We start from the raw sequence: 240832 nt of genomic DNA, 5'->3' as shown, positions 1-240832 counted from the left end.
TGTGTGCATGTGTGTGTGCGTTGTTAGTGATGTCACCCGCATGAGGTCATCAGCATCCAGGAAGCAAGCGTTGAGGTGAGGAGCCTTCATCGTCTTCTTCATCATCTTCATTTTGATTTGAGGCAATGGAGGGAGGGAAGAGGATTGGGTGAGGGGGAGTGTGTGTGTGTGTGTGGAGGGGGGGGATTTCTGAGTTGCAGTGACCTAATAGCTGCAAAAAGCAATGAAGTCATCCACACTGACTCATATTCCCACATGACAGCAACATCAGCGCCAGTGTTATACCAAACAATATTTATTTGTTTATTGTTGTGACAGCTTTTCAAGTATCATTATTTTTAATTTCTTATTTTTATTTATTGTAGGATTTTATAATACTTTTGAATGCTATTTTTATGCATTATCATATTTAAATGTATTCTTTATTGTAGTTTTTCAGGATGTGCATTTTTTTATTATATTTTGAGTTTAATAAATTTATATTTAAAATATAAATATTATTCATTGTAGGTTTCTTGGCTATTTTTCGTATTTTATTAAAGTATATATTTTTTTGTAGAAAGTGTTTAGGGTATTTTTTTAATTCACAAATTGTATTTTGTATTATAGGTTATATCCCCCACCAAAAACAAGCAAGACATTTTTATCATTGTATTATTTTCTCGTGTCTTATAGACTGAGAGTGAATATATCACACCCCGTCACTTTGAAGCAGTTTGTATTGAATAGTACAGTATTCATATTTGCACTGCAGATGATGTGAAAGCACTTTTTTCGTGTGTGGAACAAAACATTGCAGGCAGATTCAATGGAATAATCCCAAAAGTGCTGACAGTAATGCTGCAAATGTAACGAGTTGCTTGTGGAAAGACTAAATGTAACATTTAAAATACTAATGATATAATCCAAATATGATAGTCCTTTTTTCATTTCATTGTTTTGTTACTTGACATGGGTCAATGTGACAGGCCACATAATTGTGGGGTTTAAGCAGCCTCTGGGGCTCTTCAAATGGAACCAAAGCAATAAAAAATGACATCTTTAGTCTTTTTATAGCACATGATTCTCACTCTTTAAACTGCTGCTGTTGTAACTAGAAAGGAGAAAAGCTATTGATGTTGAACTTTTTTTTTTTTTTTAACATTTAAGTTATATTATATTATTGAGAATCATAGGCAGTGCATTATTTTAAAGGTGTTGTTTTATTTGTGTTGTTCCTATAAATTTTCCTTTCAATTTAATGTAATTTTGACTTTGATTTTCATATTAATTCAAATGTGAATGTTAAGGTTACCCAAGGTCATCTGACAGAAAAAATAAGCATAAATAATGATAATTTAATTTAATAGAATTTTAAATTTAAAAAATGAATGTGAAATAAAACGAAAAATTTGGGGAGAATTATTTAAAATGATTATTTCTGGACAGTAATAAATATTATAAAGATCATCATCAATTTCTAGAATTATCCATCAGGTAAGTGTTGCATACAAGCAAATTCCCCCAAAATAATTTTAAAAAATGGAGCGTGATTTGACATTTTCACCACATCTCAAACGTGTGGGTGTACCTAATCAAACGTCCCGTGGGTGTATTTCCCACAACACATCCAGTAGGTCCGGCCTACTCAACTGTAGCTCGTTACCACGCAGAAAACAAACATCTGCAAAAATGCTCCAAAAAAGCTCAACTGGAATCTTGCCAATGAGCAAGCCGAGTTCTTTGTTGCAAGGATCCTGACATCATCGCCTGTTGAGCACGTGCTGCTGGCCGGGCGAGTCCCTTTGTGCACAACACGCGCCTTTTTACAAGAGGGAAAAAAAAATAGGGACATCTGCTGGTGGACATTGAAAAGGGACACTCGTCTGGGACTCGGGGACACGTCTTTTAGATGCGGCTAGCGTCCGCGTGGATGGACGGATAGCCTACAAAAGCGGACAAAGAAAGGCCTCGTGTGTGTAAATGTGGGGAGGCACAGTAACCCAAAGATGCCTTTCATCATCAGAGAGGGGGGGGAGGAAAGGACAGTGGGGACCACTCTGACGGCCAGATGGTCCCAATCAGTAACATGACCTCACTTGTACTTTCACAAGTATCCTGTAACACACACACACAACCCTTTGAGCATTTATTCCATATCCTTGATATAGATCGAGGATTGAGCACGCTAGTACAACAACTAGAGCACGCTACTAAAATCTAGGACTGTAACGTATTTTCCACCTCTAATGTCACTTTTGGCCTACTAGTACTCACTCAAAACTTACTAGACCCAACCAGGAGGCACGTGTCACACACTAGGTCCAACTAGTTACTAGTATCCTCCTGTAGCTTACTAGTAGCATCAAAATGCCTACAAGTAGTTTTGCCTCACTAGTAATGCAGGTCTGAGCTGGACTTTTGCTGATCATAAAAATAGAACCTGTAGTCTTACTAGTATGGCAAAGTTGTACTAGTTCAGTAGTGTGCAGAAGTGACATATGGTAGTGGTAAAAACGACTAGTCTACTAGTGCAGCAATACTAGCGTGATGAATTGTCTTACCGGTGAGCACAAAGCGTACTAGTACAAAGTGTGCTAGTGCGAGGTTAATGGAAAAAAATTATCCAATGCCTTTCTGTAGTTATGCTAGCAGGCCAAAAGTGGTACTAGTAACAAGAAAAATGCTCCTATAGTAAGACACAGTTGTAGTCAAGGCAGAAACCTGATCATGGGTCTTCATATCGATCGGGTCCCAGTAGATAGCACCCCCCCCCCCTTTCTAATAAGGTCACGCGACCTCTCGGACAAACGGCACTAGTACAGCGTCCATTCGTAGAGTTTGAGGATTGGGGGCAGAACGGTGGTTATTCCCGGCCCCTCCCCTCCTCTGCGATTGCATGCATCACGCCATACTGCTCTCCTCCTGCTGCTGTTTTTTTTTTTTTTTTTTTTTTTCAAGGAGGGGGTCATGGGGTAAAGAGGGGTGCTTTAATCCCGGCCTCACACCAACACACGCCTTCCTGGAGAAGCCTTTTCCCGATTAGCTCCGCCCACTTGGCCCCCGTCTAGACTGTGATTATACACCTGCTCCATATTGACACGTTTTCGTTTCTTGCCACAATGCAATTGCGGGGATAATTCGCTTATAAAATAAAATTTTATTATAAATTTAATTTCTGAGTTGGCTGCCATTTAGAGTCCAAGTTTGACATGATCTTTTTTTTTTCATTAACTATCACACATTATTTACACATGCTAACAGTGAAAACACCACATTTTTAAACTAATAACTTGTTCATTTAAATTTTTTGATTATTTATTTATTGTATAATTAAAAAAAACGAAGCTAACATCTCATGTGTGAAAACAGTTCAAAGATTTGGGGATTTTTAAAAAATATATTTTCATGACAATTTTGGGGACTTTCCAGTGTAACACGTTTCTTTAAATGCAAAAAAATTAACAAATACAAATGTTATACAAACACACAGAACTTTAGAATTCCAGCTACCATTGCACAAGAGAGGTTAACAATTTGATTAATTTATTTTATTTTTATGGGGGGGGGGGGGGCGCTAGCAGCTCACAGTGTTTACACCTAAAAAGAAATGATTACAAAAGGGCTTTAGACAAACTTTTCTCAGCTCAACTTTATTTCTAGTGCACTTTAACAACAACCGCAGCTGTAACAAAGTGCTCTAAATAAAATATGATTTTGTAATTCAAATATACAAGCCGCTCCCTTTACATTTTCATTTTGCATAAAGGAAGTGCAGTTTTCTATCCTCTTGTTGCACTTGCGTGAAGCTGTCGCTGTCTATGGCCGGGATATTAACATTTTAATCTTGCAATCAGAGCATGCATGACATCACTCACATTTACAACATGAGTACGAATGTAAACAAACTGCCGTTTTCTGACGGATGATAGTTTGAGCGTTGGCGAGTTACACACATAAAGAATTTCAGCTTTGTAGACAAGCGGCGCAAGTCCAATGGCGCTGAAATTCTCCACCCAATGAAATATTGTGACCAAAAGGCTACAAATGTCCCAATGTGGCAAGGGAGAAAGTAATAGGCACAAGTTCTCTGCCAAAGAATATCACGGCCAGAAATGCTGAAACAGTCCAAAAGTTGTTACAAGTATTAAATTAGCAGGTGCATCTTTCTCCATTAAATCTTTCAACTTTTTATTGTTCTGACTTTTTTTTTTTAAGTACGGAGCCCAAAGAGGTAAAAAAAACACACACACTAATGTGTGGCTATTTCTATTTATTTTAAATATATTGTATAATTTTCTCTAGGATTACAAGTAACATTTTGCGTGCATAGTACGGTGGCCCAAAAGGGTCAAATAAGTGATTCAAACTTTTTTCTTCTTTTTTTTTAAACCATGAACATTTTTTACACACCGGTATTTTAAACATGATTTTTTTATATATATATATATATATATATATATACTAAATATGCTAAAATCTCATTTGGGATGGCGGTTCTGAAATGTACAGATTTTTTTCAAGATATTTTTCATTAACAATTAGAAGACTTTCCAAATTTCACAACAGTTCAAGGGCTTGTCTTTCTCTCGAGGGTCAACTGAAATTTTGTGTTTCAGCTGCAAAATTTCTCTCTCCATTCTCAAAATTTCAAAAGTCCATCACAGTGTGGCAAAACAAAAGTAAAATTTAATGACCGTGCAAAGAATAAAATCCTCCTGATGAAATTCTCTCCCAACGTGGGAACATGCCATCACACATTCTCACCATGGAGAATTGTTCATCCTTTTTTTTTTTTCAACATCATGCTGTGCTGAGAGGAAAACCTTTTTTATTTAACGCCCGTGGAGATGGAAAACATTTTAGGGAAGAGGAGGAGGAGGATGAAGAGGGAGGGAGCAAGGCTTGCTAGAGTGTCATATTCCTCATGCAGAGTTTGCCTTGTCATTCACATCCTTGTGCACACACATGGCCAACCTTGACTTTGACTCTGAGGAATAAAACAAAAAAAGGTGGGGGAGCAAGAAAAGCACATGTGCAGTTACTTTTGCTAGAAAAACTATACGTGCAAAGTCTTATTTGCGTCTGTTAAAGGGGGGGTTGGAGGGTGGGGGTCTTTTGTGTGCTCCCACTAACATGCCGTCAGGCGTGGCTTGTGTGCGAGGACATCTTGTTGGGGAGTCTGAAGCAACGGGTGCGCTTCTTTTGTTCACCGGCACGGCTGCTTCTGCTGCTGCTGCAAAGCGCTTTTTTTTTTTTTTGTTGAGGGAACTGGATGTACGGATGGCCGTATACGACCCCCTACTCGCCCCCGCCTCCTACATAGGGTCTGCAGTCTGCCAACTCCCTTCCCCCTCGTATATATTATATAAATATATATATATATACAGACGCCGCCCACCCCCTCTCTCCTCAATCCCTCCCCCTCCTCCTGTGCCAGACACCCTGTAGTCTATACATAACATCCTCATGCGGAGACGACAACGTGGTGCCGCAAAGCGTGGCTACACGAGGTGGGCGTACACCCCCCCCATCTCCTCAACAAACCCTTCATCTATCCTCACTAATTATTCCTATTAATAAAAAAATAATAATAGTACAAACGTGGGTACTAAAGTTGACGTCATCCTTTCACATGAACATGGAAGCTGTTCATGATTCTTCTTAAAAAAAAAATGGATTAGCCAAATTAATAGTGTACATGGTTCTGTCACAAATTTTATATTTTTATTGTTTACAAAAAAAATCATAATATAAGGGGGGCCTAAGTAGACGTAAAAAACATATTACCGTTAAAAAAAAATAATAATAATAATTAAGTGGGGGGAAATGGGTGATTATCCAAATAATAACACATGGTTGTTTTTGGGCGTAGGCCTATACCCCCCACCCCCTTTACCCCATTCACCCTCACAATTTTTTATTATTAATGAAAAATAATAATAATCCAAACATGACGTCAGCCTGTCCCAGCACCATTGATTCTCTTGTTTTTGAGTACAAAACGCTGATTATCCATAAAATAATACAGTACATGGTTCTTTTGAAGCATGAGGATAAGGAGGGGAGCGGCTTGAAAGAGCCAGACTGGGTGGAGCGTCGCCCCCCCCTCCCCCCTTTCAGCACATCCACCCATCCACCCCCCAGCCACCGGCAAGTCCATCCCGGGAAGAGCACGCAGACGCCGGGCTAGTTCGCTTCGCGTGTCCCGGTCGCCCCTGGAGCTCCTCGGCGAGGGTACTGGAAGTAGTAGCGTGGGGTGCAAGAGGGGAGGGGAGGGGGCGAGGGGGAGGGTAGGTAGGGGCGGCTTGGTGGCTGGTGGGTCGGTCCATGGGAGGGACTAGCGCAAAAAAAGAGGAGGGGGGGCCGGTGGAAGGAGGCGGCTGCGAGGAGGCTGTTTCTCTCTCCAGTCTCTTTCCCGTCGTCTTTGTCTCGCGCCACTCTTTTGTTTAGCCATGCCGAGCCTGCTGGTGCTCGCAGGGATCATGGAGAAAAACGGGGGCTACGGCGCCGATCTGGCCGGCTCCGGCTTCGGGGGCGAGGCGGGTCTGCTGGGGCCCCCCGACGACGACGAGGACGACTCCCGCGCCCTGAGGGTCGCGCTCGGCCAGCTGTCGCTCCTGGGGCTCGGCGAGGGCGAGGACGGTGGAGGAGGAGGTGGAGGTGGAGGAGGTGGTGGAGGTAGTGTTGTTATCGGCGGCGGCGGAGCTCCGACGAGCGGAGTGCAAGACCGGAGCAACAACAACAACAATCACCACAATAGTGGAGGAGGAGGAATTGGGGGACTCGGTGGAATCGGAGGCGGAGGGGACGCGTCGATCCTCCAAGGCAAGAGCAAGTTGTGCGCCCTGTACGAGAGCTCGTCCGGGGAGCCCAAAGGACGAGGCTGCAACATCACCGAATGCGTCCCGGTGCCCAGCTCCGAGCATGTGGCCGAGATAGTGGGCAGGCAAGGTAAATCACCACCCCGAAAAAAAAATCATCAAAAACAAGCATGCTTTACTTGCAAACTTTTCCTGTTCCAATGTTACCTTTAACAAAGAAAAGGGAGTGGTGGTGGTGTTTTTTTGGTACCCCCTCCCCTTATTCCTCCTTTTCCATGAGGCATCAGCCTCCCACTTTTCCTGCCTCACAAGTTCCATCATCACCCTGCAGGAGCTTTTTTCTTTTCTTTTTACATGATATGATAATTTGATCGGATTCCCTTTCCTAAGCACTCCTTGAGTGAAGCCCCGAGTGTGGTGCACGATTCTCCAATCCAACGCCATCAATGTCACCGGAGCGTTTGGCTTCCTTTGTCGTCTGGGACGCGCCAGACTGTTCAAAAGGCAACGTGCTGTTGTGAGCAAGGCGGTGGGGAGGGTGGCTGGCTGAGTGGGTGAAGGTTGGGGGGTGGTCTGGGGTGAGGGGGTGCAAGTGTAATGTAGAGAAAGGAGGTCTGGCTTCCACCAGGTTCTGGCGGGGCTGATGTTTTGGGGGGGGCTTGTTTATCTGGCCCACTGACACATTTGGACAATGGAAGTGAGCCATGCAGTCAATTAGCCAGCGTAGACCCCCAACCTCACCCTTTTCTCGTATTGTTTTTGGAAAAGTTGCATTCTCATCACATGACGCATATTTGTGCTATTTTCCAAGAGGATTTTTGACCGTTTCTGATGTGATACAACATTAATGGGATTTGTTTTTTTAGGGATGACACAATAACCAGGACTCATTTCATGAGGTAGGCTACGGGTCGCTCAAAACATAGCAAAATGTGCTTAATAGAAACCTTAAAATGGCAGTTGGAATTCGGTACGATAATCAGGCCAATGCATGCAACAAACAGACCCAACATGTCTTGTTGAGTCAACCTCACGAGGACAACTTTTGACAAATTTCTTCAAGTGTGGTAGCACAAAATGGTTAAAAAAAATCCTTAAAAAATGTCTACAACTTGCTTTCTCACACCCTTTTTACAATTTTGTATAGTAGCCCAATAGGTGGGATAAAAAACAAAAGTGAGAATTTTGGTCTGTTTACGCGATTTAAAACTGTCATTCGTTTTATGAAGTACGGTGACTCTAAGAGTTTTAAAAAATAACTACAACATTTTGGCAACTGACTAATTTCTTGAAGACTACAGTGGCTCGTAAGGGTCAACAGGTGTGATAAATATATTATTAAAAACAATACAAATCTGGTGTGTGTGTGCTTGTAATTGAAATTCCAATGTTTTCTACGAGGAACATTTTTCCTTAATATTTTGTTGGCCTTTTACAAAATTTAGGCAAACTGAATTCCTTTAACTAAGCCCACATTAGCTAACCGAACTTCCCATAGCTGACGTGTTCTTTTTCAGATCGCAAACTAGTTTTGACTCAACAGTGCCTCTACTGGTCACGACCTTGAAGTGCACAATGCTCCGCGATTATTTAACGGCTGTCATTGTCCATGTGACAGTGACAAAAAAAAATGTTGCTTTGTATTCTATAATGCGTATTTAATCTCTGGTTGTGTGATAAACAAACAGGTGATGAGCTTTAAAAAAAAAATGTTTTTTGCTGGTTTGAAGTTAAACACAAACCCACGAAACATACTTGTTTTGTAAAAACAAAAACAAAAAAGATACATACATTTGCAAATAACTTAAAGTTGCACTACACATTTTAATACACCTTTTTAACCCTTATGAGGCACCATACTTCACCAAATTAAGCAAAAGAAGTGGGTGTAGGTATCACATTCCTTTGTCCATTCAAAAAGCAACAAAGAAATCGTATGTAAAAATTCTCACAAAATTACACAAATCTTCAGCATTCCAAATTCCATCACACACATTTATAATGCTCTAGAAACACACACCCTCATAAACACCCTTTTGGGCCTACATACTGTAAGCAAAAAGTAAAAAAAAAAAAAAGAGAGAGTGATTGTATCATCCCTCAAAATTTAAACAACAAAAACGGTGGATGTTTTGGCAACCAACCAAAATTACCAGGATGACTTCTCTCACCCTTTTGGGCCAATTCCTGAAATGAGTAAAAAAATAAATCAAAAAAAGTGACATTAAAGTCACATTGGTGCATCCCCCTGTCCATTTGCAACCAACAACATTCTTTTGGGAAAAAAACATTCCTAAAAAGGATTTGCCACTTCACACTGGCATATGGTGCTCTTTAACATCGTATAATTTGGAAATTAAACAGAATTGTACAACACAATGGGGCACCATATGCCAACATCTTGTGTGCTATAGCACAACTGTACAGTCGACAAAAAAAAAAAAAAAAATCCTGATATAGAGGAAAGACAATTTGAGCGAGTGAATGATTAGCAACATACTGTAGCCAAAGATTGTTACAATCAAAACAATGACAGAAATAGTGCTAGTGTTTCTTTACATTGCCAACTAGTGGCCGTGCATGCACATTACAACATTTTTAAACGTTTTACGCAATAGATTGTCACAACCCAAATAATAATGATGGAACATACATTTTTATGTTGAAAATTTACAACTAATTTATAAAATTGTAAATTAAGTGAAACACGTAAGTTTATTCATCGTGTTTATTCACATAGCCATCTATTGGCCTGGCATGCATATTGCAGGGTTTTTAATCATTTTTGTCATTGTCACATGAACATTTTTAGTCTTTACTAGAGTTACAAAAGGAGTGGGAACATTTCTGGGGTATTTCCAGAAAAGTATCGAGTCATTTAAGGAAATTTTGGAACTATTCCAAATTGGATTTTTTATTTATTTTTTGTCAATTATGCTCAAATGGGTTTCGTCCAACGACTGTATGTCAATTCCCTATTAAGCGACAATGTGAATGTTGTAAATAAATACCTGGTTTCAACCCATTCATTTATATACATTCTTGTAATTCCCACATAAAATTCCCAGAATTTTGCAACCTTACTAGTATGTTGTACGTATGCATCAGTTTGGCGTACTTTCCGTCAGAGAAAAGAGCCTTGCGTTTTCCCAGTTGCATTGTTTGGAACGATCCCACCGTTGCAAATGGGAGCATCTCGGGCGACTGTAAATTCTTGTTGTGTGTTTGATTAATCTCTGCCCCTGTAATTGTCTAATTGGGACACTCGTGTACTTGATTAAAAGGCGGCGCGTAGGAATGTGTTGCTCCGTGATCCTCTGCGACACCGCCGCATCTATTAGCCTCGTTAAGCCACCAATGCGGCCGGCTGGGCTGCCTCCACGGGTGTTTGCAGATGTCGGGTTCAAATGAGAAAAACAAACAAACCCCCAAAGCGTTCCCTTCCCTTCTGGCGTATGAAAAGAGCTGCCGACTCGTGCTCGTGGTCCCTTTAAGAGGGACCTGACCGACTGGTCAATAACCAGGGCGCTGGCTCCATTTGTTTCTCAATGGCCGGCTGAGTGGATGCATGAAAACATCCGGCTGGCCTCGCCACAGTTTCACAAAATAGGTGTGAAAACCCCAAAAAATTAATAAATAGAAGAAGCGCAGCTCAAGCAACTATTGTGCCAAAAGAGCAAGCCGCGAGTAGCCGGGTCGCAAGTTCAAGGAGAGGTCAGAACTCCGAAGGATTGCTGTGATGCTGCAAATAGATCTGCGGTGATTCCTCCGGCCCACCACATCAGTACTTAAGGAAGTGTTTTCTTTGGAAGCGCTCAAATAAACACTGCAGTTCTCAATAATCATACACCGAAAGGGATTTTGACCTGGAAATCATAAAGTTGGCTTGTTTATTGACAGTTAAAGTGCAAACCTGTTCAGGGCAACCTGCAGTCTATCCTGGATGACTTTCGGTGTGACGAGCAAAGAAGGGTACTGTTTGGGATACGTTCACAAGAGGTGAAAATCCACAACATCGACACCATATAATATATATATATTTTTTAAATTACCCTCTCACATATAGCCTAACATTTTAGGCGACACTAACTTATTAAAAGACACGTTTAAAAGTATTCCTGAGTGCCTGTTAGGAGACTTTGGTATAATGAGGAAAATAAGACTCTAAATAAGACTCAATGTTTTTGTTTGTTTGTCACTCCCAGTTGAAGTTTACTGTAAAACTGACACAGAAAAGAAATGACAATGTAACGTATAATATCAAACTCCAAAATGTTTGTCTGCCGAAAATCTGAAAGCTTAATGCTAACATAGCATGTGAAATGCCATACATGGGCTAACAAAAATTAGCATAGATGAGACATTCATTCTATAGCTGCTTCTTAACACACTTGGTGCAGCAACACATACAGAGAATACAATAAAACTACCCAGTCAAAAAAAACAAAAAACAAAACAGGGTTCCAGCCACAAAAACACACCCACTCCTCATAAATTGAAAGTCACATCCAAAGTCAGGATTTTTTTGGGGTGTTTTTTTTTTTGTTTCTTTTACAAAATAACTATTTTATTTTTAATCCTTAAAAATGTTTATTTTATTATCTTATCAGATTTGTTTGCACAATGGACAGGTTAGGAAAGCTAAAAAAAAATGTTCTGAATGTATTCTCATGACCAAATTGTTTTCCTTATTCACTGGATCCGCGCTATCTGTAAAAATCTGCAAATATTTGACATTTACCTAAACATGATGATATTTAACTGTATAAATAGTTGACACCAGAAATATACCACAAACTATGATCCCAAAATACTTGGGATGAGGCTCACAACATTTGAAATGCTAACAAACATACTTTAGACCAGTCTATCTCAAAGTGTGGCACAAGTACCACTACTAGTGGTATGTGTGCGCCCTCTAGTGGTATGCAAAAGAATCACTGAATGAAATTTAAATTCAAAACATGAGTTATGGTACAATTCAAGGTATTAAAATAAAGCTTTTAACAACTTATTTTTTAATTGTATGATTTAATCCAGTAAATAAGAAATAAAAACAGTTTCCATGGGTTTGAATTGTCCATAAAGTACAATTTGATGTGAACCATCTGAAAATAGCAAAATCAGCTAAAAATGTCCACCCTTGTTAAGTTTCATTGAAAAGGAAGTGAGGTGGTCACAAATGGCCAGCATAGGGTCTAGGAGGTTAACGTTGTGGTGGTCTAAGTCAAAAACCAAAGAGGAAATTGTTCATCCTTGGAGGAGGTTTTGGGTCTAGTTTTTAAACTCTCTCAGGGCAGAAGATTAATCGCAACTGGATTGCTCTGGTTGCCTGAGAGGTTTAATTGGATGAAAGAGAATATCCCCCAGATTTTTTTAACCCGTTTCTCGGTTTGTCTGCAGGTTGCAAGATAAAAGCCTTGCGAGCCAAGACCAACACCTACATCAAGACCCCCGTGCGAGGCGAGGAGCCCGTGTTCCTGATCACGGGCCGCAAGGAGGACGTGGCCCTGGCCCGCCGCGAGATCATCTCCGCCGCCGAGCACTTCTCCATGCTGCGGGCGTCGCGCAACAAGCTGGGCGTGTCCTTCAGCGGCTCCCCGCCCACCCCGCTCCCGGGCCAGACCACCATCCAGGTGAGGGTGCCGTACAGAGTGGTGGGTCTGGTGGTGGGCCCTAAAGGCTCCACCATCAAGCGCATCCAGCAGCAGACCTGCACGTACATCGTCACCCCCAGCCGGGACCGGGACCCCGTTTTCGAAATCACGGGCTCGCCGAGCAACGCCGAGCGGGCCCGCGAGGAGATCGAGGCGCACATCGCCTTCCGGACGGGAGGCCTGCACGACCACAACAACGAGAACGACTGCCTGGGCCCCAACGGGGGCGGCAGTCCGGCGGGGAGCAGCGGAAGCGGGGGCGGCGGCCTGGAGAGTCGACTCCAGCAAGTGTGGGGCCTCCAGGGGGGCCAGCGGAAACCTCTCACCAGCAGCTACCGCCAGAACTTCTCCGACGCTCTCGGGGGAGGAGGGGGCGGCGAGGGTGTCGGGATCTACAATAAGGGCAACTTCTCCAGCTCCGGAGAAAAGCCTTGCTCCTTTTTCGGCTCGGAGGGCACCCAGAGCTGGGGCGACCCCGACTACCCCAAGCAGATGGCTTTCTACGCCCAGCAGCGGTCCAAGAGCTTCGGCGGGCTGCCGCTGCCGCTCACTAGACTCTCGCCCGGGCTTCCGGACCCGTCGGCCAACTCGTCCGTCGGCGGCATGGTGTCGCCCCACGCGCAGGCTCGCCGCGCCCACAGCGAGCCCACCTCGGCGGGGGAGGGCGGCTTCCCCGGGCGGCTCCCCGTGCCGGACTCGCCGCCGGCCGTGCGGGACTGCATGACCTGCTTTGAGAGCAAAGTGACGGCCGCCCTGGTGCCCTGCGGCCACAACCTCTTCTGCATGGAGTGCGCCATCCGAATCTGTGAGCTCAACCACCCCGAGTGTCCCGTGTGCCACACGCAGGTCTCGCAGGCCATCCGAATATTCTCCTAAGGGTCCGCGTCCCTTTTTAGCCCGTTTTTTTTTTGTCTCGTTTGTCGGTCGGCTAATTAGTTGCTCTTATTACGGTTGTTATTATTCTTATTATTGCGATACATTTTTCATTTTTCAGAAAAATTTTAAAACAATCAAGCAGCTATTTTAGAAGGCACTGCTTGCTTTACTAAAAAGTATAAGAAATATTTTTCAGTTTTTCTTTTATATACATATATATGCATATATATTTTATAAAAGTTTTGTTTATAAGAGAAGTATAGTACCTTTTCAGGGTTTTTTTTCCTTCCGTTTTTTGTTTTTTTTAATGATGGGACTGCTGCTGTTATTCCTAAACGCAGAATCACAGTATAGGCCGACATAATGTGAACATTTTATTATTATTCCAATTTTTTATTTTATTTTGTATGATCATGTTACCATGAAGTGGGTTTCTATGGAAGGAGGATGGTTTAATTGACACGGCACCATACAATCATCTCGGGTCCAAAGTAGGGTTGTCAATCACACTTTTTGATGTTAAATGAATCCTTTTATTATGCTTTGACAATAGAAAATGTGAATGGATTTTTAGTCAAAGCACTTCTACTTTTGATTGTTCTTTTTTTTTTTTATTAATTACATTAATTATTCGCCATTTTATCGGTGCTATTCTTCAGAGTTCCCAAAATGAGAGAATCTCATTGGGGGTGGCCATTGATCACGCATGGCTTGCTGCAATCTGCTGAAAAGATTCGGTGATGCTTGCCTTCCCCTCGTATCTTGAAGGCTTGATTCTATTTGCCAAGCCCCCCTCCCCTCCCCCCATAAAACGCCCCCTCCAAGCTCCCTCCCTTTTTTTTTCTTACCATAATATTCATCACTAGACAATGTGAGCAAACCTCATGCAAATAAGACCAGATTTTTTTTTTTTTGTATCGAGTGTCTGGCTGGAGCAGGTGTGTGGATATCTTGTCTGCCCCCCCCCCCCCTTCCCTCAAAACCCCCTTTTCAGGGCTGCTTACAGTGTGACCCTCCCTCGGACTGAGGAGCGTTATTGTCTGTGGGCGCTCGGACAGCGGGGCCTGGCGAGCGCTCTTTTCATAATTAGGCAAATGGGCCGGTCCAGGTGCGGATCGGAGGGGAGAACTCAACCCCCCCTAACCCATATTTTGCCCCCCTTCCAACAGACAAGATTTGAAAGCCCGCACCATTGACAAAAAAACATGTGGCCATGTTACCAAAAAAAAAAAAAAAAAGAATCACATGAGATGTAGTGTGACTCCACCCCCCCTGCTTAACCCCTTAGCATAGACCCCCTTCTCGCTCTCTTTTACACACACACACACACCCACACACACCAACTGTGAAATTCAAAACAGGGTTTACGTGACGGATCCAAATAGGCCGACCCCTCCCCGGCTACTGTAAAGGACATCCAGCAGCTGCCCCTTCACTATGGACACTGGGGCCCCAGCCAATGGGAGACCCCCCCCCCTCTCCTCTCCACCAGCCTCCCTACTCCCCACCCTAGCTTGAATGAAATCAGAGAATTGTAATTGACAGGAAAGCGGAGGAAACGCCCCATTTAACCAGCACTCACTGAATCAAATCATGCTCAGGCCCGAGCTCGGGGGTGAGGGAGGACAAACGGGTTGGGGTAAGGAGGTGGGGGCTTAAGCTGTTGAATAAAAAAGGGGAAGGTGGGGGGCATCTAGGGCTGGGAATGGTGGATTAACTCCATATTATGCCAAACGATACAATGCATTGATAGCTACGATACATCCTGATATTTACAGCACAATAATGAAGCTAATTTAAAAAAAAAAAAAAAACAATACTTCCAACTGTCATAACATTGCCAGAACTTATTATCAGTGTCCAATCAGATTGCTCGCTGTAGTACTACAATGGCGTATGCTGTGATAATGGCGCAATGTATCATGATATCAATACGTTATCCGATCCCAAGAGAACATGTATGGGCTTCAAACTGTTTTAAAAGGTATCAATGTTGATGTATCGATACTGAGATGAATGTGTTGCGCAATATCACTTCAGCTTGAGCCTTAAAACTGTTTAGAAAGTATCAGGTATCAATACTAAATGTTAGTCTACTGATACAGTGATAATGATGTGAAGTATCACGATATCGATATTTCATCTTACCCCAGAGAAGACCGTTTTCAATTGTGTCCCAGCCACATCCTTCCCTCAAGAACCCAGCCCCCCCCCCCCCCCCCCCCCCAGCGCGCCACCCAACCCCCCGTCAACCCAAGCCCCCGTGGCCTCCTCTTAAGAGCCAAACAAAGCAAAGCACGTGGAACACTTACAAAATAAAAGTAACTTACATTCTATGAAGACAGAGTAGAAATAAAGAGTATCATTCTATGGAGAAATTGCACAGCACAGTCATAAAAAAAAAAATTCTTAGTATTTTTTGTTTTATGCCTTAATATTACATTTTTTTATTCCAATAATGCCATTTAGGCTGACATGTTGGCCTTCCATTGCACCACCCCCTTAACACAACTTCTCAAAAGTGAAAGAATGTGAATCACACTTGGTTATGGAAGGGGATTCAGGAAATCACACCCTTGACCCGCCTGTTACGTCGCGGGTCAAATTGACCCTTTTTCACGTGAAAGACAGACTTTTTGGGTTATGAATGGTCACATATTGGCTATGAAATGTTCATAATGGAGCTAATAATGAGACTTTTTTTCCCCCCCGTTTCTGACCGTTTTTAGCTGAATTACATCACCAGTCAAACTGACCCAAGAACATTGTTGCTGTTTCTGAAAAAAAAAAAAAAAAAAAAAAACTAACAGCAGGGTTAAAAACACTTACCTACACAAAACATAACTATCAACAGTAAAGCACCTTATTTACCAGGAATAAAAGCGCATTTGACGAATACCAAACCGACCACTGATGGTGAAATATTTGCGAGAATTTAAGACATGCACATAAGGATTCCCTATCATTTTTGTTTCAGTTTTATTTCTTGTTGCTACCACGACGAGAGAGGGCTGCCTCTTTATATACAGAGTATTCAAAGACTCTTTGTAAATAAACACACATTTATTTGCGCATCGGACGTCCTGCTTCCACAAAGCTTTTGAATTACTACGCCAATTTAGCACAGAAAAAGAGAAAATCTTTTATTATTATTATTATTATTATTATTATTATGCGTGTTACCCATCAATTTTTTTTACTTGAATAGTAGCTTTTATGAGATAGAGCATACGTTTAACAAATATTATTTCAAGGGATTAACTTAGTATTTCATCTAAATATATAAATAATCAGACAGTACTATGATATCCTTTATGAAGCCTCTACTGTATAAATCCGAAATACGTAAAAGTTCCGATGAATTGTATGTGTAATAACAATAATAATAATAATAACCCCTGAACGAAGACAAGTTTCTATGTACATTAAGATGAAGCAATAAACGGTAATATTCTATTCAGACTACTTTGACTATTAGCATATTAGCATTTGGTAGCTCGTCGCAGCTCTTTGATTAATAAAAATAAAAATACAAAAAATCTTTCAGGATAATTGCTGTGCTCTTCAGGGTCTTTTTTTTTTGCGTGATATGTTGAATATTAAGCACTCGTTTCAGGATTTCTGAACGGCACTGAGAAGACGAAAGTGGATGCTAACTGCTAATGCGCTAACGGGCGTCTTATCTTTTAGCGTAGCTTCCCGACTTCGCCTCTGCTTTGTATTACGGTCACATGTAGCCAAAGACCAACGTACGACCAGAGCCAACTTAGTAGTGTTATAAACGCGGTATCGTACATTGTGAACGCGAATCTGTGAAACATATCAGGTTTGGGACGCCCCACAATCGGGTCATGGATGGGTCACAATCCCCACAATAGGGGTGATGTAAAACGAGGACAATTTTTAGAGTTGACTTTGGAGTTTTCCACTGCATGCTAGCAAAATATCATACCGTATAGCTAAGAGTTATCCACATACAAAAAGCTTTACGACCTCAAGGCAAACGTAGGTTTTTCCAAATAGTATACAGTATTGCAGCATAGTTGAATCAATACACAAAATTAGGATTGTTAAGAAATGTGCGTAAGTTTCATTTGTGCAGCTCGGGCTGGTATGAAATACTTTGGACACGAGCGACTTGAAAGGGGCGGCGGAGACGACTCGCGGCGACGTTGGAGTCGTTAATTTTTTCCTTAGTATTATTTTTTACGATATTGTATTACGATTTTTCTGTTTTAGTCAAAATAGAAACTGTTGATGTTTTTTCTTGCTATGAAAATTGACTTATGCATTTATGTAGAATCTCTTTGAAGGAGTGATAGGAAATCCTTATTCTCAATGGATGCACTTAAGCAATTGTAACCAACTTTTTACGAAAATCGAGTAATGCATTTGAATGTACGGAGAAAACACTCAACCTAATGCACTCCTTTTTTTTTATTACAAGCTTTAAGTTTTTGTTGCTTTTTGGGGGGAGTTTAGGGGAAAGAATTTGTGACAAGTTTTCAATATATTTTAGTTCTTCCGCATACATTTATACAAAGTAACTTAAAATGACAAAGAAAAAAAACATTACAGTTTTGTCAGATCTATTTTGCTAACATTGGTTTTTATTTCTTAGAACACAGAGAGTGGGGAGAAGGAAAAGAAGTCAGTATCTGGATGTTATTTAAGAAAACAAACCTATTTAAAGACCTTTTGTTTTTTAATTCAAATGACAAGAAGTTAATATATTTCTAAACAAGATCGGGGGAAGTCAGTTTCTACGTAAAAAAAAAAAAAAAGTTTTATTTATGACAGTTATGGACGCCGGACGACACACGTGCCACGTCCACGACAGAATAGACTATTTTTTAAGAATTTGGAGATATTTTAGTCACAGAGCATCAATCTTGTGCCTCGATTATATTATTAATACTGTTATTGTTATTATTCATGTCCTGCATTAGTAAATCCCCCCCTTGCCGCTCCCCCCATACACACATATGCCTTCAACTGTAAGCCCATGGTACTGACTTACTGCATTACACATTTCCTCTGTGATTCCAAATCCAAAATCAAGGTCTAGGTCTTGAATGCGTACAACTTTTCAGTATGGACATCTACAACTACTACTTTTGTTTTTTGATTGACAGCGACAGAGCACCTTAACGAAGACCGATTTTTAGCGTGTTAGGCGGGCCCTCAAAAGGCAAAACAGGCCTGATGGTGTTCACGAGGGCGCACTGCGTTAGGAGATCAATGTACTGTAACTAGATAGCACACACAACAGGCTCATTACTGTACTAGTTTGCATGTATGTCATGTGGTCACTTAGGCTAGATTTTCATAGTTGGGAGCGTTTTCGGAGGTCAAAAGGTGACGAGTTTTGTTGCCGGTCAGTCCCCACATTGGATTATATGAACAGTGAGGAAACTTCCTTGTGGTTTGCTGAAAACTCTTATAAAAACGTTTATATTTGTTAAATCATTTGCTCCCAAAAAACTTATAAATACGTTCTACTTTAAATGTTGCCATGCTCCCAAAGACGTATTTATATGTTTGTTTGTTTTAATGCTAGAGCATACTAGAGGCTTTGATGTAGCCTCTGAACGGAAGAGAATGCTTGAAGCAATGGTAGTTATTACAAAAAGGGCCAGCAGAGTATAAGAGATCAACCAGGGCTATGTTGCAAAAAGCTCTGTCTCCCACAGTTTTAAACAGATTTGTGAATAATGATGAAAGTTAGCTATATTCTATTGCTAACTGCTGCAAAACAGAAACAGATAGAAATATACTTTTTTTCCTGATGAAAGAAGAGACTAATGTTTCTTTTGGTAGGTTCCATGATTTTATAGCAATAGAACACAATATTCTGTGGGCCTTGCTAAAAATATGTCAAAATCCAGTAAAACAACCGGGAGCGAAGGGGGGTGCTTCAAGTGAAAATGGCTGGGAGTCAATGAGTTAATATCTTGAAACAATAGCTAATACATCAGTCGATCAGACTGCCAGACCAAAAATTTACAGAAAACTCAAAGGCTGTGATTAGCAGTCATTGCAGTGAATTACAATACTGAATTTCAGAGATAAGCTGGGCAAGACTCTCTTCCACCCCTTCAATGAGTTAAGAAATTTGGTGATTGAAATAAAATAAAAAAATACTAGAGGTAACGGAGGTCCCCAGTCTTGAATTTGACATGCACCAAGGAATTATCCTCACTGTTCCAATACTTTTGAGTGGCAAATATCCAGTATTTGCATTCACCTCACAGCAAACTTGAACATCCTGTAGTTAGTTTATTTATTGGTCAAAACTTGACAAATTTCCTGCTGCACGTGACGGGACCAAAGGTGAAAACTCGCAATCTTCCTCCGAAGACGGCCGATGCGGTCGACAGTTTGTCTCTTGGTAGCGTTTTCCAATATTTGCAGCACAAGTAGTTTGTGTGTGTGTGTGTGTGTGTGTGTGTGTTTCATGCCGGTCTAATAGTGGTGGTAGTGCGTTAGTTTACGGGCCAGCGTCATCAGGCTGGCATTAGTTTCTGGTTTCTCTGTAAACGGTGAAAAGAGGGTCGCCCCACCCCCCTACCCCCTCACGCGTGTGTGTGTGTGTGTGGCGCTCTGTGGCTGACCGTCAACTTTTTTTGATGGATGGGAACAAAAATGACAAAAGAAAAAAATGAAGAAAAAAAAATCTTTGAACTCTGTTACAGTGTGCCATGCCCTCGACGAGGCATGTGATATTGCAGGTTTATTTCTTATAGCACACGTTTTTTTGGTGAATTACATTTTTTGGAAGACATTTTTATGATTAATTATTATTATTATTAATGTATCTGCTCCATGTTAGTTCTGGTTCTTTGTTATTTTTCCAAGATACAAGATGTATTGTAAATGTTTCTAATAAAAAGAAAATGATTCCGGGAATGGAAATGAGTTGTGCTTTTGTTATTTTGAGAGTTTCAAAAAGAAAAGTGGTACAATTTTAATGAAAAAAAAATATATATATATATATATTTTTTTTTTTAAATAGCACAGGTTAATATGTATAACTTAACACATGTTAAATCATAATTTTTTTTTGACTGGGACGAATATTAGAAAATTAAATAAATAAATGCATATTAAATTGTGATGACTGTATGACAGATGAAATATAATAGGAACGTGTTTTTAAGTACCGGTATTTTGGGGGGTTAGTATAAATAAGGAATTCCCTTGTTTCACTGTCTTGGTTGTCAATGTATAAATATAACAATGAAAATTATTAAATATTCAAAAAATATATATACTGTAATACATATTAAATTACAAGGCCAACAGAAAAAAATATAATCCTTTTCTTTCTTGCATGCTGCAGAATAACAATCACAACAGACTTTCTGCTACCTACTGCAACATGTGCTCATAACATACATAAACATACTGTTACATTGTGCGATGCCTTAAAACTTCCTGTACATTGGCTTTTCTCTCTCATAATCAACGTGATGACTCAACACTTAATCTTTTATGCAAAACCTGTGCTGATCTCAAATGCAAACCCTGCCATCTACTGGCATCTGTTTGTCATTACAGTTATAAAGCGGCTTGAATTTCACAGACAGCTGCAGGTCGAGACCATCTTCCATGCCTATCCATTTATGAATGCACATCAAGACTATATTCCTTAGCGACAGTAAACGGTTGGATTCCAGTTTACAAATAAGACCACAGCAGTAAATGAGTCCATTAAAAAAAACCAACAACAATGTTTAAATCTGGTCAATTTGACCAACAAGATAAGAGCAGGTTTAAAATTGAGTGTGCTCCTCTCAGCAATCAAAAGCATAATTAAATTAGGAGAAGACATGACGTGAAATTGTCTGGTTAAGTTAATATTCTCTTATTAGCGCATAAAAGAAACTGCATTCAATTATAGCAAATGAAAAACTGTGCTTTGTTTCGAAGCTCGTCAAAAAGACATTAGAGACGCTCTATTACAAATCAGATTTATTTGTACATATGCAGTCCAATATACATATTAAAATAATTGTTTGTTTTTCTTTTTTGTAAAAAAGAAACAAAAAGCCTTATCCTACACCACCCAGTTTAAAGACCTATGAAGGCCACACAGCACACATACACGCACCTGCTGATTGTGTGCAATTTAAATCAAGCCCTTACTAACACACACTAAAAACCTGCCTGCCTTAAAAAAACAAAAACAAACAAACAAAAATCCATCCCACAAAAAAGACAAGCAAGCAAGAGGATTGACCTCCCAAAGGCAAAAAAAAATTAAAAATGAAGTCCTGGTCCAGTAAAGATAAAAAGCAAGGGATTCAACCCATTTATCTCACTAGAAGGCAGAGGTGTCTTTGAGCCCCCAGAAGAATCTGAAAAAGTCAGACCAGGATCCAGCGTGTGCATTTATGAAAAGCGACACCTTCACGCCACTCATGGAGAGGCGGATGTCCTCACAAATAATAAGCGTGGATTTAAATCAATGCAGTTAAAAAGATAAAGCCTAGTGTTCAATAAATATTTCTGGATGAAACATTTAGCAATTGAAGGAAGCGTGGACAGTCTTTGGGAAGGTTTGAGCGACGGTGGCGGGAAATTCCAATGTCTTTTGTGGGGGGGCGGGATAATTAATCTAGTAATCTTAATTTTGACAGAGCTGGGATTGCTAAACTTCACGTGCGCCAAACTTTCCTCAACTTCTCCATTTAACCCTCCTCTTATGTCAAATCAACATTCTAAAGTGAATGAACAAGTAGTAAGTGTAGTGGTTTATTCAACTATAATTATTGATAAGCAATCTTGAGATACAAATTGGGTTGCAAAATTCTAAGAATTTTCAAAGTTTGAAACTTAACATGGGAAGGAACAAAGATAAACAAGAAACGGACAAAATTGAATGTTGGCTCACAATGGGGCACTTAAAACATATTCACGTAGGCAAGGAGAGATATTTATTTTTGCATGGATGTCCGTTTGTGACAATATGAACAACAAACATATGACTTTGCCAACGTCTTGTGGAATTTTGGTGCCAAGAGGCGGAGCATCATTTAGCCTGGTCCAAAAATTTAAAAAAGCACTTTGGTGACATTTTTTTGCCTCTTGGTAGCGAGGAACTATGCTGATGTGAGGTGAGGAGCTTCACTTGGACAAAAATTGCGCTTTGCCACCATTTTGTGGCATCGACAGACAATCATCAACTTTTTTTTTTTAGAGGCTTGGCCCCTATCCTCTGTGAATATTGGGGGTTCATGGTATTGTGGTACGTTTACACAAGCCATACATAATACACCACTTCTCAAGCCAAGTGGGGGAAAAAAGAGCAATTACAGTTTTGTGATGGGCACATTTGTATGAATATGTGATTTATAATACCTTGACCTTCCCATTAAATGACCCTCAATTTGTTAATAATAATAATTCCCATGTAAAGTTTCCCCTTTGAAAAAAGTCCCCATCTAAAATCCCCACAAAAACCTTCTGGAAATTTATCTGGAAATTTGCAACCCTATTTTTTTTTGTTTGGGTAACGGGTCAAAATGGCCCTGCAGGATCATTAATGCAGTTCCTGAGAAACCAGCACAACAGGAGGGTTAAACATGAATATTGTACGCACTCCGCCTCCCTACAATAGTCCTTGTGAAGAAGTGAAGTGGTTATCTACCCACCTCTTGGTCTTCCCACCTGTCTGTCTTTCTGTCTGTCTGTCTGTCTGCATCTAACTGTCTTTGTGCGCCTCAGTTGTTCTGGCAGCACATGCCCTTGTTGGACGCGTTCTGGGTGGGCTCCACCGTGATGGGCACCACGTTGGAGGCGGGAGAGAAGTCCGAGTCGCTACATCCCGACATCTGCCTCTGGGACACGATGCGGTAGATGGCTGAGCGAGGACAGAGAGAGAGAAACATGGCAGAGCGTTATACACTGTATGTAAAACATTTTCCCCCACCAAATACACAGTACATCTCCTGGTGAGCCCATTAGCAACATTTGCTGCTACACGGACTCATTGACGACATCCCCTAGACCGGATGCTGTAATTGAAGCTGAGACATCACAAAGTCCTCAAACGGCAGGCGGTGCCAAACCTTCAGACTGAAGTGAAGCAAAGTGGTCAATTTTCGGCATTTTGGGAGGTCATTAACTCAATTCCAGGCCAGCTATACATCACATTTATCCATTGATGTGAACTAAAGCAAAGCAGGTGCGAGAGGCTGACAGAGAGATTGTGAGGTGCTTAGAGGTTGCCTCAGTGCACCCGTTGACGCAAGATTACGTGGATGTTGCTGCCATCTAGAGGCGGATGATAGATGGTGTCCGACATCAGGGGCTTTTGATGGAATCTTTCAATTGATAGAATCGATCTTTGAGACTTTTTCATGCATCTTATTTCAACAGACATGCCCACCCTTTTTTTTCTTACACTTTCTGAGAATCCCACATTAGATGACATGGGGTTTAAAAAAAAAAATGCAATTTAGCGTTACCCATATGTCTTGGAGACTTGCTTCCAATCGGGACTCATTTGTGAAAAGTAAAAAAAAAAAAATAATCAAAATAAAAGCCATGTGATTCACCCATATTGCCTGCATTAAGCCAAAATGGCCGACTTCCTGCTCAATTTTGGGCATAGATCCTTGACAACTTTTTGTGAGTCCTGTTATGATAGCGCCCAAAGTTACCTGTGAGGATAGTTTGGAAGGCAAGCTCCACATTAGATGAGTCTAAGGCAGACGTCTCCAGGAAACACAGGCCATGTTTCTCTATAAAAGAAAAAGAAAAGCACATATCACCATCAGAAGCCTGCAATTAAAAAAAAGAAGGAGAGAATGCAATATCTGTAGAAACTATACGAATGCTGAAGAGCAGACGCTGAATGGAAATGCTGTGGCATTCATTCAACTGATGAAATCTAGAAATGTGGAAGGAGGAGGTACGTTGGTAAAATATCTCATAATTTGGCTATTGCATTTTCTAATAATGTGGAAATTTGGGGAAGTTGAAATGGTTTAGCATGTCAGTGATCTGGTGTGGTCACCTGCAAGCGCCTTGGCCTCATCGGTGGGCACAGCTCTCAGGTGGCGCAGGTCGCTTTTGTTGCCCACCAGCATGATGACGATGTTGCTGTCGGCGTGATCCTGCAACTCCTTCAGCCAGCGCTCGGCGTTCTCATACGTCAGGTGCTTGGCGATGTCGTAGACGAGCAGCGCTCCCACTGCGCCGCGGTAGTACCTGAAAAAAAGCAACAGGGGGACATTCAGGATACTTTTACAGCTGTTATGTGATAAATGTTATGAACTCATTCACTGCCAGCCCATTAAAAAGCCGTCAATGGCAGTGAGTGGGTTGAAAATCACACGTGTGCTTTGCACTGACGCAGAAGTGATGGCCCGGTATCGCTCCTGTCCCGCAGTGTCCCAGATCTGCGCCTTGATGGTTTTACCCTCCACTTGGATGCTGCGCGTGGCAAACTCGACGCCGATGGTGCTCTTGCTCTCCAGGTTGAACTCATTGCGGGTGAAGCGGGACAGAAGGTTGCTCTTTCCTACGCCAGAGTCGCCGATCAGCACCACTAATGGGGTTAGGGAGGAATAATAGTGTTAGCATCTGCATCCAAATACACCACCACTGTAAACTGCTATGAATTTAACAATACATTTTGATATATAGGACAAGACTACATTTCTTAAAATATTCAAGAATGAATCATGATTTTATTTGGTGTATCCAAGTTCCTCATAGTCTGATTTTTGCCAAGTGAGTCAGCCTGACGCCATCTCACCTTTGCGAAATAGGAAGTTTAACGCTCCGGCTTTTAGCAACTACATTGACAAACAAACCAAGTCATATTTCAACACTGCTGCAATGTGTTAGTCAGAACAAATATGGCGTAAAAAGACACGGGCAGTCTGTTTCATCTTAAAAAGTTACTACCATTTGTCGCAAATGTTGGGTGGAGAAGAATCATTAGGCAACCAACCATTAAAACAAGGGATACAAAGTCACTGTTACACGCCCATTCACAAGCACATTGTTGGCGTTTCTGCCGACAAAAGACATCAGGCTTTCCTGACAGCGCTAATATCAAAACATCACCCCCCCACACCCATTTCTTATTACGCGACAGGCTTCACCAAAGTCTGTGGATGCTCACATGAGCTATGAAGCCAAATCTGGGAGGATGAACCTGTTTGGTCAGATTAGATCAGAGCCTGCCCTATGGAATATGTCCCAAATGACTTTTTAAATTAAAATGATTCAGTTCTCATTATGACAAATTAAAGCAAGAAATATTGCAACACAAATGACTTACTAAACTGCTTCAATTTAAAATTACTCGAGTAAAGTCAGCAAAATCTGTAAATGAACAGAAGCAGACGCTATTGTATTGTACTTGTGAAGCATTTAGATGGACTTCTCAGGGTTCTAGTATTGATCCCAGTGGGACACCGTCGCTTTTGATTTTAAAATGACTTTTTATTGTCATTTTAACGCATACTTATATTATGCAAATAAACAAATGGGGTGTTTCCACTTTGGATTATTATTATTATTATTATTATTTAGTTAGGTCAATTTCTGGCATGTAAAGTTAAAGTTAAAGACGCAGCAAAGGAAGCCTCGGACTCGACAGCTGTGGACGACTTCCTGTGCTGACGATGCCCAAATGGAGTGGAAGTATGACTCAGTGTGCAGCTCGTCCGGCTTGACTCGCAGCAAATAGCATATGCGCAGAAAAAGAACAAGAGGAGAGGCGGAAAAAGTTCAAAAGCCATAAAAACCCAAAGCACCTGACTGTCATCCGCACTTTGTCACTATAATTTTTGCTGATGCCACTCGACCCAGAATCAAATCTCATCTTCTCTTTGCTCTGTGACAAAGCTTTTGTATGGCTTTATGTGAAGACACACGCACACGCACACGCACACACACGCACACACTTCATGCAGGTATTTCCAGTTTGACAACGCTGGCTTGTTTAAAGCTCTATAGTTCCTCTTGTTCACATAAAGGTACAACTATAAACGACTGTTTGCACCAGGCCATGCCAGCCTGTTCCTTTTGACAATTTTTTGTGTGGGTGTCGTAAGCCACGTATCAGCAGTGGTTGTGCTAGCATTTGAACAAAAGGCATTAAGACACCTATCATTCCCTTATCTGGGGGTAAAAAACAACAACATTCAGCTCATTCTCAATGTTCTGAGTGAGTGAAATGGGATAGGGGCCAAAAGTTAAGATAGTGCTCTGTGTCATGGTGATAGCATGACATATGACCTCCCTGTCTCATGAGATATTGCACAAAAGTTCGGTGGACTTAGAAACGTCTTCTTTCTTTTTTTCAAGAAAAACTGTTGGGGGGGTTTTGTACGACATTGACGTATCCCGTAAGAGATCATTTGGGATGAAACTCAGTAATTTATCCCAAAAATGTGTATTAATTACAAATGTGTCTATGCCAGTGACATAGCAAAAGGCAGATCTATTAAATTTACATCAACTAGATGGCAATTAAACCTATGTATCGAAATTTTGTGACATGAGATTTTTTTCCCTAGTGTAAAACATACACTTTGGCTCAGAAAAGGTTGTGAAACACTGGTCAATAATGTATTTCTGATTACTCGAATGCTGGAGGAACAGCATGCAGCCAACAGGCAGTTTTGTTTGAAGTAAATAAGTAAATATAAGTTTTAATTCAAAAATAATATATTCGTTATTATTTTACACTCACTATTATTTGATTATTTATTGTGTTTTATATCTGACCTTCATTTTGTACAGCACTTTGTTACATCTGGGATTGTCTTTTTTAGTTGCTCTGTAAATGAAGTTGAGGTATAGTAAAAAATAAAATAAAATAATAATAATAATAATAGTAATAGTAGTAGTAGTAAAAGGGGGGGGGTTCCTTAAAATGAATTTGGACATTTCTTTGTAACTCAAAAAAAGCCAATATTGACGTGTTTTTCTTGGGGTGAAAAAAAATCGAGACTACCCTAACTTTACAACGGTGTATACTTTCCTTTAAAATAATAAATAGCCTAATCACATGTCTACATGACCCTAAACTTTAGAACGGTACTGTTTATTATCCTGGGTCTTAAAACTGAGCACAGACGCCCTTTATCGTTGTTTTTCTGGTATTCGAGTTGTTTAACTTGTCACATGATATTTGTCTTACCCGAATAGACCGGGCCAATTTTGGTTATTTTCTTTTTCGTTGCGTTTTGGGAGCCTCAATGTGACCGTCAACTCGTCCAAAGATGATAACGTCGTCACCAGCTTGTGCAAGATGACTACTGGCCACATCATATGCCGCTTGGTTTAGCTTCACAAAAGTGAGATTATGCTGGGAGTAATGGCCCAGAGACGCCTTTAAAAGTGCTTACATGGGAAGCAACAGGTGCCGTCAGCGATAGATGTAAAGTCGTCGGGGTAGAGGAGTTCGTCATCACGCGAACGCAGGTAAGCTAAACGTAGCCAAATAAAAGAATGGGGGCGGGGGGACAAAATGGAGCGACTCACCTTTGAAGAGATAATCATATTCATCTTCCCGGCCCGTCATAATTTCGCCTCACTCGACACGCTCGCGTTTGTCCAAGTCGAGCGAACTTGTATCGCCACAGAAACGATGACACGGCAGCGGGAGACGAACGTAAAGCCAGTCAAACAACACGTCGTCAGAGGTGATGTCGTCTCCTCTTCCCCGTGGAAAAAGGCAAAAGTGAGCCAAAGTTTGTCGCCGTCGTCGTCTTCCTCGTTCTGTCTCTGCTTTCTTGTCACTAGTTGCTGCAAACCGGAGCGGCGGCAGCGGCATGACGTCACCTATTTGTTACGCCTCCGCTCGGCTCCCATTGGACTGGTGCTGGCAGCTACTGTCACGCGCCTAGATGCGATTGGTCCGTCGGCGTGTCACTTATGATTTGGGTTTCTGTGGATGACGTAGGCGGCTCAGAGCCTCAACAGGTGATACTAACCGAAGCAGCAACCCCAAGTGAGCACATAAACAAGTACTCGAGCAGTTTTCAGCTCGTATATTTGCACAGTACGTGACTATTTTTTTTCTGGCGGCTTTTTACTTATACGTACTCCCTGTACTATATTGACTTACGAGTTTAATTAGTGCCGTGACTAACCTTATTACTTTATGCACTCGTACATACACCAAAAAATACCCTGGCTCCAACGTCGTTCTGTTAGTAAAAAAAAAGAAGCGATATTAAAATGATATTAATAGCAATCGTACTAAATAACACTAATAAATTATAATACAAATAACATCTATCATTTAATTACAGTATACATAATGAATGAAAAAACAAATATAAAAAAATATACACATAAGTGACACCCCCAAAAAGGTTTATAATTACCTACATATGCCACAAGGTGATAAATGAAGCTCCTCAACTCATTTCAACATAGTTCATTGGCACCAGGATGCCACAAGATGGCGCCAAAGCAATGCTTTTGTTCATTCACTCCCACCACCGCTGCTGGCTACATGAATGATTCGTGGCAAAAAAAAATATATTATCTTGTCTAATCTGATAAAACACACACAGATGTGTTTTTTAAGTCTATGATTAGCTTCTTTAGCATTTTTTGTTTATCAATTGACAATCATAGCATAAAAGTTAAGCCGTTAGCTAGCGTTAAAACAACATGCTACATGTAATGTGATTATTTTTCTTTTTTGTATGAGGACTATGTAAGCTAATAAAAGAGGGAAACTATTTTGTGTTTGTTCCCCCCCCCCCCCAATATGCTTAAATGGGTATTGTATATAATTCGATGGATAATAAAGCACAGTTAACATTTTGATCACAAATCATTTATTTCAGCAGGAACACACGCACACATTCGCCACCGTTCAAAGCTTCCCCTCTTAAAACGTGTACCTTATAACACAGAACGCCTTCCAGTTGTGTTATTTAAATTACAGCTAACCCAGGATGTACAATACAACAGGCGGGATATGTTATTCATTCACATTGCACCCGCCTGCGCAGGTTCGAATCAGTCAGTTTTGAAGAGGAGGCCACGCGTTTCATGACCTGGATCTCCACCGTCCCCTCGGACTCCCACGCTCTCCTTCAGATGTTCTTGCAACAAGGTTTCTTCTCCTCGGTGGGCTCCACTCTGGGGGGGGTCAAGGTGACGGCGTTGATGGAGCCTCGAGACACTTCCTTGTTGCTCACCTTCTTGTGGATCTCTGCGTCGGGGAAGGAAAATATCAGTATAGAACCAATTTAGGCTTTTTGCACCATCAACGTCCTCTTGATGAGATGAGAAGTGAAAAAAAGATTGCTGTGGGTGGCAATTGGCAAACACTTTTTTAAAGTGAATTACCACCACCTACAGGTCTGGAGTGGAACAGCGCCGCCCAGCAAGTTAGCATGGTTGGGATTTTTCCGCCTTGGTGGCGGTATCTATTGACACGGATTAGATGTTTTACATATCCAAGATAAAATGAAAAATACTGGAATTACCTGTTAGGACAGTGTTGAATGCAGCCTCCACATTAGTTGATGACAAAGCGGAAGTCTCCAGAAACAATAGACCTTGTTTCTCTACACAAATAAAAAATATTTACTCTATTATTAATATGTATTAGTGTTTTTAAACATATACAGCATCGAGCTAACTCTTTAGATTTCAGTTATGTTTTACCATTTTGAACAAGATCTTTTATTTAAAAGGGATACTAAATGTAGCCATTTTCAGTAGTAAGAAGTTAATATTTTGTCTATAATTAATTTGATAACTCCATTATTTTTTTCATGTACAATTATTACCTTTTAAAACACATTTTGCCGCTTGCTGTCAACTGAGAATGACATCGCAGGTGCTCAGAGCTCAGTTAACAACCAATCACGGCTCACCTCTTTTCTTTGATGTCATTTTCAGTCCACAGCAAGCGGCAAAATGTGTTTTTGAAGGTATTAATTGTACATGAGACATAATAAAGTTATCAAATTAATTATAGACAAAATATTCTTACTGCTGAAAATGGCTAAATGAGTCAAGTATAATTTGAAATACCCAAATTGGATTATTTTAACTAAAACTAAAAAACATGTAATTAAAATACATCACACTTAACTCATTCGCTGCCATAAATTCATTTGAACTATTTCTATTAGTTAAACGTTTTTTTTCTACTTTTGTTACCAAGAGTAATTAAACCTAGAACAATTTTTTTTATTGTACATTTAGAACAGATATAAAATTTGTGATTAATCATGAGTTAACTAGTAAAGTCATGTGATTAATTACAATAAAAAAAAATCAATCACCTGACGCCCCTAATTTTTAATAATCTTTTATTCTTTTAAAAAAAAAAAGATTAAAGAAAAGAAAAGATTATTAAGAATTAGGGGCGTAATTAATCGCATGACTTCACTAGTTAACTCACGATTAATCACAAATTTTATATCTAAAATGTACAATATTTTTTTCTAGGTTTTCATACTCTTGTTAACAAAAGCAAAAAAAATGTTAAACTAATAGAAATTGTTAAAATGTTTTTTTTTTTACGTCTATAGCCGTCAATGGCAGAGAATGAGTTAAATGTACTAATGTATGCCTGATCGCTACAGATGTATTTTGCTAGGCAAACAATTTTGCTCTGACCAACCAATCAGAGGAAAGAAAAATTCTGCCGTCATCGAGGGCCAGCCTGTGAAAATTAATTCAAGAAATACTGCTAATATGCTAATATAGTTTCAATGACATCAGCTAGCATTGCTGATTATGACCGAAGGGGCAGATTAGACTGACATGGCAACACAAAGGCTGAACTGTGATTGGACAACAAAACAAGACAACATAATGGAGAAAGAACCTGCAAAGTCCTTGGCCTCCTCCGTGGGCACGGACCTCTCCGACTCCAGGTCGGACTTGTTGCCCACCAGCATGACCACGATGTGGGGGTCGGCGTGGTCGAACAGCTCCTTCAGCCAGCGCTCCACGCTCTCGTAGGTCAGGTGCTTGGTGATGTCATACACCAGGAGGGCTCCCACCGCACCTCGGTAGTAACTGACGAAAAGACATGCTAACTCTGAAGTTCACATTATTTTGTGTCACTTTTTGAATTTGTAATCACTTATAGATGCCACAAGATGGTAGCAAAGCACTACTTTTTTTTTTTATGAAGCTCCTCAACTCATTTCAACATGGTTGCTCCGCAACAAGATGCTACAAGATGGGAAAACGCTTGTCTAAATGAACTTTCTCAAATTACTAAAAAAAAAAATTATTGGCGCCAAGATGCTACAAGATGGTGGCAAAGCACTACTTTTTTTCCTAAATAAATTTGAGCTTACTTTAAAATAGCCTCAAGATGGTAGCAAAACACTACTTTTGTCTGAATGAAGCTTCTCAGTTCACTTAAACGTAGTTCTTTGGCACCAAAATGCCAGAAAATGGTGGCATATCACTACTTTTGTCTCAATGAAGCTCCTTTACTCCCTTCAACACAGTTCCTTGGCGTCAAATCACTATTTTTGTCTCAATGAAGCGCCTCAATTCACGTCAACATAGTTCCATGGTACAAAAATGGCAGAAAATCACTATTTTGTAATTTATTTAAATTAAGTTCCTCATCTCACTTTGACATAGTTCAATGGTACTATGATGCCACAAGATGGTGGCAAAACACTACTTTTGTCTAAATGAATCCCCTCAGCTCTCTTCAATGTAATTTTTAGCACCAAAATGCCATACAATTCTGGCAAAGCATTACTTTTATCTAAATGAAGCTCATCATCTCACTTCAAAAGAGATCCCTGGTACAAAGATGCCATAAGATGGTGGCAAAGTGCTACTTTTTTCTAAATACAGCTTCTTGGACATCAAAGTGCCACACGAAAACGGCAAAGCACTACTTATGTCTAAATGAATCTCCTCAGCTCTCTTCAACATAGTTCGTTAGCACCAAGATTGTAGCCAAAGCACTATTTTTATCCAAGTGAAGCTTATCGCCTCACTTCAACAAATTCCTTGGTACGAAGAGGCCCCATGATAGCAGCAAAGCACTACTTTTGTCTAGATGAAGCTCCTCGGCTCACAATAGAAAACACCGTCCAATCCCATGGACAGCCGCGGACAATGCGGGTTGTTTTGCAGGTAAGGCGGCGTCTGTGTTTGTCCTGCAAACAGCGCGGAGCACGCGCACATGTTTACAATGCCAGCAGCGACTCACGCCGACGTGATGGCCCGGTAGCGTTCCAGTCCGGCCGTGTCCCAGATCTGCGCCTTGATGGTGAAGCCGTTGAGCTGCACCGTGCGCGTGCTGAACTCCACGCCGATGGTGGTGCGGCTGTCGTGGTTGAACTCGTTCTTGGTGAAGCGGGACAGCAGGTTGCTCTTGCCCACGCCCGACTCGCCGATCAGGACGACTGAGGAATCACACACCAAGAAAATGTTCAATATTTATACTTTTTTTTATTTTTTATAAATCATTTTTAAATAAAGGTAGTATACTGCTGCACCTGAATGCACTGCCATTGACGGCTATAGACGTCAAAAATAAATTTTAATTAATTCATTAATTTTAACTATTTATATTAGTTTTCCCCACTTTGGTTAACAGGAGTATGAAAGCTTATATATTTTTTAAATTGTATTAGAACAGATAAAAAAAATTGTGATTAATTGTGAGTTAACTAGTGAAGTCATGCGATTAATTACGATTAAAAAAATGTAATCGCCTGACGCCCCTAATTTTTAATAATCTTTTTTTTTTTAAGATTATTAAAAATTAAAATAATAATAATTTATAAAAGAAAAGATTATTAAAAATTAGGGGCATCAGGTGATTAAAATTTGTAATCATAATTAATCGCATGACTTCACTAGTTCACTCACAATTAATCACAATTTTTTTTTATCTGTTCTAATACAATTTAAAAATATATAGGTTTTCATACTCTTGTTAACCAAAGTGGGAAAAACTAATATTACTAGTTAACTCACGATTAATCACAAATGTTATATCTGTTCTAAATGTAAAAATAAAAAGAAAAAAGTTAAACTTATAGAAACAGTTCAAATAAATTATTGACGTCTATAGCCGTCAATGGCAGTGAATGAGTTAATTTATCTATTGATTGATTTGTTAAATTTTAACTGTTGTGTGATGAAAATGTAATGAAATATATAACTATATAATTATACACATTAAATTGTAACATTTTTGCTCCATCTTGCGCGTTTTCTACCAGATAACATCATTTGTCCGTTTTTTGACAAGGGGGGAAATTTCATGTAGTATTCTTACTTTTAAGGGTTATCAAATGAAAATATTTTATGCTAATGACAAGTACTAACCGTAGTTAAAAAGTTTATGTAGTAAAAAAAAAAACAAGCATTAAATAAATAATAAACTTAAAAATATATAAAAAATACACATTATGTATTTTCCAAACTGACAATGGCCCAAAAACAAGCAGAAAGGGTACAATCCAACAATGCCTGAGAGTTAAGTCATTCTTTAAATATTTAACCACACAAACTCAATGAATCACTCATTCAAAGTGATATTTCATCTATGAAATAATACCCCTGAGATCATGTCCAATTGTGCAATTGTTGCATTTCCTGCAAAAACAACAAAACGAAGGAACAATGTGAGGTAATATTGTCAAGTGTAAAAATAAAATAAAAATAAATTCCTGGTAATCAACAGTCCATTGTGGCTGAAAGCTTCACGCTTGCCCACACACTGAGGATTGTTGCTTTTGTTTGTACAAGTGGTTACTGAGTAGTGGAGGACGCCAGTGGAAAAAGTGGCATTATTATCATTTCGACGGGGGGGGGGGGGGATAACATGGATATGCAGAGTGAACACTACAGTGACCTCCAAACCTGACAAAGTAGATTATTCATCAGGGTAAACTTTCAAGAGACAAAAGTCTCACACAAAAAAAAAAAAAACTCAGTGGTGTTCTTTATTTCAAATCAGACTCAAGCCAAGTCATGTAACTTTAGTTATTTTTATCAAGGACACAAATGGACAGCATAGAACTATTTTGAGAAGATGCCGAATAAAAGCTGCTGATATGTTTTCATTTTTTTCCTGATGATCCTATTTGTTATATTTTGTGCTATCCTAAAGCCAACGCCCTGCAGCTTTCCTGTTCCGATGAATGCAACCACTTCCTGCAGTCAGTGGGAACAATATATTTGACATGGTTTACACCAAATGATTGCTGCCCTTTGTATGTACTTTGAACAGCCTGACATGTGAATCAATAACTGTAATAACCAGTTAATAAAATTGTAATAAATAAGTAATAATTACACAATGTCACTAATGAATATTTTGACAAATCATGCGGTGATCATGAAATAGGAATATGAAGTAAACAGTAAATAACACTACAGCAATAAATGTACTAACTACGTAACAACTGTGTAATTCCGCTAATGAAAGCTAAATGCTAAAAGTCTATGGCTAACACATTTACGATGTTCTTCCAATGAGTTCAACGTTTTCCAGTCTTTCTAGTCCCACCACGCCACTTAAAACGACATAGCACACAGTATTGTTCTGTCTGGGATAAGCCCTAATTACCATGTTTGTCTGGTTTTCACTGCGGTTTACCTTTTGTTCTTTTGTTTTTTTTTTTGGGCGAGATGCGAGACCAGAATTAGATGAGGAAGTTGCTCCGTCTAATCAGATTTTTTTTTTTTTTATTATAGTATATTTTCATTTTAGGGTTTATTAGTTAGACTTTTATTAAGGGTTGGTTTTGATTGGGGACTTTTACAATGTTCCCGCTGGTTTATAACTGCCTACACATGCCACTAGATGGTGGTAAAGGACTTTTGTCCTATTAGACCAGGCTATGGCCTGACTTGACGAAACTCCTCCCCTCACTTCAACATAGTTGCTTAGCATCAAGATGACATGCCATAAGTTGGCGCCGAAGCAACACTTTTATATTAGACATGGGACCTGTGCACCAAAAGCTAAATCAGTTAATTAGTGAATTTGCAAATGTCGAATTGTGAATATGTAGGCGGGTTTGATGTACTTTTATTTGAGTTAGGGTTCATTCTTTTTATTTTATTTAAGCCAGAGTCAGTGTAAGGGAATCAGAGTTCAGATGAGTTGAATTTTAGCTAAGGTTAGGTTTAGTTAATTTTACTCCTATTTTGACAATGTTAGCTACTTTTATTTTAGCTAAGAGTTAGGAGCTTAGGGTTAGTGACATTTAATTTTACTTTTATGCTTTTATTATAACACTTTTTAATTGTTTTGTTTGGGTTAGCTATTTTTATTTTAGGCAGAGTTAGGATTAAGAGTCTAGGGTTACTTTTAGGGTAGTTACTTTTATATTTAATTTAGATTTAAATTGGCCGTTTTATTTTTGCCAAGATTGGGACAATAGCTTTTATTTAAGTCAAAGTTAGGGTTAGTTATTTTGACTTTAATTTGAGCTAAGTTGTTTTTTTTGTTGTTTTTTTACACTTTGTAGTCCATTTTGGCCCTTTGCACACTCCAGAGCTAATAATTGGACAGAAAGGTCATTTTGAGGCTACTATATTCCCCGGAGGCACAGCAATGTCCTCTTTTTCAACATGGAAGGCGCATTGCAAATGTGGCATGCAGATAGAAGCGTCTGCCAAGTTTATCAAGAACAAGGAAGTGTGCATGGGCAGACAAGGTTGTCCTGAACAGTTGTACGATACAGTAATCCTTTTGGAATGCTCACTCGGGTACGAGAACAAATGGACTCACCCTTGAAGACAAAATTGTACACTTCGTCCGAGCCCATGTTGTGTCCATCCACCGCTTCCCAAAGTCTCCGCTTCTTCTTCTGAGGGAAGAGAGTCAGTCGGCAACCGGCAGCCGCCTCACGACTGACAGCTCCTCGTCAGGCCCGAGGACGGAAACCATCCGGTTTTGGCACACCAACCAACGGCTGTCCAGCCTTCTTGTTTTCCTGCCCTGCTGGCTTAGTTTACAGGATCGTTGGAGTGAGACATGTTGAGCGCATATCCAGGTCAGGGAGTGGCCAGGCTGCGGTAATGGGGGGTGTGGCACTACCAGGTGGGGGGGGGGGGTTGTCAGGCAGGTGGAATGCCCAGTTTCAGTCAGATGCCTCCTGCTGGGGGAGACGAGAAGCAACAATCACCGTACACAACCTTCCATACTGAATTTGCTTTTTCAATGTCATTCATCCATTTTTTTTATTTTACTTTGTTAGAGCTTTTCCTCATTATATTCAGATTTTTTATGTTATGGGAAAAGTGTGGCAATATTAAAAGAGTCCATTTTTATTTGTTTTTTTTTTATGAGAAAAAAAACGTTGCAATCTTACGAGAAGAGGAAAAAGGAATATGTATTACAAAAATAAAGTTGTACTTTTTGGGAGAGAAAAAAAGTTGGAATCTAAGATAAAATAGTGTTGTTACATAGAGTTGTATTTTTCAAGAAAGTTGATGAGAGTAACGTCATATTTTTATGGGGGGGGGGGAGGCAATCTTACATGGGAAAAAATGTTTTTTTAGGTAAAAAAGTTGTGCATTTGTTAGATAAAAATAAAGTTGTTTTTTTGGGGTTGTAATATCACGAGAATAATGTACTTTTTCCTGAGTAGTTCACCAGCCACAATGTAAGCAAAACAACATTTGTTAACAATTACAACAATAATAAATTATTTGTAATGCACTTTACATGCCAATTTGTCATTCATCAAATTGCTATAATACTTTTTTTCCTCCAGAGTAATTGGAGCGTATGGACTTATGTTATCATAAAAGATATATATATATATATATATATATATATATATATATATATATATATATATATATATATATATATATATATATATATATATTATTATTATTTTTTATTATTATTATAAAGGAAAAAGGTAAACTGCAGAAAATAAAGTCTTTTTTTTCACTAAAGGTAGCTGTATTTTGGGAAAATAAATTTAGAAGCAATAATGTGAGAATATAATTACATTTAAAAAAAAGTTGGAATCTTAAGAGAACATTCCCTTTTATTTTAATGTAAAAAGTTGTATTTTTCGATAAAAAAATTTTTTTTTTGCCTCCATTGTCAGAACTAATCTGAGTTTAAGATGCAATTTAGAATTATTTTCCAAATAATATCTGTACAGTAGCCTTTTATTTCACCATTTATGACTGAAATGTCTTCTTATTAGTAGATTAACCCCTTAGCTCAGTGGTGTCCAAACTTGGTCCTCGGGGGCCGGTAGTCCCGCAGGTTTTGGAGGTTTCCCTGCTCCAACGCACCTGTTTCAATCAACAGGATTGTTATCAGGCTTAGTAGAGCTTGCTGATGAGCTTCAGCTGTGTTGGAGGAGAGAAATATCCAAAACCTGCGGGACTACCGGCCCCCGAGGACCGAGTTTGGACACCACTGCCTTAGCTGTTCACAATGGGTACTCCTGCAAGCCTTTGACCAATAGTTTTCAGACTGGATTCGGGTTAAAATTTCCTGCGCCCTGTCTGCGGATGTGAAGTAATGTGCCCAGTACGTATGTGAAAGGTATGTGCATTTTCATTTTTCGTCAGCAGGTGGCAGTAGCGATTCAAAAATTGAATATGTTCAGTACTGTAGCTTTAAAATAAACACTGCAATGTTCAGATTCAAAAAAATGAAAGTCATACGGGACCTTGATCTCCAAGTTTTTCCTCGCTGCTTTTCGTCTTGACAAGTCCAAAAAGTCAAAAAAAAACATGACAAGATCTGTAATCAGATATTGTTTATTGTACACATTTGAACAAAACCATACAAATTTCAACTTAATTGCATTTCAACAGGATTTAACAAATCAATATAAATGCTTTCTTGAACCTCATAATGAAACAAAATCCAACATGGATTCTAACTAAACAAACAAAATAGTTGTTATTAACATCAATACGTTTACATGATTAAAAAAAAAAAAAAAAAATGCATGGTCAGTTAAAAGCCACACAAAGAATTGGTCTGGGCCAAACTCCCACTAGGATGCGGCGACTTGGGTCAGGGGTTCTTCCAGGTATTGCACCAGCGCCTCGGCCTGTGCAGAAAAGCGCACGTGAGCAAGAAACTGACGAGGTTGAGGAAGTTGTTGCTGTTGCCTCACCTTGGCTTTCAGCATTCCAAAGCCCACCGTCTCTTTGGCGTACATGCATAGGAGCAGGTTGGCCACTCGCGTGATGGCCACTCTTCCCTCCTGTCACATAAACGATGTGTGTGTGTGTGTGTTTGTCAACAGCTGCAACATTTGCAAAGAGAAACTCATGTCTTACCATGCAGTCCATGAGTATGAATTTAAGTTTGTCTTCATTGAATGCCTGGTGGCCGTTCTTGTCGTAGGCCGCCCAGATGTTGCTGGCAATGGCGGCGGTGACCCGAGCGTCCGTATCCCCGTAGCCAGAGTAGGCCAGGAGAGAGCCTTCATTGTTTAGCAATCTGACAGCCAAAAGGAAAAATACATAAGGAAGCCACACTTGAATGGTTTTGAATCTTCCGGAATCCAGGGAAAGTGTAGGTTTCAGGGGGGGAAATGCTATCAAAAGGATTATTTGGGTGTATTTTGCTTTTACTTTGACTTTGTTTGGACACCATTGACAGTAAAAGATGCAGCTTCAACAGTGTGTTAAGCTAATAATACACACAGGGAATAATTTCACGCAAGTAGAAATCTGAATCTAATTAAAATAAAATAAACATTTAAGTATCAATTGCACTTCAACAATGTTAGCGTAAGAGTCATTATTAGAGTATGATTTTTGCACTAACGTATATTTTCATGAAACGAGTATCATATAATTTAATTCATTTGACTCAACCATCATATCAAATATTTTGCTGTGTTTGGTGCAACTCTGTTACTAAATACATTACTTCCATTTTATTTGAGTACTTATTTAAAATTTAGCTTTACTCAAACTAAAGTAATTTATGTTACGAAACAAAAGTCGGCATTTGGCAACTATAACAACATCATTTGTTTATCATCGTAGAAGGTTTAATAGTGGTCGCACTCAAAAACAATCGTTCAATAAGTCGGAATAAGTTTTCAAAACAATTGACAGGTTAGCATCCGGTTAGGCTAGGCTAGGCTAGGCTAGAAGTACTCACAAAGTGCTCTGGACCCCGTTCGTGTTGGCTTGGCTCAGAACCTGTGTCAAAGCCTTCGGTCGTAACATGGCTGCTCTCGCCCTCGGACGATTAACTGTTGTCTTAAATAAAATACGGAAGGAAAAAGTGAAAAACGCTTATCACGAGGTAGCTAACGCATTTTAGGCAGAGACTTGTCGTCACAGAACTTCCTGTGACAGATGGAGATACCGGAAGTGGCACCTCGGCAGCTGACACAACAGGAAGGTGCGACGTGCTCTTTGAGAGCCACGGCGAGGCTAAGCTAGTGGAGGCTAACTGTCAGCGTATTCTGTGCTTGTAAATGTCATGAGAACAAAAATGACAAGGATGCGTACACATTTGAAAAAGTGAGACTGGGAATAACTTTTTTTATTTTATTTATCATAATATATATATATATTGCCTGATTTCAAACTTTCTTCCTTTTCCTTTATAACTAAATTTAGATTTGTGGATCAGATTTTTTAATGTATTAAATTATTGAATTTATAACAATGATACATCTTTCCAGAATTTATTAATATTGACAGTTGGGGCAGCAGGTGTACAGTATTAGTGTTTCAGGGGACATTTCACAAAATGAAAAAAACAACATAAATGTATATATTTTTTTCATTTAAGAAGACAATGATGGGCAGGGTGGCACGTAGAGCGACTTGATGGCACGTCATCTGCCTCAGTTCAGTGGTTGTAGGTTCAAATCTGCGGTCTGGACTTGGAGTTTACATGTTCTCCTCGTGCCTGTGTGGGTTTTCTCCGGGTCCTCCAGTTTCCTCCCACATGCATGGTAGGTTGACTGAAGACTCTAAAATTGGATGTGTGAATGGTGGTTTGTATACATGTGCTTTGTGATTGTCTCATAACCAGCTTAGGGTGCACCCTGCCTCTGCATATAATTTTAAGAGAATTCCCTTACTTTATTTCTAAGGCAGCCTCTATTTTTATGGAAGAGCCTAGAATAGATGCTTTCCCAGTTTAAGTGTTCAACAAAAAAAGACCAGTAAGCAAAAACATCTGGGATTGTGGGAATACATGATGACATCATGACCACGCACAACATTTTTGCAGACCTGTCAATGTGACTCATAAATGGAGGATTCAACTCATGTTTACATTACCCTCCCCCCCTCTCCCTCATATGTACACCACACACACACACACTACGGTTGTTTTGCAAATACCATAAAACTTAGTTACTACATAGCCTATAATTGATCAATAAATCTGGTCATTTTATATGTATATCCAATGAACACTTGCCTTGGTGAGCATATTGTTACCATTAACACGTGAAAAAAAATTCCTTAATATGTTATTTTATACATCTTTTTTAATCATTTATTTCATGAATATTTAATTTTTTACATACTGTTTCAGGTTAAGTGATATAATTCACTATTCAATAATGTCTGTATTTGCACATAAATATTTGTGTTTCGTTATTGTTATTTTACGATCATGCTCTGATATAAAAAGGAAATCACAAGTTACTCACCAGTTACTCGAGTACTCTTTTTTTTTTTTAAACTCTAACTCAAGTAATTATTTGGAGGACAATTTTTCACTATTACTTAAGTCGTATCATTCTACTTGAGTACAATTTTTGGCTACTCTACCAACCTCTAATTCTATAAAATATGTTTGAGATGAGATCCATTTGAGTTCTTTGCATTTCTTGATGCGTAGCACATAACGTCTAAACAAACCGGCCGACTAAAACAATGAATAACTAAAACAAATGAATCAATTATCTGCTCTTTAGAAAAAATATATATTTCTTAGCTGCACTGATCAGAAAGACACGTTGATCTACGCTTGTCAACAAAGGAGCATTTCCGCAATCGGGTTATACCTTGCTGTGATTGGCCGGTCTGCGACGAGGTGCATGCCGGGAAGGAGGCGGTCCCTCGTAGTGACTTTTTTGGAGGATCGACGTCACTGTTTGTGTGCTCGCTTGGGGAAAAGATGGCGGAGGCTGCGGCTGTTCCCCCGCATCGGTTTTTCTGTCACTGTTGTAAGGGAGAAGTAAACCCCAAACTCCCGGTAAGACGTTTGTTTTACACTCTCGGCTTTATGTAATCGTATCTGCTCGGGTGACAAGTAGGCGTCGAGGCTAATTACCGTGTGTTCTGCTTGCCTTCCTTAGCTAAAAAGCTAGCTAACCTGCTAGCAGTCAGCGGTGTTTGTTGTTGCAGTTGTGAACGCGTTATAAACACCGGTTAACAACTGCAAATGTATTTGACAAATAATGCACATTTAAAGCAAAGGGGGCGGTATATTTTAGTTGCAATGCTCGTGGACGATACTCAAGTCGAAAGAGTTTCGCCTCAAGCCTTGGTTTGATCTGCTGTGGTTGTTGTGTGTTGCACTAAAATACACAATGCTAAGCGGAATGAGGATATTTAAAATAGTATTTCAATTGCCTTCACGTCTCGTTTCGCCACCCTATCATAGTCTGATCCAAAGTTGCCCTCATTTCAAGCAGGGGAATTTTGCATTCATAGATACTTTTAGTTTCTATTTGAAATGGAAATATGGGAGTAGAATGTTGAGCACTGAATGCTGACTTAAATTTTACACCACGATCACTTAAACAACAAACAAAAACCTCAGAGGAAAGCGCCACAATTTTCGTTTCTTTTAAGTGTTAATGTTCAAACTGTATAATGTTACAGTGTCTTAAAATATGTTGTTCATTTCTGGAATATAAAAACTCGTTTTATGGTATGCTATTACATTTGAATATTGGTAATATTGATTGTGGTACTTAGTATGTGTTAAGGTTCCCGTCTGGTGCTGTAACATTAAGCAGTTATCCCAAAAAGGTCATTATTTTATTAATTCATTTTATTGAATGTCCTGTCCCTAATGCCCATCTTAAAATCAGGCCTCAGTAACATGGCATTAAAATACAATCACATGTTTTCACAAATATCTCATTTTAACCACTGGGATCCTTTCTTGACATACGTAAAACAAAAACTATTTTGCTCATGTTGACTGATTCTTAGCGGGTGTTAAAGTCGCTTTTGAGAACATGTTGCGGAATATAGCGAAAATGTGTTCACACGGACTGCTCTTGTAGACACATTTGACTCTATTCAAATCTGGAACTACGGAAGCCGCAAAAGAAAATTGTGATGATAAATAAATGGCACTTGGCCATTAATCGCCCAGCAATAATTCAATTTAGGTAATTGTGCAAATGAATGGGGCAAGAGTGTTTACGAGTAAGCAAAACACAGGTGAACAAAGGCGCTATGAAATAAAAATGCCATAAAAGTTATCGTAACATATATTGCTTTGTAGAGCTGTTCATGACATTGATATGTGGAGCAAAACACTTTTCTGATGCCGTGAGATTCACTAATGGTGTAACACTTTGCCCAAAGGGGGGAAAGAAAAGGACACCCATGTGCTTGTGTTGTTGCTCAACCAGAAGCAGCCGCCAACCGCTACATTTGCATAATTTCATTTGACTGCCGCCAAGGTATTTGGGGACTCCGCTTACACCTGGTGTGAAGAAAGAGGCTTAAAAATGCAGTGCAAAAATAATTGAATTCAATATATTTTCACAAGTAATTCATTTACGTACTCTTACTACTATGAACACATGGTTTGGCATAAAAATGCACCTGAAATAAAATGATTTAACAGAAAACATAATTCTCACATAAAATATTTCTGCATTTATTTTTAGTGAAACAGAAGAACCTCAATGATTGAACACAATCATCTCAGGAAGTTGGTTAATTTAAGATTCTTCCCCAAGATAAACTGTCAATGTTTTTCCATAGAAGAAATAATATGTTCCATGATCCAACACTTGCATCATAAAAATTTAGATAACATTTTCATATTCTTCGCTGTCATATACAAGTGTATAGTATTAGATAACTACTGTTAATAAATAAATTTTAAAAAAACAACAACAACATGGGGATGAATGCAAAGTTTAAGATTTGATACCGAATTTGTCTGCATCAAATTATCTGACTGTGGGATTCTGTGAAGGTATTCGAGCGGATGCCCACTCGACCCAAGCTCGTTCGGGTATTGCTGACATTCCTGATTAATTCATGGACTGTCTAATTTTGCATCCGACGATTGAGATTTCACTGTGTGATCTCCAATCTAATCATTTGTCACTGACGCAGTTGTAGTGTATTTTGGACTGGTAGTGGCCTAGAGGGGTAATTCCAGCCCGCTTGTCTCACGAGGACACTCCTGGATCCTGTGGCATTTCTTCCGTTCCAAGCCAAGTCACATCCACGTCATTGTTCAATAATAGCGTCGATGGCTTACTACGAGGACAACCCAACCATCACTGATCCTCTAGCTGACTTTTACATGTCCCAACAAAAATTAATAACGTGAGCTCTGTCAGTGTTGAACTTGCGTTAGGTGTGGTTGGCGGACCAGCTCAACCTCTTAGGTTGCTTTCATTTACTGTAATAGGCCACCTTTTTACGTCATGACATATTTTGATGGAAGTTAAGAACAGGGGGAAAAATGCATTGTAGGAAAAATAGCCGTTGAAAATGTAATCATATTTTAAAACAGGGGTGTGAAAATTTTGCATTGGATTAAGAAAAAAAAAAGACAGGCCAATAAATTTATGGATGGGGGGCTAATTATAAAAATGTTAAATATCTAAAAGGTTCAAAGTTGATTTATTTATTTATTTTCTATAGTAATATGGAGCTAATAGTTGATTTATACAAAATTTAAAACTGAACATTTTAGTGACAGAAATAATTTACAGTTGAATGCAGGGATGTGCAATTTCAATGATGGAAGGGGCCACGATTTTTCATTAGCGCTATTGGTGGCAAGGGCGTCACATAGGACCACGCGCTTCCGAAACAAATGCCATTTTGATTAGGGACAAAATACAGTGAATAGTGAAAACCTAAAAAAAGTCCAATAAAAATGAACAATTCCCCGAAAGAAATTTGAATAAACCGACAATATGCATCTCCCATGAAGACTGGGGTTTGCCCCCCCCAAAAAAAAACTATTATGGAAAAGAAGAAAATCTGTGAATAGGTGAATACGTGGGTGCAAAACCATGATTGTGTGGGATAGTAGAGGAAACATTTTTTTTCAAAAATTGGGGGTAATTTTTTTCCCCCCCATCGCACATCTATCCCTGGTCTAACTGAAGCGCTCGTGACACGCAGAGGTCACCTGACTCCCACTGGCGTCAACATCATGGCTAACAGCAACAGCGTGGAATGTTTGTCAGACCACTCGCCGGCTAACACACAAACTCCAGCTCTGTATGCAATACAAACACGGACTGGTCACAACAATAGGTACACCTGCACAATTCAATGAGATCCAATGTAGCAGGAAAAAAATTGAACGCTAGCAATGATGGCTGGTCTTAATATTCCAACGTTGAATGTTCACCTGTCCTGTGTTTTTCGGATTACTGTTGACGATCATAACAAACATCTTCCGTAGTTTCTCAATAACGACACGCGCAGAAATGATCATCGGGCAGAACACGTATTAGCATGTTTATCGAGACAAACATTGACTGCTCGTGTATATTTTTAGTATTCTTAATTGTTATAATATTGAAACTTATTTTTTTATACAGCGTTGCCATTGAGTTTCTTTACTTATTCTGGTCATTGAATGTGTTGGAGGCCTTTCTGGACAGTTGCGATTGAATGTCTAATAATAGTTAGCTTATTTCAATCTGGATTGTTTAGTCAGCGTCTAAGTGTGCGCTCTGACTTTTTCAAGGAGTACATTTGCCCTCGCTGTGACTCAGGCTTCATTGAGGAAGTGACGGAAGATTCCAGGTAAGCGCCGTGAATCATTTGATGAGTTTAAATCTCATGACGAGCTGTAAATTCATTTGTCTGCAATTCCAGTAGCCTCTTAGAGGGCGGCGCCAACGGACTAGATGACACAACCACTCAGTTCGCAGAGGTACGTTTCTTATCTGAGTGACGTTTCTTATCAAGTCAATCAAATAATTCAGTTACAAATAAAGTGGAAGCAAAATCTGTTGCGATTATTATTCGACACAGACTGCAGATTTGCACACAAATCCGTGTAGAAATAAGTTGCTCACCAGGCGTGGCTCCACCCTTTAGAGCCACACACACTCAAAGTCACAAATATTACAATGTAGAATGGCGACCCCAAGTGGACAACAATAATATCTGCATTTGACTTCTTTTATTTACCTATGCGAAATCAATTTAATCAATTCAAAAAAACAAAAAGAAATTCAATAGCTGCAGTTAATTCAACTAACCTCCCGCGTTGTCGTCCTCGCAGCTATGGCACCTGCTGTTAATGGAGCGGCCATTTTCCATCGACGGCGACAGCCCCGACTCAGAGCCTCGGCTGTCCAGGGGCCGCTTGGGCGGCCTCAGTGACTTTGGGGGGTTCGGAAGCGCGCCCATGGGGGGCTCGGTCCCCGCCGGCCTCGGGGGGGCCATGGCGGGTTCGCTAGGCGCCGGCGACCACTGGGGCCCGGCGCGCCCCCCACGCCTACACACCCAGAGGAGGTACAGGTCCAGAGTGAGCAGCAGGCCCGACCGCTCGCCCGCCGTCGAAGGGTGGGTTGGCGTCACCTGAATATAAACAAATGACACCCAGTTTTACTTCATTGCCCATTTTTTTTGTGTGTATTTACTACAAATAATGGCTGTACAAACGTTGAGAGAACGCGTTAAACTTTTGATGTCCGTCACTCAGGATTGTACAACAGTTCCTCGCCGGCCTCTTCGCCAACTCTGGCGTCTCTGGCTCGCCGCCGCTGTCATGGTGAGACGCCCTCACCACTTAATTGGATTTCTGTCAGAATTGTCATTTGCTCTTATGATATGACCACAATCAACCGTTGCTTTGTGCTTCCTCAGGACAGGGATGTTGCATTCGAACCCAGGAGACTACGCCTGGGGACAGGGAGGCCTGGATGCTGTCATAACACAAGTAAAGCAAATTGCGACGTGCCCGTGAAGTATTTTTTTTTTAAAATTCACTCATTTACTGCCATTGACAGCTATAGACATTAGAAATTCATTTTAATTATTTTTATTAGCTTAAATTATTATTTTTTATTTTTTTATTTTTTGTTAACAAGAGTATGAAAACCTAGATTTTTTTTGTACATTTAGAACAGATATAAAATTTGTGATTAATCGTAAGTTAACTTGTTAAGTCATGCAATCAATTACGATTACAATTTTTAATCACCTGATGAACCCTTATTTTTGATAACCTTTTCTTTAAAGAAAGTAATATTTTTAATGTAAAAAAAAAATATATATATATATATATATAAATAAAAATAGGGGTGTCGGGCATTTCTTTTTTTTAAACCTAATTAATCGCATGACTTCACTAGTTAACTCACGATAAATCACCAATTTTATATCCGTTCTAATACAACAAAAAAATCTAGGTTTGTATACTTTTGTTAACAAAAGTGAGAAAAAAAACGTTAAACTATAAATAGTCATGAATGAAAATAAAAAATCATTTTGGACATCTATAGCCATCAATGGCAGTGAATGGGTTGATTTGAAATCTCCTTATTGTTGCTCATCTGGTGTGATTGCGTGTGCAGTTGCTAGGTCAGCTGGAGAACACGGGGCCTCCTCCAGCTGAGAAAGAGAGGATTTCGTCTCTCCCCTTTGTGAATATTTCTCAGGAACAAGCAGGTGAGAGTTGCACCGTGTTCTCATGATGAGAATTTGCAAAAGCAAGCGAATGCACAAATGTGTGGAACGTATTACAAAATGAGTAGATAATGGATGTTTAATTGCGCCTCATTAGTTCCTTGTAAATTATAAAGAGACTCTGAAGGCACCTTTGACACACGTCTAGTAGTCTATTACCATGATTTAATATGACTAGGACACTATTTAAATTTCTGTCACTACTGATTTGCAGTTAAACTGAACTTAACATCCACCTAATGATAGTGGAAAAACCCCAACAAATTTAGGAATTTAAAACTTTGGCCAGCGTTAAAGAGGAAGTCAACAATAGTATGTTCTATGCAGCCCCGCTGGTCTAAATATGGTATTCTGGTTAATATTGTGTTAGTGGAATATGAGTTAAGCAGCAAAATCCAGCCGTTTTCATCCATCTCAGGGGGCGGCCATTTTGCCACTTGCTTTTAACTGAAGATGACATCACAGTTGCTCAGGGCTCAGGCAACGACCAATCATAGCTCAACTTCAGAAAACAGGTGAGCTGTGATTGGCCGTTGCCTGAGCAACATTGATGTCATCTTCAGTCGACTGCAAGTGGCAAAATGGCCGCCCCCTGAGATGGATAAAAAACGGCTGGATTATGCTTCATAACTCTTATTCCACAAATGTAATATTAATTTGAATGTCATGTTTAGACTAGTGAGGCCACATAAAGCATATTGTCAAGAAATGTTTACGGTTGACTTCCACTTAAGGGTTTCTATCAGAAAATTGTACCTACTTAAATGAAATTAACTTTACAATAATGTTCTGTGCAGGCCAATTAATCTAAGCATGGTATTCTGGTAAATATTGCAATTTGAGGAATATGAATTAAGCGGCAAAATCCAGCCGTTTTTATCCATTTCAGGGGGGGGGGCGGCCATTTTGCCACTAATTTTGTCACTAAAAATGACGTCACAGTTGCTCAGGGCTCCATTAACTACCAATCACAGCTCTGTTTGCAAACGTCACATGACCGCACTCAGAACACAGGTGAGCTGTGATTGGCCGTAAGGACTCGTAACCTGAGCTACTGTGATGTCATTTTCAGTCGACAGCAAAATGGACGCCCCCGTTATGTACAAAACCAAGTGGCACCGCATGTACCATTATTGTTGTCAATAATTTTTTTTTTTTGTTATTGTTGATTTCCATTTATCATTTGCAGCTAACAATAAGAATAATTTAATGTTAATCTGTTAACATAAGCACTATCTTTTAAGTGTCTCACCTTTCAGTGCATATCCTCCCTAACAGCAGTGGGTGCTAATGAGCTCACCTTGAACAGCTGCAATTTAAAAGCGAAGCTTGAAAACCCCACTCGCTGTTGATCCACTTCATTTTGATGGGTTATTCCAATCGGGTTCTGGAGGGGAGGGGAGGGGGTACTCAAACAGGGCCACAAGAGAAAGACATTTTTCATTCGCATTGTCAAGAGTTTAATCTACAATCAATTCCACTCCATTGATTGACTAATTGATCACGTCCTCCATTGCAAAGTAACGAGAGTTCAACTTTGTGCGCCGCAGACTGTTGTATGGAATGTCCGGTGTGCAAAGAAGACTTTGAGGTGGGCGAGGCCGTCAGACAGCTCCCCTGTAACCACTTCTTCCATTCGGCCTGTATAGTACCATGGCTGGAGATGGTGAGTCACGACAAGCGAAACACAAGCAGCCATTGTCGTCACACGTTACGGCCCGAGCTGACGTCGCGCCGCGCGTTTGTCTCCGCAGCACGACACGTGTCCAGTTTGTCGGAAGAGTTTGAACGGCGAAGACAGCAGCAACCAGCCCCCGTCAGAGCCCCCCTCCCTCTCCATGGACCCCCGCACACAGGAGAGATGGTCCTTCTGAAGACAGATAGGGGTGGGGGGGGGGGAATAACACACCGAGAAGACGCTTGTCGCTACTCCTCGCCTCCGTTGCCGTCATAATCACTTTTTTTGTTGTTGTAATTTTCCGTTTGTCTTTTTTTCTGAACCATGTACACACACACATACGCATCTTAAAGGAGACATATTATACATGTTTTCACAAATTCTTTGACATGCTTAAGTCTAAACTCCCGAACACGGTTTTGGGAGGTCTGTTCTACGCATTTATATACAAGCAATTAGTTACTCAATTTCCATAATATGTCCCCTTTAAGGTCTCCTTTCCGCTCCAGATGAGGCACGTCCATGTTTACCCTTCAAGCCACTTCCCCTTTTCAACACTATTTTGGCCAGATGCCCGTTTTTGTTTAGTTTTTTTTTTTTTTTTTTATCTCAGTCGCCCAATTGCTGTAAACATATTCTTGAACTCTATTTATTGTTTGACAGCCCATGAGCTGATTTCTTTGGTTTAACGTTTAAGCATTCCTTATAAAAGGGAAATTCCAGCTTAAAACCCTCACACCGAAGGAATCAAATCATGAGCGCTTGCCCCGCTGGTGTACATATTGTAATCTGATGACATCCCTGTCATTTTAGTCCTCTGTGTATGACCACATTTTTACCACTTGCTTTTTTTTTTTTTTTTAATGTAAATAATTGTAGTCCACAAACTTAAAAAGGTTTGCAAAGAAAAACATTGAGAATGGAGACGCAAATGTGAATGACATACATGGTTAACAAACTGTATATTATATAAATGAAAAATGTCTACGATGTATTAATAAAGTGACAAAAAAAATGGGTTTCCTTCTCCATTTGTCTCAGTACTTGTTTTTATTTGAAATTAAATAGTAACACATTTCATTATGTACAAAGTGTGTCAGAAGTTGTCGGGAATGACATATCAGTCATCCATGCAAGTGTATTTGCATGGCATAAAATTCACAAATTAGGCAAAATACTTCAATGTTAATCTTGTAGCAGCTCTTTTTGCTTTTTTTAGTGCACCTCTAATATGCAGTTGCGTTCAAAATAATAGCAATGTGTTTAAAAAGCTCAAAATCCTAGAGTAGTCGTCCCAATAGTTTTATTTTCATGCATTGGGAACAGTGCACATCATATTCTAAATCAAAACACGAAGGAATATTGGTCACAATTTTTAATTGCTTTTACAAAAATGAAAAAAAAAATAGTCTGTATTTTTCTTTACAAATTTGAATATTTACTTTACAAAAACGATGTCTTTGGTCTCTTGGGGATAAGGAAACACCAGGTGGGGCATAGCTTAGGTGGTCGTGTGGCAGTCCCCCAAGCTGAAGGATAGTGAGTTCGTTCCTCAACCCTTCAGTGGCTTTTATTTGTTTTTGTTTTTCAATGAAAATCTAAAACAGTCTACTTAGTCCCTATCCAAATAGAGTCTATCTATCTAAATTTACTCTACATAATTTACTGTGTACCAAAAAAAAGTGAGTGATCTGGTTAATTGTTAGACTGCTATTATTTTTGAACACAACTGTACATCATTTCTGCAGATTTAAGGCTTACCTGCATGTGAGCAACAAAAACAAATCACAACATTTATCTCATTGTGTGCCAAGCCAGCGTGAGTAAGGAATGAGGCGGCGCTGTGGAAGGGATGTAGCCCACCACTGGGTCCCACACCTCAAACTCGATGTCTGATGACCTAAACAACACACACACACACAGTTCATTAGAGCCGTTCAAGTCACACTCACGCACACGTGTTCAGTGGAACCTCCAAAGTTGAACACACAAACCGTTCAGAGACATTTGCTGACTTCCAAGTTGTTCTACCAACCAAAAGGCCACATTCCGAACATGTTACAACAGCGTGGCTTTGTAATAAAAGAAGTAACTAGATGGGTCTGCCAGCAGTCCAGACCTGTCTCATTGAAAACGTGAGGCGCATATGAAGCGCAAAATACGACAACAGGGACCCTGGCGTTATCTTAACTCATTCACTGCCATAAATTCATAAAAGAAAACAAAGATTATTAAAAATTAGGGGCGACAGGCAATTACAATTATTAATTGTAATTAATCGCATAACTTCACTAGTTAACTCACGATGAATCACACATTTTATATCTGTTCGAATGTACAATAAAAAAAGGTTTTCATACTCTTGTTAACAAAAGTGGGAAAAAATGTTAAACTAATAGAAATAGTTCAAATGAATTTTTGACGTTTATAGCCGTCAATGGCAGCGAATGAATTAAAAAAAAAAAGACAAAGATTATTAAAAAATTGGGGCGACAGGTAATTCAATTTTTTAAATTGTAATTAACCGAATGACTTCCATAGTTAACTCACAATTAATCACAAATTTTATATCTGTTCTAGATGTACAATAAAAACAATCTAGGTTTTCATACTCTTGTTAACAAAAGTGGAAAAAAATGTTAAAACTAATGGAAATAGTTCAAATGAATTGTTGACGTTTTTAGCCGTCAATGGCAGTGAATGAGTTAATTACGTACAAGATTCCATTTATAGTGACATCAAACTAAAATAACGTTTAAAAATACCTAACAGACTCCCAATGAGAAAATGAAACTTTAATTCCACCAATGCTATCAGTTAGCCCATCTATAGCATTTTACATTGTTTGTTAGCATTAAGCTAAACATAAGCAAAGCTATGTGTTTGTGTTTGGAATGCATAATGTGCATTTTTGTTTGTTTATGTGTAAACATGAATTGGGTGCGAATAGACGTGCGTCATACAACCTGTTGAGGACGATGAGCACCACTAAACCGTCCGGTCGGATGAAGGCAGAGAATTCCAGGTTGGTTTCCCCACTGGCGGACACGCCGACTCTCTGAGAGCCCTCGCACAGGAACTTACTATGTCCGGAAGAAAAAAGAAAGATTTTGATTGATGTCTAAAAATATACAATGATTCAATTCCACCTTGCTACCTGAAGTGCGCCAATGCGTAGAAGGTTGGCTGCTTGAAGAAGACGTCGCGCCCGGCGTCAACAATGACGGGGCTGTCCACGAAGTTCTTCACCCAGTTGGGCCCGCCGGTCCGATCTAGCGCCAGGTTCCAGTCGGTCCAGCCCGTCACATAATGATTTAAATCCTGAACAAGAAGAAGCATAAAACGCGTCCCAGCTTGTGTTGGGCCCGCTGACTCGCACTCCCGGGACGTCCGCCATCTTTACCTCTAAGATATCGCGCGCGTATTGTTCGGCCCTCTGCCAGCTGCCCAGTTTCACCCCCCGCTCCGGCGAGGACGCGCCTGCGCCTGCGCAGGCCTCGGTGCCAAACAGGTAATACTCCGGGAAGAGCTGGTGGATGGTTCCCAGGGTGGGCCCGGGGGGGATCAGGTTGTCCAGGTACCAGTGCACCGCCACCCCGTGGATGTATCGGCCTGCGTGGATGTCACTGAGCACCTGGTGGGAGTCGTGACGTGTCACAAGTCTTGGCTTTGAAAATACATTTTGGTGTGCTGGATCAACATGTGACAATGTAAGACCATTATACTAAAAAAAAAAAAAAAAAAAAAAAAAAAAACTTTTTTTTCTCTCTCAATTTTAACCTGATTTTCATGTTCAATGTTCCTTTTTGAATGTGTAGGGAACGGCTTTGAATATGAATGTGCTGCTCTGTAAGTCCTAAAAAAATATTATTATCTTAGTTCCTCATACAGCGGCGGCCTGAGATCAAGTTTAATTTGCTTCGTGACCAAAATTGTAACTCAAAAATACTTGTATCTCGAATTACCTTTTTATGTTGAAATGAATAGAAATGCCATTAGTGTTCTAGCCTACCCCCCCCCCCCAAAAAACAACAACTTAATTTGTGTAACCAGATTTTTTATATGAAAAATAGCACTCTAATATTTTACGTTACAAAAACATGCAGTAATAAATAATGTAATTAAAGAGAATGTAATGAATGAAACAATTTGTGCATATGAGGTACACGTTGTGGCCACAAGGTGGCAGTATAATACATACATACTGTACATACAAACGTGGACAAAATTGTTGAAAAAAAACCCCCACAATGTTAACAAAAATCATTTGAATCTAACAAAAGTAATAATAAATTTAAATATAATGTAAATTAACCAGTAAAACTGAGATATTGCTTTTGAATTGAATCAACATAATTATTTTAAAAACAGAATTATTTATTTAAAAAAAAAAAAATCATGAAACAGGCCTGGACAAAAATGAAAGCTCTTCTAGAAAATATTAAAAATAATTTGACAGTAGGGACAGCAACTCCAGAACATGAATGAGCCTCCACTATATTTCACAATTGGGAAAGTGTTATTTTCATGGTACGCTTGATTCTTGAATCTGTGAACATAGAGCAGATGTGCCTTGCCCAAAAGTTCTAGTTTTGTCCCGTCAGTTTGAGGACATTATCACAGAAGCTTAACTTAGCTGTTTGTCAAATTGAAGTCTCTTTTTTTATGATTATCACTTTATGATTCACCATGATATTATCCATTTCCTGTTTAGTCTTCAGTAAACTTCAACTTTGAGTTGCAAGCTTGGCCTCTTTTTTTTTTCTTTTTTCTTTTTTTTAAAAGGTTTGTTCTGCCAAACAGTTGCCAGCTACGATGGTTAGCGCTTGTAACTCCGATTTGATGGCATATTACGCATCATACGGCAGTAGACGAGTTGTCCACCGTGTCGCACTCACCACTTTGGCCCACTGTGGCAGCAGCACGCGGTTGTCGTCCAGGATGAGGACATGAGTGTGCGGGAAAGACGAGTCTCGGAGTGCGGGGCCCAGGTCCAACGCCACCCAGTCCCTCTGCTCCTCGGCAGTAAAGCCCAGCGCCTGGAAACTGCAGGAAGACAATTAATTATTAATTAATTATTAATTAATTAAGACAATTAATCAAAATTCAATTACATTTTTTTATTATTTCACTCCACAGTTACATAATCAGAAACAAAAAGAAAAGATTATTAATACTAATTTTGAGTTGTTTAAATGTTTATATTTACACGTTTTTGTAACCGTATTAAATAAATCATTTTACATGGCTTAATATTTTTAAATGTTTAATCATTTTCTTGTTTTGTGCTCCCAAAAAATAATAATAATCGTGATTTCAATTATTACCAAAATAAATTGTAATTATTATTTTTTATTACCTGCCACCATTTTAAGTGCCTCTGACGAACCCTTAAGTAAAGCTCAGATGTTCTAGGAGGCTTTTCCTGACATTTGTGTTGCCAAAACCTAAAGACATACTTGACTCATTGAGCCATTTTCAACATCAACTTCAGAAGACAAATGCGCAAAATCTCGAAATGAAATCTCGCTGATATTATAACTTTAATATCTCGTGTGCAAGTGGACACCTGTAGTTTGTTATTTGTCCTGCTGTCGGTTCGTTCCCCGTGGTGACGGCCCAAAATGTCAAATTATACTTGGCGTATTCCTCAAGGAATCTGACGGGGACAAATTTCAACGACAATCACAATACAATCAAGCGTGCTTTCGTAACAACATACCGCATGCGCACGAATCACCTTATGTAATACTGAGCCCAACTTTGATGCTCCTTTCCGCCAGGTTGCCCCTTCAAGGAGCCTTTTCCGATGAGTGCGTCGTTTGTCTTCATCCAGGCGGGGGCGCTCCAGGCACTGGCCAGCAGAGACAAGGGTTGAGGAGCCATGGCTTGGGCTCTCTGCAGCAGAGGGATCTGACAACAAACGAAGCAAGTCAAAGGCCATTCGGACATACAGTACTCTGTGTATGTGTGTCTCTGTATGGTTATTAAAAGTCTACACACCCCTGTTCAAATGCCAGGTTTTTATGATATACGTATATATACTTTAAAAAAAAAGGTTTTACATCATTATTGCTCTGACTTATAACTTGTAAATAAATAAAAAATATTTAAACATTGGTAAATAAATGAACAACTAAGGTTTGGTTGCATAAGTGTGCACACCCTCTTATAACTAAGATGTGGCTATGTTCACATTTCTCACGTAAAATAGAAGTCAGCACATACCTGCCACTAGGGCTGTGCAATTAATCGAAATTCAATTACAATTTCAATTATTTCACTCCACAGTTACATAATCAGAAACAAAAATAAATGATTATTAATACTAATTTTGAGTCGTTTAAATGTTTTTGTAACCGTATTTAATAAATCTTGTTTGGTCTAAATTCCAAAAGGAACTTACATAAATTACAGTGTTTCAAATAATTTTATTTGTCTTAATATTTTTAAATGTTTAATCCATTTTAAGTGCCTCTGACGAACCCTTAAGTAAAGCTCAGATGTTCTAAGAGGCTTTTCCTGACATTTATGTTGCCAAAACCTAAAGGCATACTTGACTCATTTGAGCCATTTTCAACATCAACTTCATTATTTTTCATGTACAATTAATATCTTTAAAAAAAAAAATTCCATGATTGGTCGCTCGGCACAGGTGATGTCATCTTCAGTCGACAGCAAGTGGAAAAATGTGTTTGTAGAGGTATTAATTGTACATGGGAAATTTAAATTAATTATTAGCTACGACATTACAAGGATTTCAAATGTTCAAAGGCATCAGTTAGGAGAAGGGAACAAAATTTCCAAGGCATTACAGAGTGAAGAAAGTTGTTATGACGTGTAGAAAATATGACACAACAGTGATATTACCAAGACCTGAAAGTCCCTCCAAAATTGATAACAAGACGAAAATTGGTCAGGCAGGCTACCAATAGCAACAGACAAGTGCTTTCTGTGCACATCTCTGTCTCGGTGTGTCCCAACCTTCATGTGTATATCTTCAGGGGCCAGTGTGAAATTGAGCAGGCTGTAGTCATCGCGCGAGTCAGCGTATGTGTACAGACGTGTGGAGAAGTCACAACTGGCCATGGGCACGCGCACCACAGTGTAACCGATACCTGAAAAACACACCACAAAAAAAAAAAATCCACATAGCGTTCTTCTTTTTTTACAATACTGAAATTGTTGCCCGCATTTTAATAAAGAGTTCTGGAGCATGTACCTTCCTTGGAGAAGTATTGTCTCAACAGTTGGTCTTGTGCTCCAGCAGAAAGCGACAGAATGTTCATTGCTGCTGCGTCTGTCATTGCGCCACCAAATCCTCTCATCGTCTGGTACTTCTTGTGTGGAAGGAGAGTCAGTCTGAGGCCTGAGGGAGACACGTGGCGGACTTTATGATCCACGCACCACCTGCCTGTAGTAAGATGGAAGCTGAATACTTTTACTATTATAATAGAGCACAGGTGTACCTAATGTTGTGGCCAATATGTGTATGTTTTTTCCAGTAATATGTGACAAAAGTAAAAGCATGTTTTTTTGTTTCTTCTTTAAGGTACTTCGTCAACTATGTACTACTTTGAAGATGCAAATAAAAAGGAAGCCAAAATGGATTTGTGCTACTTTGAAGAACATAGATGGCAAGAAATGATTCCTTTATTTATGTATTTTTATCAAACCAACAATCCTTGCTGCTGGTGCTGGGGCTTGAACAGATTAATTATATTTTCATTCATTTTAATGGGAACAATTGCTTTGGTTTGCGGTTTCAGAATGAATTAAGTTCATGAACTTATAAAGTTCCACAGTAGAAGCAAGTAGAGGGCCACCGACCAAAACATTTTTTTTTTAATTAATTCAAAATTGCATGTTGGTTGTTTAGTGTGATGCATTACAATATTATATAAATAGTTACTTTCAATTATACCATACTGGACTGTGGACACACGGTTTATGACATTTAAGAACTTACTAATGTGTCCACAATGTATGGAACTCACCAGCACCGGTTCCGTTGGGTCGGATTGGACCTTGGCTGTGTTCTAGCCGGCTTCCAGCCATGCTGCTCAGGTAGGAGATGTACTGACCCAGCGGGGGGAGAGACACGGTGCCCAAGGTGTCGCAGTACGTGGAGTTACACTCACACACCACCGAGTCATGGCCGAAGCTTCTAGCTGCACACTTGCTGCGTTCTTGTCGTGAAAAGACACACAATTCATTTTCATTTGTGACATTTAACACAGCTTAAAGGAGGCTGTTTGTTACCTGCTGAGGAGGTCGTTGTTATGTGGAAAATTGCTGCTAGCAAAACAGCGCAATGCAGTGACAAAAACATTTTGTCGAGAGAAACTTTCTACTTCTCTTCGACCATCACGAGTCAGAAAATGACATTTGACCGAGAGTATTTAAGTCAATACGACGGCATATTCATTACTGTGTCATTTAGTGAACTTTAGACACGCGTCGCTTGGTTTAAACGTTGCCCCGCCTACCATTCGGGTGGTTTCAACGAGAGCTTTCCGTTTGTTTTTGGGAGCTAGTCATGTGACTGTTCACGTGGTGTGCAAGTTCCAGGATATGCCACTCGGGGGTGCTGTTACACACAACGTGAAGTAACAAATATGTGCCAGTTGGGGGTGCTGTTTGACCAAGATAGCTAATGGAAAATTGGTTTCGAACTGAAGTAAACTATTACCTGGTCCTGGTGGAAAATATATGTAAATGATTTTTGTCTGCATATGTCCTACAACCCAGTCCGCTAACTCATGAATTTGATCAATTATCCAGTTTCCAAAGCACTTTGTCCTCCACAGCATCTTGGGTGAGCTGAAGCGAGGTACACCCACCGATCACTAGCCAATCGCAACGCAGCAATCGACCATTCATACTCACATTCACGTTTAGAAAAGCAAACGCGACACACCTTCAATTAACAAAAAAAATAAGGCTTTTATTATTAGTAGTAAACATAGTAAATTAATAATTTACAGATACAGTTTATAGACATGCCGAATATTGAGTTTCTGCATTTCTTGCGCACAGATATTTGAGTGACTTCAAAGAAATGCGCAAATTCTGTCCATTAAACCTGGACACCTATTAGTCATGAAGATGAGCTCTTTCTTGCCTTCTTCTGTTCGGCCTGAGGAGGAAACGTCAGATAGGCATTACATACAAATGGTTGTATTACAGAAGCCACATCCAGCACAGGACTGACTCTTACTCATTGGATGCTGCAGCCAGTTGCGGTCCATGTAGTAGAGATGGCAGCTCTCAAACTCCTTCTCGCTGTAGAAGGGCACCGACACTGGGATGAACGGGTCCATGTTGTCAAAGCCCCTCTAAATGACAAATGGGGAGAATTTAGAGTCTTTATCGTCTATAACCCACTTCAACTAAATGTTGAAATTCCCACATAAGTGTAAATGCAAAAAGGTTTGAGACATACCTTAAGAGGTATAATCATTAAATGTTGGTTAAAAACACTTCAGGAAACATATTTGGACATTTACATTATAATACAAGTGTAATGGTGTGAGAAAACGTGACACTTGAAACATCCTCAACAATTCCCTTAATGCAGGTACACATTTGTGATTATAACTTACCCGAGTTAATTTTCTTAATATTACAGCTTGCTTTTCCATATTATGACATTGTTCTCGTAATATTATTTTTTTCAATTTCAGCATGTTATAACTTTATTCTTGTAAAATTGAATACATTTTCTTGTAACATTACAAACTTAAGTCTCATTATCTGACTATTATTCTTAGAAAATTACAACTTTTCTGAATTTATACCGTTGCTACCATAAAATTGTCTTTTTTTTTCTTTTAATATGTTGTAGAATTATAACATTTTAAATATTTTCCCCATCATACAACTTTAATGTTGTAGAACTTTAACTTTTGTCTTGCAATTTTCTGACTTTTTTTAATAGTAAAAAAAAAATACAAATTTACAACTCTTATGACATTTGTTTCTGTAAATTACTACTTCTTCTATCAAAATTTAATTACTGCCTATTTTCCCATATTAGGAATTTTATTCTCATACATTTATACAATTTTTCTCATATCATGACTCTATTGAATAGAATAATCAGAATAGTATGGTTCTAAATATTGTGCCTATTTTCTGTGAATATTTCAACATAAGTCTCATAAAAATATCAACTTCATCAGATCTATTATATAGTCTTAGAAATATACAACTATTTTCACAGTATTGTTTCTCTCTCCTTTTAATTGTGGCCCTAGTACTCCTCGATACCGAAAAAGATGTGTAGTTCAAGCCCACATGTGCGTGTTACAGTAAGGCCTTTTCACACTGCACTTAGCACAGCGTGCTAATCAACTCATTCATTGTGTGTGTGCTGCCGCGGCGCAATGGCACAGCCGGCACCGTGCTACAGAGGCTGGCAGAACATGAGGCGGGTGCCTGCTGCTTCTGCCGCCGGGCTATTAGACTTCGATAAAACCTTGTGTTCATCTGCTGTGTTTCAAGTTAGCAAAGAATCAGACTAGCCAGCTCTGACCTCTCCCAGCAGCTCCTGAGGCAGGTACGATTTGGGCGGGTACACAGCTCCAGTTTGTGACAGAGTGGTGATGACGGCGCCTCCCGTCTGAAACCAAAAAGTTAGTCACAGGTGAAAAAGAGGGGGAAATATAATGAAGCCACACGTCTTCTCACCCAGTCGTTCCTCATCAGCTTCCTCAGGTTATATACCAGCGTGAGCTCATCTGGATCCACCTGGTGGCAAACGCAAACATGTCAGAACGTACGCGACTGCAAAGATGGCGTGAAAATTGGCTGGGTTTTACTCAACTGGGCTTTTGTCCTCCTTTTTCATACTGGACTTGCCCCACAGGGCGTTGACGGCGTCCACGGCTACGAGCAGGCGGAAGTCGCAGCCCGGCTGGCCGCTCTGCTGCTTCAGCTCCTTCATCAGCGCTCCCACCACGTCGCTGCTGCTCTTCACACGAGTGATACCCTGACATGGAAACACGCAGCATTTGAGTACAACAATCCACAGCTACAGTGGGGGGGAAAAAAAATAATATATATATATTTTTAAATCTATGCACCCCTAGGTGGTATTGTGACCCGTTTTTGGCTTTTTGATGGTTCTGACCAGGCCATTTTTAAATAAAATACTGCCATCACTGAGAATGTGGTTCTCCTTACTGATACTTTTTTTTTTTTTTTTAGAACCAATGCTGTGGAAGCTCTCTGCAAACCATGGCTTGTGCTGTAAAATAGGACTAGAAAAAAAGTCATAAAAAGCCTACTAGAACATATGAACTTTATTCAGGGTTAATCAGACGCACCTTAAATGGTAGTACGTACGTGCTGAATTTTTAAGGTTAAACTATACAAAAAGGAATTTATATGATCTTATCATGAATTTTCACGTGGCTGAAGCGTATCTCCAAAAATAAATGGGGGTTCATTGTACTTCTTTTATAAAGGGTTTCATGCATGGGATGAGTTCAAGCAGTGACGTGATGAAAAAAAGTCCGAGGCTGAAAAATAACAACCTGATCCACCAGCTCGCCAAGAGTGCTTCCCTCCTCTGTGAGCTCTCGCTTGGTCCACACATAGCGCTGCTTTGTCTTTATCTGCAGACGAAAGAGTAAAAAGTTGATTATGTTTTAATGTGACTAGACTTGCGCAATAAGACTTTTGTGTAGTTACAGTAGCTTTTTTGAAACAAAACAACTATTGCTATCCCTTGAAAAGCATTCAGCAACTTTTCTAAGAATTTCAGTTTCCGTTGAAAAACAACAAACATGCCTTCTTTGCTTTTTAGCTTAAAAAATACATTTAAAATATACATTTAGAGAGTTAAAGGAAAATGGAATCTTTTAGCAGCAAAAGCAGAATGCAATAAGCTATTTTCATTGTTTGTTTTTTTTACATTTGCAGTAAAAGTCCAATGTGAAAAATGAGTCATATCCTCAAACCTAATTTAAAAAGAAAAACAAATATGACAGTCTCTAACACAAATATCATGACTATGTAATTTCCAGATATAATTTTTTTTAATTATTCATGCATTACGAAATAAAAATAATACACAATTTTAAGTCTAAACGTCAAGAATAACACGCACTGTGCACCTTAATCAAGACCGAACATTTTAAAGGTAGAATTTTTGACACTGCTCCTGTATTGAATTCAATTAGATATCACAATTGACCTAACGGAAGTGCGTGCCGAGTATTCCTGTGCTGTCCAACTGTACATTTTATATTTCTGACAGAAAGATCTCATTGTCTGCACGCCGATGATTATATTTTAATTCAGCCAAGCAGATTATAACGTGCCAAAGCATAATGACTTGCATTAATGTCTCATTAAATAATTAAGCCCATCGTGCCTTGCAGCTGCCGGCAAGCGCCTGCTGCTTTATGAGCTCCGGCATGTAACCCGACCCGCTGTGACGACGCGATGAAGCCTCAATTTACTGTCTGGATGTGCCTTGTTAGTTACTGCTTGATGCGAATGCAGACTTATTCGATCACGCAGCTACGTAACGTAACATTTCGCTTTTACCTTGGACAGGAAAGGTTCGTTGGTGATTTTGAAGTTGCGCAACCACTCGGTGGCTTGTAAAGGCTGGTCGATGCGAGAGTTGTTGAAGGACGAAGGGATCAGCTCCTTGCAATTCTTCACCCAGCTGTGAGCTACGTGGAGAAAATATTTAAAAAACGCTTACTTGATTGGTAATCAATCGATGACTTGCTATATATTTTTCTCTGAATGTTATGAAATCATGTTTTCATGCAAGGGTCATATGAAGAAGAATATATACCAGAGCAGTTGTGACATAGATAACTTTAAGTAAAAAGCATTGGTAAGGCCACCCCGAAAAGAAAAATAATAATAATTATAGGCAGACAGGGATGTGATTTGACCAAAGTGAAATTATCTGAAAATTTAGCCGGGGGTCTGGGGGCCGCTGGCACCCAGCTAGGTCCAGCTCATGGGTTTTCCGTGTTTTTAAGTACTTTCAATGCACTCACATGACAAAGAAATAGACAAAACAACAGCATAAATTTTCAATGTATATTGAACTATCCCATATAAAATGGCAGTTTTAGTCAACTCAAAATCAGTCACATTCAAAAACATTGGACTGCCTTTGCTTTTAAAAACTATCACTGAGAATATCATCATATCTAACTAATGTGATTACTAAGTTAACACATAAATAATGTTGAGGGGTTCAAATTTCATGAACAAATAATTGTATCATGACCAAATGAAAAGTAACTCATATTAGAGCATACCACAAATGTCTTTGTTATAGCAGAAGATGTTATCTGTCGGAGTGATGTGCATACACAATGAACTACTAAAAAAAAAAAAAATTCGGATTTTTTTTTTTTGGGTGGAGATAAAAAAAGCGGAATTCCGCGAATTAGCGGAAAAATCACATCCCTGAGGCAGAGGATTAAAAAAAAGAAGTTTATTTTGGAGAAAATTGCATATCTTCACAACTAAAGTTTTAATTTACTAGGGATTTTTTAAAAAAAATATTTTAGATAAAACTGTAGTATATTTTTTGGATAGAAAAAATTGTATATTTGAGATTTTTTAAAAGTCTGCAGGAAAATAATAGTACATTTTCAAGAGACAGCCATCCAATTTGAGATTTTTTTTCCCTTGTAAAAATTGTCAACAGAGTGATCCAAACTATATTAAAGAACGATCACCACAATACTGTCAATTTCTATTGCTGGTATTTGAAATATCCTCTATAACTCTGAATCCCCTAAATCTGCATTACCATGATTGGTATTCAATTGAATCTGGAAGAATGTTAGCATTGTTCCAACACTGCAAACTTCGATATTTTTCATTGGCACTTTATGGCATTATTTTATAAGCACTTATTCAAGGCAATAATCAACTTTAAAATCATAATACAAACATCAAGTAATGATTAGAATGTCCATGCCTACGCAAATGCATTTTTCTTTAAAAATCTCACCATCAGGTATATGCAGCACCAACCATCCCTGCGTGTAGCAAAAGTGGACGGCGTGACAGAGAGACAATGTCTTGCCGCTGCCCCGTAATCCATCTGAACAAATCAATAAGGTTCATATACGGATGTAGACAGTCTTTTGTTGCGTATTGTCTTTCAGACTGTGTGATGAATTTGTCAAGGATACAGAACATATATCGCTGTATGGGTTTGCTTGTATCCGTTTCCTTCAGGTAGGAGATGACCTCCAGGGCGGGTTGCCTCACCATCACGGCCGCTTCGTTAAACGTCTTCAGCTGCACGCAATAAGCTCTCAGTTAAAATATACTGGTAAAAAAAAAGAAGAAGAAAGAAATCATCAAGCAGATAATTGTGTGGATGTGGAACCAACCTGCTTTTGATATCGTCGAGGGAGGCCATGAGGGAAGAGGGTGCGGATGTGTGCAGACGGCATAGTGTAAAACTGTCCAATGTGCTTCTCTGACTGACAAGCCTAAAATGGGGCAGAAATTCGTGAACGAATCAAAAACATGCAAATTCACACAACAAATGATGTTACACTTACTGTAGACCACACATTCATGCTGATATGTGGATGAGGAGCAGCTTTACTTACTGGATCATTCTCCTGTGTTCGAAAGACTGAGAAAGGCTCTGCTTCTGGCTCAACTACCAAGGCCTCCTGCTGCTGGCCTGATCCACTTGTGTGAAGCCACCGAACATGTGTCACCTACAAGAAAATATAAATACAGAAACATTACATAGCTAGACAACTGATTCTCCTGTTAAACGTTGTTTTAATGAGTTTGACATTCATGTAGAATTTTTTTTCTTTGCAAGTATATTTAACTTTTGCATTTAATCTTTTAAAGTTTGTGTTAAACATTCATTTACATAAAATCTATGTAACATATTTTTTGTACAATTTTTGGGTGCAGTTTTTACATGTCTAATATTTAAGGACAGTGTTATGCTTAAACAGACAGTACATAACTTTACCGTGGCTTACAATGATAAATTGCCCTAAGGAATAAAACCGCTGCATCTTTTTTTCCCCTAACACGGGGTCCTACTATGTTACTGTATATTAATGCATTGTGAGTGAAAATAGAGATATAGAAGGATGGATGGACAGATCGGTGAAATTGATGGATGGATCTCTGACTGCGTAAATTGAAGATTTATGCATTATAAAATCTTGCTTCTAAGCTTACCGTTTGCCGAAGCCTGAAGAACATTCTGTGAAGAGCCATCTTCTTCGATACAAAGTAAATCCAAGCGTTTTACCCAATTGTGCTTAATAAGTCTTTTTTTTCGGCACTGTCCTGTCACCTTATGTAAACACGTCTCAGCTAGCTGGCTAACAGGCTAGTAAATTACAGACGCTATTACTTCAGCAATTACAAACATACAGATACATTTACCAACACGCCCGGTCTTGAATTATTGTTTATAAAACGCTATCCTAAGGTTTACATTCCAGGACAACGTGGAGGATAAACCGCACGCACGACTGCGGTAGAAGTCAATGTGCCATACACGTCATGGGCGCCGCCATCACGCAGCCTGCCTGACAGGAAGTGACGTTTCACAACCGCCAATCAGGTTGCACGACTCCCAGGCAAAACAACAGTAAAATGGAGTTTAATGACTCTTCTTAATGTGCAATTCAATACATTTCTCAAAAGTACTGGAGTGAGAAAATGTTTTGTTTGGCTAGTGTCTAGATAAGATAGATCTAAGAAGAATATTTTCAGTATCAGCCAACTTTATTTAAAGGAGACGTGATGTTTTTGTTTGTTGTTGTTTACAATTCCCAGCTGTCTTACGTAATAACATGTCTGTGGCTTGCTTTCTTGAAAACACCCCAAAGATAAAAAATGACGGACATAGTTCTACAGCATATTTCTTGCCGTGGTGTAATTGCCTCGTTTTAGGTGTGGCACTGTTTCATGCACCCAGCTGCTTGTTTTTACATTACTAGCAAAAGCATAACTCAGAGCATGCAAGTGAAACAAGCGAGTGCCCAACAATGAAAATGTTTTTGAGGTGCAAGGCAAACACAAACACCAGCCCCCACCCTCCCAGCAACTTCTTTGAGTAATCAAGTAACTACCACATTTATCCATCCATTTTCTTAACCGCTTATTCTTTACATGCCTTTAAAAAATAATAATAATAATTTCATAGTCATGTGCTCTTTGTGTGCTACTACTATATAGCTTCTGCTTGACCTGGATTTCCACATTCCACAATTTTACTTTATTCTATATTTAAATTAGCAGGGCACTACCCTTATATGCCTGACTTAAAAATCATCTTCATTATCATCCTTTGCCTGCAGGAGTGTACTTGAAACCACTTGCCCATGGCTGCTCCATATGGCCCGTATGATACTGTACATAATCTACCCATCTTGCTGCAAGACACTACTTGCTTACTTTTTTGGCTTTCTTCCCAAATCCTTATGCTTTTATGAGTCGTAATTTGTCTTCCCTTGTTAATTGCTCCCCTTCCTCTTTACTCTGCCTTTTTTTAATGTCACATGACTTCCTGGCTGCGGTCAAATGATGCAGCATGCTCCATCATTGCGTTTATGCTTGCAGGCAGCTTGCTACATCCCCAAAAATTGGGGCGCTTAACAACCCAAAAAGTTGGGTCAAATTGACCAAATAGGGGGTTCTTTTTGACCTAAATTGGATTATTTTGGATCCAAGTGCATCATGAGCCTTGGGTCAAAGTTATTACAAAATCTTCAAGCTTCTGCTCGAAAGCAAAAATAATGTCAGGAAAAGCATACTAGAACAGCTGAAAATTAATATGGGTTAATCAGGGTTATCATTTTTTTTCATATCATTAAAACCTAGCATTTGAACATTATGCATTATAAAATCTTGCTTCTAAGCTTACCGTTTGCCGAAGCCTGAAGAACATTCTGTGAAGAGCCATCTTCTTCGATACAAAGTAAATCCAAGGTGTGTAGACTTTTTATAGCCACTATACTGTTATACATGGTTAAAGCTGAACAAATGTGCACTGATCTTCTTTTAAAAGGTTAACATTCCATAAGTAATTTACACATTGTTGTGTGCTGGATGTTTTGGGGTCAGTGTACACGAACCGAAAGCGTAGCAAGCACAAGCACAAAAGGTGGGAGGCGACGGATGAAGATAAAGCATTAAAAAAAATGTTGCTCCAGGGCCTCCTGAAGCGTTAGTTAATCCTCTATGCAAAAGCTTGATTACCAACCAGGCCAAGCAGGGAAAACTGTCCCAGATACCAGAGCCCCGAGTCGGCATCTTTTGCAGTCATCAAATTAATACATATCCCCCCCACAAGAGCACAATATCACCATCAGTGATAACAATTGAGCGATTAATGTCCTGTTGTCTGCCCGGGGATCGGGAAGGCTTTCGGCTCTGATTACTTACTTTTATGATTATCAACAATAATTGCATCGTATTACTCAAAAGAAGATAGGCTTTATTGATCCCCGAAGAAAAATTGTTGCACAGCACTAGTTAAACTGATGATTTGGGTTTTGCTTTACCGTTGGGCCTGTTCAAGTCGGAATTTGACCATAGTAAGTATGAATGAAAATGAAGGATTGACTCTTTATTGCGACACAGGTCAGGAAAACCTTCACATTACGCCTTTATCATTAAAGTTTAGACTGAAAGGCTCATTGTGTAGATCATAAAAATGTGTCTTAACAGTAAATAACGGCTTTGATTTCGACAGACATTGGGACAGATTATCTATTTAGGACATCTTGACTGTGAGCCAGACGTGTTAACCACTTGACTGTGTTTACTTTGAGTTATTACTAAAAATTCATGAGTCAAAGTCCATGCCGAGTATAGATTCGAACCTAAAACCTCAGAACTGTGAGGTAGTTTACTAATATTGGTATGTATTACTAAAATGAATGAGTCATGAGTCACCAACTGCCCTCATGAAATCCCTTGCTACAGCTATCAACCTTCTCTTCTCTCTCTCCCTCTCTTGTCTTGTAGCTCCATCCTCATCATCTTTCTTCATTTTTTTTTCTTTCTTCAAATGTACAGTACGCACTCTCCCTCCCTCCGATGAGCTCATTTCTAATCCTATCTAACCGAGTCACTCCTAAAGAGAATCTGAACATCTTCATTTCCACCACCTCCAACGCTGCCGCTAAGCCGTACATCATGGCTGACCTCACCTTTGTCGTAAAAACCTTTACCTTCATCCTTCCTAGCAGAGGCTCTTTTATCACATTTATCACATTTACTCCACTTGTTCCAAACGGTTTGTCTTCCTTTCTTTTTACCTCCTTTTGGCACTCACTCATCATTATTCTGGACTGCTGGCCTAACATATTTAAAGTTAAATACTTAAATATATTTTTTAAATTTTTTCCAATTTGTCCGTTTTAAAAATCCAATGTGGCCCTTGAGCTCAAAAGTTTTCGTCTCGTACTCTCTTATGAAGGCCAATGCAGTTGTATTCACTGCTCACCTTCTTCCTCATCCTCGCCCCGCACACATACACAAGGTAGTGATGAGTTCAAGGCCCGTGGGACACAACTAGACGCATTCTGACTGGCGGGAAACGACGCAACTTTTTCAGCCCGGGAAGTAACCAAAAAAATAAAAAAATCGACACTACAGCTGAGAGCAACCAGCGCGCCCCCTAACGACGGACTGAGAACTGCCTACTGTATGATTATGAAAACACTCCCGCCAATGTACCGAAGCTCGCTCCGTAGAAGCTGTGTTTTTATAACCTTTTTACTCGTCTGATCCACGCCACGTCATTCACGCGCGGGGAGAAGTCAGTCGTCACACGGGTGGGCGGAGGTGGCGGTACTGCACGGTACGACGGAGGCGGGAAAAGGATCCGGACAGCAACACCTTAACCTCCCGCGTCTTAAACGCAGTTTGCTCCGGGACGCTCTCGCTGCTTTTTCGGGGTTGTTAGGTAAGTAGCCTGCGTCGCTTTTATACCGGATTGTCACGGCTACGCCGCGTGGGCCTGTTAGCGCCACGCAGCATTGCTAGTGTGCACTTTGCGCTAATTTTATCCCTTGTTGCCAAGTGTGTCCTGCGTGTGCACGCTGCTGTCTTTTCCCGCCAGTCAGAGGAGGGGGGCGAAAACAACAAGGTGGCGCATTTTAGCTCTCACTTCCGAGTGTGTGTGTGTTGGCATTAAAACTACACATGCGCGTGCGTGTATGTTGTTGTGTGCCAGCCAGGCGTGATGTTGTGATTTTAGTGCGTGGACGCTCTCCTGTGACTCTGACAGGAGTGCGGCAACACCCCCGCTGCCCATACTGGAAGTAGCTCCAGTGGAAATGTCAGCGAGCCTACGCAGCTGCCATCTGGGTACAAAATGTACGCATGACACATTCACGAGGACACACCGTTGTGTGTGTGTAACACACTCAGACAACAAGTAGAGGATGCTACTTAAATTGAGAGAGGGCCGAGGCTGTGTTAGGGGTTTAGAAACTGAGGCCAAAACAGGTCCCAGGGCAGTTTTTGGTATGGATGTATCAACATCGATACAACACTTTATCCGCTTTATTGCTTCGATACAACGACACTGATACCACTTTACCACCTTGAGATATGAGCGGTGTTCGGATGATTTCTTTGCATTGATTTACGATGCTTAAAGCGCTGCATGGTGGCAGATAACACAACTCAACTCACTTGACAGTAAACAGCAGTTTAGCAGATTGTGAACAATTCTAAAAAAGAGGCTTCAAGCTGTTTAATGTCACTTACACTTACTGTCAAACTAAATGTAAAACTAAGAGAATTGCTCATCGTGTATCTCACCAAACCACATACTTTCAGGAATCTGTTATCTTAAAGTTAACACGCAATGTAAAATGTCAAAGAAGGGCTAAAAAACATGGATATTTGAATACTAGTGGTGCATTAGTACATATAGACAGGAATATATTCTTTATCCTCTGTGAAAAACGGCTAGCTCGAGTCACTTACAGTAGTGGTGAAACTCTTCATTTGTGTTTGCGTGACAGTATTAGACTGCCCTCTTGTGGAACGTATCCATCATGGCTGTTTTTACACTGACAGAGCAAATTAAAAAGCATTTATGCATCCAAAATAAACATAAATAACTCGGTAAATGTCAACACAGAAGTAAACGACAATACATAAAAAAAATTCAAAAGCTACAAGTGTTTAGCTCTTAACTGTTGGCAATCATTCTGCTTATGTCATAATGAACATACGTCATATTAAACATATTTAGATCATGTTGAATATCTATTCATTTTTTTATGTAGCATATTTAGTTACATTATGAATATAACTAGTAGTTAAAACCGTATTCAATTGTCTATGCTTTACCTGTAGTTTAGATTTACAGCAGTTTTTTGTTTTTGTTTTTTTGTTTACATTATGTGTTGTATGAGCATTCGTGGACATACGTCATCTCTCAATGTATTTCAAGGACGCCAAGCTTGCGTTGCCGGTTTATATCCCAGCAGTGAGATTATATGCTGCAACTGCATTGGCAGATATCAGATATGTGACGGATTTTTATCCTCGTTTAGAAGAGTGATTCTTAAGATCTCCGATTCCATGTCTTGTTATTTTTTTCTAGTCATGCTGGCATGACGCATAACCCAATTGTGCCACATGAGAGCAAAAAAAAAAAAAAAAAACGGAATTGTGTGCATGCAGTGGAAATCCCGCTTTAGCTACATTGGTGGTCAATAAAAGAGCTCTATGGGGGGTTACTTGAATGTATATTTATGGTACCATAGAGAGAAATTTGAGTCGAATAATTAACCACATGGTACATTAATGAAGTTACAGTGGCTTATCACTGGGTTGGTTGGTACTGTAAAATTTCCATAGTTGTACAACTATGGAGACATTACCTGCAGCTTTAGGATTCTGGTGAAAGTGCAAATTGTTGAAGTACAGAGAGGGCCTGATTTTTTTTTTTTTTACAGTGGATTTCCATTCTTATGGCTGCAACGTAACCCTAATTGGCACGGAAGTTAGAAAAGTATGAAAAACAGCTGTTCCAAAAATGAAGCGACCAAAACAAAAACAGTAAGTAGGTTGCCAACTGAGTGTGCTTCCTTGTGCTTCGTGAGGACGTATTCTTACGCTGCATTGCAAACTAGTTAATGAACTGTAGAATGTTGTATGTCAGTAGAGCCGTTAAAGTGACGACCCCTTGTTGATTAATGTTTTACCTTTTAGGGGTAAAACAGCTTTTACTGTGGTAGTAGTGGCACTCTCGAAGGTTCTGCTTTTTTAACCCCTGAAACTTGACCCTGGATTTGGCTACCTTGGGCTATAATAAACCATATGGGGGTTAATGGGCTGGAACCCATAAAGTTTAAAATGGGCTATTGTTTACATTTTTTTTATTGACTATGCGAAAAATGAACTGATGACTGTAGAGGTCTCACGATTAATCGATTAATCAACAACTAATTGATCATTTGTTCATCATGTAGTGTACTATAGTCGTTGTTTAACTTTGTCCATATTCTGATTTCAGCCTCTCAACAGTAATTCTTCTCTGATGTCTGAAAGCAGACTGATTATCATTTGTTTAATCAATATAAAAAAAACAAATATATTAAAGTTTCAAGTTAAATACAACGGAACTGTACTTGGGTTGTGATTCTTTCCTGGACCACTAGAGGGACAGTAATCCCCAACCCATCGCATGGGTTATTTTCCAGACCATACCCATGTAATATATTGAGAGAGAGCAAGAGCAATGGATAACACAAAAATGTTGGACAAACAGGATTAAAATAAAATATTTATTATCAAATTGAATTAATTTAATAAATTTATTATTATTAAAATAATAATTAAAAAAATAAAAATAAACATGTGACAATTTTCTGCAAATTATTTGATGGACTCGAAATCTACGGCTCACGGAACCTTGAGGCCTGGGGACCCCAGTTTGAGAACCACTGTTTAAAAGCGCCACTTCTATTCTATAAACAGTTTGACAAATTCAAGAAGAATCGAAAAATTCTTGTTGTCTCCCCTTTTCTGATTGTCGTGTCAACTTGCATGCGTCGGTGAGGAGGAGGCGCCCGAGGCTTTTTAACACCACATCCTGACATCCAGCTGAGCTCCCGCGCCGGTGCTGTTGTCAGGCAGATGCTCACAGTTATTGATGATGATAATGCCGCCGCCGCCATTGGACGCCGGAAAGACGGCGGGGGCCATTATCATGATTTAATCGTCGCCTCAGCGCTGCTGAGGAGCCCGAGCTCACTCTGTGTGTCAGGTCCACCCATCATCCTGTCACGGGAAATAGCTGCCGGTCCAATGTTGGGATAATTTAGAGTTATGTTTGGGCGGAATAGTCTAAGAGTGTATAAAAGACTGTTAATACGCATGCAGAATGGACTTCTCCTAAGTTGGAGGACCTGTCACATTTATGTATAAGAGTTTAAATTGTACAGTAACCCGTGCGGAGGTATGCTATTTATGAATTCGCCTACAACGAAGCTTTTTCATGAGCTAAAGACACCATCTTTTTATACAGTATAGTTTTACTACTCCCACGAGCTTTATACTGATTAAAACACATTTTCTAACAGAAACAAAAATGTATAGGAAATACAGTACATATTGTAGTGTCTTGTTTACATGCATGCACCTTTAAAAGGCGGGGCCATAGGTCGCATGTGAGGGTCTGGGCATGAGCTGTGGCTAACAGCAGTTCCTGTATGAGTGTGCAACTTTACTTTTCTCCTGGAGTAAAATAAAAGGCTGAAAAGTGCATCAGCGACTTTTTCACTTGTAAAAAAAATAATTGTGATATATATAGTAGGGGAGCATAACGATAAACAACAATATTGCCAGGGAGAGCTGTATTCACGTTTTTTCTTTCAAACCTCTCAGCTATTTGTTGAGAAACTCACCTGTTCACGGCTCAGTGCATTTGCTGTACGATACCACAAGATGACACCAAAGCCCGGGCTAAAAGGAAAGTAACAATTGGTGTCAAGGAAGTATCTTGAAGTGATGCAATTCGACTGTTCTAAGATCTTTGAATGTTGGGGAGGAGTTAAGTTTAGCCTGGTTGTTATGCTGACTGGCTATTAAAAAAATCGAACTAACAAATGAGTTACAGTATAGTATAGTTATTATTTTTATGGCTTGTGACACACTTCAGGGTTTCCCCCAGTGCTGTATAGGCCAGGCGGGCTGCAAGGCTTTGTATCTAAATCGAATCATCTGTAAGATATTTATTTTTGAGGGTAACGTATTAATTTAAAATGATATTGAAGTGTTTAGGGATCAGAGCTTTGTGGTATAGAGTTTTTTAAAAAAAAGTAATTATAAACATAGGGACCGGTGTCACATAAGTTTTCTTATGCTATTTGGGGCAACGCTCGGTCTCTATCCCCCTGTGAATAATGTACTTCCTTATGATTTACGAGATGGCCATTAATGAAGATGTTCAACAGCGTGCTTCATTCTAATTTCACAGCAGGGTTTGGCGGTGGAAATATTTTCCAAAGGTCTTACGTAACGTCCCTTACTGGAACTGATGTTGATTTGAGCTCCTCTGTCTGATTCGAGCAAATGGTTTTTGGGGATGTGTGTGTGTGTGTGTGTGTGTGTGTGAGGGGGTGGGTTCTAAATGAAAACATTATCCAGAATGCTCCTGAGGCACTTGAGTGGATGTCATAAGAGGCGCAAGAATGCTTCGCAAGGTGTGTTTTTTTTTATTGTGAAATGAATGCCTCCCTTGATGCGAGCGCGAACGTTATGAAGGACGGTCGAAGGCTGCGTCCATTTGCTGCGCCGGGGTCCAAATTTGGGCTGAACCAAGAGCGAGTTTGTTTTGGTGGGGAGAATGTTATTTTAGGGCGTGTTACTAGCTGTAATGTCACATTAGACGTCCATTTACAATGGGGTCAATGAAAAGCTTACTTGACTCAGAGGAAGCAATGGGAGGAGAAGGAATTTGCGCTCCTTTCCAAAAATAAGTTTCCCCCTTTTCCCGACGCGGTGTTACCATGACTGAGAGGGGGAGGGGAGAGGGGGGGGTTGTTCTCGAGTATCGTGAATGGAGGGATTTAGGTGGAAAAGGAGGAAAAGAATGAAGTGTAAGAGGAAATATGGTTGTCATTAACAGGAATATAATGTTTGAGCTGACCATTCAGCTGTGTGGTCTACTCAGAGTGAGAGAGCGAGAAAGAGAGAAGGGAGGGGAGGGGGCTAATAGAGAATGCATGCGAAAGCTTACTGCCAAAAATGAGACGGGGAGTTTTTCGGAGAGAAAAGAAAGTACAGCCCAGCGCCAGGAAGGGAAGAAGGAGTAGCTGAGAACAGAAGGCGCAAAGATGGCGGCGAGAGGGGGGAATGGAGTGTGGAGCGATCCGTATCGAGGGGGCTTAAAAGTGAAAGTTTTTCTCAGCCGTAAGTTCACCGTTTTTCAATTATGTGACTAAGTCTTGCTTCCAGTCAGTTGAGTGCAGGCATTCTGGGAATCGACTCGTGTTGATTAGCCCCCCGGGTCTTCCGTGTGATGAGATCATCTGTGGACACACACTGTAGCGCCGCTCTGCAGCTGCCCGCTTGAAAGGGGACTTTCCTCCCCGTTCCCGTGCTGCTGTTGCTGCTCAGCATCTGTGCTCACTGAAGTGACTAATCACTGGATTCTATTTTCCTCTCTCACTGTCTTAACAGGCGTTTTGTCAGCTCAAGCCCAAAGGACATGATCTGCCTTTGCCGGATGAACAAGCTCAACTGAGTGTTTTCGTCTTCTTCTTCAAAACCTCACCTCCATCTGCAGGAAAACTCCTTCAGTGGTGTACTGGGAACTATTCAGCCCTCTTTTCCTCCCCCCCCCTGACTTCTCTGATGGATCAGAGAATGAAGGGGGGCACCCCTTTACTGACAGACACACTGGATGCTACCTCTGTACCCGAGGACTTTGAGCAGGACCAAGAGAAAAGAAAGCGTGTAGAGACGGAGGCTTCGGACGTGGGGAAGGAGGAGGACAGGCGAGGGAAGAAGAGGGAAGGGGACAAGGGGGCGGTGCTGGAGTTGCTTATCGAGGGGCGCTGTGGGGGCGCGGGGCAGCAGCAGCTTCAGATATGTGGCAGAGAGACCAGCTGCCCTGACGGGAACGTGCGACTCCGCATCGGAGTGCAAGCCAAGCGCACCAAGAAGCCGCCCAAGATCTTGGAGAGCTACGTCTGCAAGCCCACCATCAGAACCTATCAGAGGCAGCAGGGTCGAGGGGGTGCGTTGCCCTCCAGGACCGCCACCAATCCGGACGACGGGAGCAGGGACAAGCGCTCAAGCTCTGATGGCACCCAGACCACATGCAAACAAACGGCTTCTGCAACTTCGCCGTCATTATCAACACCATCAGCAGCAGCAGCAGCAGCACAGTCTTTAACACCAGCAAATGCTACTGTTTCCACCATAGCCTCAGCCACCGCCAACCCAGGGACCAAACAGGTGAGTTAAACCTGCTTTAATGGCATAAACAAACTCAAACAATATCTTTACTGTTTACGATATGCTGGCCTTACGTGCAAACTGTTGCTTATTTACACATCCAGCTTTCATGGGAAACATTCATTCATGCGTCTCCGCCGCGCTGAGACAGGGCTGTTAAAACCGCGCCATAAGAGCAGGAACAATAAAACTGTTGTCGCTAGAGCAAAACAATGAGCTGTAACTCACTATTAAAGCTCCGTAAAGCTGATGGGAGCCACAGAGACGGGTGATAATTCTCTGTAGGTTCGGCTCTACGAGTGACTCTTGCTTCTGCAAGGGCACATGCATACAAGCTTGTAAACTGCTGGTATTCAAACTATTATTGTGTATGAACGCTGAGAAACAAGCATCAAAACAACTCCCTTATATTTTAATAGATAGTATAAAGCTGGAGTGTCATTTCTCAACTGATAGGAAAGAAAAGAAGAGTTTTTGTTTTTGACTGGGATTAAGGATGCAATAAAAACAGCAGAGGCCCCAGAATTGAACCCTGTGGAACACCATACGTTCCGTCATATGAATTCACATTGCACATATTTGTCTGACCACTTTGTTTTTTTGCCCGACATAGTTAGTATGAAGGAATTACAATAATAAAGAAATAACACAATGTACCATCACAAATGTTTACAACTGGTCGCACTAAATTTGCTGCACCACAGATAGGCCAAGCAATGTAGCGGGATCACCTGCAGCCAATGATGGCCAAGCGGGTCGGCTATCTGTCTTGACCTCCACTGAACCTCAAAGACTGATCACCGAACCCCTTGGGTTCAATCGAACCCAGGTTAAGAACTACTGCGCTAATGATGACTACGGTGCATTCCATTGTGCGTACAAATTTGGATTACGTCATTGCCGTAACAATGGAACCCTGGTCAGGGTAAACAGACACCTCCTTCTATATATATTATATTTCAGCTAAGTGAGGAGATCCGTCTTTTTCTGAGAAAATAGCAGTTTGTCCTTGTAAGGATAAGTGGTACACAAAATGGATGGAGGGATGGATTGTTAGCTGAAGCTAGTTCCAAAAGTGTACTCATACATTATTAATGGCACATATGCACAATAGCTTTGCATTGGTCTTTTCTGTTGCGAACCACCAGGCGTGCTTAAATCACCTAGCTGTGTGGTGCGCCATCATAAGGTCAAATGAGCAATTGTCTCAATACTTAAAAGCAAGCAGCACATTTAACTAAACGGGACCTATAAATAGGACAGTGGCACAGCAACCACTTGGCCATTACAGGCATTGGTCCATCAGTCCTTCTGACGATGGCCTGAGGGGAAGCTTATTGCTTTAGCTGCACAAACGCCACTCAAGCTGCCGCCTACCAAAATTAAAGGACAAGTACAAAATGTCAGACCTCCTCATCTGTATTAGTGGCAATTTATAGCGACCAATAGCGCAGCTTTCTCTCGCTGCCCGACACTCTATATCGGTCCTTCTCTTCTATTTTTACATCCCCTGGTTTCTCTACCTGCTCTCATTTATCTTTCACTCCCTTTCTGTCCCGCTTACCACCCTTTTCTGCTGTCTCTAGTATTGTGTCTCTCCTTTCTGTGTCACCCCCCCCCCCCCCATTCCCATTTCCATCACCTCGCTCCCTGTGCCCTCCTTTCTCTGCCTGATTGAGTCACTTTGTCCTCAGTCTGGACTTTAATGGGCGGACAAAAACAAAAGCATTTCTGTTATTGTCAATGTCTCCCTCCGCCACTGTCGTCAGTTAAACTGTTGTCAACAGCAGACGTATTGGATCTGCCTGTCATACTGTAGCAGTGCATGACAAAAATTGCATATTTTTACTTCCCAGGTTCCTCTCAAACTGGCGGCTAACACAGAAGTGACTCCTGGCGGTTTGTCGGAGAGAGGGAAGAAAGAAAAGACTCCAGGCATCCATGAGCAGCCGCCCCCTGCAGTGATCAAACCGTGTTCGTCCACCTCAAACCAGGACGCTTCCGCTACCCTCTCCAGGTCGTGCTCCAAATCGCTGCCTGGAAGGGAAACCATCAAGAAACACAATGGTGCGGTTCAGTCCAAGAAAGGACTTTCGAACGGGGGATGCTCTGAAGACAAACTTGGAGATGCCCTATCAATCAAAACTGCAAAACACAGCAGCTCCATTTCTTCTGTGGACGCCGCACCTCCGGGTTCTTCAAAGACAGAAATTTGCTTGCTGCAAAAGAGTAACTCCCCCTCGGTTACCGCTAAATCAAAATCCTCCCCCACTCTGGATATGTCTTCTGCCCAGTCACAAGTTCAGGAAGCTTCACTGAAGCGCTCTAATGACAAAAAGAGAGATAAAGAGCGGAAGGTAAAGAAAGACAAACGAAAAGAAAAGAAGCCAAAGGGAGATGGACTGGAAAATCAGGGAGTAAAGAGTGATAATAGAAAGGAAGAAATCAAAAAGAAGAAGAAAGACAAAGGAAAAGATGGCAAATTGCGACAGGGTAAAGAACATAAAAATAGTGCTGAACCGAAGACTGGAGAAAAGGCTGAGAAAAGCAAGACCAGCCTAGAGAAACACAGAAAAGAGGACACACGCTCATGCGGAATGGGTACATTTGATAACCCATATAAAGTAGCAGACCAAGGGAGATCTGATGAAGGAAGCATGAGAGATCATATCAAACAAGCCGAGCTACAGCCAACGACTGCTGACAGCAGTCAAAAGTCAAAAGAGAATGACATTGTCAAGTATTCAACAGTGCCACCAAAGCATCCAGTGTCATCTTCTGCCCCACCCCCTCTTTCTCCACCATCCTCCTGCCAAGAGCAGGACAGCAGACCACTGAAGAAACGTAAAGCCCGAAGGCCCAGCTGGACGAAGCTGGTACACCGAGCTCAGAGAGTGGAAAATCATGAAGCAGATCCTCAACAGAGCTTCTCTCAGAAGTTGCCTACTCACTCGAGTCCCTCTTGCTCCCCAACCTCCTCCACAGCAAAACCATTATCCCCAAAACAGAATCCCACCGTATCTGATCCTAAAGAGACTGCAGCCAAAAGCCCTACCACCTCGACCCGAAAACGGGTCCGACCCAAATCCCGCACCATGATCTTTAATGAATCTCCTCTAAGACTTTCCCCTGAGGAGGTCGCCTTTCTGGAGTGCGATGACATTCAGAAAAGCCCCGTGCTGGACCCAAGCCCAAAGAAGCGCGGCCGTCCTCGCAAACAACCCCTAAATACAACAGACGTCACAGATAAGAACAGAAATCCGCCTCCTCTTCCTCCTGATAAGGGAAACAGGCAGCTAAAAATCAGGAGGCTGATTAATGAGATGAAGAAAAGGAAGAAGAAGAAACTTCACAAGGTAATGACGTCTGACAATGCAGTAAAGGAGAGTAAGAACGTTAAAGATGTCGCAAATCCTCAGAGAACATACAAAAAGATTGCGCCTCTGACAGTGCCCACGCTGTCCGACTTGTCCTCCTCCTTTGGGACCAAGCTGGGCCCTCAAATCAATGTGAGCAAGAAAGGAACCATCTATATGGGCAAGAGGAGAGGGCGCAAGCCCAAATCCCAAATGATTCGCCAGAATTCCCACAGCTACACTCAGTCGTCTTTGTTTAGCCAGCCCACTGAAACATCTCTCTTCATGTCCAACCAGTCCCAGCCTCCTGCCGCCCACCCATTTCCATCCCCATCCCTCACACACTCCAGCGGGGCCCAGAGCCCTTACAGTGAAGGAAGTGTCGCAGAACCAACATCCACTCTGCTTTTTCCTCCCCCGTTTTCCCTCCCGTCGCCGTCGTCCTCCTGCACCTCGCCCCGTCCCACGTCCAACTCCTCTCTCTCGCCCTTTGTGAAGAAAAGTTGTCCGTGCCAGGGCAGGCAGCACTTCCCTTTTCACCAGTCGTCATGTAAGCTCTCCTCTCCCAGCGCGCCGCTCCATCCCACGTCCAACTCCCCTGGCCACCTCAAAGACGCCACTCCGTCACCCAGGAGTGAAGCGCACAGCGAAGAGACGTTGCCCAGTGATAGCGGGATTGGAACGGATAACAGTGTCTGCGAGCGAAGGGAAATGAGGGGCGTTAGAGGCATGCTAAGGTTGGGTCAAGGGTCTGGTGGGATTCTCGGAGGTCCGAAACGTTCCTCTCTTGCGGACCCTCTCATGACCAGACACAAGAATCCTATTGGCAACTCAACTTCCATGGAGCGGCACCGACATAGGCACAGGCGGCGGGATTACAGCTGCCCCGCTTCCTGTAATTGCCTGTGTCCCTGCTCTGGACATAACAAGTGCACTCATCCAGATTACTTCCCTTGCATTGGTCACAGCGCACTGAAGAGACAGAAAAACAAACACAAAAAGAAACACCAGCAGCTACTCATGCAGGATCCAGAGTTTCTGTCTGAACTGGAAGAGCTCATCGGTCAATTCAGTGAAGTCCACATTGGCCGGCGAGGCTGGGCCAGATCAGAGGTTGGCCAGGCTTTTGACGGGAGCAGGCGCCATCACTCCTCGCATTCTCACCGCTCCAATATCTTCAGGATCAATCTGAATGGCTTTTATTCTCCTCACCCTACGCCTTACGCCGCGAACCCCTCCTTCTCCCCTCAGTCTTTTTACCCCTGCCAGACGTTGCATTGTAACAGAAAGCCGGAACGCAGACAGTGTGGCTGCCCATCAAAGTTCCAGGAGACAATTGACAACATGGGGTTCTACAGCAGCTACCCGCCAGCCACAACACTTTACCATCATCTCCCTGGCTCGTACCCACTTCCATCTCCTCACCAGTATGCCTCGCAACAACCCCACCATGCCCACATCCTCCTGAACCCCGCCAGGTTCCATAGGCGGAGGAGCAGGCTGCTGAGGGAGGGGGCCCTCGGTGGGGAGATTGAAGGCAACGGAGGAGGCCTCAATTTAGGGTACCCGTCAAGCCTCTCGTGCGACTGCGGTCACAAACATAAACACAGGCAGAGGCTCTGTGAACGTAACGTGGAAGAGGATGCAGCGTTAGAGCATGAGGAACAGGAGGACATGGTGGCGAGAGAGACCTTCTCCACTACAAAGTCAAGGTTCATTTTGGGCCAAGGAGGAGGGCGCAAGGGCACAAGAGGAATAGGGGGCCTGCTCTCCAAAGAGTCACCTTGGTTACGTGAGAATGCAAATCATTCTTTCTCTGCTGCCACATCATCATCATTGTTGGCAGAGAGATCAAAACATGCATCTCTCTTCTCCGTGGGCCTGGGCTCTTCTCACTTGTCTTCGTTCGGAGGGGGTTGGGGCGGCCTGGGTCAAAGTTGGACCAAACTTCGGGGTGCGGGGTTTCCAAACAACAGCTGGGGGTCCTCCGCTGGACGCGCACGCCCGATGATCCCCTCCGACCTGGAGGACGATGACAGAGATGACGTTCATCACCTGAGCAGGACATCGCCGTCCCCGACGCACACCAACCTGTTCACGTCGGTGGACGTGGCAACAGGGGGGCGTGGCTTGAGGAGCGGCTCGGCCAGCAGGAATCTGGGAAGCGGAGACAGGTCATGGAGGACGAATGAGCCAGCTTGGACAGAAAGGAGAGAAGCAGGTGAGATGTTGCTAAATTCACCAGTAAACAACAGTGACCTCGATCAGGAGGTTTCTACTCGGGATGGGCATTTAACTTTTAGCAGAAATTAACCTTCAATAAGTCGACTCATTATTATTTCTTAATTTTTCATTTCCATGCCAAATTCGCCCATTGAGCAGAATAATGCTGCATGGAGGAGTTGGTGTTGAATGTGCGTAGCTCCAACTTTCCTATGGTGATGTCTGTCTCGTTATGACTGAAACAACAGAGCATCTACTATAGTTGTAGTTATGCGCTCCAGTAATCATATCAGTAAACACAATCAACCAAATTCTTAAAGATCAATTAATCAATTCCAATTCACACACATTTCATTCAGATCCCTCTTTAAGAATAAGACATTGCGACCTGATTGAACAAACATGCAGTATTCAAGTGTATTTTACATTTTACCTTTAAGTTGTAGCCAGCTTTTGGCCATACATTTTTGCTAAACTTTGCTGAAAAAGCATAAACATTCGAATTTATTTGAATGATGTCATCAATGTATGTATTCACACCCTGATTTTAATGTGGACATCCTTGGAAAAATTTGCGGTGCATGTGAAATTATAACCACTGTGGACAGGAAGTCACACGAAAGCAAACAAACCATTGCCAATTAAAACATAACCTACATTGCTGTGTTAAGGGTGGGGATTGGGGAATCTTTTTCCAGCCGGATGTCATTTAATTCTCCAAGGGCCATACAAAATTGATGAGCAAGTATGTTACAACAATCTAATTTTTTATTATATTATGACCATTTTTTTTCAACATACAGTTACAAGCATATGTTCAGCCCATGTAATCTTGAATGTTGTATATGTTGGCGCTTACTCTGGCTCGGCCCACTTTATTTAAAAAAAAAAGGAAAACAAGGCTATTAATGGAAAATCTAGGAAATAATCCAAAAATATCACATGGGCAACCATGAATGATAGACAAACCTTTGAATTAGTTTATTTTTATTTGCTCTGTGATATAGACATAAATGTAATTTTGTTCCTGCATAGTTAAACTGCAAAAAAAAAAAAAAAAGGAAAAAGGAGACATTTCTTTTTTTCCAAGATTTTTTTTAGGCACACATTAAAGCTTGGAGACCGATTGAGACAAGATCAGACTTGTCTTTTTATAGGCTCCTTCTGTTGAGCAGCGGATGTGTTTTACACACACACACACACACGCACACACAAACACGCACACAACCGCTTTCTGTTGGAATTTGTTCCCTCCAAAAGTGTTATGGCATAAGAACAGCATATTGTTGAGAACCATCCAGAAAATCTTCCTCTGAGCTGTCGCGAACCGCACGATGTTTGAGCCCAAGGCTACCCAGAGAGCACAGTCATTAGTTAACCGCAAGATTGGCTATTTAAGGACGGGCCGCCGGCCGACAGGGCCTATTTGACTTGGAGAGATTCAATAAGCAAAGAGTGGTCGGCCTTGTCGGAGGCTGTGGAAAAATGGCAAGAAAAAGGAAAGATGAGCTCAGCAGTGATTGATGAAGGATTAGTGGGTCAGCGTGAGGTTGCTTAGACGGAACGTGTGAGTGGAACATGTTTAGGAAAGAACATGGATAGCAAAACTAAATGCATGTGTGTTTGGAGAGATAGCACGCGGTCCGTTAAGACCTTTGGGAATATGTTCCACATTAGACAACTGCGCAAAAGACATGCGCAGCGGTGCCTTGAGATACATGTTTAATTGGTTCCGTGACCAACAGAGATGGGAAAAGTACTGACATTCTCTACTTGAGTAAAAGTACAATTACTTATGTAAAAAACAACTTTTGGTAAAAGTAAAAGTACTCACTCAAATAATTACTCAAGTAAAAGTACAGGGTCTGAAATGTACTTGGCGAGTAAAAGTAAAAAATATTTTTACCATATGTTCCTCCTACAGTGACCAACAGAGATGGGAAAAGTACTGACATTCTCCACTTGAGTAAAAGTACAATTACTTATGTAAAAAACAACTTTGGTAAAAGTAAAAGTACTCACTCAAGTAAAAGTACAGGGTCTGAAATGTACTTAGCGAGTAAAAGTAAAAAATATTTTTACCATATGTTCCTCCTACAGTGACCAACAGAGATGGGAAAAGTACTGACATTCTCCACTTGAGTAAAAGTACAATTACTTATGTAAAAAACAACTTTGGTAAAAGTAAAAGTACTCACTCAAATAATTACTCAAGTAAAAGTACAGGGTCTGAAATGTACTTAGCGAGTAAAAGTAAAAAATATTTTTACCATATGTTCCTCCTACAGTGACCAACAGAGATGGGAAAAGTACTGACATTCTCTACTTGAGTAAAAGTACAATTACTTATGTAAAAAACAACTTTTGGTAAAAGTACTCACTCAAATAATTACTCAAGTAAAAGTACAGGGTCTGAAATGTACTTGGCGAATAAAAGTAAAAAATATTTTTACCATATGTTGCTCCTACAGTGACCAACAGAGATGGGAAAAGTACTGACATTCTCCACTTGAGTAAAAGTACAATTACTTATGTAAAAAAACAACTTTGGTAAAAGTACTCACTCAAATAATTACTCAAGTAAAAGTACAGGGTCTGAAATGTACTTGACGAGTAAAAGTAAAAAAATATTTTTACCATATGTTCCTCCTACATCAATTTGAAAGATGTTAGTTAAAATGGAGCAAAAATGGGGATACATCAGCCAATTGACTCTCGGACTAGCTGTCAAGTTTAAATTATCCTTTGTAGTGGCGGCACGCATTGCCCTCATATTTACGGGTTCTAATCCAGCCAATTGCACGTCATGTGATCGCGTGTCGCAGAGCCAATCACAAGCTGAGATGTAGTTGGCCATGTGTAACGCTTCATATGATTGGCGGAGCCAGGAGCCATTGACGCTGATTTTTCTTCCAGGTGAAGTATTTGAATTGTTTCTATGCATTTAAAAACAAAATAACGACCTTGTTTTGAAAATGTAAAAAATACAGATTCTCATGTTAAAATGTAACAGATAAAAGTTAAAAGTAGTCTAAAAAATAAATACTCAGGGAAGTACAAAGTACTGAAAAAACTACTCAAGTAAAGTAATGAAGTATTTGTACTTTGTTACTTCCAATCTCTGGTAACCAAGTACATAACTTAAAACACTCATATCTCAAATCAACTGTTCCCATTCAAATGAAAGAAAATACCATTAATCTGTTCCAGCAAAACAAAAACATTGTCACTGCTATGTGAAAAACACGTCCATTTTTGTCTCTTTTTTTATTTTTATTAAATGTTCATGTTTTTTGGTATGAATGCAGACTTCTCAAAACATCCACACACAAAAAGACAAAAAATAGTGTTTTTTTTACATAGCAGTGATGATATTAATGTTTTGAAGAAAAATATTGTACTTTATCAAAGTATACAATAATGACATCATTAAATAGAATGTTAATACAGTCAGGCTGTAGAACTAATTGCCTTTAACGATGACGTGAATGCTGACAAATGCAGCAGCATGAATTCTAAAACATTTCAGGCAATATTATTTGCTTATATTCATCCAAAAGCTTCAGAACGCATTGGACGGCGCTTCACAGTGCAGATGGACAATAACCCGAAGCATACTGCGTAAGCAACTAAAACTTGTTTTTTTTTGGGGGGGGGGGGTGTATCAATGTCCTAATATACTGACCCTGTAAGTAAACAGTTTTGGACACATTTCTGCTTAAAAAAAATTGCTGATGTGCTTCTCCAGATCTTGCCCCTACTTTGTGTGCGTGCGTATATAAATCACTTTCCCAGAAGTAACGTGGGCCGAGAAAATGCTGTGACTCATCTAATCTGTGGCCCATCTGCATGAGTCAGCCTAGAGTGGTCTCACCTCACACCTCCTGCAGGCCTCATCACTGATCCACATCTGTCTCATTTCCTCCCTGCCACTTATTATACCCCCTCCTCCCCCTCCCCCTCTCCCTTCTCCATTACACCGACTGCAGCTTTACAAGGTGACCCAAGAAGCCGCGGGCAGCTCAAAGGTGTGCCAAAGACACACAGCGACGATGTGAAAAACAAAAGGAGACCCGGTCGACCCAGGAAACGCCCCCTGCCCTCCACTTTGCCTCCCCCTCTGCCGTCGCCCGACCTCCTGCGAGGGTGCAGCCGTAATAACGGCGATGCTGGCGCGAGGAGAGCGCTGTCGGACTGCGACGGAGCGGATGTTAGCTCGGTGCAGCAGGTGACAGATTTGGAGCCGCAGGCCAAGAGGAAGCGAGGACGAAAGAGAAAACATGACGCTTCTCCCTGTCATCAGAGGTAAATGCTCTCCAATCACAAACACTTTTTTCTCTCACAATTCAGCCTCTCATTGCTGTGTAACCAACTCTCATATTAACCGGCCACATTTCAGCACTGTGTGCTAAACCAGTGCCTCTTCTTTCTCTTTTTTCCTCCCTGTCGCTCTATCTCTCGCTTCATGCTTTCCCTTTAGTGTCGCCGAGGACGAGACGGGGCGCTGCGACACGCCCGCCGAATGTTTTGGCCAATCGGCCGCCGAGCAGCCCGCATCCCAACCGGCTGCTGTCCAAAGAGACAAGAGTGAAGACGGTCCTCCCAGGAAGACGTTTTTGAAAGCTGGTCTTTACTCGGATGATTACAAAATGACAGAGTAAGCACTTAGCTCATCTCGGTGACGACATTTATACAGCGGAACCTCGAAGATTAAACGGGACGTCAACCTTAAATATTTCTTTACAATGTTATGTTATGTGTGACCTCACTCGTCTAAACATGACATTTTGATTATTACATTTGTAGAATATCAGTTATGAAGCAAAATCCAGCCGTTTTTATCAATCTCAGGAGGCAGCCATTTTGCCACTTGCTGTTGACTGAAAATGACATCACAGTTGCTCAGGGATCAGGCAACGACCAATCACTGCTCACCTGTTTTCTGAAGCTGAGCTGTGATTGGTTGTTACCTGAGACCTGAGCAACTGTGATGTCATTTTCACTCGACAGTAACTCATATTGCACTAACACAGTATTAACCAGAATACCGTATTTAGAATCGCGGGACTGCATACAACATATTATTGTCAAGATTTTTTTTTTTTTGGGGGGGGGGGGGTGGTTGATTTCCCCTTTAAACACAATTTGTCTAGGGACACTGGTTCACATTAGAAATAATCTGTTCCAGGTTCAAGCACTCACCATTAAAAAAAGCTTTTAAAAGCTTATTTATATAGCACTTTTCAATGCTCTGCGATTGGCTGGCAACCAGTTCAGGGTGTACCCCGCCTACTGCCCAAAGCCAGCTGGGATAGGCTCCAGCGCCCCCCGCGACCCTTGTGAGGACAAGCGGATGGATGGATGGGTGGATTTTCATAACCTGGAGAACTATCTTATAAAAGACATGGCGGAGCACAGAAAAACCATGTGAGGAAAAACACCCAAGGCACTCACGGCCACAGGGAGTGCCGCCATCCCAGAGCCCCCCCCCCCAGAGATTCACCGGGCTAGGCCCTACACAGAGGTTCAGAGGCCACCCCCTGTCCCCCAAAATGTAGGAGCCCCCAGAATGACCCCCCCTCCCCCGATAAGAAGGCCAGCCATCCGTCCCAGCACAGAGGCCCCCCATGAGGAAACACTGGAGCGAAAAGGCAACAGAATTAAATATCCTAAAAGCTAGAAGACAACAAAATAAAAAGCTAAAAGACTGATAAAATGATCTAAAAGCTAAAGGACAGTGAGATAATTAAACGACGACCTAAATGGGCTCTTTGCACAAATCCACTACTTCCTGAACTCCTTCATTTCCTGTCTTTCATGATTGGACAAATTGATTAATCCAGGTGTGCCTGACCTCAGTAACCACGACGACAATGGCCAGACACACCTGGATTAATCAGTTTGTCCAATCATGAAAGACAGGAAATGAAGTAATGTTATTGAGTTTAGGAAGTAGTGAATTTGTGCAAAGAGCCCATTGTGTCTTGAACCTCCTCTTAAAAATATAAACAATCTCTGCAGACCTGATGTCCTTTTTAGCTATACAAGCAAAATTTAAGTAACATTTTTAAGTCATTCACTGCCATTGATGGCTATAGACGTAAAAAAAAAAGAAAAGTATTTGAACTATTAGTTTCACTTTTGTTTACAAGAGTATGAAATCCTAGAAAATATGTATTGTACATTTAGAACAGATATAAAATTTGTGATTAATCTTGAGTTAACTAGTGAAGTCATGTGATTAATTACAATTAAAAATTGTAATTGCCTGATGCCCCTAATTTAAAAAAAAAAGATAAGATTATAAAGAATTAGGGGCGTCAGATGATTAAATTTTTTAAAATTGTAATTAATCGATTAATCACAAATTTTATATTTGTTATAAATGCACAATAAAAAAAAATTCTAGGTTACTCTTGTTAACAAAAGTGGGAAAAAAATGTGAAATTAATTTTTGACGTCTATAGCCGTCAATGGCAGTGAATGAGTTAACAGTCATGCATATGTAACAAGTTTGATTACCTGATTAATTACAATTAAAAATTGTAATTGCCTGATGCCCCTAATTTTAAAAAAAAAAGATAAGATTATAAAGAATTAGGGGCGTCAGATGATTCAATTTTTTAAAATTGTAATTAATCGATTAATCACAAATTTTATATTTGTTATAAATGCACAATAAAAAAAATTTCTAGGTTACTCTTGTTAACAAAAGTGGAAAAAAAATGTGAAATAAATTTTTGACGTCTATAGCCGTCAATGGCAGTGAATGAGTTAACAGTCATGCATATGTAACAAGTTTGATTACCTGAGTAATCGATGGAGTAATCGATAGGATAATCAATTCGTTTGTAATAATCCTACTTGTTTTTGGTTAAATTCCAAATTGTACAACATTCCACAATACATTCATTGGATTAATTTGTTCAACCTTGATTTTCAGTTCTCCTTCCCAGTCGCAGCTCATCTCCAGAGGGGCCTCGGAGTTGAAAGCAGGCGAGCGGGATTACAGCCTTTTACCAGCGCCCCTCCATGTTGGTGAGTCTGGGAGGAGAAGCAGATGAGGTGACGGCGCTTCAATCATCCAAATTCTCGTGCTTGTGTCTGACAGGGAAGTACTTGAGGATGAAGCGGATTCATTTCCAGTTACCCTATGATGTCATGTGGCTTTGGCAGCACAAACAGGTAACAAGCAGCTCCAGCACACGCACACTTAAGCAAAGTTAAATCCTGGACTTGGCGTCGTCTTTCATTGTGTGCCTGGTACCAAAATATTGCAAGGTCGAAGGCACGATCACAGAAATTCATTTTCTGTCTTTGGACGTAATTTGCATGACATTTCAGGGCAGAAAAGCAACTCAGCCTTTACGGAGAGGATTGCAGTTTGCGGTTATTTCTGCTCTGACACTGGAATGGCTCACAATAGTCTTGTCATTTCTCATTTGATCCAAAGAACTAAATGTGCAGCTCGTTTGCGACTGGTGAGCTTTAATATTTCTTAGTGCTAACATTTATTGGCATGACTTTCTTCTGAAAGACTATCAAGTGGAGTTGAGTGACACAATTCAAGTGGTATCTGGTGACTGATTAGGCTGCGTTATAGTGCCCAATCTATTTTGGGGGAATTTCCACTCTGTGGCAGATTTTTTTTTCTCCAACATTCGCGCTTGAGAAGACGGCAGTTGCTGGCAATTTCTGTCTGTCATTTTAATGGTGCAGAATGGCGTTGTCATTACTCACTGGATTTTAACTTTGATCAAAGAGTAAAGGCCAGGGTCATTTGGGGGCGGTGAGTTATTACTTCTCTCCGTCCTAACGCCACTTGGGAACATATTTTACGGTATCTGGGGATGACCAGGTTCAGATACTGTATGTGGGTTCGATTTTCCGAATGCACACTCAGTTACCGCCACTTAGGGCTTTTCATTTGCTTGTTTTCATATCTGGTGGATGAGTGGCTAGCACCTAGCACATCCGCCTCTTTTTATTTATTTATTTTTTTTAGGTAGGGCGTTCCAATTCTGGCATTTTGATTTTCTGCCTCTCTCATTCCACTAACATTTAGGTTCATTGAAGAGTCTAAATTGTCCATAAGTGTGATTGGCTGGTGATCAATATTTTTTTATATATATATATTTTTTATTTTTATTTTATTTTTTAAAGGCAACATAACAGGATGGCTGGATGGAGTGTTTTTCATACATAAATACACATTTTCTGTACTTATGACTTAACTACTGCTTTAGCATTAGGGCTGGGCATCAATTCCAATTTCCTCAATCGATTCGATTTTGATTCACAACAGTTCAGTTTGATTCGATTTAGATTTTTGGGGATTCGATTCACTTCACTTCAATAAGATATTGATTAATTATGGAACATCAATTATTTTTTACTTATTTGCTCCCAAAAACGTATAATTACGTTCTTTTTAAAATATTACCATGCTCCCAAAGACGTATTTATACATTTTTTGAATGTTTTTTTTATGCTAGAGCATACAGAAGGCTTTGATGCAACCTCTGAACTGAAGAGAATGCTTGAAGCAATTGTAGTTAGTACAAAAACGGCCAGCAGGTGGCAGCAGAGTATAAGAGATAAACCAGGGCCATGTTGCAAAAAGCTCTTTCCCCCACTGTTTTAAACAGATTTGTGAATAATGAGGAAACTTAGCTATATTGTAATGCTAATTGCTGCAAAACGGAAACAGATACAATGTACTTTTCTTCCTGATGAAGAAAGAGAATCTTTCTTTTGGTAGGTTCCATGTTTATATAGCAATATTCTATGGGGCTTGCAAAATCTGTCAAAATCCAGTAAAACAGCCAGGAGCGAAGGGGGTTGTTTCAGTGAAAATGGCTGGGAGTGAATGAGTTAAATTCATGTGAACAGTACATTTCAAGAAAACAGTAAGTAAAAAAAAAAAAGGCATTTAAAATTATATTTTCTATTTATGAGAAAAAGAGATACTGTATTCAAATAATCGATTCATGGTTTTATGAATCGATATCAGGTTTGAAAAGCAAAATTGATTTAATATTATTCTATTTTTAAAACCCAGCCCTAATGTACAATTTTGGCAGGGATGTGATTTTTCCGCTAATTCGCGGAATTCCGCTTTTTTTTATCTCCCCCCCAAAAAAAAAATTCCGTTTTTTTCTTCTTTTTTTTTTTTTTTTTTAGTAGTTCATTGTGTATGCACACGACAGATAACATCTTCTGCTATAACAAAGACATTTGTGGTATGCTCTAATATGAGTTACTTTTCATTTGATCATGATACAATTATTTGTTCATGAAATTTGAACTCTTCAACATTATTTATGTGTTAACTTAGTAATCACATTAGTTAGATATGATGATATTCTCAGTGATAGTTTTTAAAAGCAAAGGCAGTCCAATGTTTTTGAATGTGACTGATTTTGAGTTGACTAAAACTGCCATTTTATATGGGATAGTTCAATATACATTGAAAATTTATGCTGTTGTTTTGTCTATTTCTTTGTCATGTGAGTGCATTGAAAGTACTTAAAAACACGGAAAACCCATGAGCTCCGGGGGGCCCCAGACCCCCGGCTAAATTTTCAGATAATTTCACTTTGGTCAAATCACATCCCTGATTTGGGTTACGCCCCCATAGGACCCAAACTCTGTCATAAACCGTGCCCCTCCCCCGTAACGTGATGTCAACAATTCATGTCATTCCATTGTGACTGCACCTCAGTATTCACCATTTGTGAGACAACTTGAATTTTTAATCATGTTATTTCCCCAATAGCTTCAGAGGCAACCTGCCTTCCCTCTGAAGAGGAAGCGTCGCTACTGTGAGTATTACAGAACTTGATGTTTTCAAATGAATGCACTCGTATACGATACCACTATGAATATCTCGCACACAGGCCGACTGAAAGAGAGGACTTTTCCCTCTCAGCACACAGCGGTGAGAGTCAATGACAAGTTTATTTACTGCTGCATATGAAGCAACCTCAGTACTTATCGGTCTTTCCTCACTCAGGAAGAGAGCTCGGGTGACTTGGCCAGCCTATTCCCTCACCTCGACATGGAGCCTTTGAGCAGCGATGAGCGGTACGGGAATCAAACAGCGGCCCACATTTGAGTGAGAGCTATCTGACGTGTGGCCATGTTACTCACTCGCGGCTGATGTGTTCCAATGTGGGTCAGGAGCTTCGTGGTGACACATCGCGTGTTCCTGGTGAGGAACTGGGAGCTGGTGAGGGAGCGACAAATCCGACTGAGGATGGAGGGGAGGCGAGAGGGGGACAGCGAGGCGGAGGAGAGGGACTGGCGTGCCGTGTGCGGGGACGGAGCCAGTGGGGACGATAGCTACATCAAGTCAGGTCCATGAAGCAAATGTGTGTGTTAGTTTTTGTTTCTGTAGGTGGCACACGCTCAGTACATGCTTCCTTGCGACATTTAGATCAGGGATGGGCAACATAATTGATGGAGGGGTGCCACAATTTTTCATCAGTGCTACTCGGGGGGGCCACACAGGACCACACACTTCCTAACCAAAAATGCTATTTTAGATGTTAGATTAACTCACTCAAAATGTTATTGCAGTTCTGTTTGTCCTGCATTGCATTCTACTCATGTCGCTTACTAAGCCATGCATGCCATCTAGTGGTGAATGGTGATATTACAACTTAAAAAGAATCAATCAATGCATGTTTGCAGTTTGGCACCCACAAATTTGCGTACTCGTTGATTTTTTTCTCATTAAAATATTTTCTAATATTTGGGGGGGGTGGGGGGTTCCCGGTTTTTCCCCAATTTAGTTTTTGTGAGGGGGGGGGACAGGGGGACAAGGAAGAAAATTAGCAGACCGCCAGTTGCCCATCCCTGATTTATACATTAATGGAACCCTAATGGTAAAACGCTGGTTGTTCAGGGATGCTGGTCAAGCTGCGACTTGTTCATATTTCAAGACAAATTTTCCCATAGGAATGGATACCTAATACTTAATAAATAAACCAGGGCTGGGCAATGTCGACTTCAAAAAATAAAATATATTATATAATAAAATAACCCCTAACTAACACAGAACTAGAACACAATCCTTACTATATTTAGAACTTAGCATATGAATGAATATTAATGACCCATCACGATTCAGCTGGTACATATGCAAGAGAAAGAGTAATGTTGCAACCCCCCTCCAGCCCTCTGGAGCAACGCGACAACATACCTTTGGGCCAAAGGTTTCCAACATGTCACTAAATCACTGTTTTTACAGTATAAATTTGTGCAATGTTTTTAGCAATATTCAGCACAATTGACTCAAGAATCCATTCACGTTGTCCATTTTACAATAAGAATTAAAGTTGTTTTTTTTTGGAAAACATAGTCACTAAAGGGGTTGGACATTTTGGTAAATGTAGTTAGCAACCAAATCGCTAAATTGGCAACACTAATCGCCCAGTCCTAAAATACACAAAAAAAAGAAGTAAAATCATATAAAACTACTCACCCTTTGATAATGAACTGGGAAGGGAGTCTTCTTCAAGGCAGTCGACTTGCATCATGCTTTTTAAACTGTCCTACAAGTGTGAAAAGAAGTTAATCACTATAGTAAAACTCCCAAAAAAAAAAGAAAAAGATAACACTAAGTTTCATACTCACCATTAAGTGACGACGTGACTCGGTTAAGTGCAGATGGAGATTACAGTGTTTTCCTGGGAGGGGATTCTCATCACAAAAACACTAAACATGAGCTGACATTATCATGATTTGTTGCCACTGAGCAGTCACAACTGAGACGCTTGTACCATTTTCATCACGACATCACAGTTACTGTACAGTGTTGTTTATATAGCTATCATCGCGTTTCCTCTTGCTATAAAAGCACCAGTCTAGAATTTGGATGCTTTTTAATGAGAGTGCATCCAAATTTTGACTGGCATATACGATTGGGTTCGAGCGATGTGAGTGTCGTGTGTCTTTCCTTTTAAAAGTATATGCTTGTCTCGTTCTCACATTGTTGGCTCTCTGCAGCACAAACTTAAGTGCTTTTCCAACCACAGAATGCTTAAGTGTGCAGAAAACTCCCCCCTCTGTCATCCATTTTGGTGTCCAAAAAAAGTGAGCAGGCAGCTTTTCCCCTCTTTTTGCACCAAAGTCTCCCTGACTGATTGCAATCAAGAGCAAATGAGGACCACAAGTGGCGGTACGCCGCTACAATAGAATGAGATCTACTGCATTGTTTCCAAGCAGTGCCTTCGACTGCCTTTTTTCCCCACCTTGCTGACATTGACGCGGAATGGGGTTTGAGGTGGGATGGCGCCTGTGTGTAAGGGAATGTCCAAACAGGGGTGTGACATTTGACACGCGCTTCTTCAGTCGGGTTTTATTGAAAGAAAGCAATTGTCAGCTACCTCGGAGACGCTTCCATCAGTTCCTAAATAAGATCGTTTGGCCCCCTGACACCTCTTTGTTGAGGTGTTCTGGACAAGTCCAACCAGCAGTTTCTAACATTAGAGGCACCATTTATCAGCCCAAAAATTGAAACAGAATTGGGACTTTGGTCTCTCTATTGCGTATTTCCACACTTGTAGCTGTCTTGTTTTGTTGTTGTTATTTTTTTAAAGTGGGACTTTTCTAGGATAGAAGAAGTGAGTCTCTGGTGTTTAATTTCACACTCTAGTTCTGGCCTTGTGCTAGGTTTTATTTTATTATTTGTGCTAGTGAGTGCACCAGGTGGAACTAGAAGAGGCGGCAAGGGGCAAAGAACATGAGCATCCCTGGACCAGATGAATATGGATAGATGGGGAACATAGCGGGGTAGTGGACTGTCTGCATCACAATTCTGAAGTTTGGGTTTCAAGAAAAACAAAAATGGATGGATGGAGGGACAGGATTGTAACATTTGTTGTTCTTTTGTGAGACAAAGTGCATTATTTTTAGGGTAGGTGTGATTGGTTGAGGGATGGTGGACCCAAATGCAGGGAAATAAGGCAGTGAGACAGGAATCAAGGGCAAGACGTGGAACTTTTACATGACCGGACTGGTCGCCGTGACCTGACTGGTCCCCATGACTGGACAGGATGTGACCAGACTGGTCGCCGTGGCCGGACTGGATGTGACCTGACTGGTCGCCAAGACTGGACAGGACCTGACCTGACTGATCGCCAAGACTGGACAGGACCTGACCTAACTGATCGCCAAGACTGGACAGGACGTGACCTGACTGGTCGCCAAGACTGGACAGGACGTGACCTGACTGGTCGCCAAGACTGAACAGGACGTGACCTGACTGGTCGCCAAGACTGGAACGAGTGTGACTTGACTTGCTGTGGCGTGGTTATGACTATGGCTTGTCTATGGCTGTGACGAGGACGAAGACTTGGCTGTGCCGAGGACGAAGACTTGGCTGTGCCGAGGACGAAGACTTGGCACACGAACTTCCACACAAAATAGACAATGTTCCCACACTGACTGGGCAGACACAACAGACTAAATACACCAACACTAATTACTTGACAAGACACACCTGTGGAAGACACACAGGCGGCCGTGGTTACACCTAACGAGACGAGGGGAAAGACAAGGAACACAAAACAAAAACACTAAGAACAGACAAAAAGGAACATGAACACCCAAAATCAAACAAAAACCTAACCACACAGAACTGAAACATGACAATAATGAGAAAATGCTGAATTTACTCACCTAGTGTCCCCTGGCCGAATAGCCCCCATCTCCCAATAAGTCGCCCTGTGTTTTTTTAATGATCACATTGATCACAATGATACGTTCCTAATAGCTCTCTATCCCATCTAAATTCCTTCTTTCCTGGATCCCCCTGACTAAAATACTGTACAACTTCTCTCTATTCTCTTTCCAGATGTACCAGTGGGGGTGGTGGAGGTGACGATTTCCAGCAGTGACCCCCACCTAGGCAGTGATGACACCCCCCGCTCGCTCACCGCCAGCCCCCGCGTAAGTGCATACATGCATGCAAAAATACTCTAGAATGATGATTAATCTGATCAGTCTTCCAATTTGTATCCACGACTAGTATTTTATTTTATTTATTTTTTTAAATCTTGCTGATCTTGTTCATTGCAGCCCCCAGAGGAAGGAGATGATGAAGATGAGGAGGAGGGCGAGGAAGACAAAGTGGGAGAATGCAGAAGAGAGCAGAGGAGAAAGCGGCTGAACGATTTACTTTTGACCCTGCAGCATTCATAAGCTAACGCACACATTGAGGCAAGTGGAGCATCAGACACAAGAAAACTTGGCACTGCTTATACAAAGTCAACACGGACGTGTAAAAAAAAAGAAAAAAAGAAGAAGAAATCTTAAAAGTACAAATAGATGGTTGAATAAATGACAACATTCAGTCATTTTGGTCATTTGGATTTAGTTCAGTGCACTGGTTTAGCCATTCCTAAACTTGAATTTTCTTCTTGAAAACTATTTTTGCTGTTGATTTTGGATACATGCGCAATATACTGAATGAAATTTGAATTCCTCTTTTGAGCCAAACCCGACTACGGTAATATGTGGAACTTTTCAACTGCATCATGCCAGCCTTTTCTGGCAGTTTTTGCAAATCATGTGGCAAGTTTCCAGTCAAGATCTTGGTTTGAATTTCATCTCTCTGTCATTTTGTATGTTTACTCCACTTACTCCAGCTTCCTCCTACACTCCGGAAAAAAATCATGCTAGGTTCGTTGACAATTCTAAATTGTCCATAGGTAGGAATTACATGAGTCTAGAGTGTAACCAAAGTCAGCTTAGGCTCACCTGTGATCCTGAATTCAATCGTTACAAAATGGATGGATGGCTCTATCTATCCATCTATCTATCTATCTATCTATCCAGCTAGCTAAGCTATCCAGCGACCTAAGCTAGCTAAGCTATCCACCGACCTAAGCTAGCTAAGCTATCCAGCTAGCTAAGCTAGCTAAGATATCCAGCGACCTAAGTTAGCTAAGCTATCCACCGACCTAAACTAGCTAAGCTATCCAGCTAGCTAAGCTATCCAGCTAGCTAAGCTAGCTATCTCTACTTCTGAATATCAGTTCTTTTTCTGCCAAAACCACATCTATTCTGAAAATGTTTCTCTTTTAGCTGGCAAGCACATGTTCAAAACAAATAAAAGAAAAAACAAAACTTTTGGAATGGTCATCCAGAGACCATTATCGATGAAACTATCTATGAAATGTGCTACTCCTTCTGGTTTGTTTGCCTAGGCTATCATTCGGATATATTGTCTCTAATCCTAAAATTAATTCACAGTCTTAAAAAAAATACTTCACCAAATAAGTCGTTTGGGCACATTGCGCAATCATTTTAGTTGCAATCATGAATGTGTACTGTAGCAACTTTGGACAAGATGGGAAATTGAGAACATTGTGAAGTTGTTCTTAAATTTTACTTCACAAGGAATTAAAAAGCTTGTAAAAGTCTTAAATTAAAACTTATTTTAAAAGGAACAGTGTGAAGACATTTTCTATTTTTCAATGTTCATTCATTAAAAAACACTTAATTAAGCAATATGCAAAAAAAAAAGTTCTATCAAATCAACATACATTCTTTTTAATATATAATTGTAGTAATCGCTATTTATATGGCATAGGTCGTGCCGCGCCTTACAAGAGGCTGACATGTTTCGCCGCCATCTTTCTTCTACGGATACCTGTAGGAGACAAACTTAGTGAACATAGTTATTGGTAGTAAGCTTGCAAAGTGTGGTCTCTGAGGCACTGTAGTGTGTGTGCGCTTCAAACCAAGGTATTTGCATTCTATTATTGCATTACCACCAGATGGCAAAAATGACTTACATACTGTCCCTTAAGCAGTAGGCACCTTGATTCAAGACTCGCCAACCAGCATTTTTTTTAGCCTCTTAGACATGTGCAGATATATGAAGGCTGTGCCGCCTTCTTGTCAGCTGACGGGCTAGATGAAAGTCCTCTTTGTAAATTGGCCCGTTGGAAGACGGGGTGGCAAAAACAGGGATGTGATTTTTCCGCTAATTCGCGGAATTCCGTTTTTTTTATCTCCCCCCCAAAAAAAAAATTCCGATTTTTTTTTTTTTTTTTTTTTTAGTAGTTCATTGTGTATGCACATGACTCCGACAGATAACATCTTCTGCTATAACAAAGACATTTGTGGTATGCTCTAATGTGAGTTACTTTTCATTTGGTTATGATACAATTATTTGTTCATGAAATTTGAACTCTTCAACATTATTTATGTGTTAACTTAGTAATCACATTAGTTAGATATGATGATATTCTCAGTGATAGTTTTTAAAAGCAAAGACAGTCCAATGTTTTTGAATGTGACTGATTTTGAGTTGACTAAAACTGCCATTTTATATGGGATAGTTCAATATACATTGAAAATTTATGCTGTTGTTTTGTCTATTTCTTTGTCATGTGAGTGCATTGAAAGTACTTAAAAACACGGAAAACCCATGAGCTCCGGGGGGCTTTGCCCCCCGTGTCCCCCCACCCTGGACCTAGCTGGGTGCCAGCGGCCCCCAGACCCCCGGCTAAATTTTCAGATAATTTCACTTTGGTCAAATCACATCCCTGCAAAAAACCCGTGATATCCGAAGTCGTAAAGTCAACTAATCGGTTCAACCCTTACTACTCACTGTACAAGCATTGATTGATTGACAGCATCTCCCGTCTGTGTAGGCAGGTGCACTCAAGAGGAAAAGGGACCAGGCACGCCGCAGGACACACCAACAGGTTCTGCATTTGATTGGGAAACCGACAACATCAACAGCAACACGCCAGAGCGGAGCGAGGAGAATTTCAAAACGTGAGAAAGACATCACGGCGCGCTCTGAAGGGCATCACACCAAGGATGAAACCATGGCAACACATCTTTTGTCCGGGATGAATAAAAAGAGAGAGAGAGAGAGGGAGGGAGGATCAACAGAAAAAGACCAGCTGAAATTAATTTGCACTAGTGCTCGAGCACGCTAAAGACACTAAACAAGAGTGTGTACGCCCACCCACCCCCCAAAAAACACATTTGGATTGCACTTCTTGGGCACCTTAAAGCAGACTGGGAAGAACACGGACCCTTGGACTACGGGCTGGAAGCGCTAACTAGGTCACAAATGAAGCTTCCAAAGTCACATTGCACCTTTAGGAAAAGGGAGGAAGCGCGCCAGCTTAAAAGCACTTGTTTGGCTTTTCTTCACTTTACAAGCCAGTGAACAAGACGGGGGGGGGGATTAAGGAGGGGTTCTGGTTCTTGTTGATTAGAGGAATTTTGGCAACGCTGCAAAAGAATTTCTAATAAGGTTTTAAGAAAGATGTTATTTTTGTGTGTGCTAAAGAAATCTATGAACACTAGGAATGTTTATTGTGAACTATTTTTCTTCAAGTATTGCTTCCTGGGATGAAGGGAAGGTCAAATGTGTCTTTATGTACTTCAGACTGCCTTTGAGAATGTTTTATTGACAATCAGAATGTCCCAGGGTGTTTAAAACAAAACAAAAAAGAGAAAAAGATGGCAAACGTGAAATGCTAAGTAGAAGTGCCATGCTGTCTTGTGTCTAAGCAATATCTCTCCTAATAAGACTATATGATACATTATAATGTTGTTTTATTAGTTATTTTTGTGTACAGATTGTTCTCACTTTAGAGGCATTTGCTCAATTCGTACAATACATAACATTTCATTTCATGTACATAACAAAACTATATGACAAGAGTTAATCATCCAATAGTGTTTGTTCTTTTATGGCTGACCAATACGTTAGACAGTTGTCATTAGACTATGATTGTATATCTTTTTTTGTAATGTTTTTTTTTAGACAAGCATGTTTTTTTTATTGGTCAGTGATTTTTCAGTTCTTGTGGCTTAAAAAAAAAAAAAAAAGCCAAGAAAGTGCAATTTCTTTGTTTACATATCCTACATATATTCTCCCTTTCCTTTTTTAAAACAGTGCATCGCTGCAAGTTATTAACTTTATAGCAAAGGTACACTTAAGCGTTATCTAGTTTGCATGACTTGTAACCTTAGCCTGCTGCCTCTAACAATGTGCATCTGAAAAACAAAACGTCATAGAAAGTAAGATCTGATTTTTTTTTCTCTTTTTGTTTTTTGTTTTGCTTACAAGTATCCAATAATAAAAACAAAAAATATTTTAAGTCTACCAGCTCCAAACCCTGGAAACTCTTTTGGTGCATCTATTAACTTGGCTTAACAGTGGCACCTAGTGGTGTTTACGTTGCTTCCGTGTTTGTCCTCCATAATGACCCATAATAGCGGACGTGTGACGATAGCTCCAAGGTGTGGGGGAGGGCTGTGGATCACTCCGGGGAATCATTCTCTTTCTGCTGCCCTTCGAAAACAACCAAGGCCACTATTTATAGCACAGAAGCATCCCGAGGACATTTCAAAGGGCAATGATAGCTTTTACAAGCGGCCTTTCGTCCTCTGAAAGGCTGGTCTGATTAAAAAAAAAAAAAAACATTACATGAGTAGTTCTGTAAGAAGGCAAACATTTAAAAATGGGCGGTAATGTTGGACATTTTGAAAGAAAAAACGCAAACACTACCAATGACAGGCGGTCATGCGCATGCGCGGACTTGTCAATCACAACTGCACTGGCGGGGAGCAGTTTGAGTAGAATTTGCGCTTATATGTATATCTAATAAGCAGTTAATATATAAAATGGTGTCGCCTTACTTACCATTTTTACTTCACATGACAAAATTATGCCGACTGAAGTAATTTAAATGAAGGTAACTGGTACACACAGGTGACGTGTTACTTCAATAATTTCCTGTCCAAATGGCCTAATCAATCACGTCACTTCATACCTCATACACACTTATATCTCCAAATCTACTTTTACATATTTACATTTCGTCGTTTGAACAGCAGAAGAAAAATACTTGAGCGCAGGACAGGTGTAGTAAAGACGATAAGCTGTTGAACGTTTCCGGCGCTTCCCTTTCACAATAAAATATTTTCAAAATAAAAGCTCAACATGGCGGTCTTTACTCGGTGAAAGGACGTTTTCCGTTCATTGAAAAGGATTGGTCTTTGGATCGTTGTAATTTGAATTGATTATTTTGATTTCAAAATATGATGAAATGCCGTGACTACTATAACAATCTGCCGGGTTTTTATGTTTGTCACAGGCAAAAGCAATACGGTGTTTGTTTTCACAGTGTAAAAGTAAACATTGCAATGCGGAAATATCAGAAATGCCCGGATGTTCAGAATTGTCCATATTTTGCATTTAACATTCAGGTGAAAAATGACAGACACACAGTTTTGGTTCATACTGATATGTTTTATTTGGTGTATTTACAAACAAGCACATGCAGGAAGTGGACAGTGACAGGGACACTATTATGCCGTAATCAATAATAGGGCATAGGGCAAGGCTACGGGCTACATGACACCAGAGAGGAAGGGAGGAGGAAAATGGAGCTACTACTACCCATTGTTAACACTCCCACACACACACACTTTACACACAAGTGAAAGTCTAGGATGTGCTTTCCCTGACATGAAAACGTACTCTCACACATTTCAGAAACCAGCGATTTGACTCAAAAAGAGCAATAAATAGTACATCCAATAAATAAAAAGCGTGCAAACAAATGCATGGCAGTCACTACCTCACATTGGGGTAATGCGAAAATAATAAAACGTGTCAAGTGATGTTCTAGCAAGACTGATTCTTGTCAACTCGTCCATTTGATTTGATGGCGACAACTTGACTCGTCAGTTATGAGCACCAGTCTAACTTAATGCTACTGTTGCCACGGTGACAGCAATGCTACGCGGCCATTGACACGATAACACAAGTTTTCCCTGATAGCTGATTTGATCAGTAAGAGAAATAAAAAAAATAATAAAACATTCCCTCATTGGTAAACACTCTTTCTTTCTTTTCTTTTTTTTTTTTTTAAACTCCTTCCTTTCTCATCCCTGCTCAGGATACAGAAGGTGAAAGCAAACAAATGGCTGGATGACTTTCAAGTAAATGAAACAACTCCACCGTACGTTTGTAGATCAACCCACGTGCAATGCCTTGTCAATTCTAAAAAAAATGAGAAGAATCACTAAAATAGATGATGGCAAAGCAAAGTACTGTGTATTAAAATACCACTGCCACAAACATGACCACTTTCTACTACCACTGTCGCTAATATCGATGACGAGAGAAGCTTAAACATGGCAGGGTCACGGGTTAAAGGTGGATGCAAAAGCCAACAAACCAGCAGACAATATTATCATCATCATCTTCATCACCGCCAAATACATGAGAGGGTTTGCTTGCTGCATTTCAGTTCAGATAGTGTTCAAACGTGAGCAAAGATTAATGAGCCCATGCTGGGTTGAACCTGTAGGAAATTAGTTAGCCTTCATAACTGGGTGATAATCATAGAATGCTATTGTATTTCCTCAAATAGTAGCCATAGGCTGAATTGTAGTGAGTACTCAGCATTTATTGGACACAATAATATTGATATTGTTTTACATGTTTTTGATCAGTTTTAAAGTTCAAGGGATTATTTATTTTAGCACCTGGGGGAAAAAAGGAGGCGTTTATTTTATGTGGATGACTGGCAGACCAGACCAGCATGTACCCAAGTTCCCTAATGAGGACTAGCGCTACAGAAAATGGATGTATGATCCTTAATTCAAGCGGAGGCCACTATTTGAGGAAAATGCTGCAAATGCATTTTCATGTGATTTCAAGACAATACGTGAAGCGCGCGGGGAAGGAAGATATTGGGATTTCAAACACATACAATTTGTTTGCGCACGTGTGATGTGACAACCACTCGAGAACGAATCCACTTGCATTATCGTCAGTTTATCTTTGTGTTTAACGCAATATCAATCTCACTTTATATATATATATAGACCTATACGTATATTTATATGCTTTATATATATTTATGTATATTTATACAGCAGTAAAATGTTCAACACGTAGGAACCGGAGAGGGTCAAAGGTGAATCGGCGGGGGTGAAAGGGCAATAATACACACATGTACACACGGCTACAGTCCACTACATGATCACGTATGCAACAGGAGGTTCTGGGACAGTAATCCCAACGTGGCTGCCGCCATGCGTGTTGGCCAGATGGCGCCTGCGGATCTGATAGACCTGCCAGTGAATTAAGTGTCTTTAAATTGGCAGCTGCCGAGGATGGCGGACAACGCAGGAAGGGCATTTAACAGGATATTTCACCTAAAGATCATGAATTGATGCCATTTGCCTCCCTCTTTATGGTGAAATATCCCTTTAAGACTACTGGACCCTTGTGAGAACCTCTCAGTATTTTCCCAAGAATATATATATATATATATATATATATTTTTTTTAATGTTTTGTTTTCACATCATTAATTCATGGAGTCCAGCTATTGCTGCGTCACATGATGAGCGAGGTGTAGCCAATCGGTACCAGCCCCTCTCTGTCTCCCTGACGACAGCGGATCCAGTCTTGGTCCACGCCCCCCAAGACTACGAGCTCCTCGCCCTTGTGGAAGCTGAGCTCGGGACCCGCTCCGGCGTGGTCGCACAGCGTTCGCACAGACCTGAGGAGCGGCCCACAGACGGGAATGAGGCGCGCGCGGTGTAAGCCAAACAAACTCGGGCAATGACATCACCCTCACAAGTGCCACTTGCATTTCATGGGAGGCTATAAAATTGAAAATAGAACATTGGGTCGGGGGGAGGCAAGCATTACGTTTGTGGAGTCAATCAAAAAATATTGCGAAATATCCCAAAGTATACAAAGCGCCAGATGGGTCACTGCTTTATGTAAACAAATGTACTGTATTGCAACAGTAAAACGCTTCCATAGTTTTAGTGCTGGTGTAATTTTACTGGAAGAAGTTTGATATTGAGCATAAAAGAGTGGTGGGCAATATTATGCTATATTCTATTCGTTGTAACTTAAGCAGTGGCATATAATTTGCTTTGCCACATAATATAATGGAAATATAAATAATGATTTATTGATTGATTAATTGACTATCAATTATACAGCTGACATTTTCTGGTTAATAATGCATTAGTGGAATACGAGTTAAACTGAAAATGGCCATTTTGCCACTTGCTGTCAGTTGAAAATGACATCACAGTTCCTCAGGTAACAACCAATCATAGCTCAGCTTTAGAAAATAACTGAGCTGTGATTGGTCGTTGCCTGAGCCCTGCGCAACGGCGATGTCATCTTCAGTCGACAGCAAGCGGCAAAATGGCCGCCTCCTGAGATGGATTAAAAACGGCTGGATTTTGCTTCATAACTCATATTTCATGAATGGAATATCAATCAGAATGTCATGTTTAGACTAGTGAGGTCACGTATATTATTGTCAAGAAAAGTTTAAGGTTGACTTCCACTTTAAGGAATATTTTAACATTCAACAGATGTGTAACGTAAAAAGAAAGACTCATTTTGTTCACTTCATGTAACAAATGTTCTCTTCTCATGGTCATTGAGCCTGCTCCTTTTTTTGTTAGTGTCACAAACGAAACCAAAAAGTAAAAAACAGAAATAATAAAGCCTTTGTGCGACTTAAGACGGCTATTCTTCTTCTTCTTCCAATTACTCCCTGCTAGTCTAATTTGAAATGTACATGCAATCATAATTTTGTCACAACTGTTTAAAGTTGTAACTACAATTGCTACATTGTTTCTGCAAAGTAACAAAGATTCTTCACTTGTTAATATTTTTCATGTATACTAAATGTTTTCAAATTGGCCATTAAAAGTTTGTTTTTTTTAATGTGTGATGAAAAAGCGGAAATATTAAGACTATATTTGGCTTGATGGGTAAACCCTGGCATACCAAAGTACCTGTGTGGCTTGTCTGTTGTCTCTGGTGTGTCCGACGCTCTTTCTGACATCGCGTGACTCTCCTCCATTGGTTCTGGGCTCTTCCTTAAAACCGGGGCAGAAGTGCTGCTCACCAATCGGGTCAGCGCTGTGACACCAGGGGCCAACCACTGCGAGGGACGTCTGGATGGTTGAATGCACACATGCTGTTACATCAACCCAGGTACCCCGACCTAAAACACTTTACTGCAGAGGTCCCCAACCCTGGTCCTCAGGGACCGGTATCCAGCCTGTTTTCCATGCCTCCCACAGCCAACACAGGTGATTCATATCATCAGGTAATCAGCAATCTCTGGAGAAGCCTGATAACGATCTCCACCTGTGTTGGCTGTGGGAGGCATGGAAAACAGGCTGGATACCGGTCCCTGAGGACCAGGGTTGGGGACCTCTGCTTTAATGGACTCACCTGCTTGGTGGTGCGTGACCCACTGGACTATTGGGGCTTTTGGAGGAGGTCGAGCCAAAGAGGCGTCCCAGACTCCAGGGCACCTGCGCGACAGGGCTAACTGGGGCGAAGTCGCTTCTTGTCTGGACTTGTTGATCTGGCTCACTGGTCGCCGCCTCTTCTTTCTTCAGGTTGAGCTCGGCCAGGTTCTGGCTCAGTCTGCCTCCCCACCGCATCACAGCACCCCACCCCTGTTGGATCACCTGTGATTTGGAAGATGAAGAGGTTACATTTATTCCTCTTTTGCGTGTTCCAAAAATATGAAGGCAGATTTTTAATGTAAGAAAAAACACCTTTGCAAAAATGATTTATTAAAAACAGAGATCTCCGGACATTGGGGCCGACCCTGAAACATCACGTAGGAGGTGGAATTTTCAGAGTGCACACTGTGCCCCCTCCCTTGCGGAAGAGGCTTCTTATAGTATTGAGCTTGGAAAGTGAAACGCCTTTTTAAACCGATAAACAGATTTGCAGCTGTGCCGGTCTCCAGACAAAATATCAGGGATGTGATTTGACCAAAGTGAAATTATCTGAAAATTTAGCCGGGGTCTGGGGGCACTCACATGACAAAGAAATAGACAAAACAACAGCATAAATTTTCAATGTATGTTGAACTATCCCATATAAAATGGCAGTTTTAGTCAACTCAAAATCAGTCACATTCAAAAACATTGGACTGCCTTTGCTTTTAAAAACTATCACTGAGAATATCATCATATCTAACTAATGTGATTACTAAGTTAACACATAAATAATGTTGAAGAGTTCAAATTTCATGACCAAATAATTGTATCATGACCAAATGAAAAGTAACTCATATTAGAGCATACCACAAATGTCTTTGTTATAGCAGAAGATGTTATCTGTCGGAGTCATGTGCATACACAATGAACTACAAAAAAAAACAAAAAAAAAAAAATCTGATTTTTTTTTTTATGGGGGAGATAAAAAAAAGCGGAATTCCGCGAATTAGCGGAAAAATCACATCCCTGAAATATACTTCTCCGGGTACTTTTTCTCAAAACAACATCTCATAAACAAATTGAATCAGATTTAAAGTGGCCGTGAGCAATGATGCCAACAGAGTCAGTGTGTGTGTGTGTGTGTTCGAGACAGACTCTGTTCTCACGAACAGAATGTGTTTTTGCACACTGAGAAGGAATTTTAAACCAAACAATTTACCAGCTTAGGTTAAGGTCAAATTATACTGTTCAACACTATTTCACCTACTTTACACATCTATAAGACATTTCAACATGGTTAATATATGAAATAAAGAATTCAAATGTTAATAATGTCTAACAAAGACAAATGTAAGCTCTGAATAGTCATACAAGACTTTAACGTCAACGGGAAGTGAGTACCTCTCCGGCCTGCTGAGCGAGGCTTTCCTCCTCTAAGTTTGGAGGAGGTAGTTCGCCGATCCGCTTATCCTGCACCCACCGCAGCTGTGGACTTGTGTGGTCCAGAGTGAGTGACCACCCTGCGTTACTGGGGGTAGTTTTACCCTCATCAGCCGCCTGATGTCCGGGACCTGAAAAGTCCACCTCCGAGAGGCTTTCCATGTATCTGCCACCTCTCATTTCAGACCGGATGGCCTTTGTTGACGGTCCCGCGTCCTGACTGGGGGGACTGCGCACCTGGGGCGCGGGGCCGTGGGGCTCCAAGTGATGGTGCTGGAAGAGCAGGTCCAGGTTGAAGGTGAGCAGGCTGAGAGGCTGCAGCACCAGGAGCAGCTCGTCAAACAGGGACTGGCAGGCGCTCAGTGACAAGCGCATGAAGGAGGACGGGCGGTAGTACGCGTCCAACACGTCTGTCAATCAACAAAACAGACCATTATTACTCTTTTGTAGACTTAAGAACACAAAACTCATTAGATTTGTTGCCAATATCATTGCTTGGATAAATCAACAACATTTTAATTCTATGATAAATTCCATACTGCGCAAATAATGTATAAAGTACATAATAATTTACTGTCACGGGATTCAGAAGCTGTTTGAAAAAGAGAGATTTGTAATGATTTGAGGAATTCTGATCTAAAAAAAAAAAGAGGGTTTCTTTGTTGATACTTTTTGGTTGGCTTGTTTTCTTGTTAAAAACTCTTTGACTGCCAGACGTTTTCAGAAAAGGGATGCCGTGGGTGCCAGTCGATTTAAGCATTTTGACTGATCTTTCAAGGTCCACAGAAAATTATGTGTTTGGACTATGGAAACACACATACTACCAAATGAAAGATTGGACTCTCATCTTTCATCAGAAAAAAAAGTTTGTTTCTACCTTATTCCGTCTTTCAGTAATCAACAATAGAAAATGGTTAGTTTCACCTCTGTTTTGAAACAAACGTCTTTTAACGTCTTTGGCACTCCTCCATAGGATTTTACTAAACGTTATTTAACGTTTTTGGCAGTCAAAGAGTTAACTGTATTGACATTTTTTTAATTATTTTTTTTACAGAAGTTGAATCAATCAATCAATTAATCAACAAAATAAAACGGCAGTCCCTTCATTTAAGTTCAACCATGAAAACAGTGTTTAAAACACTGCAGTTTTAATCAAGTGGGCGGGGCTTACTTTAATGAACTCTCTGCAGAGTTGGTTTAATCCTAAATAATCAATTCTGTCAAATATCTCTAACACTGACCTCTATTTAAATCGGACAGTGTTAAAAATACACTTTGGGGGTTGGAAAAAATTCAACACCAAAATTTTAACACTCCAATTTTTTGCTGTGTATGTCAAAATAGTCGGGTTTCCATCCAATTGTTTTTTTTTTTTTTTACTGAAAATGTGCAAAACGGACATGTGACTTATGTATCTTCTTTTGCAAATGTTGAGAAGGGACTCCACCCCTGTAGGTGAAGGAATACACCATAGAGATGTGATCCACCCGTAATTTATAAGACAAAGAAGAAGACCAGGAAGTGACTGCACCGTGCTATGATTAAGTTTTCTTTTATAATTCTTGATAAACCGTTTCTTTGCTGTTTTCCATCTATAATAGTATTAATATTCGTTTCTTTAATTAATTCCAAAAAGGTTGCCGTTTCGCACCCCCAAAAAAACATACATTACTTTATCGTCCGACATTGCTTTGGAACTACAAACTTGCGTGTGACGTAATATCCGGTCTTTATTTGCACAACCTGTTTACATTACCAAAATTCGCATTTTCTTTTTTTCGATACGCTTCAAAATCCACCCCCTCTAAGCGTAAAAACTTTTTAGGCCCTTTTTCGAATTTCTAGCTTTTCCATTCAGTTTTAATTGAGCATTTCTTAAAAATTCAAATAAAAATGGGTGGATGGAAACCCAACTAATGACTGCAACGAAAAACAACTAACAGTACTGTACGAACAAAGATCCAAGGGTACTTACCACTGCTAGAGTGAAGGTGAGACACCCAGAAATCAAGCTGCTTTGAACTAGAAACAAAAGGAGAGGTCGATTTATAGACTGGAATAAAGAAATAATGTGTTTCTGTGAACAAGCAGCACTTACTTGAGCAATCCGAGGACGAATGCATTGAAGCGGTGTTTGCTCTGTTTTAGCTGAGGCAATTCGCCAACTCGAACTTGTAAATTGAACAGGGCTTGTCTTTTAGGACCTGTACGATTAGGAGAAGTGGATCATAAGAAACAGAAGATTAAAAAAAATAAAGTATAAGGAGGGAAACTGTTATGTGTGAAACTGAAATGCAGACAAAATCTCAAGTCAATTTCCCAGGTCGTAATTCTAGATGAATATACTGTAATGTGTCAATCAAAACTACTGATTTGATTTCAGTAATACGTTTTCCGACCTGGCCGTGTCGAAGCCAAAACCAAGCTCCAGGCTGAATTTGGCCTCCTGCCTGCAATCAGGTCACTCTGGTGGGGCTTTAGACCGTCCGTCAGCAGGCTGTGGAGGGCGGGGCAGAGGCACTGCAGCACCAGACGGCCCAGCGATGGATTTACAGTGCTGTCTCCTGATAAGGCCTGGAGATGGAAGGGGAGGAAGAAAATAAAGTCAGTAGATGGGAGGAGAAAGCAAGCAAGATACGGCAAATCCGATTCCATCGTTCGCTTTGAGACGGAGTGAACGCGATAACGTCTCGCTTTGTTGTTCTAATGACCTTTTTGTACAGCCGCTTTTATACATAAATCACACGAAAGAGCCGCCTCAGAAGAACTTGACTGCTTTTTACAAGGAATGCAGCAAAAGTGAGATATTACTCAACAGTGTGAGTTTTCACCGGGCGACACGGTAGCCCAGAACCACCAGCGTCTGGGGTGACGCGTAAAATACTTCTGTCTGTCAGTTACAACTGCTTTTAATGCAACAGGGCAGAGCCTTAAGTGTAGATTTATGACGATGATTTATGACCAATGGCACGCAATGTACTGTCCTAAGCCTAACTTCAAAATAAAGTTGACCAAATACAGCAATCCATCCATCCATCCATCCATTTTCTTGGCCGCTTTTTCCTCACAAGGGTCGCGGGGGTGCTGGAGCCTATCCCAGCTGGCTTCGGGCAGTAGGCGGGGTACACCCTGAACTGGTTGCCAGCCAATCGCAGAATACAGCAATACATTGACGGCAAAGCAAATAGACTTAGTACTCTTTTACTTTGAAGTTCGCCCACATCGTGCGTGACGTGACGGCTAGCTTGACTTCCCTTTTAGACGTTTCTTTATGTACTTGATTGACATTGTAGTTGCGACCAACAGCAACACAATGCTATCCCAAACTCATGTTCAATCGCTAATTTAGGACGCTAAGAAACCGCTAATTAATTACGCCCTCATTGAATTATACGGCAGAGGTCTCCGGCGTAAGTGAATAGCGGCTACATGTTAGCATGACCAAGGAGCGTCTGGCTGCTGGCTGGTAAGTTTGACAGTTTACTTTAATACTTTTAAAAATATTCTAGACCAGGGCTACTTTGTAATACGCTCTCCATATTTAAAGGAAGGCAAGTGGCTTAAATTGCACGTTGAAGTCTTTTCATTATATATATATTTAAAAAAAAAAAAAAAACATAAATAGAACTTTGTCTTCATTTATTTTATAAAACACGTTGGACAATTAAAAAAGAAAAACATTTAACTCAAGATGTCAAACTTATCTGTTTAGATTATTGCAACACAACTTTAAATCATTAATACCTTGTTATTTTACACATGAACCATGTCAAAATAAGAATGTTTCTGCCTCATATTGCCCTTAAAAGTTGTGTTCCTAAATCCTAAAAGGCTATTAGACATTTTGAATTGATTTGTTTTTTTATTTTTTTTATTTAATGGGAAAAGATGTTTTACAAAATAAATGAAGACACTAAATCCTACACGGCTATTATATTAGACATTTTGAATTGATTTTTTTTTTTTAATTTAATGTAAAAAGCACTTTACAAAATAAATGACGACAAAGTACACTATTTATCTTTTTTTTTTAATTATTTTTTATTTGCTGATCCGAAAAACGATCCGATCCGTGACTCAAAGGCGGGATCCAATCCGAACCGTGACTTTTGTGATCCATTGCACCACTACTAAATATGGTATTCTGGTTGATATTGTGTTAATGGAATATGAGTAAAGCAGTCAAATCCATCCGTTTTTGTCCATCTCAGGGGGGCGGCTATTTTGCCACTTGCTGTCAACTGAAGATGACATCAATGTTGCTCAGGTCTCAGGTATCAACCAATCACAGCGCAGCCTGGTCCCTGAGCAACATTGATGTCATCTTCAGTTGACAGCAAGTGGCAAAATGGCTGCCCCTGAGATGGATAAAAACGGATGGATTTAGCTGCTTAACCCATATTCCACTAATGAAATGTTAACCAGAATAATTTAGACAAGTGGGGCGGCATAGAACGTTTTATTGTCAAGAAATGTTTACGGTCGACTTCCACTTTAAGTAGATTTTGAGGTATCTGTATGTATTGTACTTTTCTGGCAACTTGTTACTTTTACTTTCAGATTTTGAAAACAGACATCTCCACGTAAAAAAAAAAAAAAAAGCCTCTTTACTATTTTCAACCGGGTTAGGGTTACGTAAAATAAATGTAGATAGAGATAGAGAAATCATAGCTGAGATCTTGATTGACTGAGATCTTTATAATGAGGAAAAAACATGGACAGCAGCGAGACCGACAAGCGTAGTATACCAGGGACGACGATATTCCCTACCTATGGCCTTATTTCAGAGTCAACACAGAAACGTAACTAACCTTTTGAACCACTGTCCGAGAAGAGCTGAACTGGGCCAAAATAGCTTCCACCGCCACACTGACCGCGCTGACAAGAGCTGAAGCAGAAACAACAGTGCACAGCTCAAACAAAAACGCATACCACTGCTTTACAGGAGCATCACAAACACACAAAAGTGCAAACGGCAATACCTCTCTTTTCCAGCAGGTGCAGAGAGGAGAGGCGGTGTCCCCTCATTGGATGCGGCACATCGTCGCCCATCCAGGATGCGTCGCCTCTCTGCACAGCTCCAGCGAATGACACACTGCGAACAGCTGGCAGTGGTAGCAGTGAAAAATAAAAAAAAATAAAAAAGAGGGATGACTTAGAGGAATAAAAACTGATTTTAACGAGCGCAAAAGAAGCCATGACGGAGCGAAATATATATATTTTTTTAGTTGGTGCCATCAGCGATGAGGAAAAGGTAGAAGAAAGCCGATGGTACTACAGATGATTAGGAGAGGGGGTGAGTCATAGCGTAGCATATGAGAGGGAGTTGTATAGTTCTTCTATTTTACTGTGTATTAGTCGATATAAAAAAAGTATACATTACATTCAAGCAATCTGATTTCATAAGAATTTGGATCTAATGTGAAAAAAAGCAGAGAATTAGTATAAACATGTTTTCCTATCTATTCGAGCCCCAATCAAACTTTTTTTGTTATACTGAGTTTAACCTAACATAACTATTAGGCTTCATTTTATGGTTAGAATTGGTGGGAAAATACAGTAGAGCCTTACAATTTGGAAACAAATGAACAGGAACCCCCAACTTTTGGGAAATTGTACAAAAACATGTTGCTCGAACAATTATCAATGCATGATGTTTTACTACAAATTAAACAGTCTTTACAGCCACCCGCATAGACGACAGTAGGGAACAATACGGCCAAACAGCTCGCTGAGCGGCATCAGCAGTTCAAAGAGCAACAGGTTAGCAAATGTGCCGTCTGAAGAAAAAAAAAAAGTAGCATCCCAATTATTATATTTAATTATATATATAGCGACAATAAAAAAGACTTACAAAAAAATATTTGATATTATGCTTTTGGAAAGTTTCGGGTAAACTTTTAGGATAAATATAAATTGCTCGATAGTCTTTACAAGTAAACTAATTGGACCTTGTTGAATTGTTTAAATGCCCAACTGTTGAATGTTTCTACTATACCTTTCTATCACTGTTCCGGTTACTCTGTGACACTCAGTCACTACCGGTGAGGTCTTGTTATCAATTGTTAGGTGTTGTCTTGACCTCATGATGTCAATACGTGAACAGCCTGATTAAGAGGACTGTTTAAACACGTATTCTTATTAAACCACAACATTTATTGATTAACCTATGTCTCAAATACCTGCTGTGAATTCAGCTCCTTGTTGGACAAAATTTAGAAGTCAAATTAAGTTAACCTGTATAGATTACAGTACATTTTAGGTTTGTCCTAAAGCATCCAAAAGCTGAATATCCCAAACTTTTCACGAGCCATAAAGTAATTCATAAATATGAACGTTTAAGTAATACCCTGCAACAATTTAAGAGTCTAAAAGAACAGACGAGTCACACAAGGACAAATGGACAGAAAAGGGACACAGAGTGACAAGAATCCAATCTGACAGAAGCAGATGTCACCCCACGCAAGCCTATTTTCAGCTATGAAAAGGACGAGTAGCATAAGGTGACGTATTAATATCCTTTAACATTGATTTCTGTTTCCAATCATGACACAGTAGAGAATAAAGACAACACAGTCAAGTAAGACAAAAGGTGCAAGAAGAGAAATAGAGATCTTACTGGCCACGCGCGGCTGCCGAGAAGCCTGGTAGAGTTTTGGGGGCAGAGGGGGAGCACACAGGGGTATTGTGGGATACAGGTGCGGGTAGTAGAGAGGTGCGGCGAGGGCGGGGAGTGTGCGCGAGCGGGGGAAAAGGGGCGAGGTGAGGCCGGAGCCCGCCACGCCGGGAGGAAACCCTCCCGAGCGCTGTGGAGGCGAGAGGGCTCCGATGGGGGAAAGGCGAGGTGGGGAGCCCCCGTGCAGTGGGCAATACTTGGAGCGGTGCAGGTAATAGGTGGGCAGAGGGGGCAGCTCTTTGGACGTCCTGGTGTTGTTAGCGTTACGTTCTGTTTGTTTTTTGGGACCACATGGATGCGTCATCATGACATCTATGTTTTTATATGGGGTGGTGCATTCCGGAGCATCCGCAGCACGGATGTCTGCAATGCTCTGCTTGTTACTGCAGTAGAGAGAGTCCAAATTACATTGAGAGCCCAACGTGTCATCAATTCTGCTACCGCTGGAAAATTGCTTTGCTGTATTTTGCGTTAATTCCTTCCCACGGTTGGGAGAAACAAAATCAGCCCTGGATTGATTGCTTAACACAGCATCAGCCCACTGCGGGTCTCCTCGCCGGTCTGAGGACTCTCGGCCGACGTGGGTGTGCGGCCTGGAATTTATATGGAAATGGCCCTGTTGATAGGAAGTAGGGGCAGCGTGGAGGAAGTAGGGCTGGGGAGGCTGGGTAAGGCACAGTGGGGGAGAGGAAACTGCTTATTGGAGAGGTTCGGTAGGCATAAGCAGAGGAATGCGGAAGCGGCGTGGACAAACAATGGAGATAGAATGGGATTGGAAAGGCAAGAAGTAAAAAATAAAAAAATAAATAAAAAACGGGAAGGAGAGAGATGCAGAGAATGTTAGTGTCTGTTGAGAGAAAAATGCACACTTATGAGTGTATCACAGCAAAAAGACATACATGAAGTAATATTCTACATTATTTCAACAGTTACAGTGATCTTGAAAAGCTGTACATTTGCATTTTAGCCGGCTGGACAAACAAGAGATGACATAAGGGTGAATTGGACCATGTGGCAAAAATAAAACTAACATTTTCATAACTTTTATATTTTCCTTGGTACTTTTAAACCATTTAATCTTCTTGGTGTCTTAAACTGTTTAATTAAGATGTATTCAATCATCTCATTACCTGCTCTTTCCCCATGTACAGGTACTTGCATTTAGATTTCCTTCAACCCTATGCCACTCTCACGTACAAGCTGAGTCAGCCAGGTAAAAACGTTCTCGAGTCTATTCCGTCTTTATAACAGAATCGTCCCTTTGGAACACTTGTGAATGGTGACACAACGTAACTATTTAATTATACTCAATAACTAGCGGTATTAGAAATAAAAACAACAAGTTCAACAGTGTCGTCTTTACTCCGATTGTAACTAAACATGCAACACTTCCTGTTTTCAGGGCAAGGTTGTCAGTAATTGGTGGAGCTTCTAAGCCCCGCCTCTTACAATCTCTTAAAGGTATACGCACTTAAACAATAATTTAGAGGCCCATATGTTACAAATTAGCATTAAATTCATTACATTCTCGGTTTAAATGACTCGGTAATGGTGGATATCATTACTCTAACTGTTAGAATGATTAGACTGAATTGCAATAAACCTTATTTTATCTCCACAAGCTTTATAGTTTCTATTTAGCTTCTAGCAGCCCTGCTGAGATAAGTAACCTGACCCGAGCTATCTGTCTCTGGGGAAAGGGAGGTAGGATACATGGGAAGAGCTTTCCTCTGAAAAATGATGGATTAAAAAATCACTCAGACAGACAGCAAACCAGATAACACAAATTATATATTTAAAAGAGTGATTAAAGAAATCTGGTGAGCTCACCAAAAGACTTCTACCTTCTCCCTTACCGGGGAGAGGCAATGAATAATTTAATGAGGCAGTGATGACATCACACTGATAACCAGGAACACTGGCTGGAGACTTTCCAACCTTCTCCTCATATTACCTCCAGTATCATCTCCCTTCCACATACACAGCCATCCCTCACAGTTTGTCCCCTCATTATCTACTTTAAGCATTGTGCATCATGCCATTCTGTGACTCATGCTCAACCTCCATCTCGCCACTCCTGTTCTCTCTACTGTGTTCATAACTATTACTTTAAATTGTGTCCCACTGTTTTATTATCTGTGCATTCCCAATTTAGTTAATAAGCCGATGTTCTCCATCACGATAAACATGAGTCATGAAATTAGGTACCATGCAAATTTGGACCATGTGGAATACATTAAGTCAGCTGCAGTGAAATTATTGTTTTGTTTCGGTATTAATAAGTTTTGCTCTATGCCTCATAAATCTCATGTCAAAATCTCAGCCCACAGTAGTTTGCAGGTTCCCTTACGTCCTCAAAAAGGAGGCTAATTTAATATGTTAACATAGGTTTGATCCCACAACCTTAAAACGGTGACGTAGATTTGCTAACTACACTGCCTGCTCTAGTGTTTTGCTTAATTATTCTACAAATTCCGGCACACCAAACCCCTCTAAATGTGTCTTTAGGGACCTTGCTTTGAACATCGTGAACAGAAAATGGCCGTTTCTTGAACAGTATAAGTGGTGTTGAAATGGATGGATGAATAAACTGTTCCCATGAAATTGACATGGAATGCTCTAAAATGTCTTGTTAAGATGAATAATTATGATTCAAAGGTGAATAAAAGGGTCTTGTCCAACTCCTGATTGATTAACTGTTGAGAAAGTCTGGATACTTTTGTCTACACAGGGGGTCATCAGTTTATTTAGTTTCCTACTGTGGTGACCTAACCTGAATTGGTGCATATGTTGGAACTTGTTGTTTACCTATGCTAACGTAGTAGCAAGGCCATAATTACAGTAAATACTTGTATGAAGTACAATTAATTGTATGAAATACATTTCCAGGCCATAAATATAAAACAATAACAGGTGTCAAAATTAGTGTGTTAATTTTGAGTTAATTTAAAGTTCCTTTAACGCCACCACTTTTTTTTTTTTTTTTAATGTGCAATTACTGACCGTCCCTTACTTGGAAAGCTCGTACTGGGGGGATTCCAGTCGCAACGCAGCAACCACTTACACGTCAAAATTTAGCAGTAATAAATTTAATAATAATGCATATATTTGTGGAGACTGGGGGTCAAGTTGTATTTTACAATTTACACAAAAAGTGTAGCATTTCGCAAGTTACTTCATATTAGAGATTAGATAGCTCTTAATATGAAAAGAAAAATGCACTGAGCTGTCACCAGCGCCTTACAAATGGAATTATGCCATCTAGTGGCAGAAAAATGACCAATGCAAATCAATATCACGCTTGTTTTTTTTAATGCTTTATCTTTTGAATTTTAACTAATTTTTATGAATTATTAAGAAGTTACTGTATCAATGACTAAAAGATGCAGCCATATTTCTATTAGTTCATTTTCAATCAAATTAGCGATTAATCATGAGTTAACTATTAAATTCATGCGATTATTATTATTATTTTTTAATCGCCTGACACCCCTGAAAAAAAATGAAAGCACATCAGTAACTGTAAATCATGAAAATGGTTTCTCACCAGTGGTTCTTGACTCAAGCGTCCTCCCTCCGTCGGCCTGTCCTCGCACCTCCGCCTCCTCTTCTTCCCGCCTCTCCTTGTCCTCCTTCCTCACCACATCTTCGCGCTCCCACACTCTGCTGGTCGTCCACAGGCTGCTGTCGCTGAGCGAGCAGCCCAACTTGTCACCCCTTCCGCTCTCCTCGTCTGCCCTCTGCAGCATTTCCTTCAGCGCCGCCATGGAGGTGAGCGCTGGGGGAGGCTGCATGAACAGGGCCTGGGCCTGAGAGGTGTACTCCCACTGGCTGCCTCCACTGCCCTCCTTTTCCCGTCTCCACTTCAGGTTGTACAGTATGTCGGGGTCCGGGGTGATGACTGAAGGGTCGGGGTCCGGGTCGGTGATCACCTTCGTAGTAGGGGCGCCGCTTTTGTTGCGGTAACGCAGCTCTTTGAAGCTGGTGACTTTTGGAACTTGGGAGTTCTTCTTTTCCGTTTCCAAGTGTGATTTTTTTAATTGAGTGGACTGTGGTGGAGTGTCGACCTCGGGTGTGAAAGCTATGAGCCAATCAAAGCGGTCAGGTCGTGCGGAGTTAGCGAGGAGGGTGCTGATTCTAAGGGGCGGCACGCTTGGTGGGATTGGAGGTAAGGGTCGAGGTGGCGGAGGAGGGGGAGGTGAATCTAGCGCCTCATAATGGCGGGACTCAAAGCTCATGTTTTTTGCTTTAGTGTCCTGCGTGTGACTCAACGCGGTGCTGTAGTAAGTGTCCGATGTTTGAATGCTACTCTTCCGCCTTCGAGCCATCTCAGAGAATGAGGTAGTTCTCTGGACCTCTTTGCCCTCCTCCCTGGGAATATCTGCCCTTCCATCCCCACCTGACTTACCCCTCCTACTACATCTGTCTTTTTCCACTATTTCAGGATCACATTCACTGAAATCTTCTTGTAGCCTGAACCCCACATCTTCCTCCTCTAACACCCCGACGCAGTCGCCGAGTTCTGGGCTCAGTTTGAGAAGCTCAGCCTGGGTCAACCCTGCGAGCATCAGCAGTTTGCGGATTTCCACATCCAGAGCGTGGAAGGAGGGTGGAGGAGGCAGTGCTGGTGGGGGTATACTTGGAGGGGGCAGAGAGGAGGATATAACCGGTGGAGGAGGCAAAGGGGGTGGGCGTGTAGTAGGAGGCGGTAAAGATAGGGGCGTCTTTTCCTGTTCTGTTTGAAGGGCGGCGAGGCGTTGGGCCTCCTTCCTGGCCAGGTGTCTCTTCCGAGGTGGAGGAATGGGTGGAGTTGGGGTGGGGATGGATGGAGAGGAGGTGGTGTAGAGAGTAAGGTACTGGACAGGTTTGGAGACGGGGAGGGGAGGGATTGACGGCGGGGACGGGGGCAACGATTTCTCGCAGCGAAAGGTGGTGAAAGTGGGGGAGGAGGAGTTGGGCGAGAAGGTGGACAAGGTGGGGGAGGTGGACACGGCCATGGAGGTGGTCTCTCGGCTGATGTTGATGTAGGTGTGGAGGTCGGAGTTGACACTGGCATGACGGGCCGGAGGCTTCGGGGGTCGAGGAGGCGGCTCGGCGGGGGAAGGGGTGAGGGAGTCCGGAGCGAGAGGATCGTCGTTGTCCGACGGAGCGGTCAGATCCACGCCGGCGTCCGAGAACTCCTGCGATTCTCCCATGAATCGCCCGCCGCTTTTGTACAGCTTCCAACCCGTGTCCACGTTGCCCATTTCATCCATGACGTCGGAGAGGTCCTGCTCCTCCAGATCGCCGAGGTCGAACCCCTTCTCGTGGAGTCTGGCAATGTAGGCCAGTTTGATTTCCCTGTTGACCTTCTCCAAGCGATCTAAGTGGTCCAAACGATCTCTCAAGACATCCCAATTCTGCTCGCCCTCCAAATCCCAACGGGCCATTTGGATCACCTGACTGAAACGTTCCATTTTCCCAAACTCTCCTACTGATTCTAAGAAGTCGAGCAAACCCAGCTTGGTCACTTCGGGATCTTCTTTGACTCCCAAGTAGTCTGGAGAAGGCGTGTCCAGAGCTGAGGGGTAGCCCTCATCGGGGGATGAAATGGGGGTGCGTGACGTCAAAGTGAAGGGAATGTGACTGATCGGTAAGGAAGGGAGTGAACGTGCAGGTGGCTGACATTGCGGAGAAGACTCTTTGATTGACACGGATAGAAGATCTTGGTATTGGGGAGTGTATTGATCTGCACAGTCAGACTCCAGATCAGAGCAGGAGCTAATGGAGGTGGAAGAAGAGGAGGTAGAGGAGGAGAGCGAGAACTCCAGCAGGGAGGGAGGGCAGTCGCAGCACGAGGGCACCAGGGTGTCGTCATCGTCTTCGTCATCTCGGTCGCCGTCGTCATCGTCCTCATCATCAATATCGATGTCGCCGCTGCTGCTCTCGTCGTCCTCTTCCTCGGATTTAACATCTTTCTTGTCTTCCAAATCGGGGGTTTCTAATACGTCCTCATTGGAGGCGGGTTGGGGAGGAGGCTCCGGTTTCGCTTGAGAGGGGGACCGAGGAAGCTCCTTGGCCCCCGTCCCGTTTTTCCTCTGGGCTGCAACCACCGGGGGTGGAGGAGGAAGTTGCAGTTGGTGCCTGAGAGAAACGGTGTTGTTGTTGTTGTGGTTATGATTGAACATGCTGTTGTTATCCTGCGGCGAGCGGCCGTCGCAGCACAAGCACGGAAGGCTCGGCTCGTTGCAATTGGGGTCGAGTGGGAGAAGGGAAGGAGCCGGAGGAAGAGGAGGCAAGATTTTGGCCGGCGCCGCCGCTGGGCGTACACTCTTGGGTTTGGCCTTGGTTGATTTAAAGGGGACGGAGCTCGGTTTTTGTGCACCAAACCTGCTTTGGCTAAGGGGCACTCGAGGCTGTGCCACTGGCCTGGTCCGAGGGGGAGCCACAGGAGCTTTAGTTACTCGTCTGGGGGAGGACGATGTCATGGCGTTCTTGTTTTTATCCTCCTTTTGAGCACCACGAGACTTGGGTCCGGTGTAGGTCGTGGTCCGCCTGCCGACGTCAAAACGCCGCGGCTTTCCAGGCTGAGCGGAGCAGCCGGATGATTGCATTGTGATAATTTGATTTTTTTTTTTTTAAAGATGAGATATTTTGGTTTTATCGTAACAAAACGCTGGGGCAAGCCAAATTATGATGTGGCGTGACGATCACATGTTGGAATGAGTTCCTAGGCCCTGAAACATCAAAGGAAACACATGGTGAATATTGATGATGTGCAATATATAACTTTTTGCATCACTCTTTTGAAGTTTAAAGCGATCATCTAGAGCAGGGGGGGGGGGGGGCAACTTCCAGCTTGTGAGTCATATAAGGCCTGCATTTGATCCAGCATGCCATGTAATTTTAAAAGTAAATAAAAGCTAAGAGTAACAGTTATATATTTACTCATTATATTTCTAACTTTTTTTTTTTTTTTACAGTAATTGCCGACCATTCCATAATGTACCTGACCTCTCCGAAGACATCTGGGTTCGTCTCGCTCGACCTTCATGAGGACAAGATGATGAATTTGTTTGATCATATTATTGCTTACATTTAAAATAGCACTTGTTATTTGTCATTTGGGGGGGGAAATTGTTTATACTAAGAGCTATTTAGGATATGTTTATACTAAGAACTATATTATTAAATGTTTTGGTAATGAAGCTAAAATCAAGTCAGGAATTTAGAGCCCTCCATCTCAATGCTACAAATGCAAAATGTTACTTTCTAGGGTCCCCCGTTAGTCATGGTGGATTTGAATCATTATTGAAATGTTCCATCAGTCCATTTTCAAGAGCGCTTGCTCCCATTAGGGTTGCGGGTAACCTGGAGCCTATATTAGCTGACTTTGGGCAAAAAGTAGGCTACACCCCGGACTGGTCGCCATCTGATCGCAGAGTTGTGCTTGTGAGTTTATATACCGTAAAGGTATGTAAATTTAGGAGCACAACTGTAGATGTACAAAAGCCAAACGTCGCTAAAGGACATAAAATGCTAGCCAAAATTTACATGTAATCTCTACTTATGTCCACTTCAACCCCTGGAAATATTTTTTTTTTATGGCATTAACACTTGTTGTTGTGCTCATAAGTTTACATGCCCTTGTGGTATGTAGACTTATAATAACTGTAAATGAACAAATAATCCTTCACTTTAACACCTATGGACTTTTTAGAGTCTCTAATGAATCTAACTTGCAGGTTTTTGGATCACCTGAGAATACATAAAAAATATGGAAGGAATAATTTTTTTTTTTTAAAAAATGACTGAAAAATGTATATTACATGACATATATATAAAAATAAAAAAACACTAAACAATTGGTCAAATGTTCCTTGAAAAAAAAAGAGGGTGTTGTAAATGTTACAGTTAATGATAAAGCCTGTAAATTTAAAGTAATCCTTATTAAAATTACAATCCAATGTATACCCTAATACTGATAATGCTACTCATCATGGGCATCATCTGTTCGGCCTGCTCACTGCTGTTTTTTTTCTGTCTCCATCTGTGCATTCATCCTCACCAGCTCATAATGAATATGAATATGAGTCCTTTTTTTCTTTGAAATAAAGAAAAGAAAAGCACATCATCCCTTAAAGCTATGAAGAGCTGATTTAAGTGGAGCATGAAATAATCAGGCAGCAGCAGTGAGGCTGCATGAGAGGAAGGCTATTGCTCATTGCTGCACTGTGCCCTTTCGCGTCACTGGAATATAAATCACACACACGTCTCATTCTTGATGGTCATGTCGAGAAAGAAAAGAAAAAAAAGCAAGCTCCTTGGAAAATAGGACATGATGACATGTAATTTGACTCTGCTGTGTACAGTATTGAACCTGCATCTATTGATCCTATAGACATGATGGAGACTGAGAGGAGGAAGAGGATGGAGGGAGGGAGGTGGGGTAGCCTACCATCCGCATCGCCCTAATTCGAAAGCCCATCCACTTGTATTGTGCATATATTTCCACTACAGTGTCAAATAATGGTATGCTTTTTACATTATGACCTAAAGATGATGTCAAGCGATCGTTTTAAAGCGATAGCTATTTGCGTGATAGTGGGAGGATCCAACCTGCCGACCATCCTGATATTTCACATGCACTTGTACACAGACATACAATTAAGATGATACTTGAGGACTCACGTTTTGGCACAAGGCGTCCATATCGGGCGTTCCAGTCCGTGTCGGAGTGGCTCTCTCCCGGACGTGAAGAGCGTCAGCCTGCCAGTCCTCTCGCGAGCGTCGAGACTCCGCGGACCGCTACGACCGAAAGAGGCTGCGAGGAAGGAGGGAGGGAGGGCAGTCACGTGGTCGGTACAGCTCTCCCCGTGTGTCACGTGACTCCCGCAAGGGCGTAGCGGTCCGTTAAGACTCGGCACCAGCACCAACCAGCACCGCCTTTGCCAGACGCTGACCGCACCCCTTTACTTGCCTTGTCATAACAGCTCATTCATCTCGTTCTATTTGAGATAATTACTTTCCAACCCCTCTACTAGCTTTCATTACAACGACTTACATCGTTTTAATATTTAATTTTAAGGAGCAGGTTCATTTTAAGGTAGCACAGTGGAACTAGTGGTAACTAAATCCAGTCCAAATCTTGACTCCAGCCTTCCTGTGTGGAGTTTGCAGGGGTTTTATTCAGGTACTCCGGCTATAATATTAAGAAAAAGTAACCTGGAACTGGAAGCAATAGCCACACCTCTTGCCCAAAGTCAGCCAGAATCGGCTGCAGCTGTCCCACAACAATAATTTACATTTTAGGATGCATTAAAACACAGCACGTCAGGGCAGAGACCAGAGTAATATATCTGGTCATTTGTTATTTATTAAAAACATTAAACAACCAGTTCATAGCAGCCTATACTTACAGCAGCACATATGGAAAAATATAGAATTAAGAAAGCAGATCTGCCTGAATGTGTAGCTCTATCATACATAGTATAGAAAATTTCATGCATCTATAAATCACAACTGCACCTGAAATTATCCAGCAGAGAATGACTGGTGATGCTGCAATAAATAGATAAGAAGCAAAAATGTGAATGGATTTAAAACACTGCCTCCACTGTCTATTACCACCCCTCCCACCCACCCCCCCACCCCCACACTTTAGCTATCTGAATTCCTTTCACATTGTCCCATGCTTTTCACTTGTTCCTCTTGTAGATCTTCTTGGCAAAGTTGAGGAACACGGCGTGAGGAAGGTTCTGAGCGTGACACGCGATGAGCTTCTGTAAGCGCTGGTAGCTCTCGTCTTCGTACTTGCGGTAGCGGCTCGGCATCTGCAGGTTGTCGTACAGCGCTTTGACCTTTTCCACGCTGGCGGCGTCGTGGCGCCCGTAACATGCCTGCGAAGGAGAGCGGACGCAACTTTTTAGTCAGAGGCCGAGAGAGAAGGTCATCTTAGCCCGTAGTCCAGAAAGGAGTCACAATTTTTTGTGTGTAAATGACTCAATAAATTATATATTATTTTAGTAGTAAATAGGACGTTTTTAACATGTCATGATACATTCTAGTATTTACATATATTTTGAAATAGCTCATAATTTTCAATTTTTATGTAATACACTACCATATTTCCTCAATCAGTACTTTTTTTTTTTAACATCGTTTATCGGAGACCTCATTTTCACAAATAAATATTGATAATTATAATAACAAATGTAATAATAATAAAAAATATCGTACACAATCATCACAATGGTCAGACTGCACAGAGAGTACCAGGCTTCTATGAGTGGTATACACACACTTACCAAAAAGTAAGGAAATGCATGTTTGATATTTAAAAAATTTGTTGTAACAATGCTATAGAAACATATTAATTTCCCTTTCAAATGGTGCCACATTTGTAAGTAACATGCATTTGTGGAATGAGCACGTGAGCTGAGATTTATGAGTTGCAACCATGAAGAAATTGACACATATTTTCTGACAATAGCTAACATCTTTAAATGTAATACACAATCGTCACAGAAAGTATGCCAATAATAATACAACGTTAACAAAAATCATAAAAACATAACTACTGACAATGACTGTATTCAATCTCACCTCTAACTCTATTCTCTGCTCAGGGGTCATGACCTCCATCGCCGTGACGACAAGCCAACTGCACTTGTTATCTTGGATATCTGTTCCGACCTTACCCGTCACAGCGGGGTCTCCGTAACAGTCCAGATAGTCGTCCTGCAACAGGAGCATGTAGTTTGTTCATAAACAATTTTTTTTTTTTTTTAAATCACACGCCAAGTCAACTCACCTGGATTTGGAAAAATTCTCCCATCTCCAGTAAGATGAGTTTTGCATTTTTATGCTCCTCTTCATCCTTGATTCCAGCCTATTAAGAAGTAAAGAGAGGTTTGCGAGAAGATTTTGGTTCCTGACTTGAAGTGCACTCAACAACTGCCTTCCTTACCATGTACATCGCTGCTGCCACTGGGAGGTAAAAGGAGTAGAAGGCAGTCTTATATTTCACGATAGCTTTGTACCTGAAAGTGGATGATATAATACTTTGGGAATCAATGCTTTATAGGGCGGTATCATTCCCTTTGTGTCCTCTACTTGCCTCTCAATGGTGAATCTGTTGAGGTCAATGTGACCAGGGGGCGCTGTCAAGAGGTCCAGAGCTTGGCCCAGTTCTGTCTGGAAGGAGGTCTGCAATGAAAAAAAGATGATGTGAAACCCAATGCTGTCAAATATATTCCAAAATAAACTTTAAAATACCTCATTGAATAACTCTAGTAGGTGGACATAGTAGGGCTGGTTTCTGCAGTGTCTGCGAAGCAGCCTGTAAATGGAGCCCTCCAAGAGGAAGGCATCGTTGATGGCATCCAAACCAATGCCGTCCTTTAAAAAAAAACGGGAAGCAGACAGAAATCAGGCAAAAAAATGGAGGAACGTCACCATGAAAAAAATATTTGCCAAATCCTCACCTTTTTGTACCAGCAGGGCTGTCCTCTGCGGGTCACAGACGCGTCCATGATATCATCGGCGACAAGGAAGAAGGCTTGAAGCTACAAACAACACCCGCAGAGCGAAAAAGTGTTAAAGCAGTGAGACACATCAGGTGTGAACTGATTGGCTTTGTGTATATGCAGCCACATCTCAAGTCAGCTTCGATGGACAAAATGAACAAATTAATGTGGGTTGCAAGGCTGGCTGTTCATTTTAAAACCATGAGTAGAGTATTCTCATTTCAGTTACATCAACGCAACGATTTATGTATGTTAGAACTTCAGGTTAAACTGTTAACAAAAGTGAAATTGTGGAGCAACTTATCAGTGTTATAGTGCAAACAGCAGTAATTCACATTGTAACAATTAATTCTATTTGCATTTGTATCCGGATTTGAACGGGGTTTTTTTTTCGACTCACGTTAAAATCAGTTTTTGTGTAACCCTAACATCTCTTGCTATTGCTGGAGAAAATTGTTCCAATTTGTTTTATTAGAACCAACATTTTCTCCTATCTGTAGTTGCACCCAGAGGAAAAATCTTAGGAAACTACAATGGGAATCAGTAGCAGTCAAATGCTGGGGATGCATTGATGAAGTGCTGCTGCCACAAAAGAAAAAATACAATCAATATTTTACTGTCTTATAGGCGCTAGCTGTTTTTTTTGTGTGTGTCCACACTCTGGACTGTAGGTCGCTACTTTCCTACCTGGAACGCAAGTTGTATTCTGATTGTATGGGTCCCAAGTTCCAACATGATACACAATTTACCAATTCAATACACCATCCAACCACCAGGGCCCGCTGTACGTCGTCCTGGGTTAGCTTTGTCGGTGGGACGAGTTCCCGCAAGGAGCCAATCACAGACAGTCCACGGTTCCTTTTCCCTCCCGGGACATTGAACAGCAATACCTAGCAAATATACACAACATACACGTCATCTAAATCACTAGTGGTGCAAAATCGTTGTTGACATTACAGCCGTCTAGTCACCCGTTTGAGCCGATTCATGGCGTCGAGCAGTACGGGGTCCGTGAGGTCCTGCTCTGTCAGCTCCCACACCAGTTCTTCAAACTGGGCTTCGAACAACCCCGGGTCCGAGAGCAGAGCCTTCTTGCATTGCGACCCGTTGCAGGTGCTGTCTCCCTGGACAGACGACAGTGCTGCTCGGTGTTGTACGTGCAAAAACGTTGCGGCTGGCCGCACGATTCGAATCATTTTCGGGACATTAACAGGCAAGCGGAGAAGGTGTCTCATCCCAAGAAACTGTCCGAGTGCCCCTCCTTTTCAATGAGAAGTAAACCTAAGCCTTCGGCATTAGCTACATTAACGCGAGCAAACGCTGCGTGAGCCTAGTTAGCTTTTAGCGAACAAGAGCAACGATGAAGCTAAATTGCTATTATTAGCTAGAAGCTTTCTTGCCTTGTCATAACAAGTAGCGTTGGCTGACGTTAGCTGGCATCGTTTAACTATAAACTGCCTGTCAAAAACGCAAATTGTGTTTACCTTTAATACAAAAAATACACTTTTATTTATCACGCACGCCCTTTACATACCATACTTCTTTTGTCCGCGTCTCCCAAACTATATCGTAAAACAAGGCAAAGTTGCGTCCCTTTGGAATTTTTGACTTGTAATCAAACCGAGGACCGTGAACGTCTCTTGAAAACAGGACGTGCAAGATTGTAGTTCCCTACGATAATCACGCCCGTTTTATTACGACGCTGCAAAACTAAGGTTCCCGTCACCTCTTGCGCCTGGTGCGTGTGGGCGGGAATTAGGAAGGCTCGATTTGACACTCTGCGTTCTCATTGGCTACTTGTATCGAACCAGGATGGGCTCTCACACAGACTGGCCAATAGAATTTAAAAAAGGAGGGGCTTCAAGTGGAGTGGGAGAACTGCGAACCAATGGGCGAGCCTTTATTTATTTATTTATTTATTTATTTATTTATTTATTTTTTAACTTAGAGACCAGGTAAACTAAAAGAAAAAGTACTAAAACATGAATAAAGAAAATAATGCAAGCATACGTTTTTTGTTTCCCCCCCTCAAAGATATTAACATTTGAATATATATATATATATTAAATTCTATGCCTAGACATATATTTGAAGACACAACTTAACTTTTTTTTTTTTTACAAAGTGGACCCAGTAAATAGGTGTCATATTTACATACAATTTATTCAGGTTTTAAGGCTGTATCCTGCAAAGCCTGCCATACAGATACACATTTCTTCAAATAAATAATGCAAGACATAATGCAATAATAATGCAAGACAGGAGGAGGTAGAAACACGTCTCGGTGGAGAGTGCCTGTATGTGTGTGTATACAGTCCATATACATTTTGAAAATGCGTTTCTTATGGGTGAATACAAAATACACCTTTGCTGATGTTATCATCTTCACTTCGGTACAGTTAGCAGGAGAAAAAAAATCAGTCTGATGCCCTTAGTGTGAGCCCTATACAATAGTATCCTTACAAATATGTACATTTATTGCAAGAGACTCATTTAATCAGAGTCACAGTGCAATGAACACCATCGTTATCTTACAGGATCCGACTGTGAAAGCCACAATCAGATATGCTTGGTGCACAAGGACATATTGCACACCAAACGAGTGTGCTGCATATGCATATTTTATTCGAAACACTTTATTAGACACATATCTGCCTTTCAACACTTCCTCTACGTTTTGTGTGGACAAAAGGGAAAAAAGTGTCAACCCATGCAAATGAAGATATTTCAAGGACATGATATACTCTGTCTGATATTTGCGGAGGGGGTCGCAAAACATGCACAAACACCACACCATGTTTCCAGGGGGCCAGCCATAGAGAATACAAGACGTGCCTTCATAATATGTATGCTGGCAATTGCGTTGGTGGCGGAAGGCGGAAGAAGTAGAATTGCGAAAAGAAGAAAAATGTGAACAGGTTTGCTTATCTTATATCACACTCAGCTAACTATACCTGGTCAAGTCTTTTAATTTTTTTTTTTTCATGGAAGACCAAATATGTTTTTTTTTAATCACCATACAACCTGCCAACTCCTTGTCTTGAACAACAATATACAAAAGGGCCTTTAGCATATCGTAATCCATTATGTTGAATGCTTGAGGGCTTGTCAGTCTCCAGTATTTTTCCACTGGGAAGGCTGCAGTCGAATGGAAAGAACGTCTCGGCTAAAACTGTTTTGATGAGGCCTGACGAGCATTCCAGTCTGGTATTCAGAGTGATGTACAGCACCTTCTGAATAAGACCATAAGACTTTTGAGTTGATGGCTCTTCAAATATCTTAATGACTGACACTCAATACTTGATTATCTTCTCCGACTTTCTTGTCTTCACATCGCTGACTCTGAGTAGAGCGCTCCCGATGAGCCGCGCTGCAGATGAGGAGACACTAATCGGCGTACGGACACAGAGGACGAGGAGTTCAGATCCCCGCAGCTGCGCAGGTGGATTCCCTCCGGGACGCGGCCGCTGTGGCTGCGGTTGTGGCGGCTGTCGCTGTGTGAGTGATGGTGGGTGCGCTGGTGAGATTGGTGGTTGAGTTGCCCTCGATTGGTGCTCCAAGGGGCTCGCCAAACCTGGATGACATTTAAAAAACAAACAAACAGGGATGTAGACAAATAACAGAAGATATTATTATGGCTAGCTTAATGGTAACATTATAGGAAACATTATAGACTGGCTAATGAGTTAGCTAGTAAAAGCTAGCTAACTAAGTTGCTAGCTAGCTAGCAACAGAGTTCAAGTCTGTATGAAACAATATTGTGTATGAACTGTGGTCATCTGTGGCATGTACTTATCCTAAATAGGGTACAGGGTCCATTTTTAGGACAACCACTATTTGAGGGAATAAGGTGAGCTGTAATCGAGCGGACGTACTTGTTCCAAAGACAGATGGTTGGTGACAGTGCCCTCAGCTCCTCCTCTCCTTTTAGGTACTTGCCCCGCGCTCCCAGCATGCTCGGAGGAGGGCGCGAGGTTGCGTTTGGAGCGCTGCAGGAAGCGAGCCACCAGAACTCGAGTCACCTTGCGGGAGACCGGTTACAAGGTCAGTATGGAAACATGTTTAAGAAAGCAAACCAGGACACAATGACTTACGGCTATGTACTGTATACACACACAAAAAGGCAGCGTTGTTTTCCTCTATTCACTGAGTAGCTGTAAATTTTGAGCAGATTGGGTTACTTTTACCCAAGGTTGGGTTAATTAGTTTGACCCTAAAGATTGGGTTGAAGACTGGATTTGGAACATAATGGCCATTTTGGATATTTTTGTGTTTATCTGGTGTAAAAAATTTGAGTGACTGACGCCCTAGGTGCATGGTTTGCACCCGGCTGATGCACAAAAGGAACACCAGCAAAGACTGTGATAATAGAGATAATAATAATAATAAACATTTGACCCTGAAACTTATTTTCTATGCGTTCTTACAACATTTTCTATGGGTAATATCAAATAAAAATGAATCCGCGGTTCAACTACGGGTATAGATATTTGACAACCTTTTTCCGACAAACCTTGAGGTCGCCAAGTGAGCGGTGGTATTCCCTGGGTAAACGCAGGGGCGACATCGGTGGAGCTTTGGAGGGAACTTGCACCCCTGGATCTGTGGATTTCATACCATCTTTTCTTGGTAAAGCAGTAGCCGGCGGCAAAGACGTGCGAGGCAGCAGCAGCGCCTCATTGGATGGACCTTAGGAGAAAACAAGATCTTTACTTTCACATGTATTCATTTTTGTCAGTGACAAAAAAAGGCTAAATCAATATCCTTTACTCCTTAACGCATTTTAAATGATTATAGCTCTCCATCCTGATAAAGTTTAGTCAGTATTACCTATGTCTGGAGAAGCTTTGCTGCATCCAAAGTTCAAGTCAACTGGAGGAGAAAGGGCAAAAGGGCACATTTTCGAAATCATTTAATAGCACCTTTCAAGGTGCCCAATGATGCTTAACGCTAAGTCATGTCATAGGGCTAATAGCAATTTTTCGTACATTAAGTGCACCATGTCTTAATTACCTGCACCTGTAGAGGAGCTGAGGCCCGGCTCACTACGTGACCTTGTGATGCATAAGAAGCCTTCGTTGTCGTTTCTGCCACCATCACGGTTATTCCTCCCGGCCCGTCGTCGCAGGTACAGAGGCTGGTGCTGTAATGGAGGTCCGCCGCTCTGCCCCACACGCTGCTCGCCGGCGTCATGGTCACCCAATTGACGTAAAGGAGTGGAGGGGCGAACTCGGATATCCGGTATGGCGTATTTCTGTTTTGAGGCGGACCCAGCTATCGCCCCCAGCTGGGAACAGCTTCGAGCTAGCATCGCCTGGCGCCGCAAAACCGGAGACCTGGAGGAGTGAATAGTAGTCACTAACACTGCGAGTAACACTGTAGACCGCAAACCACAGAATGTTTTTTTCATTTTAGCATACACCGATTGCGCCAACCACGTTAAAACTGAACATTCAAATTGTTAGCCTAATAGCATATTTTCTCAAGTCATACTGTCAAAATGTCCATAAAAAATACCAATATGCTTGCTAAAAAATCTTTCTTAATGTCTGTAGATTATCAGTCAATCTATTTATGATAATCTGCAAAGGTCGATTTGAAGGAGCCAGATGGACATATTGCTCTGGGATTGGATTTCTTAGCCAAATAGCATATTTTCTAAAGTCATACTGTCACAATACCAATAAAATAATACCAATGTGATTGCTAAAAAAATGTTTCTTAATATCTGTATTTTATCGGTCAATCCAGCTCATTATAATCTGAAAAGGTCAACTCGAAGGAGCCAGATGGACATATTGCTCTGGGATTGGATTTCATTAGCTTTCGCTGGTGTACCAAATGACCGTTCACCCACTTACCTGTACGTGGTGGTTACAGTACTGGGTGAAGAGCACGAGTTGGACCTCTCTCCTCTGAGGAAACGTCTGGCTCTGGGTCCTCCGGCCAGAGGACTCTCCGGTGTCTGTGACCGAGCACCACGGAGGCTGAGGCGCTCCGCTCCACCGTCCGGCCCGTCGCTAACCTCACTGGCCGTCCTGCTGGCCCTGCCGCCTGGATTCCTCAGCGCCACCTCCATCAGGCACGAGTCCTCGGACGGGGACGAATCATCAGGGATGTCCACAATCTCTGACATGAGCAGAGACGCACTGTCCATGGAGACTAAATATAACAACAAGGGGAAATGATGTGTGCCCTTTGTGAAAAACTATGAAAATTGCAAATGTAGCTAAGTGTAAAAAACTCTTTTTTAAAATTACTTTTGCTCCCGCAGAGAACTCGAATGTCAGGAAAATTGCTGCTATCACTGTTACGCTTTGATGTTTCATTTAAACTGCTGGAGACTTTACACCAATAAGGTGTAGCAGTAAGAGAACTGAATCAATAGCTGTGTAAGAGTGACGGTTATAGCGGCAGAGAGGCTCATTAACTCTTTGACTGCCAGACGTTTTCAGAAAAGGGATGCCGTGGGTGCCAGCCGATTTAAGCATTTTTGACTGATCTTTCAAGGTCCACAGAAAATTATGTGTTTGGACTATGGAAACACACATACTACCAAATGAAAGATTGGACTCTCATCTTTCATCAGAAAAAAAGTTTGTTTCTACCTTATTCCGTTTTTCAGTAATCAACAATAGAAAATGGTTAGTTTCACCTCTGTTTTGAAAAAAAAAACATCTTTTAACGTCTTTGGCACTCCTCCATATGATTTTACTAAACGTTATATAACGTTTTTGGCAGTCAAAGAGTTAATGTTTCCATTTTGTTTTGGAACACCAAAAGAATGTTACCAGGACAGCGAGTACGCATTTGACTCCATTTCCTTGATTGATTGTGACAAAAAATAGCTATTGATGAATTGATTTGCTATTTTTCAAATAATATAACTGAATCAACAACACTTTTATTGTTGGCAGCCAAGAAGCGCACACGACTATTTTACCTGCCTCAGTTGTTTCAGGAGATGATCAATCAACACTCAATTGATCAACTTCTTATTGATCAATGACTTGATTGAATATTTCATACCATATGTAATAAATCATTGCTCACCTTCTCCACTGAACGCAGTCGATGTTGCACGCTCTCCGGACAGCTCAGCGCCGTGTTGGTCAAACATTGTTCCCTTTGCAGATACAAAACGTCACCAGAAGCATCACCACATTGCCACTTATGTATATAAAAATGTTAATTAAAAAGAAAAAAGTATCCACAATCATGCTTACCTGGCTGGCAGCTCTTTGTCCCATCACAGCCTCGTAAGGAGGAGGACAGTCAGTTGGGTAGAGTGGAATGGGGCTCTCCATGGAGCCATTGTAAGTGATACTACACATGAAAAATATTCAATTATTAATTCCATTCAGTATTTACAACCTGGATTGAGCTATTAAAAAAAACAAAAAACAGAATGATAATCAGATTGTTAAATCAGCACCTCCCTGGGACAGTGTCAGTCAAAGGTGTTCCTAATAAAATGTCAAATGTTTTGTTTTTGTTACCTCTGTGCGTCTGTCTCCGAGCTGCAGGTGTACTCAGGGGGATAGTAAGGGGGCGGTGGAATGGGCGGAACAAACTCTTCAAAGTCCATGATGTTGGTCAGGAAGGCGTCCTGAGGCGTGGTACATTCCGGGTTGACGGAACGAGAACGGTGGGGCGCCAGCTAGGTAAGGGGGGAAGCACGCAAGATTGTTCAACATACACTATATAATGCAGGATTCATACCGTGGCCAAATTTTGAGTTAATGTGCATTTTTGTTTGGTGAATGTGTATTTTTTTATTATTATTATTTTTAAAATTATTTTTTTTTTTATTATTATTATTTTTTTAATTATTTAATTATTTTATTTATTTATTTTTATATATATATTGTTTAATGTTTCCCAAAATGTTTGTATTGTTTTATTTATTTTATTTTTTAGCTGGAATTGAGACAAGGAAGTGAGAAAGTTTCAATATTCTTTTTGGAGCTTCTGTATATCTCGCATAACACGCATATCTTCCACTGCGTACTCATATAGCCTTTTAGGATGTAATATTAACAACAGAATACAGTTGAAAAATATTATGCGACAAAAACTTTCATGAGATTTAAGTTGGACTATTGTAAGAATTAACAACTTTATATTTTAAATGAAGTCATACCATGAGGAAGTTTTTTTGAAATATTAACGTATATTTTACACATTTTACAATAACATGGTAAACGAATGCAACATTTTTCAAAAGGCCATTTTCTTATATGTTCACAAAAAAGTTTTAAAATGATAAAGTATTAGAAAAATACTTTTTTTTTGTCTTTTGATGTCTTTTGAAATTTACTTTAAGCTGAAATTTTGAGGATATGAACTTTCACTTTGAGCTTTTGTTGGTAAAAAAAAAAAAAAAAAAGAGTCTGTGTGTGCACTCACCAGGTGCACAAGGTCCAAAGAGAAAATGTGGATGCTGCAGGTGACCGTGGACAGAGTGCAGATGATGGTGGAAAGAATGCTCAGACCACAAGCGCTGAACAACAAGTCCTGCAGAACAATACGGAACATCTTCAGCTATTTTTGCTGAAATGTGAAAAATCGGGAGACGCAGGCGCTCTACCTTCAGTTGATGCCTAACCGAGTGGCAGTCCGAATTCAAGTTGAGAACGAGGGTTCCATCCTCTTTGCTGGAGCAGGATTCAGTGGGCGTGCAACACACGCAACGGCCATTTTCCACCTACGCACGGAGAAAGAGTGAGAAAGTCAGGCACTGCAGAGCTATCAGTGACCAAACTCCAAATGAATTCCTGGAATATTCTATTGCGCATCTGTTTCGAAGGACATTTTAGCACGAGCCTTGCGTTTTGTTTGTACCTGGCAGGTGAGCATGGACTTGACCATCTGCGCGTTCTGACAGGAGAGCATGGAGCCGGCCAGACTGAGGATCACGCACACTGCAGACAGCAGCATGAAAAGAGAAACCTGTGGAGGGATTTCATTCATTAACAGGACTAGGAAGCTTGAGGAACTCATAATGAGGATAAAGGATATGGACAAAAGTCTTAGGATATTCAACCTTAATTCATCCCATATTTTAATTTCTGATCTTACCATGCTTGGACCCATTTGCCAGTTTCATAAAAGGACAGTTAGATTAATTTGGTGCAAAAGAAAACAATAAAATACCTTTGGAATGAACTAAAGGATTGATTAATTCCCACTTTTTATTTATTTGATTTTTTTGGGATAATGCATCACCATAATATCACTTTGGACCAAACCAAAACTATTGTACAAATGTCATCAGTGTAACAGAATACATTCTTCCAGGACTCAGACAAACACATTTCCAGCCTGGAGTAACTTTGCAAATATGTAGCTAAACCATATTTTACAACAATGTATCAATAATTCACAGCTACAAGAGGATCCATCTGCGAGGGGGTTGCCAGATCGATTAATAATACAAGACCCCTCGTGCGGACTGTCACGTTCAATTGCTGTTTATGGTGTCTATTAAAAAAAAGTGCAGTTATATGACATCTTTTGGAAAGACTAAGTGCCTTGTTGGTTATTTCTTTTTCAAACCACACAGCCCCATGTCTCTTCCAGATATTGTATATTTGCTAATGTAATAAAACATACATCCATTTTCTATACCAGTAACTCATTAGGGTCTGTCCTTGTCCTAGCTAACTTTAGCAACAACCTTTTACACTCAAATTCACACTTTTAGACATTTTGAGTCTTCGATGAACATAACGTGCATGTTTTTTGGGATGTAGGATGAAGCTGGAGTAAAACCCACACAAGCACAGGGAGAACATTCAACATGCCGGAGCCGATAGTTGAATTCTAGCACTGTGAAAGAGACATGCTATTGCTAACCGGTTAGCCTACTCCACTTGTAATAAAACAAATTAATTACAAGTAATGTGAGATTAATAGGATTTTTTCCTCCTCTAAATCATTCATTCATGATTGTATTAATTGTAAATCAGATGAATCTCAGATTCATGGCTACAAGAAAGGTTGGATGCAAACAGAGGAAGCAAGTTGCTGATTGTCCCACTTGCTAACAGGGCTAAATAAGCATACACGTTGAGTTTTATTTTGTTGTTTGCTACAAAAGACTGTGGGAGAGTGTCATCTTTATGTGATTAAAATATCCTCTGACCCTGAAGAAACCAGATGGTAGCTACTCTAGCATTAGCACTCTTCACTAAATAAACAGTCAACATGAATGTTTCATACATGAATATCCACAGTTATTGTTTATGTTTTTGGAGTTCTTTATCCATAGCCTCAAATTCATCCTGCTGGATGAAAAAGAGATGGAAAAGCTGTTACTTAGTTTGCTCCCAGCCTAGTTCTGCCTCCGTTAACATCGGAGCGTCTCAGCCAGTGTTTCTTTTTTTAAGTCACATTTCTTGACATATATTTAAAAATGTCTATCATTGAAATGAATAAGACATTTTTATTCTTAGAACTGTGAAGTAGTGTTTTGCATGTCTGCCTCAGAGTGGCAGCACAATGGAATAGTGGTTTCCACGTCTGCCTCAAATTTGAGAGGTACTGGGTTTGAATTCTGGCTAAGGCCTTCCCGTGTAGAGCTTGCATGTTTTCCTGCTTGCCTTCTCCCACATTCCCAAAATTTTGGGGGTCAATGAGAATTATAAAGTGTGTGATTATCTGTATGTGACTTGTGATTGACTGGTGTGTACCCCGTTCCTTGCTCCACCTCACCTATGACCATAAGGACAAGAGGTATACAAAATGGCTGGCTGGTTAATCATCTCCCTTTCCCATTTATTATTATTATTATTAGGCAGTAAGTATATTATGATGTCACTGTAAAAAGTGTTGGTAAAATGAAAATCGACATACCACCAGTGTTAAAGGTCTCCTCCATGAGATAATTCCGACTATCCCAGATGCCACCACCTACAAACAAAGACAAACACAAACGTAAGCTCTATGACCTCACTTACAGTGGGTATAAAAAGTCTACACACCCTTGTTCGAATGCCAAGTTGCTGTCGTAATTGTTCCCACCTCCCACCACTAATGTGACCTTTAACCGAAATAACTCAATTAAAAAAAAAAAAGCTCTTTAAAAGGTGAAGTAGAGAAAACTGGGTTGCAGAAGTGTGCACGCCCTTTTGTAATTGGGGATGTAATTATGTTCAGAATTCTCATCTCATCATCATTCTCATTCAAACTTGTGTTAAATTGCCCTCACCTGACACCATTTCAAGAGGCACCACCGGGTAACCCCAAATAGAGCCTAGCTGTTCAAGAGCTATAATTAATTAATCATGATGTAAAAACGTCTTTAATTATGATATATTGATGTTTTTATGAAGTATATATATCTGTATATATATATATATATATTTAGAGTGCCATTTTCCTGAATAAAACACATTAATTAATAAAAAAAAATTTGGGTGGTGGATTTGAGATTTGAATATTTTGAGTTACGACCATAGTCAAGGAGCAAATTAAACTCGTATCTCAAGGCATGTTTGTATTTGTATGACAAACATTTGTAGGCTAAATACAAAAGAAACAAATGTAAAACAGTAACAATGGTGGTAACTCAGCGTGCCGACGTATTGTTACGTCACTTCGCAAACTATTCCATCGTAGTTTGTTTGTAATTTTGGAATAACGTACATCGGTACCTTCGTAAACTTTAAGGACCCTTGTAAACACAGTGACACTTTGACCCTGGAATAGATTTCTTCACTTTACCTAATTGATTATTTAAGGCAACCTACAGTAACCGACATCACATGTTCATCTTTGATGGTTCCAGTGAGCATACTGAGAGCTGCTTATACTTACAAAAAATCCGGCCCAGAAGGGACAGGACTGCCTCACGCGAGCAGACGAGGTGAAGGCCATGCTGGTGAAGGAGAAGGCCAGGACCATGGCACCCAGGCCCAGATGGCACAGACCCAGATAGAGGAGCAACCTGGCCCCCCCGGGGCCTCGACCCGAAATGCCACGACGGCTGTCCGACCAACCCCGGGACCCCGAGGCGGACGCCACGCTGCTGGAGTCTGACGGTGAGGGCATGTTGGAGAAGTGATGGAAGGAGGTTGAACTTAATCTGTAGTTCTTAAAGCAAAGTTCAAGGCTGGCTGAACATTGTGAGCCTGGTCAGCAGAAAGTTGAGAATGAAGCACACAAACAGCCAGCTCATTTGACTGTTTCAGCCATGACTGTAGAAGTCAATACACCTCACAGCACCTCCTCCTGCAACAAGACTCCTCTGTGGTGCTCATATTGACGCTTTTGCCTGCTTATTTTTCGCTTCTTTCATCTACTTGCACTCTCTCGCCAGTGGCATTGCGGCAATCAACGGCAGGCAGCGCGTTGTCAAACATCCCAAAACAGGAAAGATGGAAAGACGCGCGTCTCTCTCAGCTTGTGGGCCGCTCGTCTGCGTGCATGTGTGTGTGCGTGTGTGTGTTGTTCTCCTCCCTGGCGGAGCATCCTCCGACCTTCTGTTTGGAGCGCCGACAAGAAAAGGACGAATATCGCTCACCTATAGTCAACACGAACCACCTTCCATCGATTGGGAAAATGCACCAAAAGTGATGCTCCACCTAACGGGGATTGAACGCTGACAAGTCCGCCTGGTGTGCCGCCTCTTTTCCTCCCCGCAGTCACGCGGGCATCACGTCCACTCGCGTGTTAAGTGCTCCGGACGTTAGCTCACTGCACCCTAGCGCCTCCACTCTTTACAAGCTACATATTTTAAAATGCCGCTCTTCAAACACCATCTTAAGTCCGCGTTTCCAAACGCCTCTGAGTGTTTTCCTGCGTGGATCCGCCTCCGGGATGGAAAAGCATCGTGTTATGTGCAAACCCGAACCTGCTCCAGTGCGTGATGACAAGGCACGTAAAGCGTGCGTGAGATGCGGCAGAGGAGGTGGGTGCTGATGCTAGGAAGGGAGGGCGAGAGGAAGGAAGGAAGAAAGGAAGGATAGAGGAAGGAAGGGGCCGGAAGATGGTTGCCTGGCAACAAGATGCGGCTCATGTAAAACAAAACAAAAATAAAATGGGAACTGGGAATTGATCGTGTACATAAGGTCAGCTATATGTGAACCACTACACTAAGGATGTTTTTAGTCTATTTGTTGACTTTTGTTGGTGGTTTTGGCTGGCTTGTAAAAATTCGGACAGTGGCCCCAAACTTACAATGTGCAAGCAGAAAAAAAATTATTATTATTCGGGAGAAAGTAAGCACTTATATTCCTCTTCGACATTTTTCACAAGTTATGTGAAACCTGTACGCCTTTTCACTAGCCAATCAAATTGGTCAGTTCTACTCTTGTACATTGGCCTGCTTTCTTCTTTGGTGATTGTCTACTTTCTTAGAGTTATTATCGGGTAGCACACTAGCTAATTTATGCATTGGGCCGAAGTGGAAAAACAACAACATAATAATAATATCTTTTTTTGCAAATTTACTGGTCGCACACGTGCGATTAGATGAAAAACTTTCTTAATTTTACATTTTAGGTGCAGTCTGGAGACCTGCTATATGCTATCACTAGCCTAATAGCGTAACTACCAAAGCCATTCTTAACTTACTGTCACAATATCACAAGGAAATATAATGTGCTTGCTAAAATCTGTGTTCTTATCTCTGCTTTTGTAGATTCTCAGTCATGGAATATACAAATGGTAACCCTATAAAAGCCAAACAAATTAAAAGGAACTCTAAAGCATGAGTAAGCTATTAGCAGTAGTCAAGGTTATTTTAGTTAACTAAAACTAACAAAAAAATTCAAAAAAAATTCAAAAAACAATTTCGTTAATGAAATAAAATAAAAACGAAAACTAACAGAAACTACATTTTATGTTTACAAAACTAACTATAATTATAGCAAAAATGTCCTTCATTTTAGTCTTTGGTAATCAATTTAATGCATGAGCCTTTGGGGATGATTAATTTTGATACTAACCGGAATAAGGACATTTGAATCATCTAGCAGCAGCCAATAGAAAAGCACTTTCAGATGACGTTGCTCCCATGGTGTTTTTTAAATATTGCGCACAAGTAAAACACAAAAAATTTAATAAAAAAAAAAAAAACTAAAACTAAGCATTTATGAAATAACTAAAACTAATAAAAACTAATTAAAACTAACTAAATTTAAAAAACAAAACTCAAAATGAAATAAAAACGAACTAAAATGAAAAAATTCCATAACTATAGTAACCCTGGTAGTGGTATGAGTAGCAGTCACCTTTGTTAGTGAAGTACTTTCAAACCACAACACACAGATCACTGTCTTCAATTTTTATTCAACACAAGTGTGGCCACAAACCAAATCCAAATAGAGTGGCATGAAGCCTACTAAGATGCAGGACGTGTATTTTGGCAGGGAAGAAAATAGTGAGCTGCTGTCATCACAGTACTTGTGAGTAAACAGGAAATTGCTCAAACGGTCTCACAAATCTCAAATCTTACTCATTCACTTGCTTCTTCATCCATCATTCATCTCTCTTCACATCTCCTATATTGCACTTATGACCGCCTCAAACTTACACATACTCAGTCTTTTCATATAATATTGACTTTTCCCATACCGTATTTAGTTTCAGGGTGTCTTACCTTCCCTCGGTGCGCTTACTTCTCGCTTGATTCTAAAATCAAGGGTAACAGATAAGTTGAACCTGCTGAAGACTACATTGGAAGCCCGTTCAATTTGTCACACAAACAACACAATGGTTTTAGGATTCGGTGACACATATTGCACAAGTGTGAGAAATGAATTGAAATCGCTTTTAAAAAAAAGCCATTGAAATGATTTGTCACCAACTGTATGATAACCCCTTTTTAAAAAATGGAATGCAATGCAGTTGTGGAGATTGTGCAAAGAACAAGCAATGTGCTGGATATATTGTGAACATGTGAGCCACCAGATGGAGACATGACACGTTTGTGTGTGTGTGTGTGTGTTTTTTTTTTTTTAGTTGAGGGGAAACTGGCACAGTGTGTGGGTGTTGTGTTCCAAATGTCTAGAGAAGAGCACATTTGGAAGTTTTTTTCTCTGTGCTGCTGGTGATCTTCACCTCTCGGCCCGTGGGACCCTTTTGAAGAAAGGAAACCAGGAAGATGACATTTAGGACTTGTTCAGAATTCCTCAAATTCTCTCTAAAGCCAACATAATCTATAAATATTGCCTGGCTTTTGTCTGATGTTCTTACTTAATTGTTTTACGACAATAAATCAGGCCAAATTTGATCATTTTTCCTTCCTTATTTTCACATTATTTAATAATTTTTGGAAAATATAAAAAATGGGTTAATTAAAACGTATTTATTCTAATGTATTTCTTATTTTTTATGCAATTAATCAATTTATTATATGTAATAAATATATATATTTTTTTTTTAATTGACATAACAGACCATCATTTCTAATTAAGTTAATTAAAAAAAAAGGCCCCCCCTCCCATCCCCGACCTAACCCTTGTGACCCTTTAGCACAAAAGTTGCAATATTTGACTTACAGTTTTTTTGCTGGATTTGTGAAGTATGTCTCTTGCCAATGACAGAAAGGACTGCAAAATGAAAAATAGAAACAGACAAAGATGAACGTTAATGTCTAACAGAAAAAAAACCCCTCAATAAAGTTTATTGCTTTGCAGCTCACCTCCTCAACGTTAATACTGGATTTGGCGCTGGTTTCAAAGAACCTGATTCCGTGATCCTTAGCCAGCTGTAAACAACAAGCACGACATAATTACGCAGTGCCAGGATATAGATGGTAATCACTTCCTGTTTCTTATCTCAAGTAAACAGAACGCCGAGGCACCAAATGTGTGCACCTTACGCAAACAATCCCTCCCTGTAATCATCACTGCCAGCAAGTGCTTATATATGATATCTTGAAAAAACACAATATTGCACACAGATGGCCATTTCTGTCAGGGTCTGCTCACCTTTTCTCCTGTCTCCTTGGTAACCTTCCGTTTTGCCTCAATGTCACACTTATTACCGAGCAACATTTGACTCACCCCTGCTGATGCATTCTGGGAAACAAACGGGGGAAATGGATTGATTAGGTCGGGTTGAGCTGCATTCAGATGGTGGCCTGGGTTACTGATAGCATTTGATACACGGTGAGTGGATTTGCATCGGGCTTAGACAGTCACACGACATGTACATCAAAGTTCCTGTGAAGTGAAAATGAATGTCTTTGACACACGGCAGAGAAGAATGTTTACCCTGACAAAAAAAAAAAAATCAAAACATTCTCTTAATCACGCCCATTTAACAGTGAACTGTCAATCAACTGCACCAGCCCAAAGCTCAAGTCCACATTCTGGCTGTCAAGTTGGAACTTTTATTTTCCCCTTGTTCTCCTATTTCTTCTCTGTGATGTGCATGCACTCATGACTGACAACGAGGCACTCTAAAGTAGGGGAAGATGCCATTTGTGGGTGTAGGCATAGCTAAGCGCTAAAAGTTAAGTGCACTAGGGATAGACTGATTATCGGCCAGGCCGATATTTAGCATTTTGACGAATATCGACATCGGCCATTTTGAAAAACCATATAGCCGATAATAAATTCCTTTTTAAAAAGTGTTAACTTCAGGGAACTAATTATTTAAATTTTCAGAGATGCTGCTGACCTTGGGAAGTAAAAATTAATCCTTCAAATATTTTGACATTTTGGAATACTCTATTTACTATAGAAAAAATAGAGAGCTATTTACTTGTTTAAATTTTTATTTTATTTTTGAAAACATGCTACTGCCCCTTTAAGATCCCGAAACGTTTTGTTAGATTTTTAAAACAAAGATGTCTATTGACTAAGAGGTTGTTGTTTTTTTAACTTCAATATTTTACGTACCCTAAGTTGTTCAATAAACATATACTTAAAAATTCCCCAAAAATTAAGAGCTGATGTTTGTATTTTTTCAAATTTTGTTGCCAATATTCTTCATTTTAGTGAAAATGAATATCGGCTCCAAATATTGGTTATCGGCATACTTGACTAATAAAAATCAGCCCTGAAAAAAACATATCGACCTATCTCTAAAGTGCACGTTGCAATTGCGTCAGAAAACCACTGATGTGAACGAAGGCGCGCAAACATCACGAAGTGCAGTTTTATTCACACACAACAAAATCAGGAAAACTTGTTTAATGTTAAAAAAAATGTGTTAAAAAAAAACTCCACAGTTGAGTACTAATTTTAGGTATTTCCCATGTTTTCAACAAGTATCTTCAAACATTACAAGTTTTTCCTTTTTTTTTATGGCAAATTTATTAGACCACAAGACCAATGTTGATCATGAAGTGCTTTAATATGGACTCAATATTAACTCATTCACTGCCATTGACGGCTATAGGCGTCAAAAATTCATTTGAACTATTTCTATTAGTTTATTTTTTCACTTTTGCTAACAAGAGTATGAAAACCGAGATGTTTTTTTGTTGTAAATTTAGAACAGATTAATCGTTAGTTAACTAGTGAAGTAATATGATTAATTACAATTAAAAAATGTAATCACCTAACGGGCCTAATTAAAAAATATATATATTTAAAGGGGCATTTAATCGTAATTAATCGCATGATAATTTTATATCTGTTATAAATGTACAATAAAAAATTTTTAGGTTTTATAAAAAATTTTATGAAATTATTATTATTTTTTTAACTAATAGAAATACTTCACATTAATTTTGAATGAGTTAAGTCAGCTCCTGATATTTTACCACATTCATTAGCAGACTGTTGTTTTTAGTCCCATGTATGGTTTGCCTTACACCTCCACTTGTTTAGAATCTACCATTTGAAATATTTCACCAAAGGGACAAAAGCAGATTCCTGGAGCTGAAGAGTCTCTTTAACAGTAGTGCAGTACTTGGAGTGAGTAAAGTCAGACGCTCATGACTAACATGGACGCTACTCACTGAGCGCACTATTTTTAAATGTTTACTTGGAGAAAAATAGCCTCACTTCTTTGATGCTCTTCATCCAGTTCTGGATGTTTTCGAAGGACTTCTCGTCCGTGATGTCGTACACCAGTATGATGCCCTGGCAGAGAGCAAAAGAGAGGTCAGCGGTGATCACGAATGCCTGATCAATGCCCGGGGCTTACCATGGCTCCTCTGTAGTAGGCCGTGGTGATGGTCTTAAACCTCTCTTGGCCCGCCGTGTCCCTGCATGAGGCAAAAGTGGTCAAAGCAGAGTGGACAGAAGGCAGGGCTGCACTTTTCATCTGCAGGGTGCGTTATTAAAATGTTGGCAGGGAACAAAATGGCTGTCATCGGGTTGCCAAGAATGTGTGCAGACGCAAGCAATGAATCAGACTTGAAGTGACAGCAGGGAGAGCTACAGGCAGGATAGGAAATAATGTCATTATCAAGCACAGTGGAACCGCTGAGGAATTCTGAATCGGATCTCTTTAAAGTCGCATTAAATGAGTTTGAACCACAGTCGTGAAAGAGCATCAAAATGTTAAATCTGGGTGTTTATTTAGCTTTTTTGCGGATTTTTATTTTATTCCCAATGAAGAGTCACCACAATGGTTGACATCCAGCGGCGGTTTCTGGCATGTAGTGCATAATGCGCAGCCACACAGGGCAGCATTGCTGATGGTACTAGTGGGCCAAGAAAAAGAGAGAAAAAAAAGTGAAATGGGTGTTTTATGTGGAATTTGCAGACGAGATGCAGGGTGGGGTTGAGGGTATCATGGCAAATGCTAATTACACTTATCGGAAGCATGAAAAGGTCATAAGAAGAGAAAAGGAAGCAGGAAATTGTCATTAGCCTTTCATGTAACTCTTATCAGCATAGTGCTTTAAGTAATGTCTCTTTTATTAGCCTCTTGCTAATTTATTAGCTTCTCCTCAAGATGCTTGCTTTGATTGCTTCAGATTTTCAGATGACATGCACTGAATTTAGATGAAAACATAAACACATGTTTTATTTTATTTATTTATTTAAATATTAGCAATGGGGGTTGGTTAGCAATTGTTGCCAACTCTTTCGGTATGTGTGTCTCGCGCAGGGTTGTCATTCAATGCCACTGATGATGCCATATGAGACACGAGCATGTCTCTCACTTTTACTTTGTAAAGAACTTTTGTAATTATAATGTTGTACTGTATAGTGTACTCAACTAGTGTCATGTGACGCACAGTTCAAAACACAGCATCATCTCTTACCATACTTGCAGTTTCACTTTCTTCCCGTCCACTTCAATGGTTTTAACTTTAAAGTCGATGCCTGGGAAGAGGGTGTTGTAGAGTGTGGGTGTGTGGGTGTTTGGAGGGGGGGAGACAAAGAATCATTTAAATGCCTCAGAATTTAACCCACCCACTCATACACGCACTGCATAGTGTAGCATAATATAGGTCACAGTCTGTTGGGTGGAGACTGGTTCAAAATCACAGGGAGATGGTTAGAAAGATAGGAATGAGTGTGGGTGGAAGAATGAGATATGTGTGTGTGTGTGCGTGTGTGTGTGTGTGTGTGTGTGTGCGTGCGCGCGCGTGCGTGTTAATTCAAATTCACGTATTGAATCAGGAGAAGAACGAAAGTGTTAAACAGTCTAGACTTTTAAGAGACATTTTAAAAAACGTACCGATGGTTGAGATGTAGGTGGAGTTGAAATTGTCTTCAGCAAAGCGAATGATCAGACATGTTTTGCCGACTCCGCTGTCTCCGATGAGCAGCAACTTGAAGAGAAAATCATACTTTTTCGCCATACTTTAGAGACGTTCCTTCACATAGAAATCCAGTTGATAGAGTCCCTTCGTCTTTTTTTGTTGCAAAACTTCCTTCCCTTCCTTTCTCAAACTTGACACCGGTAAACTCGGATCCCCCTCAGCGCCCCTCTTCTGTCCCGTTTGGGTTGACCAGCGTTGTTAACCAGCACCTCACATCCGCATACATCACCGTAAAGTCGTTTTACTGTAAACAAAAGCACTTTTTGAGGCCGTTTACAAACATACCAAAGTGTCTACGTGTTTTTTCTGCCTCCCCCCAACAACAACAAAAAAATTGCAGTCGGCCCAGAGCTTACTTAGTGGGAGAGCTTCGTGGGAGTATCTCTTGGATATGCATTACTGAGAAGCTACACTAGATGACGCCATGTGACCGTTTTCGAACCTCGGGGTGGTTTAATGAGCTTCAAAAGGCATCGGCAAAGGTGGTTAGAGAGAGTAATCAAAAATTGTACTCGAGTACTGTCATTTAAGAATAATATGACTCAAGTAAAAGTAGAAAATATAGGCTATATATAGTCCTTCAAATAATTACTGTGTTGTAAAAGTGTTTATAAGAAAAAATGTACTGACTGAGCAACTGGTGAGTAAATTCAGATTTAAAAAATAAATAAAAGCAGAGCATTATTTTATTTACACACTCTCATTTCATTATCATTAGAAAATTCCCACATGGGGAGGTAATTGAGTGGTAGATATAGGTACGCTTTAAAAATATATATAAGATATGTATGGTATTCTGAAAGTGTAATACAGAAAGCAACAAAAAATAAGAAAGAAGGCGAGAGTAATGTTTTTTTAACTGTTGCTTCAGGGTCACGTGATGGGGCTATTGACTTCCGCAGCGTCACCACACGTCTTCTTCCGGTGGAGTCCAAACAAGTCCAGACATGCCCGTAAGTACTGTTACGTTCACTCAAGTAGTCGTTCGCCTTTAAAAGTGTATAAACTGCTACAATAATTACGGGACAAATTTGTGTTTTTGTTTTGTTACGTTGGCGTCGAGTGGTCGCGCTTGTAATGTGGAAATTAGAAGCCAGGAAAGGCCGCAATATGGCGAGACACGTGGACGACAAAGCAGCCCACGTTGTCGATTGGCGATGTGAGCTTCTTTGTCGTTAGGGCTGTAATACGGACTATTATTCATCACGGCATCATTGCTTCTTTAATCAGACATAATTCTGGTAGCAAAAATAAAACTTATACGTTCGAGTTCGAACATCAATCATGGGGATTTAAAAAAAAAAAACGCAGGTAAATTATCTTAAACAAATGTATTTTTAATATAGCTTCATATATCTTTATTTGCTTGTCATTTTCATTAATAATGGTTGTCATACATAGTTATTTAAAACGTGGCGACATAAAATTTGTGTTTTTGCTTGCAGCTTGCAAAGGATCTGTTGCTTCCTTCCTTTGAGGAGGAGAAGAGGAGACACAAGAAGAAACGACTCGTCCAGAGCCCAAATTCCTATTTTATGGACGTCAAATGTCCAGGTCTGTTGTTAACTGGTTTCTCTATCATTTTAAATGTGGATTATTTGAAAGCAGTGCTAAATGTATACTGTAGAGCAGTGTTTTTTTTAAATAAACAAACACTTAAGTAGTAAAAATAAATATCTCCAAGTTCCAATTGCCACCGTCATTCAAAAAGATTTTGGTAGTAAACAAACATTTGATATTATTTTAATCTGCTGTAACATTGTGTACATTTTGAACATTAAAACTGCACTGCAAACAGCTAATTTAAAAGCTAATGTTAATGATTGTACATATAAAAAAGTGTTCTAACATATTAAATGCAAATGTAACTACACATTTTCAGAACTAGATTGCACTACTAGACATGTAATTATATGATTCAATATGTTTGCGTGCCACTAGGGGGGGCCGCATCACACTTGGAATCGCTTCTGGAGAGCAACTGAAATTGTATGCTTACTTTGCCTTTATGTGTTGCCTTCTCATTGATCTGTGTAGTGATGAGGGTGTCAAATAAGGCATACAGGGACTCTTGTGGCCACTATTGAATTGAGTTTGATATGACTCGTTTACAAGTGCTGTCACAAGCACACGCACGCATACAATAGTGTAATGTGGGCTGTCACGTTTTCAGGTTGCTACAAGATCACCACCGTGTTTAGTCACGCTCAAACTGTGGTGTTGTGTGTCGGCTGCTCCACGGTCCTGTGCCAGCCTACGGGTGGTAAAGCTCGCCTTACAGAAGGTATGTAACACATTGAATGTGGAGCGTTCACACAACTGCACACTTGCAGGTTGAAAACAAGATGGTGTTAACGGAATTTTATTTTGGACTGTTTTATTAGTGTTAAATAACAGTGGAACATCGGGCAAAGGGTTACCACAATTTGCAGTGGCATCTTCTGAATGTCATACAAGTGTAGAAACTAGTAGGTTAATATCACCAATGGTGTAACGTGAAGGTGAGTCATGAGGCTTCAGCTCCACAGTAGTATAAAAACAAGGTATTACAAAAAAATATATATATAAAAAACTAAACCTAATGGGATGATAGAAATATTTTACCCAAGATTTTGGCTGAATTCCAAATTGTACTGCTTCACCCCTTCAGCTTTGAGTGGTTCCAGTTTTTAAAAATGTTTTCTTTTTTGGGGGGGTGTCTGTCCTAGCCTTGTTGTATTAGCAACCCGGCTAACTTGACATAATGTGAGCATGATGGCTAAAAATGAAATTGCGCTAGTGCACTGTAGGGGGGGGGCCCTTGATTTAAAAAAGAAAGAAAAAGGTTTCCTTGCCAATACAGTAATGACACAAACAGTTTTTTTTCTGCGCATTTTTAGATTACAACATTTTTTTTAAAAATCAATTTCTTGTATGTGTTTTTGTATTCTAGAATATTATACAAGTCATCATTTTAAATGTTTTGACACTAGGATCTCAAGCTTTGGGGTACTGTCAACCATCACAGGGTCTTAGAAATGAATCAAATCTTCACTCCTGCCTCAAGCTTTCAATGCTTTAATTTTGTATTTGGGCGGTGTGACACGTCCAATCTATACTGAATCCATTTTAAAAGTCTGAAATTGCCTTTGTGTTGCCCTTTCATCGCATCCATCGTGAACAGGGTGTCTACTAAGGCAGACATTGATTCTTGCAGCTGTGATAGAAATTCATCATCAGAGATGCATTTCGAACACATTCAGCTGCAAGCACAAACAAGGCGCAGCATTTACGAGTGAAAGGGGGTGTCGGCAATGGAACCTGAAGGCTGATTCCATATAAGGGTGGTAATAAAGCAATGTGGATGCACGGGAAGAAACGTAGCCTTTGACACGGCAAGTCAGCAACAAGGCCTGGTTTGTTTGAACTGGAGCATCCTGGCTACTTTTGTTCTGTGTTTTGCTGCTATGGCAACCATGGCCTTCCCTGCATTTGTAGACATAATGGGTGCGCCTGACCCCACTGACCTCATTCCTTCTTCCCTCGACACTGGAGAGCGCATTTGTCTAGCTGTCACTCTGATCGGGTAGATAGAATTAGTCTCTCGATTTGGTCCGTGACATAGTTTGCACACCAAGATAAATGTGCAAACTTGTGGAATTTAAAGTGGGCATCGCATTCAATCTCCACACAAACACAACATAACCATTTCCAAGGTGCGGAACCCCTTTATTTTTATTTCCCCACGATTTTAGGCCATTTGAGATCAGCATCACGATAAAACATTACCTAGGTGTCCTCATCAAAATCACTTATGAAAATGTAGCAGGAAAAATGTTCTCTGTGGTCTTAGTATAAGTTGCCAAACATTTGCGCACATACCAGTAAATAAGTCTCTTAAAATGAGGGTTTGTCATTTTATACCATTGTTTTTGCCACTGAAATGCTATCTACAATGTGTCAAAAGTGATTAAACAATTCATAAATTTAATTTTTATTATTAACCATTGTATATGTTATTTGTCAAAACAAGTCATTTTGATCACATTTTTATGATCACATTGAACATTTCACATGTCTCTATTTGCTGTCCACCCTGTCATGAGGTAACTGCCCCTTTTAAGAAACCCTCCGATGTTTTCAGTGAGGATTTTCTTTTTTCAGTGGAGGTTGAAACGGTGGCGAAAAATTTTACATGCACTTTCTGTAATGTTAATCATATTACATTTAGTAACCTGTCTTTTTACAATTTGCAATAGTTTGTAAAACGGTACACAATCATCTTTCTGACTGAATAGCTGAGTTGCTACAGGAAGCGGTGGATTGTATGCCAACATTAACCAGAAATGTCCTCCTGTGTTTGTCCATGCTGTCAGCAAGCCCTGTTGTAACCAAAAGTCTATCTGTGTCTCCCATCTTCCCAGGATGTTCTTTCAGGAGGAAACAACACTAACATGGTTCGGAACCAAGCAGTTGAGAATGACCCAAAGTTTTGAATAGAGTGCTGCTGCTCATCACAGGAAAGAAAATTCATGGCACAAGATAAACAGGCCTTAATTCTTGTCTTTGAAATAGACCTGATCTGTTAAATTGTTGTCATCGCCAATGGGCTTTATGTACACTTGCTAAAATGAGAGGGGAAATTAGCAGAACAGTTGACATCAAGCAAGATTGAGGGGCTGAGATGGCACTTAATAAATCAAAACCTTTCCAGGAAAGGGTGACACTCAGTGGCTCCCCCTGGAAATTAAAATTCTTTGCTCCAATCATCTTTGTCTCCTGTAAGCAGCTCTTTGCATGATTCATTAAAGACTGTTACTACCTGCCAAATCAATGCAACAGTTGGATCAACATTTAATTAAAAGTACATGTTGCGGTCTTTGTTCTGTTTGATTGGCCAGGTTATATTTTTCTGGTTGATTCAGAGGAGGACTCGGCTTGGTTTTGATTTAGGCTTGCTTAAGACATAGATGTTAGGATGGCGCATTTTGACAGATTTTTGTGGAAAATGTTTTGTAAATGCGCAAAATATTTTGGCTACAATGTTGGCTATTTCCATAATGTGATTTATCTTAAGTTGTATACTAAACATTTAATTAACTCGCTTAGGCAGTTTTTTAATGTTACTGTAATATTTTGTTGCTATCTTGTTCACTGACCAAATAATAAAAAAATGTGATTGTGATTACTCCGATTTTCCTTCCTGACTTAGGGTTAGTCCTCATGAATATTTACATCTACACTGATTAATCATGACACACATGCATTTGTGTTAGGTTCTTGTCTTGCGCTCAACTGATTGGATATTCAGTTCTTATGCCATGAAATCTGAGCCATGTAAATGAACTGTAGGGATTATTATTATTTTTTTTTTAAATCTTCAAAGCTAGATAATGCTGTTTTGATTAACACTTATCAGGGTCTCGGAAAAAAAATTGGGAGAAATTTTGCTAAATGCAGTTAATAAATTCCAGGGACCTGACGAAAATGTTGATTAAAAATACGTCCATACCCAATATTTCAGTATTCGAGTATCCTACAGAAAATGCGATTAACTAATTGTGCATTTGGATGAACTACAGTATTGAATACATTTAATTTCAGGAACAACTAATTGATTTCCTTTTTTATATAATTAGTTTGTATTTCTTAAATTCACATTGCGCATAGTAGCAAGCTGTGTTTTTATTACCTATATACATTTCCAGTCTGGTAAATTCAAAGTTCAACATTTAATGTATTGAGCACAAGGCATTATATAATAATAATAATAAAAGCTTAAAACATCCTGTGTACACTTTAACTTGAGCAGCTAGCATTAGCCTGCAACATAATATAGCATGCTAACTTAAGATGTCAGATAATTGTAACTGCTTTCAAAAACGGGTCAAAGTGGCCTAAATTACATTACCGATACTTAATTTTTGTCAAAATTGTAGTACAGTAATGGTTAAAAAAACAAACAATAGAATCTCACTCACAGGCACTTTTTCAGAAATATTATATTCAGGCAATTATAAAGTACCTTACGTACGTTGTCACCGTGGCAACAACCTCCAGCTTCTGCAGAGTCCCTGTCAGAAACTGCAATTGTCCACTCTGAGTTGTGTGCTGGAACACACTTGATTGCATGTTAAAGTGACACACACACTAACACGCACACATTTCCGTATCTCAAATCATCTTTCGTCATTGAAATTAATAGAAAAGTCATTAATCCGTTCCAGCTACCACCATAAAATCCTACAAGATGTTTTTAAACAAAAATAAAAATAGCACTATATAATATTGTGATTTACAATAAGACACAGTAAGTACATAAATAAAAAATATATATATACAGGGAGTCCTAAAGTTAGGGCGGTGATCCGTTCCTACGCTGGCGATGTTACCCGAATTTCATCTTAAGTCGGATTTCCCCGTGAAAGTCGATATTTACATCAAAATACTTTGTAATAATAAAAAAAAAACATATTTGCGCGACCCGGAAAAGCCGGAACCAATATTTAATGTTTCCGCACGGACATTTATTGCTGACGGACGGCTAATTCAAACTTAAAAAAATAAATATGACGCGCCTGATGGCGACCCGACCTGCTCGATGAACGTCCGTTACTGTAGCAGGTAACAACAACACAACTTTAAATAACTTTAAAATGGCGTGATTACTGTAGGAAATTAAAGAAAAAGAAGGTGCACGGGCGCCGTAAAGTTGAAACGACGTAATTCGAGAACTCCTTTTTTGAGTGTCTTTTTGTGTGTGTGTGCGTGTCTTGGCCACCTGGGGGTAGTATAATACAGACATTCACATAAAGGCCAACTGTTTATTGATACCTTCTCATCTCATCAGTAAGTCACACTAATAGTTGTGTTTTTTTGTGGAGGATAATAAAGAATATATGCCCGTGAGTGAAATGTGAAGTCAAATAACACAGCAACATAGATTCTATAGTCTTTCCCAAATTGCCATTATGTGTTAGCATCAGAAATTAATGAGCCCAAATCTTGCCTGCAGCCTTCCAGTGTGTAGTGTAAATGGCTGTTTGTTTATATGTGCCCTGTAATTGGCGAGCGACAGAGCTGAGATAGGCTCACTATCGCTATAGAAAAGGCATCAATGGATTTGTTTACACCATTTCCCGAACCTTCTATCAATCAATGACAAACAACACAGGTCGTGTAAATTCATCTAACCTTTCAAATTTGATTTCTATCCGTCTGTTTTCCCTCTCCAGGCAGAGTAGTTTCAGTTATCTGCCTGCTTTGGAGTGCCTGCCAGCATCATGCATGCAGTCGGCGTCAGACGCCGAGTCGGTGTGGGCCTTACGAGAGCGTAAAGGATGAAGGTAGACAGTCATTCATCATCAGTCGACTGGTGTTGGGCCAAAGGAAAATGAGCTGCTGGGAGGAGGATGTAAACAATGGTCATACTCTGGCCGCCATGGCAGAGAGGCTGGAAAAATATAAATAATACTTAATAGCCCATGTCCCGGGTTCCAAGTACAGTACTTGTGTGATAAGAAGGTGTAAATCTCAAAGTGTGGTATGAGTAGCACTATTAGTACAGAAAGAATCAGTAAATTAAATACAAATATTTAAGACATGCAATACAATCAAACTTGATGAAGCTTGTAGTTAATATGCAGCCTACAGCCTCACACTTTTTTTTTAAATACTGTAAAGTACATTTTAAGTATATTTCAGTTGTAAGAACAGTTTTGAACAATTTATTTCACTGCAGTTTTTATTTAAATTTAGGCGCAACATATTTTAATTGAATCATTATTTATACCCTTTATTTATTTTCCTATATTTATGCGCAGTGTTCCTAATGTACACTTGCGCTATTGTATTTTAATGTTGGCCATTATAAAGGCACTTGGAGAGCTACATATTTTTTATGGTGGGTGGAAAAAGTTTGAGAAACAAAGAAGAGCCTTCAAATGTTGCTTATTTCTTGTAACTTTTGCAAACATCTTTTTTGCCAAATTAAATTCTCCCATTCCCTCTCCAAATGTTTGTGCAAACATTCAGGTGCACACAAACACATTTCAAGTCTAAGGCTGACCTGACCTACATTCTCCTTGCAAAGGCAGCTAATGTCACAGCAGCACAGTGACAATAGGAACTGCATACTTTTCTTTTTGTGTGTGACACAAAGCATCCTGGCTGGCATTCATAAGATGAAGCAGGTCATCCGACAATATTGTACACCAGTCACTTCCTTATCGTTATTGCTTTATATATAGGGCCTACAGTACACGATGATACTTTGTGTAGAAAAACAAATATGATAAATAAGGTGAACCAAATATTAGAAACAGCTCTCAGTATTATGCAGTGCAGTCAAACACTACTACAAACTATTACCACTGGATATGGAATTAACATTATTAACAATTCCCACAGCTCTTGTTTTGGAGTTTAACCGTTTAACTGTTCTGTAAAGAAATTATTTAAAAATCAAACAAAACTTCAGTTCAAATTCAAACTGACAAAGCTAATGTTTCAACACTTATGAATTCAAGCAATAACTGTAGAGCACCAGTAGGTGGCGGTATCACTCTGCAAACACTTTCCTGCTCCCGCTCTATAACTGTCAGGCAACTTCACAGCGTGAGTAGTTTTACCTAGTTGTAGTTTTATTGTACAATTTTATGCATGTATGATAGATAAGAATTTTAAAATGTTAACTAAACCTTAACTGTCAATTAATAATGAGTATATGATGAAGACAGTACAAAACTTGGAACCAGCTTCACATAATGGATTGTATTGAAAATATTGTTTAATAATTTTTGTTGATCGGTACTGTCAACTGCCCTAATTTTATTTTTATTTTATTTTAACTACACAATCACTTTTGTGATTTTCGACCAAAAAAATGTGAAATTTTGTCTTGTATACTGCATGACTTGTCCATTTCTGCATACAGGCACATCTCATTAAATTAGTATATGGTAAAAAAAAAAAAAAAGTTTATTTATTTGAGTAGTTCAACTCAATATGAGTCATATCCATATTCAAAGATTCTGACCTAATTTCTATTTTTAATGTTCTTTTCTATAAATATATTTTTTACTTAACTATAAGATAAAATAATCAAAATTATGAAAACTAAAATATTTAATTGTGTGTGTAGTGAATCTCTATATAATATATGCATTTTCCACATTATTCAAACTTATGGAAATGGCCTGTATGCGAGTCAAAAAATAATAATTCCAGGACCGGTGTCACAAAAGCTATACTTCAAACCCAAACTATGAATTTAATAAAAATAATAATAACAACAATCCCAGTTCAGCACCCATAGTTCACCTTTTTGTTATTTTCTTCCCCAATATTTTGTTCAATAGTTTTTAAATATTAAAATTAAAAAATATTAAAAAAAAAAAGTTTTTGGGACTTAATATAAATATAAATATATATATATATATATATATATATATAGTATATATATATATATATATATATATATATATATATATATATATATATATTTATATATTTATAAAAAGAAAAAGCAGCAACTTTTTATTGCTTATTTTCGAGTGCATGCTTGCACGCATGCACACACACATACACACACACACACACACACGGGAGTCTTGTCTCATGCATAATAAGACGCGGCAAAGAGCTTCAGATGTGGAAAGACACCAAACATCAGACGGAGGGAAAGGAACACAGTGGGAAGGTGCTTGGCAGTGAGTGTGTGGTGTGCTGAGGACTCCCAGGTAGTGTCAGTGAAAGTGGCAGCAGTAGGAGTCCTGTCAGGGGAGGAAACGACTCACAACTCTCCTGCGGGATCATTAAACAAAACAAAACAATCGTCTTCTGCCTTCATGCCGATTCAACTGTCTGAAAAAAGGGGCAATTAAAAAAACCTTTGCTCCCGCTCATGCTAGCACCGGTACGTTCCCGCTGCACCAAGCCAGAGGGGGTCTTGGGGGGGCAGAGTGGTGGGGGGGTCAGTGTGGGAGGTTGGCGTTGCCATGGAGAGGATATTGTAATCGTCTGCACTGATGCAAAGTATTTCCCACTCCTGTGAGCAAAGTGCCTCCGCTCAACAACTGTGCTCATTTCAAGCTACAAACAGATGGTTTGCGCCATTAAAGAGCTCACCTCACTTGGGCGCTTACATAACGACTGGACAGGTCAAATCTGGAAGGGAAAAAAACTAAAACATCCTCTCTATTGAGAAAATACATTTTTATTTATTCATTATTATTTCCATACTTGAATATATATTTTTTTCAATTGAGTTTTCTAGTGATAGACTGATAACTGGCACCGATATTGGGCATTTTGACGAATATCGTAAAAGCCTTTAAAAAAAAAAAATCTGACAGTCGATAAAAGGTAGATCTAAAATCATCTTAATCTCTGGAAACTATTTATTTAAAATTTCAGTTAACTTTATAATAGATGCTGCTGACCCTGGGAACCTTCTGAACCTTTTGTTTTTGTTCGATATTAAAACAAAGAAAAATGAAAGTTAAAGATTTCAGGTATTTTTAAATTTTGGAAAAAAATATGCACTGTAGAAAACTATAGAGAGTTATGGTATTTACTTGTTTACGTTTCCATTTAACTTTTTAAGACATGCTGATAACCTTTGGGGCTCCCTGAACATTTTGTTAAACATTTAAAAGGATGTCTATTGTCCCAAAAAAGCTTCTACAGTTTGAAAAGTCTGGAAAATTGTTCAATAAACATGCTCTAAGACATTACAACAAAGTGAAGACTGGCATTTGTATTTATTTTTATTTTTTTACGCTGATAATGCGAAAATATAAAAAACGCTTTACTTGTCTATTTGCACTCCCTTTTTAGTATTTGCTTTATCACAACCCCTTAGCTCCGCCTCCAGTCATCATGGCGATGAAAATCATACTCTGCCTTTTGGCTCATTTTCATGAGACAGGTCCGCCCCCTCAAAACAGGCCCACCAAACATTTACATGATCAAGATTCCTGTATTATTTGTGGCATGAATTCATTCGCGGAGAAATGTGAATTTTAAAAAGCACATCATTCCTGGTATCATTTTATTTTAATTTTTTGTCCTCGACAGTGATTAATTGACACTGGAAGCGGTGGAGGCGGATTTACAAGGCGACATGCGGGGGGAAGCGACTTACGAGTAGATAAAGCACCTTGCATGAACTTTGCAGATGGAGTGCCGAGCAAACCCCAAGTTGACAAGCAATCTAACCTTTGATAACAAAATGATGTATAGCAGCAGCTGGAATGAAACCCATAATTCTACAGGAAATATCACCGCGCCGACCAAATAACCTGAACACAGTTTATGGCTTGTATGTTCAGACATCTTTATTATTTGCCTTCAGCAGGCATTTTTCAAGGAATACAAACTAAATGCACGTCAGACCTCTCGCATTTAAATCCCTTTTATCCCGTCCCTACCACTCAACATGCAAATGCTTTTAACGAGTGCCCTAACACAAACGTGCACATTAGCGTTATCGCTTCTTTCCGCCAATGTCTGTTCTAATGCTCCGCCGTTTCCCCTAGCAACCACGTCAGCCGACACGCACGTGAGTGTGTTTATGTTAAATTCGGCAAGGAAGTGCGATGTTGTGCATTAGTGCACATTTTGGGAAAAAGGCAAAGGCGGGAAGGTCGAAGCGCGGTGATGAAAGGAGTACTCATCCGCACGCACTCAACGTAAATCACTGAGAGCTTCGAGTAGACAAAATCAAGACGCTGAGGGAAACCTTGTGTCACGGTGACTGAGGACCACCTTCCACCTGGAGTCCCTTTCATCATTTTCACATACTGAGGAGGAAACTGCAAAGTCAAACACAATCTCTAATGTGTCCAAGTTATTCTAATATCAAAATAAAAGCAAAGTGCATTATTATGTTTTAAAAAGTCTAAAACCTTCATTAACTGTATGGTAGGGCTGAAAAATATTGCAATTTAATAAACAATTATTTTTTCCCAAAAAGACTTCTTCCCTGTATTTTTTTAATGAACGCAAGCAATTAATTAACAAGCAATTTATGATACGTAATGGGTTTAGTCTGATAGGTTAGGCTAACAGTCAAATAAAGGCAAATGAATTTCCGCTTCAAATTTCAGCATTTTTAGCATATAACATGATCAGCGCATTTGTTGTTTTAGAACTTTGTATCAAACTGGTAGTGCTGCGCATTAAATCATTAAATACCAAGAATGACGGAAAAAGTCGTTCAGAATCCAAACATTCAGTGCCAAGGTCGAGTTATGTCGTTTTATACGTTTTTTCATTGGGAGGGGTAAATATGAGTAAATAGATTATTATTTATAAAACTCTCTGTTTTTCTTTATGTTTGTATACGCAAAAAAAACAAATTTTCTCCAATTTTTTAGCAAAGCGGCTGCATTTCTTAAAAGTTAACTATACGTTATACTGCAGATTACTAGAGCATGGAAAAGGGTAGATTCTAACTTTTTCTGGTAAAAAAAAAAGTCTATTTTTTCATTTGGTTGATTAAATGTAAAAATAATCATCAAATACAATATTCTATCTAGATCTGCTAAATATTAACATCCTACATTCCAAATTCAGTGAATGGACATCATAGCAGCAGTTTTAACAGACTTTTTTTGCAGTCTTTCTAGCAGCAATAATTTTCTTTTACTGCCCTTTTTGGCATTTAAACAAGGGGTGTGTAGACTTTTTTTTTTTTACTAACGGCATTGAGGCAGACAACCATTCACAGATGTATCAAATAAATAATACATATTAGAAAGATTGAAAAACAGTGCCATGAGTCCACATATGCTGTGTTCTGTAGTCAGTTTTACGTTCCATAGGGTCAAATATTCCCCCTTTTTTTTTTAATTAACAAGTGATTGTAGGGGAAATACATTTTTGTCCTCACATATTGAATAGAATATAACTAAAATATACAGTACCTCATCTCCACTTTCCCTTGACTCATTACAACAAAAGAGGCACCATGTTGTTGCCAGTTGAAAGCTTGTTATGACACCTTTACGAAAACATAGAAATTAATTTGAAATGAATCAAAAGGGGGCGAAAAATGAGTTCACACATGACCCCAAATGAAATTATGAGTGCAAATACGTCAGTTTAGCCCGCAGTGTTGCTGTTTAATAACTTCACACGGGCAGAGTGCAGCAAGTTATAGTGGGAATATTGGATTGTATAGAGAGAGATTAAATATTAACTACCTACTGTGTACAACTGTTTGTTAAACGCTGACTAGACATTCACCATAATGGATAGGATACATTTTTATAGACTTTGTTTTTAAGGTCACATTAATGTTGCTGTGTTTGCAAAACAAGACTGCTATAAGTTAACTTGCGGCACTCTGTTAAGGAGTAAATATAATGTGACCACTGCTACTATGACAATAGTCTGAAATTGTTGTAAAAATTAATTGCAACGGTAATATATGAAAAAAGCTTGAAATAGATAAATGTGAGAGAGCGTTTTTATTGATTGATTGATGTTAAATTCTATTTATATTTGTATTTATTTCGACATTTATTTTAAAATGTATTATTATTTTTTTAATCTCATTTTTTATTTATTTTTTTATTTGTACTTATATATACTTGCATTGGTCTGAAAAAAAAAACTTTCCCTAAATGTTACGTAATAAATAATAAAATCATTTATAATAGCTTAATGCTAGAAGCATTGAATAGGTCTTGTTCATGTAAAAGTTGCACAAAAAAGTCTTTTTTTTTCATTTCACAACCACAAATGTTTTAACACTATTTGTTTATATGCAAGTGTTTTCAACATACTGTTCTTTTTTTTCGATTCAGAAAGTTAGCCCTAATCGTCCTTTATAGCCTCCTGGATAAATTCAAATTCTAAATGTCTGAACGTGACAAAACTAAAGACACCAAAGATCCACAAAAAGACGAGAGTGGCCATTAAAGATACGTTCTGCAAATAAACCATAAAAGCAAAGCTAGGTTGATAAATCTGTGGTCTCCCTTTAATCGAAGCAGAACAAAACATATCCAAGCGTGGTGTTTCTTCTGAAAACAATTGAACGCCGGAAATAATGAGAAACGTCAATGGGAATATCACTGCAGGGGATATAAAAACAAAAAAAAACAACAACAACATAAGCACAATTGTTCTCCATTAGTGGAAGTGGGACACAAAATGAGCTAATGTTCCTATGGAGAGAAACAAAAGACAAAAAGAGGACAATTATAGCTGGAGATGAGCAGAGAATTAACTTGCAGAAACTGAATCATTTTCCTTGTTATAGTAAATCTTACCATAATTGGACTATACTGCAGAGCATATACCATAAATGAAAAATGATGCACATATTTCCTCGTATGTCATGAAATTGGCCCTACATAAACCAGGCCACACAGAAACGGGGGCAACTTTTTCATCTTATAGATATATACTTTATTAATTCTCTCTGATAAAATAAAATTACAAAATAATTTCAAGCCCGGACGTTCCTTCAACGCATCGTTAATGTACAGTAGATATAGTTGTCATGACGAATGAGAAGAATACTATCGGAATATTAGATATCAGCTAGGACCCAGTTGAATGGTAGAAAAGACTAAGCAATACAAAGCTAGTCCATTCATTAACAGCAGACTGTACAATTATTTTCAGAGCTGATGCAAGTCAGTTTTCCGGCCACAGGGTGTCACTATAAGACACTTTTCCATATTGTCTCTGTAATGCCGAAAGTAGGCTTGTCTTTTTTTTCTTTTCTTCTTTCCTATGACAAACCCTCCAGTAGACCTTCATCTCTCTTTCTGTGTGTTATTAAGGAATTATTTCCTTCATGGCCATGTATCCTTTATAAGGTTTATTTGTGTTCGTCAGAGTCCACCTTGGGTTGTTTTGAAAGCGGGCGTGACGCGACACGAGGCGAGTCGCGCCCCAAGCCGACACTGCTCAGCACTCTTAACAAGTCCATGCCTGGATTTTCACAGTTATTCCCCTCGGAACAATTTTGTCAAGTTGTCCGCGAATGCCTCCTGCTATGTTTTGACCTGGGTGGCAGCAGCGTTCCCTGCCTTTTTTTATTGGAGTCCTTTTTAGGAGAGAGCACTTTGGTTGGTGAAGTGTGTGTATGCGGTGTGTGTGCGTGTGGAGGTTTTGTGTGACCAAGCAAGCTCAAGCATACATTCATGATAACAGTTTTTTTTTGTGTGTGTGGAGAGAAGTGACAGTACAATAGTTCCCTTCATGATTTGGTACGGGACTGCATCACATTGGGGGAGGGGGAGGGGGCGGGGTCCTCGGTTTACAGTTACGTTGCCACAGCGGTGACGTAACCCGAATTTGTATCAGTTGTGGGCAGCTAAGGTTAGCAAGACATTTGTGTAATATCCAAAGATGGTTGTCTATTTTATTTTATTTTTTCTTTTAGTGTCACATCTTTAAAATGAACAAAGATTTTGTCAGGTATCTTTGTCAGATATGTTCGTATGTTCTAGAATGTAAAGTTGTGTTGACTTATGTTAATAAAAGCATTAAAAAAAAGAAGCTACGTGGACAAAAACAAATTGGAAAAAAAAAAACCGTCTCTGCAGGCCTAAATATGATCAAAAGTACCAACCTACATTTTAAAGCCTTAAATTTGAATATTGTCCAATGAAATTGTATTAAATTATTCCAAACAGCCTATTCTCTTCATCTGGTTGCGTTTCACTTGGCTGCACTGCTCAGCAAGTCAATGTTACAAATTTATTTATTTAATTTTCTCCAATCAGATACAAGCCTCTACAGTATGTCATTGTAACTGCCTTGGGCCATGAACTATATTTGTAATAGTGCTGTAAATAAAACTGAGTTAAAGGAGTTATTATTATTTTTTTTTTTTAACTATTTAAATAAATTAAATTAATCTACAGAGTTAACGCTTTAATGTTGACAGCCCTATAATTCTGAACTGCTCCAGATGATGTATCTGGCACAGTTGCGTTTTTTATTATTATTATTATTATTTTTAAATAGTATTGATATTAATGGTTTCTATTGCAACATGGGATTAGCTGATGGATTATAGTGAAGCCAAAATGACATTAGTCTTGTAGGTCATAGATATAAAACAATCAAATTAAAAGCAGTATAAGTATGATGGGAATGAAGCGTGCCTTCTTGTGCGGTGTGACAATTCTTCTTCTAATTAGTTCACCGCATGCCATACATGTATGGTGGGACTGTCGTAAACCGAGGACCCCCCGTACATAGAGAACATGATGATCACACCTGTTAAGGTTGTTAGTGAAATAGTTTTTATGATAAAAACTTGAGACTCTCTTAGTCCTTAGTCACAATAGCTGTAGAATTATATAAGGTAAGGCAACAAATAGGTCCAATGGAAGCTATAGTCAATCAAACATGGCTCCACTAAAGTGGGTTTCCAATTTTCAGCATGACAATCAAACAAGCCTGAATCGCAGGCTGAGGTGCTTATTGTACAATTTGATGATGATTTATGTTGGTTTCATTTTCCATTTCAATCTGATACATATTGTGTTCACTTTCTATTTCTACTGTACTTTGGAAACAAGTTTTAAGTCATTCAGAGAATGAAAACAATTTTTTTTTTATCCATCATTTAGCAAATCGGTAAGACCACTCTGGATGGATGACATTGTTATATTCCTTTATTGTACTGTGTTCTTAAGCATTTTGTGGGATTTTGCACACAAGCATAATGCACTTTAGGGAGTGGAAAACTAACATTCATTCATTCATCATTAATGTTTGTTTTCAGTGTGTCATGTCTGCCATTAAATAAAATTCAGCACTGACGAGTGGTGGGCATAATCAATCGATTGATTGTTAAGAATTCAGTTTATGGAAATGATTAATCATGTCTTGAAGTCAAAATGGACGACCTGCTGCTGAGTCCTTCTAGTGTGTTGTGGTCTATACAGTGATATCAAGTGCCCATTCATGTTACTTAACTTTATGTACAGCTTCCTACTAAATTATAGTGACAAAACTTGTGAACTTAAGATGCACGAACGGAACATGGCTTTTCTAGTATTGTATCAGGGAAAAGTGTTCATTAAGTGCTCTTTTTCAAAGCTCAATGTCAGCGTTTGCCTCAAAATGTGTCATCAGCGATTGTCAGAGTAAAATGTAAGAAACAATTTTATTGGTCATCAAGCAGGCAAACAATTTCTTATCAACAGGTTCTTTTTTTATTTTTTTTATTTTTAATTCAGGCACATTCAATAAAATGCTGGGTTGTTTTTCCTGACCCACTTGTTAGCTTGCTGTGGATTTCGAACAGATTGAGTTGCTTTTACCCAAGGTTGGGTTCATGATTTTGACCCAGCAAATTGGGCTGAAGAGCATTTTTGTGCATTGAACTTGAAGTAAATTTAATGTAGTATTCTGAGAAAATATTGATGGTGGCTGGATGGCTCAGTGGGTAACCTCACTGACTTTGACCTTACTGTAGAGTTGAAATCACGGTCAGGGTGGGACACGGGTGGGTTGCCTCAGGAAGGGCATCCGGTGTGAAACATGTGCCCAACATATCATGTGAGTGACTTGCTGTGGTAATCCCTGACAATTGTTGCTTCTTCTTAGAAAATGTTGGTGATAAAATTTAGGGATGGGTGAGTACCGATAGGATGTATCAGTATTGGGCCGATATCGGGTATGCGTGGAAACTGCCGATACCAGCCACTGAAACGTAAGGGGAAAAAAAACCTGACGTTGAGTAGTCCTCCTCGACAGTAGTTGGCGCTATAACATTGGCCAATCATCATGTACGTCACATTTTTTTTGGGTGATTGTGTTAAATGAAATTTTATGCATCAAAAGCCTAAGAGGTATTTGATCTCAGTATGTAGGACCAACACTGCCAAAATTAAAAAATAAATACATGACTACATAAATAAATTAATGATTAAAAGTGAAAATAACAATGGATATAAAAAATATAATTCAAAAATTTAATTAAAAAAAATATATAAATTGAAATAATAATACAATTATATATATATATAAAAAAAGAGATTTAAATAAAAATACATTTAAAAATAAATGTCAAAATAATATAAATATATAAATAGAATTAAATATCAATCAATAAATCAAAAAAACACTGTCAAATTTAATTAAAAAATATTATAAATAAATTGTTTTTATTTTCACTTTTAATAATTTTGGCAGTTTTCGTACTCCATAAGTGAGTACTCAAAGAGTGAATACTTGTGTTGGTATCGGTATGAAAAAAGGGTATTGAACATCCCTAATCAAATTAGTATCATTTTAACTAACCTAGGAACCAATTTCTTGGTGGCGTTAACTCATCAGTATGGGTAGTTTTTACCCCATGTTGGATCAAATTCTTACCCCAATTTGCTGGGTCAATTCCTCATACCAATACGTTGGGTTAGGGTATAAATAACCCAGCACTGGGTTACCTATTTAGCCCAACTTGGGTTACTTTGCCCAGCACTTTTAAGAGTGTGTTTATGGTTAATAAAATCTGTTCCTTTTTTGTTTCTCTCAGTAGTTTATGCACAATTTCCGTTGATGTATTTTTGAAGTTGGGGTCTCAACGGTGTTGTAAATATTTATAGAAATCTATCAAATTGTGCCGCGAGCTTAGAAAGAACTTTTGGAACGTTGTATGATGAAGCACAAAGCCATTTAAGCATGAAATGATAGCTGTCATTTATAATCCGCCGCATGTCCTGAATACGCAAACTGAATGTCATCCATATTTGATAAGAGTATGACAACAAATCTCTAGGATGCCTGACTTGGGTTTTTAATTAAAGTCAATGCAGAAATGTGCTTTGAGCAAACTCACACGCATGCGTTGTTAGTGTAATTCAGTGCATTATTAGTGTCACAACTCTGCGTTGGGAATCTGAAAGTCATATAGAAATGTTTACATCGCTTGGCAGTGCTGTGTGCAGATTGACAGTGCATTGACTACTGGCAGTAGAGGCGCTAGTGTTATCTTAAGGGCATTGTGAAAGTGTGTGTGTGTGTGTGTGTGTATGTGTGTGTGCGGTGCATGCCACTATCTTTTTTTTTCCTTTTTAATCAATTCCGGTCATATTGATCTAACCTTCTGTTAAAGGGATGCTCGTTATCACACAATTAGCATTCTGATAGAAAATACATCATAAGGATAAAAAGTCATGGTCATTAATTCCTGATGAAAGGGCACGGAAAGCGGGAGAGAGCGAAAGAGAGAGAGAGAGAAAAAAGAAAGAGAGATAAAGGCTTTTTCTTCTTTTTTTTTCCCCATTCAGAGTTCACATAATTAGTCCTCGTTATTTCTCCTCCTCCTCCTTTTATACTTCCTAGCGCCATTTCTCACCCTCTTGACGTCCTTCCTCTGCCCCCGCACCTTTTAGAGTCTCCGTTCTTGCTAAATTCCTCTCGCCCTATCGCTCTTAAAAGGGAACGTGCCCCCCCCCCCCCCAAAAAAAGTGTCATCACTCAGGCCGGCGCTCCCTATTATTTCTCCCCGTTGTCCCATCTTCATCAATTTGAGAGGCTCATTTGTCAGCGCGCCCACTCTCCGTCTGCTGGGGCCTTTTCCCTGCGTTTGGGCTCTCTCAGCAGGTGGAGGTGTTGCCGTTCGGACTCATTTCCGAGCTCCCCTCTGGGCCGGGCAAAGCGGGCTCTAAGGAGGCCGGTGGGGGGGCGGCGGGAGGAGGAACAACTGGAGTTGATACTGGCGTGGCCGTAGCTGGAGTGGAGGTTAGCGAAGCCGCGGGGGAAAGCGGTAGCACGGCTCCCCCTCCCCCTCCCCCGCCTCCCGCGTCCCTCCCATCCCTGGAGTCTCTCTCCCGGAGGAGGTGCACCAGGGCGGCGTGCTGGGCGCTGAGGGTGGCCGAGAGGTGCGCCGGCAGGGCGTTGAAGCCGGCCGTCAGCTGCTCCACCCGTTGCTCCAGGGACAACATCTGGCGCTCCAGGTCCTCGCTGCGGTCGTTGAGCTCCGACATGAGCTCGTACATGACGCTCTGCATCTAAAGGGCCGGAGATGAGACAGGGGGGTGACTCATGATGTTTATTTATTGACTTTGTCAAGTAGAGGGCGTCGTGAAGGGGAGGATGCTGCATTTTCAAACGTTTGTTGGGTCAATACAAAGTGCCTTTGGCGTCCTCATTAGAATCACTCATTTATTAAAATGCAGCAGGATAATGAAACGGAGCGGACAAACATTTGCATACATATTTTAGCAGTCTATTAAAACGTGTTGCACCCTTAAAACTGCTGGCTTAAGAGTAACACAATATGGATTTAAAAATAACCCAGTAAATGTACCATTTGCTCACTACAATGTGTTTAATAAGTGGTTAAATTATATTAAAAAAAAATTTTTATACATGGTTTTATTGTCCACAATAATAAATAAAACAAGTCAATTGGATCATCTATATTATATTCTATTTTCATGATCATATTGAACATTTTACGTGTCTCTGAAACTGATGTCCACCCTGTCATTAAGACGTTACTTCCCCTTTAAGAAGCCTTGTGATGTTTTCAAGCAGTATTTTGCTTTTCTGCAATGAGACCAAAACGAAACAGGGATCATCCTATTATGTGTGTAACCAGATGTTGTCGATGCCCAATGTGTCACTTGAAAAGAATAATGCCATTGATACATGAAACAAATTTAGATCATCATTCTATTTAATTCCTGAACATGCATAAGGTACTTAACCTATCAAACAAAATAACCCACATGGGAGAATCAGAAGCTAAGCTAAAATAGGCTAGCATGGCTCCAGATCTTCACATCTGCAGACAACATGGTACTTAGCATTGACAATTAACATTTAATGCTAGTATTAGCACGACTGCCTAATTGCTAAGCTAATAGTTAGAGTAGAAAGAAACTAAAATCTAAGCATTAGAAAAATTACAAAAGTTTAACATGTTACCATTAGCAAGGTAGTATTAGCATGACCGGCTGATTGCTAAGCTAATAGTTAGAGTAGCATGAAACTAGAATTTGAGCATTAGAACAATTATAAGAGTTTAACATGTTAGCATTAGCATGGCGGCTGAGTTATTAGCAATGTTACCATTAAGCTAACACTTACAAATATTAAGCATTTTATATTTACTAGACTGGTTAAAAATTGCCATTTGAGAAAGAAGCGCTGTTGGGCACCGCCTCAGACACCACTGCCGCGATACAACGGATTTCACTAGCTGCAAAGCTAATAGAGACCACCCTTCCACTCTCTGCCATTGTCAGTGGGCCTTGGGGGAGGTCTAATCTTGTTACTAAGCGTGCAAAGAACAATATTGTGTTGTGTTTGAATGTAACGACGAGAGACGCTGGAAGGGGTTTTGAAGGAGCAGACGTTAAAATAGGCCGCCTGAGAGGAGTGAGTAAAAAAAAATGTCCGAGAGGGAATGGATGCAGGAATAAAGAGGAGGCTTGAGGGAAGTCTCTGGAACATTGTGAGAACACGGAGAATGAAAGGAAGGACTACACACACACACACGCACACACGCACTTTTGTCAGATCACACGCTCACTCAGACACCCACACGGTCACAGAATCAAAAAGAAAAACACTCCTCTCTTTTCTCCTCACATTCCCACTCAGTCATCCCTGCTTCATAACACTCGTTCCGGTTGCCAAGGAGAGACAAACAGGCAGGTCGTCATGGCGACGGCACAAATTGCACTGAAGGAAATGTTTGAAATGAGTTCATTAACCGAGGCTTTGTGGTACGCGACTCACCTTCGAAAGGTCCACCAGAGTGTTGGCCTGGTCGCTCAGCTTCCTCTGCTCCATTTTCACACTGCGTAATCTACACACACACACACACACACACACATACACACTAGCTAGAGCCGTACAAAGTTGCATCTCAGTGAGTACACAGTGGTCAGTTAATCCCCGGCGGGCCGTGTGACAACAACACTGGCACGGTCACCTTGTCCCGCTTCACCTTTTGCCGCTAGCTGCGTCTGGATGCGTGAGTGTGCAAACATTCAGGCACATTGTGTGCTCTCCCTCTACGGCGGCATTGTAAATCGGAGGACAAAATATTTTAGCTCTGTCGGAACTGAGAGCTCTGGAGGAATAAATAAAAGCGTCATTTAATATGACGAGACCTTGGGCATAATGAGGCCTTTGGGGAAATAAACGAAGGGGAATACAATTACTTATTATTTATAATCTTGCCAGGCAATTATAAATAGGAGTGGTGGAGTTCTGGGAACACAGTGCAATACTAGAAAGTTCTGATTGTCATTTTGAAAAATAAATCAGATGGTCTTTATAATCAAGTGCTGGCTGATTATATGTCCCTGCACTTTTAAATCGTCATAGTTTGGAAGAAATCCACCATTAGAAATGCTGTTTTAGTTTGGATATAAAAAGTCTACACACCCCTGCTAGATGCTAGATTTTTGTGGTGTAAAAAAAATAGAACAAGATAAATCATTTTAAAGCTGGGGAGGCCATGTAAAGGGAGTAGAACTGTGATGCTAACATGCTAACTGCTAGGTTAGGGTGTAAAATAAATGAAACTAAAAATGGCTATTTCATAGTAATCAATTAATTCTGGAGTTAGTTTTTCATATTCTATTATGCAAATCGATATGAAGAGTTACCAGGCTAGGCTGCAAAATGGGGTCCGATAACAATGTATTTGTCCTAAGACTTGGTGAAGCAGCATGTGGCTTCAAGTTGATTTTAAATGCCTCGTTCCAAATAACTGTAAATATTTGTATTATTATTAATTATTATCCGCAGACATCTACTGTTATTGCTATATAGTTTGCGTTAAGAAAACCTTTGTACTGCATTCTTTGTGCTCACGATACTGTGTTAAAACACATTATATCGTAAAGAATAAAAAAGAGCTCATATTGGAAAAGCACAATATTTAGTGTTTTTGTAAGCTTGGCTAGTCATTTAAAAAAATGTCTCATCTATACAATTCTAATGAGCTGAGGTCATAATTATACATATAGTTCAAATATTACAGGTAAGTAATAAAGTTAATCTGCGTTAATACATGATTTTTTTTGTGATTAATTAATTAGTTAACTTTGACAACACTAATCATTACCAAAATAACCGTGATTAATATTTTCTTCATAATCGAGCAACCCTAGTACAAAATATAAACTACAGTCTCTTGCCCTGCCTTATCCCAACCATGTGGATTTTGGTCTGTTTTACTGCCTCTTCTCTCCCTTTCCCCCCTCCTCCTCCTAGCTCTTGTATTGGATCTCATGCATTCTTGTAGCCTTTTGTTTTGGATTTACTAAAAGATAACCAGCCATTGATGAAATGCTTGTAGTCCAACAGTGAACTATATGCGCTTTTATTCTAATCAGTACATTAGTTATGATGATCAAAGTGTTTGTAAAAGAAAGATGCATGTCGATTAGCCACAACTGTATTTGACTGGATGAACATTTGGCTGATGATGATTCATTGAAGTCGTGGGTGGATGCAACTGATTTCAAAGGTAGCGTCAGCGTGCGCACGTGTGTGTGTGTGTGTGTGTGTGTGTGTGCGCGCGCGTGTATCCGTGGGTGTGTGTTAGTTGTGAGTGCTCTCACTGGTGAATTGCCTGCAGGAACTTCCGCTGGTGTTTGCGGACTCTGGAGTGGTCGATCTTCTTCATCAGCTTGGTGTGCTTGTAGATGAGCCAGGTCTCCCTCAGCACGTTGGCCGCCGCGTTCTTGATCTGCTCCCAGGCGACGTACACGAAAAAACACACATCGTTAGCAACAGGTGAGCCTTGCAACCTGTTTGTCCGCCATTTGCAAAAAAAACCAAAAAAAAACACTTGAGCGTGCTTCTTTTTCTTAAAGGATGCCCTCATTGTCAGTATGTATTAGACACACACACATACACACACACTTTGCCTGCCAAAGCTTTTCAAGCACACATAAACAGCCGGTTCCTTAGGGACTAAGCGGAGTCTCTCCCTCGCACGCTGTGCCACAATATATCTTAGAGCAGCTCAAATGGGCTGCATCAACATGGCTGGCTGCATGTAATCCGGCGCGGTGGTTTATTAAAAAACAATCGTCTCACATTGTATGACAACTGAGAGAAAAAATAGTCGGGGCTGATACAGTGCCAGTGTGGAATAATTCCACACAGCAGCCAGTTCAGTGATGGTTATTTCTTCCTATTAGCTGGCTTGGCTGGGAAATGCAATTATTTTATACAATCAGGGTGGGAGATTGCTACCATAAACACAAACAAACCTGCCATGATTCTGTAATTGGAAGAATAGAGATCATACTTTTTTTGTGGTCTTAAACTAGCTACGTTTTTTCTTGGTAACATTTCCACCTTTCCACCAATCAAAACACTGACATTTCAAAAGTCAAATACTTTATTTTAATATGTTCTATGCACCCCACTAGTGAAGAATTATTTTTGCCACTCATTGTCGACTGAAAATGACATCAAAGTGTCTAAGAGGTCAGCTTGGGAATGTCACATGAGCAAACACAGAAAACGGGCCGTGATTGGCCGTTAGCTGAGTATTTAACTCATTTGCTCCCAAAAACGTACAAATACGTTCTATTTTAAATGTTTTAAGTGTCAAAACAAAATTTTATGCTAGCATACAGAAGGCCTCTCAACTGCAAAGAACGGTTGAAGAAATGGTAGTTATTACAAAAACGGCCAGCGGGTGGCAGTAGAGTAAAAGAGATCAACCAGAGCCATGTTGAAAAAAAAGCTCATTTACCCACAGTTCTAAACAGATTTGTGAAAAATGATGAAACTTAGCTATATTCTAATGCTAATTGCTGCAAAACGGAAACAGATAGAAGTATACTTTCATGCTGATGACCTTGCACATGACGTCACATCCGCAGACAGAGGGTGATAAATTCGAACCCGAATCCTGTCTTAGAACTATTGGCAGGAGTTCCCATTATGAACAGCTAAGGTGTTAATCTACTAATTAAAAAATGTTTCAGTCATGAATGATTAAATAAAAAGGATATTGTAAAGATGTTTTGGGGCAAATTGTTACAAACTGCAGCAACTGCTGTTTTCCTAAAATGGAACCCAGGTGCAGCAGATACAAAGAAAACAACAGAGGCCCCAAACTTGAACCCTGTGGAACACCATCTGTTCTGTTATACATGCAAACTAATATTGCACATATTTTGCCAACCTTTTTTTTTTGTTTTTTTTTTTTGTATGAAAAGGGTTACAATGACCTCCACCAAACCCCTGAGACTGTCTCACTGACCCCCTGCGGTTCCATAGAGTCCAACTTAAGAACCACTATATCTATGAATGTACAACATGTCTCACACATGGATGACGATTATGACGATTTTAAACGAAAGGCTGCGGGATTACACCAAAATCAAAATGGCGAACAGCGTGGCAGGGAGAAGTGACGTTCGAGAAGGCGGGAATGTATAAGGACATAAATTGAATGAGAGACTTCAAAGAGATGCTGAGCCCTGAACAAAGGGCAATTATAGCCCCCCGTCTGAGGAGCACAAAAGACCCGGGCAGCTTGGCTAATCAGCACCCATCCAACTGCAGTCAAGCCCGACACGCACACACGGACACACATGGACTTACGCAATACTGCCCTAATGCGTGTACTTTTCAATGACACATAGGAAGTTAAGATGGCAAACCGCAAAAGAGCCGAGTGGCCTCATCAAGAGTTCAACTTTTAAGCCTTTTTCCCTCCCACAAAATTGGTTTATTAGATTTCTAACAGAAAACCCACCCTCAATTTTATTATGCTGTATTGTGTAATTGGATTAGACCCAAAATCCAGCATAGCAGGATATTGCTTGCATTGTGTGCACATTTCATAGCGTTTTCTTTATTGCTTCCAGATTTTAGTCTTTACGTGATTCCCATGTAATCTGCCCAGGGCCCAGCTGCAGTACATACAGAACTTCTCTAATGATCATTAGGAGGTGGATAATCAGAAGCATGATGACATCAAGCGTCAGCGTCTGGTTTGACATATACAAAAAAATTCCTTCCTACCATCATCTTACACAAAAAGTGGTGTCCCTCTTCTCATTTTACCTTAAAAGGTAGAGCATTGCTGGGTTGACAATTTCATGTTGGAATACAGAACAGAGACCCTGGAAAGATGCTGACGTTTTACAGGTAGTGTAAAAACGGCTGTTGAGAGGCACAATCATAGCATGTTGTCAAGGGCAACCGCATCTTTATAGTATGTTCCCTACCTACATCAAGGATATTTGGTTTTAATCAGCATTCATTTATGAGCAAGTAATCTTGACAAATTTGAATATTGACCTGAATTTCGGTGATGGAGGAACGGTGCCAACGGTGTTCCTATTGAATTTTGGTGGGAATCCACAAAAAATATACAAGGGAATACTCATTGTTATTGTCCAGGTCCAGAAAGTACAAACCCTGCCACGATTTGGCTTTAGCCCCAGGTGCTAGCTAGCTATCTCCATTGGTGCTCATTTACCTGCTAGAGAGCTAGCTAGCTAGCTAGCTAGAAACCCTGCCACAGTTTGGCTTTAGGCCAGGTGCTAGCTAGCTATCTCCATTGGTGCTCATTTACCTGTGAAAGAGGAATAAAATTATTTTTGTCCTCTTTGCGTGTTCCAAAAATGAAGATAGATTTAATTTAAGAAAAATACACCTTTGCAAAAATGATTTTTAATCAGTCAGAGATCTCTGGACAGATAACAATCTCTAATTCATCACTTAAACAGGTGGGATTCAGAGCGTCAAATGTAGTTCTTCCGCATGTACAATGGTTTCTTATAGTTAAAAGACCTCCTCTCTTTCATTTGTAGACAAAACATACTCTCTAGTACTTTTCCGCGAGCGATGGCGAAAACAGAGTCAGGTGTGGGTGTTCAAAACAGATTCTGTTCTCAAGGACCAAATGTGTTTTCGCACAAAACGCTGAGAAGGAACCTTTTTAGACTAAATAGTATGTCCCAGTTTAAGGTCAGATTACACCGAAATCAACACCACTTGCTCTGCACAGGACACAAAACATTTCGACAAGGTTAATATAAAGAATTAAAATGTTAATAATGTGTAACAATGGTTAATAAAATAAGTATTAAAAATGTTATAATATCTATCACCTGCTAGAGAGCTAGCTAGCTAGCTAGAAACCCTGCCACAGTTTGGCTTTAGGCCAGGTGCTAGCTAGCTCCATTGGTGCTTGTTGACCTGCTAGAAAGCTATCTAGCTAGGCACAATTTGGCTTTAGCCCCAGGTGCTAGCTAGCTAGCTTGACAATAGAGAGCTATCTAGCTAGCTAGCTAGCATCAAAATGTTTTGTTTTGTTTGTTTGTTCATTGAACATATAAACCAGCAACAGAAATACTGCAATTAAAATAAAAAGATTTTAAAAGAAAAGTTGCTAAAATTGATTTCAGCATATCAACAATAAATGTTCTCTGATTTCTATAGTCCTTCATGAAAGAAGATTATGTTCTGTGTTTAATTAAAATAAGACATTTGCAAACATCCGTTTTTTACTTTGGAAAACAATGATCGAACCAGTTATATAGTACAACATCAATTCCCTTTTTTTTTTAATTACTTATATGTATACTAAAATAAAAAACAGTGACTAATCAGGGGGGGAAATGCTTTTATGATACACTTCAATGCAAAATTAAAATGAATCAGATTAGTTGATTAATCAACTAAATATTCGATTGGTTAATCGATTCTAAAACTACTTGATAGTGACAGCACTACTCAGTTCGACCTTTAGTTTTATCATATAATAGTGTTAGCAGGTTCCAATGTAGTATTGAGATTATAGATTGTAGGACAGTAATTGGGTTTCCAGGTGACAAATCTTTAGAAGTTGACCTTTAAACTTATCTTGTTAATTCTGTTTATCATTGCCTGTTCCGTTTTTTTTTTTTTTTTTTTTTTTTAATCAAGAGAAGGCCTCTGAAGAACGTCCTCGCGTATTAACATGTTCATTAGTCATTAATGTGCCTCACCCTGTTGTATCAGGTGAGTCATTGTTTCAAGTCAAATGAGGAGTGATGAGGTCTGTAAGAACATCTCACTATCAAATTCAATCAGAAACGCTCTCAGTGGCTCATTTTCCTTACAAGTGCAACAATCCTCATGATTAATGTACAAATGTAATATTAAGACGTGTTTGTCTCATGCTCTTCAGCATGCGAATTCCAGCCGGTTGTAATCAGCCTAATACACTGTCGCCTGCAACCGCTTCCTTTTTTCAATTCCCCAAAGGGACTAAAGCAGCTTTAACTCCATTGATAAAGTTCAATTAGTAAGATTGCAGCTACAGTGGTTATAAAAAGTCTACACACCCTTGCTCAAACACCACGTTTGTGAAAAAAAGAGACTACTGAATTTTTTTTTTTGCTCTTCACGAGTGAGGAGTAAAAATCAACGATTGAGATAATGTGTGTTCAAAATGAACCAATCCCATTCAAACTCATGTTAGTCTCATGAGTCTGTATACCTGCCGCCATTCAAAGTGCCTTTGATGAACCGTGCAGGTTTTTCTTGACATTTTTGAAGTCACATCTGCACAAGCATGAGTCAAAGTCCACAGAGAGCTTCTATAGCATCACAGGGATCTCCTTGTTCAAAGGAATCAGTCCGGAGAAGGGTAAAAAAAAAAAATTATAATTTTTTTCCAAGGTGTTAAATGTAGTATAGAACACAATGAAGACAGTCGTCATCATCAATTGGGGGAAATATGGCTTGACAGTGACATAACCAACAACAGCACATTTCTACAACTGATTAAACAAGAAAAAGAATAGCATCAATTAAGGAGCTGCAGAAATGTTCTTATTATATCTTCTTATTATAATTTTTTTTAAATTTTACAGTTGCTTATTTATATTTCCGATTTATTCAGAATTATGAGATTAAAGTCAGAATCCTGCCAAACTTTTTTCTTTCTCTCTTTACTGGCCCTAATCCTCTTTTGTATGAAATTAATACTAGAAAAAAAAAATATATATATATTTTTTAAATATATCACATAAAAATGGCATTTGAACAGGGGTGTGCTCGTTTTTTTAAATTTATTGTATATATACAGTATATCCACTTTTTTTTAAATTTTTTTTCTTTGATTTCCAGGAGAGCTCAGTATTGTTCATTCGATTTGACATCATCATTGCTCTCCTTTTTTTAAAAAACAAATACATTAAAAAAAATTTAATAAAAATGTTTTTTTTTTTAATATATATACATATATATACATATACACACACACATATATATATTGTATGTGGGTGAGCATGTGCATGTGCGTGCGTGCGTGCGTGCATGTGTGCGTGTGTGTATTCATCAGTTCACCTAAAGCCCATTAAAAAAAAAATCCCATACTAATAATATAATATAATAAGAAATTGCCAAATGCAGAAACATCAATGTAAGTTATCACGATGTAGTGGCTCTCGCTAACAGACAGAATTAAGTAACCAGAATTAGGTTGAAAAGTATATCCACTTTAAATGGAGTCCGGAAAGTAAACAGAAGCTAAGCAGCGATAGCAGCAGCATATGGTTTGTCGGTGGGGGAGCCGTGTTGGTGCCATCTGGGTCAAAGATGTGTTCCCGTTGCATTTTGCGCATGGCACGCCTTATGTCAGGTACACGGGAAACGTGTTACAACAGTGGTTGCCATATTGTGAGGGATTTACCAATCGCTCACCACTACCACTGTGGCTGCCCCTTTCTGCCTTAATGACCTCTGTGTGTGTATGTGGGGAATTGGTGATTAGGTGGAGAGGACAAAAACATAAACAAAGAGAGTGGTCACCGTGGCGACAAGTGGCCACCTTGTTCCTCCGTGTGCTGACTGGACGAGTGGAGATTTTTCAGGTCTGACCTTTCCGGCCACAGTGACGGCAAAGAGGTCAATCTTGATGTCCAGTTATTAAAAAATAAAAAATAAAATAAAAAAAAGTGTCTCGGTGGGTTTAGGTAATTTTAATGGGGGGAGGGGGAGGGGGAGGTCACAGCCTGCTTGGTCGGAATATTTCTGGAACATAAATCGGCAAGCTAATTGAGGAAGGAAATTGAAAATACTCCAATGGTAGTTATATTCTGAAAGAAATGATATTTAAATTTGTTTTTACCTTGTTTTTTCTTAAATTTTTTTTTTTTTTTAGGGCTGTGCAATTAATCCAAATTCAATTACAATTTCAATTATTACACTCCACAATTGCAAAATCAGCATAATCGTAAAGAAAAGATTATTAATACAAATTTTTGAGTTGTTTAACCCCTGGGCGTTATTTTATTTTGAAATGGCTTGGTCAGAACCAACAAAAAGCCAAAAAAATGGTCAAATAACGCCCAGGGGTTAAATTATTATTTTTTTACTTTTTTAAATTTTAAAAATAACAATTTTAATAAATTTTGTTTCATCCAAAGGGAACAAAGAATTTTATTTCTCGTAATATTTTTTTTTACGTACCAAAAAATAAATGTCCATTCTAATTGTGATTTCAATTATTACCAAAATAATCATTATTAATATTTTCTTCATAATTGAGCAGCCCAATTTTTTATGCAAAAAAAATAAGGAACAATTTTTTACTCTTCTGTGCATGCAACAATATTGCAGCTCTGCTTATCTTTTGGCATTGACATGATAGTGATTACATTTAGTTCACTTATCTTGTGGAAAAAAAAGAAAATGGCCGCTCTAAACTTAGATTGCTGCCAAGTTATGGTTGGCCAGCTTGTTTACCGACATTATCTGACGTAGCGCGCTTTGAAAAAAAAAAAAACTTGGTTGCCTAATTTCACACTTGAATGGTGGGCCGGCACTCCCGAGACATCATATGTGCATACAGGCAATTAAAAAGTCAGCTTTCCATAACGTCTATTTAAATGATCAGCACCTCCAGGGCTCGAGGTGTTCGGCCTTGGCGGCCAGCTTGGCTCAATTGAGTGCTCTTGTATTCTTTTGGAGTGGAAGTGAGCTGGCACCTCTGGGGAATGGGCTGTTCCCATTTGGCTAATGGCGCAAACAGTGAGCGATATTGCAGCATATTCTCTTTGGCGAGACGACTCGCTCTAAAAGTAATGAATTAGCCGACGCTGCAGACTGGCGGCCAATTCCGAGTACAAATTTTGCTCAACAAGATGTCATAAAAAATAATAATAAAAAAAAAAAGGAACATTATGACTTCATGAAGCCATTTTTTTAAAGCAGACAATTGCGTCTCGCTCAAGTGATCATGGTGCTTTTAATTGAGATTGTGGAGGAAACTGCACTCATTTAGCAACTGCGAGAAGTTTTCCACCATCAACAGTGAATGTTCTGTTAGCAAGTATAATGACTTGTAGCGTAGCGCCTGCAGCCGCTTAGCTCAAACCTTTGATGCTAGTCCCGACATCTCGCATGAGCAATTAAAACCTCACACGCCATCGACTCCGGGGTTATGTTAACTATTATCAATTAAGATTTTAAATCCTATTACGGGGAGAGGAACACTCAGCTGAACTGAAATTAACCCTGCGCGTTGTGTTAGCTCGTCGCTGATTAAGTCTCAGCGTGCATCGGCACTTATTGTGATGTCATGATGACTTGCAGTTGATCGGACTGGCACAAGTATGATGTATGATTCCAGCAACAAGAAAATTTGCAATATGAAAAAAAGACTTATGTATAAGCTTAGCTAAATTAAATTTTAAAATTTAAATTGATTAATAATTAATTAATTAATTAGTTTAGAATAGTTCAAATTTTGATGATTTGGTAACAAAAAACAAAAACATTCGCCATCTCAATACACAAACGCCTACAAAGAAAACAAGGTAAACCTCGTAGCGCTCCTAAAGAAATATAATGCGATCGGGAGAGTCACCCTCCCCCACGCCGTGCTCTCGTCATTCACCAGACGCATTAAAGAGTTTTTGATCGTCACTTAAGGAACACTACGAGGCTTAGCTTGCTTTCTTTTTTGGCGTTTGACATTGCTTGGCAGAAAGCCAGCCGCCAGAAGCTGCATCAAAGCCTTCTATATGCTCTACCATAAAAAAAAAAACATAAAGAACGTATAAATACGTTTTTGGGTTTGAACGAGTTAAGTTCCACCTTCACACCTGCACTTCTCCAGTTTAAGAGACAAGTTTGCGCCGTTTTCCTCCTCCTCGCTTATCACTGGGAAGCACTTACATTAAAAACAAAAGGAGTTTGGGCCCGTGAAGTCGTTTTCACTCACAGAAGAGACTGCAGTCTGTTAAAGTTTGGCATTTTCAACTCTGACTGCGTTAATTGAACACATTACAAAAAAAAAATTAAAAATTGAACCGATTCCGATTCTAACTGAATTCAGTCTTTGGGTTGATTGGAGTGGCGATGAGTAACTGTTCTGCGAGGCAAAAATATTAGTGTACTGTAAAATCAACACTAACCAGTGTTGACTTACTTACATGTTAAATTCCAACTGCCGTTAAGGTTTAACACTTTTTAAAGTGTTGTTTTAAATATTTTAGTGTGGACCAATATAGGCACTTTTGAAGAGCTAAATATAACTCTGTAGGTGTTGAATTCACATTGTTGACTTTGCTGCGTGTTCAAGATTGTCTCCTCAGATCTTATTGTGTCTGCAGACCGTGCTCGCCAGGATTTACGTACTAAAACAAAGCAGAGCAGGCTCCCCAAGTTTTCACAATGCACACATACCCACACCAACGTGGTCCAATAGCCACGGTCTCCACTAATTGGCAATCCGTTCTTGTTCATCCATTAAAAGGCGACACCATGCCACTGAAGTAAACGGCACGGGTCCCAGTGTAATTCCGTTTCCCTCGGTGTATGTACAACGTCGGCAAGATGGACAGGATGTCAGGGGGAGTCTATTGTTGCATTATTCATCATTACAGCCTTGAGAGATTGTATTCTCGTGTTGCGCTTATATGACGGAGAAAGGCCCCGGCGCGTGTAAATCGCGCGCACAACAGCTTCAATCATTAGTCGCTCAGTGATGGAGGGCAAAAGACAATTACCGCCGCGTAAACCCAGGACCCTTTGCAGGAAATGTCACCGTGACGCAACACTCCCGGAGTGTGTTAATTGAGATCACATCACTTTTTAAATTGGGTGACATTTCTGCTGGGGGAAAAAAATAAATAAAAAATTCAATATGCAAACAAAATACTATACTATAAGCTGGAGAAGAACATCCCGAGGGGATGGATGAGCACTTACAGGGGAGCAATGATGTATTTATATTTCTTAAAAAGCCCACACATGTGCCTAATGCATGGATTACAAATGGCTCTGGGCGGATTTTTTTTTGCTCTGTTCACTGTTGAATCTCCAGCAGCAGATGACGGATGCTGCTGAGAGCTCATTCAAAAAAACAAACAAAAAAAAAGAGGCATTTATTCAAGAAATATGAAGAAAAAAAAAATCCAAGTATTTAATGAGAATTGACACAAATACTCCCTTATGAGCACTGCCTAAATTGTCAAACACGTTAAGGATGCCCAGAGGACCACCTGACAAACGTGTCACAAAGTCATTGATCGTCCCTCATCGCTCAGTCTCCCAAATACTCTGCTGCCATAATGTATTCTACATATTTGATACCGGGCGCTATTTTTAAAACGTGGGTCTTTCAATTGTATGAAAAATTGAAAAGGGCCAGAAGAGCGAAGAAAGGGAGGCCAAATGGTGAAAGAAAAGCCAAGAGCAGAAGATGACAGATTGAAAACCAGGGACGGGAATTTACAGTTAAAAAGACAAATGTCACACTTGTGGAAACGGGCCGGGAGAACCGGAGGGAAATGCTCAGTGATGGAAAGACAGTAAGACATTTAGCGAGCCAAGGAGATAACCTTTTATTGCTTCCACGACGTAAAATAACACGGCGCTGTCACGGCCAACCCCGGGAGCGATGCTGTTGTTGTGGAGGGTAAAGGAGGCGTAGCGCAAGGACAAGCTGTCAATCCCCGACTGGCGTGGAAAACACACAACCAGATTGCTAACCGATAAATGCGCTCCTCTCCCTTTTCTACTGAAAACGGATACAAAATATTTTTAGATTTATATTTTAGACTTCTGTGTACATTTACTAGAGTGCTCCTGCTGCTTTACTCATGGTACATACCACCAAGTTTAAAACCCACTTACCGTAGCGGCCATACAAAACCTCCCTCAAATAGATATCCTTTATTTTCCCGAAAAAGTGTTATTATCTAGGTTGGAACAAGTCCTTGGGTAATTTGAGTACCTTGATTTAAAAAAAAAAAAAAAAAGTGCTCAAGGACTTTTTGTTTTTTCCTTAGGTACCCGTTTATTTGGTGTACATAGTCAGTTAAGCTAGCCGTAGCTTTGCTATGCATGATGGTAACACGTTGCCAACATGGTGAGTAGGCAACTTTGAAATGAAATCTTCACAAATACAGTGATACGTGGAAATTCAGGGAATATGCTTTTATTTTGAAGTCGTTCACGGTAGGGTGTGGAGGTGTGACGGGCGACGTGAGTCGACAAGTTTTTTTTTTTTTTCGGAACTAGAAGTTGTAGCACAGTTTAAATTTAAATTGCCATCACATAATCCTGAAATCATGTTCAATCTCTAATTAAGGATGCAAAAAAAAAAACACTTTAATTAATTACGCTGACATTGTAGAATGTGGCGCCTGTTCCCAGCGTTAGCGGCTAGTGGCTATCAACTAGTTAGCTGCTAAGCGAGTACGCTGGCAAGAGCTGTGGGACATATTTTCAACGGCAGTTAAATAGGCAAAAATGACTACAGATTGCCAACAGCCTGACACAGTTGTAGTCTACTATTTATTTATTTATTTTTAACAAACCAGACTCACTCAAACGTGCGGCACTGCGGCTTTAGCTGGCAAAATCGCTACTGTGTTTCTGACGTCACTTCATCTCTCAGCCCAAAATCTCACTAAAGTTTCTAGACAGTAAAGTACTGTGTTGATTATGTTGACTATCAAAACATTTAAACCAAGACGTTCATTATGAAGTAAAATATGCTTTTTTTTTCCTCTCTTTTGTATTCATAATTGTTCTTTAAAGGATCTTTGTGCAGTTTTTCCACTTTTTTTTTTTTTTTTTACTCGCGACTGCCACCTCTGGCCCAAAGCGTAACTGCAGCATCTGTGTCATGCTCGCTCATGGTGCGCGTGCGCGTGCCCCTCCCCTCCCCTCCCCAAAGAAACTGTGGAGTGTGCAGGGTCTCCACACTCTAATATAAAGGGAAGATAAAAGCTGATAGGTGCAGTCAGAGTAAAACAGCTTTCACATGACCTTTTTAAACGGCACAATGCACCTTTAGCCAACAAAAAAACGAAACAAAATGTATTAATCCGAATACTTGATAATTTGACTTTTCAGTCAAAATATTCAATAGCTGCAGCTCTAGTTATTACCATACTTCAGGGTTGGGCAAATTGTAGCTCACACTGGGCGTGGCCCCTGATTAATTTTTACTGTAGTGAGCCCCAAATTTATTTATTTTTTTCTTAGAGATGTCAGCCATGAAATATTACAACCACAACAGCAAATTTGAAGATGTTGCATGAGCTCCAAGACAAATATACGGTAGCGTAGTATTAAAATCTTTTAGTGAAAACACGTAAGTTGGGTCACTCGCATCTCAAGGCACCGGCGTACTGTAAAGACATACCAGAAAAGTTTACTGTAATCATTTTGAAACTAACAGACTTGTAGCCTGCTCAACACACTCCAATTTACTCAGCACTCCTCTCCCCCCCTCCCCTCCCCCTCCCCCTCTCTCCTCTCATTACTTTTTATATGTGTAGTCTGTTAAGATAATGGGGACGTGTATGTGCTCATGTGGCTTGACTCAACAGTCGTTAACTGGGAAAAAACGGAAGCCAAAGCACGCATATCCCCATGAGGAGAAAACGCTTAGAACCACTCAGCGCCGCATCAGAGTTCACTGACCGATACGTGTCGTTCATTCGCAGTTAACGGAATCCAGAGTCACGCCCGCACGCTGGCCGCGTCATTGGCCGAAGATTCGCGAGTGACAGAAAGCGGCTTTTCCACTCTTAGCTTGAGCTGAGCTGATTGGAGAAAGGAGCGAATCAGTTCATCAAGTGATTCCATTCGGCTCATCTGCGAGAGATTCGTTTGTTTGAATGAATCGTTTGCAAACGGCGGCCGTGAACACTACATTTCCAACCCTTATGTTAAACTTTTGAATTGCTTTACAGATTTTTGGAAGTAACTTATCCATTATTGCCGCTACTAGTGTGCCATCCATATTACTGAGTCATCCTTGCGCATCTGCGTGAAGGTCTGTACCTTTTCAAAAAACACAACAAACTAAATGTTCTCGCCTTCACACGCACATTCAGCGAGACAAGCACAATGACGGCACACGAGGCCTTTACTCACCCTCTTGGTGAGCTGCGTGTCCATCATGAAGTTGTGTACGTGCTTTTCGGCCTTGGTTAGCTCCAGCTTCCTGGCTACCACGGCAACCACCAGGGCCGTGCAACCGGCACCCTGCAAGAGAGGGGGCGGGGGTGGGAGATTTGAGGGGATATAGATGGAAACAGAACAGAGTCGGTTGCTAAGGAGGAGCAATCGGCTAGTTTGACTTTGAGAATTAAACCCCAAGTGAGTGACAGGGGAGCACAAACACGGGCAAGACGGCGCCAAACAGAAGTGCTAGGAGAGAGAGGGAACGAGAGAGGAAAAAAGGATTAGGTTGGAGAGTTCCGTTCCATTTCCGCAGTTTCTCATGTCGACAAGCAAGCCAAGTCTATTTTAACTTCCAATCCATCTGTTGTAAGATCCCTCCTTCCATACTTCTCAAATACGCATCCGAGATTGACACTCCATAATGTCATTTAATGGGACGCCGCCGATCTTAATTACACGGTGTCAGTCGACGGGAGGCTCGGATGTCGGGGAACGGGCGCTGGCAGCTTTGCCGAGCGGCGGCGCTTGAGCGCTGAAGAGGAACATCGGGAGGACGACAGACTTAGTTAACTTTCAGATTAGATACTGTTTTCAATGGGGACGCTGAGTGCTGGGAGGGGGGGGGGTGGTGGTGCATGGAGCAAAAGGAGGAGGGATGGAGAGAGGGAGTCAAAGATAAAGAGAGCGGAGTGCTGCGAGTGCATACAAATAGCAAAGGCAGGATGAATCCTGGAGGAAGCGGACGACGGTGGCGAAGGAAGGCAATGTTAATGAGGTCACATATCTCCTGATAAGCAATGAATTAAGATTAAGCGCCTTTAATAAAAATGTATGGCCGCCTCCTCCTTCCTCGCAGCGGGAGAAGAAAGGGGGAAAGGCATCCAATAAGCACAAGTTTGTTCCCCAAAATAACTTTGCCCGGGTTCAGTCAAATGCAGCACAGCAACAACAGGCATTCGTGCCCATGTCTATACATTCATCCACAACCAACGAATGAATAAAATATGATGTAAGACGATGGAAACCCACAAAGCGTTCATACAGGTCTAAACCAATACTAGAAAACAGATAGGTATGGAGTTTTTGAGGCCGATATTTGACAAAATAAAATTCCGATAAAATTATTCATTTTTTCGGCCACACTTATAACAATAAAGATTTGAATTACAGGTATAACATTTGACTGGTTTACAATACTTAGTCTTTTAGTATTTCATTAACTTTACAACAGAGATAAAAAAAAAAAGATTAATCAAGAGGTTAATCACATGGCTAATTTAATTGGATGATGTTAGCTCTTTAAAAATCGACAGTAATCAGCCAATTTTTTGGGGTATGTTTTTTTTTGATGAGGGGAGGTTTACTAAAATAGGCAAGAAAAAAATACTAGAACTATTATCATCTGATTAAATCTGACTAAAATGTTTATTTATTATTATTGCTGTGCACTGTAAACATTATGCATAGTTTGAACATTAGCAATTCACTTATAAGACGAAAAATAATCAATCTATTGAAATTCATTGCAAATGCGGTGAAACTTAAATACTAAATTGTACCTAAATAAATGGTTTGAAATACTAAAAGATTAAATGCAAAAAAATTGTAGAGGTGTGCCTTGAAATACAAGTTCAATTTGTTCCATGACCATTCTGTTTGAGATACGAGTGTTTCAGCTGGAAATGCGATTAATTCATTCAAGCCACCCCCCCCCCCCCCCCGAAAAAAAAGCATATCATATTTTTTATAATGTTTGTATAATAACATTTATAAAACTGCAACGCTGATGCTATTCATTAGCCCGTCGATGGCATTTTGCATTATCTGTTAGCATTAGGCTAAATGGACTTTCAGAAAGCAAAGCTATGTTGTTGCTTTAAATACATAACGTACTACTTATTGTTTGTTTTGCATAAAGGGAGCCCTTCCATTAGTAAAATGGGATGTTTATAGCCTAGTCTATCTTCTCTGAGCACACTAACTGACATCACTCACAAGGCCACGACCCTTAAATGCACACAAACAACACGACAGCTGTCAAAGTGATTTTTGGCTGGTCCCAACAAACAGTGATTACATATCATAAAAGCAGTTTTATTTCTTTGCATTTGTGTTGTGTTTCATATAGCACACTTTCAAAATCACTGCTGTAGATGAAAAAAAAAAGCTCCGATGAATTGCTGCAGCACAATATGTACAGCACAGCGTGAAGCTCTGCATGTGCAATTGTGCCCTGTGGTCCGAATCAGCACGGTGCTGATTGCTCTATCCAGACATTGTGCATACACGTGTGCAGGCGTGCGTGGGTGTTTTTGTGTGCACGCCCACGCGTGTTGGATTCCGGCGGGGTTCCCTGTGCAATCTCTGCAGACGGACTGACGCGAGGCGAGCCGCTGTGATTTGTTTCATACGGTCGAGTGTTTCCCCTCGCTTGCTCTGCCACGGCACAGCCATCCGCACTCGCTGTCAGAAAATGGGGAATTACCATCTGTGCCGCTGCGCGACAATTACAAGCCGCAAGGAGACAATTGGATCATTTTCGCTTCAAGAAATAGCTTCTGAAAAGACACAAAAAACAACCTGCATAGACAGGTAATAATGTAGACATCGGTCGATTCCTAGCTACCTGCCAAATACTTTACTCACCAACTCATTCTATCTCACTACCTTCTCCCAACTACCTACTTACTTACCTTACGTACCTAATTAAATAACCAACAAATTTCTACTACTGACCAACCAACCAACCAACCAACCTACCTACCGGTTCTGTCCAACTACTGTACCATTCTACCCTACCATATCATTCTACTGATTGACTTTTAGTACAACACATAACTAACTACATTATATAGACAATATTTTACTAGCTACCTACCAATCTAGTTAACTCACTAACTAACTTATTCTGCCCACCAATCTTCTACTAATGTCTACCTACTTATTTACGTCCATAATTAACTAACCAACCAATTCAACTACCAACCGATGGCCCAACCTGCCTTCCTACCTACCTACTTCTGACTTTATCAACTGAAGTCTACTACCACCTTACCTACGTACCCACCTTACTAATTTAGTCCATGAACCTTCTATTAAAGACTTTACAGTGTACACTACCTACCCATCCAAAATAATTCAGACTACCGACTGACTGATAATAAATAATAATAAATAAACGACATAATGAATTACTTGTACCTACTTGACTACCCAACTAGCTAACAACCCAATTACTACAAAAACTACCAACTTACCCACCTAACTTTTTCTGTCTACTAGCCAACATAATAAAAATACTACCTACCTACCTACCTACCTACTTTTGACTTAACAAATTGAAGAGTATTAACAGCCTGCCTGCCTACCTGCCTGCCTACCTACCTACTTTTGACTTAACAAATTGAAGAGTCTATTAACAGTCTGCCTGCCTGCCTACCTACCTACCTTTGACTTAACAAATTGAATAGTCTATTAACAACCTACCTACCTACCTACTTTTGACTTAACAAATTGAAGAGTATTAACAGCCTGCCTGCCTGCCAACCTACCTAGTCTATTAACAGCCTACCTACCTACCTACCTACCTACCTACTTTTGACTTAACAAATTGAAGAGTCTATTAACAGCCTGCCTGCCTACCTACCTACCTACTTTTGACTTAACAAATTGAATAGTCTATTAACAGCCTACCTACCTACCTACCTACCTACCTACCTACCTACCTACTTACCTACCTACCAATTTGCATTGGCTACCTACGTAATTCACAAACCTCTTCTGCTTACCACCCTCCTACAAACATCTAGCTACCAATCTAGTCACCCATTATTTATGCATGTAAATGTACATAAAAGTAAGGTAACAAGTCTGTGTAGAAATATTTTTCATTGAAGCTACAATAAAAATGCCTGGACAAACTTTCTGGTGTGACAAGATTTTAAATGCACCGCAGTACAGTACTTTGTAAATCGCCTCGACTTGCACAGTCCATCATTTCCCCGGCTTGCAAACACCTGGTGCACCCTCGCGCGTTGCCATAGTAATGACGGCGAGACTCATTAGAATAATTCAAAGGAATCCATTTTCTTCCCTTAACCTCTCACCCAAAGTGTAACCTGCAATCCTTGGCAGGACTTCACTTGCGAGCGCCGTTTTCCCTCGCACACTCCAACGCTCATCACTCCTCCTCTGATGAGCGGTGAAAATAAACCACTCTGGAAACTGATGAGGGTGTTTGTGTGCGACAGGGGAGGAGAGCGCGTGCACTGTGTGTGCGTGCGTGTGTGTGGGGGAGTCCTCTTTAAGAGTGTGTCAAGCACAGTGTCAGTACCGTGTGGAGGATGCAGCCCGCGGCGGCGGGCGAGTACGGGACGTTCAGTATCCTCCCCACTTGTTTTGCCGCCGTTGCCCGCTTCGCTCACTCAACGTTTGAAGAGCGCTATCAAACATTTAGCCTTCGCCGAGGTAATAAGATTCAGTCTTAATTGACAAAAACTCCCCGCTGATTCAATTACATTCTTTTAATCAGCATCTTCACATGTGCAAACTAGCAAGAAAAAGCTACGTTGAGCGGTTGCTATTCGCTACACTTTTTATGGATGAAGAATGGCAACGAGATAGAAATACAGCCAAATATTGTATCATCTTTTTAAAAATAGTATATTGTTACTGTAAATGGTATATTGTCAGTTTAAGACGATTGTTCGACGAGTCCAGCCGCGGGTGGCTAGGATTATCTATTATTATTAGGATTTATTATTAGGTCATCTAGCCATGACTACGTCGACGATCAAAATGATCGACAATTAATTTCATAGTTTTTTTTCTTTCTTGAAACTGCTCGTGTCTGCCTATTTGTAATGCAAATGCACAGTAATGGTAAGCCGTGAGATAAAAAGAAGCATTGTGGCTAACGCAGCATCATGCTAACTGTGTTAGCAACAGAATCCACAAGTTAGGGCATATTTCACCAAAAAAGACTTCATGTGACAGAAATCTGCCTTTCATGTCAGCATAGTTTCCATTTTTGACATAGGGGCCATTTCTGGAAGCTAGCATTAGCATTAGCACACATAGCTCACGGTGTGCGGTTGATGTAACGATGTAACATGATGTCATGTTTTGTACGCTAGCATATTGTAGCTTCTACTATGGATTAAGGAGACAGGAGTCAGTGAACTCATCAATAAAAAGACAGCTAAAGTATGGCCGTAATGACGTCGAAAGAGTGAAATATGTTTTTTTTATAGTTATGGATAAAGTATTCATACTGCAACTATGCATAGTGTATAGTTTTTGGTTCCATTTTAAAATGCTCTAAACATTTATAGCTAAAAATGTCCACAGCCTCGCCTTCAATTTCAAATCAACATGTCAGGAATGCTGGTACAAGCAGCAAAGTTTCATCAAAGTTTAATTGACATTGGAGTTGTCTTTATTTTAAATGTAAACATATGTTAAAGAATTGAAGCTGTGAGCTAATAATGGTTATATAGGAGCAGCTGCTTGTTAAGCAAGTTAAGCCTCGTAGCGTCCCTAATGAAACAACATGCAATCGGGAGAGTCACCCTCCCCCATTGATCTTCCCTTTAGGAACGCGACGGAGACTTACCTTGCTTTCTTTATAGGCGTTTCACATTGCTCGGCAGCGAGCCAGCCGTCATGCTACGTCACTACGCACTGAATGTGTTGCGACGTAAATAACAATGGCGGCAAATAAAGTTCCTACAAAATGTATTAAACTTGAAATGATTTTTGAAAAATTGATCTCATAGTTATGTTAGTAACAACCAAATAAATAATCTAGCGCAAACTTGTCATGACAAGTCGGGGTTCCTTTTAAGGCACACCTGTGATATAATCATGCTGTCCACCTGTAATCTGTGAGGTGGATTCTCTTGGCATTTTGACATATTTGTGATAAATATTTGAGAGAACTTTTGTGTTACACATGAGAAGTCTTCAGCAAAAACGGAAGTATTGAGTTGATATTTTTGTTGAGAGCACATAAATGCATCACGATGAAAAAAAATAACCTTTGAAAGAGAATGTCATCTCATTTTTGTGATGTTTTTAAAAGCCTGAACTTTGCAGATGCATACAGAAATTTGAGATATTTTCCTAAACATTGCCTGTACTTAGCACAAAATGTCTTCTCCATAAATAATAGCTTGCGCTCATAAAATTCCCCTCTGCAAATTCCTAAATATAAACAAGTGGCTTCAATTACTTGAAAGTAAATGGATTTGAAAGCATCGCCACTATGAATTTGCATTTTTGAAGAAGAAGAAAAAAGCACTTCTGAGAAAGACAGCTGACGCGCTCGGAGAAACAAAATCATTCTGTCATTCAGGACGTTAATACGATTAGGTAACATATTAAAAAATGCATCATCCCCAATTGAGACACTGCGCAGTGTCTCGCAATTAGCCTCCGTGTGCTACATGTCCTTTGAGGAAACCAATCATAGGTAACATGTTTCCTTTCAATCCTCTTCCCCTTTGCCTGACCTTGCGTAATAATTCAAACCCGACAGACTTTTTTTTGGGCCATTTGCAATGACTTCAAAAACCTCACGTCGGACTAATTGTCTCCCATCGCTCCGAAAGTAGACGCCGAGCGAGCAGTCGGTTTGAGGGGAATCCGAGCAAGAGAGCGAGGAAGTGGAGCGTTGAAAGGGACATTGACAGACAGACGGTGGGTAGAAATAAACAGCGGGCCCGGCACAGGATGGAGGAGGAGTAGATGGACAGCCAGGGAAGTGAAATGTGATAAATAGGAAAAGATGGGACGGGAGAATGAGCGAGAGAAGTTGAGAGTGGGAGGATGTGACACCCTGGAAAGGTGGGACCTTCATTATGCAATCAGGACGCGTGCGCACACATGAACATTAATGGCCTCGATCTTGTTTGTGCACCTACGAACGCACACGAGCCGGCTAATTCACGAGGGGGCTGGGGGGGGGGGGGGGTGTTCGTGTTACACGAGCAGCACAATTTCTCAGGCGAGGGACAAAGTGCGCTGTAATCTGTTGACCTTTTGAACGAGGCAAGGACGGCGCAGGGAGAGATGGTACATGTGCTGCTTCTGTTGGCCTCCAGGGGGCAGTGTTGTGCACCCATGCAGATGAAAAGACGCAAAGAAGACCATTGTGATGAAGAAACGGATCCCAATATATGACCGGATAGCCGATAGGCCAAGATCTTTGAAACCGCGAGGCCGCCATATTGCTCCTCCCAAGAAACGTTTCTCTGCATACGATCCTATGCATTTACAGTATCGAAATTGATGTTTTAAATTTATTTCACATAAACAAGAGAACTTCAGACATATTACAACTTAAAATTAGAGCTGTCAAACAATAATTTTTTAAAATCAGATTCATCACGATTAATCGCTTAATAAAAAAAGCCTTTTTCATCTAAAATTTCCCCGCCCGACAAATTTGAAGAGCACTGGTTATGTGTTAATTCTTTTGAATTAATATTATGAGGACGTCTTCAACATGTTCTGATCCACTGCACACACTCATCCTCCTTTTTTTTAATATTATAATCAGTTAATTACAGTACTTGCATAATTTAAAATGGAGAAAAAATTACCCCAATATTTTGACATGAACAAATATTCTAAAATCATTAAATGCTTTATTTTAATGCATAAAATTATGTTTATTTCTCAAACACAACCTGTGCTACCTTAAACGTAGCCATCCGCTGTCACGCTAAAGGCTAATCTATGGTCAAAATGAATCTGCATTAATTCATGATTAATGCGATAATTTTTTGGTGATTTAATAATCAATTATCGCTTTAACTTTGACAGCACTACTTAAAATAAATGTTTAATCTATATGCTTAATGATGTTTACAGCAGGAAACTTCAAGGGTCTAAGGAACTGAGCGATAAAGAAAAAGGGGGTCTTCAAAGCAGCACATACCGTCCACTTGTTAATCTTTTTTTTTTTTTACCTCTTAAAAATAGTGACCACTTCCCGCAACCCCCTACCCCAGCCCCCGGCCCTATACTAACTGCCTACGAGCTGAATATGTCTAATCTGTACGTATACCGTATCATTTATAAAGTGGTCTGCTCGCGAGATGGGAGGAGCAAGATGGCCGCCCTGTCGCTTCAACGGCTTGCACGGGTGTGTATGGGCTATTGGCTTTCCAGTCATATATTCAGATCAGCGAATAAAAGTCACTTAATCGTATCGCTAGTACCCACCATGATTCCAGTGAGCAGACACACTCCTTTGCCACAGTAGGTATGAGGGACCATGTCCCCGTAACCGATGGACAGGAAGGTGATGGAGATGAGCCACATGGCTCCCAGGAAGTTGCTGGTCACGTCCTGTGCGTCGTGATACCTGCACAACATAATGCACATGCGGCTTCAATGTGCTCACAGGGTAAAATAGACTCATATTTTGTCATTTCTCAAATTATATAAATCCCAATATAGAATTTTTCCTCGCATGAAATTAATGGCACTTTTCTATTTTTCTATTTTTCTATTATATAAAATGCGTGTCTTGTATAGAAAACACAAACAGATCAATTTCAATGAATAAATAAATTCTCAATGGCCCCGCCTTAGCAAGTACCGATACCGTGAAATCAGGCCGACATGATAATAATAGCTGGTATCAGTACTCAACCAGCCCTAATAAATAAACAAGGGAAGAATTATAATGCTTAAAAAAATCTTCTAAGAAAAATAAAATCTAATATTAAAAATTGCCTCTATAAATAAAATTTACTAGCATAGTTTTTTATGAATGAAATGAATCCTGATTGAAACAATCTACAAACAATAAAATAGTGGGGAAAAAAGTTACAAAAATAAATAAATAAATAATTGTTAAAAAATACAACATATGCTTTAACAGAGTGTAGCAGAGATTCTTATAGATTTTTTTTTAATATTTAATTTTTTTAAATTAAGAAATAAAATTTTAATTCCTTAAAATTGCAGGCAGAGAGATGAAAATCTACATGAATAAATAAATAAATAATGAAACTAGCATACTGTACATTTTTAATTTAGATATTAACTCATTCACTGCCATTGACGGCTATAGACGTCAAAAATTCATTTGAACTATTTCTATTAGTTTAACATTTTTTCCCACTTTTGTTGACAAGAGTATGAAAACCTAAAAATTTTTTATTGTACATTTAGAACAGATATAACATTTAACTAGTGTAGTCATGTGATTAATTACAATAATTAATTTTTGATAATCTTAAAATAATAATAATAATTTATGGCAGTGAATGAGTTAATAGCCAATATTGACAATATTATATAAATAATATATTAAAAGACAATATTGTATTTTCAAAACTTGAATGCATAACTATAGTAGGTAGGCGAACATCATTTCTGATTCACGATGGCTGCATAACAGTGCAAATAAATCTAAATGTAAACGCGTGTCGGAGAACTCCAACAAAAAGTATCGGACGAAGCCTGGCACACTTTCCTGAAAGCGAACACAATGCCTAGCCGCAGCTGTTTTCGCTCCAATCTGTGTGCTCCACACACACACACACACACACTCACAACACTGTTACCATAGCAACCAATCCTGTGCAAATCGGACACAATGTTGTCTTGTCAAAAAATATCCATCAGCAACACATACTGTCGATTACTGTACGTCCTTCAATTGTTTGCCGAGCAGGTCGCGCGAACGTCGCCCGGCTGACACTTTTTGCACCTCGTTTGACGCCCTCTTTTTGTCCCCTTCATTAGTTTGGCTAGCAGAGGAGAGGGAATGCCAATTAAAGTTGGATGCCACCCAAACGAGGGCTTCCCACCAGCAGGGCATTTATGCATTTAAATAAGCTTATTAAGCAACGGATAATTCCACACATTGCCTTGTTTTTGCCCGGGAAGAAGTTCAAGTGGTGCATTAGGAAGGCTGCAAAACTTCAACAAATCGGATCATCCATCTTGAGGAGAGTTTCAAAATCCTTTTTCTTCTTTCGTGTTTGTCCTTGTGCAAACTCGTACTGTCATTGGACGGGAAATACTTTTGCACTATTTATTGAAGCTCATTTGTTTGTCTCGTTGACAACAGCTGGGTTGATTATGGTCCAGGAAGCATTTTTGTATTCATTCAATATATTTATATCGTACTACTGACCTCTCGCACACTCGTACCGTCCAGGCGGCGATGATCCACAGAGAGATGCTGAAGACCAGCAGCACCGTCCCGGGGCAGATCGTCATGAGCGTTTTCATGACAAAGCGCGTGTTAAAATGCACCTGCAACACATCCACAACAACAAATTGATGACATTGAAGTATACGTCGATGTTCAGAAGTTAGCCACGTCATTGGCACTAACGTTCCCTAAATTCCTTACAATTGTACGTTGAGGAACGTTGTCCTAAGGCCCCGTCCGGACGGATCTCGTACACACGGAAGCATTTCAAGATTTGCGTGTGTCCAAAAGAAAACGCTTTAACAGCTGTAATGTAGGGGCGTGCCAAAAAATCGATTCTCATAAAGATCGCGATTCTCATTTAGTACGATTCAGAATCTATTTGAAATGCCCCAAAATCGATTTTATTTAAATTATTTTATACTGTCTTCCCTTTGTTTGTGTGTGCCTTTATCGGGAGCGCTGTTCATGTTGTACTCGATTTGGCCACTTAGGGGCAGTGTGGTTCCACGCGGTCTGATACACTGTTAAGTTGTAGCCACATTAAAGAGTAGAAGGAAAAAGTCACGATCAAGTTATTCCAATAAAATATGTTTTTTTTGCAGCGTGGAGCCGTGTGCCGCGAGTAGTGTGTTACTTGTGCGCAATATTTTAAAAACATTGTGGTAAAAGTAAATTGTTAGTCTAAACATCACATGTCTGATTAATATAAATTTTGGGGAATATGAGTTAAGCAGCAAAATCCATCCATCTCAGGGGGCGGCCATTTTGCCACTTGCTGTTGACTGAAGATGACATCACAGTTGCTCAGGGCTCAGGCAACAACCAATCAGAACCCACCTGTTTTCTGAAACTGCGCTGTGGCAAAATGGCCGCCGCCTGAGATGGCTAAAAACGGCTGCTGAACTCATATTCCACTAACACAATATTAACCAGAATACCGTATTTAGACTAGTGGGGCTGGATAGAACATATTATTGTCAAATATATTGTCAAATGGGTTGACATCCCCTTTAACTTATTCACTGCCATTGACGGCTATAGACGTCAAAAATTCATTTCTATTAGTTTTCCACTTTTGTTAATAAGAGTATGAAAACCTTAAAACAAATATTGTACATTTAGAACACATATAAAATTTGTGATTAATTGTGAGTTAATTATTGAAGTCATGCGATTAATTAGAATTTTAAAAAAAATAAAAAATAACTAGTTAACTCATGATTAATCACTAATTTTATATCTATTCTAAATGTACAATAAAAAAATTCTAGGTTTTCACAATTGTTAACAAAAGTGGAAAAAAAGGTTAAACTCATAGAAATAGTTCAAATGAATTTTTGACGTTTATAGCCGTCAATGGCAATGAATGAGTTCAAAGTGCTACTGTGTACATGCAGCATGTCGCCATGGTTACGAATACAATTTGACACACACAGCTTGAAGCTTTTGTCCTTCCTGGCAGCTAACATGGATGAATTTGCTTTAATGGTGTGACTCGGTACATCTTGGAGTGACCTTGTGAAGATTGCAGTCATTTTGCTTTGGGCTATAAAGACTTACTGGGGAAGAAAAAAAAAAAAACGGATGTGGCTGAGTCCGTATATCATATACAGTACCATCTTCATCCTGGGTACACTTTTCTTGTAATTACCTCCACCAGGGAGGTTAGCTTTGTATCTCTGTCTATTTGCTTGTTAGTAAAGAGATGTAACAAATTGCTGGGACAGAAAATCGGACATTTCCCCGCCTTTATTGTTTACAAAGATCCTCGACACGCCATCAGATCTCGTCGTTTATATTATTATTCATATTATGAATCATTTGGTGCCCACATCGTTGTTATGTGTCAATTTAGGTTAGATGGTCAATTCATGGCAGTTTGTTTTGAAAGTATTAACTTTCACGAGAGAAAAAAATAAACGTCATCTTTCTATATCCTCGTCATCATCATTTAACGCCATTAAAAACCAGCACTGATTGCTTACTGCGAGGCTCCCGCCACATCCCTTCCACCACCTCCATCTTTTCTTTTTCATGGCCCATTTGAGCCGCATGTAATATCTTGTTCCCATTTCAAGCTCTCATCTCATATTGTCTTATGAAGGATTCCAAAGTGGCTTACGTTTCCGGCGCAAAAGGAAAGACGTGTGATTGGGAGGATGGAGAAAGAACACAGATCTCATTTGAGCTCAAGGGCTTTTTGACCTTATCGTTTTTGTGCAGGGCAGCAAGTCGGAAAAGTGCTTCGGGCGTCCTAGTTACATCGTTTTGAAAGTTTTTTGGTCATATAGTTTAGGCTTATGCTAAAATAAAGGAAAAATGAACCATGAATTATTAGGAAAGACAATTTATTTATCTACTTCGATTAGAGTGTTAACTTCGATTATTTTCATCCAATCAGATTTCAGCCACTGTGTTGCCATGCCATTCTAATCTGCCCAAGGCAGATAGCGACATTAGCAATTGGATCTTTTCTTTGACCACTCAGATTTAAAATTTGCCAAAGGCCCAGCTGGCTGGCCCAAAAATAACGTCAGCATTGTTCTGTCCTGTGATTGGTTGGTTCAAGCAAGGCAACTTCAACTAGCAAAACTACACATTTTTAGCATCTCTGGTGAGTATGATCCATTATATTTACGTTTTTTTATATTTTTGTCTTGGTAAATATTGATTGTTTGATTGTGCTGTATATTATATACCTGGCACAGCTGTGTGCTATAATAGGCAGATTACCGGGTTTGACTGTACTGTGGTTTTAAAAGGTCAAGGTCTCAATATCCACTAAGACTGGCTTTTGAGGCCACATTTTTTTGTAATGGCGGATGGAGGGAGCATCAAAATGAAATACTGCAAAAACCTTTTTGCTCTGATTATTGTGCATTGCCCTAAAAGGAGAAAAAAAAGAAGGTGCCAGCGGGTATTAATTAGCCCTAAGGACAACATGAGTAGCCCACAAGTCGACTCTTTGCTAAGAAAATGTAACATCAATGAAAAAGTTTGGCCACCCCTTTGTTAAATGTCCTTCCCCTCTTTGACCTCTGACCTTATTGAGTGCCCCTATACTCCTTGACGAGGCGTCGGTGAAGAGTTTGCTGTGCAGGAGCATGACCCTGGCGATGAGGTAGAGGCGCAGGAACATGGGCACGCTCAGCACCATGTCTAGGTCGGCCTCGGCCTGCGACGGCGCGTACGAGAAGGCCAGCCGCGCCCGCCACTGGAACTTGAAGTCGCCGGGCACCGGGTGCACGGCCGACACCAGCAGCTCCAGAGCGATGAGCAGAACCCTCTCCATCGTCATGGCGATGCGCCAGTCGTCCGCCCCGTTGTCGATGACAAACAGCTGCGGAGACGGGAGGGATGTCACAAGAGGAGTCCGCTTAGCAGCACACGTGATGGATGCGATGATTTCAAGGCAGCTATTTTGAAGGTTGTAAACGGATCTCCATGTGCGTCGATTTAGCATCGGTGCGGCCTCATTAGCACAACACACAAGTCTCGCGTCGGGGCTGCTTAGCAAAAAACAACAACAAAAAAAATCAAGCGCTGCTTATCTCAGTACACTCTGAGAAGGGATCGGCGTGACCCTTCCTGTTAATTGTACATCTTCCCCCCCCTGCTGGATTTGGATGTTTTTGTTGCTAATTGCTGTGTTAATCTTGATGTTGTTATGAAAGAGAAGCACTAAAGGAAGGTTTCATTACATGCAGATCTGAGAGGGGGGATGGGGGGGGGGTGCTAATGAGAGGAGGAGAGAGATGGATGAAGAGGAAATGAAAAGACAAATAATAGGGCAGGAGGTGAGACTGTTCTGGGATTCTGGTTGACATCTGATTTGTTTGGATTAAGAAACAACTTTCCCATTAGAGGTAACGGAAATTAGATTTGCCAACGGATGGGAAATAGACAGAAGTTTTCTATTGTAACAAAAATAATATATATTTTTTAAATTGTGATACATAAATAGAAACCTATCTTTTTACATATATAGTACTAGGGGTGTGAATTGCCTAGCACCTGGCGATTCAATTCGTATCACGATTCATAGGTCACGATTCGATTCGATGCTGATTAATCCCGATACGAATCTATAAATTGATTTTTTTTAAACTCAAATTTAGAAAATACTACTACTTAAAACACATTTCGTTCCCAATTTGTTGGAATTTAGATGTTTCTGGGGTTGGTGAAAGATTTTGGTTGGTAAACCGGTGGGTAGTAGGTCTGGTTGGTACTGGATTTCACTTTCCTTTGTTTTCTTTGATCCTTCCTCGGGTCTCCTGACAACCTCACGACTCAAGCTGGATTCGGTATTCGGTTTAGGTGAACGGTATGGGATTTTTAATAGGTTTTAGGTAAATTAATGAGTACACACACACACACACACACACACACATGGACATGCACATACTTCGAAAAAAAAAAAGAAAAAAAAAGAGAGAGCAATGACGATGACATGTCGCATCGATAAGATTACCAAATGAATAATACTGAGCTCTCTCCAAAAAAAAAATAAAAAATTTTTAAATCCCATTTCGTTGACATGACCAGCAGCCGCAGCCTAAAACATGATCATCATTTCATTTCAACGTCGATGATGATCATCAACTGTTCGAGTAAAACAAGCTCCATTAGTCCCGCAAAAAAAAAAAAATAAATAATAATAATTCCATTGTAAAACTGTCACAGAGGAAATGAATCTACGTGTTTGTAAGAGCATTAGGTTAAATATACATTGTGTAATTCCCTTTATTGATCATGAATTTTACAGTAAACTTCAGCTGGAGTGTCTTGAAGCAAGCACAGGCTAATTTTTTTTTTTTTTTAAGAATTCTTTGCTACCTGCCCAACTGCACACTCAAGGAGGACAATATATAACGTATGTGGCATGTATCGAGTGTTGAAGTATTGACGTTCAGTATCGCCATCCCTGGTTTCAAAACGCTTGTAAAGAAAACATAATACGTCTCCTTTAACACACAAACACTCCTAATACATAATATGATTTCATCAATTTCGCACGGCCCTCAGAGGACTTTCCCCACCTGCGCTTCTGAGCGCGAGAGTCTTGGCAACAAGAGAACCGTTATAAAAATAAACGCAAAGCGAGAGGGAATTGATATCCCTGTGGCAAAACATCCAAGCACACACTTTTGTTCTTTATTACGCAGCTTGGCTTACATCCCTGCGCAGTAAATAAAAGGTTAATGATGAAAACATTGAGTAAACGCTCAAAAGCAACACCTCTGGTACTAAAAATGAGAAGACCTTGCTGCTCTTCTTCGAGTGTTTTGAGCCTCTTCAGGAAAACAAATAAAAAACAGATTTGACCAGAAGTCCGCGTGGTCGCCGGCATTTTTGACGACGGATGACAAATCCCCGCCATGACCACCTATGGACGCACGCCCGATAGTCCACCATTAAAGCAGTAGATGGCTCAGCAGGACGCGTGTCTTCCAACACGTGCGCATGCCGCTAACATGTGCACAGACACGCTAATTTGCCGGCAATGGGGGGAAGCCATCAAGCCGGCCAAGGGTCAAACGCTGGTCCTTGCTTTTCCGTCGGGACGCGCGCGCGCGCGTGTGTTCGTGTGTGTTCTGTACCCGAGCGAGGGCGTGTGCGTGTGCGCGGACCCAGCCTCGTCATGGTGACGGTTGCCACGGCGACAACATCAAAGAGCAGCCGAGCTTAATTAGGATCCCCGGCGAGAGCGAGGGAGCGGCGGGAAGACGGCAAGGAGAGAGGGAATCAAAAAAGAAGACGGGAGAAACACGTTTAGAGACGAGGCCAAAAGAAAGGGGAAGGAGATGGAGGAAGAATGATGGAAGAGTGTGTGATAGAGAGAGAGAGAGAGAGAGAGAGAGGAAGACTGGCGGTTTCACATTGTAACATTTGGAAGGAGCGCTGTCTTGACATTTATATGTTTATGTCGGTAAATGAATGACACGCCTAAGAAAATTTAATGTTTCAAAGTCTAACCTTATTTAAAGGGGGCATCATATGGAAAATGAACGTCTAATTGCTTCTATACAAATAGTTGGGCCTCTCAAATATCTGCCGACTCATCAAGTGCAAAATTAAACAGGTAGGTATGCACAAATACCAATATCAGCAAAAAGTGTATATGTACTCGTAATAAAAAAAAGAAAAGGAAAAAAAGAAGCTCAGATGTGCACAGTTTGGCAGTTCATCAAAAACAATCCATGTTTTTTGACACTCCCAGTTGACGTGTACTGTAAATCTAACATAAAATAAACAAATGCCTTGTAAGTTTTGATGGCTTTATGCTTTCTTGCGCTTGTTGTTCATTTTAGTCGAGTACTAACAGCAATTGAAAACAAACTGTAGCTTTTCTTCTTAGTTGTGAAATGGCGGGAGTCCAGTAGCATTACAGGGCAACATCGCCACCTACGGTTTAGGAGTGTCAAAAGCCCTTCAAAGGTAAAGCACGGTCATTTTTCTTAACTAGTAAATGGGTCCCACTTTTGCTGATGTGGTTCAAATTTGGTAGCAATCTGACAGATTATTTCTTTTTAATTGATTATTATTATTTATTATTATTTAATTTAAGTAATTTTTTTAAGAAAGGCCTGGAAATGGCTACAATAAACTCAAACTGTAAACTTACAAAAAACAAAATGGCTGACCATCTTTCTCTGTGTTTTTGTGGTGTATATTCCTAACGCAACACTTCATCATTCATTCTGTTTCGATAAATATATATGTTGCATTTTGTGTTTATCGAGCATATAATGGCATACTTTCCCCACACTTTCCAACCGACACTGCTGCGTGAGTTTCAACACTTAACTTTTTGAATTGGAAATTAGACATGATAAGTTCTACAACCTTAATTGGACAGCCTCTCCATTCATCCTTTTTCCTGCTTGACAAGGGAACAAAAAAAAAGTGAGGTGGTCCAGATTTCGCCACAAGGAAATGAGCACCCCCCCCCCCCCATTGCCCCCCTTCTCCTCCCTCCTCCATCCCACCTTCCGGTCCTGTCTTTCCCCTGCTGCCTCCTGCCGCTGTCGGTCTTTTCCTGGCTAAACCGCCACGAGGAAGGGATAAATAATTAAATTCCATTAGGAAAGTAATCTGTCAATGTGAGTGAGTGAGTGAGTGAGTGCCACTGCCCCCTACATGACCAAAATGGGAGGGAAATGAGTGCTGGTGCTTCGACGTTTGGATGCGTGTGCGCGTGCGCGTGTGGCCAAAACAAACACTCGATAAGCTTGGACACGCTAGCCCGAAAGGGAACGCTGAGCAAAACCCCACGTGTCTTTTGTCGCTTTTTAACGTTAGCAAAATGTGACAGCGGAGTGCAAAGGGCGAGCGACGCGAGGACACCAAATGAAGAGTGAGCCGGACAGAAGGAGGGCAGCGCAAAAACAAAACAAGAAAAAGAAGCAATGTGCAAAGTGTCACTTTGGACACACTCCTGCACCTTCCTGCGGTGGTGACCTTTCACCTTTCCTCCTTCATCCCTGCCTGAACTGCATCCAGGCCTTGCGGCCATTTCAGCCAGCTAATCAGGTTAAATCCCTCATCGCGGAAGCAGATGCAGGGCTGGACACAATCTGCTAGATCCACATATACACACACACACACACACAAAAAACACAGGTGCGAACTTTACACAAACACCCAGATGGTCTCGACAAGTAACAAGTTATAAAGAACAAGAAGAATATGCCAGCAAATTAGCCACAGGGTGGTGTTTCCCGAAGGAGGGCGGTGGGGAGACGCGGCTAATCAGCGAAGGAGTAAGCGATCTTACAAGACACACACACACACACACACACACACACACACACACAGTCACACCCCTGGCGAGTGTCTGCGTCCTACAGCTTGGAAATCCCCCAAACAGGCGTGCGTGATCGAAATGGAGCAAGACAAACACATTCATAAATAGACAGATTGGCGCTAAAAGATGCACATAACATCCATCCATCCCTCCATTTTCTATTCCTATATATATATATATATATATATATAGGCAGCAAATTCGGAATCAACTCAAATAGGTTGCTAATTGAGCTTTGGCCCAAAAAAATGTGTCATAGTAAAAAAAAAAAAAAAATCCAATTTGATCAAAGCGGTAAATGGAGTACACTTATATAGCGCTTTATCTGCACCATATGTTGTTCAAAGAAAAGTAAAACATATCGAAGTGTATCAGATTGTATGCGACCAACGTGCTAACAAAGGTTTTCCTTTTTAGTTTAAAATAACTTACTTTGCCCTCCAGTATCCCTTAATGTACAGTTTGTACACTGGACAAGGCTAGCTTAGCGCAAGCTAGCTAGCTAGCTAGCGCTAAGCTAGCCTGGGAGGTTTGTCTCTCCGATGTTGATACGCCGCTAGATGAGCTTTATTGAATGATTGTGTGACAGTTTTTTGTTTGCCAATGTGTATTTTTATTTACTTGCAATTGACTAACGTTTCTTTTGTGAATTGTTCATTTTGGTATTGTATTTTAGTTGAGTGTTTTTGTACTGCGCAGGTCATGAGCGCAAGCGAGAGAGAGAGAGGTGCGACGGTGCGAGCCTTGTTAGAGAGAGAAAGAGAAAAAAAGAGTTGAATAAAAAAAGACCAGCTTGAAATCCTGTCCTGCCAGAAAAGGTCAGAAAATTCTGACTCGGTGGTAGTTTTTAATGGTGGAGTTACCATCAATTTGTGTACAATCCTACTTCTGAAGGCTTTATTTGATTACTTTATTAAGTGTAATCTTTAGCGTGTTCAAATAAATCAGAATTGAGACCTCATGAAGAAGTTTCCTTTGCAAGGATTTATTAAGAGCTCTTAAGACACAGGAAAAAAAGCTTACATTCGAAAAGTGATGTTAAGCTCCCAGTGTGTAGAATATTGAAACACCGAGTGGCTTTATACAAGTAGAAAAGATTCTCTCCGCCTCTTAAATTTAACAAAGAGATAGTGTTTAAAATAAGCAGGCACAAGATACTGACATGATCATCTCAGCTCCCCACCAGCTTCGGAGAAATGATGTCGACAGGCTTTGACCTTGGACCTTCAGTTTTTACGACCAAATGACTAATGACATGAGACTTTGACAACTTTTAAAACATACACATTCTTATCTCAAGAGATGGTGGGGAGTAAGAAGTTCAAATGTAGTTCATAAAATCATTATCACATTGTTATTCATTTAACTACACATAGTTATATCACATCTATATACCTATAACTAAATTCAAAAACAGTAAAAATATAAATTGAAAATGTTAAATGTCAACACTTCCTAGGAAGACTTTCTTCAAAATGTTGGAAGTATCGAGCCTGGCGTTTGTCAGGGTTCTTTCACACCAAACTCATCCAAGCTTGCAATTATGGACCTTGCTGTGTACACCGGCAACAGAAATCGGCCTTCTTCAAACTGTAAAATTGTCTGATGATCAATTAAGATTCAGGCACACGACATTGCGTGCAGGTAGCAGATTGAGTTGTCGATCACTGATTGATTCACGGCTCAAGTGCTAAGCGTCCCTAGACTTTCGCAGCGGCTTTCCCTCCGAGGAAAAAACACCCAAACCTGCTTGTTCACAGCCAAGAGTGTAAATACGAAGAGGGGGGGGGAAGTGAGGTGATGTGACAAAGAAAAACGTTCACACTTGAGCTATGTGCTGAATTTCACAAAAGGTCTAAAAACAGCAAGTGGGTGTGAAGATGATTCCACCAGAGACGTCTTGAGATGGGAAATTCCCTTCATTCAATGCTAATTTGCACTGCGCCTATAAATGGCAACCAGACAAAAAAAAAAAAAACGGCATCTATGGGAAATGGCGTGCTGCGCTGCAATATGCTCTTCCATTACAGTTCCCAGGATGCATACACAATGCGGTGAGCATCATTAAATGCCCATTCAGATATTAAGTACCAGCTCAGCACTAAGAGGACGACCCTTCATGCTTGCTTTACTTTCCGTTTGCCATCTGCTGTTTTTTTGAGTGCCAGGCTGGTGTCTTGTCGATCAATGGCGCGCTTGTGAAATGCACCAAAAGTAACGGAATCAACACAGTTCACTAATGCTGGAAGCGCACTAATGGACTGGAGAAATGTCGCTCTGTCTCGCTCACGCGCACACGCACACACGGACGGCTCTTGTTTCTATTTGATTCATCGGAACAGCAATTCTGTTTGTTTACCGCTTAAGCACTGGCTTTCTTGAAGGTTTTGTAAGAGAGGCGCCAGTGAAACTCAACAACGGAATGTCAATTCTTTTTAACAATTAACACAACCATATTTAGAGGGGGCGGACCCACACACAAATCCATTCATTCATTTTGAATACAAATCATTCTTAGTTAAGGCGCTAAGCAGTTAAGAATAGGACTGAACAGTTAATTACATTCAAATCAACATTGCAATTTTGTAGAATGTAGAACTATACTAGGTGACCTAACAACAACTGACTTACCACATAAACAATTTCAATCTACACTTGTCGCCCTTACTATCGCTAAAAAAACAATTCTTGTTAACTGGAAAAATAAACAAACTCTGAATATCGACCAATGGTCTAACCTCCTCATAAATCACATTTTAATGGAAAAAATATCTGCCTCAAATAAAAACCAAATATCAAAATTTATAGAAACATGGTCTACGTATATAGAATTTTTTAACCTAATTCCGGTTACTTAATTCTATCTGTTAGCGAGAGCCACTACATCGTGATAACTTACATTGATGTTTCTGCATTTGGCAATTTATTATTATATTATATTATTAGTATGGGATTTTTTTTTTTAATGGGCTTTAGGTGAACTGATGAATACACACACGCTCGCACGCACGCACGCACACACACACACACACACGCACATACACATACTCACCCACATACAAAAAAAAATAAAAAATAAATATATATATATATATATATATATGTGTGTATGTGTATATATATATGTATATATATTTAAAAAAAAAAAAACATTTATTAAATTTTTTAAAATTGATTTGTTTATTTTTTTTTTTAAAAAAGGAGAGCAATGATGATGTCAAATCGAATGAACAATACTGAGCTCTCCTGGAAAAAAAAAAGAATGTAGAACTATTTTTTTCTTTTATTTTGAAAGGGAATATCCAAAAATGCTTGCAAAAAAATTTAAAACATTTTACAATTTTGGTATTTTAGCAAGAAACAAAGTAAACACACGATTTTATACATTTACATTTTTTTATTTTTGCTGTACCAGAATATTGTGTAATTGCATATCCACTACAGTAGGTGGCAGTGGTGCTCTCATTGTCCCAGAGTGTGCAAAGAGAATTATACACAAACAAACAAGGCACTCATGTATCATCAAATAAAAATTACTTGACATAGATTGAGCATCGATATTCTAACAATATAATTGAACATAGAAAAGAAAAAAAAAGAAAAAATCCATCTGCTGCAGAGTTGTACTTATAACAACTTTATAGTCAAATGATACTATTTATAGACGCAGCGACGCAAAAATATCTTCTTTCTTTACCATGTAATAATAAATAATTAAACAGCGCCGGTACTTTCAGTAAATGTATTGTTATTGTTATGTGTTTTTATTATTACTCTATTATAGTGACATTTACCACCTGTCGAGGGACTGCAGATGACAAATAGCATGCACTAATAATTCTAGTATATTTATTGAAATTTTATTCATTATGTGCTGTCCCTGATATAAAAATAAATAAATAAATCAATACATTTTATTTTATACATTTATTTGACTTTGCGGGCCACATAAAATGTTGTGACGGGCCAGATCTGGCCCCCAGGCCTTGAGTTTGACACCCATGCTAAGTAATGATTAACTGATTTATGTTTTCGCCACACTTGCTCAGCAGAATTCTGTGAAGTTGCTGCGTGAACGCTTAAAAGACTGCAGGTCAAAGTGTAGTTAACTATTTAAAATAAATCAATAAAATGTATTTCATATTCATTCATGGTACATTTGTCTTTGCTTTAGTGTAAACCCAACCGATAAGCAATCATTTATGTATAACTGATATTGTTTATTGTAATACAGATTATGTATGGCTTGCTTTTCAGTGAAAAGGGAAGTTACGATTTGTTTATTTATTCCCTTATTTATTTTTATTTTTTTATTTGATTTTGTATGTGAGTGAGTACGTGTATGTGCGTGCGTGTGAGTGTGTATTCATTAGTTAACCTAAAACCTATTAAAAAATCGATACGATTTTTTTTCCGCAAGCTGTAATCTCATTCTGATGAGTCGTCAAAATGTGACACAATTGATTATCGTAATGCTTTATACTATATACTTCCTTTTTCTATTTCTTTTCCAAACAACTATGAAGTTATCAGAATTCAACATTTTAGGATTTGCGTTTTTTTTTTTTTTTTTTTTTTCAAAGCATACCAATCCTTTTCCCGTGGCTTTCCAATTTTCATTAGAGAAGCAAAATTGTGGCAAGGCAAGAAAGTGTTTCCGCATTTTTATGTTATTTTGTAATACTTTGCAGCCATCACATGCAATCCATGGCAAGTTTTTCGAAACAAGATCTGTCCTTGACAACCCGTCACCGATAAAAACACCAAAACACGCAAAGCCATAGCAAGTCCATCCGAAGGGCTGCAACGGAATTCAACATCAACAAAAGCTCCATTCACCAGACGCAGAACGGCGCGCATGAAAGCTTCACCCGAAGCGACTTCATGTCGTCCAAAGGCTTCAAGAGGACGATTGTGAACCTGAAGCGGAAATTGTACTACACGTTGAAACAGTGAAACGACCATTAAGCTTCTCAGACTGCCGGTCCAGGGACAGAAAAACTTCTCGGCGGGTTGCCATTTTGCAACGCAGCTTCGTGGGAATGATTTGCTTAGAAAAACTGCCCCAAAAAATAAAAATTATTTAAAAAAAACTATTCCGCAGGGTAGCCGGGCTCTCCCTTAGAGATAGGGTGAGAAGCTCGGTCATCCGGGAGGGACTCAGCGCCGAGTCGCTACTCCTCCACGTTGAGAGGAACCAGTTGAGGTGGCTCGGGCATCTGGTTCGGATGCCTCCTGGACGCCTCCCTGGGGAGGTGTTCCGGGCATGTCACACCGGCGGGAGGCCCCGGGTACGACCCAGGACACGCTGGAGAGATTACGTCTCTCGGCTGGCCTGGGAACGCCTGAAGTGGCTGGGGAGAGGAAAGTCTGGGCTTTCCTGCTAAAGCTGCTGCCCCCGCGAAACCTGACCCCGGATAAGCGGAATTGAAGACGGATTGATTATAAAAAAAAAAAAAAGAGAGAGAGCAATGATGTTGACATGCCAAATCGGTAAAATTACCGAATGAGCAAAAAAAAAAGGAAAATAAAGAAAGAAAAACTGCCCAAACTGACCCTATATTTTTACAGCAGTTTTCTTATTTGCATACTTTAACAGCGGTTAACAAATAGTTAACAAACTTTGACCCTGGAACAGAATCGCTTTCCATTAACTTCTTATGGGAAACATCGTAGAGACTTGAAAGCTTCAAACAACCCCGAAGACGGCGCAAGCTTTTGTAAACGTGCAATTTTCCCGGCAATAATTTCACCATTCTTTTTGACGGACGAATCATTCATCCGTCTCCCGAGCCACATAACCATTCGCCGCGTTCTCAACGGGAATAATAGTTGTCTTCGGGGTGTTTTTCCCTGATCCATAACTATTATATTTCAGGCGGGCTAAATCAGACGAACGGTGGCGTGTTTGTACATAACGGCCAAATCAATCACGGCACCTTTTACACATCCCGCGGGAGACGGGACACGTTGGCGGCGTAATGAAATCCATTTCACATTCGGCTGTCGGATCACTCGTGTTCTTTTGTTTATTATTGCGTTTCTTTTCCTGTTTGATGGCAAGTTAGCGAGACGATTTGTGACATCACTGAAATAGAAGACGATATAAAGTAAGCCAAAAAAAGTCAATTATTTACTGAGTTTGACACGGTAGGTGCGCAGTGGAAACTTTTTTACAGTTAAGAATATTAAAACACTACTTCAAATATTCTGTGCACAGTTAATAAAGGAAATGAATCCACTTCGCATTATTTCCCAATGGGAATTTCTTTTAAATATTAGAAAAACTTTGAAGTCAACCAATCGTGGGAACATACTTTGGAAGTTCCACTGTTATTGTTTTTTCAAGTTGAATTAACATGACAAGGTTCTGAAGGGAACATAAGATGTAAAGGAAGTAATGAGGGTAAATGGAATATGTAATTGGCAATTAGCAATAGAATATTCTATAGGCAGTTAATGTTAACTCCATGATGGAAACGTTGTCTTATCTTTAATTCATCTTAATGTTTAATTCATGCTTTTCAAATCAAGCCTCTGGTTTGCTAAACAGAATTGTTAATCATTGCTTCCAAATCTAGCAAATTATTTTCTTTACACAACAAATGCTGTGCAGATCTTTTTTTTTTTGCAAACGTGGGACTCCTGCACTGAAATGTCATCTTTCCACCCCAACACTCCCCTTTCGAACCTTGCCAGAAGCAGCCAAGTCTGATGGCCACTCGCAGGGCAATTAACACCGCCATAAGCGATTTCATAAACACTTTGGAATATTGCACTTTGCGAAAGGTCAAGTTGAGGGAAAGCACATTTCTGTCTTCGGATGAAATAGCGAGAGAGAAAATATGGCGATATTGCGGAAATTCATCCGTCTGGTTGACCTGAACTGAAGGAGCAATCAATGTGATCGCTCCTTCGGCCAGTTATTAATGATAATTACACAGCTGTAATAAAAAGAATGACTCAATATAGGTCACAAATCAGGAAAGCTTTAATGATTGCGCAAGCAAACTTTTATTCTGTTATTAACAGAGGTGAGGAAGTCACCTGGTATGTCTCAAGTATTAACCTACAAGTTTTGAGTTACTGTGGCAAAAATCAAGCAATTCCACTTCCTACTAAGTCTTAGACTCTTGCTCAGTCACAACATATTAGCACATTAGACATTTTAGCCACTTTAATAGTTAAGGTTTGACTATCTGTTGGTGGGCTAAACTCTGAAGCTAACACCGTTTATGTGGCTTTTGTTGTGGATGAAGTTACTGTACAGTAGATTCTTTTTTTATTTTTTTTTATGAAAAACATATCAATGGAGCTCCCCCCATGATACTTGCTTCATGAGATGGCATCTGAACTCCTTTTCACAGTACTGTACAGTAAACCACCCTCCAACTCGGGTTCCAGGTTCACGGTCCTGCTATTTCTCAGATTATTTTTTTTTAACTATTAGGTCCCTAACGCTCTCATTTTTGGCGCACTGTAATTCCACTTTCAAACAGTAGAGGGTGGCACACTCATTTAGTTTGAGAACATTTCAAAGAAGAACATAACAGGAAGCACAGTGTCCAAGACTTTTGAAGCCGCGGGGCCGCCATATTGCTCCTCCCAAGAAATGTTTCTCGACATACGATACTATACACATTTACAGTATCGAAATTGCTCCAACAATAATGTTAATCCAACCGCTAACTAATAATAGCTAATTTACTAGCTCGTAGCATGCAGCCATATTAGCCGCTTGTTGATATACTGTAATTGTGTCAAGTTGTTTGTCATCAAAAAGATGGGAGAAAATTTGTTGTGAAATATTTTTAGATCCAAAATGTTCAACATAATCCGCTGGAAAAAAATACATGGGTTAAATGATTGTTCTGACTAAAACTAGCCTGAAATGTTGACAGTTTTGTTGACTAAAATTAGACAAATAAAATTGTGTTTTCTTGGACTCAAATAAAGACTAAAATGCTACATTTATAGTCAACTAAAAATGGACTTAATAAAAAGGGTTGACTAACTATGTTAAAAACTAACAAGCATGATTGAAACTGGAATAAAACAGAGACTAAATTAAAAAATGGCGGATTAAATTAACACTAGTGTAAACAGATAAGACGTTGCCCATTTACAGTCAAGTCAGTCCTAAGTCTTAAAATTGGTAGCTTAATGGTAACTTAAGCCATGTGACTTAAGTCCAACATGTCTGGTATTAATGAGTTATTAATTCATTCACTGCCATTGACGGCTATTGACGTAAAAAATTCATTTAAACTATTTCTATTAGTCTAACATTTTTTCCACTCTTGTTAACAAGAGTATGAAAACCTAGAAAGGTTTTTTTTATTGTACATTTAGAACAGATATAAAATTTATGATTAATCATGAGTTAACTATTGAAGTCATGCAATTAATTACAATAAGAAATTTTAATCGCCTAACATAATTTAAAAAAGACAAGAAAAGATGATTGAAAATTAGGAGCATCAGGCGATTAAATGTTTTAATCGTAATTAATTGCATGACTTTATGAGTTAACTCACGATTAATCACAAATTCTATATCTGTTCTAAATGTACAATAAAAAAATTCTAGGTTTTTCATACTCTTGTTAACAAAAGTGGAAAAAATGTTAAACTAATAGAAATAGTAAAAATATTTTTTTTACGTCAATGGCAGTGAATGAGTTAATGATAACTGCATCAATCGAAAATAAACACACCGCTAAATAAGCCGCAAAATGAGGAACGCTACAATTATTTTTTGTGTTGATTGACAGGCACCTGACTATCTTTATACCTTGGCGGAGGTATGCGCTCCAGCAAGCTTGAATACTTCTAATGGAACTTTACTGGACGGGAAAAGAAATGCAAAAAATTTCTCAGGCCATCTGGCCTCTGTTTCTTTTCACTTTCCACCATAATGTCAAGTGATGCCCTACATTCCCACACACACACATGCACGTGCGCACACACAAACTCACACAATCCTCCATTACAAACCAATCTGTGGAAACTTAAATTCCCTCCCTTGACAAGGCGGAATAAAGCAGAGATTTGCAGTCTGCTGTGATTACTGATGAATCGCGAGGAGCGATCGCCTTTGCCCGATTTCATGCCGAGCACGGCCGGATCGGCCCGTCCCGCCCCCCCTGACATATTAGCGGAGATGCCGGAGAGAAGCAAAGCGAGCAGAGACAGATGAAGTTTGGCAGAGGAGGCGTGTGAAAAGCGCTACGGGACGAGAGTCCAAAAGTTGCGAGAGGCCTTTTAGAGGGCGACGTTGGCGGTGCGACGGGCGCGGGGGGGGGGGGGGGGTTGAAGAGGTGAGATGTTGGATGCTGAGCCAGAAGAGAGAAAGAAAGGATGTGAAGTCGACGGGCAAATTGAATTGCGTCCCGGTGGAAGAGAAGAGAGGCAGATGTAATGCGATAAAGGAGGATGGAGGAAGAAAAGAAGGGAAAAAGAGACAAAAGATTCCCAGGGAAGGTGCGAAGACGCCGGCGGAATCTTATAACATCTTTCTAGTGACGCGCGTGTGTGTGTGGGAATGCAATATCCTGTTACATCCCGACGAGAAGTCTTCAGCAGAGTGTGTCCTAATGTGAGATGGCCGTCATGATTGGGCAATGTTTTTCATTTTGCATTGCACCACTTCATGTTTGTGCTCGACACTCCAGAGCAGACGCCGAGCGGGATTTGCTATTCCGCTCATGTATGGAAGCAAACAGCGAACACGTCGACGCATGCCATGACACACGGCGCCAAGCGTCACACGCTTGGGCGAGGAAAGCTGAAGTGATGCAATGTTGCATTATGAAGTGAGGGCACAGAAAAAATGTGCAAAATGTTCACTTCAGGATTGGAATTGGAACGCGATTGCTCGGTCCGCCCACACGGAGTGACACGTTCAAGCACAGCCGGACAGGAAAATTGCAAAAAGAAATTACGCCGGGCGTTTTCTGTCATTGATTGTATTTTTGTAACAGAGTCTCCTTACCCTTTGCTTTATTATTATTTTTTTTTTACAGGTACAGTAAATATGAAATTTGATCGTTTTATGTATTATTGTAAAGCACAATGCATATACTGGATGCAATGTAAGGCTAGATCTCACTTTATAGTTATTAACTAAAACTGAATAAAAAAAACAACTAACTGAAACTACATCTAAAACAAACTAGAATGTGGCTTTCAATTAATTTCATCATACATTTGGGGATTTATTTTAAATGTATTTATTTTTGGTATGACTATATGCTCGTACAGAAGAAAAAAGGTTGAACAGTTGTAGGGATTGTACATTGCTAAATTATGCTAAAAAAAATAGAACTAATACCTAAACTAATGAAAACTAGACTAAAATGAAGCATTTAAAAAAAATAATAATAAAAACTGGCAAATTTGCCCTGAAAACTGAAACTAGTCCAAATGAAATAAAAAACGAACTATTATGAAAAAGCCCAAATTCTTATAACACAGCTTTTTCAAAACATGTTGGAACTCGTAACGCCTCCTTTCATGCGGCCAGAATCTCGCATACATTTAACATCGGACTGCATGTCATAATAATATGTCAAAGGTCCAACGGCCTCATTTCAGCTCATTATACAAGACGTCATTGATTTTCCTAAACGTTAATGTATACCGAATCGAACTGAAAACGGTGGCCTCAAAACCGAGACACAAAAAGTAGTTAAGTATTATTGTATAACACAATATAATGTAATGTATCATGTAGACCCCCGTGGATTCGTGGTTCGGCATCAGTGGATTTGCATATGCATATTTTTTCCCCTAAATTAAAAAATATATTTTTGAATATATAAAAATTTTTAAAAAAATCACAAACACATCTCTACCTCATTTTCCTCTTAAAAAAATGGAAAAAGTATACTTAATGTCTATCAGGGTTTTTGGGAGAATTAAATAAAAAACAAAAGGGTGTCAATCAGGGCAGCACGGTGGCTGACTGGTTAGCACGTCCGCCTCCCAGTGCTGAGGACGTGAGATCGAGTCCGGGCTTCGGCCTTCCTGGGTGGAGTTTGCATGTTCTCCCCGTGCTTGCGTGGGTTTTCTCCGGGTACTCCGGTTTCCTCCCACATTCCAAAAACATGCATGGCAGGTTGATTGGACACTCCAAATTGTCCATAGGTGTGATTGTGAGTATGATTGTTTGTCTCTGTGTGCCCTGTGATTGGCTGGCAACCAGTTCAGGGTGTACCCTGCCTACTGCCCGAAGCCAGCTGGGATAGGCTCCAGCACCCCCGCGACCCTTGTGAGGAAAAGCGGTCAAGAAAATGGATGGATGGATGGATGGATGGAGGGTGTCAATCATTATTATTTTTTTATTATTATTATTATTTTTTTATTTTTATTATTATTATTATTATTTTATTTTTAGTTTTTTTTCTGGAGACAAACAAAGGGTGTCAATTATAACAGCATAAATAGTAGGGTTTGACTGTATAATGGCTACACATGTACTTGCCGTGGAAAAGGGAACAAATGCGGTGTTTTGATGCCAAGCTTCTTGTTTGCGCGTGTGCGTAAATGGCAAAAATACCGAGCATACGCTAAGTGACGCTTGTTATGCTGCTCGCGTATGGAGGCAAACAAGCAGCATGTTGACGTGTGTTGTGACACGCACGGTGTCAGGTGTCACACTGTGGGATGCTGCACGCGCTTGTTTGCCGTGACGTCGCCATACACTTAAACCCATAAAAAGAAAACAACAACTTTACATTTACCCGGACTGAATGGAGGAATCATTTCACCGGGACACAACCTTTCTGTAGTGTCCTTTTTCATGACAAACACTCACTAGCTAACACTAACAATGCAGTTGAATTTGGATGACATGCGCAGTGGAACGCAACAACATGGCAATGTCTGTGCCACTCCTGGAACAAAAAAACGATCCACTTTAGGGCTCGTACTTTGCTGTTCATGCGAGGCTATGAAGGGGAAACCGCACTATCCGCAACGGATATGATGTGATGTGCAAAGAGCCCATTACTCTTCCCTACTTTAGCCGATTAAAAGCTCCGATATCATTGTGACATTTCACCACATAAATCCAATACCCATGAATAAAGTCTTCTTCTTTTTTTTATGATTATAAGGAGAATTATTGCGGAAGTCCTATTTAAAAGCAAAAATATATTGCTGATTATTATCACCAGAAAAGGTGTAATATTATGAGATTAAAGTTATATTTTAAATTTTACTAGTTAAAATGTGACACGTTCAAATGATCACTTCTACAGCATTCCTAGAAAGTCACAATGTCCCATCACTAGTGAGATATTTTTTTAGACCAGGCCCGCGGGCTACTCAAGTGGTCCTTGGGGGGGGGGGCTACCTGATTGTTGTTGACAAGTGCCAGAGGTGTGAATGTGAGTGTGAATGCAGTCTCACCAAAAGTCAGCTGGGATAAGATCCAGCTCACCTAATGAGGACAAGTTGTATACAAAACGAATACAAATTATACATACAGACAAACCATTACCGTTGTCGAAAAAAACAAAATGTATGCCTGCATTGTTTGTGTGCAGCTAGCTGGCTCTGTGTGGACACACCCATCAGAGCCTGTCAGCCTTTTTCCATCTTTTTATTCCAACTCACTACCCCAAGTTGAACATCCCACTGCTGAATAATTCTGTGTGTTTACAGTCCATCCAGTCTACACACAGAACCAACCAAGGAAGATACAAATAAATATACAAATGCAGTCCAAAAAGTAGACTCCCTTGTAGCATGATGCTAACTTATAAGAAATATAGTTTAGTGTTTTGTATAATATGTCTCCTAAATTATTCACCACAATAAAAATGACAAGGAGAACAAGCTAGCAACTGTTATGTAGTTAGCACATACGCTATGCTAACAGTTAGCCTTAGCTTCTTCTACAGCTATTTCTTCTTCTACCACTAATGCTCTTTTTCGTCTTTGTATTGTCCGTCTGTCTGGATGTCTCCTGTGGCGCCACGACAATTCTCACAGTACAGGTTTGGTACTGCAATTAACGTAGTTAAATGTGTGTTGTTTTCTCAAGCAAAAATCTGCTCTGTGTCAAGGTCAAAATTGTGTAAATATCGCATGAATGATTCCAGAGCAACTGCTTTAAAATTGGTCATCTTACGACAGAATATTTGTTCTGATTTTACTTTGTAGAAAATTGTTCACGTAGAGGTTTTTAAAGAAAAAACACACACACTAATATAGCTATAAACAATGTGCAATTGCTTGATTGACTGATTTTAGAGTTCTATATCAATTAAAGTGGAAAAATGTAAACGTGGCCTTCAGAAAAAAAAGTTTGGACACCCCTGATTTAAAACGTTCAACAATTCAACGTAACAAAATGAGCTGTCAAACTGCCTGGCTCAGCCGGTCCATTTGTCTGGTAAAGGGTAACATCGAACCACAGCTTTTTCACACTTCTGTCTCATGTGGCCTTGTACCTTGCCTCAGACAAAATATTTGCAGCTTGGGAGTACATAACTCGGGTTAAAATTTTTATTGCCAAGACTCTGGAAATGTTCAGCACGAATGACTCCAAGATTGCTTTGGTCCATAAGTAATTTTAAAGTAATTAGTTACTTTAAAAATAGTAACTAAACAAGTAATTAGTTACTTTAAAAATAGTCAATAATAAAGTAATTTAAAAGTTATTAGTTACTTTAAAAATAGCCACTAATAAAGTAATTTAAAAGTTATTAGTTACTTTAAAAATAGCCAATAATAAAGTAATTTAAAAGTTATTAGTTACTTTAAAAATAGTCAATAATAAAGTAATTTAAAAGTTATTAGTTACTTTAAAAATAGTCAATAATAAAGTAATTTAAAAGTTATTAGTTACTTTAAAAATAGTCAATAATAAAGTAATTTAAAAGTTATTAGTTACTTTAAAAATAGTAATTAAAAAAGTAATTTAAAAGTAATTTATTACTTTAAAAATAGTAATGAATAAAGTAAAAAATAATTAGTTACTTTAAAAAGTGGATAACATTGAGTCAGCCCTAGTTAAAACATCCGTATGTGTGTACCTCGCCTTCAGGTTACGTTGCAGGTGAATTGCTCAAATGACCCATTCATGTCTAGACTGATAACATCCCCCAAACGCAGCCACACTTTCCTGAACCCCTCCTGCGATTTCATCAAACAGAATCATATCAGGAAAGGACAGAATGTTATCTCTCCCTCTCTCTCATCACCGCAGCTTCTTCATCCCCCCCGTCACGTGCAGCCTCCAGCGCGAGCGTGGGCGGACGTCGCCAAAAAGCCTTCATTTATTATTTTATCAATGAATCCCGTTCCACCCGAATGCACCGCATGTACAGCACACGGCAGTAATGGACTTTTCGAAAGCGGCTACCGTATGATGTCATGTAAGCAAGTCACGGCATTAAACTAGCATGAGGGCTGGATGGATGATTGTGGTTTAGCTTGATGGGGAGTAATAGCTGGTCTGGGGGGCACTCACGGCTTCCCGCAAGGCTCGCATAAATAGTCGATGTGCAATGAATGATGAAAACACGGGACCGATGAACACGCTACTGTTGCATTAGTCAAAGCAACCGAATCACATACGGTGAAGCATGAAGGCGCACGTGATCGATTGTTGCGATTCTAGCTAGCGCGTGCAAAGCCGTGTCGAGCGTTTGGTCGATCTCGCTGCGGCGGCCATTAATGGCATTAATTGGTGAGGCGGACGCACACCTGGGCCCCCGATTGCAGGAAGGCGCCCGAGGGATGGAATGCATTAGTATGGGAATAGACCTGTATAGGAACAGCTGGGCTTACATCCTCTAATACCGACACTTGGCAGGGTTAGCACGTCATAACACAAGAAACCTTTTTGGACACACTGAACTTTTTCGTTGTCATGATGCAATTTGTATCGATCACACTGTAGCAACCACATTTGGCAGATTACATTTAAAATGGATGCCGTGCACCTCACGATAAGGCGCTTCAATCATATGATGGCTCACAGCCAAAAATAATGATACAACTATGATTAAATTGCTATCGTAAGACAAACTTATTATAATATTACATTCATATATATCCCAATGATATCTAGCTATATTTTCTTTATGACTTAATTAGGGTCCAGACCAGCAACCTTTTCTGTCGAAAGAGCCATTTTAGGCCAAATAAATACCCCAAAAAATCTGTCTGGAGCATCAAAACATTTAAACAATATGATGAACGAAACAGTGTGTTGGTGTCTCGTACTGAGGGCCCAAGAGCTGCACCATTATTAATAAAAAATTGTAATTTAAATGTAAAATTGTAATGTTTCATATTTCATTTTTCATACATTTTTAGACTTTTCTGCCTGTCTGTCTTTTTGGCAAATTTATGGACATATGGTAAATTTCTGACTCACCTTCTTTTTTGGGACATTTTATGGCCATTTTAAAAATAAAATAAAAATTGGGGGGGTTGGTTGTACATGTTATGGTAATTTTTGAGATTTCTTTTGTTTTTGGACATTTTATACTTACATTTTAAACTTTTCTTTACTGCCTTTAAAAAAAAAAGAATTCTGACTTTTTGGGCAATTCTTAAGACATGTTATGGTACTTTTCTGACGCCTTTTGTTTTTGGACATTTTATGGTGACTTTTCAACATTTTCCTTTCTGCCTTTTTATTAAATTCTTTGACTTTTTTTTGCAATTTCATGTAATTTTTATGGTAATTTTCTGCTTTTCCTTTTTGGACACTTTATGGTCACCTTTTAGACATTTTTAGGTAATATTGCTCCCGTTTTCGAACAATTACAAAATTTGGACTCTGATATTTTTTGAATATTTAATTATTCATATTTTATCAAAAGTAATTCATTTAAAAAGATTTTATCTTAATCTCTAATAAAAAATATGTAAAAAAAAAAAAAAGTTGCTTTTTTTATTTTTTTAAGAAATCCACAGGGAGCCACAGGAGAGGGACTTAAGAGCCACATGTGGCTCCAGAGCCGCAGGTTGCAGACCCCTGGTCCGGACTATTCATGATCACATTCCCACCAATAGGCATTTAAAAGTAATCAAAGAACCAAACATACAGGTAGACCAAATAAATGAACTGAGGCTCAAAACTAGAACCTCAGAAGTGCAAAGCAGATTTGCTAACCTCTAAATTCACCGTATATATGTATATAATGTAAGAGAAATAAGTAAGAAGTGTAATGTAAAATCCAGACCAAAAGCATATTACTTAGTTAAGTTGTTCATCGAAAACACTTTAAACAGTTTTCGTTAACTACAATAACCTTCATCCTACTTTTAAAACGAAGTAACTACATTATGGAAGGCGGAGACTTTTTCCAATTTTGCAGATTGTATGGCGCCCCCTAAAGGCCACCCCTAGCATTTGCTAATATTTCCTACTTGACAAGTAGCCCAAGCATTAATCAGCCAATATGATCTCTTTTAAAATGGGCCATTTTTTTGGGGGGGGGAGGGGTATTTTTTTTTTTGCAGATTCTCTTCTTTTTTATGAATGAATAAATAAATGAGTGTACATAAGAAAAATATATTGAAACATAAAAAAAAAACGTTTTTTGTAGATTTTTCCCTGTCGGGAAGTTAAACAAATACTAAAGGACATTATAATTTAAAAAGGCCAAATGTTAATGGGACAAAAAATAAGTTATTTTATTTATTATATATTTTTAATGAATTGGTTATTCGAATTTGACTCATTACTAATATCAGACTCGGTCTAAAAAAAAAATCCAAAACGGTCAGGCCCGAATGGTAATTATTTATTTTTAAATGAAGGCAACGTCCTATTTGGCTAAATAAATACTAACTGTATGTATTAAAACTAAGCATTACCCTGATATATACTGTGCAGCACCTAACGTGGTATCCAGTGAGTTTTCCAGAGCAAACAATCTTCTGTTTGCGACAAAAGCAAATGAAGCCGCAAATGATGCCGAATCTATCGCTTGCCATGAGCGAGTGAGTCATTTTACCTGAACCTCCCGTGCGTGATAGGCGATGATGAGGCCCAGCAGGATGACTGTCGACAGGCTGATCAGACACTTCAGGGCCAGAGAATACATGGAGCTCTGCGGGGAAAGACACAAGGCTGCAGTCCGAGGAGACAACACACACATCACAAAAAGCAGACAAAAAGATGCTCCCCTTTTACATATCGGGTCACAATCGGGCGATCCGTTTCCCCTGCCAGAGGCCGACATTTACCAAACTGATTTTCAAAGGCTGAGCTGAAGTATTGCACCCCGTCAATAACCCTCTGCTGTGGAGCTTTAAATCTTCTGCTTGTCTGCTTTCACAGGGCTTATAATCAATGCACCGGGGAACTTTCAATCAATTCAACTCATCGCACTTCTGGGGCTTCCTTAACCCTCCCTCACCTCACGCATGCACACTGGACCGGACTCCACACCTACACACACACCAACACGCCACTCCTGAAAATTTAAAGGAGTTAACTTTATTCGATGTATTTATTTTAAACATTAGATTTTGTTTTAATTTGGTTTAACCGGGTAAAAATGTTTGAAAATGAATTCTTTTTTTCTTTTTTTTTTTTAAATACATGACCTGAACAAGAAGTCCAACAAATAAAACAACAGAACACTACAATACTATAAAAACAAAAAGAGAGAAGGAAACTTGTGTTCATGTTAACAGGAACAGGTGTCAACTATAATATCCTGAATCTTGTTTGAATAGGCATGCTAACATTTGCATGCTAATTATGAATAATGCAGCAATATCATATAGTAGTCTATTTTATACATATATGTATATAATTATATAAGTAGGCCCCAAAGTGTTTAAAAAGTTCACTCTAATAAAAGTAGATAAATAAACAAAAGGAGAGAAGGAAACTTGTGAAACTGTAATATCCTGAATCTTGTTTGAATAGGCATGCTAACATTTGCATGCTAACATTTGCATGCTAATTATGAATAATGCAGCAATATCATATAGTAGTCTATTTTATACATATATGTATATAATTATACAAGTAGGCCCCAAAGTGTTTAACAAATTCACTCTAATAAAAGTAGATAAATAAACTGTCAATTACAATAATTCATTGTTCATTTGCTTTTATTTTAGCGTAAACCTACTGTGCGACCAAAACATTTATGTCTAATAAATTGACTATTGTTTGTTGTAATACAGATTCATTTATCGCTTGTGCTTGTTAAAAAAACACACACAAAAATAATCACATATTAAATCACAATCGTAATTATGAGAGGCAAATAAAAATAAAAATAAATAAAAAATATTTAAAAAAATATTACAAAATAAATAAAATAAAAAAATGAAATAAAATTACATTCTTTTTGAAAATCGTTCTCTTCCTGCAGTGCAGTTCTACTCAACAGCAAACTACAACCCCGTATCATTCCATTACGTAATACCACTCCGGAAGCATCAATCAAATCTCAGCATATTATTTTTCCGACTTATCATTTTGGCTCTCCAGTTGTTTTCAAGGGTTTCTTTCTGCATTTCCTCACTCAAGAAAGCATCCTCGGCAGAAGCGGGATATCATGACTCCAATTCAATGCGATTAGAAATGAAAAACATAAGTACTATAAGTAGGTTTTGAAAAATTCAATTTATACAGCGGCAAGATATAAATGACAAGTGCATTTAAGTGTGGTTGCCGTGGCAACAGCGTGAATGTTTTTCACTCCATCAGGTGGACTACAGTAAGGCTCGGTGAACCGTAATAAAAGAAGTGGGCATTAAAGATTTAAGCTCTTTTTCTCTTGTAATGAGCTGCCATGACTTAAGAGCATTAACACTCTACAAAGTGTGTGGATACATAAATATATTTACAGAATGTGCATTCATATGAACTCATTCACTGCCATTGACGGCTGTAGACGTCAAAAATTCATTTGAACTATTTCTATTAGTTTAACATGTTTTCCCATTTTTCTTAAGAGTATGAAAACCTAGAAGAAACTAGTGAAGTCATGCGATTAATTTTGATTAAAAATTTTAATTTCTTGACGCTCCTAATTTTGAATAATCTTTTCTTTAAAAAAAAAGAAAAAAGAAATGATTATTAAAAAAATAAGGGCGTCATTATTTTTGTAATTAATCGCATGACTTCACTAGTTAACTCACAATTAATCACAAATTTTATATCTGTTCTAAATGTACAATATTTTTTTCTAGGTTTTTATTCTCTTGTTAACAAAAGTGTGTGTGTGGGGGGGGGGGGGGGGGATGCTAGACTAATAGAAAAAGTTCAAATTAATTTTTGACATCTATAGCCGTCAATGGCAGTGAATGAGTTAAACACTAATCAAAGAGGTTGTGGGTTTGAATCTCAACTGCGGCCTTCCCATGTGGAGTCGGAATATTTTGTGCTTGTGAGGGTTTTGCCAGACGACATGAGGAAACAGCCGCATCCCTTTGGCCTACTAACACCTGCACACACACAGCTGGACATCGCATCTTAATAGTTTTTCTTTTTAATATCCAATTTATCTTCCGAGCCTGCAGTTGTTGCGACGTCAGCACAGAGCACGATCATACTCAAAAAGTTAATTTTGAGCAAACCCTCGCAGATAGATTTAGCACACTCCAGGGTGACATTGTGGACGACTGTTGTTTCTCTTCATTAGTTTAACTACTGCACACTGCACAACTACTCGGAGGCTGGAGACAGTGGCGAGATTGCGCCGGCGTGTGCGTGGAATTTAAAGCCCACATTAGCAGGTAAACGCCGAACGACTTGGGATAGTGGCAGTCAAATACAATCATTGATCAAAGTCTTCTCCAAAGGCGTATATCAGGGTGTAATTAGTTGTGGGGGGTCGAAGGCAACAACAACAACAAAAAAAAAAAGACTCCAGCATCATCTCATGCAACTCACGTTTCTCGTCCCAAAAATTTGCGCTTGAACGCATCGCACAAACAACAGCAGATGTCCTGCGACCGAGCGCTGCGGAGAGCAACACGGGCAGGCTTGCTGTAATATTCGAACCTCTCTCACCTCAACCACATAGTTGCTACAAACTGGGTTGGAATGAAATATCTAAATAAATACTGTACTTTGCTTATTTAGCTACATGAGATGGTCAAAATATAAAACAAGGGTTATTAATAGTCTAGTGGTTTAGGACCGTTCTGAGTTCTTTGAGTTTTAAGAAGTGAGACATTTGTGGATTTGGAATAAATTAATGCAAATATAATTGATCTCAATGGGGATTTTCTTTTTAAAAATGACCACACATACTCAGCAACTATTTTGTCACCCTGCCTTACTTATCACATCTGAATTTCCACCTCTTTGCTCCTCCCTCTCTGCTGCTCGGAGACAGGCTAAGTGGCAATGAGCAAAAAGAGCATTCGGTATTGAGTGACCCAAGAACTCAAGGGGGACGACATGCACTTGAAAATCCTACTTTGAAACCCTAATCATAGTTTAAAACCCAACTTTTAAACCCTAAGCCGACTTTAAACTCCCAGCCATTTTCACTGAAGCAACCCCCTTTGCTCGCCGCTGTTTTACTGAATTTGGCTGATTTTGCAAGGTCCACAGAATATTCTGTTCTATTGCTATAAAAAACATGGAACCTACCAAAAGAAAGATTATCTTGTCTTTCATCAGGAAAAAAAAGTATATTTCTTTCTCTTGCTGTTTTGCAGCATTAGGGGGGGGGGGGGGGGGGTTGCAACATGGCCATGGTTAATCTCTTATACTCTGGTGCCGTTTTGTAATAACTACCATTGCTTTAATCATTCTCTCTTCAGAAACTGCACCAAAGCCCTCACATAAAAAACGTATAAATACGTCTTTGGGAGCATGGTATTAAAATAGAACATATTTATACATTTTTGGGAGGAAATGAGTTAAAACCCTAACCTTCATTTAAATCCTAATTTGAAACTCCAATCCTACTTTAAAACCTACTTTGAAATCATAACCTTACACTCTAAAACCCACCTATGGGTCAAAAATGGACCGATCCTCTACTTGGGTTAATTTGACCCAACTTTGAGTCAAGAAATGGGTCTTTTAGTATATAAAAAAAAAAAAAACTCATGAATATTGGTCAGTATTGACGTGGACGAAAATAAAAGTGGCGTTACTTGAAGGTGTTCACGTACCACACGTCTCGCCATTTTATCCACAAGTACGTATGAAACTTTAAATATGGTTAAGTATTGAAGTAAAACACAATACTGTATATGGAAATGCGTAATGACTTGAGCAAATCCCGATAAAAGTTCCGAGCTGTACTGTTCGATGTATACAGCCTCAATCGATTGCAACCTTTGATGACAGACAAACGTTGGCGCACGTTTTGCCAAAACAACCTCGCCGCCGTGGCTACTTCAGGTGTAATGTAACGCTTACTGCCCGAGTCCAAACGTCACGCGAAGGCACACTCAGAGTCTTAATTTAGTCGCTGACTACTGAGTCTCCCTCATGAGGTGATTAAGCACAATCTGCATTGGTTCATGAATATATATTGCGAGTCAGTGTCCTGGAAAATAGAGTGTGTCAGTGTGTTATCGTGTCTATTGCGGCGCACCCAAAATGTGTGTGTGGACCCAAATAAGTGGAGATGCAGCTGTATGTCAACACACACAAGCTTGCCGAACCTTCATTTTTATGTCACTCGTAATATGGGCATAATATTTTTATTAACTGATTCAAACTGATTATGTGGGATTTATGGCCAATTCATTAAGTCTGGGAGCAAATGAGGGGAAATGGAGCGCACTTCTTGGCTACAACCAACAGAGGTGCTCTTCATTCAGACTTAACTAGCTCACTTGATAAAGAAATTGCCCAAACATAGTCCACATAACAATAGTTGGGTCAAACATAACCCAAATTGGATCAAAAAGGGATTGACCCCTGTGTAAAACAAAACAATTTTTTTTTGGGGGGGGGGGGTATGTACAAAAAGCAAAAAATTTTGGGTTGTGAGTTATTCATTTGACCCAACTTATGGGTTAAATGAACTTTTAAATAAAAAATTAAAAACTCTGTAACTCAAAAAGTTTGTTCAGTTTGACCTATTTTTGACCCAACTGTTTTCAGAGTGCAGTTATAGTTTTGGATTTTTCATCATAGTTAGCTTCAATTACATTTTGACTTTTGTTTATTAAATTCAGTTAGTATTAATGAATTGTTAACACAGGTTAGTTCGTTTTTATTAGTCTTTTATTTTTTGTTTTTAGTCTTAGTTTTTTAAATGTAATATTTGTCTAGTGCAAAAAAAAAAAATCAGGTGACTAAATATTGTGTAAATAAATAAATTAAACTACAAAAAAAAGATCTTCCATCTTCTGCACAGACATTCGGCAATACCAAAATAAACATATTTAAAATGAAACCAGAAAGTTTATGTATGAAATTAACTGACAAAGTCAAAAACTAAGGCAATTTTTACTATAATTATAATTAGTTTTATAAACATAAGATCTAGTTTCAGTTTGCTATATATTTTTTTAAAGCACTCTCAATTTTATTTTATTTAGTTGTTTATTCCGGTTTAGTTTTTGTTATTTTGTTTGTTATAATAACTAGGGATGGGCGAGTACCGATACCAGGGATGGGTATTGGTGCAGCCTATTTTTGGATATTGGTACTTTTGTCAGGAAGTAGAAATTAGAAACATAGAAAATTGCCATTCATTTTTTGTAATTATAAGGGAAAATGCTATATTGGAATATACTGTATAGTTGTTTGAGTTTCTTATATGATATGGAATAGAAACCTGGATTGGCCCCTCCTAAGAGTTCGAACCCAGATCTTCTCGATTGTATGGCAGACCACAATGTTAACCATGCCATGACAATTTTTTAAGAATTTGTCAAAAATGCAATTAATCAATAAATAAAATCTCTCATCTGATGAAAAATCTTATACTGTGACAATAAAAGAAACCATAACAATGGATTGATTGAATTTTTTCCACTTGTTGCAAGGAAGTGTAGTCAAAGACTGCATTTTAGGACAGTACGCAGCATATAATTCACAGTGAAGTGAGTTATTCGTGAGTGGTTGTCGTTCTGGGCCAGCGCGCAACACTTAGGCTGATTTTTGGCTCAAAGCTCAAGCTGTCGTCTGCTTTTTATTTCCCTGTTTTCCTGTCTCACTCTCCCCCATTGCAAACATCTCATTTGTGCTCACTGGAGCAAAGTGGCTGCAAAGGAAGCGCCGCTTGTCTTGTTAATGAGAAAAATACCGAGCTCAGCGGCCTGACTGTAAACACACTGTCACACCAGCGACTTGCAACCTTATTTTCATGTTATTTCCTCTCTCGCTCTGTTTAGCTGTTTTTAAGGTAAAAATCAGTTTGGGGTCTGTAGGAGTCACCCGGATGCTATTTTAAGTCTAAGGTGGGTAGAAGCGGGGAAAATGTATTTATTATAGAAGCAGTATTCACTCTTTGGATATTTCATTTCTGCATGACAATATTATCAGATTCAGGACAAGAAATGTATTTTTTTTTTTTTACATGTCTGTATAAAGATAATGATGATCACTTTTGATCGACAATGTCAGAGATTTGATTAAGGATTGTGTTTGTTATTGTGGTTGCAGTTTGAACTGGTGTACAACTGGACTCCAACAATATGAGGTGCATAGACAGAGGATATAACTAGTCAACACACATTTTCATCTTTTTTGTCTTCTGTCTTAAAAAAAATAAATAAAAAATCTGTCACACGTTTCTCTTTTTTTTTTTTTTGTACTTAGAACATCCAAACTTTATTTGGGCTTTATCAAATGCAGTTTAAACGATGGCGGCGGCGGCGGTGTGCTGACTCCTATTTAACATGAGTTGGAATGTTATAAGAGGGTGTGCGCACTTTTGCAACCACATCATCTCTACATTTGTTGTATTTACTTTTCTTTTTCTTTTTTCAATTGAGTTATACAGGTTATAGGTCACATTAAAATGTAGGGAATGATTTCCTTTGGCATTTGAACAGGGGTGTGTACACTTTTTATATTCGCAGTATATGTACACAGTGTTTTGTATGTACTGGTAATATTTTGGTGGATCGAGGCAAAAATAAATAAATACATAAATATGTAAATATTTTTATTATTATTTAGTTATTTCATTTATATTATGCAAATAACAATAATGTAAATACATACATAAATAAATATCATCAGTACTAAAAAAATGAAGACAATTATAATACATGTAATAACATACGCTACATATATGTAATATAATTAGGATCTCATATACAATTAATAATACCTCTTTGACAGTGTCAATCAAAATTGTGCATTATTGAAGTTTTGACACGTTTTATCCCGAATCCCGAATCGGCATGGCAACAAGACACCCTGTTCTTATTACGCAACGTGGCATTTGTATAATTTGCAGCCTGCCGCTTTAAGGTCAACCGAATCGCACATGGTTTGTGTGTTCTGAGTGCACAGAACATGAATAGCTCGCATCATCTATTATATGAACTTGCACTGACGGCTGCAAGTGTTTCAATAGTCTCGGTGGGGTTGCCAGGCAACCCGTCAATAAGCTTTAAAGGTGTAAATCATCGCCCCAAAAAATAAACACGGCTGAATTGAAAGGGAGTTAAGTTTTTGTTTGAGGATGTTGTGACTTAACATAAATAACATCGACGATGTCTATAAAGCTCATAACATCCAGACAAAAGTATTGGGACACCCATCACTCAAGAAAGGAAATAAAAATACAACAAAATATGGAGTTGCAACTTGGTAGAGGGTCAAAGGTCAAACCAAATGCATTCAAGTATGCCTTCATGGACCACAAACGGGGCTTCCCCAAAGCACCAAAAAGTCTTAAGATAAGATTCAGGGAGACCTAAAGGAGGTAAGCCCAATCTGTGACTGATCAATTAATTGATTACGAGGGGTGACCAAAGACTTTTGTCCCACAAATAAGAGTTCCCTTTACTGCTAAGCCAAGTGCGTGTAAGTGTAAGTAAGTATTGATCGACATCTTGCTGGACAGCATGCAGTGATAAAAATGTTTTTTTTTTCTTCTGTGAGCAGTCCAGCAACACACCTTTTCACTATCTGATACCAGCCCATGTCTAGCTAGCTCCACAGGTATTTAGAATTTTATACCTCTATACATCACCACAATGGATTTGAAATACATTCAACGTGTGATTGAAGTGTAGCCTTTCACAAAATATGTCACGTTCAAGTACCATATAATGGAAAGGGCAACCATTTTTCAAGACGGCTAAAGTGGATGATTGCAGAATCGTTTGTGAGGAAAAAAAGCACTTCTCCACCAGCTTTGGTCAAAAATACTCGGGAGAAGGTTGTCAAAATGTACAATCGAGGGTTGCACGCATGAATGTAAATAGAGAGTGTGAAAACCACAAATTGTGTAAACAAAGAAAAAATCCACTGTTCAGATACTTTGGAGAGGAAAAACAAGGTCAACGTGAATTACAATCATGGGAAGGTAAGTAAGAAGATAAGAATCATGAGCCAAACATGTTATGGCATTAGCAGCCATAACAAGACCGCTAATGGAACATGCTCTCTGGTGTTTAGCGATGATGTAACAAGATGAATTGTGATGTGTATAGGACCGCTGTATACTGTACTATCTGCTAGCATTCAACCTAATGGTGCTAAACTAATAGGACAGATGGATACTGACTGTGAAAGCAACTCACTATTACTACCGGACAGGAACATTCTCAGGTTAGCTTAGCGCAAGCTAACTGCTACGACACAAATGGAATTAAAACTTTACCAAAAGTGTTGTGTTTTTTTTTAAACGATAGCGTAAAGTACATCTAGTCGCCCATTCCAATGGGCAGAAGTGTAACATCTTAAAGATCAGTCCCGTTTTATGTCATATCCATTGTGATGACTTAGCAGTATTGTAAGTTACATATGCTGGAACAGCGGGAAAATGTCCTCGTCAAAAAGCGTCACTTTTTTTAAATGACATTGATATAGACAAAGGCGATAAGTGTTTGATTACATGTGCTGCTGCTGATGAATATGAATGTGAGTACGTGCGATTGCGTCGGAATGATTTAGCCTTGAGGCTCTCTTCCTGTCAAAGTGGCGCTTTCTTGCAATCAGTCTCCAGGGAAACAGGCGCGAGGCAGAAAGGCCGTTGTCACCTTAGCCGGATACAATCGCACGCGCGCGCACACAGAAATGTTTTCATCGCTTCAGAAGACTGAAATTAAACTCAAACTTGACTTTCCACCACGCTCCAACTAAAAGAGTTACATCACAAGAACCAATGTCAACACACATACACACTATTCCATATAAAAGAACGAGAAAGAAAGGACGGTGACAATGAGGAGAGGCGGCACACGACCGGCTACTTTAATTCCCTGCCGGTTTTGGTGGAAGCTACTGGAAGAAAGAGCCGGAAAAGGTCGCCCGGGAAATGTCTGCCAGAAATGTCATGGACGCAGGGGTGTGGTTAAGGGAGGCAATGAGGGCAGTCTGCTGGGGTGGAAATGACACCTGCACCCTTCACCACCCCCTTGGGAAGATGGAGACATATTTAGGATCCCGCAGGGGAGGAACATAAGCACCATCTTTAAGCGTGGAGAAGAAGACTATGAGACGACTAATCGCCATCTCCACACAGTGAAAGATCATCCTTATAGTCACGTAGCTCCCAAGACGCATACAACATTGTGGAATGCCATGTCAACACCTACTAAAACACAAATGGCCATTAAACGCCATTTTTGACCAATCACAAACTGCTTGTAATGTTTGCATTTCACCTATTAGTGAGACATTTGACTCAACATTGTGGAGCGACCACATGTCAACGCCTACTACAAAACAAATCGCCATTAAACGCCATCTTTGATCAATCACAAGCTGCTTGTAACGATTGCATTTTAAAGGCTTATTTTAAGTCGTTTAGTGATTTTCTTTGACTCAGATGTGTGGTTGCTCCACAACGTTGTGTGCATCTGTGTATATATTCCAGGGAGTCATTTAACTTGTTGATTCCCTTTGTAGTATTAAAGATGATATTACGTTATATTACTATTTATAGTTATAGTTATACTACTATTACAACTGTGTGATTGTCACACACATGGGCCAAACATTTGGCTTGCTGACTGGAAAATCAGGACGGGACCTGCGTAAAATTGGGATCAAACGAGGCTGGCAAAATTTGCTAGGAATCCTCACACAAGGCTCAAAATGGGGCTAACCGGGTTAAGCATCAAAGTTAATGGTGTGTATAAAATACATCTTTTCTTTTTTTTTAATAAAGCTTGTTTTCTACATTTTTGGGGAGTCCAAAATAAGTGATTTGAATGAAACAAAAAATTACTTAAAAATGGAATAAGGTAGTCTTTCATTTGGTAGTTCACAATACTCTGTGAGTCTTGTTAGAATGCTCTAAATTAGCTGGATTGTAGTCGTGCCCTTACTGTAAAGGGTAAATAACTAGTAAGTCATTTTCATGGATTCTTTTTATGAGGAAAAACACTCGTCATAGCTCCACCAAACACACACACACACACACACACACAGGTTGGTTTTACTATCTTTGTGGGGCCATCTCATTGACATAATACATTTCCTAGCCCCTCCCCCTAACCCCAACCATCAACAACGATTGCCTACCCGTATTCCTTACCCTAACCTCAACCATAACCCAATTCAAACCTAAACTCTAAAACCAAGTGTTGACCCTCAAAAAGAGGTCCAAACTTGTGGGGCCCAGCAAAATGGCCCCACATGGACGGGTGGGCCTCACAACTCTGTGAAATCCCAAAATGTTGGCCCCACTATGTAACAAAAACAAGACCACACACACGCACACAACAGCAGCAGCCATCTGTACAGTATGTGTGTATTGACAGGTGACGTTGCCAACAGCTGTGCATTCCCCCAGAATAGCGGCTAGTGTTTCATCAGCGGGCCTGAGACATGTCACGGTGGGCCCGGGGGCCACCGAGGAGCCACGCGGGCCTTCTTCCTGAGACGTATCGATCTGGCAGGCCTCACGCGAGGGTCCCGAGTGTACGTGCAGGTTCGATTAATCTCAGATAGAAACATGTGTCAAACCGCCGAGCTCTCACTTTAAACTGTCGCTGGAAAATCCCGTGATAGAATCTCATAAAAGACGTCTCTTATTTGTGGTGTTTGGCTGCATTTGAAGATGTCGGGGTTCCTGACAGTGAAAAGTGAACCCGGGCCATTTAGACAACTGTAGGCTATAGGGTGGAACAGGAACTCAATAGAGTTTAGACCTCTGCCAAGTCTGAACAATCCTAATTTGGACCAAAACCAAGATCAGATTTTGAACTCAATTTCAGGTAGAATATGATCTGAGTTCATTTCTACTTTTTCTTTTGATTTTTTAAAAAACACTTCTAGAACAAATTATTTCTGTTTCAATTATCTGTATTTTCTATTCGACCATCTTCCAGTAACATGTCTTGTTCAACCTTAGAGGTTCTGTTCTATTCTGCATATGTCGCAGTTAAGCATGCTAAATAAGATTCATGCATTATTCATGAAATTGACGAGAAATGTCCAAAATAAATTGCCCATTGTGCAATAACGAACAAATCAAATTTCTGGAACTTCATAAAAACGAAATGGGCTCTTCCTTAGCCCGTGCCCTCCAGAAAAGATGAATGAAAATCAGTTGTGCCGTTTTGGTGACCGGCAATAAAGCGAGCTGCAAAAACTGCAGACGCACGGCACACAAACAAATCAAGTCAAAGTATTCAAAACCTCCTTTTGTATGAAAAGCCACTATTGTGCCAGAAGGCCCCTTTTTTCCCCACTCATAAATTATGTCACGGTTCAATACTGCAAACTGTGCGAAGGCTCGACAAATAATTGGATAATTAGAACACAGTGTAAGTATCTGCAATCCAAACTTTCTAATTAGCTTCAACTCGTTTAGATGAAGAAGTGATACCGCATGAACACGAGATCAGCTTGGACAAAATATTAGAAACAGCTTTGGGTAAAAGAGCATTATTATCTTCACAAAGACATATATTTGTATTGCGCCTCATTCGATTGTGTGCTCAATTTTGTGCCCGGACCAGTCAGTGTGTGTGTACAGTATTTGCCCTCTTGTAGGGTCATGCACGTGTACACAAGCAAGCAACACACCCTCTTTAGTTCCATTCTTTTTCGTCATCTCTATTTTTGGACACTACTTCGGAGCAGCTGGATTTGCTCAACAACAATACACTTAATACATACATTAAAAAAAAACACACAATTAATACTGTACATTGTGCTCGCATTAATTACGCTCATAATGGCATTGCCTGTTAACACAGACAAATCCATTCATGTCAATAAACAACATAAAATAAGGCAGCATCCATTTGCAGTGCGCCATTTGAGGCGGTGCGTGTACGGGGTGAGCTATTATCAATAATCAATAGTTCAATCATCACCTGTGTGATGGCTCGGAAGGGCTGCTTGAAGCTGCTCACCTCCCATCCAGTTTGCCCGTTTCCAAGCCATCTGTTCCGCTCATTAATCCAGCACGAGTCGAACTAGATCGGCAAACTACAGGCTGTCAGACAAAACTAAAAAAGGAAGAAAACCTCAAAGGAGCTGTTCTTAAATAAACATTTAAGCCATAAATGTGCAAAATATATAGTAATTACGCCAAGACTAATTAATCAGATGGCTTATATTAGCTCTTTTAAAATTAGTCCTTTTTTTTCTCTTTTTTTTTTTTACACATACAGTAGTCCCTGAGCCATGCAGCTCCTAGTGTGCGTAGGAGTGGCATAGCTCATTTGGTAGCGTGGCAGTCTCTCAAGCTAAAGGTTGTGGGCTTGTTCCTCAACCCTTTAGGTCCTTTACTTTTTTATTTTTTTTTATTTTTATAAAATAGTAAAAATTAAGTCAAAATTTCTCCTAGCAAAATATACTTAGAATTTCTGAGTAAAAACATCTTAAAGGGACACTTGACTCATTGAGCCATTTTCAGCAGTAAAAAGTGAATATTTTGTCTATAATTAACGTAGCAACTTCATTATTTTTCATGTACAATTAATACCTTTAAAAACAATTTTTTTTCCACTTGGTGTCGACTAATGATGACATCACCTGTGCTGAGGAAGTAGGTAACAACCAATCATGGCTCAGTTTACTGACCAAACCCAGAAAACAGGTGAGCCATGATTTGTCGTTACCTACTTCCTCAGCACAGGTGATGTCATAGTCGACAGCAAGTGGAAAAAAATAGTTTTTAAAGGTATTAATTGTACAAAAATTTCTCCTTGCAAAATTTACTTACAATTTCTGAGTAAAAAAATCTTAAAGGGACACTTGACTCATTGAGCCATTTTCAGCAGTAAAAAGTGAATATTTTGTCTATAATTAACGTAGCAACTTCATTGTTTTTCATGTGCAATTAATACCTTTAAAAAAAAAAAATTCTACTTGCTATCAACTGAAGATGACATCACCTGTGCTGAGGAAGTAGGTAACAACCAATCATGGCTCAGTTTACTGACCAAACCCAGAAAACAGGTGAGCCATGATTTGTCGTTACCTACTTCCTCAGCACAGGTGATGTCATCATTAGTCGACGCCAAGTGGAAAAAATAGTTTTTAAAGGTATTAATTGTACAAAAATTTCTCCTTGCAAAATCTACTTAGAATTTCAGAGTAAAAAAATCTTAAAGGGACACTTGACTCATTGAGCCATTTTCAGCAGTAAAAAGTGAATATTTTGTCTATAATTAACGTAGCAACTTCATTATTTTTCATGTACAATTAATACCTTTAAAAAAAAAAAAATTCTACTTGCTATCAACTGAAGATGACATCACCTGTGCTGAGGAAGTAGGTAACAACCAATCATGGCTCAGTTTACTGACCAAACCCAGAAAACAGGTGAGCCATGATTGGTCGTTACCTACTTCCTCAGCACAGGTGATGTCATCATTAGTCGACAGCAAGTGGAAAAAAAATAGTTTTTAAAGGTGTTAATTGTACATGAAAAATAATGAAGTTATCAAATTAATTCTGAACAAAATATTTACTTTTCACTGCTGAAAATGGCTCAATGAGTCAAGTATCCCTTTAATAGGTTTTTCATGGGATAGGCAAATTCTCTCATACACATTAAAAATACTTACATTTTCAATACAATACATTTTCACTCTGCTTAGAGTATAGACTGTTTAGAGTAAAATCTACTGATATTTTCCATGGTCTCATTAAAAGTTGGTGTCAGACCAACACCTTCCTACATGGATACTTAATTGGGAATAGATTTATCAATAGGAAGAAAACGCCGGTAAACATGGCACTCGCTATGCTCAAATTCACTGATGTCGATCAATTCTAATTGATCAGCCCGAGCTTTCCCGTTCGAATGTGCGCGGCGGCTTTGCTCATAGCTTAAGATCCTGATTGAGGACTTTTTCATTATTGAGTCCGATCCTCTACACACACAGCTTTTCATTTCTCTCCTCTGATCACCCCGCCCCCCACCCCCGCCCTTCACTTTGACGCCCACTAGAGAAGCAAAAAAAAAAAAAAAAGGATGGTCAAAGAAAGAAATCCAAATAAAGAGACAGTCGGAATAGAAAAGAGACAGAAAGGTTACGAAGAGGCCGACAGGGAGGAAGAAAAGAGACAATGATGTATGAGGAAAAACAATCCAGACTGTGAATTTCCCTTAATGAAAAATAGTCAGAGACGGTCCTAATGTAATGAATGGGGAGTAAAAGCCTGAAATGTGGCGTGATTGTGAGAATGACAGGCCAATATAATCATAACGGCGAGTCTTTGAAACGGCAGATGGAAAACGTCAGACACGCCCACTCGGCCGAATCTCCAGCGGCTACCTGTCCACATCATCCGTCGTGCGATCGCTGATCCATACGTGATGCGCCACGCCGCTGCAAGTAATGCTTCCACTTTATTAGCTGAGCCCCGGCCGACCTTTTGTGCTATGTCACGCTAAAACAAAGGCCGGGACAAGGACACGGGGACGAGCCAAGATAAACAGACAATAGCTACTGGGGGACAATTCATCTTATTACACTCACCATTACGCAGACAAATGAGATGCTGGCCTCCTACTGATAATCTACAATGCCCACCCCTTGTCCTCTTTATCACGGTATGACATCATTGTACGCACACCCCCGGCATCTGACCCCGGGAACTTCATCATACTTCACTCCATCTTCTTGTCATAACCAAAGAGATGCGAAAGTGAGACCTGGATGGATAATTACAAGCAGAAGCATCTGCTCCTGTAATTTCAAGTGACGCACAATGGGGAATACATTTCCCATCATGCAATTCTACAATATTTTATTGGATCTTGCGGAGCAAATATTTTCCACAAAACTTTCCCAGAAGGGCAAAGCCAGTCGATACTGTAGTCTACACCGCAAAAAATAAATAAATAAATAAATTGTTTGCAGTCCTTAAAGCCTGCTGATGCCAACTTGGGGGACGAGGGACAAACTTTCCTCAGCATATGCAAAGTCTCAAGAGTATTCACTCAAGTTTACAACCTCAAAAACAGCATCATCAGGACCGCCCCCCTCATTTGAATAACCTTTCGTCCTGACAGTATGGACAAAAACTACCAAAATTAAAAATAAATAAATGACTAAATAAATAAATGACTAAAAGTTTAAAAAAAAAAATGGATATAAAAAATATAATTAAAAATTAAATACAAATGTAATTATATATATATATAGTGTTTTTTATTTCCATTTATATTTATTTTTGGGATTTAATTTTTGAATTATATTTTTTTATATCAATTTTTCATTTCACTTTTAGTCATTCATTTATTTATTTAGTCATTTATTTATTTTGAATTTTGGCAGTTTTGGTCCGCTATCTTTAATAGCTTTTCGTCTCAAACATCCTTAGATAAGATACCTAAAGTTTGAATACGATTGGATACATTCTCTAGGAGGAGTTTGCAAAATTATGACATCTGTAAAAGGCCAAAAATGGCCCAAAATTCCAAAATAAAGTCAAAATGGCAGATTTTGTTTTAGGATTAGCACATCGCTCCAAAATACTTTTTGTAGGTCTTCAACAGTTATATATACTTTGCAATTTTCACAGGTTTAGTGTTCATTGGAACAATGCTAATTAAACCTTCAAAATGCCAAAGCAACAGTTTGTCGTCTCCAGATTAGGTAAACCCTCCTTAACTCATCCAGACCACCAAGACTTGAGCCTATACAATATTCTCTGGAGCCTTTGCTAAATAAACAGCACCCCAAATTGACCAATCCCAGTTTCTAGGCACTCAGCCTACAACCTAGAAAGCCATCACATGAGAGTATTTCATCCTGATAGCTGGCATTCACAGCATGTCATTGATTCTCTTGTCAGATAACGATGCTTAAAAATGCCAAACCCCAACACAAACTGGCCTATACCAGCCAAGGAAACCTGACCGATATCTTTCTAATCCTGAAACCTACGATCCCCACAACATCTTAAACTCACAGTTTGTATAATGCAACATTTAAGTAATTCATTGGAAATTTACAATTTATTGTAGCTTTCATGTCAATTGTGCATTTAGTTGTCCCTGAAAAGCAGTGAGCAGCAACTATTGGAGTGCCCAGGAACCAAATCCAGACCAGAACTGAATTTAATTTAATCAAACATACTGTAGGCCTACTTTGGTTGTGGAGGAACCAGGAAGTATGTGGCCCCAAATCCAGAGCGACAACATGGGAAAAGTGTCCAAACTCTGCAGGGTTGCCTGGTGGATCCTTCTTCCTTGCTTGTCTTTGAAAAGTAAAACATTTTGATGCCATTTTGACCTTGAAAAAGAAGAGCACTGAACCATTCAACCTACTTATTACACAACCCCAGGTTATCATTCATTTGACACAGTAGTTCGTATCATACTGGCAGCAGAAACATACCAGCAATTCTTTGAAGGGGACATTTAGACAAACAAGTCTTTCGCACTCACATTCACAACTATGAACGATTTAGAGACCTCAATGAACGTTCATGGTCTTTTCAATGTGGGAGGAGTTTGGAGTCCAGATGAAAAACCCACAAAAGCAATGGAAGAAAATGCAAAGTCAGCCAAGAATGGAAGCTCAGGAGCTCGTTTACCTGCCGCTTGTCAAACTGTGGTAGGGTTTTACTCTCTAGACCTCTGGACCATTCCATTTGACTCCGTCCGTCATTCAGCAATCGTCAACAGTCGGGACACCCTTCCGTCATCGCCAATCCGTCAATATTTCAAGCCGAACCGCCAATCTATCATTCGTCGATTGCGCAGCAAAATGATTGCGCGTCAATGTTTCCGTCATTCGAAGGGGGCATCCGTCAATCATCATCAAAATGGGACGTCCGTCATTTACGGATTTACGAATTTATTGACGGACTGACGATTACGTTGTCGGACGAAGACCCACTTTCGTTTGTCAATTTTTCGAAGTTTCCCATCAATCGGTAACAACATGGGCAGCCGTCATTTTCCGTCGATATTGATGGAATGCCCACATTTGCCAAATTCTTCAACCCACATGCTCTGGATATCATCAAGACATGACTGAGCTTAACGAGAACCACATGGTCTCACCTTGGTGTAGACACCCCAGGACAGCTCCGTCTCGATCACCATCACGACAATTCCGAACATCCCGAAGATGAGAGCGTAGTCGCTCAATCGCTTCCTCTTTTCGAACAGCGCCCTGCGATGCCCCAGTTTGTAGCCAATGTTTTGGTTCTTTCGTTTGAGGACCTTGGTGGTGCCGGGCCTGGCCCCGGGTCCCACTGCCCCGGAGCCACTCTGACTGCCGCACCTCCCTGGTTGCGCCCGGCGACTCTCCACCAGGGCGTGGTTCTGGTGGTAGATGGACATCTGGTTAGAGGTGGTGTCGCTGAAATCATATCCTGCCCCCGGGTACGAGTCTTCCTTGGATGATATGACAATCTCTGGGGGGCTCTGGAGGGGCGGTTGATTCGTGGAGGACTGGGTGACCAAGGAGGTAGGAGGGGCTTCTCGCTGCCGGTCGTGACCCCCGGCCGCAGTCGCCCCGGCAACAGCGGAAACCCCGCCCTCTTTGGTTTCGCTGCTGCTGTCCGATTCGATGAGGTTCCGTCGGGAGGCGCTGAGGCGGCTCAGGGGCTTCATGACGCCACCCGTGTACTTGCAGGAGCTCATGGCGATCTCGGTGAACGGGTTGCTGTCCCTGCGGTGGACCAGGGGACTGGCCTGTCTGTGCTTGCACCCGCGCTCCCTCTCGCGATCCATGGAGGGCGAGTGGGAGGAGTAAAAGAGGGCGTTGTAGATAGGCGAGTTGTCCCCACTCAGGCTGTGCTGCGACCCCAAGCAGGAGGAGAGCGGGGTGCTGGTGGGGTGCAGGGCATTGGGGATGGGTGGCGGACCCGCTGTGGACAACTTGGGCAGGGATGAGGGCGTGGCGGCGGGGGACGGCGACGGGTTGCTTCCGTTAAGGCGGCCGAGGCTGGACGGCGCCGTGTGGTTGGAGTGGTTGGACCCCGGACCCTGGCCGCCGGGGACCACGGGGTGAGAGATGCCCGCCAAGGGGAGGAGGAAACGCTGGTCTTCGTCCTCGCTGCCTCCGAGGAGAGCCAGGCTCAGAGAGGGGGGAGGCTCCATGGTCACAGCTGTGACCGTGTACCTCTTGTCTGGTGGAGACAAACAAACAATTACTGCGACGCCTCTGAAGATACAAGAAGCATCAGGTGGAACCAACCTGACACTGAATGAAGGAAATTGGCCACAATCAGGGGAGAAGCAATTACTCATGCACTAGGAAAATTTACGAAAACATGTCAGGTCTGTCAAGTTGTTTGTAGCTGGGAGATGGATGACTCCTGGAGAAGCTTACGTGAGATCCAAAACAATAACCTACTTTTTTAGCGTGACATAACCATGCAGACACCTGCCACGTTTTCTACCTACCTCTTTTCTTCCACTCCCCCAGAGCAGATGTGTTGGATCACTTGGCTGGATGAAGACAGACCACCCCACTTTTTTTCTTTTTCATGTTGTTACAGCCATGCCATCCTCTCTCTTCCTCTCCCTCTCTCTGTCTGTCTGTCTGTGTCTCTCTTCCCCACTCTCGCCTCCGTTCATGAGGCTTCCTCCACAGGTCCACCAACCCGCCTCTCGAGCTTTGCGCACGGCGTCCCGACGCTCCGACGCCCCCTCTCCTCTCCTCCTCCTCCTCCTCCTCCTCCCTCCTCGTTCGACGCGCTTCACTCGGCGTGCTTCCCCATCCCAGGCGAGCCGTCCGCGGGGCCCACGTCGACGTCGCCGCCGGACACTGTGGTCGCTGGCGGACGACAAGCCATGGCGAGATGTGTCACAGTCAACCTGTGGCTTGCGCGCCCTCGTCAACAACAAAAAGCCGCCCGAAATGTGCGCGCGCACGTCAGCCTGAGCCAAGTGATTGAATCCGTGCGCTTCCACTCAATCACGGCTCTGCGTGGACGCGGATGAGCGTCTCTCACTCTCTCCTCCAACTTCTCTCCCTAGCCTCCCCTCCTCCCTCCCTCCAACTCACCCACACCCCCGCGCGCTCCCATTGGATGGAGGCAGAGACGCGCTGGAAACAGGTGGCCACGATCCGTATCCAGTATGTGTGACATGCAATTACACGGGATGGAATATTATATCAGCATCATTTTGTTTCACTGGAATGGAGTCTACCATGCTGGCACATTATCAGATGGATCACTACCGGATTGTAGAGAAGTACAAACTAGCCATGACATTTAAAGTGAAGTACAAATTTCAAGTAATGCAAATAAAAATGAAATCTAATATCATATTTTATGTATGTATATATAACCTGAAAACAGGAAGTTCTTTATTCCAACAGACAGTAATTTTTGCTATCTTATTGAATGTCATTCCTCTTCAATCCTGCTTTTTATTGCCTACAGAAAATAATGGCTGTATAGGTTCATTTTATAATGTACATCTTTGGACATAATTATTTACGTGGACTGTGAGATAAGTTTGTTGATATGGGGGGGAAATGCGATTTGTTTACTGTAGCCTGTAAACAGAGGGAATGTTTTTGTGTTATCAATTGCTTTAACTCTCCCCAAAATATTGTGTTTAAATGTGTATTATTTTAAAACTGTTTAAAGACAATAAAAATATAAGTGGCATAAATGCTATAAAAATGGAAATAAATATTTAAGAGAAATACAAGTAATACATTTTACTACATAATGCATATATTTATCAAATTCATTTTAAAATATGAAAATAAAATAAAATGTACAAATTCAAAAATCTAATTATAACGTTTAAACCAGATTTGTAACACCATTTAAATGATTGATCCTTGGCCCATGTCAACCTGTCCAAAAAATGCTTTTCACAAATTATTTTAATTGTTTTATAGTTAACCGTGCAAACAAACAGTTCATTGACGTGTGCTGCTCCTTCTGGTGACGAACTGTATAATGCAGATATGTGGCTAAACGTAGACGGTCTCAACACCTGAGATAGCTGCAGTGATAGTCATTCTTCGCAGAGGATAAAGGATATATGCCTATGAGCATAGTTATATGCGTTGCTCAAACCTTTGAGTTTAAATATCCATCGCTTACAAGATTGCACCTTGGAACTCCCAGAACACCGATGATATTTGCTAGCCCGTCTATAGAGTTTCCCATTATTTGTTAGCATTATGCTAGAAGACTTAAAGAAAAAGTTATGTGGTTGTATTTTTCACTATCCACCAAAAAAAATCATTTGAAAGATGGCTCTTATCTTAAAAACGTGTCACTCGTATCTCAAGGCACCACTGTAAATTAAATTAGTTAAATCCACAAAAGTGGATATCAAGAGTGTTATACAGTCGTGTAATGACTCATTAATGTGTAATTGTAACTCCACAGAGTCTTTTCAGTATAATCCTGGCTAATGAGACCATTCTACCTGGCTTTAATGGTATAAATATGACAGGTGTTGAGTGCACGCTAATGTTCACCGTAATCGGATGAGCAAAGCTCTCAAATTTGTGGGGGGGCGGATTAGAGAACATAGTGATCACAGGTCAGCCCGACTGGCGTCAATAATGCAGATCATAGCGTCCATTTACAAGTATTACTCATGTACACAATTAAAATACAGCACTTCTTCAATAGTGAGTCACTTTATGATTTTTTTCCCCTGGTTTTAATGTCACGCTCGCATCATTTGATGTGTTGTTTCAGGTGGGAGGAATTAGTTAGAGGCTTTGCAGTTTCTACACTGCATGCGTGGATTTGTATTGGGAGTGGCTCGTAAAGGTCAAAGTGGGAAGAAAAGCTTTTGTATGGACAATAGGGTGCAAATGGTGGAAAATGAGGGGGAGGAAAAGATGCACTAATTGTAAGGCTCGCACGGCGTTTTATACGGAGGACTATATTGCATGCCTAGGGTGATATTTTTGAGGATGTGTAAATTATATAATTACAGGTTATCATTAAAGGTACGAACTGTGCCCTTAAGGCATTCAAAATCAGATTTTCTGAATAGTTTGGGTCCTGAATGCATTAAAGAAATGCTAATTGAATTATAATAAATCCAGTAGGGCTCTGAGGTTTGCAGACTGAGGTCAATAAATAGAAGACAGAGATCAAAGCAAACATGGTGAAGCAGCATTCAGCTGTTATGCCGTACCCAAATGTAATAAACTGCAACAGAAGTGAAATCAGCCCCTGAGTGTGCATTTTTTTCCGTAGTTTTTAAACCCAGAAAATGTCTTTAGAATTGCTGATAAACCTTTAATATGTTTCCTAGAAAAATCAGGTCCCCCCTCCCCCACAAAAACGAAAATTTGTAAAGAGTTTAAAATATATTGCGAATAGGTGAATTGGCTGCTTCTTTTTATAAACAATAAATTACGTTACCCAAAACTTAATTACGTTACCAAATATGTTCCCTTGCGCCGATTGAGAAGCAGGACCTTGACAGCTGCACATGCATCCTTTAAGTATGGAAATGGCGTGAAGCTAAGAATGCAACACAATAATCAAGAGTAAATGGGAAAATGGCTGTCAGGCTAACATTAGTTTTGACAGTAATTCGGAAAGCCACATGATGTATTTTTGTAACATATTAGTAGTGGTCAGGCCAATGTTAAAGGGCAACGCACACAGATGAGACTACTCAAGAAAAGGGGAAATCCTCAGTCCCGCCCCCCCAGCGAGTATCCACGATAGGTTGGCGGCGCGATGTGGCAGAAAATATGTGAAGAAGAAAGTGACTAATGGCGCACAATGAACAGACCGTCAAGTGGGCCAGCTTGTTGCCATGGTGACGCTGGAGTATACACAAATGAACCTCCGCCTAATAGATAGTCTTTCATTCCAAATCATAAACCTGCGCAAGTGCAGAACAATGATAAATTCTTCATGGCCTGGGCATGGGCTGACCCGTAATCTACAGCGACTGCTCGATGGATCGCTATGCTTATATACGACACATCCATCCAACATAGTGAAGGGCTTTATTATTGCTTTTCATAACTCTGCACTCGCTATGAATCTGAAGTCTCCCAGCTTTTTATTTTTTTTTTCATTTTTTTATGAAACCATCAACACAACACCCAAGAAAATGAATAGTGGATTATGCATCTTGCAAACATATTCAACTCCCCGCCACCACCAGACCTCAGTGAAATGAGCATACAGTATACACAATATCACTTCCAAGTAGATTACACATCAAATATAAACTCATAGGGTAGTCAATATCATACATCGTTATTGAGTATTGCTGTTTACTATTATTTATTTCTTATTAATCTATATTAAAATCTTGTCACTGTTCTAAAGAGAAGTTTTTCCCAAAAAATTAACAAATAAAGAAATATGTAGACATGGTTTTTAATTGGAGTACTTTTCATAATTGTTTCCCTAAATCGTGAACAATTCAAAATCAAGTCTTATGTAGTGCAATAAATGCTGAAGAATGAGTCTTGTCTGTAGTGCTATAGTCTTCACAAAGATAAAAGACCAAATAAGGTCAAATAATGAAATCATTGGCCAATTTATCTTACTTGTATGATTGTAGTGAGGAATGTGACAAGAAATCATATGAAAGTGCCTTTCTGATAACATTACTTAGCAATATTATCTTAAAAACAAACGTAAAAAATGAACAATTGTTGTCAACAACAATCAAGACTTAAGTCATCACATCTCAAGTCCCGAGTCTTTAACGCCAAGTACACCGAAGCCAAGTCACAAGTTTTTGTTTTTGTTAAGTAAGAAATTGTCAAAACAAAAACTCAATATTTCCAGTTCTCATCTCTGCCCATAGCAGATGAATGCTACCACTAATTAGCATTCTTCTCCCAAAGCTGAGTGTTGGAATGGAGCAAAGTAGACAGGAAGACAGCTGCTAGTGAATCCATTAGGACATCAAGACAGGAAACCTCTCGAGTCAAACACCCCTGCGGGTTTATATAATTTAGAATTGAACCCACTTTTTCGTGAGAAAGACACCGCTAATGCGCAAGCTCACCAGAGTTTGACCTCAGTTTACCTCACCAGAGCTCACTTAAAGCTGGAGTTTGGCGTCTTGAAGGTGCTAGCAAGAGTTGAATGTAGCTTCACTTTCGCTTGGCGGGACACTGAGGCAGCTACATTGCTAGCATGACTTGTTAATAACCATTGCCATATTGTTGGAATGTACAGTCAGCGCTAATTGTGGCATCTGTCCATATTTCGCCATCTGCACCTCAAAGACCAACTTTATTTACTTTGACATGGAGTAGAGAGTGTTTCCATTTCTTCTTTTGAGCTTTTGTTACTAATCAGAGTTAAATAATCAATAAACTATGATAGTCTCCTTTTTTTAAGAGCGTCTGTTAGCGGCTATTTGCTGTAGCTATTTGAGCTAATGATTGATGTAGCCCATGATCAGGCCTTCTGTCTCTGCACACTGATTGTTAGCTTTATTGACGCCATTGAAATAAGAAATACAACTATTTTTATTATGTATTTAAAAATATTACATTGTCAGGTCATTAGAATAGCTTTAGTGGGAAACCATAACTACCCGTGACAAAAATGAGTCTACCATGCAAACTCCACACAGGAAGGCCGTAGCACAGACTCAAACCCAAGCCTTAGAAACGTAAGGCATAGCACGATGTCACCGTGCCGCTATGGTGAAATATATTTAAAAAAAACAAACAAACTGGATCCTACATGAGGGGCTTGACTGACGTAAGATAATACAGGACTGACTTAGCCAAGGCTGACTGTCATTTTGCAGTATCAGCAAATAGACACGGATGGTGCGTTCGAGTGCTCAAGACACACACACACACACACACATTTCCACTCATACGCACTTCCTGTCACTTTAACATTCCGGTCGGATTTCATCCAAGCATCCTCAAGAGATGATTCAGATGTCATTTTTTTTACTGCCCAACTGTTTGTCTCTACACTTTCATCGCCCCTCTCGATATCGGCTACGATAAGACCCTCATCGGATTTCAGGCCGCTTTTTATACAGTCAAGGCTTGGCGGAATGCTGTAATAGTGTCACGTGAAATTGAAGAGGCCGGCGGTCCTAACTGTGGCTGCGACGGGTGCGCGCAGCTGTCCCTGTGCCAATATTTACAAGTGGCGCACACGCTCCTCCCAAAAAGTCAGCGCCATGGTCAAAATTTATGCAGGGTTGGAGTTGAGAGATGACTGCACATTCTTGCTATGAGTCAGCTGGGCCCAAAACCCTCAGCCAAGTGACGCCATTGGTTTGTCGGACTCACACGCTGCGCCACAACTACTGGCGCGTGACCGCAGGTTTAAAGTTACTATAAAAAAAAATTACTTGGTCATCATGAAAATGTAGCAAAATAAAGACATTTTAACATCTTATTATAAGGTTTTAAACATTTGCACACATATCAGTACAAAACGAGTCATTTAGACGATGTATATTATATTCTATTTTTGTCATTAATACGGTAACTGCCCCTTTAAGAAACCCGATTATGTTTTTCTCGACACTGTGACCAGCATTTTGGCTCTTTAACTCATTCACTGCCATTGACGACTATAGATGTAAAAAAAATCCCTTTATTTCTATAAGTTTAAAAACATTTTCCACTTTTGTTATCAAAAGCATGAAAACCTAGAAATGTTTTTAATCGTGAGTTAGGTCATCCGATTGAAAAAATAATAATCGCCGGACGCCCCTAATTTTTTTAATAATCTTTGTTTTGTTTTTTTAAGAAAATGTTATTAAAAAATATCTATATATTTTTTATATATATATATATTTTTTTTTAAGAAAATATTAAAAATTAAAACAAAAATTATAGAAAAGATTATTGAAAATTAAAAAAAACTTATAATAAAAAAATTCTTAAAGAAAAGAATAATAAAAATTTGAAAAAATAATTACAATATTTTTTTAAATTCAGAAGATTATTATTATTATTTTAAATTTTAAAAAAAAATTAAATAGAAAAGATTATTAAAAATTAGGAGCGTCAGGCGATTAAAATCTGTAATCGTAAATAAGTGTATGATTTCACTAGTTAACTCACGATTAATCACAAATTTTATATCTGTTCTAAATGTAAACACACCTTAGGTGATATTGACTCACCACTGGGTAAAGCCCGACTAGAAAAATGCATGTTTATAGAAAACCACAGGATCTCTCAAAAGGCATTTTCTCATTCATTATAAATACAATCAATGCTTCCATTTCACCAACTCTGGTAGGTGCAGAAATTACTTGCGGCTTTTACTATCGGTGTCTCAGTCCCTATTGTACTATAGAACCCAGATCACCTCCTTCTCATTTAGTGAATGACTGGTCCATGAAGTGGCCATAAAAAAGTCTTAAATTTGGTTCCCTTAAAGCTGCAGATGCGCTGGTAAAAAAAGAGAGACAGATGAGGATGTTATAATAGAAATTTTATATGGATATTGCACAGACTGAGGAAATAAACTGCAAGGAGAGAAAGAAGCTTTGGAAATTGACATGTCCAAAAACGTGCACATTATTTGCGCTCCACAACGCCTAAGAAGTGAGACCCCCATTTCCTGTAGCGCTTGTCCTCAATTAAGACTCAGCTAAAATCTGGTAAGATGCGGGACTTATTTGCCACCAAAAGGCAGCTAGAGTAGAGTGCTAGCATCACTTTTTCATGTTTATGATGAAATACTGCCAAAAATGTTACCAGTATAATGGAGACTGTGGAGAAAAAAACAATGCAATATCCAGAGTAGGGTTGCCATCTTGGATTTGTCAAAAAAAAAAAAAAAGGGGACATCTGACCGAGCTTGGGCGTGAAAGGTATGAATAATTTTGGACGTACCCCTTTTTGTTCAAATGTAGGCCTATATAAAAGATGAGAATCCGCTGTACTTCTCTGCACTCTTTCGTCGTGACTCACCGACTTCCCTGACTTCTGAGGACTGAAATTACCATAATGACAGTCCTTTTTCTGTAAAGCGCAAGGGCTTTGCTTTCAGACGCCATTGGAATTTTTCAGATAGCACAAACGGTGCCAGAGTTACGGTACGCTCGGTAACAAAGCGACATTTTTAGGCTACAGAATTAAGGAAATCAAATTAGCTTTTGGCATTCTTCTAAAAATAAAAATAAAAAACGGGTCAAATTTTGTCATGGGAGAGATTTTTATGTTCCCAAGACAGCTGGTAAAACAAAGAGAACAATTCTGGCAAAAACTGGACAGGTAGCAACAAGGCACTGCTAGCTAGGTAGCATGCAGGGAATAAGGGCCATGAAAAGCTCCCCCAAAAAAACTTGAGTGAAAATCTCAAACATATTGTATCCCACAGAGATGCAATAATAAAACAAACAACAGAGGGAGATTTAAGGAGCGTCTCACCATATACTGTCGATATATGTAACCGGAGAGAGAGTTAAAAAGTTGGATGTATAATGAGAGAAGGACAGACACACACACAGGTGCCTACTGATAAAAAGTCCTAAAGAAAGTTTTTGTCGTAGGTG

At 40.0% G+C, this 240832-nt stretch overlaps 14 protein-coding genes and 1 non-coding gene across 26 annotated transcripts; 5 read left to right on the top strand and 10 right to left on the bottom strand.

Annotated features, from left to right (window-relative positions):
* Window positions 1–6195: 6195 nt before the first annotated feature.
* Window positions 6196–20245, top strand: mex3a (mex-3 RNA binding family member A). The gene is made up of 2 exons (XM_077576661.1): window positions 6196–6933; window positions 12207–20245. The coding sequence occupies exons 1-2, from the start codon at window positions 6435–6437 to the stop codon at window positions 13334–13336; spliced, it is 1629 nt and encodes a 542-aa protein (XP_077432787.1). The 5' UTR covers window positions 6196–6434; the 3' UTR covers window positions 13337–20245.
* Window positions 20246–21295: 1050 nt separating this feature from the next.
* Window positions 21296–28100, bottom strand: rab11al (RAB11a, member RAS oncogene family, like). Its single transcript, XM_077576663.1, has 5 exons — window positions 27848–28100; window positions 24698–24893; window positions 24360–24553; window positions 24004–24084; window positions 21296–23201 (listed from the first exon to the last, which is right to left on the bottom strand). Exons 1-5 carry the CDS (start codon window positions 27885–27887, stop codon window positions 23062–23064), a joined length of 651 nt encoding a protein of 216 aa, XP_077432789.1. The 5' UTR covers window positions 27888–28100; the 3' UTR covers window positions 21296–23061.
* Window positions 28101–29140: 1040 nt separating this feature from the next.
* rab25b (RAB25, member RAS oncogene family b) lies at window positions 29141–36351 on the bottom strand. Its single transcript, XM_077576664.1, has 5 exons — window positions 36072–36351; window positions 32529–32724; window positions 31170–31363; window positions 29815–29895; window positions 29141–29537 (listed from the first exon to the last, which is right to left on the bottom strand). The coding sequence occupies exons 1-5, from the start codon at window positions 36106–36108 to the stop codon at window positions 29419–29421; spliced, it is 627 nt and encodes a 208-aa protein (XP_077432790.1). The 5' UTR covers window positions 36109–36351; the 3' UTR covers window positions 29141–29418.
* A 1707-nt stretch (window positions 36352–38058) lies between these two features.
* On the bottom strand, window positions 38059–39685 carry lamtor2 (late endosomal/lysosomal adaptor, MAPK and MTOR activator 2). The gene is made up of 4 exons (XM_077576030.1): window positions 39441–39685; window positions 38606–38768; window positions 38440–38529; window positions 38059–38373 (listed from the first exon to the last, which is right to left on the bottom strand). Exons 1-4 carry the CDS (start codon window positions 39506–39508, stop codon window positions 38317–38319), a joined length of 378 nt encoding a protein of 125 aa, XP_077432156.1. The 5' UTR covers window positions 39509–39685; the 3' UTR covers window positions 38059–38316.
* A 1706-nt stretch (window positions 39686–41391) lies between these two features.
* On the top strand, window positions 41392–49867 carry rnf115a (ring finger protein 115a). Its single transcript, XM_077576029.1, has 9 exons — window positions 41392–41504; window positions 45219–45277; window positions 45350–45407; window positions 45762–46045; window positions 46185–46253; window positions 46349–46421; window positions 47059–47152; window positions 48721–48836; window positions 48925–49867. The coding sequence occupies exons 1-9, from the start codon at window positions 41427–41429 to the stop codon at window positions 49042–49044; spliced, it is 951 nt and encodes a 316-aa protein (XP_077432155.1). The 5' UTR covers window positions 41392–41426; the 3' UTR covers window positions 49045–49867.
* A 12-nt stretch (window positions 49868–49879) lies between these two features.
* gba1 (glucosylceramidase beta 1) lies at window positions 49880–57356 on the bottom strand. 3 transcript variants are annotated; one of them, XM_077576023.1, is made up of 11 exons: window positions 57111–57356; window positions 56846–57037; window positions 56071–56262; window positions 55833–55966; window positions 54589–54761; window positions 54418–54507; window positions 53747–53894; window positions 52252–52482; window positions 52006–52169; window positions 51812–51931; window positions 49880–50748 (listed from the first exon to the last, which is right to left on the bottom strand). In XM_077576023.1, exons 1-11 carry the CDS (start codon window positions 57178–57180, stop codon window positions 50643–50645), a joined length of 1620 nt encoding a protein of 539 aa, XP_077432149.1. In that variant the 5' UTR covers window positions 57181–57356; the 3' UTR covers window positions 49880–50642. The 3 variants fall into 3 exon arrangements, with proteins under 3 accessions (XP_077432149.1, XP_077432150.1, XP_077432151.1); XM_077576024.1 differs by having other exon boundaries at window positions 51815–51931; XM_077576025.1 differs by having other exon boundaries at window positions 56071–56217; window positions 57111–57355.
* A 413-nt stretch (window positions 57357–57769) lies between these two features.
* Window positions 57770–67562, bottom strand: dap3 (death associated protein 3). 3 transcript variants are annotated; one of them, XM_077576028.1, is made up of 12 exons: window positions 67342–67562; window positions 63461–63574; window positions 63236–63337; window positions 63032–63140; window positions 62848–62940; window positions 61407–61537; window positions 60389–60469; window positions 59677–59841; window positions 59541–59600; window positions 59386–59472; window positions 58069–58186; window positions 57770–57987 (listed from the first exon to the last, which is right to left on the bottom strand). In XM_077576028.1, exons 1-12 carry the CDS (start codon window positions 67351–67353, stop codon window positions 57902–57904), a joined length of 1158 nt encoding a protein of 385 aa, XP_077432154.1. In that variant the 5' UTR covers window positions 67354–67562; the 3' UTR covers window positions 57770–57901. The 3 variants fall into 3 exon arrangements, with proteins under 3 accessions (XP_077432154.1, XP_077432153.1, XP_077432152.1); XM_077576027.1 differs by lacking the exon at window positions 67342–67562 and adding an exon at window positions 65755–67231; XM_077576026.1 differs by lacking the exon at window positions 67342–67562 and adding an exon at window positions 64059–64465.
* LOC144057972 (uncharacterized) lies at window positions 67508–98048 on the top strand. Of its 4 annotated transcripts, none has more exons than XM_077576020.1 (14): window positions 67511–67803; window positions 73545–74324; window positions 76181–79901; window positions 83893–84208; window positions 84384–84560; window positions 86847–86941; window positions 87015–87088; window positions 89682–89727; window positions 89803–89843; window positions 89919–89989; window positions 90086–90261; window positions 93765–93859; window positions 93989–94133; window positions 96578–98048. In XM_077576020.1, exons 2-13 carry the CDS (start codon window positions 73719–73721, stop codon window positions 94109–94111), a joined length of 5541 nt encoding a protein of 1846 aa, XP_077432146.1. In that variant the 5' UTR covers window positions 67511–67803; window positions 73545–73718; the 3' UTR covers window positions 94112–94133; window positions 96578–98048. The 4 variants fall into 4 exon arrangements, 3 of the variants coding, with proteins under 3 accessions (XP_077432148.1, XP_077432146.1, XP_077432147.1); XM_077576021.1 differs by lacking the exon at window positions 67511–67803 and adding an exon at window positions 73012–73274; XR_013295358.1 differs by lacking the exon at window positions 96578–98048 and having other exon boundaries at window positions 67510–67803; window positions 90086–90276; window positions 93989–94040.
* Window positions 98049–99176: 1128 nt separating this feature from the next.
* Window positions 99177–120102, bottom strand: rusc1 (RUN and SH3 domain containing 1). Of its 3 annotated transcripts, none has more exons than XM_077576629.1 (12): window positions 119966–120102; window positions 114843–118011; window positions 111239–111991; window positions 109602–109724; window positions 109431–109507; window positions 107019–107193; window positions 106718–106823; window positions 106595–106641; window positions 104581–105029; window positions 103178–103419; window positions 102733–102894; window positions 99177–101465 (listed from the first exon to the last, which is right to left on the bottom strand). In XM_077576629.1, exons 2-12 carry the CDS (start codon window positions 117886–117888, stop codon window positions 101300–101302), a joined length of 5346 nt encoding a protein of 1781 aa, XP_077432755.1. In that variant the 5' UTR covers window positions 117889–118011; window positions 119966–120102; the 3' UTR covers window positions 99177–101299. The 3 variants fall into 3 exon arrangements, with proteins under 3 accessions (XP_077432755.1, XP_077432756.1, XP_077432758.1); XM_077576630.1 differs by having other exon boundaries at window positions 111239–111988; XM_077576632.1 differs by lacking the exon at window positions 111239–111991.
* Window positions 120103–120607: 505 nt separating this feature from the next.
* fdps (farnesyl diphosphate synthase (farnesyl pyrophosphate synthetase, dimethylallyltranstransferase, geranyltranstransferase)) lies at window positions 120608–124499 on the bottom strand. 2 transcript variants are annotated; one of them, XM_077576635.1, is made up of 10 exons: window positions 124337–124499; window positions 123774–123926; window positions 123552–123692; window positions 122761–122841; window positions 122552–122674; window positions 122394–122482; window positions 122244–122316; window positions 122088–122165; window positions 121880–122014; window positions 120608–121173 (listed from the first exon to the last, which is right to left on the bottom strand). In XM_077576635.1, exons 1-10 carry the CDS (start codon window positions 124337–124339, stop codon window positions 120973–120975), a joined length of 1077 nt encoding a protein of 358 aa, XP_077432761.1. In that variant the 5' UTR covers window positions 124340–124499; the 3' UTR covers window positions 120608–120972. The 2 variants fall into 2 exon arrangements, with proteins under 2 accessions (XP_077432761.1, XP_077432760.1); XM_077576634.1 differs by lacking the exon at window positions 124337–124499 and having other exon boundaries at window positions 123774–124318.
* A 447-nt stretch (window positions 124500–124946) lies between these two features.
* Window positions 124947–135719, bottom strand: fam189b (family with sequence similarity 189 member B). Its single transcript, XM_077576633.1, has 14 exons — window positions 134623–135719; window positions 133660–133716; window positions 131647–131754; window positions 131393–131509; window positions 131212–131319; window positions 130302–130462; window positions 130029–130128; window positions 129856–129928; window positions 128664–128964; window positions 127816–128138; window positions 127633–127674; window positions 127316–127491; window positions 126678–126824; window positions 124947–126376 (listed from the first exon to the last, which is right to left on the bottom strand). Exons 1-14 carry the CDS (start codon window positions 134854–134856, stop codon window positions 126131–126133), a joined length of 2193 nt encoding a protein of 730 aa, XP_077432759.1. The 5' UTR covers window positions 134857–135719; the 3' UTR covers window positions 124947–126130.
* Window positions 135720–137077: 1358 nt separating this feature from the next.
* On the bottom strand, window positions 137078–142938 carry rab13 (RAB13, member RAS oncogene family). Of its 2 annotated transcripts, XM_077576637.1 has the most exons (9): window positions 142840–142938; window positions 142399–142727; window positions 141980–142040; window positions 140911–140971; window positions 140769–140846; window positions 138741–138830; window positions 138452–138517; window positions 138309–138359; window positions 137078–137886 (listed from the first exon to the last, which is right to left on the bottom strand). In XM_077576637.1, the coding sequence occupies exons 2-9, from the start codon at window positions 142520–142522 to the stop codon at window positions 137815–137817; spliced, it is 603 nt and encodes a 200-aa protein (XP_077432763.1). In that variant the 5' UTR covers window positions 142523–142727; window positions 142840–142938; the 3' UTR covers window positions 137078–137814. The 2 variants fall into 2 exon arrangements, with proteins under 2 accessions (XP_077432763.1, XP_077432762.1); XM_077576636.1 differs by lacking the exon at window positions 142840–142938 and having other exon boundaries at window positions 142399–142833.
* A 401-nt stretch (window positions 142939–143339) lies between these two features.
* On the top strand, window positions 143340–147650 carry rps27.2 (ribosomal protein S27, isoform 2). The gene is made up of 4 exons (XM_077576587.1): window positions 143340–143436; window positions 143929–144037; window positions 144657–144767; window positions 146887–147650. Exons 1-4 carry the CDS (start codon window positions 143431–143433, stop codon window positions 146913–146915), a joined length of 255 nt encoding a protein of 84 aa, XP_077432713.1. The 5' UTR covers window positions 143340–143430; the 3' UTR covers window positions 146916–147650.
* On the top strand, window positions 144485–144617 carry LOC144058520 (small nucleolar RNA SNORA13). The gene has a single exon (XR_013295450.1). It is a non-coding gene; the product is annotated as a small nucleolar RNA SNORA13 (small nucleolar RNA).
* Window positions 147651–156426: 8776 nt separating the features above from the next.
* kcnn3 (potassium intermediate/small conductance calcium-activated channel, subfamily N, member 3) lies at window positions 156427–233323 on the bottom strand. The gene is made up of 10 exons (XM_077576314.1): window positions 232781–233323; window positions 231431–232503; window positions 213836–213931; window positions 192085–192381; window positions 189018–189139; window positions 187091–187232; window positions 178832–178942; window positions 166033–166160; window positions 164195–164264; window positions 156427–162456 (listed from the first exon to the last, which is right to left on the bottom strand). Exons 2-10 carry the CDS (start codon window positions 232472–232474, stop codon window positions 162043–162045), a joined length of 2424 nt encoding a protein of 807 aa, XP_077432440.1. The 5' UTR covers window positions 232475–232503; window positions 232781–233323; the 3' UTR covers window positions 156427–162042.
* Between the last annotated feature and the right edge of the window lie 7509 nt (window positions 233324–240832).

The sequence above is a fragment of the Vanacampus margaritifer genome, chromosome 9 (genome assembly GCF_051991255.1).
Source record: "Vanacampus margaritifer isolate UIUO_Vmar chromosome 9, RoL_Vmar_1.0, whole genome shotgun sequence".
Taxonomy (NCBI): domain Eukaryota; kingdom Metazoa; phylum Chordata; class Actinopteri; order Syngnathiformes; family Syngnathidae; genus Vanacampus; species Vanacampus margaritifer.
Note: the sequence above shows the minus strand (reverse complement) of the source record. Positions and strands in the feature narration are given on the sequence as shown.

Excerpts from the sequence above, each read along its gene's own strand:
- rnf115a (XM_077576029.1), top strand. The coding sequence starts at position 41,427 with ATGGCGGAGGCTGCGGCTGTTCCCCCGCATCGGTTTTTCTGTCACTGT. Across the intron at positions 45,278-45,349 it reads GAAGTGACGGAAGATTCCAG|TAGCCTCTTAGAGGGCGGCG; the intron begins GTAAGCGCCGTG and ends CTGCAATTCCAG. Across the intron at positions 48,837-48,924 it reads TAGTACCATGGCTGGAGATG|CACGACACGTGTCCAGTTTG; the intron begins GTGAGTCACGAC and ends TTGTCTCCGCAG.
- rab13 (XM_077576637.1), bottom strand. The coding sequence starts at position 142,522 with ATGGCGAAAAAGTATGATTTTCTCTTCAAGTTGCTGCTCATCGGAGAC. Across the intron at positions 142,041-142,398 it reads CACCTACATCTCAACCATCG|GCATCGACTTTAAAGTTAAA; the intron begins GTACGTTTTTTA and ends CCCTCTTCCCAG. Across the intron at positions 137,887-138,308 it reads ACAAATCCAGCAAAAAAACT|GGTCCCACGGGCCGAGAGGT; the intron begins GTAAGTCAAATA and ends TTTCTTCAAAAG.
- lamtor2 (XM_077576030.1), bottom strand. The coding sequence starts at position 39,508 with ATGTTACGACCGAAGGCTTTGACACAGGTTCTGAGCCAAGCCAACACG. Across the intron at positions 38,769-39,440 it reads AACGGGGTCCAGAGCACTTT|ATTGCTAAACAATGAAGGCT; the intron begins GTGAGTACTTCT and ends TTTGGCTGTCAG. Across the intron at positions 38,374-38,439 it reads TTGGAATGCTGAAAGCCAAG|GCCGAGGCGCTGGTGCAATA; the intron begins GTGAGGCAACAG and ends TTTTCTGCACAG.
- LOC144057972 (XM_077576020.1), top strand. The coding sequence starts at position 73,719 with ATGGATCAGAGAATGAAGGGGGGCACCCCTTTACTGACAGACACACTG. Across the intron at positions 74,325-76,180 it reads CCAACCCAGGGACCAAACAG|GTTCCTCTCAAACTGGCGGC; the intron begins GTGAGTTAAACC and ends TTTACTTCCCAG. Across the intron at positions 89,728-89,802 it reads GAAGAGGAAGCGTCGCTACT|GCCGACTGAAAGAGAGGACT; the intron begins GTGAGTATTACA and ends TCTCGCACACAG.
- kcnn3 (XM_077576314.1), bottom strand. The coding sequence starts at position 232,474 with ATGGAGCCTCCCCCCTCTCTGAGCCTGGCTCTCCTCGGAGGCAGCGAG. Across the intron at positions 187,233-189,017 it reads ACGGTACGAGTGTGCGAGAG|GTATCACGACGCACAGGACG; the intron begins GTCAGTAGTACG and ends TATGTTGTGCAG. Across the intron at positions 164,265-166,032 it reads TTCCTGCAGGCAATTCACCA|ATTACGCAGTGTGAAAATGG; the intron begins GTGAGAGCACTC and ends GTGTGTGTGTAG.
- rab25b (XM_077576664.1), bottom strand. The coding sequence starts at position 36,108 with ATGGGCTCGGACGAAGTGTACAATTTTGTCTTCAAGG. Across the intron at positions 32,725-36,071 it reads GTACAATTTTGTCTTCAAGG|TCGTCCTGATCGGCGAGTCG; the intron begins GTGAGTCCATTT and ends GTGATTCCTCAG. Across the intron at positions 29,896-31,169 it reads GGAGGCCAAGGACTTTGCAG|AGAAACAAGGTCTATTGTTT; the intron begins GTTCTTTCTCCA and ends TTATTTGTGTAG.
- rusc1 (XM_077576629.1), bottom strand. The coding sequence starts at position 117,888 with ATGCAATCATCCGGCTGCTCCGCTCAGCCTGGAAAGCCGCGGCGTTTT. Across the intron at positions 106,824-107,018 it reads TTTGGCTTCGACACGGCCAG|GTCCTAAAAGACAAGCCCTG; the intron begins GTCGGAAAACGT and ends CTAATCGTACAG. Across the intron at positions 105,030-106,594 it reads TCACCTTCACTCTAGCAGTG|ACGTGTTGGACGCGTACTAC; the intron begins GTAAGTACCCTT and ends GTTGATTGACAG.
- mex3a (XM_077576661.1), top strand. The coding sequence starts at position 6,435 with ATGCCGAGCCTGCTGGTGCTCGCAGGGATCATGGAGAAAAACGGGGGC. Across the intron at positions 6,934-12,206 it reads CGAGATAGTGGGCAGGCAAG|GTTGCAAGATAAAAGCCTTG; the intron begins GTAAATCACCAC and ends GTTTGTCTGCAG.
- rab11al (XM_077576663.1), bottom strand. The coding sequence starts at position 27,887 with ATGACGGGCCGGGAAGATGAATATGATTATCTCTTCAAAG. Across the intron at positions 24,894-27,847 it reads ATATGATTATCTCTTCAAAG|TGGTGCTGATCGGCGACTCT; the intron begins GTGAGTCGCTCC and ends TAACCCCATTAG. Across the intron at positions 24,085-24,359 it reads TGAGGCCAAGGCGCTTGCAG|AGAAACATGGCCTGTGTTTC; the intron begins GTGACCACACCA and ends TTTCTTTTATAG.
- fam189b (XM_077576633.1), bottom strand. The coding sequence starts at position 134,856 with ATGCCCTCACCGTCAGACTCCAGCAGCGTGGCGTCCGCCTCGGGGTCC. Across the intron at positions 133,717-134,622 it reads CCTTCTGGGCCGGATTTTTT|GTGGTGGCATCTGGGATAGT; the intron begins GTAAGTATAAGC and ends CTTTGTTTGTAG. Across the intron at positions 126,377-126,677 it reads ACCATCTGTCTTTGGAACAA|GTTTGGCGAGCCCCTTGGAG; the intron begins GTACGTCCGCTC and ends AATGTCATCCAG.
- gba1 (XM_077576023.1), bottom strand. The coding sequence starts at position 57,180 with ATGTTTTTGTCACTGCATTGCGCTGTTTTGCTAGCAGCAATTTTCCAC. Across the intron at positions 56,263-56,845 it reads ACCCAACGGAACCGGTGCTG|GCAGGTGGTGCGTGGATCAT; the intron begins GTGAGTTCCATA and ends ATCTTACTACAG. Across the intron at positions 50,749-51,811 it reads CTCATCGTCCTCAACAGGTT|GTCATCAGACATCGAGTTTG; the intron begins GTATGACGCACG and ends TGTGTTGTTTAG.
- dap3 (XM_077576027.1), bottom strand. The coding sequence starts at position 65,793 with ATGGCTCTTCACAGAATGTTCTTCAGGCTTCGGCAAACG. Across the intron at positions 63,141-63,235 it reads CTCGACGATATCAAAAGCAG|CTGAAGACGTTTAACGAAGC; the intron begins GTTGGTTCCACA and ends TATTGCGTGCAG. Across the intron at positions 57,988-58,068 it reads CTGGCTGCAGCATCCAATGA|GCCGAACAGAAGAAGGCAAG; the intron begins GTAAGAGTCAGT and ends TTTCCTCCTCAG.
- fdps (XM_077576634.1), bottom strand. The coding sequence starts at position 124,037 with ATGAGACACCTTCTCCGCTTGCCTGTTAATGTCCCGAAAATGATTCGA. Across the intron at positions 122,842-123,551 it reads TTGGATGGTGTATTGAATTG|CTTCAAGCCTTCTTCCTTGT; the intron begins GTAAATTGTGTA and ends TGTTGTTTGTAG. Across the intron at positions 122,317-122,393 it reads AACAGATTCACCATTGAGAG|GTACAAAGCTATCGTGAAAT; the intron begins GCAAGTAGAGGA and ends ATCCACTTTCAG.
- rps27.2 (XM_077576587.1), top strand. Across the intron at positions 144,038-144,656 it reads TATGGACGTCAAATGTCCAG|GTTGCTACAAGATCACCACC; the intron begins GTCTGTTGTTAA and ends TCACGTTTTCAG. Across the intron at positions 144,768-146,886 it reads TAAAGCTCGCCTTACAGAAG|GATGTTCTTTCAGGAGGAAA; the intron begins GTATGTAACACA and ends CCATCTTCCCAG.